General features: G+C 39.0%; 4 protein-coding genes across 6 annotated transcripts in view; 1 reads left to right on the top strand and 3 right to left on the bottom strand.

The window, feature by feature from the left end:
• The window catches only part of UBXN4 (UBX domain protein 4), a 43,284-nt gene extending 7,897 nt beyond the window's left edge, over positions 1–35,387 (top strand). The window contains exons 2-13 of the mRNA XM_047083381.1: positions 1,255–1,357; positions 4,620–4,648; positions 5,154–5,272; positions 5,872–6,046; positions 14,102–14,195; positions 20,358–20,412; positions 21,181–21,345; positions 23,416–23,543; positions 27,965–28,067; positions 31,006–31,137; positions 32,468–32,667; positions 34,733–35,387. Of these exons, the coding sequence (XP_046939337.1) occupies positions 1,255–1,357; positions 4,620–4,648; positions 5,154–5,272; positions 5,872–6,046; positions 14,102–14,195; positions 20,358–20,412; positions 21,181–21,345; positions 23,416–23,543; positions 27,965–28,067; positions 31,006–31,137; positions 32,468–32,667; positions 34,733–34,871 (1,442 nt within the window). The 3' untranslated portion in view covers positions 34,872–35,387. The remainder of the gene's footprint in view (positions 1–1,254; positions 1,358–4,619; positions 4,649–5,153; positions 5,273–5,871; positions 6,047–14,101; positions 14,196–20,357; positions 20,413–21,180; positions 21,346–23,415; positions 23,544–27,964; positions 28,068–31,005; positions 31,138–32,467; positions 32,668–34,732) is intronic.
• A 5,042-nt stretch (positions 35,388–40,429) lies between these two features.
• LCT (lactase) lies at positions 40,430–91,676 on the bottom strand. Its single transcript, XM_047085132.1, has 17 exons — positions 91,037–91,676; positions 82,810–82,889; positions 79,484–79,567; positions 74,953–75,055; positions 73,375–73,450; positions 68,582–69,311; positions 64,026–64,671; positions 58,546–60,096; positions 57,605–57,873; positions 53,120–53,410; positions 50,508–50,706; positions 49,003–49,205; positions 46,853–46,962; positions 44,108–44,242; positions 42,285–42,508; positions 41,249–41,476; positions 40,430–40,650 (listed from the first exon to the last, which is right to left on the bottom strand). The coding sequence occupies exons 1-17, from the start codon at positions 91,674–91,676 to the stop codon at positions 40,430–40,432; spliced, it is 5,790 nt and encodes a 1,929-aa protein (XP_046941088.1).
• A 6,118-nt stretch (positions 91,677–97,794) lies between these two features.
• MCM6 (minichromosome maintenance complex component 6) lies at positions 97,795–138,377 on the bottom strand. The gene is made up of 17 exons (XM_047084934.1): positions 138,195–138,377; positions 134,522–134,668; positions 130,203–130,313; positions 128,803–129,052; positions 125,539–125,704; positions 125,111–125,256; positions 124,050–124,200; positions 120,581–120,722; positions 114,839–114,980; positions 113,393–113,500; positions 112,197–112,352; positions 110,122–110,250; positions 108,036–108,197; positions 106,231–106,366; positions 104,946–105,101; positions 103,004–103,143; positions 97,795–98,292 (listed from the first exon to the last, which is right to left on the bottom strand). Exons 1-17 carry the CDS (start codon positions 138,299–138,301, stop codon positions 98,176–98,178), a joined length of 2,466 nt encoding a protein of 821 aa, XP_046940890.1. The 5' UTR covers positions 138,302–138,377; the 3' UTR covers positions 97,795–98,175.
• A 23,927-nt stretch (positions 138,378–162,304) lies between these two features.
• Positions 162,305–226,779, bottom strand: DARS1 (aspartyl-tRNA synthetase 1). Of its 3 annotated transcripts, none has more exons than XM_047083175.1 (16): positions 226,472–226,779; positions 224,288–224,345; positions 220,947–221,039; positions 209,972–210,074; positions 184,026–184,128; positions 180,957–181,037; positions 179,909–179,968; positions 178,317–178,428; positions 176,566–176,700; positions 173,889–174,036; positions 170,434–170,580; positions 168,895–168,937; positions 167,501–167,581; positions 166,306–166,417; positions 166,029–166,100; positions 162,305–162,969 (listed from the first exon to the last, which is right to left on the bottom strand). In XM_047083175.1, the coding sequence occupies exons 1-16, from the start codon at positions 226,688–226,690 to the stop codon at positions 162,878–162,880; spliced, it is 1,659 nt and encodes a 552-aa protein (XP_046939131.1). In that variant the 5' UTR covers positions 226,691–226,779; the 3' UTR covers positions 162,305–162,877. The 3 variants fall into 3 exon arrangements, with proteins under 3 accessions (XP_046939131.1, XP_046939128.1, XP_046939129.1); XM_047083172.1 differs by having other exon boundaries at positions 226,543–226,701; XM_047083173.1 differs by lacking the exon at positions 226,472–226,779 and adding an exon at positions 226,109–226,286.
• Between the last annotated feature and the right edge of the window lie 61,579 nt (positions 226,780–288,358).

The following is a 288,358-nucleotide window of genomic DNA, read 5'->3' as shown; positions in this document are numbered from 1 at the left end:
CTGAAAGTGCTTGAGAAGGCACTTTGCTTAATCTCGGAAAGATTTCATCTGACTTAGGTAAGTTTTCCTCTGCCCACCACTAAGTGGTTATGTCAAAATCTAGATATTACAAGTCTAAAATGGAAGCAGCCGCTTGACAGGTATAACATAAAACATTTTGTCACTGAAGTGTGACGTACAGTATATTAAGTAAGATTAAGTGAGCAGCTCAGTGCATTTTTACTATTAAAACACTTGTAACTCTCATCCAGATAAGATATATTTCCAGCACCCCCAGAAGGCTCCTTCATGCTCTTTCCCAGTCAGTAGCACCGCCATCCAGGTAGCCACTGTGCTGAATTCTGTCACTATAGATTAGTTTTGGGTCAGCATAACTTTTATAATTACCATACCTAAAATAAAAGGCAAGTCCCAAACCGCAAATAGAATTGCATCAGCATCTATCTACCTTGGGGAAATTCTGGAGAGTAATGCTGTGCTGTTGGGGGACATTGAGCTTGACAGAAAAGTCCTCCATGAAGGAAGAGTGTTGTGCTTTTATTTTCTAAAATCACATGTACGGGGGCGCCTGGGTGGCTCAGTTGTTAAAGTGTCTAACTCTTGATTTTGGCTCAGGTCATGATCCCAGGGTCATGGGATCAAGAGCCCTGTGTAGGGGTCCATACTGAGTGTCAAGCCTGCTTAAGATTCATTCTCTCTCTCTCTCTCTCTCTCTCTCTCTCTCTCTCTCTCTCTCTCCCTCCCTCTCCCTCTCTCCCTCCCTCCCTCCCTCTCCCTTTCTCCCTTTCTCCCTCCCCTTCCCCCCTTTCTCCCTCCCCTTCCCTCTACCCCTCTCCTGCCCCTCACCAATGCATACACACTCTTTGTCTCTCTCTCAAAAAAAAATTACATGTACAAAAGGCAAAATAGCCCCTGTACGTTTCTATTATGACTTCCAATTATTGTGATACTATGTGCATCATACTTTGAATGTCTTCTTTTAGAAAATACAGTACTTTGTAAAATCTAGATAGTGTCATTCTTTTTCATTATGTCTTATTACTTTTTTTTTTCTTAGCAGCCTGAGCTGTTTTTCATTACTTTTATAATGTTAGCAATGCCATAGTCATGCTCTTCATTTTATGGGAAAGTTTTTGTTCTTAAATTTGATAGAAAATAGTATTTGTGCAATTATATTTTATTTGAAATTCCACATTCTGGGGGAAAAGAATCAGCTGATACTGGCCTTATAAATATCCTTGAAATGTGTTACAGGTGATGATGAGCAGTCAACACAGATGGCTGCAAGTTGGGAAGATGAGAAAGTAACAGAAGCATCTTCGGACAGTTTTGTTGCTATTAAAATCGATACCAAAAGGTTTGCTTATGTGTTAATTTTTTTAAGTATTATAACCGTTGTCTTTTGTTGTGATTTATGGTGATACTCTTAGACTATAAGAATGTTGATTTTTCTCTAAGGCGTATTGGGACCTTAAGTTCTGATTGCCATTTTCCAAATACATCATGTATCTTACTGAAAAACTCTGAAGTTCTGGTTTACCAAGCAGCTATGTGACATGCACCAGGAATGCAAAAGAACTTGTAAGAACATGGAAGTAACTGTAAATTATATATTGATTATCTCTGAACGGTTGACCACTTTTTTGGGTCCTGTTTTTGGGAATAAAGCTGTTGAATTCAATAGGAATAGTACTTTTTTTTTAATATGAAATTTATTGTCAAATTGGTTTCCATACAACACCCAGTTCTCATCCCAACAGGTGCCTTCCTGAATGCCCATCACCCACTTTCCCCTCCCTCCCACCCCCCATCAACCCTCAGTTTATTCTCAGTTTTTAAGAGTCTCTTATGGTTTTCCTCCCTCCATCTCCTTTTTTTTTTCCCTTCCCCTCCCCCATGGTCTTCTGTTAAGTTTCTCAGGATCCACATAAGAGTGAAAACATGTGGTATGTGTCTTTCTCTGTATGACTTATTTCACTTAGCATAACACTCTCCATTTCCATCCACATTGCTACAAAAATGCCATGTTTCATTCTTTCTCATTGCCACGTAGTATTCCATTGTATATATAAACCACAGCTTCCTTATCCATTCATCAGTTGATGGACATTTAGGCTCTTTCCATAATTTGGCTATTGTTGAAAGTGCTGCTGTAAACATTGGGGTACAAGTGCCCCTATGCATCAACACTCCTATATCCCTTGGGTAAATTCCTAGCAGTGCTATTGCTGGGTCATAGGGTAGATCTATTTTTAATTTTTTGAGGAACCTCCACACTGTTTTCTAGAGTGGCTGCACCAATTTGCATAGGAGTAAGTACTTTTTAGGTCCTTCAGAGTACCTAGTATCCACAAATGTTTTTTGTTAATCCATTCCATCTCCTCCCTTTAAAAATGTTTTGTAGAAAATTTCAGACATACAAAAGTAAGTGAGTAGTGCAGTGAAGTCCCACATACTTGTCAACTACTTTGGTGATTAACTTATAGTCAGTCTTGTTTCAGTCACCCGTTACCACTCATCCCATATAATTTTGAAGCAAATCTCAGTCATCACATCACTTCATCTATATTTTAGTGTGTCTTTAAAAAATAAGTTTTTTAACATGAATTAACATAAATTTAGCATGCGAAAAACTAAATATTTTAACATAACTGTAATACTTCAAAGCAAATAAGTGATAGTTTCTTAATAGCAAATATCCAGCTATTTTTCACATTTTCACTTGTCTCATCTATGCCATAGTTGTATTCTTAATTTATTACAGTTTGTTTGGTTCAGGATCTATCAAGGTCCACACATTGTGATGTGTTGATCTTTTTCAAGGCTCTCCCCCGTGCACCACCCCCCCCCCCCCTTCTCTGTATGTTTTTTCTTTGCAATTTAGTTTTTGGAGAAACAGGTCATTCGTTCTTTAGTTTCCTGCCATGTGGATTATTGTTGACTGCATCCCTGTTAGTCTCATGTAGTTCATTTCTCTGTCCTCTGTTGCTTGTAAATCAACAGTTGGATTCAAGTTAGATTTTTTTTTCCATCAAGACTACTTCATAAATGGTGGTATGTCTTCCATTCTTCCATTATGAAAGCACATAATGACCTCTTGTCTTACTTGATGATATTAGCAGTAGGCATCAATGATCAGCGCCTAGAGACATTAATTTGTTAGCAACTACAAAGTGGTATTCCTTTCATTTTGATATTGATAATATCAGAATGAATGATGTTTGAAAATTACTGCCAAGATTAAAATATTTGGAAATTTACCTGTAAGTTTGCAAATTTTTTAGTAAAAATTTTCCAATATTAAAAATTTCATGAAACAAATCATAGTGGTTTGCCTCAGAGCAGCAGTTATTCAACTATATATTTATTGAGCTATATAATACTTTAAAAAAAAGAATCTTACCATTTTAATGTATATCCTGTCATTTATGTTTTCCATTATCTTCCAGTAGCACCAGAAATAGTAGGAGGAATGTAGGGGTATTGGAAATGTGGAAGAAATGAGAAAATCAGAATTCTTGAGGTTATATACAGACTGATGTATCTGGTATTTTTAAAAACAAAAAAAAAATTTTTTTAAACAAATTTCTAAAAGTAGATGCAGGGATACCTGTGTATAGTGATGGTTGATTTTTGTTTCATTATAGACTGCCTGCTAATAGAATCTAATGTGTCTTTTAAATTATGAATAGTAAATTTTATGTATTGTACAATAATAATGAAATTAATGTTGTAGTAACATTTTAGTGTCTATGAGTTTATGAAGATAAGCCTGCGTTGAAAATAGATTGGTAGGAAATACATCAAAATTTACATTGGTTATTTCTGGGAAGGTAGGACTTGGTAATTTTTTTCTTTATACTTTTTTATTATATTTTCAGATGTTTTTGTGGTAATCATGCTTTATATTCAGAAAATGGGTGTAAATTTTTGGAAAGATTAATTTGATTCTTGGTATTATTCATTTGCATTGATCAGTATCTCTTACTTGTATCATAATGTAAAGACTCTCCTGTCCCTGTCCCTAATCACCCAGTTTCCTTCTCTGGAGTAACCAAATCAAGAAAATGCATTTTCCTCCCCTTTTTAAATTCTTGTTTCTTTACTTTTTTTTTTTTTTTTTTTTTTTTACAAAAGTGGTAGCATTTTGACATACTTTTTTGTACCTTTTTAATGATTGCATAATTAGTTTTTACTGGTAGATATTTAGGTTGTTTTGAATCCTTTATTTTTACAAAGTATTATATTATCATTTGCAGAAGTAAATCATAAGCATTAATATCTTTTGTTACAAGGCAAGATGCTGTATTCAGATACACTTGCTGCTGAGAAAGCAACATGGCAGATACCAGCTTGATTTTTAGCCATAAGATCCAGCCACCAGTTTGTGTGTTGCAAGAATAAGTGGCTCTTTAATCTGAAAATTATAAAACATACCGGGAAAGGTCTGTAAGACAAGAATTGCAGTTTTCTCCTTCCAGCTGATGACTATGAAAGGAACTAGTAGTTTCAGAGAAATACTTTTAATTGGTAGAGTAAATTTCTGTAAAGACAACTGGATATTTGGGGGGAAATATTTGAATTCATCTAGTGATTTTCTGTTTGATTTTGTTTTACAGTGAAGCCTGCTTACAATTTTCACAGATCTGTATCCTTTCAATGAAGAATTGGTTTGATAAATATTTTGCTTGAGGATTTACCTTTCTTTTGGTTAATTCACGACATTTAGAAATTACTCATTTCTATTTAGGAGCTCATGCATTCTTGCTTTGAGGAACTTTATACTACTAAGTGTCCTTTGAGATAATACGTTGTAGCAAATGGGATTATAGGGAGTCTTATTGTCAATATCTGGAAAGCAATATGGAGCAGTTTGGTTGGAATGTTAGAAATAATTGTCAAGAGACAAGATACAAAATTTACAATAGATGGAATGTAATGGATGTTTCAGATAGGCAGTACAGATAAATCATATATCAGTTTACTTATTACATGCATGACAAGCATAGTGATACTGTAGTTGAAATTATTTGGTAAACATGTTAGCTGATTACACGGTGAAATTCACAAAGATTTGCTTTGTTATCAGTAGCATTTCATAAAATTATCCCCTTGTTTTTTCATGAATCATTAGACTTAATTAAATTGTACAGATCCTGTAGTGTGTGTTCCATCCAGTTTCTTTATTGGAGACAGTGGAATTCCCTTGGAAGTAATAGCAGGAAGTGTTTCTGCAGATGAACTTGTTACCAGAATTCACAAAGTCCGGCAGGTGAGAAGGAAGAGAATTTATTTATATAAACATGGGAAAATGATATGTCAGAAATTTGACATTAGAATATTTTTGGAGTTGTTCTGTATATTCAGGAACCTGCTATGCCATTAAACTTGAAAGGTAGAAAATACTGCTTTCCTGGATTGGTTTGAAAATAGCATTGTGAAGTTATAGGTACCTATGCCTAATGAGTGATTTCTTACTCTCCCTTCTCTTTACACTATTACTTTGTTGCAAAAGAGAGATTGAACATTAAGGTCCCAAACTGTACTGCTTGACACATTTTAAGGAACTTAGTCAATTTGGGCAAATGGCTAATATAGCTTGAAACTTTTTTCCTTCAGTTCTAATTGGAAGAAAAATCAACAGTGTTTAAAAACCTTTTTATGCTCTTCTCACATTGTAGTTGAATTCCACAGTGTGATCAGTGTGATTATGCCATGTTTAGGATTATACAATCTGGATCCATCTACTTAGAAAATTTAGTACTTTTCCCTCCTATAGAGACAGTTGACTTACTCATATTTTGGTCTAATCTGCCTTGGTAAATTTAGATTCTTATCTGTTCATTAAATTACAATGTGGTTTCTCCCTAGATGCACTCATTAAAAGGTGAAACATCTGTGGCAAATGGCAGCCCGTCAGAAAGTTCAGTCTCTACTCCATCCACATCATTGGAACCTAACAACACTTCTGAAAACTCTCAGTCCAGAAATGTAGAGCCTTGTGAGATACCACCCACTTCTGATACAAAGTCAGATTCTGCAACAGGTAATTTTTAGTGTACCCTTTTGGGTACAGTAGAAGTATTCCTTCACTTCATTTTATTTATTTATTTTTTTTCTTAATTTTTTTTTTTTAACGTTTATTTATTTTTGAGACAGAGAGAGACAGAGCATGAACGGGGGAGGGTCAGAGAGAGGGAGACACAGAATCTGAAACAGGCTCCAGGCTCTGAGCTGTCAGCACAGAGCCCGACGCGGGGCTCGAACTCACGGACCGTGAGATCATGACCTGAGCTGAAGTCGGCCACTTAACCGACTGAGCCACCCAGGCGCCCCCCCCTTTTTTTTTTTTTTTTAATTTTTTTTTTTTTTTCCCTTCACTTCATTTTAAAGGCCTGGAATTAATATCCTTAAAAATAAAAATACTGTGTTTCTTCCCTGTCACATTCATTTAACTTAAAATTTAAAGATTGTCTTAAATATAGGTATTGGTCATATAGTGGCATTTTTTTTTTTTTTTTTTTTTTACTTTTTTCTGTCCCTGTGTTCTTAGCAGTTTTACACATAACTTTCCAGCTAGAGTATTTTGAAAGGTTCAAATGAACTGATGTATTTGGAATTGTTTTTATAACCTATAAGATATGTATACATTTAAAGAATAGTATTTGCATTTTAGAATTAGAATTAAAAGATCATTGTAAAATAGAGCTTGTGGAAATAAGAGATGTGACTACAGTGGGGTTGATAGAGGCAAAAGAGAAATTTTATACTATATAATGGGGATTGTGTTCAGAGTTGTTTGATGTAATATAGCTTGTATTAGACAGCATAGCGTTAGATAAATCAAGAAGTTAACAGATTAGTATGCTAAGAGATGATCCTACTCTAGCATCCCACATAGCCTCTATTTGATATTTAATGACAGGAAGCTCATTTCCTTGCAAGGAAGCTTATTGTCAAAGCCCAGGTTTTTAGAAAAATTCTTCTTCATATTGAAATGAAATTTGATGCCCTGTAATTTCTCATTAACTTTAGTGCGACTTATGAAGTTAAACATTAACAGGTTTTGAATATTTGAAGAAGAGCTACCAGGTTCTCTATCAGTAGCCACATTTTGAGGTTTTACATCTATAGATCACGCAAATTCTGGATGCCTACAGAACTAGGGGACACTATTGTGAATGTAGCCTGGTTAGCTCTACAGTAGGATACTTACCTTTACATTTACCTGGATATTTATCATTGCCAAATTCTTCATTCCTTTTTGAATATGTTTTCCTCTGGTATCATTTTCTTTCAGCCTGAAAATTTTCCCTTAGCATTTCCTGTTTTATAGGTCTTTTGGCAAAATACTTCTCTTCCTCTCTGAAAAATGAAAGTGTCTGCTTTATCTTCATTCTGGAAGGATATTTTTGCTAGATACAAAATTTGGAGTTTACAGTTTTGTTTTGTTTTTTTTTTTTTTTCAGCACTTTAAAGATCTTCTGGTCTCCATAGTTTTCTGATGAGAAGTTTCTGTCAGCATTGTTTCCCCATATATGGAATGTATTGCTTTTCTCTCTGCCTTTCAGGCTTTTCTCTTTGATTTTCATCCATTTGACTATAAAATGCCTAGATGTGTTTTTCTTTGTATTTATTCTGCTTGGGTTTTGCTAAGCTTAGATCTCTAAATGTATAACTTTCACTAAATTTGGGGAATTTGGAGCCATTATTTATTCAGATATTTTTCTCTTTTTCTCTTAACTTGCTAGAAATATTTACATGTATGTTAGACTTCTTGATACTATCCCACAGGTTTATTTTTTCTTTTTTTTTTCTTTTTTATTCCTCTATTTAGATCGGATAATTTTGTTGATCTCTTAAGTTCACTGGCTTCTTTATCATCTCTTTCTGCTCTTGAGCACATCTAGTGAATTTTTATTCTATTCTATATTTATGTTTAAGTAATCTCTACACCCATTATGGGGCTTAACCATAGAACCCTGATATCAAGAGTCATAAGTGAGCCAGGCAGGTGCCCTAGTAAATTTTTATTTTATATAAAATTAGGTAATATATTTATACTCTTTTCTTTAAGTTAACCATTTTTTAGTAGATTTTTTTTAGAGCAGTTTTAGGTTTACAGGAAAATTAAGAGGAAGGTACAGATTTTGTGTATACCTCCTGCCCCACTGTCTACATCCCCCACCAAAGTGGTACATTTGTTAGAACTAATGAACCCACATTTGACACATCATAATCAGGCAAAGTCCATAGTTTACAATACAGTTTTCTCTTGGTGGTGTACATTCCATGAGTTTGGGCAAGTGTATAATGATGTGGATCCATAAGTATAGCACAAAGTATTTTTCCTGCACTAAATGTCCTCTGTGTTCCACCTTTTCATCCTCAGTGATATTTTTACTGTCTCCATGGTTTTGCTTTTTCCAGAATGTCATATAGTAGTCTTTTCAGATTGGCTTCCTTTACTTAGTAATATACATTTAATCTTCCTTCATGTCTTTTCATCACTTGATAGCTCATTTCTTTTTAGAGCTGAATAATATTCCATTGTCTAGATATACCACAGTTTATTAATCCATTCACCTACTGAAGGACATTTTGGTTTCGCAAGTTTCAGCAATTATGAATAAAGCTTCTGTAAGCATCTCTGTGTAGGTTTCTGTGTGAGCATAATTTTTTTTTTTTTTACTTTTTTTGGCTATTTACAGCAAGGTTGTGGTTGCTGGGTTGTGTGGTAAGAGTTATGTTTAGTTTTGTAAGAAGCCACCAAGCCGTCTTCCAAAGTGGCTGTATCATTTTGCAGGTAAAATGGTTCTGGAGTTTCTTACTCTTCCTTACATCTCCTCCTCTTCCTTTAACTTTTTATTTTGAAACAGTGTGATTCAAAGTTACAGAAATTATACTCAATCCCTCAGTACCCTTTCCAACATTTTATTCAACTTATCTTTTAATTCATTTCATTTTCCTTTACCTCATTGAGTTACAATGGCTGCTTTCAAGTCCTTGTCTGATAATGCCAGTATCTAGTTCATCTCTGGGTTGAGATAACAGACAGGCCTTTGTTGATTGTCTTTTTCCCCTGAGAATGAGTCACATTTTCCTGTTAGATTGTGTGTCTAGAAATTTTGGATTGTATCTTGTACATTGTTGTAGACACTCAGGATTCTTATATTCCTGTAAAGAATATTGATGCTTTTGTTTCAGCAGGCACTTAACTTCTCAGACTGTAAACTCTGTCTTACCTGAGGTATGAGTAGCACCTCTAATCTCAGTTCTTTGTAGCTTTTTTTTTAACTTCATTATGGAAAGTTTCAGACTTACTACAAAAGTCTCGAGAAAATAGTGTAATAAATTCCATGAACCCACTGCCTGTCTTCACCTATTACCAACTCATGGCCAAAATTGTTTCATCTGTGTCCCCTACTCCTCTTTTCCTTTCCACTTATTGTTTAGAACAAATCTTAGGCACTATATCATTTCATTTTTAAAATAGGAGTATCTGAAAGATGAGAACTTAAAAAAAAAATAACTACAATATCATTATCTCTTATGAAACCTACACAGTTTAACAGTAATCCTTTTTTACCATTAATTATCTAGGCAATATTTACATTATACTAAGTTTTTCAGTTTGTTTGGAGTCCAGTATATTGCTACTGATTGTTGAGTCCTTTTTTTTGTTTTTTTCATTTCATAGATTCCCACTCTCATTTTTTTCTGTAGTTTCCTACAGTCTGGATTTTGCTGTATTTTTTTAATTTATTTATTTTTGGAGAGAAAGTGTGAGTGGGGGAGGGCCAAAGGAAGAAGGAGAGAGAATCCCAAGCAGGCTCCACACCCAGTTTAATCCCACCACCGCAAGATCATGACTAGAACTGAAATCAGGAGTTGGATGCTCAACCAGCTGAGCCATCTAGGTGCCCCTATTTTTCTAAATTTTTATTTTAATCACCTGGTGCTCTTCACAAATGCATTTCTTAATCCCTATGATCTATTTTATCCATTCCCCCCAACCCACCTCCCCTCTGGTAACCATGTTTGTTCTCTTTACTTAAGAGTGTCTTTCTTGGTGCATGTATCTTTTTGATTTAGTGTTTTTGTATTCTTTGAGTAAATACCCAGTAGCACAATTGCTGGATCATAGGATAGTTCTGTTTTTAACTTTTTTTTTTAAGGTTATTTATTTATGTTGAGAGAGAGAGAGCACGTGGGGCAGAGAGAGAGAAAGAATGCCAAACAAGCTCTGTACCGATTGTGCAGAGGACTCGAACTCGTGAACCATGAGATCATGACCTGAGCTGAAACCAAGAGTCGGAAACCCAACTGAGCCACCAGGCGCCCCTATTTTAACTTTTTGAGTAACTTCCAACTGTTTACCACAGTGGCTGCAGCAGTTTGCATTCCCACCAACAGTGCACAAGGGTTTCCCTTTCTCTGCATCCTTGCCAACACTTGTTTCTTTTTGATTTTGGCCATTCTGACTGACACTTCATTGTAGTTTTGATTTGCATTTTCCTGATGATGCGTGATGATGAGCATCTTTTCATGTATCTGTTGGCCGTCCTGATAACTTCTTTGGAGAAATGTTTGTTTATATGTTTTGCCCACTTTTTAAGTGGATTATTCATTTTTGGGGTGTTGAGTTTTATGAGTGCTTTATATATTTTGGTTACTAGTCCTTTATCAGATATATCAGATATGTCATTTGCAAATCTCTTATCCCATTCTGGAGATTGTTTAGTTTTGTTGATTGTTTATTTGGCTCTGCAGAAGCTTTTTATTTAGATGTAGTCCCAGCAGTTTATTTTTGCTTTTGTTTCCCTTGCCTCAGGACACACATCTAGAAAGATGTTACAGCTGATGTCAGAGAAACTACTTCCTGTGCTCCCTTCCAGGATTTTTATGGTTTCAGGTCTCATATTTGAGTCTTTAATCTGTTTTGAGTTTATTTTTTTGTATGGTATAATAAAGTGGTCCGGTTTCATTCTTTCGCATGTTTACTGTTCAGTTTTCTGAGTTTTGTTGAAGACACTGTCTTTTTCCCATTGGATATTCTTCCTACTTTGTTGAAGATTAATTGACCATAAAGTTGTGGGTTTATTTCTGGGTTTTCTATTCTGTTTCATTGGTCTGTATGTCTGTTTTTGTGCCAGTACCATACTGTTTTGATTATTACAGCTTTGTAATATTGAAATCCAGAATTGTGATGCCTCCAGCTTTGCTTTTCTTTTTCAAGATTGTTTTGGCTGTTTGAGGTCTCTTGTGTTTGCATAAAAATTTTAAGATTGTTTCACAGGATTCTGTGAAAAATGCTGTTGGTATTTTGATAGGGACTGCATTAAATACGTCAGTTGCTTTGGGTAGTGTAGACATTTTAACAATTTTTGTTCTTCCCACTCCATGAGCCTGGAATGCCTTCCCATTTCTTTGTGTCTTTTTCTATTTCTTTCATCAGTGTTTTACAGTTTTCAGAGTACTCATCTTTTACCTATATACGTATACATACGTATATTATGGGTAGCTTTATTCCTAGATGTCTTGTTAGTTTTTGTGTAGTTTTAAAAGGGATTGTGTTCTTAATTTCTCTTCCTGCTGCTTCATTATTGGTGCACAGAAATGCAGCACATTTCTGTACAATGATCTTGTTTCCTCAGAATTTACTGAATTAATTTATCAGTTCTAGCAGTTTTTTGGTGGAGTGCTTTGGGTTTTATCTATTTAGTGTCATATCATCTGCAAATAGTGAAAGTTTTACTTCTTCCTTACTGATTTGGATGCCTTTGATTTCTTTTTGTTGTCTGATTGCTGTGGGTAGGATTTGGAATACAAAAAAGTGGTGAGAGTGACATCCTCTTGTTCCTGACCTTAGGGGAAAAGCTTTTTCCCCATTAAGGATGATGTTAGCTGTGGGTTTTTTTCTGTATGGCCTTTATTATGTTGAAGTATGTTCCTTTTAGACCTACTTTGTTGAGGGTTTTTATTATGAATGGATATACTTTGTCACATGCTCTTTCTGTGTCTATTGAAATGATCATATTGTTCTTGTACTTACTGATGTGGTGTATCACATTGATTGATTTGCAATATTGAACCACCCTTACAACCCATGAATAACATGGCCTTTATTATGTTGAAGTATGTTTCTTTTAGACCTACTTTGTTGAGGGTTTTTATTATGAATGGATATACTTTGTCACATGCTCTTTCTGTGTCTATTGAAATGATCGTATTGTTCTTGTACTTACTGATGTGGTGTATCATGTTGATTGATTTGCAATATTGAACCACTCTTACAACCCATGAATAAATGTGACCGTGATGATGGTGAATGATTTTTTTTTTTTTAATGTAAACTTTATCCCCATGTGGGGCTTGAACTCATTACTCCAAGATCAAGAGTCACATGCTCTACCGACTGAGCCAGCCAGGTGTCCACTGGTGAATGATACGTTTTTTGTTTTTTGTTTTTTAGTGTGTTGTTGAATTCAGTTTGCTAGTATTTTGTTGAGGATATTTGCATATGTGTTCATCAGAGATAGTTGCCTATAGTTCTCTTTTTTTGTGTGTTGTCTTTATTTCGTTTTGGTATCAGGTAATGCTAGCCTCATAGAATGAATTTGGAAGTTTTCCTTCCTTTTCTAGTTTTTAGAATAGTTTGAGAATAGGTATGAACTCTTTAAACGTTTGGTAGAATTTGCCTGTTAAGTCATCTGGTTCTGGACTTTTGTTTCTTGGGAAAGTTTTGATTACTGATTCAATTTCTTTGCTGGTCATCAGTCTGATCAAATTTTCTGTTTCTTCCTGTTTCTGTTTTAGTGGTTTATATGTTTCTGGAAATTTATCCACTTCTTCTAGGTTGTCCAATTAGTTGGAATATAATTTTTTATAATATTCTCTTATAATTGTTTGTATTTATATGATGTTGGTTGTTCTCTTTTCTCACTTTGTGATTTTGAGTCCTTTCTCTTTTTTTTTTTAATTTTTTTAATGTTTATTCATATTTGAGAGACAAAGAGTGCAAGTGGTGGAGGGGCAGAGAGAGAGGGAATCACAGAATCCAAATCTGTGTCGGCACAGAACCCAATGTGGGGCTCAAACCCATGAACTGTGAGATCATGACCTGAGCCAAAGTCAGACACTCAGTCTTTTGAGCCACCCAGGTGCCTGCCCCCCGCCTCTCTCTCTCTCTCTCTCTTTTCTTTTCTTTTCTTTTCTTTTCTTTTCTTTTCTTTTCTTTTCTTTTCTTTTATGTTTATTTATTTATTTTGAGAAAGAGTGAGAGAGCATGAGCAGGGGAGGGACAGTGACAGAGGGAGAGAGAGAATCCAAAGCAGGCTCCATGCTGTCAGTGTAGAGCCTGATGTGGGGCTCCGTTCCATGAACCCTTACGTAAGATCATAACCTGAGCCAAAATCAGGAGTCGGATGCTTAACTGACTGAGGCAGTCAGGCACCCCAGAGTTCTTGCTCTTTTTTTGTTAAGTCTGGCTAGAAGTTAATCAGTTGTATTGGTTTTTGTTTTTGTTTTTGTTTTTTCAAAGAACCAGCTCCTGATTTCATTTATCTGTTCTGTTGGTATTTTCAGTTTCTATTTCATTTATTTTTGTTCTCATACTTATTATTTCCTTCTTCCTGACCTTGGTGGCCCTCAACTGCCTTGTTTCCCACTTATATTCTATTATATGTGGACCCAAATGTCAGAATTAGAGAGAATTCCAAGCAGGCTCCAAGCTGTCAGCGCAGAGCTTGACATGGGGCTTGAACAAATGAACCGTGAGATCATGACCTGAGCCAAAACCAAGAGTCTGATGCTTAACCAAGTGAGCCATCCAGGCCCCTCTTTTTTTTTTTTTTTTTAAAGTAATCCTTGCACCCAACATGGGGCTCAAACTCATGACCCTGAGATCAAGAGTTGCATGCTCTACTGACTGAGCAAGCCAGGTGCCCTAGTAATCACTCATTTCTTATCTTCTCCAACTCTTAGGGAAAATTTGTAATGTTTAAGAAGATTATTAACAAATTTAACCCAAATGTTTATGTTTCTTAAAAATCGGCATTAAATGCAATATTTTCTTATTTCTTTTTATTAAATAACTAAGGAGGAGAGAGTTCAGGCCATGCCAGTCCATCTCAGGAGCCTGGTGGATGTTCAAATCAGAGACCTTCAGAGGACCTGACTGTCAGAGTGGAAAGGTTTGCTTTTATTTTTGCAAATAGTATTTTGAAAAGACAGTGGTTTTCAGTTATTTCATTAATTTGAATAAAAGCTAAAATTTCACAAATGAAGTTTCAGAATCCTGGGTTGAAATTTTTTATTACCTGACCAACTTAATTGTATCCATAAAGACTACATTCTAGAAGTAAAGTTGAGTATCTCTTAAGTCATCAGTCAGCTTTAGGTCTGATCAGCCCAAGAATGTTTTTTGCTGGTTTTTGGTACATGTATGTTTCCGTCTGTCACTTCTGCTTTGATCTCTCTCTACCATAGGATAGTAAGTTCCAGATGGGAAGAACTTCATTTGCTTTTATGACTGTATACTGAGTCTGGGTTCTGCATAAGTGCATGTCTATTAAACGTCATGTGTTATTACTTGGTCTAATCAGATACAGATTTATAACTTTTTGTGGCTTGTAGTTTTGTATTTTTAATAATACAGAAATTACCAAATTAGAGTCCTGTATACTATGGTTCTTAAGTTACATGAATTAATGGTAAATGGATAAAGCAAGAATATTTTTTAATCCTGACCTAACACCATTTAGTGTTATATGGAAGTTAAGAAAATGCCTTAGACTTGACAGTTTCTTGTTCACATAGATTCTACGGGAAAACAAGTTTCAAGATGATTACAAATACTGGGTATTTGGGTTTGCTCATGACTAAGAATCAGCTTCATTTCAGCAAAACCTAGATTCTGATGGTTCTTTCTAGGAGTCCCAGCAGGCCAAGATCTTGAGCTAAAAAGGATAGATCTGGTCATAGTGGTGAGAAGTGGTAGAAGGCTCAAAGAACAGCTGCAGGGAACCAAAGTTCCCAGTGGCTCATCCTCTCTGTTTCTTTCTGTTTTGCTAACACCAAATCTACCTCTATGCATCTGTCCTTGCATCACGTTGGGGTGATGTGACAGTAAAAGATGAGAAAAGAATTTGGAGATTTGAGGGGAATGAGAAGAAACACAGCAGATAGCCCTTAATTGTAGGGTAGGCTTAGGTGCTATTTAATTGCAGTAGATAAGGGGAGTTTCTGTTGTTTCTTAATAGCTTCCATTCTTATGTAAGAGAGTGTCTGCCCATGTCTGCCTGCATGGTTCTGCAAAGAGGATATAATACACCATCTTTAATTAAAAAATACTTACCATATGTATTTACACTAGTGTATGTGTGTTATATATAGTATAATGAGCCAGTAAAGTTAGTTTAAGACACACAACAAAATGTTTGTATTAATATCTTTGAAAGGGGAATTAGGGATTTTTTTTTTCTTCTGAGGTTGCCAAACTGTCTTCATTGAGCATTTTTACTCTTATAATTAAAATATCAGGACAGAATGGGTTTACAAGTCGAGATCCTTAAACTGAAAAAAAACCAAAAAAACAAAAAAAAAAAACTTCACTCTTGGAGATACATACATTTATGTGTTTTTAAACCGTATGCTTTTAGGACCGTTATATGAAATGTATGTGGGCTAGGGCCTTTTAAAAAAGGATACTAGGGGTGCCTGGGTGGCTCAAGTCGGTTAAGCATCTGACTTCATCTCAGGTCATGGTCTCACAGTCTGTGAGTTTGAGCCTGCATTGGGCTTCTGTGCTGACGACTCAGAGCCTGGAGCCTCCTTCAGATTGTGTCTCCCCCTATCTCTCTGTCCCTCCCCAGCTCATGCTCTGTCTCTCAAAAATGAAAAAACATTTAAAAAAAAAATCTTTTTTAAAAGGATACTAAATGTTGAAATTGGATGAAATGTTGGCATACTTACCATTGAAACAGTTTTCATTGGGAAGTGACTGTTCTTGGTTTAAACACCTTTTGAAAAATCTAGGTCATATAATTAAAATCATATATACACTTCAAATTATTGCTGAGATTAATTTATCAGGTCAGTTAACCAATAAAGCCTAGGCCCTAATGCTGACTGATTCATGCCCTGGGGTCCTATGTTCTATTCATCTGAGTTATATCCAGTTAGGAATTTTGTTTTTTTTATGGAATCTAATTTGTTAATCAACAACTAAAAACAATAGCATATAATACTCCTATCCCAAATGACCTCTTAGCTCATCATTTATATCCTTCAAATTGCCTTCATCTTTACCATGCCTTGTCATAGACTGTAGTGCTCTTATGCCTTTGACTCACCCATGCTCTGCAGGTTATTGAACTCTAAAACCCTAATGTGTTGCTAGTTTCCCTGTCTTATAGAACTGATCTGTGGTGCCTTTTCATAGCCCAGAAAAATTGTACACATCAAATACCTGTGGTGTAATCTGATTTTTATAGAATTTTGTAATACCAAACTCTATAAAGCAAAATATATGTATTCTTCCTCTAACTTTGATATTAAAAAAAATTTTTTTTTAATGTTTGTTTATTTTTGGGAGGAGGAGAGGGGCAGAGAGAGGGAGAGACAGAATCCGAAGCAGCTCCAGGCTCTGAGCTGTCAGCACAGAGCCCGATGCAGGGCTCAAACTTAAAAACTGTGAGATCATGACCTGAGCCGAAGTCAGACACTTAGCTGACTGAGCCACCCAGGTGCCCCTAACTTTGATATTTTAAAATCTAAGTCCTACAAATTAAAAACTCAGCCTTAAAATTTGGCAGGATAGATTAGTAAATGTAGGGTTCTTATTTTCCTCTTAAGCTATATCTGTTTTCTGAGACGAAGTTTCTGGAAAGCTAAGTAGTTCCCACTAGATCTTGGGTTTTTTTCTTATCTGACTTCAGGGAAAAGTAATTTTGTTAGGGGGCAAGGTGATTAAACCAAATTGATGTCAACTCAGAAACTCTCATCCTATTGCATACATATTGAGAAAAAAATCCATCTAAACCATCTTAAGGAAGTAAACTTGATTTTTTAAAAAACAGATCGAGAGGTGCCTGGGTGGCTCAGTCGGTTAAGCGTTTTGGCTCAGGTCATGATCTCATGGCTTGTGAGTTCGAGCCCTGGGTTGGGCTCTGTGCTGACAGCTAGGAACCTGGAGTCTGCTTCGGATTGTTTCTCCCTCTCTCTCTGCCCCTCTCCCGCTCACACTCTACGTCTCTCGCCTTCAAAAATAAACATTAAAAAAATGTTTAAAAAACAACACAGATTGAGGGGCACCTGGATGGCTCAGTTGGTTGAGCATCCAACTTCAGCTCAAGTCATAATCTCACAGTTTGAGTTTGAGCCTTGCATCAGGCTCACTGCTGTCAGCACAGAGCCTGCTTTGGATCCTTTGTCTCCCTGACTCTGCTCCTCCCCAACTTGTGCCCTCTCTCTCAAAAATAAATAAACCTTAAAAAAAAAAAGGTTGGGTGCACCTCGGTGGCTCAGTTGGTTAAGCGTCTGACTCTTGGTTTCAGCTCAGGTCATGAACTCATGGTTTGTGAGTTTGAGCCCCACCTCGGGCTCTGTGCTGACAGTGTGGAGCCTGCTTGGAATTCTCTCTCTCCCTCTCCGTCTGCCCCTCCCTTACTCGCTCTCTCTCAAAATACACAAATAAACTTTAAAAAAACAACAGGTTGATGATTTGGAATTGGAAGGTACCAATTTTTCTTCTTAATATTAAAATATATATAGTGTTTTCAGAGCTAAAAGATGTGAAATTTGCATCTTTCTTTTAAACTAGTATCTGTGCCCAAGGTGGGGCTTGAACTCATGATGCTGAGATCAACAGTCACATAGTCTACTGACTGATCTAGCCAGATGCCCCTGAAATTTGAATCTTTTAGTGACTCATGTGAAAAAATAAGCCTTTTAGTTAAATTTTGATTATTTTTTTAAATGTCATTATGTTTAAAAATTGACATAATTCTTTGGGAAAGATAATATGTAGTACCATCACTTCCAACCTTTTTTTTTTTTCTTTTTTGGTAAAGATTTCAAGCCTCAAAAAGTTAAAAGTATAATGACTTTTTTGCTGATTCATTGGAAAGTTGCAGGCACCATTTCATTTTACCCTAAATACTTGAGTATGTATCTCTATCTGTTAAGAATAAAAATATTGACTGTGGTTTTACAGGCTCTCAGTAGGGGCTCCAGCCTAGGAGGGGGCCTGAGGGTCTGTACCCACTGACTTATGCCCTTCCCCATCCCTCAGGCCAACAAACATCCTTTAGCAGTAGATTCCTAGATGCAGGAGTGATGAAACAGTCAATTTGTCATTAAGATGCAGTGGACTTTTCAACTAGATTAGAACAAAATAATATCTGTTTTTCTCTGAAGAGAATTGTGCAAATTATATGCAATTAAAGACATTTTCAGATGTTAGTTTACCATTGTCACACCCAAATTGTGAATTTATACAGTAAGATTATCTGATAAGCAATCACATTCATATTTGCCCATTATTTTAATAATGTCCTTTATAACTTTTTTTCCCTGATACAGGATCCAATCAAGGGTCATTCATTGAATTTAGTTTAGTCTCTTCTAATTCAAAGTATTTCGTTTGTTTTGCTTGTATTTGTTTTTATTTTTCACAGCTTGGACATTCTTTAAAAGAGTCTAGGCTGTTTCTAGAATGTCCTTTGATCCAGTCCTTGTTTCATCATTTTAAGTTAGAGAACATTACCTAGGTAATGATTTGTCTTTCTCATTACATCAGGAGGCACCTGATACCAGATGTATGCATTTTTGGTGATACTAAATTTAACTGTTAAGATGGTATCTCTTGGATTCTCAGTTAGAAAGATAACCTTTTCACGAATTAAAAAGTATTTATAGGGTGTTTCTTTGAAACAGTGAATATATGCTGTTCCTCAGAAACTTTCAACCAGTGATTTTGGCATCTTTTGATTTTTGCTTATATCAGTTATTTCATTGGTAGTTGGAAATGGTGATTTTTCTAATTTCATACCTTCTAATTTCTTTCTTACCTTACATATTTCTTAGCTAGCGTTCTTCTTTAGAGAAGTGCTTTGATCCACCTCCTCTTGCTCTTTATCCCCCCTTTTTTTTTTCAGTAAACTTACTAGTTAGTTACCAAATAGTGTACTACATGCACTAGGGGCCTAATAACCCTTTCTCGATGACGACTTCCCTCCCCCAAATAAACACTGTCCTGAATCTAACACTATAGATGAGTTTTGCCTGTTTGTAAACTTCATTATGGAATCACCTCATTTGCTCAGACTCTTCTGAGCTGCTACATGTGGCAATAATTGGCACATTCTCATTGCCATTCTGTTGATGGATTTTTTAAAACTGTTTTCATTTTGGGGGCTTTTATGAATTGGACTGCTATATGAACATTCTTTTACATGTCTCAGTGGATGTATCTTTTGGGTGTATTTGCAAGAGTGGGGAAAGGATTGTAGATACATGCCAAATAGTTCTCCAAAGTGGTTATACATAACCAGTTTATAACTCCCCTTAGCGGTAAAATGTTTTATGGATCTTTTTCTTTTCTTTTTTCCCCCATTTTTTTTTTTTTTACAGTTCATTTCTCTTATGATTCTTTTTGGTGCACACACTGCCCTAGATTTGGCTAGTGACATCCTCTGCATGCTTGGTTTTCTGTCCTTTAATGTATGTCCCTATCATTCTTTGAGCACTCCCTTGATTTCTGGCACAGGTTGTTCAACTGACCTTTAACAAATGCTTATATCTTTGTAACTAAAATCCCTCTGAGAAAGTACCATTAATTTGTTAAAATTGAGGTAATTTACATACCACAAAATTTAAAGTGTATAATTCAGTGGGTTATAATGTATTCACCAGGTTTTGCAACCATTACTATTGCCTGCTTTCATAATTGTTAGTTTTTACTTATGAACTTATAGTTGGGAATCAATTTTGGTGTTACTAGTTTTTATAAATGCTAGCCTTTGGTTTTTTGCTTTTACTTTTAATTTTGTGCTATATTGCTGTTTACTTCTATGTAAGGGGGAAAAAGCCTTTGTAAGTCATTGATTTATGTACTTATTTGAAGACATGTATGTGTATTTTCAAATCTGTATCAGATACCTGGCTCCCACTGACTGTTCATAGATGTCTCTTGGGGCCAGAGGCCAGGGAGATGACTTGTTGCTTTGCCTTCAGGATCTTTTTTGTTTGTCACTACATTTCCCCAGTTTTAGTTAAATGAATTTCCCAAATGTATATCATATTAATATGATGGCTCTCCATTAATGTATTTTTTAAAAACGTTTTACATACAGACTCACTAAAAAACTTGAAGAAAGGAGAGAAGAAAAAAGGAAAGAGGAGGAACAGGTAAAGTTCATGTACCTAGCATCATTTTACTCTCCTATTAGGTGAGGGAATGTTTGACTTCCTGCTCGATTTGGCAGACTTAGGATGGCTTTCTGGTTCAAGTTTAGTGTTGAAGCACAGTGAAGGTAATTACCTGGCGTCTGTAGTAGGATAATAGTGTATACTTTTTTGTGCTTTTGTTGTAAATTGCTAGGAATAAGTTGGACAATCTTCTTTCCCTCTACAGTGAGTCTTTTACACTAAGAATAGATGGACTTGAACTAAAATTGTTTGACGTTGATGCAGACCAAAGTCTTAGTTCCCTTTTATGGAAAAGAAATTTGTAGGTATTTTGCTGAATTTTTCCTCTGGTATTGCTACATTCTGGTGCACCATTGTTTTCCCATCATGTGCACCTAAACTGCATCATCTCTTTGAGGGTCTAATATCAGTTCTTTATGCCAAACAAAGGGCAACCTTAGTGTCCTTATATGGTAACATATTTACTTTACAAACCAGAGACCTGTAATTCTGTTTGTTTTCAAATTACATTACAAACTACATTTTATAACCTTAACAGAACTACTGGCTAAGATTTACAAATTGACAGACATTTGACCATTAACCCATGCTGTTAGCAAATTCTTCTAGACCCTTACATTTTATGAAGTTATTTTATTCCTTTAGCTATACCCTACAACCAGCTCTCCCTGTATATAAAATAATACCTAAGGCAGATTATTAAATTATCTTTTTGGTTCATAAAGCTTAACTTCCTTTTTAATGCAGAGAGAAATTAAGAAGGAAATTGAGAGGAGAAAAACTGGAAAAGAAATGTTGGATTATAAAAGAAAGCAAGAGGAAGAATTAACAAAAAGAATGTTAGAGGAAAGAAACAGAGAAAAGGCAGAAGATAGGGCAGCTCGAGAGCGTATAAAACAGCAAATTGCCTTGGTGAGTAGTAAGTTTATTTTTAATGCTTGACTCTAGTACATTTGTGAAATTGTTGTTCTGTGCACAGTGGTTTTGATTTACTAACAGACTGTGCACACAAAAATAATAGATTTTAGTGACTCCCAGGAGTTCCAATTTCAGCTTCCTTTTAGTAGAAACTGTATATTGGATTAAAATACAGTTAGGATTAAAATTGGGATTGGATAAAGAAGATGTGATATATGTATACAGTGGAATATTATTCACCTATAAGATTAACGAAATCTTGCTATTGGCAACAACTTAGATGGAGCTGGAGAGTAATAGTGCTAAGCAAAATAAGTCAGAAAGACATGCACCATATTATTTCACTTGTGGAATTTAAGAAACAAAACATGCAAAGGAAAAAGAAATCAAGAAGCAGACTCTTAATTATAGAGACAAACAGTTACAGGGGTGGTGGGTGGGGGATAGATGAAACAGGTGATGGGGATTCAGGAGTGCACCTGTTGGATGAGCACTGGAGTTGTTGAATCACTATATTGTACACTGGAAAGTAATATAACTGTGTTAACTATACTGAAATTAAAATAACAACCGAATAAAAAGAGATTAAAAATTGAGGTGATTTTTTTTCAAAGTAATTTTTCTCCGTGTTATGTTATAAATTTTATCCATTGTCAAAGGTAGTTTTCAAAGATTCCTTAGGAATGTGAGGGCGATCTGGCTGCAACATCTGTCACCCTGTAGATTGCCAGGGTTGATTTGGCTGATCTGGCTGGCTAGGTGGGTGTCCCCTTCCTCACCATTCCATGTGCATCCCTCCTGAAGCTGTGCCCTTGGTTGAAGACGATGGACCTTCCCTGATAGAGGAGGACTGTTCTTAGATCAGGGGTAGCTGTGCTCCCCTGGTGGAACCTCCAGACAGGCTCTCAAGATCCATTTGTAGGAGAAGCAGTCCAAGTAGGTAGTAGGTAATAGTGCTGCCTGTGGCAGTCTGCCTTTAAAAAAAACCAATTCCCTGGAAAAGAAACTTAGAACTGGTTACCTAGCAGTCTCCTATAGTCACAGCCATTCCATTTTTGGGACATTCAGAAGATTTAGACACATCAAGTAGGAGGTTAGGATGGTTTTGCTGTAACTGTTTTTTTTTTTGTTTTTTTTTTTTGTGTTTTTTTTTTTTTAGCGTTTATTTATTTTTGAGACAGAGTGAGAATTGTGGGGGGTGGGCAGAGAGGGAGACACAGAATCTGAAGCAGGCTTCGATAGCACAGAGCCCAATGTGGGGCTCGAACCCACAAACCATGAGATCATGACCTGAGCCAAAGTCGGATGCTTAACTGACTGAGCCACCCAGGTGCCCCACAACTGCTTTTAAAATTAAGCAGTTGTAATACGTATGAAAGCCAATTCTACCTTAATATTGTTGTTCATTTGTTTACTCAGCAAATATTTATTGATTATGTACTGTGTGCCTGGCCTTTTTCCAGGCTCTGGCAATAGAGTAGTGAACAGAAGCACGTTTGTTTAATAAACAACTCTGGTCCCTGACAGTTAATAAAACTAAAAAATACCAGATCCAGAGTGATAAAAGTCTGCAAGTTGACTTTAAGGAATCTCACACATATTTGTATTTGTTCGTTGTGTTTAGAAACATGTGAATAGGGCTCTGGGTGGCTCAGTTAAATGTCCGACTCTTGATCTCGGCTCAGGTCTTGATCTCAGGGTCATGAGTGCAAGCCCCACCTTGGACTCCATGCTGGGTGTGGAACCTACTTAAAAAAAAATTGAGGGGCACCTGGGTGGCTCAGTTAAGTGTCCGCCTTCAGCTCAGGTCATTATCTCACGGTTGATGCGTTTGAGCCCCACATCAGGCTCTGTGCTGACAGTTCGGAGCCTGGAACCTGCTTTGGATTCTCTGTCTCCCTCTCTCTCTCTGCCTACCCCTTCCCACCCCTCATGCTCTGTCTCTCTCTCTCTCTCTCTCAAAAATAAATAACCATTAAAAAAATCTTTTTAAATTAAAAAAATAGAAACGTGTGAATACATCACTCTAGCAGTGAAAGATAGTGTCTGACACTTGTTTTAAAGGACCGTGCAGAGAGAGCTGCTCGTTTTGCAAAGACAAAGGAAGAAGTAGAAGCTGCTAAAGCTGCTGCTTTGTTGGCCAAACAGGCAGAAATGGAAGTCAAGAGGGACTCTTCTGCAAGAGAAAGAAGGTACTTTATTTCCTGCTGAATTATCTATGTATATGTGGCTGCTGAGGAGAATAGCAATTGTGGCCAGCTTTTTAACACTTATGTGTGCTGTGGCTGTTGTAAGTAGTTCCAGAAGGATATATTAACCGGTATTATAGTTGCCATTGGTATTTGTCACTTAGTTGAATGTACAGTGTGACAGTACTAACTAAGTCACTTCTAAAAGAAGGCTCAGGGATGGGGCGCCTGGGTGGCTCAGTCAGTTAAGCGTCTGACATTGGATCGGGTCATGATCTCGCGGTTTGTGGGTTCGAGCCCTGCATCAAGCTCCATGCTGACAGCTCAGGGACTGGAGCCTGGTTCGAATTCTGTGTCTCCCTTTCCCCCTGCCTCTCCCCAACTTGTGCTCTGTCTCTCTCTCTCTCTCTCAAAAATAAAGAAAATGTTAAAAAAAAAAAAAAGTTGTTTAAAAGAGGGCTAGGGGCACCTGAGTGGCATAGTCAGTTAAGTATCTGGCTCTTGGTTTGGGCTCAGGTCATGATCTCATGGTTCATGAAATTGAGCCCTAAGTTGGGCTCTGTGCTGGCAACACGCAGTCTGCTTGGGATTCTCTCTCTTCCTGTCTCTCTGCTTCTCCCCCTCTCATTTTCTCCCCCTCAAAATAATAAATAAACTGGAAAAAAACCTAAAAGAAGGCTCAAGAAATCTGTTTTCAAAAGACAGACAAAGCACATACATTGAAATGATTATAGTGTTTATCTTATTATATGTATTAGGACTCTTTAGTTTTGAGAATCTCAGATGAAATAGAATTAAGCAAAAGAAGGAATCCATTGGTTCTGCAGTTGGAATTTCCACTGATGGATTTGTTTAGGCGTAGCTAGATCCAGGAATTTAAAAGATACTTTCTCTCTCTCTTTTTAATCTCATTTTTTTTCCTTAATTTTTTTTAACGTTTATTCATTTTTTTCTTGAGAGACAGAGAAAGAGCACAAGCAGGGGTGGGGCAGAGAGAGAGAGGGAGACACAGAATCCGAAGCAGGTGCTAGGCTCTGAGCTGTCAGCACAGAGCCCAAGGCAGGGCTCGAACTCACGAACCGTGAGATCATGGCCTGAGCCGAAGTCGGATGCTTAACCGACTGAGCCACCCAGGGGCCCTATCTCTTGTTTTTTTTTCTGTTTTAGCTTCATTCTTAGAAAAACTTTTATGACGATGTCAGGAGAACCCAGGGTTTCTTGGCACCTTCAGGATCTTGAGTTCCTGATCCCAGAGAGAAAAAACTCTTTTTCTCAAAAAGCCCATATCATTCACTGAGGAGAATTCTGATTGACCCTATTTGGCTGATGTGGCCACCTTCAGATCAATCCCTGTGTTTGCTTATATTGGCTGTCTGGTTGGGAAAGTTGACATGCCTACTTCCTTGGTGAGGAGGTTGGGGAAATGTTACTGATAACCATACCAGAATGAATGACAGGTAGCAGGGATAAGGCAGTTCCCAAAACAAAAATATATTGTGAAGACAAAAATACAGATTTCCAGTACATCCTACATTTTGGTTAATATTTATTTTCTTTTCTGTATTTTCTATATTGGAAAATTAACAAGCATTACCTTTGTAATCAGAAAAACTACTTTTTAAAAACTGTTTTCTAAAAGTAATGAAATACATGGGGCACCTGGGTGGTTCAGTCAGTTAAGCATCCAGCTTTAGCTCAGGTCATGGTCTCACGGTTTGTGGGTTTGAGCTCCATATCAGGCTCTATGCTAACAGCTCAGAGCCTGGAGCCTGCTTTGGATTCTGTGTCGCCCTCTCTGTCTCTCAAAGGTAAAGAAATAAACATTAAAAACTAAAAAAACAAACAAACAAAAAAAATACTAAGGGTACTTGGGTAGCTCAGTTGGTTAACTGTCCTGACTTTGGCTCAGGTCATGATCTCACCATTCCCGAGTTCGAGCCCCACATCGGGCTCTGTGCTGACAGCTTAGAGTCTGGAGCCTGCTTCAGATTCTCTGTCTCCGTCTCTCTGCCCCTCCCCTACTTGTGTTCTGTCTCTCAAAAATAAACATTAAAAAAAGTTTAACAAATAAATAAAAGTAATAAAATACTTAAGAATATATGTAATGAAAGTGTGAGACTTATACACTGAGAACCAGAAAACATTTTTGAAAGAAGTAAAGCAGACCTACATACATGGAGGAAGATTCTGTATTCATAGATCAGAGGACTTAATATTGTTAAGATGGCAGTAGAAAAGGAGCTTAAAGAGTGAAAAGAAAAAGGGGAAAAAATAATGGCAGTACTCCCCAAACTGATATGTGGATTCAAAATAATCCCTATGAGAATTCCAGTAGATTTTTTTTTTTTTTTTTTTTTTTTGGCCAAGAGTTTTGGAGGAACCTGACCCCTAAAACTCATATGGAAATGCAAGGGACCCAGAAGGCCAAAATAATCTGGAAAAAGAACATGGTTGGAAGATGCAGATTTTTAAATTTTAAAACAAAGCTACAGTAACCGAGACAATGTGATATTGGCATAAGGATGGTTGTATGGATCTGTGTATTATAATTGAGTCCCCAAAGCATTTATGGTCAGTTGATTTTTTTAAATGGTACCAGGACCATTCAGTGGGGAAAGAATAGACTCTTTAACAAATGGTGCTTGGACACATCCAAAAGAATGAATTGGTACCCTTACCTCACACCATATTAAAAATTAATTCAGAGGGAAACCTGGGTGGCTCAGTCGGTTAAGTGTCCAACGTCGGCTCAGGTCACAATCTCATATGTCATGAGTTCAAGCCCTGCATTGGGCTCTATACTGTCAGTGCAGAGCCTGCTTTGGATCCTCTCTCCCCCTCCTTCTCTGCCCTTCCCCTACTTGCTCATTTGCTCTCTCAAAGAGAAATATTAAAATTAACTCAGAAAAAAAATTAATTCAAAATGGATCATCTACCTCAAATGTAAAAATTGCAAGTATAGGGTCACCGAGGTAGCTTGGTGAAGTGTCTGACTCTTGATTTTGGCTCAGGTCATTATCTCACGGTTTGTGGGATTGAGCCCCACATCGGGCTCTGCACTGATACTGCAGAGCCTGCTTGGGATTCTCTCTCTGCCCCTCCCTTCTCTCAAAAATAAATAAATAAGCATTTTTAAATAGTCATAGGTATAAACTCTTAGAAAAAAAATGAGAAAATCTTGTGATCTTGGAGAAAGCAATGATTTTTAGACATGACACAAAAAGCACAAGCAGCAAAAAAAAGCAGTAGATAAGTTAGACTTCATCAAAATGTAAAACTTTGTGTTTCAAGGGACATCATCAAGAAAGTGAAAAGATAGCTCTCAAAATTGGAGAAAATATTTGCAAACCATATATCTGATAAGAGACTTGATCTAGAATACAAAAAGAAGTCTTTAATAACTCAACAGTAAAGAGCAAACCACCCAGTTTAAACATGGGAAAAGGATTTGAATAGACATTTCTCCTGAGAAGATGTACAAATGGTCAGTAAGTCATATAAAAAGGTGCTCAACATTATTAGTCATTAGGAAATTCAGATTAAAACTACAGTGAGATACTGTTTTATATCCTCCAGGATGCCTAAGCTTATTTATTTATTTTTTTAATGTTTATTTATTTTTGAGAGAGCGAGAGAGAGACAGAGAGAGAGAGAGCGAGCGAGCATGAATGGGGGAGGGGCGGGGAGAGAGGGAGACACAGAATCCAAAGTAGGCTCCAGGCTCTGAGCTGTCAGCACAGAGCGTGATGCGGGGCTCGAACTCACAAACTATGACAGCGTGACCTGAGCAGAAGGTAGACGCTTAACCAACTGAGCCACCCAGGCACCCCTGGATGCATAAATTTAAAGAAACAACCAACACAGCTTTTGAGTATGTGGACACTTTGGAAGCCTTCTATACCACTGATAGTATTATAAATATTATTCAGCAGTCAAAAGGAATGAAGTAGCTGACACATGCTACGACATGGGTGAACCTTGAGAAAATAATGGTACGTGAAAGCCAGTTACCAAAAGTCACACATTCTGTGTTCCATTATATGAATTGCCTGAAATAGGCAAATTCATAGAGACAGAAAGTAGCACATTGCTTCTCGCCAAAGGGCTAGGTGAAGAAATAGGGAGTAATTGCTGATAGGTTTAGTTTCTTTTTGGGGTGATGAGAATGTTTTGGAGCTAAATAGTGGTGATGGTTGCCCAACTATAATAAAAACTACTAAATTAATTGTATGTTTTAAAAGGGTAAATTTTATGTGAATTGTATCTTGATAAAGCTGTTACTAAAAAGAATAAATGAAGAGGTCTGACACAGAGGAAAAAAAACCTGTTTTCATTTTGTACATCTTCATTTCCATTTTCTCACAATGATCTTGTTTGAAAATAAGGTGAGGTAAGATACTGATTTTAATTCTCTTTTTTCATAGCACTATTGCACGAATTCAGTTTCGTCTGCCTGATGGTTCTTCTTTTACAAATCAGTTCCCTTCCGATGCTCCTCTAGAAGAAGCAAGGCAATTTGCTGCCCAGGTAAATTTATGTCTTGTCTTGAGTTGTAGTAAAGGTAGATGAATAGGTTATGAAAATGTAGGAGGGGAAAATCTCCACGTCTGATTTGTAGAGTGTGAATAAGTCATGATTTATACCCAGGAGGGAAGCACCAAGCCCCTCTGGGGCTTGGGGGGGCTTCCATCATGTATTAGTGCCATATAGGAAAAGCATATCTGTTGCACAGAAGTAGGGATTTGCTGATATGGTACGCTTTGGAAACTTTCTCACTGCTTCATACACTCAGCTGGAGGAACGAAAAGCAAATGATTTTCCAAAGGTCTAATCTGAGGTAGTTGTTTCCTGTAAAAAGATGCAATTTTTCTTCCTCTCTCTCCACATTCTCTGCAGGTCGCTTTGGGGCTTGCCGTTTTCCTGCAAAGGCCAAGCCTAAAGATCAGTAATCTTTATTTGGTTACAAGTATCTTTTTCAGGAATTTACTTCCAGAATGTGGCCTTACTCAAAAGCTGAAAGAGTGTGAAATTATATTTCTCAGAAAATGAGATATGAGTAATTTCAAATTACAGTTGACCCTTGAACGGTGTATTAAGGGGTGCCAGCTCCCTGCACAGTCAGATCCACGTGTAACTTTCAATTCTGTGAAAACTGAACTACTCATAGCCTACTGTTGACCAGAATCCTTACCAATAGCAGTTGATGAACACATTTTGTTGTTTTGTTTTGTTTTGTTTAGAGAGCGAGAGCATGTGAGTGAGGGTGAAGGGTAAAGGGAGAGAGAGAAAATTGTAAGCAGGTTCCACACTTAGTGCAGAGCCTCACACAGGGCTTGATCCCACGACCCTGGGATCATGACCTGAGCCAAAATCAAGAGTTGGATGCTCAACTGACTGAGCCACCCTGGTGCCCCATATTTTTTATCATATGTATTCTTTACTGTTTTCTTACAATAAAGTTAGCTAGAGGAAGGAAAATGTTAAGAAAATCATAAGGAGGAAAGCATACATTTACAGTTCTGTATTGTAAAAATCCTTGAATAGTGCGCCCACACAGTTCAAACCTATGTTGTTCAAGGTTCAACTGTAGTTTTTATTCTCTGATTGAGCCCTTATTCAAAATGGATTCTAGGCATCAGATGTCCTTCAGGTTCTAGGCTTATCATATATCCCGCTGTTTGTCTCATGTATCTTTTTAAGGCAAAATTAGGGTTCAGATCTTTCCCTTAGACCACCTCTCCCCATTTAGTCTGCTGTCTCACTTACGGATCCTGAGAGGATACCTAAAAGCTGTCTGCCTTCCTCCACTGTGGAGCTGGGCTGTGCAGTATAAAAACATTTTTAAGAAGTCTTTTTCCTTAAGCTTAAATTGGAAGCAACCCCCAATAGTTCTTTTATTCTTTTACCTTGGAGCTTCACTTGGGCCCTCACAAAAGGGAGTGCTTACTCCTGGTCTGAGTCTTAACCACCTCTGTCACAGGTAAGTAAAGAGGAAGCCACATGAGAAAAAGTCTTTACATCAGTCCTATTAGAAATTTGTCTCAGTACAGTAACCTAATTTTGTATTTTTGCATGACCTCATGTTAAGAGTGACAACAGCGAGAGGTATGTATATGACCTCTAGTAAAAAAAAAAAAAAAAAAAAAGAATTACAGAAACATAAGTGTTAGTCTCTTTCTTTGGAATCTTCTAGGGAGAGAGATTTTACAAGTACAGATTTTACAAGTAGAGGTGACTTAAAATTATGAAGGTAATTGCAGTGCTGCCCAGTGTAGGTTCCTGGTTCTGGGAATGTATGTGTAGCATGAATTGAGTATAGACCATTTACTTTTTGAGATAAGGAAGAGGTGAAACTCATGTTCTGTATATGAGGAAAGTTCTGGACTATTCCAAATTTTTATTTTTTATTTATTTTTTTTTTTAATTTTTTTTTTTTTTTCAACGTTTATTTATTTTGGGACAGAGAGAGACAGAGCATGAACTGGGGAGGGGCAGAGAGAGAGGGAGACACAGAATCGGAAACAGGCTCCAGGCTCTGAGCCATCAGCCCAGAGCCCGACGCGGGGCTCGAACTCCCGGACCGTGAGATCGTGACCTGGCTGAAGTCGGACGCTTAACCGACTGCGCCACCCAGGCGCCCCTATTCCAAATTTTTAATAGGGAATGCAGATGTATATTGGAGAGAGTAATAGAAGTTTGCCAAAGTATAGTGAAAACTAATGGCAAACTGCAGCAGTATTTAAAAGAGATATATAATTGTCCATTTTTATTCACTTTATTTAGGTGGGTTTTTTTTTTAATTTATTTTTGAATGTTTGTTTTTTGGCAGAGCGAACAAGGTCATGAGTGGGGAAGGGGCAGAGAGAGAGGGAGACACAAGCAGGCTCCACACTGTCAGCTCAGAGCCCAGTGATGGGCTTGAACCCATGAACCATGAGATTGTGACCTGAGCCGAAATCAAGTCAGAAGCTTAACTGACTGAGCCACCCAGGTGCCCCTATTTTATTTATTTTGAGAGAGAGAGAGAGAGAGAGAGAGCAGGCACACATAGGCAGTTGGGGGAGGGACAAAGAATCCCAAGCAGGCACCAAGCCGCCAGTGCGGAAGGAACCTGATGCAGGGCTGAACTCAAGAGCTGTGAGATCGTGACCTGAGCTGAAATCAAGAATTGGACACTTAACCAACCAACTGCCACCCAGGCACCCCTATTTTAGGAACTATATTCTTGCTATTTTGTGGTCATTTTTGAGTTGTAAAAGCTTTTAGGTACTATTAGGATTTGCTGGCTTTCAGCTACTTGTTAAAGCACAAAGTTTTTATAAAGTTTTTTTGAGTTTACATTTGAATGAACTTTAAAATTAAGGTAATTTGAATTATAGCAGTCATTTTGGATGCATATAGCTATGTAATATCTTACTTTAAAAGGGCACCTTTGTAAGGTTTTAAACTTATTGTTATGTTACAGACTGTCGGCAACACTTATGGTAATTTTTCACTAGCAACTATGTTTCCCAGGAGGGAATTTACCAAAGAAGATTATAAAAAGAAATTACTGGATTTGGAACTTGCCCCAAGTGCTTCAGTGGTACTGTTGCCAGTATGTATATACATACATATTTTTTCTATCTTTAAATCCCATTTGTCCTACTTTTGATCATTTCTTATAATTAGCAGAAGGGAACATGAAAGATGTACTATGGATAATTAAATTCACATTATCCAAAAATGTTAGGTCAATTTATTGTTCTGTTAACCTGTGCATTTTATATTTGTATTGCTAGTGAGACACTAAATAAATTTTAGTTTTCAACTTTTTCTTCATCTGTTTTCATGTATATAAATGAAATGACCAGTAGGAGAAGAAAATGCAGCGTATCTGTCTAATGAATAGAGTTAGTGGTGCTTTTTTTTAAGTTTATTTAAGCAATCTCTGCACCCAATATAGAGCCCAAAGTCATGACCCCAAGATCAAGAGTCACTCCTCTGACTGAGCCAGCCAGGCGCCCCAGATTTAGTGTCTTTAATTTATGTATGATTTGGCTGTTTACCAAGTTTTTTAAAAAGGATTTTATTTTGACATAAAAATAACATTAATTTTTTAAACATATAAATCACATTTGATCCTCATAACAGTGTTTTATTCTCTGATGAAGCAAAGAGGCTCAGAAAGTTCTTTTTTTAATTTTTAAAAAATGTTTCTTTTCGGAGAGAGAGTGAGAGAGGGACAAAGAGAGAGAGAGGGAGGGAGGGGGGGGGAGAGAGAGAGAGAGAGAGAGAGAGAGAGAATGAATCCCAAGCGGGCTCCATGCTGTCAGCGCAGAGCTGGAGGTGGGGCTCGATCCCATGAACCATGAGATCATGATCTGAGCGGAAATCAAGAGTCAGATGCCCAACCAGCTGAGCCACCCAGGCACCCCGAGACTCAGAAAGTTTAAATGATTTTGCCAAGGCATCCCCTAAGTGCCAGAGATGGTATGAGAGCCTGGGTCTTCTATATTTTGATTAGGATAGTTTTCCTGGTTCTGAACCAGAACTCCACACCTAAAACAACCTTCCAGTAATCAGGATTTATTGTATTCACTGAGGTTTTGTTGAAGCCTTTCCCTCTTTTTTTAATCATCAAGGAAGACTTTTCCTTCCAAAGTTGTTAATTGCATTACAAAGTTTAGTTCTTATAAAAATAATTGCTTCAAGAACTACTTTCTAGTTTCACTGTAGTGATTACTCCTTTAAAAAACAGCTCTTGGAGTTCCCAGTAGTTTATGTAAAATATACACCTGAAAAACAGAAGATAGTAATTTTACCTGTTTACAGTAAACTAAAATCAACGAGACTTTCCTTTTCCACATAAAGATTCATCTAGAACCTTGAGTGTGACGTGATGGGGCTCATGTAGCCTTTATTGAGATTGATTCATTAATTTTTAGGCAGGAAGACCAACTACATCCATGGTACATTCTTCCAGTGGAGACTTTTGGACATTGTTGGGGACAGTCCTTTACCCATTCCTTGCCATCTGGAGATTGATTAGCAACTTCTTATTTAGTAACCCTCCTGCCCAGACTTCTGTGAGAGCGGCGGCATCGGAACCCTCAAACCTTGCTTCATCTAGCAACTCAGAGAAAAGGTATCTGTGTTTACCCCGTTTGCTAAATGTGTTAATAATGCCCAGTACCTTATTCAAAATGAACACTTTTGTTATGGGTAATCGGCCATCTTTCTACTTAGAGAAAAAACCCTAAATGTTCTGAAGTTTTAGTCTGTCATCTTTCCTGGGAAGCTCACTACCTGAGTTTCTCAGCTGTATTTCTTTTTTTTTTTTTTTTGTATATAATTTATTGTCAAATTGGTTTCCATACAACACCCAATGCTCATCCCAACAGGTGCCCTCCTCAATGCCCATCACCCACTTTCCCCTCCCCTCCCACTCCCCATCAACCCTCAGTTCTCAGTATTTAAGAGTCTATTATGGTTTGCCTCCTTCCCTCTCTGTAACTTCCCACTCCCTTCCCTTCCCCCATGGTCTTCTGTTAAGTTTCTCAGGATCCACATATGAGTGAAAACATACAGGATCTGTCTTTCTCTTCTTGACTTATTTCACTTAGCTTAATACTCTCCGGTTCCATCCACATTGCTGCAAATGGCCAGATTTCATTCTTCCCATTACCAAGTAGTATTCCATTGTATATATAAACTACATCTTCTTTATCCATTCGTCAGTTGATGGACATTTAGGCTCTTTCCATAGTTTGGCTGTTGTTGAAAGTGCTGCTGTAAACATTGGAGTACAAGTGCCCCTGTACATCAGCACTCCTATATCCCTTGGGTAAATTCCTAGCAGTGCTATTGCTGGGTCATAGGGTAGATCTATTTTTAATTTTTTGAGGAACCTCCACACTTTTCCAGAGCGGCTGCACCAGTTTGCGTTCCCACCAATAGTGCAAGAGGGTTTCCGTTTCTCCACATCCTCTCTGGCATCTGTGGTCTCCTGATTTGTTCATTTTAGCCACTCTGACTGTCAGCTGTCTTTCTAAAGCCTACTCCACCGAAATCAATTCCACCTCTGTTGGTTTTAGTATTTCATTTATTCAGTTCCTTTTTTTTTTTTTTTTTTTGAGAGAGAGAAAGAGACAGCACGAACAGGGAAGGGGCAGAGGGGGAGAGAATCCATACCCAACACAGAGCCCAATGCAGGGTTCATTCTCACCACCACGAAATCATGACCTGAGCCAAAATCAGGAGTTGGAAGCTTAACTGACTGAGCCACTCTGGTGCTCCTCAAACATTGTTTTTTTAGAGGTGTCATTGTGCTTCAGATAATTTTAAGCCCTGGTGGTTCTTTGATCTGCTCCCTGTCTCTCTGGGTCATTCAGAGAAAAATCAAACTGAGGAAATGATATTCACTTGAAAACAGTCCCTTCTTCAGAGAATTATTTTCAACTAGTCCCTTAACCAAGAGGCCTTACTTTTTATTGCTGATGGCCAGGGTTAGAATGGTAATTCTAACCACTAATGGTTTTAGCTTATATCTCTGTTAAAGATTCTGCATATTTGAAACAGGTTAACAGGAAATATTTTCCTAGAAGTTGGGATTATAGCTTTTCTAGTAAGTTATAGCATGATTTATTATAATTACTATCTCTTGTTCTTAAACACTATACTGTAAGCCATTAATAGGCATTATAGCAAATGCGCCAATCCTCTATAATTAGTAATGAAAATCCTTGCCTCTGTGTGCCATCAGTAAGGAGAATCCTTAGTCTTATGTCCTGTTGACTCTCTAGATGAAGATTTATGTAAATACTGGCATTGGGCTGATTCAGCCTTTATCTTAGTTTCTGTTATTCTATAACTATTAGAAAGACCAGTTATATCCTTAATACATCACTCAAATGCGGATACTGGGAAGTCCTTCTCTAGACTGGGAACAGCATTCAGACTAGGTCTTATTAGTCCTGACTTTTAGACCTCTTACTGAGCAATGGGTAGAACCATTTAATCCTGAATTACTATTATGTAGCACAGCTTGCTGTGTGGGCTTTTATTTTTGTTCCTTAAAATTATTTTTTCAGCTCCCATGGACTTTCCTTAAAATACAGCTGCCTGTACTAATGGAAGTTTAAAGGAAACAGTTTTGTATTACTGTTGTTTTCACTTTCATTTTGCCTTCTCTTTTGTCCCTCTTACATTAGGGAACCAGTCAGGAAAAGAGTGCTGGAGAAACGGGGAGAAGATTTTAAAAAGGAGGGGAAGATCTACAGATTGAGGACTCAAGATGATGGTGAAGATGAAAACAACACTTGGAATGGAAACTCTACTCAACAGATGTAGTGTGACAAGTACTGTATGTGCAATAATCATTGTTTCTCTTATGATTTAATTCAACTAAAATTCTACTGGAGAAGTGGACTGCTTTTTCCTTTTCCAACTGGTCTATAAAGTGTCTCTCTATCCCTGCTTAGTGGGTTAAAGTTGTTTAACTCCTCAGACAAGTCAGGAGATGAAATAACTGTCCTTGCGTATGGTAACCAACTGCTAGAAGCCTAAAAGAATCAAAAGGTCTGCCACAGCCTCCCTTTATCAGCTTTCTTACTCAGTATTTCATATACCCATTAGCCCTATGCTGTCAGATGATGCGTTTTGTTTAAAGCTGTTTTGCTCCAGAACTTCTAAGTCCACACCAAGTAACTGGTATGTCACTGAGTAATTTGACTCTGGGTCAGAGCATTTTAACTAGTCAATCAGATGATAATTTATGTTTAATTTTTCTCTTTTTGCTCATCAGCTGCAAGCAAAATCTTGTAGTTTTTAATCTTAAACACTGAATAAAAAAATCTTTTCCAAAAATCGAAATGATTTTAGTTTTGCTTTAAGTTTTGGTATCTTAGCATCTTTTTGTCATGTAGGGATCTCTTGAGGTCACGTGTGTGAGTTTTTCCCTCCAGTACTGCCCTGGAGCTAAGTCGGGAAAGTAGCTGTGACCACCCTACTTTAATTATCAGTGAAGGAAGAAATTTTCTGATAAATGTTGATGCCGTGTTAGTGTCCATCCTGTCAGTGAGGCATCACGTTGTTTGCCTAATGTTACCTTCCATGTTCTCATCAGATGCAAAACAGCTCTTAAATTACAACTAGTCTCTCACCTTTATTGTGAAGTTTTGCTCTGGACAAATTTCACAGATCTAAAGTACCTCTGTAGGACAAGAAGTATGGAATAAAGATAGGCCTTTTCCTCATTTTTTTTTTTTAATTTATTTTGAGAGAGAATGAGCATGATTGGGGGAGTGGCAGAGAGAAAGAGAGAGGATCCCAAACAGGCTCTGTGGTGTCATCACAGACACCCCACATGAGGCTCCATCCAACAAACCATGAGATCATGACCTGAGCTGAAATTGAGAGGTCCAGCTGAGCCAACCACTCAGGCACCCCTCATTTAGTTATTCTTAAGAATTTTTTAAAATATTTTTTTACGTTTATTTGTGAGTAAGTGTACACACAAGTGAGTGGGGGAGTAGCAGAGAGAGGGAGACAGAGAATTCCCAAGCAGACACAGGCTCCATGCTATCAATGCAGAGCCTGACATGGGAGCTTGAACCCATGAATTGTGAGAACATGACCTGAGCCAAAATCAAGAGGTGGAAGTTCAACCGAAATGAGCCACACAGGCACCCCTGGTTATTCTTAAGAATTTTAAAGAGATTCTTTTTTTGTTTGTTTGTTTAATGTTTATTTTTGAGGGAGAGAGTGAGCCAGGGAGGGGTGGAAAGAGGGAGACACAGCATCCAAAGCAGGCTCCAGGCTCCAAGCTGTCAGTACAGAGCCTGACACGGGGCTCAAACTCACGAACTGCAAGATTATGACCTGAGCCAACGTTGGACACTTAACCGACTGAGCCACTGAGGCGCCCCAGAATTTTAAAGAGATTCTTAACCTGACTTATATGATACTTCATCCCTATGTTTTTGGTATTAGAGAGCACTAAATTCATGATATTTGAAAAAGAGAGTAAACTTGACAGTTCTTTTTTTAACCTTCCATTTTTAGACTAGAAGGCAGTGCTTTTGAGTGAAGATACAGACTGACTTAATTTTGTAATGGGAGGAAGAAATATTCTTAGAAAATTTTGTTTTTTACCTATGAAATACAGTGAGTTGTAAAAATGGTAATACTGTTGTCAAGGAAACAGCCAGGCAGTCATGTTGGGAAGAATGAAGACTGGTTATACACTTTCTGGAAAACATCGGCACCTTAAATGTTTCAAATTCCTTGATTAGTTTTTCTAAGGAATGATCATAAATGTAGACAAAGTTTAGGTAGAAACATACTCATTAAGTCTTATACCAACTAAATGCCTTGTGCAGAAATAATTAACTTTTGATAAGGATAAATGGTACAATATTTATCAATTCAGTGTAACATCTGTATAGTCATTGAGTACCTGTTATGTGTTAGGAGAAAACAGCAGAATACAGAGTTGTAGGTATGTTGTGATCTCAGCTTTGAAATAGACAGTACACGTATTAATGTAAAGAAAACAGCCAAACATTAACAATAGTAGGAGTGTTCTATGTGCTTTTAATTCTTTTTGCACCCTAGTAGGTTTTCATGATTTTCTGATTTTCTGCAATGATCGTATTACTTGCATAATTTAAAAAGTGAGTTTGAAAAAAGAAAAATTTCCACTAAGCATCCCATTGGAGTAAAGGTTTGTAATCTTAATATATAGCAATACGTGATTTTAAAAAACCAAAATCTTTCAAATGGGTGTGACCCTGCTAGTAACTATTAGAAATATACTTGTAGAAACTTGGAGTATCTCAGGTCAGTTTGCCTTGAAAAAAGTTCAATATAGATCTCAGAGAAACACATAAAAGAATGGTTCATTATCTTTGAGTAGGAGGATCCCTCCTCAGTTTTATATTTTAAAAAGTGTATTTGGTAAAAAAATTCAAAACAGTATATAGAAGGCTGTAAGATGAAAATGTAGTATCTTTCCTTGCATCTTACCCCCAGTCCTATTCCCCAGAGGTAACCTCTAGTCACATTTTGTAATCTACAGAAAAACTTCATGCATATACAAGCAAATAATGTGATCTTTATTTTGTAACTATATTATATGTTCTGTATCTTGCTCCTTTACTTACACAGTCTTGAAGATCTTTTCCCTGTCAACACATAACTACCTCATTCTCATTATTAATGGCTGCGTAGCAGCTTACTTATAAATATACGCTAACTTAACCATCCATTTTCTGGTGGCATCCATTGGTTATTACAGGGTTTTGTTTTTGTTTTTCTATTAGAAATATTGCTATAGTGAGCATCTTTGGGATGGTATTTGTCTTCTTAGCTGTGAAAATATATCTGTAGGATATGTTTGGATAATTGAGTCATTGAGTATTTGCAGTTTTGAATTGTAAGTGATGCTGCCAGATTGCCTCCTTTAAAGGTTCTTGGAATTTAGCCTCCCACCAGCAGTGACTGAGAATGTTGATTTCCCCACATTCTTACCAACACTGTTACACTTTTTCATCTTTATCCGTGGTAGATGAAAAATTATATGCATTGTGTTGATCACAAATGAGGTGGGACATCTTTTAATATTGGTTACTTCAATTTTCTGAGAAATGCCTGTATTTGCCAATTTTTATTTTTTCATCTTCATTGATTTTTAAAAATTCCGTGTATATAAGGAAAAATAGCCCTTTGTCTAGCATATGCTATAAATATTATTCCCTCTTTTATCTTTTGACGAGTATGTTGGTTGTTAAGTTTTTGCCACAATATTCATGTGATCAGATTTATTGGTGTTTTTCTTGATGGTCTCTGGGTCCTAAGTCTTGCTTATCAATACCTTTCTTTAAAAATTAATTTAAAAAAAATCACCCAGCTGTCCTAGTATTTTCCTAGCCTTCCCTGTGGCTAACATCCTCAGGAGCTAACCTCTTGACCCCACCACCATTTATGAACTACTCCCATTTCCCCCCCTAATGTGGCATGCCATCTTTGTCATGTACTTAATGCTCACATGTAGTTGGTTTATTGTATACTCTCTTCTTTTGTTGCTCTTTTCTTTTCTCCCTCTGCTACCAAGCTGTTTTTGACAACTGACTTCATAATGTTTTGGTATTCTTTTTTTGCCCAGATTATTCTGGCTCTTTATACATTTTTTGTCCCCAAAAAAGTAACACTGAATTTAAGATTTAGATATAATTGACCACTTATAATACTGAGTCTTTCTGCCTAAGAAGTATTTTTAATATCAGTTTTAGAACCGTCTTTACCCTCGAAGAAAAATGCTTGTATACCACAAATTGTCAGGTTGGGGCCCCTGGCAGTGAAACATTGGATAGGAATTTTCTACGGATACACCAAATTCAGGGAAAGAATGCCTACAAGAAACAAAATTTCAGGTATGATCACTTATTTATTTATTTAGTTAGTTAGTTATTATTTATTTAAAGTAGACCCCACCCCACATGTGGGGCTCAACTCATGACCCTGAGATCAAGAGTTGCATGCTCTACCGACCGAGCCAGCCAGGCCATCCCGTAATCACTTTTTTAAATCTAGTTGAAAACCACACTTTATTTTTAAATAGCATTCTCCAAGATATCTAGAAAGAATGTATAGACCAAATAGGTTTTAAAGTATTCTGTACTGAGATTATCTTATTATTATTAGCATATTTGAGGGGAACTGATAAATACCACATCTTCCTGTACTCCCACCACTACTCTGGGTGTGTTTTGTAAATAAAGACACAAAAGGATCAGGTGTGCTTTCTATGCCTGATCTCCAAAATGTGCTTGCTAGAGACAGTGAGACATGGTCCTTTATCCTCAAGAAGCTGAGAGTAGAGAAATATGCATCTCCAGCATAACATGGACTAGCTGTAATAGGGGGTATTTACAAGCTAAGTAAAGGGAGAAGTGTTTTGGGGATTCAGGGAAGCTGTGCTGAGGGAAAAATGCATTATTTGCACTGAGACTTGAAGGCATTTCAGGAGAAAGGGCATCCTAGGGAGAAGAATGCTATTTGCAAATACACAAAGGAAGATGAGCTAGTCAAGGACTTACACGAGGTTCAGAATTATCACAGATTGAGAGAGGAAGAAAGGAAACAGGCTAAGTGAACTGAGGGCAGATCACCTGGGCCTTGTAAGCCATACTTGGGTCCTTAGAAGTGGTCCTGGACAGGGGAGAGACAGGAAAGACAAAAAGGTGGCTATGATGGGGATAAAGGATCATTCAGAGGTCATCTTTTTTTGTATGTTAGGGTCTCTGCCAATGGAATATATAATGTAAGCAGAAAGCCTTGATCTGGTGGAAAAGCTTAGAAGCCCCAGAGAGCTTGTGTGACTGCATACCTTCTGTGGAACCTCCTCTCTCAAGGAGAAGCAGCCATAGGACCTAGGACACAGCTCACAGTACCATTTTTCTTTTCTGAGCAACACAAGGTATGAGGCTGAGAGGGAGTCTGAAGACAGGGCAGGAGATGACATTGGAGTCCATCTACACAGTGGAGTTGATTTCTTATTTAAAGGACTGCTCTAGTTTTTACTCATATTTCCACCTTTAAAGTTTCTGAACCTTAAAACAGCCCAGTTAAATTAAGTGGCTCACAGACCCACCAGATGAGTTCAGTGCCTGCACCTCTGCATGGCTCAGGGTCTTCAATACCTTAATGAATTCCTGATACTGGGACAGGATGCAGATATTTCCATTTTCATTAGGGACTGGAGAGCCTTCAAGATTCGTCTCCAACAGTGCAGAAGGCCTTCATGAAGAAGTCTGCTATGGGCAGAAGATCCTAGGGAGTTTTGTGGGCAGCGAAGGCATACAAACTAGATTTGTTTTGCAGAACTGGAGTAGGTGGGAACTCATGGGTCAGAATGCAGAAAGAGTGTTCAATTCCTGTTGGCCTGGTTGTGTTTTCCCTTGCTTGGAGCGCTTACAGTACTTGTATGACAGAAATGTCACACAGCAGACGCCAAGAATCACAAGAGAAAAGAGTACATACAAAGCTGTTTGGGCTTCCGTCACACCTAGTGTTAACCCCAGGAACTGAACTTCCTCCTCCTGCATGGGGCTGACGGTAGGTCCAGCATCTAGGAGAGGACAACAAAGAGCAGATGATGTAGTCATCAGATCAGTGTTAACCTTTATTAAGCACAAGCTAGATCCTTGGAATAGGTAAGTCACACAGGTATCCAGAGTGAGCACATTGCTGAGGTGATGGGATGCGTCCCTTTCACTGAGTTACTGAACCTCTGAATGAAGTACTTGTTCATCTGTGAACAATTAAAATGGATACTTATCTCTTTCTTTTCTGTAGTAATTTATGCTTTTTCAGTCATCAAATATTGGGCCTCTACATCATGCCAGGCACTGTTTGCAGTCATTGTATTAGATTCTCATGTCAACCTGGTGGCATGTGCCTCGTTTCTTGCCTAAGGTCTCAACACAGTTAGTGGTAGGGCTGGGACAAGAATCTAGACCTGCTCTTCCCAGACCAGGGCCTACTTTCTAGGTAACATTAACCCTGAGTTCCTTTGTTCCATCCTAAGAATGTCTGAAGCATTAAAAAAAAAAAAAACTGGTCGAATGAATGAGGGGAATGGAAAGGCAGAGAGGAGGGTAGAAGAAAATAGACCAAAAAGCCCCACTAACCCTCTGGCTTTAGTCCCTCCCCGAGCCACATCTCACCTTCTGGCTGGAGACAAGGGTGTGGCCCCGCTGCAGGGTTAGGGAAGCCGTTGCACCGGACTATAGAGGCGAAGAGCTTGGCTGATGCTTTTGGGATCCTTGGCAGAGAAGGGTTCGTGTAGTTCACAAAATGCAGACCAAACCTCTCTGCGAAGCCTGTGGCCCACTCAAAATTGTCCATCACACTCCAAACCGTGTATCCTCGAAGGTCCACCTTATCCTGCACAGCTGCTTAAATGCAGAGGCCACGGCATGAGCTTCCTTCCTTTTGTATTACAGGACACCATTCCGCCCGGCCTACAAAAGCCATGCCTGCTCACGACTCGCCCACAGTCCCCACTTGCAGGTGCAGGTCCTCTGTGGATGGACCTACAGAGCCATCAGCATGTTTCTAGAAAGGCTCAGCCCTGAACGGGAGTCAGGAACATGGGTAGACTACATTAATCCTGCTGAGTCCTCTGTGATCCTCTCTCTGCATGTGGGGATACCAGTCTTGGGCAGTGCCTTAGAGTGTTAATACTTCTTCCTAAAGAAAGTAAGTGGCTCTTGGAAAAGATTTTCACTGGAGTAGGACTTTCTGTTTGTTTCTATTGCTGCAGTGCTCAGTGTCTTTGACTCAGGGTTAAATAGTCCCTTGTCCTAGTCCCATCCCAGGTGGTTCTGCTGAGCTGAGGGTCTCAAACTTCTGCTTGGGGAACAGACCCGACAGACACCCCACCCGCCCCCAGCCTACTCCTCCTAGCCCCTGCCCTCATCAGAGCGCTGCTGTTCAGGGTCGATCCAGCAGGGAAATAACCCTGGCCAGGAATTCAGGCCTCACTGTATCTGGCTACTGGCTTTGCTTGCTGAGCTTAAATCTAGGAAGGAAAAGACTCGGAGTGTAGCCTCAGAGAAAAGTTTAAACCCAGCAGGAGTGAGAAGCTGCCTCTCTGTCATGACAGGGTCTCATGAGTGCAGTACTCCTCTCACTGCAGACGTTAGCAGGTGTTTCCAACAGTGAAAGGTGCACATGGAGGAAGGGATAGGCCTGCCCTACCTTTGAGCGCCTCATTGATGTAACTGCGGAGGTAGGAGATCCTTAGAGTGTCGTTGAGGTCAGTTTCTCCACGTTGAGATACTCCATTCTCTGTTACGTAAATTAGGGGGTTGTTGTACTCCTCCTTTATCCAGTTCAGTATCTTCCTAAAGCCAAAAGGTGTCACCTTCAACCAGAAGGAGCCAGAGTCTGGCCAAGAACGATCTGTGATGGAGGCAACTCCTCTATAGGTTCAAACACGAGAGATTTGGTGTCAATTTGTAAATCCCAAGAGGCCTTTGGCACAAAACACAAAACACGATTTATACTAAGAAAAGCCTTAGGTGTAGTCTAGACTTGAAAATCATAACTAAACCTAGAATAGTCAAATTGCCTCATATTCTCCTAGTTGTACTGCTCAATGCCCGTGTGGCTTTGACAGGCCATGTCGGCTCTGTTTCCACCTATTCAGAGAATGGTCTCTACTCATGGACTAGACCCTCTGTAGGCGCTCTGTTAATAGACCATACTTCACAATAGATGTGAAAGGTCTCTGGGGTTCCCTGATCACAATCTCCAGTGGGATGTGAATGCTGTGTCAGGAGAGAGAATGGGCTCCCCTGAGTCAACTACATCTAGTCAACACCACAGGTGTGGCCACAAGCACCAACAGTGTGTGTGACATGACAACAGGGAGCAGACAGGCTGGGACCTGCTTCCGATGCCCAAGACCCTGCCTCTTTTCAGTGATGAGCCAGGTAAGGGCAACAGATTGTGCTAAAGGAGCATTTGCTGGGGGAAACACAGAAACTTGAACGTCTCCAGAGTCATACATTTCAAATAAGGACCAATTATTTGGATCTTCGTGTCCAAATCCTTCAGAAAAAAAACACAAAAACATAGTCTTAATCAGTAACTGAATTTATCTTGCTCAGCCAAACTGGACCCGGGACATTTCATCCTGGGTCAAGTGCAAGGCCTGATGAGGCAGCAGGAGTCCAATGGGTGCTCAGACAGGGACCAGCAGGGGAGTGTTCTCAGCCCCCCTCAGCAAGTGACTCTGGGGTTGCAGGATGCAGTGGGGCTGTAGCTGTTTGTTTTCAAAGAACCTGGATGGATTCACAGCTGATGGAAACATGCTTGTTATAAAAGGAATAAAATAGGGGCACCTGGCTGGCTCAGTTGGTGGAATGTGCAACTCTTGATCTCAGGGTTGTGGGTTCGAGCCCCATGTTGGGTGGATATTAAAAATAAAATCTTTAAAAAAAAAAAAAAGGAACAAAAGAGTATATACATATAATCCTGGCTTTTGGTAATATATTTTTGTGTATAAATACTACCAAACTATATATTACTCATGGTTTATAATATATATACTTACATATTATATTTATAAAGAGAAAAAGAGGTCATATACCTCTACACATACACCTCTCCTTGCTTTCTAATGTTTCCACTGTGACTGTATAAGGCAAAAATAACCCTTTTGACCTTTACCCCGAAAAGGGAAAAAAACACCTATTATTTTGACTTAAATACATCTGGCAAGGGAAACAAACTTGACAGTAGAAGCAAACCAAGGGAAAGAAAATCGCAAAATCTTGATAACGTTTGAAAGAAACTCCAAGCATGTCTGTCTCCATGGGAAGCACCCTGGAAATCCTAGCTGGTATTACTAGCAGACTGACAGGTTTCATTAAGTATCACAGGAGTGGACTCCTCTTTAAACCCCAGGGTGTATGGCACCAGGAGGCGGCTTTCTGAGGCTGTGCAGTAAGGCTGGGCAAAGGGGCACCTGCTGTCGTCTCCAAAGATAGTTCTGTGTGCCCTGTTGGCCAACTTACCTGTCTGCATCAAAGGAAGAGATCCAAGAGGCATAGTCAAGGTTGTAGGCCAGGACGGTGGTGTAGTGATTGAATCCAAAAAAGTCATAAGTGCCATTGATCCTCCTCTTCTCACTTTCCGTGAACTCTGGGAGCCTGGTGGGAAGGAGACATTGAGAGTGTGGGGCTGGAGCATCATGCTTTGGGAAGAGAACGTCCTGGGGCAGGGTTGGGGGAGCACTCTGAACTACAGGCCTGGTGGTGACGGGGGGGGGGGGGGGGGGCGGCTGTTCAGGAGCAAGGAGAGGTCCTTCCAGCCGCTGCTGAAAGCACCTGAGGCTCCTCCCTCCAGACCATAAACCTGCAAAACCCTCCTCTTCCTGTTGGCCAAATGAAAATACGCATGACTGGGGCACTGGGTGGCTCAGTCGGTTGAGCATTTGACTTTCAGCTCAGGTCATGATTTCACAGTTCATGAGTTCAAGCACTGCATCAGGCTCTGTGCTGTCAGCAGAGATCCTCTGTCCCCTTCTGTCTCTGCCCATACCCTATTTGTGCTCTTTCTCTCAAAAAAACAAAAACAAAACAACTACCAGTGACCATTTTACAAACCTTCCTTTTCAGGGTCAACCCCCTCTCCCCCATGGACATTATGTACATACATGTACACATACATGGATACATTTTAATTTACTTCAGAAATTAACATGCAACTTTGATATTTACCATCTGAGATAAAATACCATCTAAGATATTTACTATCTTTGAAATCAAGAACATGTCTGAGATAACACCCCTTGAGACTAATCCTTGATCTCAAGGTTATAGTATCTTTTGTAATTTGTGTTTCCATAATCTGCCCTGAGTTTCTCTGTTGTTTTTGTTATGGTTTGTTTAGGCATGCCTCTTTTCTCCAAAGTCCATCCTTATTAGCAGGGGAAATATTTTTTAAAATTTATTGAACTTTTGAGAGTTAGACTTTTATGCTCACATGATTTTACTATTTTTTTTTTTTTTTAACATCTGGTGGAGGATTTTCCACACGTACTGTAGGTACTCAGAGACTTTTTACAAGATGTGACTAACATGCATTTGGGTGCAGCACCGCTAGATTCCTCTCAGCCGAATCTGATTACTTACGTGCTCTGACAGGGTAACACTGGGGCTGCTAATTTAGGATGCTAGCTTAGAGATGACCCTTCCTGGGCACCTGACACTTTCATCCTAAGATTTGTGCTACCTTGTTAACCTAGTAGATCAAAACCTTCCCTCCCTGGGGTTTCTGAAACACTGGGAGAAAATTAAAGCCCAGATCCCTCACCCCCCTCACTCTCTTGCCCAGGAGCCAGTAGTGACTCCTTAGGGTTTGTGGCATCAGCGCTGAGCCCCTGTGTCTGGCCTCTAGGCCCTCTGTTCTGTGGCCTTGCCCCCCACCCCCACTGCCACTGGGGCCAGTCCCCCCAACTCTCAGCTGCAGGTACCCCACTCATTCCCTCTGGGCCAGTTCTCACACCCTTCCCCTCGGATGGAATGCCCTTTGCTCTCCCACACGCTATTCGTTGTTGAGGCCCAGCTTAACTGATGTCCCCCCTTGTCCACAAAGTCTCCTTATCCTACTCGGCCTGCCCAATCTCCTCTTCTGAGTTTTCTTTGCATGAAGAAATTAGGGAAGAGAACTCCTTGGAGTGGTCAAGTCACCGTCTTCCCACCTGGCGTGTCGGCAGCTTGAGGAGCCAGACTGAGAAGCCTCTCCTCACGTGGACCTTGCTGGGCCTGACCCTGACCTGGGCACACAGTAAGTGCCCAGCAGAGTTGTGTTGATGGACTGGAGGGCTGACCTGCTTGTTACAGACCAGAGTTGGCAGATCAGACCTTTAGGCACAGCCTGCTCAGCAGGCTTGCCCCCACCAGGGCAGGAGTGCATTGTGTGGATGGGGACTGGGTTGTGTAACCTGCACAGCTGGGCTACATAAGGGAAAGATGAACACGCTAGGTTAGGAATTCATGCTTCTTGAATTGCTTTTAGCCTCCCCTGCTCACGGTCACATAAGTTCCCTGGGAGTTTGAGGGTACATTCCCATAAAGCCAGGTCACTCTGTTCCTCTCCACACACACCTCTAATCCCAGCCAGATGACTCTCAAACCTGGAGGGTGGGCCCTGGAGTCAGCCTGGTTTCAAATCCCAACTCCATCACTTCAATAGCTGGGTAATCTTGCTATGATCTTTGTGCCTCAGTTTATTCCTCCTTAAATAGGACTAAGAGCACCAACAGAAGGATAAATGTTAGGTGTTGATATTGCTCTTACTCCCTTGACAGAGGAGTGGTCCAGAAGTAGCACATCTTTAGTGCAACCATCGCAACCTACTGGCCAAATGACAAAAAGCACATGCCTGGCCATCACCCACTGCTGCTCACATTCACTGGTAACATGATCTAGTAAACAGAGAAATTCATCCTTGCAGTGAGGGAGAGGGTAACTAAGCAGTGGGGGCCCCTGGGACACATTTCCTGGCTGTTCAGAATAATAATCACATCTACCTTTTGTCAAACACGTAGCAAAGCCCTGTCCTTGGCTGAAAGCTTCACATACACGATCGTGTTTGGTCTTGCCAGCAATCAGGGAAACTTAGAGATACAGTAGCTCTCCGACCCCAACAGCCACACTCTCAACACTGAGCTGCCCACCTGGAGCCTCAGTTCAGCATCCCAGACCAGACTTCCTCCTGACCCTTCCCCGGCTGAGTGTGTGGGCACCAGGACCTACCGAGACTTGCTGAGGCCTGCGGCCAAGCTCCTGTCACGGATCCGTGTCTTCATCACCTCGTTGTAATCACCATTCTTGAAAATAGGATGTGCAAACCAGCCTCCCATGAACTGCAGGTGGGGTTGGGGTGACAGCCTGGCATTAATGGGGTGCAGGGGGCACACCTGGAGACAGCAGCTTCCCTGCCCATAAGTCACTGACCTTGGAACCACCCTCCTGTCTCCCCAATGCCCAGTCTTAAACCCGCATCTCTGTGGCTGCATGCACATTCCAGCTTAAATGCCCACACATCTTCTCACTTTGGGGGCAGGGCCGCATTCTCAACCCCTGCAGCTCGAAGGGCAACGCACTTCACTTAGCACTGCCTCAGGACTCAATAGATGCTGCCTGCCTGCCTGCCCTTAGCAAGGTGCTACAGAAGACCAGGAGAGACCAGAAGCCTCCAGGCTGTGGATGTCCTCTTACCAGAAATCAGGTCCTTCCCCATCATCCTGCCTAAGGATCAACCAGAACTTTCTGGGGAGGGCTGAAATTCAAGGCTTTCTGGGCTGCCCAAGGCAAAGGATGATTCTTCATGAGCTTTGGATTCACAGTCAATCCAACTTTTGGGGAACTTTTCAACCTATTTTCTTGAATGGGGTCTAGGTCATCCTTACCCTCAGGGAGGATACGGGACACGAATGCTATGATCCTGGGGTCCTGAGAGGCTTCTTTGACCTTTCCATCTCCCCCTCACCTGCTGGTTGATGCCTGAAATGTGGGGTGAGGGCAGGCTTCCATTCTCAGAGAGGAGGCTTTGGAACACACCCTGGCAAAAGAGGCTTCGCACACTCCGTGGAAGCTGATTTTACTATGGTGTGTGTGTATCATGGTCCCGGGCTGCATCACAGTTCACCGACAAGTGGCTCAATCTAATGAGATTAGAGCCTAGTATTTCCTGAGGTTCAGGGTTTTGATTTCAGAAAAAATGATTGCTTTAATTTACCAGTTTTGTGACTCTAAAATGAGGGATGCATTAATTTTGTTCCAAGACTTTTTCCCCAGCTGACTAACAAATGGGAAAATTAAGCTCATATTTGCATTCATTAATTTGATCTCTATTACCAACTTCTCTTGTGAAAAGTCTGGCAAACCAAGACCCATATTGTCCCCTCAGAATGCTGCAGTCTGCAGGCTCCTCCACAGAGCTAAAAAGTGGGGACCAGGGGCGCCTGGGTGGCTCAGTCGGCTAAGCGTCCGACTTCGGCTCGGGTCATGATCTCGCGGTCCGTGGGTTCGAGCCCCGCTTCGGGCTCTGTGCTGACAGCTCAGAGCCTGGAGCCTGTTTCGGATTCTGTGTCTCCCTCTTTCTCTGACCCTCCCCTGTTCATGCTCTCTCTCTCTGTCTCAAAAAAATAAACGTTAAAAATTTTTTTTAAAAAAGTGGGGACCAGTGTGGAGAGAGAGAGACCCTTGTTTTTGATGCTGAAACATGGGAGAGGGTGCTTTCTAATCTTGTCAGAGACACTAGCAGGAACCAGGGAAAAGCTGTGCCCTGACAAATGCTATTCTTTTTTCTCATGTCAGGGGCTCACACTGAAATAAGGATGGTCCACTGCTTATGAGTGACTCTACTTCCTAGGAGCAAAATCTCATGACCAAAGGTGCATGTCCTTATGTTAAAATTCAGAATTGGAAGATCAGGGGCACTAATGAGTTTTCACACCCTACTCAAGGAATTCTTAGGCCAAGTAAATAAAATTAAATGGTGACACCTAGAGGTGAAGTGTGACATTGCAGCCCTGCTCTATGAGCTACTACAGTCAAACCAGAGATTGAAGAGATGGCATTTCTGTTAGTTACCTTCAAGCCAGTGTTGCATGCAGCAAGGACGTGTACAAATCATTTTTAAGACTTAAAAGAAAACTCAATCCCAAAGAACTTTGATCACAGCAAACCTATGATATGGATAGGTCATCTCTACTTCATACATGAGGAAACTAAGGTATAAAAATGGCTAAGTGATCTTCTCAAGTTCACAAAATAAGGTAACAGAAAAACAGGGTCCTCAACCTAAATCTTTGTTTTGTAATCCAATTCTATTTCCATTAGCTCACGACAGGAGGGAAAAACAGGCGAGAGTAATAACAATGACCAAAGGAAAAACAGACCTGAACGTATCTCCTGGCTGCCTCCACATCCTCCTGGTTGGAAGGGTCTCTGGGCTCAGCCCAGTCGCTGTTGATGGTGATGGAAATCACACCACCTTGACTGGCACGGTACACATCATTGTACAGATGCCAGGCCTCAGCATGAGCCTTTATTAGGTTGTGGCCAACAACGTAGGGGGCAGTGCCAGGCCTAAAGGAGATTCCTGGAAACACATACATGGCTGTCAATGAAGAATGAACATGGCCAAGAATATCACTCTCTGCCTATAGACGGCCTCTATGTTTGGGGGAGTGTAGGTCTGGGTGTCAGGAGGAAGGAAATTCAAATCCTGGCTTCACTTCTTACTTGCTGGCTGTGTAACTTTGGGTAATTCAGTCTTTCAGGCTCCTCCTTGGCAAAGTGAGCACTAGAGAGTTCTTGTAAGAAGGAAATGAGGTCGTGTATGTGAAGCACCAAGCAGCACTGTGTCTGGTGAGCAGACACTTGGTAAATGTTGGTTTCTATAAGTCTCCCCCAGAGAGTGGCTATGTCCCAAACTACCCAGCAAAGTATGTGCCTTGGGAGTTGACATCCTGGCGGATGGGGAACTAGAGTGGAAGGAGCATTGGACAATGTAGCTGATGGAAGCAGATGACAGATTCCTTGGGAGCGAATGCTGTGAGAAAGGTCACCTCTCACGTGTTGAAGAAAGTTGAAGGAATGGTAAACCAAAGCACCAACCAAGGATCAAGGGGAGATAAATGTGGTAACGATTTGTGGCACTTTTCAGCTTTTACATGTGATCCTAAGGAATTGTGTAAACACAAATTTATTTTCTTAAGCTCAGAACTAAAGAAAAGGTAAACTGGATGGTTCTAAAGGTACAAGGACAGGTCCACAATCCCTTATTCGAAACCCTTAGGGTCCATATGGTTTGGAAGTACAAGGTTTATGTGTCTTAGAAAAGTAATAAGTTGCCTATAACATGTTTACACATCACCCTAGCAGGGCCCAGGACAGGGCTCTGTAATCAAGGAGCCAAATGTGTCTGTAGCAGAAATGTTGACACTAAGTGGGATAATGCCCATGAGCAGCCTTATATTGGTTCAAGTGAGGATGAGCTCAGATCAGCCAAATCAATTCTTGGAAACTTTTGGATTTTGAAGTTGCAGAAAACACACTGTGGACCTGTACAGCCTGATGACTAGTCCTTCCCTACGCCGATTAGACCATGTCCCTGATCTCGGGAAGCTTCCCATCTGAGGCAAGTCAAAAAAAAAAAAAGCACAAAGAAATGAAGCTATTTGGAGAGTACTGAGATGTAAAATCCGTATTTAGCAAAAAGTGGTGTCAGAAGGGGAAACCTGCTGCCTGTCAGGCAGCCTTGAACAAGAGGCAGCGATTGTAAAGCACCACCACAGGGCTTTCTTGGCCTCCTCTTCCAGTGCCTCCGGGATTTCAAGTCTTGGTGAGACTAAGAACACCACACTCCAAAGAGCTGACAAGTTGAGCCTAGAACCTTTACCTGGAGCTGATGTCCCGTAGCCATAGCCCTGGTTAGCGATGACAAAGGGCTCATTCAGAGTGATCCAAAACTTCACCTTGTCTCCCAGCCTCCGGAAGAGCACATCTGCATACTCTTTAAACCGCTGCACAATGGTGTCATTCTCCCAGCCTCCAACGTCCTGGAGTGCCTGGGGCAGGTCCCAGTGGTAAATGGTCACCTGTGCAAAAGCAAGACTGGCAGTTCCATCAACCTACTTCCATGGGAAATCACTGGTGCTGTTGTGCACCAGCACAAATGCCAAGAAAGCGGAGAATGAATGAAAACATGAAATAGCTCACAGGTTCTTTGGGGGGGGGGGGGGCGGGGGGAGCTGTGTTGAAGTATGAGACTCCCATCTGGATCAGAGAAACCTGGGTGTGAGTCCCGGCTCTGCCACCTACCAGCTCTGTGACCTTGGGCTCAGGCAATAAGACCTGCATGTCATGGAATCACTGTGAGGCCTATGTCATGTGGCCACCACCCTGGCCACTCTTCAGTGTTGCTCTGGTTGCAGTCAGGAATCAGAAATGCTGCGGCTTCAGAATCAGCCTGGATAGACTGTACTAAGCGAGGCTTTGAGGCTCCAGGAGGAGGATGAAAGCATTTCACTTATAATGGGATACCCCCCATGAACTTCATCCAGTGTATCTGGAAGTTCTTCCTGTGGAGCTGGGAACACTTTGCTGGAGATGGGCCTCTGGGCCATGTCCTTGTGGCCTTTGTTGTTCCCTGGCCTTCCCCTTGATGCCCTCACACACCCCATCTTGGCTAAGCCAGATGTCCACTGTCTTCAGTCTGCGCTGGGCCACTAACCATCTTTAGCCCAGACCCAGTCTCTCCCTTTGCATGGCATGCCCTGCCCCTGCCCACCCATCTATCCACATTCTCCTCTCTATTCAGGATCCACACCTCCCTGAAGCTTTCCATGCCCAGCGCTTTTCCTTTCTTCAGTGTCTCCATGCCTGCAAGGGTTATATGATTGTTTGAGCTTGAGTTACTTGCTCTCTGATGTAGTTCTGAATCATGTGTAATGAAGTTCATTGTCCTCTCAGGGCAGCCACCTGGCCATTTTCTCTCTCAGCATTCATGGTAGTAAGTGTTAGGTGGCTGGTTAGCTCTAACAACGTTAACGGTATGAGGGAAAAAGTCCAGATAGTACTTTATTTGGAGGGGAAAAAAAAGTGGTAATGTGGAGATCATGTTCTGGCTGCAGTATGTAATCCCAGCCAGTACAGCAGAGAAAACACACAGCTTCATAGAAGAGCGCCCTCCAGCGCTTTCTCACATAGGGCCCAGGTGAAGAGGAGACACATTCTTAGGCTCCCAAGTAAAATTTAAAAATTTTGGTGACAGCAAAGTCAGCTCTCAAGTGAGCTTCTGTATTATTACTCATAATAACTCCTGCTGGGGGGCCTGGGTGGCTCAGTCGGTTGTGTGTCTGACTTAGCTCAGGTCATGATCTCATGGTTTGTGAGTCCGAGCCCTGCATCAGGCTCTGCTGTCAGCGCAGAACCTACTTCAGATCCTCTGTCCCCCTTTCTCTCTGCCCCTCCCCTGCTCATGCACTCTCTCTGTCAAAAATAATAAGTGAAAACATTAAAAAAAATAACTCCTGGCTGCAAAACACATGCACTTTTGCCCCAGCAATTCTGCTCCTAGGACCACAGCCTACAGATAAACTTACACCCACCCAAAATTATGTATGCCTGTGGTTACTCATTGCACCATTGGTTAAGATGGCAAATATTGGAAACATCACAGGGAAGAGTGTTAATTAACAGAAAAGTAATTCAAGAAGTAAGATATAAACAATTCCACATAACTTTTTTTAAAAAAAGAATAAACAGGGAAGCTACATATGGTTGCGGAAATACGTGTAAAAAGTACTGTGAAGGGCTCAGTTGGTTAAGCATTCCACTCTTGATCTTAGCTCAGGTCTTGATCTCAGGGTCATGAGCTCAACCCTGATGTTGGGGTCCACAGTGGGCATGAAGCCTATTTAAAAAAAAAGGGGGGTACCTGGGTGGCTAAGTCAATTGAGCGTCTGACTCTTGATTTCAGTTCAGGTCATGATCTCACGGTTCGTGGGATTGAGCCCTGTATTGGGCCCTGCACTGACAGTGGGGAGCCTGCTTGGGATTTTCTCTCTCCCTCTCTCTGTCCCTCCCCTCATCTCTCTCTCTCTCTCTCAAAATAAATAAATAAACATTTTTAAAAAAGAAATAAATACCATTAGTTAAAAGCAAGCACCAAACTGCATGTACGTGACCGTTAGGAAAAAAGAGGGGAAAGGATCAAACACGCACACATGTATAGGTCTCCTGACTGGCCTCTGCAAAAGGCAGACATGAGAACCTAGCAAACGTGACTGCCTGTAAGGAGGGGAACTGGATGGCTTGGGGTCAGAGACTGAAGGTAAATCTTCACTGTGGACTCTTAATGCTTTTTAAATTCTGCATCACGTGAATTTATTGATAGTTCAAAAACTGAATCTAAAAAACAGCATTTTGTTTACACAGTAAAGAGCTCCCTGGCCCAGCTGGCTCCCCCATGTGGACTTGACCAATGCCCTGGCTGGGGCCCAACCTCACCTGGGGCTTGATGTTGGCAGCCAGCAGCGCGTCAATGAGCCGCACATAGTAGTTGAGGCCTGCTTCATTGATATATTTTGTGGTTCCATCCGGGAGGATACGAGACCAGGAGATGGAGAAGCGATAGTGGGAGACAGCCAAGTTCTGCAGGGCAACCACATCCTCAGCAATCTTGTGATAACTGTCACAGGCCACATCTCCGGTGTCATCATTTCCAACCTTCAGCGGTGTGTGAGAAAATGTGTCCCAAATACTGAGTCCTTTGCCATCTGCTCTCCATGCACCTTCGATCTCAAGATGACAAGACATGGTCAAATTAAGTCATGCAGTCTAGCCCTCACAAGTTCCTTTCTGTCAGTGGGGGAGCTGCAAGTCAGGACCCATGTCAGTGTCACCTCCTCTGGGAAACTTCTCTGGCCACCCTCTGATTTTTGGACTCCTAGAGCTTTCTGTACACACTTTGTGTCCATCCTGGCAGTGTCACGCTGCATCTCAGTTACGGGATTGCTGACTGACTTCCCATAAGACTCTGAGGCCCAGGCATCGTGACTTTCATCTTGGTGTCCCAGCACTTAATGTAGCAGTGTCTGGTATATGGCAGCTGTGCACTAAAAGTCTGAATGAACAATCACATTCCTCCAGCCCCAATCACAGTCAAGCAAATACCACTGATGCCAGCTGCGGAGGTAGAATTTCAAATCAGGACCTGGGTCACAGTTTCTGTGCCTCCTTCTTCTCCCCCTGCCTTCCCCCTGCCCCCCACCTTATAGGGAAAGTGACCATAAGCCACTAGGCAAATGCCTACTTACAGGCTTAGGTAGTATGATAGGTACAAGTTCTGTAACTTACTTCTTTTTAGTGTTTATTTATTTATGAGAGAGAGAGCACAAGGGGAGGAGCAGAGAGAAAGAGGGAGACACAGAATCTGAAACAGGCTCCAGGCTCTGAGCTGTTAGCACAGAGCCCGACGCAGGGCTTGAACTCATGAATCGTGAGATCGTGGCCTGAGCCAAAGTCGGACGCTTAACATACTGAGCCACCCAGGTGCCCCTATAATTTACTTTAAAGCAATATAACACATACACCATGATGTTATGTGACTGGATGGAGCTAAGGTATTGCTGGCATCCTGACCAAGAACACGCACCCCAGCGTGGCCTGCACAGCCCCATGCAAGTGGGCTCAGGGCCAGCAGGAAGGTACCAGTGCAAGAGATCAGTTAATGCAGGGGGATCAAGGAAATAAGTAACCATGTTGAGGCTATTAGGAGCTAGATTTTTCACCACTGGAGAAAAGAGGTATAAATATGGGCAATGGGAAAGCTAGCATCGAGCCTGTGGATTGGATTTGGAGGTATCAGTATAAACTCATGTTTTAAAATCTACATAGAGATAGGGGGTGCCTGGGTGGTTCAGATGGTTAAGTGTCCCAACTTCAGCTCAGGTCATGATCTTATGGTTCATGAGTTCAAGCCCTGCATTGGGCTCTGCGCTGACAGCTCAGAGCCTGGAGCCTGCTTTGGATTCTGTATCTCTCTCTCTGTCTCTGCCCCTTCCCCACTCACGCTCTCTCTCTCAAAAATAAATAAACATTGGGGCGCCTGGGTGGCGCAGTCGGTTAAGCGTCCGACTTCAGCCAGGTCACGATCTCGCGGTCCGTGGGTTCGAGCCCCGCGTCGGGCTCTGGGCTGATGGCTCGGAGCCTGGAGCCTGTTTCCAATTCTGTGTCTCCCTCTCTCTCTGCCCCTCCCCCGTTCATGCTCTGTCTCTCTCTGTCCCAAAAATAAATAAAAAACGTTGAAAAATAAATAAATAAACATTAAAAAAATGTTGTTAATCCACATAGAGATGGGGTAGATATAGAAATAACATACAAGTGCACGTGTTTTTGTGCGTATATATGTGAATTTCCTAGCTAGAGGAATTCTAGAATGACGACACCCCAGTAGCAGTGAGCATATCCAGCACATAGATCTTGGTTTCTAAACGCCCCTATCCAGTAAGAGAAAGGGTTCATTAGACAAAGGGATGATTACAGGGCTGGGACAGAAAAGGTATAAGCTGAGTCTGGAACATCTTATACAAGAAAGAACTAAGCAAGTGCTCAAATAATGATGGGCCATGTGAAAAGGACACAGGATCTGGCTAAAAGGCACTCCTCATAGCAAAATGTGGAAAATGTGAACATCTAAATACATAATAATATGATAACTCACTGAATAAAATAGGACTGCATCCAGCCATACTGCTGATGCATATTTATATAGTATGCATTAATATGAGAAAAGTCAAAGTTTGACCTTTCTGTTGAATGCCCCCTGATAAATATAAGAGGAATCATGAAATTAGAAAATCACCATTTGTCACCTATCACAGTAATAACTGATTCAGGCACAAATTATCAGCAGCTGCTAAAACTAGCGGGTGAAATTTGATGAGGAAAAGGCTATTTATATAGTCTCCAAGTAGATCCCCACAAAATAATTATTATTTATAACTATAAAATACTTAATTTTATGGTAGAGAAACCTGGTAAACACTTTCTTATTCAAGTGATAAAATCAGTTTCATATATATACTATATATATGTGTGTGCACATACACACACACAGAAAATACGGCAAATGGTAAAATTTTAACAGTTGAGAAATATGGGGAAAGGATATACAGGAGTCCTCTACTATTTCTTCAACTTTTCTCTGTGTTCAAAAGGATTTCCAAATAAAAGGTTTTAAAAAAAATGCACAATAGGGGCGCCTGGGTGGCTCAGTCGGTTAAGCGTCTGACTTCGGCTCAGGTCATGATCTCGCGGTCCGTGAGTTCGAGCCCTGCGACGGGCTCTGTGCTGACAGCTCTGACAGCTCAGAGCCTGGAGCCCGTTTCAGATTCTATGTCTCCCTCTCTCTCTGCCCCTCCCCTGTTCATGCTCTGTCTCTCTCTGTCTCAAAAATAAATAAACATTAAAAAAAAAATTTAAAAAAAAAGAATGCACAATCAGGTAGTATCTAATCAGGAAGGCCACAGTATAAGCCCTTCCAATCAATTCTTGATTCACACTTAACTCTTTGCTAATTAGACCACATAATGTTTCAAATGGTGACAATTGTGCCTGCTGTCTAATGAATAGAAATGGGTGCTTGCTAATGCCAGTTTAATCATTCAAGATGCGGGTTGGCTAAAAGCTTTTCAAGGACACTCCTTTTCCCTTGCATGGACAGTGTTTAAGAATCCTACAAGGTCTGCCACCTGTGCCCTAGAATGAATTCCTAACCCTTCCTGTGTCCAGCTGTAAACCTGTGGATAGTGGTTTTCACCCAGGAAATATTTTGTCCCCGAAGAGACATTTAGCAAATGTCTACAGGCATTTTTAGTTGTTACAACTTGGGGAGGAATCTGCTGACCTCTAGTGGGTAGAGGTCAGGGATGCTGCTTAACATCCTACAGTGCACAGGAAAGCCCCACAACAAAGAATTATCCATGCAAATGTTAATCAGGCCAAATTGGGGAAACCTTGCTACAGAGGACTCTGTTTGCCCGCAGTAACAGTAACAGAACACTGTCTCTGAAACCCTGGCATGTCCTCAAGTGTTTCTTTCATGTAAAGTGTTGGCCAGAGCACCGAAGAGGACCAAGAATTGGGGTTTCCTCCAGTCCACAGAATAGGATACACGAACAGGTTTTGTGTTTGTACATGTAGTTAATAAATGTCTGGACATAGCTTAATTTAGTCTGAGACTTCATTGTGACCTGGTAGTGCAGCCATCTGGGAGCAGCTCACCCTCACCCCCCTCAAAAACATCTTCAGCAGCTGTGGCTGACTAGAAGGAAACCCAAGGGACAAGCACACCCAGAGTCAGGTCAGCTCACAGCACTGGCTCTGCCCAGGGTCCGCAGGGAACACAGAGCCTCCACTCCTTCTTCAAAGAAAATGAATGGAGGCAGAAGATGTAAAGCAGGGACCTCCACTAGCTGCCTGGGCAAGTGACTCTTTGCTTTTTATCTTTTTCTGTGAAAAAAGGAAAACCCTCGTATTTTATGTATTATTGAGCTTATTTTGGCACGAATAAGGTTACAGTATAAATGCTGCCAGGACAACAAAACAAGCCCAGGCCCACGTGACAGCCATTCTGAGCAAACTGCCTGCTCGGAAGAGACTAGGTGAGAAACGAACATATTCCGGCGGACAATCTTCTGGTTTGCGGGTCTCTGCCTAAGTGTTTGTGCCCAGGTCCACCTGCTCCATTTTGCCTGCCTACGTCCCTCTCAGCATAGCCCAAGCAGCCACGAGTCTGCCTGAATTGGGGGATGTGAGGAAGCTGGTCTGTCCATGGAGAGGACCTCCCAGATTCCGTATACGGCACCCATACTTTCCTGCTCCAGGTCTGTGGCAATCCCCTGTTCTTGCCTGCCCTCCTAGCACCAAGCCCACAGCCTGGCACACAGTAGGTCTGCAATAGCTGTCGTTGAACTGCCCCGAACTTCTCACCTGATATGCGGCAGAAGCTGCACTCCAGATGAAGCCCTCGGGAAACTGTCCATAGACAAACTCGTCTTCCCTGGGCAGCGGCATGCCGTTGTTGGTGATGACCTCTGTGTAGTACCTGGCGGAGGCTCTTGCTGTGCGAGGCCTGTTCGTGTTATTGAAATCAACATGGTACAGTCCAAACTTGACTGTGTAGCCATTCAGCCACTCAAAGTTGTCCATCAGAGACCATGCAGAATACCCTCGAAGGTCTACCCCATCAAGTCGGTAGGCTGGGAACATTCCAAAGTGAGCAGAGAAGAGCTTTACACCTGGAGGGTGAGGTTCTCAAGAACCCTAGACAAGTACTGGCACATCACTTAAAACAGTAGTCCTAAACCATTAACTCGTACCCACAATTAATGTATGCCCAGATGGACAGAGCACCTTCTTTTTTTGCCAGCACTGATGCCCTCATAGCAAGTATTAATGACCAATCTTTGCAAAACCAAATTCTTTTGTTGGGGTAAAGGGACAGGCTTGAAATCAAGAGTCTCAGCCCACTGTAGAAGTTACACATAGAAATGTGTTTTAGAAAAGAGTTTCTTGCTCTGGGGTGCATGAAACTCACCAGAATATAACATATGCACCATGTTAACAGAAAGTTATCTTTTTGTTCACTGCACTTAAAATAGAACTTGCCACATAGTAGTTGCTCAATAATGAATGGATGCACCCATGAAACTACTTGTATGGGGACTCTGTATGTGTACATCTGGGTAGATGACCATGGCTTTTTTTCAGATTTCCAAAGGGATATGTAACCCCCGACAGGAAAAGAATTATGGAGTTAGAGCCTAAGAGAGACTTGTTTATGGTTTGTAATCCACTTTGCCAAACCATGTCAGGCACATGATATATGGATGCTGGAAGATTCTGTAAGGGGGACATGAATTCTCACATACCTTTCAAAGCTTCATTGATGTAGGTTTTGTGGTAAAATATCCTATCAGTATCTTCCACTTTTGGATTTGTCAGCCCCACTCCATTTTCAGTGATGTAAATGGGTATGTCACCATACTCTTCCTTGATCCAGTTGAGCAGTCTTCGTGTCCCCCAGGGTGCAGCTCTGTTTATTGCTGTGGAAGGCCATGAAGGGTCCTCCTCCTTGGTTGTCTCCTGATCATCTTCATAGGAGGGTGGGTTTAACCTGGGTGTTTTGTGCTGCACAATTCTGGAGGAGTAGGTGTTGAGGCAGAACACATCAGCTGTGGCCCTGATGTACCTTTTCTCTTCCTCAGTGAAGCTTGGCAGGCGGGAGGTGGCTAAGTGTTGAAGCTCACTCCTGTTCCCCACTTTCCACTTCATGGCATCGGGATAGTCTCCGTTTCGGAAAATGGGGTGGGCAAACCAGCCCAGTGAGAACTGCAGCATTCGGTCAGCTGCCTCCACGTCCCTCGGGATCTCAGGGGACTTGGGCTCTGCCCAGTGTGCACTGAGGCTCAAAGAGATGACCCCCTTCTGTTCCCGCCTGTATTTCTCATCGTAAGTGTGATATACTCTGGCATGAGCTTTGATGATTGCATGGCCAATTCTGTAAGGTCCCCAGCCTGGGTCTTTCACCTTTGGAGGAAAATCCCCTGAGCCATAACCCAACCATGCCTGGTATGTGGGCTCATTAAAGGTCATCCAGAACTTGACTCTGTCCCCAAAGGTCTGGAAACAAAAGTCTGCATAGCTGTTAAACAACTCAATCAAGGAAGGATTTTCCCAGCCTCCAATATCCTGGAGGGCCTGGGGCAGGTCCCAGTGGAACAGTGTCACCATGGGAGAGATGTTGCTTGCCACCAAGCCATTGATCAGCCTGTTGTAATAATCAACACCGTGTCTGTTGATAGAACTGTTTCTCCCTGTTGGGAAAATCCGAGACCAGGAGATAGAGAAGCGATAGGCCTTCACCTTCAAAGCTCGAAGCATATTCAGATCGGCATCCAGTTGGTTATAGCTGTCACAGGCGATGTCTCCAGTGGCATTGCCTTTCACATTGCTCCCTGGTGTGTGGGTGAAGTTATCCCAGATGCTGGGGCCTTTGCCATCAGCATTCCAAGCTCCTTCAATCTGATAGGCTGATGAGGACACGCCCCAGAGAAAGTCCTCTCTGAAAGTACCATGGTAGAACAAATCTCTTTCAAACTTGGGTTGGTTGGAGAACTTTTCCCAAACTACTTTAGCTTTGGAGGGCACATCAGATGGAAAAGTGAAGGCTCTGATTTTACGTGGGAAGTTTGCTATACTGGGTGGTGGCAGTCTCTTTACGGCCTTGGGGAGGAAACCGTTCTTTTCAATGATGCTGGTGAAAAAGTAGGCAGATTTCCTGGGAGTCCTTGGCTTGCTGCTGTCATTGAAGTTGACATGATACAGTCCAAACCTCTGGCTGTAACCAAAGGGGCCTTCAAAGCCATCCATGAGGGCACGAGCGATGTAAGATCGAACATCCACTAAGTCCTCCTTGATAGCTATGGAGAAAAACAAAACTTTGGATTATTTTGAAGTCTCTATGGGGCACCTGGGTGACTCAGTTGGTTAAGTGTCTGACTCCTGATTTTGGCTCAGGTCACAATCTCACAGTCGGTCAGGAGAGAGCCTCCTGAACCCCACCCTTGGGCTCTGTGCTGACGATGGAGCCTGCTCTGGCTTCTTTCCCTCTCTCCCTCTCCCTCTGCCCCTCCCCTGCTTGCACTCATGCTTTCTCTCCCTCTCTCAAAAATAAAAAATAAAAATAAATAAAATTAAAAAAAAATAGTCTCTGTTACTGATGTTGCTATTTAAAGGTTTTCCTTTTCATATGCATGTTTTGGAGGGGATTTAGGTTACCCCAAAAATGTTAACCCTTTTTCCTCAGAATGAATAAAAGAGAATCCACAAGATGCCCACAAATCATCAGGCCACATCTATGGTCATAAACCTCAATCCAGAAGGCCATCCCTGCCTCAAAATGAATACAAGCATGTGTCCCATCTGCTACTGTCAGGATTCCTTGTTTTTTTATATAATGCATAAATCATTTAATATTTAAAATATACTTTTGTTTTTCCTTATGTCTAGCAATACTGACATAAAATGATCACACATCCCCTCTTAAAAAAGAGAAATAATGCCTACAGTAAGGTATTTCCTGGTACAGTGAGCTGAATGGTGGTCCCCAAAAAGATATGTCCAAATCTTAACTTGGTACCAGTTAATGTAATCTTATTTGGAAAAGAGGTCTTTGTAGATGTAATTAAGTTAAGGATCTTAAGATGAGATCATCCTGCATTAACTGGGTGAGTCCAAAATCCAATGACAAGCACCCTTAAAAGAGAAAGATAGAAGGTCTCCACGAAGATGGAGGCAGAGATTGGGGCAATGCAGCCAACAGCCAAGAAATGCCTGGAGCCACCAGATGCTGAAAGAGGCAAGCAAAGAGTCTCCTCTGGAGACTTCGGAGGGAGAGTGGCCCTACCAGCATCTCCATTGTGGACTTCTGGCCTGCAGAACTGTGAGAGAATAAAAAAAAGCATCTAGTGAGTCAACCAAAAACCAGTGTCAAAGTAAAGCAATGGCTTTGGGCTCAAACTGGGAACCAGCAAAGTATTAAGCCCTATTTTTATCAGATTACACAGCCTCTCAACAAACATTGACTATATAAGAGGCTGGCAATTCATTTATTTTATATAATTCATTTATTCATTCAATGAATAATTTAGTAAACACCTACTTTGTCCCAGGCTGTAAAAGGCTCTAGAAACAAAAATGAATAGAAGCTTCATAGGTTAGTGGGTATTGATGAGCCAGTGATAGAAAGGCCTGTGGTTTCACTCACTGGCTGTTTGGGCACACCATGTAATCTCTCAGAGCATCAGTTTTCACAATGGTCCCAGGAGGATGATCTCTGCCCCTATTTTCTTAACAAGGCTGTTTCAAAGATCTCTTGAGATATGTCCTAGAGGGATTCCAAGATTGTGAAGATTACAGAATTGTACCCTTGATGCTGAGAACACAAGCAAAGTAAAAGAGAGGGTGTCTGGCCTCATGAACACTGAGGCCTCCACTCCCTAAGGTGTCTCCATTCCTAACTGTAGTGCCCAGGGTAGGTATTGCTAGTCAACTCTTTCTCTCTGAATCTACACAAGGCCTTGAAATCTTCTCAGAATAGCCCTCTAGGCAGGTGACTAGCCATATATCACTTGATTAGTGCTGATGTAGGAGATGAAAATTATTTGCCATTCCTTTTTACTTGGAATAAAAAGACATATGGGGAAAAGATAGTCTTCAACAAATGGTGTTGGGAAAATTGAACAGCTACATGCAAAAGAATGAAAGTGGACCAATTTTCTACACCATACACAGAAATAAACTCAAAATGGATTCAAGACCTAAATGTGAGATCTGAAACCGTAAAAATCCTACAAGAGAGCATGGGCAGTAACTTCTCTGACATCAGCCATATCAACATCTTTCTAGATATGTGTCCTGAGGCAAGGGAAACAAAAGCAAAAATAAACTATTGGGACTACATAAAAATAAAAAGCTTTTTCACAATGAAGGAAACAATCAACAAAACTAAAAGACAACCTCTGGAATGGGAGAAGATATTTGAAAATAACATATCCAATAAAGGATTAATATCCCAAACATAAAGAACTGATACAACTCAACACCTAAAAAACAAATAAACCAAGTAAAAAATGGGCCAAAGACACAAGCAGACATTTCTCCAAAGATGACATCCAGATGGCCAAAGGACACATGAAAAGATTGTTCAACATCACTAATCATCAGGGAAATGCAAATCAAAACTACAATGAAATATCACCTTATGCTTGTCAGAATAGCTAAAATCAAAACCATAAGAAATAATAAGTGCTGGTGAGGATGTGGAGAAAAAGGAGCCCTCATGCACCATTGGTAGGAATGCAACTTAGTGTAGTCACTGTGGAAAACAGTATGGAGGTTCCTCAAAAAAAAAAATTAAAAATAGAATTATGATGTGATCCAGTAATTCCACTACTGGGTATTTACAAAGAATACAAAAATACTAATTTGAAAAGATATAGGCACTCTGTTTACTGCAGCATTAATTACAATAACCAAATTATGGAAGCAGCCCAAGTGTCCATCAATAGATGAATGGATAAAGAAGATGTGGTATTTATATATAATAGAACATTACTCAGCCATAAAAAAAAATGAAATCTTGTCATTTGCAACAATATGGATGCATCTAGATGATAAAATGCTAAGTGAAGTCAGAGAAAGACAAATACCATACGATTTCATTCATGTGTGGAACAAACAAAACAAATGAACAAAGAATAAAAGAGATAAACCAAGAAGCCGACTCTTAACCATAGACAACAAACTGATGGTTACCAGAGAGGAGGGGTGGGGGGGGGGTTAAATAGGTGAAGGAAATTATGAGTACACTTATCATAATGAGCACTAAGCAATGTATAGAATTGTCAGATCACTATATTGTACACCTGAAACAAATATAACACTGTGTATTAACTATACTAGAATTAAAATAAAAAAAATTTAGGTGTGCTTGGGTGGCTCAGTTGGTTATGATCTCACAGCTTTGTGTCACATCATTATCTCATGCTTCATGAGTTCGAGCCCCACATCGGGCTCTGTGCTGACAGCTCAGAGCCTAAAGCCTGCTTCGGATTCTGTGTCTCCCTCTCTCTCTGCCTCTCCCCTGCTCGTGCTCTGTCTCTCTCTCTCAAAAATAAACATTAAAAAATATTAAACTCTCTTTCTCTCTCAAAAATAAATATTAAAAAATTCTTTTAAAAAATTTAAAAAGACGTATGAAACTATGTTAGGTAAGACTGGTGCAGTCGATATGAATTAATGGGATCAAAGTGAATTATGTGGAATGTTGATTTTATAGCTGACTTAAGGAGATGGAGATGAATGTGGCCAGAACAACGAGGGAAGATTTAATGGGTTGGAGTCCCCTCCTATAATGCCATTGGCATCCTTTATTACAATTTTCTGTCTGTGACCCTCTGTAAACTCTGAGGGTACTATGGGAAAAGATGATATTTGCTCAATATTTTACCCTTACTGTCTTGTGCAATGTGCAGTACATAACAGGCACTGAATAAATATTTGTTAAATGAATGTGTTAAAAGATGATGAGTCTTTGATCAATGGATAGGACTCAAATGGGCAGAGGGTAGGAGGCGGCATTATAGGGAATAAGAACATAGGAACAAACACTTGAGGCTTCTGGGGGAAACAGCTAGGAGGCTGATATGAAGGACTCATGCTATTACTACTAACACTACTTTTTGGCTTCATTTTCTTAGGAGACTGTCTTTGTCTCATTAAACAGAAATCTGAAGACTTGGAGAAGTACCACCCACCTTCCAATCACCAGCATATCCACCATTCTTACCTTTGAGCACCTCATTGATATATTTATTGAAGTAGTCTACTCTCAAGGAATCCTCAAGGAGATCTTCAGTCTCCCCTATGGGCATGCCATTCCCAGCCAGGTAGATCGGAACTTTTCCTCTTGTGTATTCCAAAGATACAAACTGCAATAGCCTCCTTATACCCCAGGGCACCACATAAATCCAAGGGGATGAGGTCTGGGGCCATGCAGGGTCCACATGTTGGGAAAAGCCTCCAATGGTGTCATAGCTAGGGATGCAGGAATCTTGTTGGGCCGTGCTGATAAGGCGAGAAGTGTAATGAGACAGACCCAGAAAATCAGCAGAGCCTTTCAGGAGTTGCTTCTCTGCCTCGGTGAACTCAGGGAGCTGGGCCACAAGACTGGGGCACTGTTGGTTCATCTGTTGGATTTGGGCCCTCAGGGCAGCAGGGTAGTCTCCATCCACAAAGATGGGGTGTGCAAACCAGCCCAGCATGAAGTGCAAGAAGCGTTCAGAGGCACTCAGGTCCTCAGGCCTCTCTGGGGACAGAGGTTCTGCCCAGTCTGAGTTCAACACAATGCCCACACGTCCCTGCTGCTGTGGACGATAGTGGCTATTATAGTGGTGCCAAACTCTGGCATGAGCCTTGAGGACCAAGTGAGCCACCTTGTGAGGAAAAAAAAGAAAGAAATACAGTGCTTAATAACAACTAATAGCAAAGCCAACAACAACCACAAGCCAATAACAAGTCTACAACAAGTTAATACGAATGTCAATAATGTTACCAATGTTAATAAAATAGCCACAATGAAAATGTCCACATCAATAACAGCACCAGTGTCAACAACATCAGGAAGTCATCAGCAAGTCAATGCCAATATCAACAAGTCAACAATATCAAAAAGTAGTTAAGATTGATGCTAACAATGTCAGTAAATCAACATGGACAATGTTGACATCAACATCATCAACACAAATGCCAGCAATATCAACAGCCAATAACATCAACAAGTCAACATCACCATTAACAGGTCAATAGCAGTAGCATCAATAACCATATTTCACAGTAAAAAATTGTTAATGAATTCTCTCATAAGCTCCTCCCAACAGTCTTGTGTGACAGTATAATTATTATTACCACTATACAGATGAGGGGAACAAGATCTAGAGAGGTGTAGAATGTAAGAAGCCTGACTCTAGGCCTGTATTGTCCCCCATGATGCTATTCTGACTTTGTTCTTAGTAAGTGCTTATTGAATAATTCATCAACAACGAATTTGGGACGGTCATTTTATTTGACACAGAAGGGATGGGACAATTCTTTCTAACCTACCTGCTCTTTCCACTTAATGAAATCTAGAAAGAAAACCCATGACCAGGAATCTCTTTGTAGACTTAACTCAAGGTCTTATAAAAGTTAACAGCTTTCCTTGGCAGAGTGCCATGGGAAAACGGGCAAAAGCAGGGTCTGGAGTGTAACAAAACTAGACTTAAATCTTGACTTTGTCACTAACTTGCTTCTCATTCAGTTTCCTTGTATGCAAGAAGTGGTAATTATGCATTCATTTAGGAGGACTAAATAAGATCATGTATATAGAGCACCAAGCAGACACTTGGGGTGTAGGAGGGAGATTGCTGTTGCTTATCATCCTTTCCTTTTTCATTTTTGTCATCTGAAGATAATGACACTTACTCTTGAAGACTTTCAGATCAAAATATGCCTTAGGAAGTCAAACTCCTCACTGCTTCTCATGTTGCAAATGTTAATCCTTAACAGGGTCCTAAACTCCAATGGCAAACTGTGCTTCTTTCCAAAAGGCAGGAATGTGTGCCTTCTAACTGAGTCAGCATCAGGCAGGGGGCTCAGCAGAATATGAAACAACTAGCAAAACCAGTCATTGTGGCCATGTAAGAACATGGAAAGGTGTTAATGACATGTCAGATAAGAAATGGGCACTAGGGTGATTATGACAGCCAGTGTGGGTTCAATCATCATAACAAATGTACCATGCTGGTGGGGGATGTCAAAATGTGCACGCGTGGGAGCAGAGGGTATATGGAAAATCTACGTAACTTCTGTTCAATTTTGCTGTGGACTTAAAACCACTGTAAAAAATAAAGTCTACTTGGGGCGCCTGGGTGGCTCCATCAGTTAAACATCTGATGTCTTGATTTTGGCTCAGGTCATGATCTTATGGTTTGTGGGTTTGAGCCCTGCATCAGCACTGTCAGCATGGAGTCTGCTTGGGATTCTCTCTCTCTGCCCTTCCCCCACCTCTCTCTCTCTCTCTCTCTCTCTCTCTCTCTCTCTCTCCCCCTCTCAAAATAAATAAACATTAAAAAAATAAAGTCTACTTGAAAAAATGTACTAAGGGGTGCTTGGGTGGCTCAGTCGGTTAAACGTCCGACTTCGGCTCAGGTCATGATCTCACGGTTTGTGAGTTCGAGCCCCGCGTCGGGCTCTGTGCTGACAGCTCAGAGCCTGGAGCCTCCTTCGGATTCTGTGTCTCCCTCTCTCTCTGACCCTCCCCTGTTCATGCTCTGTCTCTGTCTCAAAAATAAATAAATATTAAAAAAATTTTTATTTTTTTTTTAAAATTTTTTTTCAACCTTTTTATTTATTTTTGGGACTGAGAGAGACAGAGCATGAACGGGGGAGGGGCAGAGAGAGAGGGAGACACAGAATCGGAAACAGGTTCCAGGCTCCGAGCCATCAGCCCAGAGCCTGACGCGGGGCTCGAACTCACGGACCGCGAGATCGTGACCTGGCTGAAGTCGGACGCTTAACCGACTGCGCCACCCAGGCGCCCCTAAAAAAATTTTTTAAAAAGGCACTGAATTTAGTGCACTCTGTGAGTACACTGTGAATGCAAGGACTGGAAGGACATATGGGCCAAATTATGAGTGAACTGTTTTCTTTGCAATCTTCCCTTAATGGTATTATACTGTTTTAACTAATGAATCAAAGCAAGAATTGAAGGAGAAAGGTGGTGTGGACTTTCCAGGAGCCACAGTTGTAGGGATAAGAAGCCAGGAGAAGAGGTTGGGATGAGTTTTACAACAAGGAGACAAACAGAAAGGTTCAAACCTTCCATTTTGAGGAGTGTTCTCTCTTGGTGTGTATGCTCTTGTTGAACAAGAGCAGAGTGGAAGCTTTGACTTCACTCTAATTTTTGGCATTTCATCAAGTCATTGATTTTAGCTCATTTTGAGTGTGGACATTTTGGATTGTTCTCTAATTTTCTTATGTGTATTTGTATCATCTCCAAAAAGTATTAAATCTTGAGGATATGGGTCATGCATCCTCCTTAACACCTAGCATAGGGCAAGGCAAAGACTCCTATTTCAGAACAGAACCCAAGATGTGGCAGAGGAAAGCCAGGCTAACATGTGCATCCTGAATATGGATGTCAGGGAAAGCTGGTGAGTTTTCTGGGAGATTTGAGCAAAAAAAGAAATGATGGAAAGGGCCCATATTAAGCTACTTAAAATTTTGTCTCCAGTATATACATCCCCTTCTTATGGAAATGATACCCTGCCTACCCTCTGGAAAGCCAAACCCTTTTTCCTTTTCCACCTCCCCACCTCTCAGCCAATGTGTGGAGGGGTAGAGCTGAGACCCGGACCCAGACCAGTCACTGCACAACATTTTCCCAGCCTAAACTTAGTGATTGGTTCGGGGATGGGCATGCAACCCATGCAGCAAGCATAAGGCACAGGGACACGTTTGCTGGGAATGCCAGAAGAGAGGTAAGCTTTCTTTCCTGCTGGTCTTGAAATAGGAGAGCATGGCTGCTACCATCTGGTTACCAAGCAGCCCAAGTAGAAAACCAACAAGGAGGGGCAAGAAGAGAAATTGAGTACTAGTGGCATTGTTTGGGATCTGATCAAGCTCCACTCTGACCAGCTAAAACCCAGACTTTTCAGGGATGCCTGGGTGGCTCAGTTGGTTGAGCCTCTGACTCTTGATTTCAGCTCAGGTCATTATGTCACTGTTAGTTGGATCGAGCCCCCCCCCCCCGCCCCCCCGCCCCAGCTCTGTGCTGACAGCTTGGGGCCTGCTTGGGATTTTCTCTCTCTCTGCCCCTCCCCAACTCATGCTCTCTCTCGCTCTCCCAAAATAAATAAACATTAAAAAAAATCATATTAAAGCCCAGACTTTTCAGTTTCCCGAGCTGATGGACTCCCACTTGGCTTAAGTCTGTCTGGGTTGGTTTTTCTGTCCCATGCAACTAAGAGTCCTGGATGACAAGGAAAATCTGCTGTAGACTCAAGCAGACTCGGGCTCAGATTCTGGCTTCAAACTGCTGACCCTGTAGCGATGCCATCAGGAAACAGTTTCTCCTCTCTGAGCCCCAGTTCCCTCATCCACCAGCACTGTTCCAAGGATGTAATAACTTATCAAAGTGCCAGCAGTATTAGAACAAAATAAGGTGATTAACGATTTATGGTGCCTTCCCTCCCTCTGGTTTCCTTTAAAGCACAAAAAGTAAACGCATTCTGACTGGAAGAGACAATGACTTTCTCCCAGCCAAATTCTCCTCCAGTGAGGCGGCACTGTAAGGACGAGAAGTACCTTGAAAGAGGCCACGCCCGGGTCGGAGATGCCCGGTGCGTGTCGGCCCGTGCCGTAGCCCGCGTAGCTCATCACCCACGGCTCATGGAAGGTCACCCACAGCTTCACGCGGTCCCCGAAAGTGGCGAAGCAAAAAGCCGCGTAGTCCAGGAAGGCGTCCACCACACTGTCGTCCTGCCACCCGCCGCGCTCCTGCAGGGCCTGGGGCAGGTCCCAGTGGAAGAGCGTGGCCATGGGCTGGATGTGCGCGTCCAGCAGGCTGTCGATGAGCCTGCTGTAGTAGGCGACGCCCTGGCGGCTGGGTCCGGGCCCGAGCCCCGTGGGGAAGATGCGGGACCAGGAGATGGAGAACTTGTAGACGTGAGCTTGGAGGCCGCGAAGCAGGGCCACATCGGTGTCCACCTTGTGGTAGCTGTCACTGGCCACCTCCGGTGTTGCTGCGCCCTCGGAGGCGTGCCGGCGACCCAGGTGGTCCCAGACGCTCGGCCCTCTTCCGCCCTCGGCCCAGCCTCCTTCCACGTTAAAGGCTCCCGTGGAGACGCCCCAGAGGAAGCCTTTGGGGAAATCCTCCCGCAGGAAAGCGTCCCTTTCGGCCGTGGATTGGTTGGCAAATGTTCCCCAGACTCTCCGGTAGGCGGAGCCCTGCGGCGAGGAGGAACCTGCTGCGGTCCCTAGGGCAGGCTGCACGGCGGTGTGGAGGGGCGCGCTGTCTGTCCGAGAGCAGGGCCCGCTGCGGGATCCGAAAGACGGAAAGGACACGGTGAGTAATGACCCTGCGGGTTACCTGCGCCCCCAGACTGATGGATGGCGGCAATGTGTGTAATTAGTAAAGGTTTGAGAAGCACTGAGTCAAAAGCCACACAAGTGCCTGGTAGATGGGAAAATTACTATTATTGCCTCTTCTTAGGTGAGTTATTATTGCTTCTGCAGGACTTCAAACACTGTGCCAAGCCTACCGTTCTGTGTATTAGCTTGTCCTCAAATACTGTCTTTAGTTCTGATGCCATGCTTTTTCTTCTTACTGTTTATAAAACATAGGTAATCATAATGATGGCTTTAACTCATTATGCCTTGATTCTGTGCTGGCCACTGTGATATGAATGTAGGTCTCTCCATTAATTTTCACGAATTTATTAGATAAGGACTACAGTTATTTAACCATATCCTATAGAGAAGGAGATTGAGAGTCAAAGAAATGAGTATATTCTGGGCATCAGGGGACCAGCACCTGTTTGTCAGCTGGTATGGAAGAAAGTATTTCAATAACTGAATTACTGGTGTAGCTCTACTGATGTGCATCAGCTAAATATTAACACCAGCTACAACCTCCTTTCTCCTTCATGCTGCCTGGATTATGGACACAATGGCAGGAGCTCATACAGTCATCCTGGACAATAAGGTGGAAGCCTTGTTAAGGATGACAAAAATTAAGGCAGAAGCCTGGATTCCTGATGATTGTACCTACTGTAGATCATCCATCTCCAGCCTTTGTAATGTAAATGAACCCACATCTTGTTTTTTTTTAATGAGAACTTCTCCTTAATCACATAGTTTACAAACTGTAGAATACAGTCTGTGCTTTTAACCACATATCCCTGTATTTGTAGATGTGTAGACATTTATATATTTTTAAATATTTCATATATATAAATTCATATAAATATATATATTTGAAATAAAACATACTGTAAAAGTGCTATCCTTACATGAATGCACTCTATTTTCTATTTTATTCTAGTCCATTTCTCTCCTTCTGTCTTTCCTTCCTTCCTTCCTTTTTTGTTTTTAATTTTCTTTTAACATTTATTTATTTTTGAGAGGCAGAGAGAGACAGAGCATAAGCAGGGGAGGGGCAGAGAGAGAGGGAGACACAGAATCAGAAGCAGGCTCCAAGCTGTCAGCACAGAGCTTGATGCGGGTCTTGAACTCAAACCGCAAGTTCATGATCTGAGCTGAAGTCGGACGCTTAACCGACTGAACCACCCAGGTGCCCCTCTTCCTTTCTTTTTTTAATAAAACATTTTCTTCTCATGTTTCAAAACAAACCCTAAATTGGTTTACCAATCTCCAAGTCCTGGCCTACAGGCTGGAAGGCACTGTAAGAGAGCATGTGGCAGTTACACCAGCAGAGGGCAATGTTGAGGAAGGGTTGGTGTAGGTGGATGTGTTTGGTCTGGAGGGGGAATTGCAGGGGGATGGCGGAAGGGGGTGCAGTACAAGGGCATCTCCTGTCCAATGGCCATCATGTGGAGGGAGGATGTCATTTGTACGTGGTTAGCCCAGAGCACAAAATTGGTAGAAGTGACGGGGACATTGCAGAGGGACCTCTGTCCAATGGAGAGAAATCTGGGTCTTCCAAACTTAAGTACCTCCTATTTTACGAAGCATCAACGAACTCACATTTGCTAAAACAGCAGTGGGGGTGGGGGGTGATCTATAGTTATGGATTATCCATGATATATACAGGTCTCTGGAGCACAACCAGGGACACAGGTGACACCCACTCAATGAACAGACTCAGCTACTCTGACCTAAAACTCCTGATCCTGATTGTCCTCCTGGCTTGGAAGAAATGAAGTCTTGAGGAAAGAAACAAACAGTCCCTGGATAAAATACAATTTGCTCTAAAGGACTGCTTAATTATTCATTTGCTTTTTTATTTGCTTATGTATGTATAATCTCTTCACCCAGCATGGATCTAGAACTCACAACCTTGAGATCAAGAGTTACATGTTCTTCTGACTGAACCAGCCAACCACCCCTCAATTTGCTCTAAAAGCTTTAATGCTGGAAGTTCAGGTTTACCTAACTTGGGAGGAGATTTAACATACTCAATATGAGTATACTGAGTATCTCTCAAGAGATTTAGCATAGCCTCAGTTTCTATGCCCAGGCCTTGCAGGTAGCCCTCCTTCAGCTATCCCTCCCCTGCCCCCAGCCACCTCAGAGCATCCCAGATAATGCTCTTTCTCCCCCTTCTGGGGAGCAATGCTTTGTCTTCTGCCACAATCTGGTATTAGAGTCATTTGTGGGCCACTCTGCTTCCCCTCCAAGGTCTAAGGTTCTCAAAGAGAAAAGGATGTTACTCCTGTTGGAACCCCCCTCAATCTGCCCTGGCCCCCAGCAGACTCTCCACCAACATCCCCCTGAATGAGGATTCCTGGCTGTTAGTTTAATGTCAGCCAGTGTTGGACCTTTGCCTCAGGCCAAGTTTAGAGGCAGAACCTTGGAGCTGATATCATGTGGCATCTTGTGGTTTTATAATTACTGAGCTTTCTGAGTAACCCTTTCATTATGGCCTCTTGAGTTCTATTTTCTGAAAAGACATAGCCCAGTAATCCTCAGCTGACTCCGAGTGTGGACAGGGAGCACTTTTGACCTATCTGCTCTTTCTACCATTCATACTCCCAGCACAAAGCCTGACAGTAGCAGCCACTCGGGGTCTGTTGGTTTAACCTGTGGAGCTTGAAGTGAGTTGAGAGGACTGAACAACAGATTGAGATACGCAAGTGCTAGGAGAGGAAAAGCACAAAAAGATGGTAGCAACTGAGTGAGTGACCCTGGACAGAGCTTTTCTAGCAGTCTGAGGTAGGGTAAGGAGAGCTCTAGCTCAAAGTCTGGGAAGCCAAATGATTCTTTCCATTCTTTGTCTTTCGTCAATGCATGGTGCATGAAGCTCACATGTGTAACATACCCTTGGAAGGCTGACGTTTCTGGGGAACAACCATCTCCTGGTTTCCACACCATCCTTTTAGGTTTTTGTCTTTTAGGTTTGTCATGTGGAGAGAGGATGTCATTTGTACGTGGTTGGCCCACGTCTTTTTTGTCTTTTAGGTTTTATTTTATTTTATTTTTTAAATTTTATTTTTAATTTTTTTAAAATTTACATCCAAATTAGTTAGCATATAGTGCAACAATGATTTCAGGAGTCCACACCATCCTTTTCATGCTCACTTGGGAAGCACGTCAGATTTTGAGTGTTGTGAGAGGGTCATTATGGGGGTAACCTACAACCTGCTCTAATTTTTTTTTAAAGTATGCCATTTACAAATTTTGGTATTTTAGCCATAATTTCAGTAAGAAATTATTTGCAACCCCACATAAATTAAAACCTCTCTTCTTAGGGTATGCCTGGCTGTCTCAGTTGGTAGAGCCTGTGACTGTTTATCTTGAAGGATCATGAATTCAAGCCCCACATTGGGTATAGAGATTACTTAAGGAAATAAAAAAGTAAAAAAAAAAAAAAACCCACAAAAACCAAAAACAACCTCTTCTTAGAACACCACTGAGTTAGGTTTCTACCCCACTGCAACAGTTCAATCTCCTACCTATGCTATCTCCTCGAGGGGAAGATGTTTTACATATCACATGAGGAAACAGGTATACAGAACTAACCTCACTTACTCAGAACATGTAACTTCAGTGGGGTGGTTAGATATATCTTTAACCCAGGCTGCTGTTCCACAAACTCAGGTTGTGTCCAACAAGATCTTAAATTAGAAGACAGGGGTTCAGATACCAGCTCTACTCATTGTGTACACTTGGACAAACTGCAAAGGTCACCAGTGCAGAATGACAAGAGAGGATGCAGGACCATGTGGGCCCTGGGTAAGATGCAATGGGAGACAGTCTCTCTCTGCCATCCCCTCTGAGCCTTTATCTCTCGCCTACAGAACAGCCATGATAAAATCACTGGCGAAAGGCAAATGGCAACAGTCCCATGAGATCACACATATGAAAGAATATTCTGCAAATATCAGCTATTGATACTTCAGCAGGAAATCTAACATTACCTTTTCTTGGAACTTGAACAGCTCAGGAAAGTATTGAGATCAAACCCAATGGTGATCACTTGGCTTTTATTTATGGCTGTAAAAGAAGAAGTTTAATTAATTCTCCCTGAAGTCCAACCAACAATATGCATGATTGCCATCAATCGTTTTCCTTATATATACAACACACCCAAACTCCAAGCAATTGTTCTAAGCTCCCTGGAAAATGCCATGGACTAAAGAACTAAGGAGGTCAGAAGTGATTTCCACCTACTTAGAACAGTGGTTCTCAAACTTCCGTGTGCATCAGAATCACCTACAGAGCTTGTAAAGCACAAATTGCTGGGCCCACCTCACAGTTTCTGATCCAGTGCATCTGACATAGGGCTCAAGGATTTGAATGTCTAACAAGGTCCCAGGTGAGGCTGATGCTGCTGGTCTGGAGACCACACATGGAGAACAATTGATTTAGAAGAACTCAGACATCAGAAAAGGATGGAATTTTTTAAATTGTAGTAAACTATGCATCAACATAAAATTGACCATTTTAGCCATTTAGAAAAGGATGGAACTTAAGAATAGAGATCGGTATGCCATCAAAAAATGAGTTAGGGTGAGGGTTATTAAGTGGTATCTATGGATGAGTGTCAGGAGGTCTGTGAAGTCAGCTCAGTACTGGTTACAGGTAGTAAAAAGGGCACTACTGACTTATACCATACTCTGCCTTATAGGGTGACTGGGATGGATGTCAGGACACCCAGGAATGTGGCCCTCAGACCCTTCCTGCAGAGTCTCTAGTAGATCCTCAGCCCCTGATGCCTTAACAGAATCCACCTTTCCCTTGACCCAACTGGACCAGGAGTGATCTCCTGATCCATGGGCCCCCAGTCAGATTCACTCTCAAGAATTTGAACTAAGAGGCACAGAGAAGATGGTCTATGAGCTGTGGGTCTTAGACATGAAGGTTTTGGTGAGGTGCCAACTAGGGCCATGTGCAAGCCGAAGTGAAATGGGGACGTGAATAAGAGGAAGCAGAGTGAGGCAAAGGTGAGATATCGGAGGGATGGGTAATGGAAGGGGACACGCAAGCACAGAGCAGTTCCCCTGCTTACACCTGATACCTGAGGCCTGATGGCCTTTATTTACACAAGACCGAGGCATCCTTGTCATCTTCATACAGAACCCCTCGTCTTTCTTGGGTCAGTGGGAGCTAAGGGACAGAGGGTACAAAGGCGTCTGGGGTGGGCTCTCAACTTTTTTTTTTTTTTTTTTTTTAATTATTTTTGGGACGGAGAGAGACAGAGCATGAACGGGGGAGGGGCAGAGAGAGAGGGAGACACAGAATCCGAAGCAGGCTCCAGGCTCCGAGCCATCAGCCCAGAGCCCGACGCGGGGCTCGAACTCACGGACCGCGAGATCGTGACCTGGCTGAAGTCGGACGCTTAACCAACTGCGCCACCCAGGCGCCCCTGGGGTGGGCTCTCAAACCAGCCCTCCTCTGGTCCTTCTTCTTATTGGAACCCCAGACTTTCAGGACTGCTACTGCCAAGCCAGTGCACCAAATGTGACTCAAAACCTCGCCAGCAATGGTCCACTCACCCTCGAGAAGGCTGAAGAGCAGTCTGGCTGACTTCTTCCTGGTGGAGGGGCAGTCCTGGAATCTTAGATTGAAGATGAAAATTTTTACTTTTGGCTCAACAGTCTGAAAAAGATAAAGGCCAACAAGTGAATTGAAGTTGCCTAGCATAAGTCTTTTGATAACAAGGATAGATTTTCAAGATGAGAAGTTACGAACCTCACTCCGGTTTGGGAAATGACCTCCAGACATCTCAATTAGGAAAGGAAGCAGACTCTAGACTCTGAGGGAGAATGAGCTACGCTTTTCAGTAACAGCGGCCATACCCTCCCCATCAACCCACACCAAAGAGATAGGCTTAGCATGCTTACAAGGCTTACAGTGCCCAACCAGGCACTGTGTTGGGACCAGGGACAAGGCCATCCACTCATGTTAGGGGCCTTTCTTACTATAAGAGGCTTAATCAGGTGCCACCATCACAGTATTTATGGGTGTCTGGGGTTTGCTTCAAAACAACCTGACTTGAGAAGGGGAAGATGGGGCATAGATGAAACAAGATCAGCCATGAGTCGATAGCTTTTGAAGTTGGGGATGGCTTCGTTATACTTTTCTTGTAGACATATTTCACATTTTCCATAATAATGATGATGATAAAGCGGCCCTCATTCAAATGGAACAGGTGTGACTTTTCTCCCATTTCTAAGCCATTTCACTGTCAAAGGAAACATGTTGTTTGACTTCACTTTAAATTACCTTTTCTGGGGGGGAGGTTGGGTTTGGTGATTTTCCCCACATCAAGTTTTTCCTCTTCGGAGGAGTTAAAAGCCACTGAGAGATACCGATACCAACTACTTCCAAAGAAGGCAGGCTCATTCTTTATTTTCTCAGAGTCACCTGCAACAATGCCCCTTCTTTACAGATAAAGTGCCTTCAGCCTTGAGAAGCTAAGTTGCCCAAGACCACAGTTAAAGGAGGTGCAGCTCACACAGTCCTCATTCTTTCCCTTGCTGGGTGGATGCAGGGGAACCCAACAGCTAAGGGGACTGAGGATTTTCTCTCTCCTGAAAGATCAACACACAATGGGGGCCAGGAGGGCTGAAGGAGCCTTCAGCTGAGTGGGGAATTTCCTGGGGGCTCAGAGGACAGGGGCACTGCTCATGCACCTCCTGCAGAATTTAGATGTGCTGGGCATGAGGATGTCTTCTAGCCCTAAAACACCAGTGTGCTGGTGAGAAGAGCAGCAGCTCAGGGTCCCTGAGGCTCAGAGAAGGATGTGCAGGTGCTCTGGGGAGAGTGGAGGGAAACGGGAATGGGACAGTGCGGGACCTGCTCCTCCAGGCCTTCAAGCCTCCAGGAGCAGGGTGAGAGGACCCCAGATGAGGAGGAAGGGTACACTCCGAAGGAAGCAGTGGGCAGAATGATCCGGGTTCTTGGGGACACAAGTCAGCCTCTCGCCTGGGGAGAAAGCTGTTCTTCCTCTCCTGGGCTTGCTGTGTGGGAAATGGTACACGCCTGTAAACCAACGAGCCCAGAGAGGGACAGTCTCCTCTCCAGCTCAGTTCTCTCCTCATAGCTGGTGATGAAAGTGGTCATCCTGAATCTTTAGAGCTACATCTGAAGTGTCAAATGCAGCATCTGGAACCTAATCCCTACCTAAGGAAATAATAGGAATAAAGAACTCCTAATAAAAGGCTGCCAAGTTTGTCCAGGAGGGTTTTACTATTCGGCTGGCCAGCTCTCAACTGAGAGTTCACAGCTTTATCCAGACACTGGGGGGAACAGGACTTCTTGAAAACGTTTTGATGTCAAAAGAGAAACACTGTAAACCACATCCTCAAGCAGAAATTAAGCCAGTGCTCTGTTGATGGCCTCTCTGAGGCATGCTCCATCTGCCTAACCCAGACAGTTTTAAAATGTCAGACAATGAACCCATTAGCTGAGGAACAAGCCCTGGTTGAAGTCCTTAGAGAAGACAAAAGACAGGTTTAGGTGTGACAGGCATCAGCAGGCCTTGAAGACACTACTTCAGCGCTGCTTACGGCCCAGAAATCTGGCCCACCAAGCCCACCAGTGCAGTCTCTGGGTCAAGCCAGTTTGGGTTCAGGTAAGAAGATATTTGCAAAAACAACTAAAATTATACATGATTTTCAAAAATGCCACCCTCATTATAATGTCCCCAACACCTTGGAATTATTTTTGTCTTGCAGAGGGAGTGTGGTGTCATGAGAAAGCCCTGGTTCCGATTCCAGCTCTGCTCACTACCTCATGTCTGACCTTGGTTAAGTTTCTTAAGTGTTGGGGTCTGCTGTAAGGGATAACATGAGGATAAAGTGCCCCACGCGGTGCAGGGCACAGAGCAGGCACTAAAGTCATAGCAGCTATTACTCAAATATCTTGTGAATGCATCTGCTGTCTTTGATTATTGGATCATAGTATTTGTAAACAATAAAAGCGGCAGTGCCTACAAGGTCAGCAGGAAACCCACAGACACAGGGTGGGTGATGCTAATTAGTCCATTTCAAGCTTCCAGCCTCGGGTCAAATGGAATTCCCACCTAGTTGAAGTACTGAGGGTTTGACACTGATGAGCTTGGCCTTTAAACAGGTGATTCCTCTAACAATCCACCCTGCCTATGGTGGGGGTGCTGGGATTCAAAGCCAGGAGGCACAGGGCTGAAAGCAGAGGGGAGTGGCTTTATAACCCACACCTGCAGAGGCAAGAGGAAGACACGAGTGAATGCTGGTGGCCAGGTGTCGCTAGAGAGGCCTGTGAGAGGGCAGCTCTTCAGGGGTAAGTATGGAAATACTGCTAGGACCCAGCAAGGCCAGAGAAGCCACTGGGTGTGCAATCTGTTCTAACCTGTTAGGAGATGGGCTAACAGTCAGGACTCCAGGGAATTGGGGATTTGTCTTCCATGAGGAAGGTGCTCAGCAGTGACCAAGCATAGGACAGAAAGCTAATAGGTAGGTAGGTGGCATCCAACATACTTTCTCTAAATAGTCACAATCATTAGACTTGAGGAAAACAATCCTGGGAACGGGAAGGAAGGGCCTGAAGTTACAGGAAGATCCCCATAGCTGGCATCTGATTCAGCAGACCTGGGTGTGAAATGTCTTTTTTTTTTTCAGTTGTGGTGAGACATACATAAAATTTGCCATCGTTAGAAAGGGAGAGAGCCAAAGCATAAGAGACTCTTAAAAACTGAGAACAAACTGAGGGTTAATGGATGGGAGGGAGGGAAGGGTAGGTGATGGGTATTGAAGAGGGCATCTTTTGGGATGAGCACTGGGTGTTGTATGGAAACCAATTTGACAATAAATTTCATATATTAAAATAAATAAATAAACATTAACAAAATTAAAAAATAAAATAAAAATAAAAAAAGAATTTGCATTTCCAAGGTGATGCTGCTGGTGTGTGCATTTCACCTGAAGAACCATTAATTCAAGTTATATGAACTATATAATATATGGAAGCCTTTAGAGTAATGTATAATTTTTTAAAAAAAGATTTAGTATCGGGGCACCTCGGCCGCTCAGTCAGGTTGAGTGCCCAACTTCGGCTCAGGTCATGATCTCACAGTTGGTGAGTTCAAGCCCTGCGCCGGGCTCTGTGCTGACAGCTCAGAACCTGGAGCCTGCTCCGGATTCTTTGTCTCCCTCTCTCTGTGCTCCTCTCCCACTCACACTCTGTCTCTATCTCTCAAAAATAAATAAATGTAAAAAAAAATTAGTATTTGATTTTAGAGAGAAAAAAAGAGACTCTTAAAAACTGAGAACAAACTGAGGGTTGCTGGGGGGTGGGAGGGAGGGGAAAGTGGGTGATGGGCATTGAGGAGGGCACCTGTTGGGATGAGCACTGGGTGTTGTATGGAAACCAATTTGACAATAAATTTCATATTAAAATCAAAAAATAAAAAAATAAAGATCAAAAATAAATAAAATAAAAAATAAAAAAATAAAAAATTGCCATCATAACCATTTTTACAGTTCAGTGGCATTAAGTACATTCACGTTGTTGTGCAACCACAACCACCATCCATGAAAAGCCCTTTTAAATCTTAGGATGAACACTGACTGGAATTTCAATTCTCAGATATCTACACAAGAGATCCATGTGGGATATTTACCTTAATAAGACAACCCTCATTACCTCTTCCAGGGAAGACTGCCTGACCCTGCAATGTTCTCCAGCAATGCATTCACTGGAGATCTGCCCAGATGCAGGTCTGCGGGTCTGCTGGCTCTGCATGGAATAGCTCAGTTTACACATCAGCCAGAGCATTAAATGTCTAATATGCTGGGGCACTCAATCAGTTAAATGTCCGAGTCTTGGTATCAGCTCAGATCGTGATCTTATGGTTTATAGGATCAAGCCCCCATCTAGCTCTGTGCTGACAGCCCAGAGTCTGCTTGGGATTCTCTCTCTCCCTCTCTCTCTGCCCCTCCCCAGCTCATACACACTGTCTCTAAACAAAATAAACATTAAAAAAAATGTCTAACATGCTGTCAGGAAGCTTCACCGTTCATCAATATGGGAAATGGCTCAAATTACCTGCAATTTACTCAACTTCTGTGGCAAACTTGCCTCATTTTGGCATTCATAAAACAAATCAAGAGAGAAGAAATCGACGGTGCCCTAGAAATAAGTAAATAGGATCGTTAGAACATAAGCAATTTCAAGATAAAGTACTGTTCAGAAGTATCCTTTTTTGTTTCTCCTCCTCCTACTAAATGGATACTCCAAAGTGAGATTTTCCAGGAAAAAGCAGGTAGAGGAGAAGCTGGGACAGAGTGAGAATGTGTGGAGGCCTTGTGCCTGTATGTTGCTGGGAATATATCACCACATACTCAGCAAAGTGCTCTGCACACAATAAGTGCTCAATAAATGTATATGATTAAATGAGGGAATGACGGGGAGTCTGGGTGACTCAGTTGGTTGAGCATCCAACTTCGGCTCAGGTCATGATCTCACGGTCCGTGGGTTCGAGCCCCGCGTTGGGTTCTGTGCTGACAGCTCAGAGCCTGGAGCCTGCTTCGGATTCTGTGTCTTCCTCTCTCTCTGCCCCTCCCCTGCTCATGCTCTGTCTCTCTCTCTCTCAAAAATAAATAAACATTCAAAAAAAAATTTTTTTTAAAGATTTAAATGAGGGAATGAAGTACTGGATGCCAGAAATGGTGGGTTTCCACCAAAGAAGTGAGCACTAATGGAGTCAGAGGCCAGAGCTGCCCTGGTCAGCCCCCTCCTCACAGCCGTCCCACTTTGCTGGGACGGAGATAGCGGAGCACTCAGACACCCACAGGATCTGCAGTGATCTCTGCAGACCTACAGGGGTTTGGGGCTTTGTTTTAATTGTAGGCTATTGTCACTGGCCTACTGTCAGGCCACAGTTTTCAAGTCCACCCTAGTTGACCCTAGCTTGACCCATTGTATTATCTGAGAGCACAGCTCTTATGGTCCTGGACATATCTATCCCTCTGCACAGTCTCTGGCCTGCATATGTTCTAAGAACTTCAGATTCACAGTCTAAACACATAAAGATACCACTGTGATTCCATCCCTGCCTTTCTCAGAAGTCATTGTATCTTGTCATGACTAGATCAGAGCCTGTTATCTCTCCTTCATAGATCATCTGTTCCCTCGGGACACAGACCCTTGATAATGGCATCCGATGACAACCAAGTGCACCGTGGACCTTTGATAATTGACTCATCACTAGCTCCCTATGGCTTTCCAAATCAAGTCTCATCCGTGTTTACCCAATAGCCTACTTGCTTGCTCCACTTGGTGAGTACCACCAAACCCCTTCCCCACCCCCCCTCAGCTCTTACTTTTGTTTGTCATTTCTGTACAACAGATAGTCGCTTAGTTCCCACCCTTGAAAGTCATTGCAGTGGAGGAAGATTTAAAGAGTAGAACCACTGAAGCGTACAAGTTAACACAGAGTGTTAGTAAATGCACCAATTACATGAAAAATTGCAGAAAGTTAGAAGTGCTATAAGGAAGTCTACATCAGTGGTCTTCAAACTTACCTGGGGCTCACCTGGAAACTATGAAGACCCAGGACAGTCCCTCCACATTAAGCCTTGGCTTATGCGCTTTACTAGCTCTCCAGGTGATTCTGGTACACAACAAGACTTGGAAAGTGCTGGTCTAAACAAAGGGCTATATGTTCCAAGTGGAGAGAGAGAGCAAATCAAGTTGAGCAAGGGAGTATTGTTAAATGAGGCCTCCCGATGGAAAGTGTATGCACGTGTATGTCATAAATGGGTAGAATTTTGTTGGAAGAGATTTGGGCAAATCTAGGATAAGAAGCACACTGAATGGTGCATGCAAGACGGGGAAGAAAGCATAGCATATACACTGGGAAAAATAGGAGGGGAGACCCCAAGACAGCTTGAGTGAGCACCTGGAAGGCCCTGAGGGATTTGCACCAATTTCTCCCATCTGTGGCAACACATAACATAAAATTTACCAAGTTCACTGGCATTAGGTGCATTCACATTGTTGTGCAACCATCACCATAATCCATGCAACACATCTTTTTTTTTTTTTTTAATGTTTAAATATTTTTGAGGGTGCAGGGAGAAGGAGGAAGACAGAGGATCTGAAGTGGGCTTTGTGCTGACAGCAGAGAGCCTGATGCAGGTCTCAAACTCACGGACCACAAGATCATGACCGGAGTCAAATGCCTTAACTAACTGAGCCACCCAGGCACGTCCATGCAATGCATCTTTGAATCTCAGAGTGAGCACTGAGTGTAGATTCCCAGAAGGGAATTAATAAAAACTGGGCTCATGGAAACTCCAGAAGCACTGCATGGCATGGACTGGGGCAAAGAGACCAGTCCAAAGGCTATTGCTTGACAAGCACTTTTCTGATCAGCACTTTGGTCTCCTGAGTTCATAACCGATAGCGGTTATCACCCCTTGTAAATTAATTTAGATGGCATTCTGGCCATATGGTCAGCCTTGAAACTATTTTTTCAGAATCTTATCACAACTGGATTTTAAGTTCCTGAGATGGTAAATCTGAGGACCGGACCCTGACCTATGGGGCCCCCATCGTAGCACAGGCACCAGTGTCTGTCACATGGCACTGTGATATCTATACAGCACCCTACAGAAATCTGCAAAACTACAGAAATCAGCTATTTTTCCAGATGATTTTCCACACTGCCCAGCAGCCAAGCTTACACAGGCCAAAGCTGTTTAATTCTCAGATGTTTTAACTTTTCTTATTAAAATTATAGTTAATAAAATTATAGTTAAAAAGTTATGTTCAGAGGAGGCAGAAAACAAGATGATACTCTAGGGAGTTTTGTTATTTTAAAAAAAACAAAATAAGGGGCACCTGGGTGGCTCAGTTGGTTAAGCGTCTGACTCTTGATCGTGGCTCAGGTTATGGTCTCATGGTTTTTGGGTCAAGTCCCACAATGAGTTCTGGGCTGACAGCATGGAGCCTTCTTGGGATTCTCTTTCTTCTCTCTCTCTCTCTCTTTCTCTTCTCTCTCTTTCTCAAAATAGATAAACTTAAAGAAACAAACAACCTTTACCTGTCCTTATATCTCTTTTGCTATAAACACACCTCTCCTCTAATAAGCTATTTTGGACTCTTTTAGTTAAAAAAAAATCAGAGCAAACAGAAGCATTTGACTTATTTACATAGGCAAAAGCTGACACTAGACCAAGCAAGAGCTGGGACGCAATAAATGAGATTTTGTTTGTAAGGTAAACATGAATCTAGAGAATGGACAGCATTCAGAAGAGGCAGTTAATAAAAATGCCAGGCTAACAGATGAAAACTTCTCTAGTGTTCTAAAATGAAAATCACAACTTTCCTCAGATGTTGCAACTGCTATTTTGGGGTGCTGTCATCACCTTGGCAAGAGCACACGTGGACGGTTCCAGCAGGAGCTCCAAGACCGCTTCAGCTCGCAGGACCACAGAGAGTTTTCCGCCTAAAACCAACCAGAGAAACCAGCTGCAGGTGAGTGACGCAGGATGCTGGGGCTGCAGAAGCTGCGTGGGGACTCATTTCCTGTTCCATGTTCACTGACTTTAAAAATGATTTCTGAAGAAATCACTTAACATGACTTTACCCTAGCTGAAAGATTGTAGATAACAAGGTGCCTTTAAAAACAAAACGAAGTCCCTTTCGAGAATGTTTCATCTAAATCAGGACTCAGAAATGCAGGACACTTGTCTTTTAGAAGAATAAAAGCAGGGCAGGCTGGGTGGCTCTTCTTGAAATTAAGAGTCTCTTGATTTCGTCTCAGGTCATGATCCTGGGGTGGTGGGATCCAGCCCTGTGTTGGGCTCCACACTGAGCATGGAGCCTGCTTGGGATTCTCTTTCTCTCTCCTTCTGCCCCTCTCCCTCACTCTTTCTCTTCTCTCTTAAAATAAAACAAAATAACACACACACACACACACACAAAGAATAAAAGCAATTACCCTGCCCTGCCCCTCCAGTGTAGAAGGTGGTGAGGTGAGAACTGCTTCCTCACTTTGTTTAACACTTTCTGCTGTTACCCGGTCCTTATTCATTGTCCTGAACATCAGTTCAGCCCCTCCTGTGCACGGAGGGGAAAACGAAGGAACTATAAACACCTGTAGCGTGTACCCACTTGATTTGATACTTGATTACCTGCAGTGGTGCTCAGCAGTTGTGTGCGTCCAAATCCCCTGTGTGCTTGTCAGCAGACTGGGGCGGGCTCTGCAACAGTGCACTTTAACAAGCTTCCCAGGTGCTCCTGACCCTCGTCCTCAGACCACCACTTGAGAAACACGGCTGCGGAGGAGGGGTTCCTCAGCCGTTTGTATTGCCAACTGACTCTTTCATGTGCCTGAGTCTTTATCTCCCCCTGGATTGTGTGCTCGCTGAGGAGCAAAATTTAAAACATTAATCACTCCAGATAGCAACTTCAGCACTGGGTGCATAGCAGACCTGTGGTTTGGAAACGCTAAACGAAAACCAAATAAAATCAGAGTTTGAGAGTTAAACTGTAAGGCTGTGTGCTGACAATGAAACCACCACTAACAACTACAAAAGTGCTTTTTTTTGGTAGTTATCTTTATACCCAACGTGGGGCTTGAACTCATGACCCAGATATCAAGAGTCGCAAGTTCTTCCAACTGAGCCAGAAACAGGTGCCCCAAAAGGGGCTTATTTTGATAAACGTGGTAGAACTTTGAAATCTCCTAAGCAGGGAATTTCACTTAGAGACATTTAGTCCTCATTCTGATAAGATAACGCTATTTTCTAGTTACTCAAATGATTGTCCCTAATGGATCCATTTCACCTTTCACCGATTTCTATTCTTCATTCTATCGTCACATCAGCACACATGGAACATAAGTTCCCAGCTTGTGCTTAACATCTTAAAATGTACAATCATCTGTAGGCCAAAGAAATGAAATAAGAGTACAGTTAATCCCTAAATAGAATGAACTCACAGATTTTTAAAAAAATTTTTTAATGTTTATTCATTTTGAGAGAGAGAGAAAGAGAGAGAAAGTGTGTGAGCATGAGTGGGAGAGGGGAAGATTGAGAAGGAGACACAGAATCCAAAGCAGGCTCCAGGCTCTGAGCTGTCAGCACAGAGCCCGATGTGGGGCTCAAACTCATAAACCGTGAGATCATGACCTGAGCCAAAGTTAGATGCCCAACCGACTGAACCAGCCAGGCACCCCATAGATAATTTCTAATTGAGTCTGCAAGCTGCTTTTAGAATTAGAGTGAACAAATGTACTTGAAGTTCTAGAAATTCTCATGGTTCCCAACCTATTGCCAGTGCAAGCATAAACTATACTTTTTAACATACTGTCAAATGCAGATTACTCAAAACCAGATTCTCACATGAAGCTTGCAGTTCATGTTTTCTATGGAACTGAAAGGGGGATAATTGCTCTGCTTTAGGAAAATTTATCTTGCATTTTTTTGTTGGACATAATTAAACAGGTGTTCATATGTCTATGAACTCAAAGACATGAACAGGTGTTCATGTGTCTAGCTCAAAACTGGTATTTGCTGTGGGTTGAGAATGAACTGTTGTAAGCCTGTGTAGAAAACCACTGCACAGCATTGTGTAAATTCCTGTCCCTCCTATGCGTTGCTGGACCTCGCTAAAGGATAAGCTCACCTGTTTCCACCATAAAGGGAAGTTGTTCCACTAAAAACCGTTGCGGCTGTTTATAAAAAAAAAAAAAAAATAGCCTCCTTTCCTCTTGCTCCTTCCCTTGTTGCCTCAAATACTCCAATAAAAGTAATCTGGCCAATATCGAACTGCCAATATCAATGCTTCAAGCTACTACTACTGCTTGGGCAGGCAGGTAATACTGGTGTTACCCTGGGTTGTGTCTCAGTGTTGTGCAAGTGGGGGATGTTGTGTGCAATTCTGCTCTTCCCACAAGAGGAATGTTCCCACTCTCCCAGACTCCAACTCTCTGCCCGAATCCTCTCTTTTTTTTTTTTTTAATTTTTTTTCAACGTTTTTTATTTATTTTTGGGACAGAGAGAGACAGAGCATGAACGGGGGAGGGGCAGAGAGAGAGGGAGACACAGAATCGGAAACAGGCTCCAGGCTCTGAGCCATCAGCCCAGAGCCCGACACGGGGCTCGAACTCACAGACCGCGAGATCGTGACCTGGCTGAAGTCGGACGCTTAACCGACTGCGCCACCCAGGCGCCCCCCGAATCCTCTCTTCTACTGAATCCTCCCCACTGGCAGCACATTGAACACATAAACAGGAGGTTTATAATAACAGATATAGAAAGATTAGAAAAGAAGAAAAGAATTTTTCAAAAATTTTGGTAAATATATATATATATATCAAAATTTACCCTTAAAAATTTTAAGTGTACAGTTTAGGCATTAAGTACATTCACATTGCTGTGCAGCTGTCACCACCATCCATCTTCAGAACTTTTTCAACATCCTAAACTGAAACTCTATATTCACTGGGCAGGAATTCCCCATTCCCCAGACCTCCTAACCCCTGGTAACTACTATTCTACTTCCTGTCTCTGTGAATTTCATTATTGTAGGTCCTTCATGTAGGTGGAATCATACAATGTGTGTCCTTTTGTGACTGGCTTATTTCACTTAGCATAATGTCTTCAGGGTTCATCTATGTTATAGCAGGTGTCAGAATTTCATTTCTTTTTAAGGCTGAATAATATTCCATTGTATAAATAGCACATTTTGTTTATCCATTCACCCATCCATGGACATTTGGGTTATTTCCACCTTTCAGCTATGTAAATAACACTGCTATGAACATAGGTATACTATAGATACCTGTTCAAGTCCCTGCTTTCAATTCTTTTATGTATGTACACCCAAGCGCTAGATGATAGAGTAATTTTATGTTTAATTTCTTGAGGAACTGCCACACTCTTTTCCATAAGGGCTACACCATTTCACAGTCCTGCCTGCAATACATAAAGATTACAATTTCTCTATGTCTCTACCAACACCTGTGATTTTCTGCTTTTTAAAATAATAACTATTCTTATGGGTGTGAAGTGCTATCTTGTTGTGGTTTTCATTTGCTCTACACAATGATTGAGCATCCTTAATAATTGAGTTAATCTTTGTATATGGTACAAGGTAAGAGTCTAACTTTGTTCCTTTGCATGCAGATATTCACTTCTCCCAGGAACACTTGTTGAAAAGACTCTTTTCCCCACTGAAAGGTCTTCACACTCTTGTAGAAAATTATTTGACCATTTGGTAAGGGTTTATTTGTGGGCTTTCTATTTTATTCCATTGGTATATATGTCCATCCTTAAGCTAGTACCATACTATTTTGATTATTATAGCTTTGTAGTAAGTTTTGAAATCAGGAAGAGTGAGTCTGCCAACTTTGTTCTTCTTTTTCAAGAATGTTTTGGTTATTTGGGGTCCCTTGAGATTCCATATGTATTTAAGGATGGATTTTCTATTTTTGCAAAAACTGTCACTAGGATTTTGATAGGGATTTCAATGAATCTGTAGACTGCTTTGGGTAGTACTGGAATTTCAACAATATTAAGTTTTCCGATCCATGAACAAAGGATGACTTTCCAGTTATTTTTGTTTCCTTTACCTTCTTTCAGCAATGTTCTAAAGTTTTCAGTGCACAAGTCTTTTGTGTCCTTGGTTAAGTTCAGAAAAGAACTTTTAAAAACTACTTATTAGAGTGAGCAGAACTCCCAGTCATTAAGTGTGAGCTGTGTATGGTGACTTCTTTCCAAAGAGTGCAGTATGGAAAGGAGGAAAAAATAATAACTTTACAGTGGAGATACCTGAAAAACACAACCTCAACCAGGTGATCAAGGTCAATATTAACAGTATAAATCACATTGATAGTCTGTATCCTTGATATATGATGAAAATAATACTTGGGGCGCCTGGGTGGCTTGGTCGGTTAAGCGTCCGACTTCGGCTCAGGTCACGATCTCACGGTCCGTGAGTTCAAGCCCCACGTCGGGCTCTGTGCTGACAGCTCAGATCCTGGAGCCTGTTTCAGATTCTGTGTCTCCCTCTCTCTCTGCCCCTCCCCTGTTCACGCTCTGTCTCTCTCTGTCTCAAAAATAAATAAACGTTAAAAAAAAAAAAAAAAAGAAAATAATACTTTATTCTGTAATCTTCCTCCCTAAAACCCATAATCTCAACCTATTCATGAGAGAAACATCAGACAAACCCCAATAGAATTGGCAGTCACAAAAGATGACATATTAAATTATTCCATTCATATGAAATGTTCAGAACAGGGAAATCTAGAGATACAGGAAGTTAATTAGCAGATGCTTAGGACTGAGATGGGAGAGGAGAATGGAGATAGTAAGATGATAGTTCCAGCCCCATGTTGGGTATAGAGACTACTTAAAAATAAAATCTTTATACATATTCACAAAGCTGTATGACCATATCTACTAATTCCAAAACATTTTCATCACCAAAAAAGAAATTCCTTGGGGCACCTGGGTGGCTCAGTTGGTTGAGCGCCAGACTTCAGCTCAGGTCACGATCTCGTGGTTCATGGGTTCAAGCCCCTCATCGGGCTCTGTGCTAACAGCTCAGAGCCTGGAGCCTGCTTTGGATTCTGTGTCTCCCTCTCTCTGCCCCTCTACCACTCACACTCCGTCTCTCTCTCTCAAAAATAAATAAACATTTAAAAAATGTTTAAAATAAATTCATTATCCATTAGCTGTCACTTCCTGTTCTCTTTTCTAGCCCTAGATATAGCCTATCTACTGTAGTGTCTCTATGCCTCTTCTGGAGATTTAATATAAATGAAATCATATAATATGTGGTCTTTTCTGATTGGCTGCTTTCACTTAGTTTAATGTCTTCAAGGTACATTCATGTTGTGGCACGTATCATTTCTTTTTGGGTAAATAATATTCCATTGTATGTATATGCCACATGTTGTTTATCCATCAACTGAGGGACACTAGGGTTGTTTCCACTTTGGGTTATTATAAAAAATGTTGCTATGAATGTTTGTGATAAGCTTTCTTCCAGACATTTGTTTTCATTTCTCTCAGACATACTCCTAGAAGAGAAATTGTTGAATCATAGGTAACTCTAAAGTTTATCTGTTTCAAGGGGTTCCTGACTAGCTCAGTTGGTAGAGCATGCAACTCTTGATCTGGGGGTAGTGAGTTCAAGCCCCATGCTGAGTATAGAAATTACTTAAAAATAAAATCTTAAAAAAATAAATCAAAAAATAAAGTTTATCTGTTTGAGAAACTACCGGAGTGTTTCCCAAAATGGCTTCACCATCATTCATTCCCACCAGTGGTATGGGTCCCAGTTTCTCTACATCATTGCCAACACTTGTTATTGTTTGTTTTGTTTTTATTACAGCCATCCTGGTTGACGTGAGGTGGTATTCTGTTTCAATTGTTGGATTCAGAGGTCACTACCTGGGCATTTTTGTAGAATTTTGTGCTTTTTTTAAAAAAAAGCAGTTCAGTAATTTTTTATAGTATTTTGCTTTTAACCAACTCATGTTATACAACTGTTCTGTGTATATTAGGTGATATATTTGAAAAAGAACAATAAGGCTATGGGATTGGACTAAAAAAGGAGTGGAAAATAAGAGAAAGAGAGAAAGAAGGAAAACCACCTTTTGGAATAAGAAGGAGACTGAAAAAATAATTTACTTTGTGTCCTGCATTATATTGGGGTAGATAATCTAGTGATATTGATGAAACACAAAATGAAGGATGGGAGGAATGAGCAGAAAAGGACAATATGAGCTCAAAAAAGAAAGTGTTTAGTAACCTGATGAAACTTAAGAATGGAATCTACAGACATTTTAATAAACATGTATATCTACTTTATAATCAAAATAATTCTAGGGAGTCTGTCCTCAAAACAAGATAGATTTTCCTTTGTTTGAGATGGACCAAGTTCAATCTTGCCTTCTTTCAAAGTTCATTTACCCAGCACTTCTTCAGTAGAATTACAGCCAACAAATATTTACGTGCTCACTTGCCCCCAAGATGGGCTTTCCAAAGAATGCAGTTTCAAATTCAGCCTCTCCTCATCTCCTACCCTCTACCGAGAGCTCACTAAACTGACTGTGGCTTCTCACTGTCTCCATGCAGGGGCTTTAACCTCTTCCTGGATTCCTCTTTTCTAATCCATTTGCTTGCTCCCTCCTTTGGCTTCCCTGAGGACAGTATTCCTGACACCCCTATCTGAACCAGCTCCCTCCACACTCATACTCTTTCTTCCCTTGCCCTGCTTTCATTTTTAACATAGAAAAATGTTTTTAAAAAAAATTTTTTTTTAACTTTTATTTATTTTTGAGACAGAGAGAGACAGAGCATGAATGGGGGAGGGTCAGAGAGAGAGGGAGACACAGAATCCGCAACAGGCTCCAGGCTCTGAACGGTCAGCACAGAGCCCGACGCGGGGCTCGAACTCACCGACCGCGAGATCATGACCTGAGCTGAAGTCGGACGCTTAACCGACTGAGTCACCCAGGTGCCCCAATAGAAAAATGTTTAATCTCTCTATAATCAAATACGTGCCGGTGAGGCATATAAGGAGATAATAGTTTTCAGCTGTCAAATTACCAATAACAAAATGATTATATCATTGAAGACAGGCTGAGTAGGGTCAGAAAAGTTTTATAACTGTTGGTATACGCTATTACAGTGTTTCTGGAAAATAATTTAGCAACATGCTTTAAAGTCTTAAAGAATGCACATTTTTTGAACAAGTGATTTCAATTCTAAGAATCAGAAAGAATTTATTGAATGGAAGGTAGACAAAGATTTATATATAGGAATGTTCATTGCAATGTATTTTGTAATGTGAAAATTAAACTTATATATATATGACATATATAAGTGAGAGAAATATTTAAAACTCTATGATCCGTTCATAGGTGGATTTTATATTTATTTTTAATAAAATGAGAATGTACTCATAAAATATCTAAAGTTTAAAAAGTAGAATATACAAGTATGCATTATGTTATATACTATGTATACAAATATACATAGAGTATATAATAAAAAACAGAAAGCATATATAATCCAAAACTGGTTCTTAAAATTGGTATACCTCAGATTTGCTTAGGAATTTATTAAAATCACAAATGTACTCATCCTGCCTAAACCTACTGAATCAGAACCTCAATTACTTATGAAGCAGGAATATGGACAATTGCAATTACTCTCTCCTCACTACCAATCAGTATATCGTTATTTTATCTTTGTAGTTGTCTTCTCTGCTGGAATGTAAACTTCAGCTAGAATGCATAACTTGCTTTGCATGAGAAAAGGGGGAGACTGAGGGAAGACTGGCAATCCTGAAGCCTTGGGGAGGCAGGGAGGTAGGAATGGAGTAGGAAGGACAGAAAGATACTCTCACAGACTCGAGACTGGAGAAGGGGTGCTTAAAAGACATTTTTCAAAGGAAATGCTGGAACTATGCAATATAAACCACCCCTGCTTCTCTCCACGGGAGTATCTTCAATACAGTATTAATTTCTCACCAATGAATACAAAAGACAAGATTACTGAAGAGGAAGAAATGCCAAGTCCTGCTTTAAGGAGGAAGGGAGAAGGTGGGTCAGCCATCAGGGTTGTGTGTACTTACCTTGAGAAGCATATTTTTCATGGTAAATCTCATAGGCTTTTCTGTGGGCATCAGTGAGGGTCTGGAGATGTGAATGTCTTGATTCCTGGTGTGGAAACTCTTTTATCACCTCCTCCAAGTCACTAAACGTGAACCAGATCTTAACCAGGTCCCCAAAGGAGTGGAAGGCGAATGTGGCATAGTCCGCAAAGAGATCAGCAAAGACTTCTCTTCTCTGGACGGTGCTGGCAGGAAGGGTCTGGTGATGCAGAACGACCAGGGGCTGAAGCTGTGCGGTCTTGAGAGTCTCAAGGAGTTGCCGGTAGCACTGCACTGTTTTGCTGTCTGGGTTCTTGGAGCTTCCTGTTGGGAGAAGTTGTGCCCATGGAAGAAATACTTTGTAATGGGTGATCTTACTGGCACGAACACTATTAAAGAACTTCGGCAGGAAAGCGGGCAGTGGTTGGCGACAAACATAAATGCTTCTGTCCTCTGCTGCAAAATTAGAACGCTGGTTTCCCAGTGGATCACTCAGGTTGTATAGCAAGTCATTGGTGAGAGGACCAGCAGCTGAAATGAATTTTCTATCAGATTCCCAATCTAACCCCCAGCACGAAAAGCTCAGGAGGACAATAAAGACTGAATTCCAGGCCAGCTCCATTTTCAAGGACCTGTTAGGAAGTACATGGAATCGTTACTTTATAACAACAGCCAGGTTGTAAAATGCTAATTGATTATTAACAGTTAATATTTAACTGCGTTATCTGTGATAATGAAATCAGTACATGGCTTACCAGTGTAATATCAAAAATTTAAAGACCATAAGAGATAACACAAAGACCTCAAACATTTCGCACAATTTAAGCAGATGAACCTGGAAAGTGTCTGAAGGAAAAAGTTCTCCGTGTTTTTTTTATTAATTACAAATTATTTTAAAATTTGTTTACACACAAAAAACTCATTTACATAACAGAACAAAGATTGCATCCCTTGCCAAACCTTTTTCCCCCTTAAAAATATATAAGTAAATGATGAACACATTGTGTAAAAGATTCAAATGTAAAAACGTAAAAGACAAACCTGCAAATTCCTCTTCCCCAACTCCCCTCACCTTCCTTGGGTAAGCACTCTAAACACTGTGTTTCATTCCAGTTTTCTTTTTTTATGTAGCTGAATGGTTATGCAGGTTTAAATCTTGTGAAAGTTACTTAATTTCTCTGTGCCTCTGTTTCCTCATTGGTAACAATGATGAGTAGATAAATTGTGAGAATTAAAAGAGATCATTCTTCAGTGTGTTTGGAACAGTGCAACTCAACGAACGCTACATATACACAAATGCCAACATACATAAGTGTATAACATTTTAAACATATAATTTAACATATATGGGATTATACCTTATGTATTGTTCCTCAGATTTCTTTTTTCCACTTAACAGTTCTCAGAGTTCTGTCTATATCAGAAAATATAGACCTGCTTCTTTTTAACAGATGCATAGTACTCCCCATAAGGATGTACCCTAATTGAACCTCTCCTATATTGAGTACTGGTTGGTTCTTAATTGTAATGTGTTGTAAATGAATCCTTGTCTACACGTATGACCATTTCTTTAAGACAGAGTCTTGGAAATTAAGTTCCTGACTCAGTGTTATACTACTATTTAGAATTTTGATTGAAACCCAAATAGTTATCCAAAATAGGCTTCATCAAATTTAAATCCTACCTAAAGTTTAGAGGTGTGCCTAAATCTGTGTTTTGCTAATACCTGTCATAAAACTTCACATTTTTGACACTTTGAAAAATGAAAATATTATCTCCTTGTCAATTTTTCATTTTTCTGCTTAAAGGGGGTAGTTAGCTATTCATGTTATATCATATATGTGTGGTTTATTTCTGGGCTATTTTGTTCCATTGATCTATGTGTCTGTTTTTATACCAATGCCATACTATTTTGCTTGCTACAGCTTTATAATATAGTCTGAAATCAGGGAGTGTGAAACCTTGGGCTTTGTTTTTCCCTCAAGATTGCTTTAGCTATTCAGGGCCTTTTGTGGTTGCACACACATTTTAGAATTGTTCGTTCTATTTCTATGGAAAATGCCATTGGAATTTTGATAGGGATTACATTAAGTCCATAGATTGCTTTGGGTAGTATGGACATTTTAACAATGTTAATTCTTCCAATTCATGAGCGTGGAATATCTTCCCATTTATTTGTATCTTCTTCAATTTACTTCATCAGTGTCTTATGGTTGTCAGTGTACACATCCCTGATTATATTTATTCCCTAGGTATTTTAATCTAGGTATTGCATTTGATACAATTGTAAGTAGATTGTTTTCTTAATTTCTCTTTCTGATAGCTCATTATTAGTGTATAGAAATGCAACACATTTTTGTATATTGATTTTGTATCCTGCAAGTTTGCTGCATTTGTGGATTCCTTCCAACAGTTTTTTGGTGGAGTCTTTAGTTTTCTATATATGATATATCATCTGCAAATAGTGACAGTTTTATACTTTTCTTTCTGATTTGGATGCCTTTGTTTCTTTTTCTTGACTAATTGCTCTGGCCAAAGCTTCTAATACTGTTATTGAATAAAAATGGTGAAAGTATACATTCTTGTCTTGTTGCTGACATTAGAGGAAAAGCTTCCAGCTTCTCACCATTTGAGTATGATGTTATCTGTGGGCTTGCTGTATGTGGTCTCTATTTGTTGAGGTATGTTCCCTTTGTACCCACTTTTGTTGGGTTTTAGTCAAATGGATGTTGAATTTTGTCAAATGTTTTTTTTTTCTACATCTACTGAGGTGATCATATGGTTTTTGTCCTTCATTTTGTTAATGTGGTATATCACATTGATTTGCAGATGTTGAACTATCCTTGCATCCCTGGAACAAATCCCAGTTGATCATGGTGTATGATCCTTTTAATGTATTGTTGAATTTGGTATACTAATATTAAAGATTTTCATATCAATGTTCATAAGAGACATTGGCCTATAATTTTTTCTTTTAGTGACTTTGTCTGATATTGGTATTAGGTTAATGCTGGCCTTATAAAACAAGTTTATAAGTGTTCCCTCCTCTTCTATTTTTTGGAAGAATTGGAGGGTTGGTATTAATCTTCTTTAAATGGTTGGTAGAATTCATCCTTGAAGCCATTTAATCCTGGACTTTTGTTTGTTGGGAGGTTTTTGATTATTGATTCAGATCCCTTACTAGTAATTGGTCTGTTCAGACTTTTTCTTTATGACTCAGTCTTGGTAAGTTGTATATTTCTAGGAATTTATTTCTTCTAGGTTGTTCTACTTGTGTACAACTGCTCATAGTAGTCTCTTATGATGCTTTGTATTTCTGTGGTATCTGTGGTAACGTCACCTCTTTCCTTTGGATTTGAAGTCCTCTTTTTTTCTTGGTGAGTCTAGTTAAAGGTTTGTCATTTTTTTCTCTTTTCAAAAAACCAGCTGTTTCTTTGAGCTTTTTTTCTATTGTCATTTTAGTCTTTATTTTATGTCCTCTGTTATTTTCTTCCTTCTACTAACCTTTGTTCTTTTCTAGTTCTTTGAGATGTAAAGTTAGGTTTTCCTTTTTTTGTTTTTTGAGAGAGCACGTGTGAGCAGCAAGGGAGAAAGAATCCCAAGCAGGCTCCACACTGTCAGCGTGGAGCCCTATGTGAAGCTCAAACTCACTAACCGTGAGATCACGACTTGGGCCCAAATCAAGAGTCAGACACTTAGACTATTGAGCCACCCAGGCACCCCTAAAGTTAGCTTGTTTTTCCTGAGATGTTTGTTTCTTAATGTAGCTATTTATCCCTTTAAAGTTCCCTCTTAGGGAGCACCTGGCTGGCTCAACTGGAAGTACGGGCCACTTTTGATTTCGGGGTCATGAGTTCAAGCCCCACATTGGGTGTAGAGATTACTTATATAAATAAAACTTAAGTTCCCTCCAAGAACTGCTTTTGCTGGGGTGCTTGGGTGGCTCAGTTGATTAAGCACTGGACCCCTGTTTTTGGCTCAGGTCATGATCTCACAGTTCATGAGTTCAAGTTCCACGTAGGGGTCTGAACTGACAGTGTGGAGCCTGCTTGGGATCTGTCTCCCTCTCTCTGCCCCTCTCCTGCTCACGCTCTTGTTCAAAAATAAACATTAAAAAAAAAAAACTGCTTTTGCTGCATCCCATAAATTTTTGTATGTTGTATTCCCGTTTTCATGTCTCAAGATACTTTAGAATTTATTTCTTCTTTGAAACTAGTTGTTTGGTAGCAATCTCCATATACTTGTTGATTTCCCAGTTCTCTTTTGTAACTGATTTCTAGTTTCACACCATATTATGGTCGGAAAAGATACTTATTTCAATCTCAAATTTATTAAGACTTATTTTGTGGTGTAACATATGATCTACCCTGGAGAATGTTCCCTGTGTGCTTAAGAATGTGTTCTGTTACTTTTAGATAGAATGTCCTGTCCTGTATGTGCTTGGTAAGTCCATTTGGTCTAATGTTATAGTCAATGCTTCCTGGGGTGCCTGGGTGGCTCAGTTTGCAAAGCATCAGACTCTTAATTTTGGCTCAGGACATGATCTCACGATTTGTGAGATTGAGCCCTGCATTGGGCTCTGTGTTGATAGCACAGAGACCTGCTTGGGATTCTCTGCCCCTCCCCTGCTCATATCCTCTCTCTCAAAATAAATATACTTAAAAATATCGTAAAGTCATTGTTTCCTTATTGATATTTTGTCTGGATTATCTATTCATTGATCACAATAGGTACTGAAGTCTCCTACTATTATTGTACTTCTATTTCTCCCTGTAGGGATGTTAATACTGTCTTTATATATTTAGGTATTCCTATAGCTGTATTTGCACATTTTCTTCTCCATGTGTCCTATAGATATTTCCATTTCAAACATACAGGTTTAGTTTTGTTTGTATATCCTACAATATAGTTGTACCACAACTTATGTAGTCATTTCCTTATTGATGGACATCTTGGAATTTTGTAGAAAACACATTAAGTTTATAGATAAGCTAACAAATGCCAACATTCAAGTCTTCCCATTCAGAAACATGTTACATCTAGGGGCGCCTGGGTGGCGCAGTCGGTTAAGCGTCCGATTAAGCGTCCGACTTCAGCCAGGTCACGATCTCGCGGTCCGTGAGTTCGAGCCCCGCGTCGGGCTCTGGGCTGATGGCTCGGAGCCTGGAGCCTGTTTCCGATTCTGTGTCTCCCTCTCTCTGCCCCTGCCCCGTTCATGCTCTGTCTCTCTCTGTCCCAAAAATAAATAAACGTTGAAAAAAAAAAAATTTAAAAAAAGAAACATGTTACATCTATCCACTTAAAAACACTTCTCTAATTTTCTTCATAAGGATCTTATACATGCTCCATCATCCATTAGCCACTTCATCACCTCCCTGACAAATAACATGTAGAAGAAAAGGGCATGTGGAATGTGTGGAAATATAAACACACTTATTCAGATATGCAAAAACTTAGGACTTCATTTGCAGTAAGGCCCTCCCTCACCTTGCTCTGGAGCCCCTACTCAAATGGCAAAATTGGGAAGAGGAGAGCAGATTAACCAAAAAAGAACTCCTCTTTCCTAGGCTTCGAATTTCCCTTTGGGTAAATATTGATAAAATTAAAGTTCAAATTCCTGTCAGGCTATTTCTTTCAGGTCCTCTCCATCCCATTTTATCATGTTGGGAGTCAGTGCAGAGGGGCTTGCTGTCTCCTGGGTTTTCACTAGAATATTCTTCCTATCGCCTATTACTGAATGTCCTATTTGTGCCTTACACTAGCATCTCCTAACTGCCTCAACAGGGAGTTTGAGATCCTGTACCCTGAGGTTTCCTCTTCCCAATAGCTTCACCTACCCTCATTAATTAGAAACATACTTTCGACAGAGGGATTTACAGTCTGCATCTGCTAATTATGCAACTTCTTCACTTAATCTTAGCCAAAAGGCCGAGAAGTGATAACTGTGCACTTCTTTATTCATTTCCAGTCCTCTTCACCCTGTTGTTTTCAAGCCATTGGACAGTGAAGTTATTATTAATGAACTCACATACAAAATACAAACATTCCCTGACCCTAAAGGCCCCCAAATGCCCAACTGTTGTTAAAAGGTACAGCAGAAACTGCTACATCATGAACATACTGATGATGAAGATGTTTATAAAGTTTATTGTGCTATCTTAAAAAACAAAATTGGGATTAATCTTGGAAGGTAATTTCCAAAGCCCCTTAGCCTTTATATGAATTCTAATAAGGACTCCTCATAGGAACCTAATCCTAGAGTCTTATAATGCCACACACTTCCACCCACCTGCCCCACAGTAAGCAAACTGGGAACAAGACTCATGTTAACAAGCATAGCTGCGCCCCCATAAATCAAGTGTGAACTGTGTGGGTACATTTATACGTGGATTTTTCCAATAAATATATTGGAAAAATTTCCAGAGATCTGCAAGAAATTTCAAAAAACTTGTAGACAAATCTTGTAGTCTAGAAATACTGAAAAGATTAAGAAAAAGGTATTAAGAATACAGTATATAATACATATAACATACAAAATATGTGTTAATCAACTGTATATTATCAGTAAGGCTTCCAGTCAACAGTAGGCAATGTTGGTGTTTAAGTTGTGGGGAAGCCAAAAGTTATATACAGATTTTTGACTGCATGGGGGAACTGGTGCCCCCAACCTCCATGTTGTTCAAGGGTCGAATGCAGATGAAAGCAATAATTAGAGTAGGGTGGAAATAAAAATGGACAACTGCAGAACACATTATTTTATTTTGACAAAGAAAAGCAGTAGTTGGCAATTGTAAAAAGTTACCTCTCCAGTAAGATACTATATACCATAAAAATAACAGACCTTTTTCTATACATGAAAACAAGTCCTCAGTTACAGAAAGCACACATCATTGGGTTCCAACTTCATTTAGACAAGCACGCTAAACAATGTGCTAAAGCTTGTGTTAATATAAAAGCATATTACAGGAACGTGACCATACAGGACCACCAACTAGGTTCTTATTCCTCAAAATAAATCTTCCTGAAGCCTTGTTCCCAGAAACATTTCTCTTGCTAGTAGAGCTACATCCAGACTCTAGGCCGGAAGGTAGGGGCCAGTTTTTCTGGTTACTTTCAATATCTTAATCTTCAAGCAAGTAATTAGGGTTAACTACTAAGTAGGGATCCTCTTCATAGCTCTCACTTCCTTCTGTAGAGCCTTTCAGTCCAGCTTGGGTGAGCTCAATCAGAACATGATCCTGTGAAACACAAAGATTTATCCTGAGGTCTCCAGCAGTAGTGTAAAAATGCCCCATCCACATAATTTGACCCTTCTGAGTATTTGCAACTAGCATTTTCTTCCATTTCTCCTTCATAAACTCTCAGAGAAAGGACTACACCTTAAAATCTTTACCAAGTTTTGCTACACCCCTTTCCCATTAGGATACAGATCTTTTATAACATAAAAATCTTTTTTTTTTTTTTAATTAAATTTTTTTTTTCAACGTTTATTTATTTTTGGGACAGAGAGAGACAGAGCACGAATGGGGGAGGGGCAGAGAGAGAGGGAGTCACAGAACCGGAAACAGGCTCCAGGCTCTGAGCCATCAGCCCAGAGCCCGACGCGGGGCTCGAACTCACGGACCGCGAGATCGTGACCTGGCTGAAGTCGGACGCTTAACCGACTGCGCCACCCAGGCGCCCCATAAAAATCTTTTGAAAAATTACAAAATACATAGGCAAGCTCAACATTGTGATTTTAGTAAGGTTTCCTGGCATACTACATCTTGTAAATATGATTTCAAAAAAGACAAAATACATGAATTTTAAGGTTATGCAATTGTGTAAAATCCTGATAAATATGGTTATCATTCTGTTTATCACTCTGATAAGTGTTCTAATTTCATTTAGTATAAATTTTTAGTTACTAGCCACTAACTCTTTCATATACCACCCATTCATAATTCAGTTAGAGGTATAATCTAAAGATAATTAACATGGAAAAATTTTCACTCTGAGCTAATAAAAAAAAGTAGAACATGCCACATAGCTTATATGTACCTGTAAGTTGATCTAAAATACCCACAAATGAGAGGAACTCCTAGCCAAGCCCATATAGAACTCAGGAAATAGTATTCGATCTTAAGAAGGTAGAAATGTCCTATAGTATGAGCACTACTGCCATCAAGAGGGACTGGACACTTTTAAGATCTCACTTTATGTACTAACAAGCCCTTACAGGAAGAACACTTGATCAGCACAGTGTAATTTCTCTAGTCTTTTGTAAATGAGCTAGCTAGCTCAGGTGATGTCAAACTTAAAAAGGTAGCTCCAGTTTAGATCAGCTAATTTTACCAAATGTCCCAAAGTAGACTTGTGGTGTGGGTCAATTTATCTTACACTGATCCCAGAAGGCATTAGGAAGGGAAGGGCTGGCCTGGTGCAAACACACTGCCCAGCACTAGAAAGACAACTGAATGTTTACCACCCCAATTCAGATTTTCATAGATATTATACCACCTAATCATACACTCATCTACTCACACAAGTAAAGGGTTTTTCAGATGATACAATCCTGATAATGTGACACTCATAATATTTATAGAGTGAACACTGTAAAGTGAGCTACAGGGCAATTGAATCTGCCACTTAAACATAAAAATTCAATCATTCATCAAATATTTGATCTATGTGCCAGGCACCACTACAGGTCTTGGAGGTAGAATGATCAATAAAACAAAGTCCCTGGCCTCCTGGTGCTTGCACTCTAGTAAGTCAAACTGAAAACCTAGTGCCAGGCAATGATAAGCACTATGAAGTAACACAAAGCAGGTTAGGGAGTGATAGCAAGAAGGAGGCTCTTATTATTTTTTTAAAATGTTTATTTATTTTAGAAGGAGTGGAGGGGGACAGGAGGGAGAGAGAGGGAGAAAGAAGATCTGAAGTGCTGATAGTGCAGAGCCTGACGTGAAGCTCGAACCCACGAACTGTGAGATCATGACCTGAGCTGAAGTCGGATACTTAACTGACTGAGCCACGCAGGTGCTCCAGGAGGCTCTTATTTTGACAGGTTAGGCAAGAACCACCTCTTTGAGAAGGTAACATTTGAGCAGACACCAGAATGAAAGAGGGAACCTAGGTAAAGAGACAAAGGACAAGTGCGAAGGTCCTCATGTTTGGTGTGTCTCTGGAATAGTGACAAGGCCAGTATCACTGAGTAGCAACATGAATAGAGTCCTATGCAAGAAGGTGAAGAGGTATACACCTAAGGAGGGGTTTGGTTGTAGAAGTTCTGCAGGCCATGTTATGGAGACTGGATTTTATTGTAAATGTGAAGGAAGAACTGGAAGGTAGGGCATGAAAACGTTTTGATTTGTTAAAAGATCTGTCTGGCTGCTGGACAGAGAGCTAGTACAAAGGGGGACAGTTAGGAGGCTCCTGTGAAAGTTCAGGCATAGTAGCTTGAGTAAATGTGAAGGCGGTGAGAATAGAACACAGAATATATACACTGAAGGCAGGGCTCACAGGATTTGCTGCTTAAAGGAGAGGCTATGAGGGAAAACTGGCATCATGGATGATTCTAACGTGTTTGGCTTAGAACAACTGAGTAAATGGGAACACTGGGGGGGTGGGGGACAGAACTGTTTTTGCACACATTAAGCATGAGATGCCTATAGTTCACAAGTAGGCAGCTGGTTACCGACATCTGGAGTTTAGAGGAGAGGTGACAGCTGAATCTGGGAGACATCAGTGGATGGATTTAAATTCATAGAACCAAATGAGATCACTTAGGTAATCAATGTAAATACAAAAGAGGTCTGAGGATTGAGTACAGCACTCCATTTAAAAAGTGACAAGACTCAGGAAAAGAGACTAAGAGGAAATAACCAAAGAGATAGGAGAAGACCCAGGAAAATATGGTGACTCAGAAGGAGCAATCAACAGTGACAGACCAATAGGCCAAATATAGAGAATGACCAACTGATGTGAGTAGGGAGGAGGCATGCCTGTAATGATCCTGTTAGAGACTGGAAGAAGTCATAGCACTGGGCAGTGCCACTGTGAGGTAGGTAGGATCAGTAAAGAAGAATCCACTTGATGGGAATGCAAGCTGGTGCAGCCATTCTGGAAAACAGTATGACGGTTCCTCAAAAAACTAAAAATAGAACTACCCTATGACTCAGCAAATGCACTACTAGGTATTTGTCCACGGGATACAGGTGTGCTGTTTTGAAGGGACACATGCACCCCCATGTTTATAGCAGCACTATCAACAATAGCCAAAGCATGGAAAGAGCCCAAATGTCCACTGATGGATGAATGGATAAAGAAGATGTATATACATACAATGGAGTATTACTCGGCGATCGAAAAGAATGAAATCTTGTCATTTACAACAGATGAACGTAAGGGAAGGGAAAGAAAAATAATATAAAAACAGGGAGGGGGACAAAATGACTCACAAATATGGAGAACAAACAGGGTTACTGGAGGGGTTGTGGGAGTGGGGGATGGGCTAAATGGGTAAGGAGCGTTAAGGAATCTACTCCTGAAATCATTGTTGTATTATATGCTAACTAATTTGGTGTAAATAAATAAACAAAACAAAACAAAATAAATTTTTGGTCTCTATCCCAGACCTACTAAATTACAAATTCTGGGAGTGGTTCCCGTGATCTGCGTTTTAGTAAGTTTTTCAGATGATTCTGGTGCATGCTAAAATTGAGAACCATTGGATTAAACTGAGTTACTCAAGTGAAACCTCCATTTTATTCATTTCCTCAAAATGGCCTCCCTCAGGGCTGTATGTTCCAGGCCCCTTGGAGGTTTATGTATGCCCTGCCCAGAATGCAGTAAAGCTTGTTCTTATCTTTCCTATAATGGCTAGATAACTAGTAGAGGTAACATAGTTTCTTCCCCTCCCTCTCCTGTGGCACACAGATGGGGCAACGAGTGTGTTAAATGTTAAACCCTTTGACCTCATCACAGTGACCTCTGCATATCCCCGCACCTCCTTGCTTTATAAAATCTGTGGATTAAGTTCTGGACTTTACAAAGGGTATCTGCTTAGCACCTGGATCATCGTCCACGTGACTCCCCTTGTCATTAAGTTACCCTGAATAAAACTGTGTATATGGTAAAAAAAAAAAAAAAAAAAAAAAAAAGGAAAAGAAAAGAAAAAAGAAGAGTCCACTTGAGATTGGTGGCATGAATTTAAAGTAGGACATGGCACGTGGTTGTATGCCTTTCTCCAGATACTTTTAACTGCTTGGATATGGTACAGTAAAAAGATTTAGATTTAACCAAGGCTGGGGTTTTGCCAATCAAGTAGAACAGAGAAATTATAGTTTAAAGTGTGAGAAAATAGTGATCATTGGGACAGACCATAGACTGTAAGCTGGGTGATGGGGGAGGTGAGGATGTGGGGAAGAGGAAATATAGAAAACAGGCAATAGAGGTCAGAATGCTTGCAGGTTTATGGTAAAGGGAGTGGAGTGGAAAACAAAGATTAAAAATAGTTTGATAGTAAGACCCTAACCCTACCTTCCCAGATTTAACTTAGGTTCTGCTGGTTCCAGCAGAGGAAGTAAGTCAATTAACTGCTGTAAATTCTCTCTTTTTTACAACTCATAATTCTTTTTTTTCTTTCAATGTTTTTTTTATTTTTGAGAGAGAGAGACAGACCATGAGCAGGGGAGGGCCAGAGAGAAAGGGAGACACAGAATCTGAAGCAGGCTCCAGGCTCTGAGCTGTCAGCACAGAGCCCTACGCAGGGCTCGAACCCATGAATTGCAGTATCATGACCTGAGCCTAAGTCAGGCACTTAACCAACTAAGCCACCCTGGCCCCCCACAACTCATAATTTTAACTAGATCCCAATGATTCAAAATAAATGAACATCTATGAACCTGCAGGTATGAAGCATGGACTCCCTCCCTCATTAATAAGCAAGAGTAGCTATGTACGTACATAGTGGGTGAGTCGATGGATGACTTTCTCTATAATTCTCTTTTTATTTATAAGTTCCTCTTCAGAATCTATTTCTGATTCGATTTCCTTCAAATACCAGTTAACAAGCTCACTCCTCTTTAATGCAGACTCATCCTCTTCTGCAACAAAAAATACATTTCAAAAGGATTAAATTTTCCTTCTAGCAAATTGTATTGCCAATCCTTGGGGTTTGCATACACAAGATAATGTACAGATTAGATAACCATCAACCTGTCAGAAAGAATACCTGCTAAAATAAGGTTTGCAATGTTCCAGTGTAAGCCTGAAATAACCTGTCATATTACTTGTATTAAAGTATGCCTCATTTTATCCTGAGGAAAAAAATCTAATAAAAGAGAGATTATAATATTTCAAAGTATGAAGCTGTTTCCTTCACCTTCTATGAGAATGTTTGTCAATAGTAATTGACAGCATAAATTAGCAACAGCAAGCAAAACTTCTTAAACATAACCTTTCCTCTTTGGAATAAGGAAGATTTTACACAACTGAACCAAGAAGTGAAATCCAAGGGCATTCACTCAAAATAAAAAATTATCAACTTATTTCAGCAAGGTCTATCTATACTGAATGATTATCTACTTTGTCAGAGTCCAAAGCAGAAGTCCAAATTCACAAGAAAAGATGGAACCTGGATAACAGCGTAACTATCACAGAAGCAAAGTATTAATAAGAGAAAACTCTTAGTCTTGGTTCTAGCTACTGTTAATAAAATGAAAAATGAAAAATAGGAAAATTCTAGCTTTACTGACAATGGCTTTGAAAAGTTTTATTATGGGTGTACTGAAACTTCAGTGGTTGGTCTAAATGTTCTCGGTAAGTGACCTTCTTGGCTTAAAGTTGTATTCTCTGTGCTGGACTAGAGAACAGCTGTCCACTTGAAGACTGAGAATTCATTACTACTAGGTGAACAGTATTTTTTTTCTAAGGAAAAGAAGATCTAGCAGAATTTATCTGTGGAATGCATACAGTGCCTGGGCGCTAACCATTATCTTTGCTCCATCAATGGTTTGCCATGTATAAAATTTGACTACATGAGAAAAAGACAAATGAAATACAATGTGAACACAAGAACATGTGAGCTCCCAAAAGTTTTTATGTGAGAAGAGGGTGGGAGGGCTAAAACCTGTCTGTCATACTGGCCTCTTTACTGCCTTCTCTCCTCCCTCCCACTGGTCTACAACTCCCAAGGGGCAAAAACTACAGGATTCAAATCTTTAGTAAGCTAAGACAGCCTCACTGTTCTCTTCCTTCCACAGACAGGACACTGTGATGAGAGTGTCCAGAAGCCAGCATTTTTGGACTTTTAAATAAGAATTATCTGATTGCTAACCAGCAAATTAAAGTTTAAGTTCAACACCTTGATTTCATCATTTTCTATGCCAACTACAGGCATGGTGGAATAGCATAGTAAAGCAGTTAATTAAGATAGGCAGGATACTAGTGTCCAGATATCACACTTTATATACAGAGAAATGAGGATTTTACTTCATTTTTAGGTATAGAATATGTGCCAATATGGTCTTTTCAGTTCAATTACTTGCCTACAAAAATAAATAACCTAGAGTCATCCATTTGAAGTAAAGCCATTGTTAGGAACAGTGATTTTGCATCTGTAAAAACATTTAAGTGCTTCTTTATATATTATCAGATCCTAACTTCTGATTCTCAAAAATATTAAAATAGGTGAAGGACATTAAAAAATGACCTTTGTCTGACAATGAACTTGTGGGTGAAAGGTCCAGACTGTCAGATATACTGATAGAGTTTCTTTGCCAAAGTGAGCCTCTATAACAATTTATGATCTCTTCCGACAAAACAGTCTTTAGCAGTTAGAAGTGGCTTATACAAATAAAACTTATATGAATGACTAAGCGTGTGGCCATACTAGGTAAAGCCTTACCTTCCTCCACCTTTCTGAGGTGAAGCACAATAAGGTTAGAGATTCGGCAGTACTCAGAGAAGCCCAGCCTTAAGGAGGCTTTAGGAACAAAATCTTGGTTTATGTCTTCACTGTGGCCATTGATTCCATTCACAGGAGCAGGGCTGTCAACATGACCTAAGTGAAATATCAACCATCTGAATCTTGTTTTTGTGCCTCCAACACTCCCCCATCAAATGTTTATATAAGTATACTACTTCTATTTTAATACTAACTTCTACACAAGCATATAGTTACACTCAGTATTTAGTCATTTTACAAATAAATTAGAAACAAATTTGTAAATGCTAATAGTGAAAACAGAAACTAATTTGGAAGGAATGGGAAGGATGGCAGTTATGAAGATAAGATTCCCTGATCTAAAAGTTCATTTGCTGCTTCAGATTCGGTGTCTCCCTCTCTCTCTGTCTTTCCCCTACTTGCACTCTTTCACTCAAAAATAAACATTGAAAAAAAAAAAAACCGGGTTGGGGGGGCACTGGGTGGCTCAGTTGGTTAAGCGTCTGACTACAGCTCAGGTCATGAGCTCGTGGTCCATGAGTTTGAGCCCCGTGCCAGGCTCTGTGCGGACAGCTCAGAGCCTGGAGTCTATTTCGGATTTTATGTCTCCCTCTCTCTGTGTCCTTCCCCAACTCGCGTTCTCTCTCTCTCTCAAAACTAAATAAACATTAAAAAAAATTTTTTTTAAGTTCATTTGCAATATTATACACAAAATGTGAAAATCTGTTATTTCTCTGTTTTTTGGTTTTTTTAAAGTTTATTTATTTTGAGAGAGAGAGTGAGAGCACAAATGGAGAAACAGAGACAGGGAGAGAGAAAGAATCCCAAGCAGTCTCTGCACTGTCAGCACAGAGTCTGACGTGGGGCTCAAACTCACAAACCATGAGATCATAACCTGAGCCAAAAATCAAGAGTCGGATGCTTAACTGACGCCCCAGTATTTGTCTGTTTTAATGTAGTCAAGAACATGTTTTTACTTCAAAAGCAAAATAACAATAAATCAGGCCAGGGAATTAAGTTCACTGTCACCATTTTGGTGTATTTTCTTTCAATCTTTCACGCATAGATATTCTATATGAATTATTTAATTGTATTTTACCTTGTAAACAGTTAGTACAATTCAATATCCATTTTTTCCCTTTTGCTATACAGACTTCAAAACCATCAACAAGTGCACTTTTATCATAATATCTCAGAGAACATTTTAGTTCTTAACTCCAGAACAGTAAATGAACAAGTATCTCACCATTGATGCCATCTGGGCCCTCATCTACCTCCATCTGGGCCTCTTCTTCTTGATCTAGGTTGACATCAGGTGTTTCTACACGGATGATTGACTTATTCAGTAACCTGAAAGCTTCCTTCACATGTTTAGGCTGGACCTAAACCAATCAAGATGAAGTAAATCAGAAAGTCAGTCTTCTTGATATACCAAACAGATTCTCTCCTTACCAGATCACAGTGGCATTTTAATTTTTCTCACACTCTCCCTCTCTCACACACACATAAAATACGTGATAACACCGTCAGTTCACCAGAATGGCTTAAAAGGACCAACAATATATGGTATTGGAAATAATGTAGAACAACTTTCATTCACTGCTGGTGGGAATATAAATTGATACAACCACTAAAGGAAAACCATTTTGGCAGTCTTTACTGATCTGAACACACGTATAACCTCTGACCCAACAATTCTACTTCTAGTGAACAGAAATGTACACACACATATATGCCATACAGACCAAAAGACATGTATCATAAGAACCCAAACTGGAAACTATCCAAATGCCCATTAACAGAAGAATGGGTGAGTCATTGTGATTTATTGACAGAATATTACACAGCACAAAAGGAAAAACTAGTATTACATAAAACTCAGATGATATTTTATAGTTTTAATTCTGTACGAAAAAAACAGACACAAGGGGGAACATATTCTAGGACTGCATTTATACAAAGTAATCCTTAGATCTTTAAGGTTATCATTAAACCCTCACTTCTGTGATCAAATAATCTTTGACAAAGATGCCAAGCCCATACCTTGGGGAATGGATAGTATCTTCAACAAATGTTACTGGGCAAACTGGATATCTTTTATGATAAAGAATGAAGTTAGACCCCTGCCTGACATCACATACAAAATTAACTCAAAATAGTTTGAAGACCTAAAACTATAAAACATTATGTAAGAAAACACAGGAAAAAAGCCTCAGGACACTGGATTTGATAATAGTGTCAAAAGCACAGGCAACAAAGGGGTAAACTGACAAATGAAATGATATCCCATTCAAAAACTTCTGAGCATCAAGGGAAACAATCAACAGAGTAAAAAAGGCAATCTACAGAATGGGAGAACTTATCTGCACATTATAAATTTGATAAGGGATTAATATTCAAAACACAGAGAATACCCATGTTCACCACAGCATTAATCACAACAGCCAAGAGGTGGAAGCAACCCAAATGCCCATTGATGGATCAATGGATAAACAAAATGTGGTACACAGCATCCCCCTTATTCTCAGGGATTATGTTCCAAGACCAGTGGATGCATAAACCATAGACAGTACTTAATCTTACATATACTGTTTTTCTTATTCATACATACGTCTGATAAAGTTTAATTTATAAATTAGGTACAGTAAGAGCTTAACAATAATTAATAAAATAGAACGGTTATAGCAATGTACTTAATAAAAGTTATGTGAATGTGGTGTCTCTCAAAATAACACTGCATTGTACTCACCCTTCTTTTGATGAGATGATGTAGCTTTAGGCTACTACTGACTTTCTGACAATACTTCAGGAGGATCATCTACCTATTAATGGTAACTCACCTCTATATGTACTCCATAACCTGGGAGATGATTATTTCATTATATTAATCAAACTAAATTCAATAAATACTTCACAGCAACCTTCTTCAAGGGAGAAATCCCAGCACTGCGTATCTTATGAGCACTCAACAGTATATCAAAGATAAAAACATGTTATAAACCAATAAATCAATTTCTCTTTCCTCCCATTATGTTAAAGTGACTTTGATACCTCATCACAGCAGTGCATTCGAGCCATTGCTTCAGAGAGACGGATCATGCTCTCAAGTTGTCGCACTGTAATCCTCCACGAAGACTTGATTACTCCAGACCCATCCCTCTGGCGGAGACGTTTATATTGTTCCACAATGAAGTCCTCTGACTCTTTAGAAATCTGTTTCAGAACATCACTGAAGTCAGGGCTTTTCTACTTGATGGGAGTGGCATTAAATTTAAGTTTAAGAGCCTTCCAGGTAAAGACACTTTGGGGAAGTGAGAGGGTCAAAACTTTGAAGTCAGTGACAGTTAATACTGAAATGCCTTTCAAAAGAAACTAAGGAAACCTGTGAATTTCATATACTAATTTTATGAAGAGGAAGAGAACAGGGTTAGTATTTAAGCAAATGCCATTTTTTCTTCTTATTTTTTTTAATGTTTATTTTTGAGAGAGAGAGAGAGACAGACAGACAGAGTGTGAGCAGGGGAGGGGCAGAGAGAGGGAGACACAGAATCCAAAGCAGGCTCTAGGCTCTGAGCTGTCAGCACAGAGCTCGACATGGGGCTCAAATCCATAAACCTCAAGATCATGACCTTAGTCGAAGTCGGATGCTTAACTGAGCCACCCAGGTGCCCTGCAAATGCCATTTCTAAGATATATAGCAAGCTGAAGCAGTGGAAAAGGATGTAATGTCTTTTAAATGTGTTGAATAATAACAACAAAGTAAGAATACTAAAAGAATACTCAGTTTTTCAGAGTAAGGAACTCAGCCTATTAAAGAAGCATGCCAAGGTCACAGAGGGATGAGTACACAGTCTAGAGAACAAAAGCCTCTTTACACATATGTATCCAATAACCCTTGGTTTTAAATGCCTCATTAAGCTTTTTTAACGACAGTGAAAATCAGTCTCAATATTATGGATAATCAGTGAAGTGACAGATAACTAAATCCTTTGGGTAAAGTCCCAAAAGTTGAGCCAGAAAATAGTGTAAAAATCTCATCCAGAATTAAATTTTTTTTCTTTTTGTATTCTACTTTAGGAAAATGTCAAACAAAACAAATTTCGAAATTTACTTTAAAAATGAATGTCCATGGGGCGCCTGGGTGGCGCAGTCGGTTAAGCGTCCGACTTCAGCCAGGTCACGATCTCGCGGTCCCGGAGTTCGAGCCCCGCGTCAGGCTCTGGGCTGATGGCTCAGAGCCTGGAGCCTGTTTCCGATTCTGTGTCTCCCTCTCTCTCTGCCCCTCCCCCGTTCATGCTCTGTCTCTCTCTGTCCCAAAAATAAATAAAAACGTTGAAAAAAAATTTTTAAAAAAAAAATAAAAATAAAAATGAATGTCCTGGATCTAGTACAGATTCAACTCAATAAACATCAATTACTGTAAAATATTAATCCACATTAATCACAATGACCTAAAGGAATCCAAACTTTTCCTCAAAGAAAGATCCAAGTAGACTACTGACTTAAGCTCATACAATTTTAAGATACTTAGGAATAAGGGGGCACCTGGGTCGCTCAGTAGGTTAAGCACCGACTTCAGCTCAGGTCATGATCTCATAGTTCATGAGTTTGAGCCCCATGTCGGGCCTTGTGCTGACAGCTCAGAGCCTGGAGACTGCTTCGGGAGCCTGTGTCTCTCTCTCTCTCAAAAATAAAATAAAAACATTAAAAAAAAGATTCTTAGGAATAATGGCTGAAATAAAAGTACATCCTATTTGGTTATTCAAAATTCTTCACCCATTAAAAATCCATGCACCGCCCCCCACCCCAACTTTCTAAGTAGGCTCAATGCCCAGCGTGGAGCCCAATGCAGGGCTTGAACTCACAACCTCAGATCAAGACCTGAGCCAAGATCAAGAGTTGGATGCTTAACCGACTGAGCCACCCAGGCGAACCCCCCCCCATCAAAATCCTTTTATTAGCACTCAACAAAAGAAAATTTTTAGAAAATTCCCTCTTCTTAACTCTCTGAAGAAACACTGTTCTCAAAACAAAACCCTCAAAAAGAAAAAACCAAACAAGTATAGGTTAATTTCCATAGAACCCTATTATGCCCTATTAAATGCCATACTCCAGTACAAAAGGACGAGTTAGTTACCTTGGGTTTAAACTGTCTTGCAAAGAGAAGATACCTCCTGATATCATCAAGGGAATAGACACGATCAATTGAATCCTCAATTCTTGAATGCAAGTCTACTATACGTCTGGCAATAGCATAATCTGTAACCTAATTCAAAAGAAGAAAATCACTTTGATCAGTCACAACGATATCCACTTCAGATTATCCCTGGCATTAATAATTTATAGCTAAAAACAAGCTCTAATATGCCACTGAAACATGTATTAACGGGTACCAAGTTTCTGAGCAAAGTTTGGTACAGTTTCATTTCAAATCTAGGAAGTTTAATGCGTACCTTTGCCCTACTCTAAGAATATTCCTGAAGGAATTGACTGACTTTAATAACAATAGCAGAATTAAGTTTTTAGGGTACCCGGTGTATGCCAGGCACTGTTGCCCTAAGTGTGCCTGGAAGCATTAATTCATGTAACCCTCACAAAAATCTTATTAATTGGTAATATTATCTCCATTTTACAGGTATGTAAATTGAGACCCAGAGAGGTAAAGTGCCTTGTCTGACATCACAGTAAGTAATGGAGCCATGATTTGAACAGTCTAGCTTCAGAGTCCATGCTCTTAGCCACAGTATTATATTGCTGCTTGTGAACAGATAATCATTACAGGATTGTTATTAACATTGAAAAAAAAAACCACTAAAAATATGGAATTTACTCTCATACAGTACACAAAAAAAGCCAAAGATATATAAAAAAAAAGTTAATAAGTGCATAAAGGGTACATGGGTGTTACATGCACAATTCTATTTCTTAAAACTTCTGTAAGCTTGAAATTATTTCCAATTAAAAAACTTCAAAAACTATCTTAATGAACCATTCACAAACAAAAATATATGAAAATCAGACACTCCCTGGGAATGCAAGCTGATGCAGCCACTCTGGAAAACAGTATGTAGGTTCCTCAAAAAACTAAAAATAGAACTACCCTACAACCCAGCAATTGCACTACTAGGCATTTATTCAAGGGATACAGGTGTGCTGTTTCGAAGGGACACATGTACCCCCATGTTTATAGCAGCATTATCAACAATAGCCAAAATATGGCAAAAGCCCAAATGTCCATCAATAAATGAATGGATAAAGAAGATGTGGTATATATATACAATGGAGTATTACTTGGCAATCAAAAAGAATGAAATCTTGCCATTTGCAACTACATGGATGGAATTGAAGGGTATAATGCTAAGTGAAATCAGTCAGTCAGGGAAAGACAAAAATCCTATGACTTCACTCATATGAGGACTTTAAGAGACAAAATAGATGAACATAAGGGAAGGGAAACAAAAATAATATAAAAACAGGGAGGGGGACAAAACAGAAGAGACTCATAAATATGGAGAACAAACTAAGGGTTACTGGAGGGGTTGTGGGAGGGGGGATGGGCTAAAGGGTAAGGGGCACTAAGGAATCTACTCTTCAAATCATTGTTGCACTATATGCTAACTAACTTGGATGTAAATTAAAAAAAAAAAATTAAATTAAAAAAAAAAAAAAAAGAAAGAAAATCAGACACTACCAGCTATGAGTGAGGGTAAAGACAGGGAAGGGGGAGGACTGGGTTAGAGAGAGAGAGGGAGAGAGAATCCCAAGCAGGCTCCAAGCTCAGCACAGAGCCTGATGTGGGGCTTGAACTCAGAATCATGAGATCATGACCTGAGCCAAAATCAAGAGTTAGACGCTTAACCAATTGAGCCACCCAGGGCCCCCAGCAAAAAAATTCTAATAAAAATCTTAAAGAGTGTGGCTGGAAGTTAGCTGTCATGTTTTTTTAAATTTCTTGATAATTAAAAAAATAGTAATGAAAACAACAAAACTCCATATTCCTCAACATAATTAAGTGGAACTAACAATTCAAATGACTTTATTTTGATTTGCTCAATAAACCTGTTGCCCAGCCCTGTAGCATACTGAAAGAAATGAAAGTCAGTGCAAATAAATGCACCAGCTGTTCAGAAGTACATGCTGCAGCCTAGTCTCCTTCAATTACTCAAACTGGAAATAACAAAGGAAGCCCACAGTGACACTTCACACGGTTACCTCATTACATTCATCCACAAGTATAAAGAAGAGATCAAATCGGGACATGATGGGAGCTGACAAATTTATATTTTGTTTCAACGATTTTGATCTGTCATAGTGTCCACTGATTGGGTTCGCTGCTGCCAAAATGGATGTCCTGGCATTCAGAGTAGCCTGACCACAAAAGAAATCATTGTCACAGGTTTAAAAAGACATTTGGAATGGCTAAGAAACATAGGACAAATGCTCAATCTTACTCATAATAAACTGAACGCAAACCAAAATACCTTAAGTAAGACATCATTTTGTACCTACTGAATCATCAAAATTAAAGTCTGATAATGTACAGCAAACAGGCACTCCCACATAAGGTGGTGGTATGACATACACACACTTTAAAGCCAGTAATTTCTTGTTAGGAATTTATCTTGCAGTTAGGTACAGGAAGATGTGTGTTCAAGGATATTTACTACAATATGGCTTGTAATCAAAGGCTGAAAATGACCAAATGTCACTCTATAGAAGGCTAATGAGCCAAAATGAGGAACAAAGACTTGAAAACCATGTGGTAATAAAAACACTAAAATGGATCTAATATATGCTGGCATAGAAAGATTGCCAAAATACAATTATGAAGTTAAATGAGCAAGGAAGTAAACTGTATGTATTATGCTTATTTATGTATGAAAAATTCCTGAAAGAGCTTAACTTCAATATATACTCTGAATATTTACTGGTGATAGGAGTTGCAGGGGAAGATTTCGTCTTTTAATTTATATTTTACTGTAGCGCTTTAATTTTCCTTACCTACTTGGATGCATTACTTTTATTTACAAAGTTTAGTTTCTCTCTAATGTTGGTTACAATATTATGCTTATTATTTTCTTTTAAATAATCTATTGAGTTTGATTATTTTTGTTACAACTGGAAGCATGCACTGTCAAAGAAAACAGAAGCTTTGTGGAAAATTTGAGGAGTAAAATGCTAAAAATTTCATCAGTACTTCCTCTACTTTCTGTGATAGTAAAACATTTTCAAAGTACCCTAAAAAAGCGCCTATAATTTGGATTAATAATCCTCAGGGCTATGTGTCCCATTTCAACAACCAGCATTTCATGTTGAATAATGCATTTTATTCTAGTGAACATCTCTAGGACTACACTAATATTTAAGGCTAAGGCGTGATGCAGCAGAACAGAGGTGGACACACATACCTTCACTCCTGCTTTAGTGATGGAGATGGTCTGCTGTTCCATAGCTTCGTGAATAGCAACTTGATCCCGCACATCCATCTTATCAAATTCATCAATACAACATACACCCTTGTAACCAAACAAATCTAGCATAAGAAACTGCCTTTGAGATGTCTTGAAATGGCAAGATATACTTGAAATGGCAAGTATAAATTTAAGTTTGTTACCAGAAACCTTTCCATTCTCTAAACAACTCTAAGATAGGTAAGTAAGCAACTTTTTTTAAACAAAATTTTTAAAACATGAGCAGGGAGAGGAGCAAAGGGAGAGAGAGAGAATCTTAAGTAGGCTCCATGCTCAGCACAGAGTCTGAAGAGGGGCTCAATCCCCTGACCCTGGGATCATGACTTGACCCGAAGTCAAGAGTTGGACACTCAACTGAATGAGTCACCCAGGTGCCCCAGTAAGTAAGCAATCTTAATTTCCTCTCCTAGAGTAGGATAGTTCAACAGATTACAGAGTTAGAAGGAATCATATACTTTGACCCATTTTAAACTATGAGCAAGATTAAAAACATAGTTACTGGGGTGCCTGGGAAGCTCAGTTTGTTGAGTGTCCAAGTCTTGATTTTGGCGTAGGTCATGATCTCCCGTTTTTTTAAGCTCGAGCCCCACACTGGGCTCCACACTATTAGGATTCTCTCTTTCTCCCTCTCTGCCCCTCCTCAACTCGTATTTTTTTCCTCTCTCTCAATAAATAAACTTAAAAAAACAAAACAAAAGAAACCCCTACAGTTACTTATTGCATTTTTATTCAACACCAAAATCTTGTGTAAACCTCTAGGTCAAATATTCTGGGTCCCCTCAGCATTGATTTTAGGCTGAGGAAATGAAGGGTAAAGTTGCAATTACAAATGTGTATCTACACCTTATATGCCTTCACAGATCTAACAGATCTATGTCAAATACATGTAAAAGGCAACAAACATACTCATAGAGATGTCACTGTCTGGAAAGGAAAAAATGCTGGGAATTACTAATCACAGCAAACACACATGCTCAGGGCAGGCAATACATTCTAGAGAAGCTCAGAAAGTGATTAATGAGGAAAAGATCAATGAAATTCTAGATTAATAAAACTGATTTACTAAAAATGGCTTTTTAAAAGTTTATTTTGAGAGAGCCCATGCATGTGAGGGGAGGGGCAGAGAGAGAGAAAGGGAGAAGAGAATCCCAAGCAGGCTCCACACTGTCAGCCCAGAGCCCAATGCAGGGCTTGATCCCACAAACTGTGAGATAATGATGTGAGCTGAAATCAAGAGTTGGACCCTCAACCGACTGAGCCACCCAGGCACCCTAAAAATAGCTTTTTTAAAGGCTATTTTCTTAATAGAAACTTACAGGCATTTAATGATAGGGTAGGGGCTATTCTGATTTCTTTATATCCAAAAGTATAAAATGTCCTTACATTATCGGCCAGCATCAAAGCTCCAGCTTCAATGACAAATTCATGAGATTCTTCATCTCTCACAACAGCTGCTGTTAAGCCAGCAGCACTGGATGCTTTGCCACTGGTGTAGACAGCTCTGGGGCTGAACTCCTCCACATGCCTGTTCAAGGTTATCATATTCATTAATACATACTACAAAGCATCATTTCTAGAAATGTCACCTGACAGGGTTTATGTCAATCAAGAATTTATTATTTCTTAACATTTGAGAAAGACATTAGCATAAACAATTCATAAAAACATATATCACAGACTAAACAGAACGCCTTATCTCCTTTGGCCTTTTTAATCAATTTAAATCCATTCCTATCAAATTGGAAAATGAAGTTCATACATGACAAAAACACCATTTTAAAGGAAGCCTTTAATAATGAACAGTAAACATTTTGGCAACAATGATCTATTCGAAGGCTCTGCACTTAAGAAACAAAAAAAGACAAAACTAGATGTGAGACTTATTCCAAAAATGCAAGGCTGGTTTAATACCTAAAATCAGTAACATGCCATGTCAACAGAATAAAGAACTATCTTGACAGAAGCAGAAAAAGCATGTGACAAAATCTAATACCCTTTCATTATAAAAACTCAACAAACTAGAAATAGAAGAGAATTTCCCACAACTTAAAAAGGGTATCTCTGAAAACCCACAGCTAACATCATACTTGGTCAAAGGTGAATGCTTTCTCTCTAAAATCTAGAACAAGACACAGATGTTCACTCCTGCCATATCTATTCAACATTATACTGAAAGGTCTAGCCAGGGCAACTGGGAAAGAAAAAAGGGCACCTAGATTTAAAAGGAAGAACAACTACCACTATTTGCAGATAACATGAGCTTGTAGATACAAAATCCTAGGGAATCTACTAAAACAGAATGAGTTCTTGCAAGGCTGAAAGATAAGAGATCAACAGTCTCTTGTATTTCTATACACTTATAGTGAACAACCCAAAAATGAAAATAAGAAAATAGTTTTCCATTTACGATAGCATCAAAAAGAATAAAATACTTATGAACAAACTTTTTTTTTTTTTTAATATGAAGTTTATTGACAAATTGGTTTCCATACAACACCCAGTGCTCATCCCAAAAGGTGCCCTCCTCAATACCCATCACCCACCAGCCCCTCCCTCCCACCCCCCATCAACCCTCAGTTTGTTCTCAGTTTTTAACAGTCTCTTATGCTTTGGCTCTCTCCCACTCTAACGTCCTTTTTTTTTTTTTTTTTTTTCCTTCCCCTCCCCCATGGGTTCCTGTTAAGTTTCTCAGGATCCACATAAGAGTGAAACCATATGGTATCTGTCTTTCTCTGTATGGCTTATTTCACTTAGCATCACACTCTCCAGTTCCATCCACGTTGCTACAAAAGGCCATATTTCATTTTTTCTCATTGCCACGTAGTATTCCATTGTGTATATAAACCACAATTTCTTTATCCATTCATCAGTTGATGGACATTTAGGCTCTTTCCATAATTTGGCTATTGTTGAGAGTGCTGCTATGAACATTGGGGTACAAGTGCCCCTATGCATCAGTACTCCTGTATCCCTTGGGTAGATTCCTAGCAGTGCTATTGCTGGGTCATAGGGTAGGTCTATTTTTAATTTTCTGAGGAACCTCCACACTGCTTTCCAGAGCGGCTGCACCAATTTGCATTCCCACCAACAGTGCAAGAGGGTTCCCGTTTCTCCACATCCTCTCCAGCATCTATAGTCTCCTGATTTGTTCATTTTGGCCACTCTGACTGGCGTGAGGTGATACCTGAGTGTGGTTTTGATTTGTATTTCCCTGATAAGGAGCGACGCTGAACATCTTTTCATGTGCCTGTTGGCCATCTGGATGTCTTCTTTAGAGAAGTGTCTATTCATGTTTTCTGCCCATTTCTTCACTGGGTTATTTGTTTTTCGGGTGTGGAGTTTGGTGAGCTCTTTATAGATTTTAGATACTAGCCCTTTGTCCGATACGTCATTTGCAAATATCTTTTCCCATTCCGTTGGTTGCCTTTTAGTTTTGTTGGTTGTTTCCTTTGCTGTGCAGAAGCTTTTTATCTTCATAAGGTCCCAGTAATTCACTTTTGCTTTTAATTCCCTTGCCTTTGGGGATGTGTCGAGTAAGAGATTGCTACGGCTGAGGTCAGAGAGGTCTTTTCCTGCTTTCTCCTCTAAGGTTCTGATGGTTTCCTGTCTCACATTTAGGTCCTTTATCCATTTTGAGTTTATTTTTGTAAATGGTGTGAGAAAGTGGTCTAGTTTCAACCTTCTGCATGTTGCTGTCCAGTTCTCCCAGCACCATTTGTTAAAGAGGCTGTCTTTTTTCCATTGGATGTTCTTTCCTGCTTTGTCAAAGATGAGTTGGCCATATGTTTGTGGGTCTAGTTCTGGGGTTTCTATTCTATTCCATTGGTCTGTGTGTCTGTTTTTGTGCCATGAACAAACTTAACAAGAGAAGCACAAGCTTATACCATGAAAACTAAAAAACACTGTTCAAAAAAATTAAAACCTAAATAAATGGAAAGACATCCGATGTTTATGGATGAGAAGACTTAATATTGTTATAAAGATAATTTACCTCAAATTGATCTACAGTTTAATGCAATCTCTATTAATGTCACAACTAGCTCACAAAGCTGATCCTAAAATTCTTGATCCTAAAACTCAAGGCACCCAGAATAGCCAAAACAATCTGAAAAAGAACAATTAGTTGGAGGATTCACACTTCCTGATTTTTATTATTTATTTATTTTTGAGAGAGAGAGAGAGAGAGAGAGAGAGAACATGTGCATGTGAGCAAGGGAGAGGGGCAGAGGGAGAGAGGGAGAATCTCAAGCAGGTTCTTCATTGAGCATGGAGCTCCAACGTGGGGCTCGATACCATGACTCTGAGATCATAACCTGAGTCAAAATCAAGAGGTGGAAACTCAAATGACTGAGACAGCCAGGCAGCCCTCATACTTCCTGATTTTATTTTTTTTAATGTTTATTTTTACTTTTATTTTTGAGAGAGAGAGAGAGAGAGAATGCATGTGAGCAGGGGAGGGGCAAAGAAGGGGTTGGGGGGGGCAGAACAGAGGATCTGATGAAACAGGCTTTGTGCTGACAGCACAGAACTCACAAACCTGTGAGATCATGCCCTGAGGTGAAGTTGGACACTTAACTGACTGAGCCACTCAGGCACCCCACACTTTCTGATTTTAGAACTTACTACAAAACTACAGTAGTCAAGATAGTGTGGTATTGGCCTAAAGAGAGACATAGAGATTATGAAATATAATTGTGAGTCTAGAAATAAACCCTCATATTTATAGTCAACTGATTTTCAACAAGGGTCCCAAAACATTTCAATAAGGCATAAGAATAGTCTTGGCGTTCAAATACCTGGATATCCACATGCAAAAGAATAAAGTTGAACCCCTGTCTCACACTATGTACAAAAACTAACTCAAAATGGATCAAGGACCTAAATTTTCAGAACTAAAATTATCCCCAAGAATTGCAAGCAGGGACTTGAACAGTTAGTTGCACATCAATGTTCATAGCAGCATTATTCACAATAGCCCAAAGGTAGAAACAACAAAAGGTGATAAATACATCAATAAATTATTATTATTCAGTCTTAAAAAGGAAGGAAATTCTAAGACATTCTACAACATGGGTGACCCCTGAATATTATGCTCAGTGAAATAAACCAGTCACAAAAGGACAAATACTGTATGATTCCATGTATATGAGGGACCTAGAATAATCAAATTTAGAGACAGAAAGTAGAATGATGGGGTGCCTGGGTGGCTCAGCTGGTTGAGTGACTCAATTTTAGCTCAGGTCATGATCTCATGGTTCCTGGGTTTGAGTCCCACATCAGGCTTTGTGCTGACATCGAGGATCCTGTTTGGGATTCTCGCTCTCCTTTTTTCTCTGCCCTCCCCCACTTGCATGCACACACGTGCGCGTGCCCTCTCTCTCTCTCTCAATAAATAAACAAACTTAAAAAAAAAAATGGTGGGTTGCTAGGGGCTGGGAAAGGGGGTAAATGTGGAATTACTGTTCAATGCAAACAGATTTTCAGTTTGGGAGATGAAAGAGTTCTACAGATGGATGGTAGTGATGACTGCACAACTTGAATGTACTTAATGCCACTGAAATGTACAAGTAAAAATGTTTAAGAATGGCCAATGTGATGCACATTTTGCAATAAAAAAAGGCGAAAACTTACATATAGCAGCATTGGCTTATAAAAGCCAAAGTAGAAACAATCCAAATGCCCATTAACTGATAAACAGATAATTAAATGTGGTACATACATATGATAGAACATTAGGCAATAAAAGGAAATTAAGTATTGGCATGCTCCAACATGGCTAAACCTTGAAAACATTATGCTAGGCAGAAGCAGCCAGTCACAATGAATCACACAGTATATGATTCCATTTACAGGAAATGTCCAGATAGAGACACTAAAACAGATTAGTGATTGCCTATGCCTAGGGAGGAGAATGAAGACTGACTGCTAGTGGATATAAGATTTCTTTCTGGGTAATGAAAATGTTGTAAACTTAGTTTAGTAATGGTCATACAACTCTGTGAATATACTAAAATCACTGAATTGTACAATTTAAAAGGGCAAATTTTATGATACGGAAATTATATTGCAACAAAGATACTAAAAAAACCCACTAGATATAAAGTCTATTTCTGTCTAAGATAATCATGTATAATACAATTCTGTTACCAGCAGCAACATTGTAGCACATCTTTTTATGGTGGTGGAGAGGAGATGCGAGCAGAGGAAATGAAAAGAATCCCTTTTAACATAAGACTATTATTTTCAAATCTAGAGCCTAGTCCTTGATACACATGAAGAAAATACTTAGTTATAAAATCCCAAACTAAAAATGGTCTATGTTCTAGACAAATTACTGAAATAAATAAAGGAAAAGCAGCTTGATAACAGTATGAAGAGCACATGCTTTGCAGTCACATACATCCAAGTTCTAATACTCATGGCTCAGAAGTCACTTGTTAGCTATGAGAAGTTGGGTGATTTATTAAGTTTCAGAGAACTTCTGTTTGCCTCCCTGAAAAAAGAGGATAATATCACATGCCTGTCTGGGTGCTGCTAGGATAAGAGAATGCATATACATATATGCAGCACCAAGAACACACCAGGTGTTTCAAAACTGGTTTGGTATTATTTTGACCTCTAAGTTTCTTAAAAGTTTGAAAGTAAGCAAGTATTTGCTATAGCTTCTAAAAATAAGCAAAAATTGCTAAAGCAGTACACATGCTGATACGGTTAGCATAACGTGTCTATCCTTGTTGCACTGCTATTGGAAAGCGTGTCCTATTTAAGAACCTTAAAGATGTTTGTATTCTTAGTCTCAACAACCCTATGTCTAGGGATTTTCACAAAGGAAACAAACAAAATAAAAAATTTATATAAATCATGATGTTCATGGTATTAATATCCATAATTGTTAAATGAAGCAAACTAGGAAAATAATTTTCTAAGTTGCAGTACACCAACAATAGAGAACTGTGAAAATAAAGAAACATGGAAAAATATTCACAGTAAATTAAAAATACGTAAGCTGTGATTTATAACCGTGAAAATACATATTCATGTATCTAAAGACTTAGAATTAAAGAATTCTAAATAGAATTAAAATTACAGGCAATTTTTCCCTATTCTAAATAGGCAAACACTTACTTGAGAAACTGGCTCTTAGCTGTACTTGGGTCACCAACAATGCAAACATTTATGTCCCCTCGAAGGGAGGTTCCTTCCCCTGTTGTCTTTGGAACACCACCAAAGAGCATCAGGAGGACACCCCGTTTTACTTCATCGTTGCCTAAAACAAAAACACAAGGTATTTTTCAACATGAGATTAAACAATTTCATAACAAATTACAGGTTTACCAACCGAAAGAGCAGAAAAGAGCTGAAGTAAAGCCTAAGATGAACTAAAAATATTATGGCTTCTAACCTTGGTTCTTGCTTTATGAATTCAAAGCCACCTAACCACTGTCCAATGTCTCTGTACCAAAGATGTCACAGATGCTTATGCCCGCCACCATCCCAAGAGCCCTTGTTTGTTTGCAAGTCCTACTTCCTACAGTCTTTCCTGATGTAGTACTTCTCAAATAACTCTCTCCATAAACTATGTCCACCACAGCACACTGCACTTGCTAGATCTTGCCCCTTACCCATTTAGCCCATCCCACAGTAACCCTCTGTTTGTTCTCCATATTTAAGAGTCTCTTCTGTTTTGTCCCCCTCCCTGTTTTTATATTATTTTTGCTTCCCTTCCCTTATGTTCATCTGTTTTGTCTCTTCAAGTCCTCATATGAGTGAAATCATGATTTTTGTCTTTCTCTAATTTCACTTAGCATAATACCCTCCAGTTCCATCCACATAGTTGCAAATGGCAAGATTTCATTCTTTTTGATTGCCGAGTAATACTCCATTGTATATACATATACACTACATCTTCTTTATCCATTCATCCATCGACGGACATTTGGGCTCTTTCCATACTTTGGCTATTGTCGATAGTGCTGCTATAAACAAGGGAGTGCATGTGTCCCTTCGAAACAGCACACCTGTATCCCTTGGATGAATACAATACCTAGTAGTGCAATTGCTGGGTCACTGCACTTGCTAGATCTTTCTAATGGCAGGTCTTGCTATTCTATCAAAAGTTTGAGGAAATGGTCCATGATTTACTTCTTTTGTATCACCAACACTGAACAGTGCTGAATATAAATACATGCTAACTGGACTGCTATGGATGAGATAAGATGCTGAATGTGATTTATGGCCACTTCTACAAGGCATTTATGACTCCAATATAAGAAGGAAATGTATAGTAAAAAACCTGGATCTTCAGAAAAGTGCTTCAGAAAAATGGGTTAAAAGACCCATTTTTTGTGTGCTAATTATTACGACTTTTTGTGAATTCTATCAACAAAGTGCTGGCACATTTACACAAACCCTTTAAAGGCAGAAAAAATCCATTCCACAAATAAAACTCTGACTTATGGTCTATGAAACAAGTGTGTTAGGAGGTGTTGTGGCTTTTAAATAGTCCACAAATTCTTTGATGCTTCTCATTTGAAAATGGAGCTTACTTCTCCTTTCCTTAGGAGTGGCTGGACTTAATAACTTGTTTCTAGAAAAATAGCATATAGTGAAGTGAAGGTGTGCAACTTCTGATACTAGGTCCCGAAAAGCATTTTTCTGTTTTAAATGTTTATTTATTTTTGAGAGAGAGACAGAGACAGGCAGAGAAGGACACAAAGAATCTGAACCAGGGCTCGAACTCATGAACCGCAAGATCATGACCTGAGCCAAAGTCAGACGTTCAATTGACTGAGCTGTCCAGGCGCCCCCAGAGAAGCATCCTACTTCCTCCCTGCTTTGCCCTCGATGCACACTCTGGAAGAAGCCAGCTGTTGCGTGGTGAGAACAAACAGCCCCGTGGAAGAGATTCATTTGGCAAGGAATTATAGTTTCCAGTTAACAACTAGCACTAACAGGTAAGACCTTCTAAGTGGATCTTTCAGTCAAGTTTTCAGATGACTACAGCCCTAGCTGATGTCTTAGCTGTATCCTTAGGAAAGACTGAGCCAGAAACACTCAACCAGAACCACCTAACTGACCCATAGACTGTATGAGATACTGTTTCTTTTTTGAAGCCACTAACTTTTGGGGTAATTTGTAATGCAAAAATAGATTAACTTCTGGGGGGGGGGAGTGGAGCTAAATAGAAATTTTGGGGGCGCCTGGGTGGCGCAGTCGGTTAAGCGTCCGACTTCAGCCAGGTCACGATCTCGCGGTCCCTGAGTTCGAGCCCCGCGTCAGGCTCTGGGCTGATGGCTCAGAGCCTGGAGCCTGTTTCAGATTCTGTGTCTCCCTCTCTCTCTGCCCCTCCCCCGTTCATGCTCTGTCTCTCTCTGTCCCAAAAATAAATAAACGTTGAAAAAAAAAAAGAAATTTTGACACCTACTCAATTAAGGGAGGACATTCTAAAATCCATAGAGGATTATTAACATAGAGGGTATCAGTTCAATTTCATTGGTCAAATATTTAGATAGAAAAAAAAAAAGGTTACTTTTAAATAGTTAAAAATATATACCTAAGACAAATACCCATAATCTTTTATCAGTTCCTGCCCTAACTCCAATTCAGTATGAAAGGATGGAAAAAACATGGGTAAAGCACGAAGCTTAAAAATTAGTCATATCCTGGGATGCCTGGGTGGCTCAGTCAGTTAAGCAGCCAACTTTGGCTCAGGTCATGATCTCACAGTTTGTGAGTTCAAGCTCTGCATCGGGTTCTGTGCTGGCAGCTCAGAGCCTAGAGCCACTTCAGATTCTCTGTCTCCCTCTCTCTCTGCCCCTCCCCTACTCGACTCTGTGTCTCTGTCTCTCAAAAATAAACATTAAAAACAAAAATTTTTTTAATTTAGTCATATCTTTCAACATATAAAGGGAATTAAATGATGGTGAGCAATTAACAACCAAGAGCCAAAAAAACACAAAGAAACCACCAAAGGTACAGACATAGTACATGTAACCAAGAAACATCATGAAATCTCCTCAAAAATTAAACAAACAAAAATCAGGATATTAATCTAGTATTTTGGAATATACTTAAGTACATTTCTGCCCTAAAGCCAGAAAAAGGAGCCTAAATGACCTTTTATTCTTTTTTAAAAATCATGCTAAAACATACATACACAAAATTTACCATTCCAATAATTTTTTAAGTGTGTAATTCAGTGGAATGAAGTACACCCACTATGTTTTATAACCACAACCCTTATCCATTTCTAGAACTTGTCATCATCCCCAACAGAAACTTTATCCATGAAACACTAACTCCCCAATATCCTCCCCCAACAGGTAACCTCTTTCTTTGTGTCTTTATGAACTTGCCTATTCTAGGCACCTCATTTTAAGTGGAATCATTTGTCCTTTTGTAGATGACTTTTTAATATCCCTTGTAAGTCTACCAAAAAAACCTTTTGATCTGATTTATGTGCTGTAAGAAATCACTTATTGCTGTTTTTAAAAAAAATTTAAATTCCAGTAGAGTTAAACATACAGTAGTTATTGCTGCTTTTTAATCATCATTTTGATTTCAAGTTTATGTGACAAATGGAAGGCACTCTTACCATGAATAGTAGGGAACAGGCTGGTACAGAGATTGTGGTACAGATTTTTATCCTGACTCATTTCAAACACTTTCTCCCACTCCTTCACTGTCATTTGGTTCTTAATGCTCTCAGCCGTCTGTTCCTCATCTCGGAGCTCTTTTCCTCCAAACTGAGAGGTGGAGAAAGGAAAAATACTTGCATGGAAACAGTCAAAGTAAAGTGAAAGAGCTTCACTACAAACAAAAAATAGCCTGGGAGGTCAACTTCAGGATCTGTTGACTATAAAGGTTTGCAGAAAAAATCTCCATATTATTAAGGCCTAAGTTAATCAAGATATTGAAGAGTTTGTCATTTGTCCAATGAATTACAAACAAAAAAGCTACCACTGTTTTGTATTGTTATCTAAATGAATCGGAATGCTCATAAGATAAGCCGTAATAAAATGTTAATCACTGATATGAAGATGAACATGAAGTAAGAGAGTATTATATTCACCCCTCTTGCAATGCTGTACTAGTTTCCAAACTTTTTCTCACCGTTTTCCCACTCAGGACATAGAATCAAGTTCTACAGAACTATAATACCAGGAATCCACACAAAGAGCGAGTTAAAACAAAATTATCCCATAGGTAATTCATATCAATGCTCTTAAAGCACAGAGCTCTTAAACATGAAAACAAAAAGACTTTTCCTCAAGATCAGAAAGACATGAAAAAATCTGGTTTTAAAACTAAAGAATCATGGGGTGCCTGGGTGGCTCAGTGGGTTAAGTGTCTGACTCTTGATTTTGGCACAGGACATGATCTCACGGTTCATGGGTTTGAGCCCTGAGTCGGGCTCCACACTGACCATGCAGAACCTGCTTGGGATTCTCTCTCTCTGCTCCTCCCCAGTTCATGTGTGTGCATGCATGTGTGTGTTCTCTCTCAAGAGAAATAAATTTAATAAATAAATAAAACTAAAAAACCAAACCACCCTGCTCCCCTTTAACAGTGATTAGATAATTCAGTAGTTTCAGAAGCCTATACTGTGGCAGCCCCAGGGGAGGTCTTTCTCAATCTTGCCATTTTAAGACTCACCCTTGGGTTGGTGGGTGCAACACAGCAGGCAAGAAAGACCAGCCTGTATGAAAGGTCCCTAACACCAAGAGCCCGGAGTCCTCGAATGCCTTCCGTTTCATATCCATCAACACCACTTACACGGGAATTAGTTTCAGCGCGTGCTCCTGAAAGAATGAATGATAGTTTGTTTTACAGCTCAAATACCAAAAGTGCTGAGCATCAAAATTGCTTAAAAAAACGAAACCTATAAATCCAAAGATTTCATTTAGGCTTTGAAATTTTTCAGAGCAGTGCTTTTTGTAGCAAAATTAATTTGTCTCTATTCTTATACTTCCTTGCTCACCCTCTGATTGGTAGCGAAAAATAAGAAAAGAAAGATTCGAGAAGCTAAATGTTCTGCAGTTTAGGTAATGAGAATTGTTAAATGTGAGCTAAAGATTACTGACCTGGTATGCTAAGCTTAGAGACATCAGGCACAACAATCAATGTCCCTGTAAAGTCACACTTGTCACCAGCTTGAGCTGACTCCACAGCTTCAGCTCTCAAGATCACTTCTAAACTTCGGGGGATACTCCCTCGAGGAAGCTCAGCTTGGGTCTCTTGAATACGAACCTATAACAAAACAAATAAATGGCTAAGAATGAGAAGAGATTATCTTTCAAATGTCATATAATCTAAATTAATGCCACAAATATTGACAAATATTGATGTATTCCAAACTCTCACCGTTTGCAGACTTTTGACATTTGCCAAAATTCATCTTAAAAATTCTCTACCCTGGGGGAGAGAGGAAAATGGGTGATGGGCACTTTTTGGGATGAGCACTGGGTGTTGTATGTAGATGAACCACGGGAATCTACCCCAAAAACCAAGAGCACACTTTACACACTGTATGTTAGCCAATTTGACAATAAACTATATTAAAAAAAAAAAAAAACTCTATCCTGCAACTCCAATCTGAAGCAGGCTTCAGGCGGGTTCTGCCCCTAACGCGGGGCTCAAACTCACAAACCTCGAGATCATGACCTGAGCCTAAGTCAGATACTTAACCAACTGAGCCACCCAGGTGCTCCTAAAAACTTCACTTTTAGTACACTTATCATGATGAGCTCAGTAATATGTGTTACTGCTCAATCACTATATTGTATACCTCAAACTAATATCACACTGTATGTTAAATATACTGGAATTAAAATAATAAAAAAATTAAAAAATAAAAACTTCACTTTTACTCTCATTAAAAAAATTTTTCCAGGGGGTGCCTGGGTGGCTCAGTCGGTAAGCATCCGACTCTTGATTTCAGCTCAGGTCATGATCTCACAGTTTGTGAGTTCGAGCCCCACATTGGGCTCTGCGCACTGATCACAGAGCCTGCTTGGGATTCTGTCTCTCTCTTTCTCTGACCCTCCTCTGCTCTCTCTCTCTCAAGAAATAAACCAGGGCACCTGGGTGGCTCAGTTGGTTGAGCGTCCGACTTCGGCTCAGGTCATGATCTCGCGGTCTGTGAGTTCGAGCCCCACGTCGGGCTCTGTGCTAACAGCTCAGAGCCTGGAGCCTGTTTCAGATTCTGTGTCTCCTTCTCTCTCTGACCCTCCCCCATTCATGCTCTGTCTCTCTCTCAAAAATAAAAATAAAACATTAAAAAAAAACAATAAAAAAATTAAAAAAACATTTTTCTGAGGTGCCTTGGTGGCTCAGTAGGTTGAGTGTCAGCCTTTGGCTCAGGTCATGCGTGATTTCAGTTTGTGGGTTCAAGCCCCATGATGGGCTCTGCACAAACAACTCAGAGTGTGGAGCCTGCTTGTAATTTGGTGTCTCCCTCTCTCTCTGCCCTTCTACCACTTGAGCGCACATGCACTCTCTCACTCAAAAATAAACATAAAAAAAAAAAAAACTCTAAAAATTTTTTTGCCCCTCCTTGTCCTGACTATGTAGTTAAATATCTGCTCTGTTCCATCTTCCTCCAAATTTTCAGGGAAATATTATGAAAAATTTCACATACTCAGGGTGCTTGGGTGGTTCAGTCAGTTGAGCGACTGACTTCAGTTCAGGTCATGCATGATCTCATGGCTCGTGGGTTCGAGCCCCATATAGGGCTCTGTGCTAACAACTCACAGCCTGGAGCCTGCTTCTGATTCTGATTCTCCCTCTCTCTCTCTCTCTCTCTCTGCCCCTTCCCTGCTCATGCTCTCTCTCCTTCAAAAGTAAACATTTAAAAAAAATTAAAAAAAAAATTCACATACTCTATACACTCCACCTCAACACTACCTTTTTTTTTTTTTTTAAGTTTATTTGAGAGAGAGCGAGAGCGCGCAGGCTCAAACGGAGGAGGGGCAGAGAGAAGAGAAAAAGGGAATTCCAAGCAGGCTCCAGACTCAGCTCAGATCATGACACAGGGCTTGATCGATCTCACAATCCTGAGATCATGACCTGAGCTGAAATCAAGAGTCAGTCACCCAACTGACTGAGCCACCCAGCCAGGCACCCCAACACTACTGTCAATATTACTTAGACACACACATATTTTTACCGTATTATTTGAAAAATGCATAAAAACCAAAATACTTCACCCCTAACTATTTTAGCATTCATCTCCTAAGAGTAAAGACATCCTATATAACCACAGTATCTTTACCATACCAAGAAAATTAAATAATATTTAATTCTATAAAATCTATTATCTAGACCATCCTTAAATTTCCTCAATTGTGAATAATGTCCTTTATTACAACTGTTTTTTGTTTTTTCAAACCAAGACTTAATCTAGATTTATACTTTATATTTGGCTATGTTCTTTTTCAAACACAAAACACCTCTTACCCAAAGTTGTTGGTGGAGTATGTGCTTCATATAAACTAAGTAACAGACTGATGCTACACTAAATAAGGGATAAAAACTGAAGTTAATATTAATTATTTTAGTGTGGTACTCATTCCCTCATGCTTGAGTGCTTGAGCAGCTGCACCTTTTCTTTTCCTTTGCCTATCACAGAGTTACTAAGTCCTGTACAGATCTGAGACATGCGCCCCCTGCAACCTCATTCTTATTGCTACCATCCAACTCTTGCCCAGGTAACTACAACTATCTCATTATTAGTTTGTTGTTATATGCTATACATCAATGTCCCATTAATCTACCTTTAAAAAAGAAAGGTTCACATATATTCCCCTTTTTTATCAAGAAAGGTCTGAACTTCCCAACCTGAGATTTTAAGGCTCTGCGTACCTACATGCCTCACACCAAATCATCCTTCAGATGATCTCCAATTTGGCTCCTCTATTTCAATCATGATAATCCTCACTGCCATCAATAAACATGTCCATTTTCGCCTGTCCTTTTATTCATGCCTCCCTCCCTCCTAACCATCAACTTGAGAGTGTATCTAACAAGTTTCCACTTCTTCAAAGTTTTAACACTAGTTCTTCTTCATCATCATCATCGTTTACTATTTATTCTCTCACAAAATATTCTGTCATAGTCTGAAGGGGCTTCCAATCCAAGTTATTAAAGTTTAAGACACATTTATACATTGATAATTGAAATCGGCATTAAGAGTTTTGGGTTTAAATCTGTAGTCACATATAATGATCTTCCACTTACATAAAAACTGAATTTAACATTGTCTAAATAAGCTTGTAACAACTGCCATGTGCCTAGAAGTGAATTATTAGCATAGACTGAATCTGAAACAAACAGAAGTTAAAAAATACCTTTTGAAAATCAACAAATCTCGATTTATTTGTATCCAGCAAGAATCTCCTTCTGTTGGCACAAACTGGATTTCGGCAGATGTTCGGCTGTGTGTATTTGAACTGCTGTTCTACATCCTTGATCACTGTCTGACAATCCAAGCACAAAAATGTTCCACTCACAAGCTCTGGGTGAACTGGATGAGTCCGTACCACCTGCCCACTGATGCGAGTGAGCAAACCAATTCTGGATGAGGTAAGTTCTCGAATTCTGTTTAAAGACAGATGTACCATTAGTAAATATTGTAAATATTCATTTTCAACCTAAGAAATATTTCCATTTTAATGACAGGGTATTCAATGATAATTATGATAAAAACAAAAAACCAAAAAAAAAAAAAATACTAAATAAATAAATAAATAAATGGAAAGAAGGAATTCTTTGCAGATTCTTCTCCAAGAATGATTTAGTCAATGTGCCTATTCCTAAATTACACAATGCTTATGTATTCACAGCAAAATACACAAATATGAAAAAGTAAATAAAGGACACCAAAGAAATGAAATTACAGTTATAAAACAAGATGATCCCATTTTATATGCAAATATATTTTTTGCTTACCTACTATTTCTAAATAAGCTGTATTAGTCTCATAGTAATCATACAAAAGACCTCAGCAACTCAGTTCAGAAACACTTCCTTTACCTCACAAACTCATTTTATATTAAATAACTTGGCCACTTTACAAGTAATTTCAGCAGTTTAAGTTTTCAAAATATCACTTCAATTTCTTTCACTGTATTTATTCTTTAAATAATTCCTAAAGGGGGGCGCCTGGGTGGTTCAGTCGGTTAAACATCCGACTTCAGCTCAGGTCATGATCTTGTGGTCTGTGAGTTCAAGCCCCGCATCGGGCTCTGGGCTGATGGCTCAGAGCCTGGAGCCTGCTTCCGATTCTGTGTCTCCCTCTCTCTCTGCCCCTCCCCCGTTCATGCTCTGTCTCTCTCTGTCTCAAAAATAAATAAAAACATTAAAAAAAAAATTAAAAAAATAAATAAATAAATAAATAAATAACTGCTAAAGGGAAAAAATGTTTTTAAAGTTACGCCATTTAAGCTCTGACAAAATTTTTCAAAATTCATGAAATTCTCTAGACTTTCAGTTTTCTTATTTTCTCACTTGATTGATTTCCCCCCAAATGTCCCCTGCAAGATGTCCTGAAATATGACAATCCCCAGAAGGTGCTTTAACTTACTTTCCATTTCATCTCCCTAGAAAAATGATTTCTCCAAAACCAAACTTTATAGATAACTGAACCTAACTCTTTACATATAGAAGACTACCACCTCCCTACTTTTCTAACCATTAAGTGATGTGTATGTTTGGTGAATTCCTTTCCTTTCAAAGAAGAGTCTCTTACTTGTGTCTGGTAGGTAGGTCTTGGAATGCAACATAAAAATCCTTGGCAAGAGGAATCTCTTTTCGGTCTTTGACAAAGGTTTTCAAGGCCCGACATAGGTAAGGGTAAACTCTGAAAAGCAAACAAATAAAAATCACATGACATCTTCAAGAGACCTACCAAGGCCCCCTTTACCTTTCATGCTTGCAAACAGCTAAGACTAAGCAATTTCACCTGGTTACAACCAAGCCTTAAAATTTAACTATGCAGGACACTTCTCTCATCTACTCTAGGTCTATGAGTGTCTTCCAATCCTCTCCTAGCCCAACAAATAGATCTAAGACAACAGAAACACCAACGATAAAATCCTATACCCAAATACCTACTATCTTTATTTATTTTATTTTTTTGTTGTTGTTTTGTTTGTTTTATTTTAAATCCAGTAGAGTTTACATACAGTGTAATATTAGTTTCAGGTGTACAATAGTGATGCAACACTTCCATACAACACCTGGTGCTCATCACAAGTGCACTCCTTAATCCCCATCACCTATTTCACCCGTTGCCCCATCCACCTCCCCTCTGATAGCCATCAGTTTGTTCAGTATAGTTAAGAGTGTGTTTCTTGGTTTGTATCTCTCTCTTTTTTCTTTGGTACAATTACATATTTAAAAAAAAATAAAGACAGCAAGGGCCAGCAACTTAAGCAATAGAACAAACCAGACAAATTATTTCATATCCAATCCCAAAAGGTTCCTGAACTTAATTTCTTGTAGATTAAGAGATAAGGGAATTATAACAAATAAATTCAGCTTCATTATTCAATTGTGAAAACAGAGCTATAATATTTCATGCAATGTCTATTGACATGACTGACCCTAAAGAGGAAAATGATAAGGCATTATTATCACATTTCAACTGAATACATATTTATGTACACCAGCTTTTGTTTGTTTGTTTCATATATTAAAAAATTACAGTCCCTTAAGGAAGAAATGCCACAATAAATGAAAGACCTTTTAACCCACAGTAAGGAAACATAACAAAGCCATTATGAATGATGCAGCAGGTTTAGGAAAATGAAAGGTACTGTTAAATATGACAGGCTATCACAAGAGAAATAGTAATCAATGTAATCATAGCAATAAAATAATATTTGTATTTTGTTTCTTTCAAGGAGTTAAAATAACGGACATCTTTTCTAAGTTAACAATTTCAAATAATATGACAAAAATAATAAAAACAAAGATAAAAATCTCTAAATCTGAAGCATATTAAAATTATTTCAAGTCTGCTCTACATGCTTTTGTCTTTCTTAAAATTCTGAGATAATTGCATTTGTATTCTTTTTTCTTTCCTGTGCATGATTATGTTCTTTCTTTTTATAATCTAGTATTCTTTTTTTTCCCTTAACTTGCTTTATTTTTTATTTTCTTAAATTTACATCCAAATTAGCATATAGTGCAACAATGATTTCAGGAGTAGATTCCTTAGTGCCCCTTACCCATTTAGCTCATCCCCCACTCCCACAACCCCTCCAGTAACCCTCAGTTTGTTCTCCATATTTATGAGTATCTTCTGTTTTGTCCCCCTCCCTGTTTTTATATTATTTGTTTCCCTTCCCTTACGTTCATCTGTTTTGTCTCTTAACGTCCTTATATGAGTGAAGTCATAGGATTTCTGTGTTTCTCTGAATAATTTCACTTAGCATAATACCCTCTAGTATCCACGTAGAGGATCCACATGGATCCACGTTCCATCCGCGTAGTTGCAAATGGCAAGATTTCACTCTTTTTGATTGCTGACTAATACTCCATTGTATATATATAACACATCTTCTTTATCCATTCATCCATCAGTGGACATGTGGGCTCTTTCCATACTTTGGCTATTGTTGATAGTGCTGCTATAAACATGGGGGTGCATGTGTCCCTTCGAAACAACACACCTGTATCCCTTGGATAAATGCCTAGTAGAGCAATTGCTGGGTCGTAGGGTAGTTCTATTTTTAGTTTTTTGAGGAACCTCCATACTGTTTTCCAGAGTGGCTGCACCAGCTTGCATTCCCATCTACTATCTTTAAATAATCATTTGGCACCCACAGTACAGCCCACTCCTCTGTCCAAGATGACTATACCTAAACAATCTTGGTGGTTTACAATCTAGCAACACAGCCTCCCGTTTGGTGTCAAGGCCTAGTATATTTTTCTAGGTTTAATTCTTGATTGAAAAATGGACGAGAGGAGCAATATGTGTATGGACATGAGAGCAAACTGGCACTAACAATCCACTTGACTGGTTAGACTGAAGTGTGTATGTCCTCTTGAGGTAAGTTCCTAGTAGCTGTTGCAGCTTGGTTTGTTTCAATAGTGGGATCTGACGTCCTCTGAAAAATAAGCTTCTTCCTTTCTTTTTCTTTCCTCCCCTCCCCTCCCCTCCTCTCCTTTCCTTTCATGTTTATTTATTTTGAGAGAGAGAGAGCTGCACATATGCGCAAACAAGGGAGGGGCAAAGAGAATTCCAAGTAGGCTCCACACTGTCAGCACAGAGCCCAATGTGGGGCTCAATCTCGCAAATGGTGAGATAATGACCTGAGCCAAGATCAAGAATTGGATGCTTCTGGGAACCTGGGTGGCTCAGTTGGTTAAGGGGCTCACTTTGGCTCAGGTCATGATCTCATGGTTCATAAATTTGGGCCCCATGTCAGGTGCTCTGCTGTCAGCAGAGTCCACTTAAAATTCTGTCTTCCTCTCTCTGTCTGTCCCCTGCTCGTGCTCGCTCTCAAAAATAAACAAACATAAAATAAATAAAAAATTTTAAAAAAGCGTTGCATGTTTAACCAAATGAGCTATGCAGGCACCCCTGAAAAATGAGCTAATTTTAGGAGACAGAACTGCTGCATAGCCTATGTATGAGGTATGAGTAGAGGTGTTTCTACTACCAGCCCGGACTTTCTACCTCCCTCACAACTTTTTCTGCTGTGTATTCTCACAATAAACTCTGCTGCTTATCACCCCCAACCATTCTTGATGATTGGATATGACTAGAAACATTGAAACAGGTATTCCATCTCCCAGCCTACCATGTAAAGGAATGGGGCTGTCTATCCTTATTCCTGGGTCTTAATTTCCTTTCACAACTGTCCACAATGTTTATTTTAACCTGGTTTTATTTATATATATTCACATCTGTTTAATCTAAATGCTGACAAAGATTTATGTAAAAAGATGTTTCTTGCTTTATACAGCAATTAAAAATAGGGGCATCCGGGTGGCTCAGTCAGTTGGGCATCCGACTTTGGCTCAGGCCATCATCTCATGGTTTGTGAGTTCGAGCCCCGCATCGGGCTCTGTGCTGACAGCTCAGAGCCTGGAGCCTACTTCAAATTCTGTGTCTCCCTCTCTCTCTGCCCCTCCCCTACTCATGCTCTGTCTCTCCCTCTATCAAAAATAAATAAACATAAAAAAAAATTTTTTTTTTTTTTTTTAATGTTTTCAAGTGGCACCTAGGTGGCTCAGTAAGTTAAGCGTCCAACTTAAGCTCAGGTCATGATCTCACAGTTTGTGAGTTCAAGCCCCAATCTCTGTGCTGTCAGCACAGAGCCTGCTGCGGATCCTCTGTCCCCGCACTCTCCGCCTCTGCCCCTCCCCGTCTTGTGCTCTATCAAAAATAAACATTCAAAAAAATGTTTTCAAAAGATTTTATATGACATGGAAAAATGTTATACCGTTATGTGAAATGGCAGGAGACTGTGTCTACAATATGATGTCAATAGTTACATACACCTAGAAATACAACAAAATGTGCCAGAAGATCCTTAGGAAATTCCACATTTGCAGACCTGCTCATGATGGTTATCTATGGATGGTGGAATTACATATGTATTCCCTCTACTCATCTCTACTTTCTCTATTTCCTACAACATACACATTACTTTTATAATCAGAAGAAAATTAACCTTTAAGAACAACAATGTCATTTCTTTAAAGACACCCCTGATCAAGAACAGGATCCACACACTTTCTCAAAATACCTACTCCTAGGGCCAAGGGAAAGGATTAAATGAATGACAGACCAAGAGCACTGAATGCCTGACAAAAAGTAAGCGATCCTCTGAAAACTTAGGAAAACTACATAGAAAGCAAAGGTTTTCAACATTTGGACGTGTAAAATATTCAGCTCCACAAAGGCCTAAATTTGTTCAGAACAATACTAAAATGACCACTGGCTGTATCAAAGGGCCTCTCCTTCTGCCTCACAAATGAGTACTTCCAGTCCTAGAAGAGCTGGCTTCACAGGTTCCATGCCTATTTAAAGTAAAGAAGATTAATATAACATACCTATAGAACTCCTCTTGAATGGTGGTAGAAAGTTGTTGATTAAATTGCTCCAGGTCCACAAAACTCACAACCAATGTGTTTCTCTCAGGACGAATGAGCTCCTCTGCTAATTGCAAGTACTTAATTTCTCCATCACTGTTCTGGAACCTGTAGATACACACAAGTCCTATTAAATTGAAGAATTATGCAGTAAAAAGAAGAATCCAAATGCCTGATAAGTCGGTGTATCGGTTAAAATGACCATCAGCTTTAGGGTCAGACAGGCTCATTTCACTAAGTGCAAAGCATGGGCAAGTACTTATCCCACCTTTTTGGAAAAAAAAAAAAATTAAGACGTCATTTATCTCATAAGATTACTATGAAGTTTAAATGAGAGAAAGCCTGTAAATGCTTTGCACAGAGCCCAGAACACAGAAAAACTAGGTCTAAACTGCATTTCTTCATTTAATATTTTCTAATAAAAAATGCCAACTATCCTTTTATTATTGTTGTATATAGTTAAGATTGGAAAATATTAAATGAAGAAATGCAGTTTGAAATCCAAAGATTCGATTTCTGTAGAGAAAACTGACAGAATAGTTGTTGATTTAAGAACATGAATAAAAATAAATACAGAAATGAGGTGCTTCAATACCCAAGTCCTCAGAAAAACAGAAACATATACACACAAAATTAAGGATTACCACCACCATTTTTGCTTTTTGTCCTTTTAACATAAATGCAGATTCACTTGGAACCAAAAATCAATTCCTTCTTCAAATACAGCATACCTAGCTGTCCAATATTTACTGAACATCTATCTGCAAAGCATTACACCAGAGATACTTAAAGCTAAAAATGACAGTGTTGTTCCTGCCCTAGGACTGACATGATCATAGGATCATACCCTCCTATTAAAGAGGTAGCAAGAGAACCTAAATGTCCATGACAAATGAGTAAAGAAAATGTATACATATACAACGGAACAGTACTCAGTCTTAAAAAGTAAATTCTGCTATACGTGTCAACATTGATAAACCCTGAGGACATTACACAAAATGAAATACGCCAATCATAGAAAGATAAATACTGCATGATCCTACCTATATGAAATAACTAAATAGTCAAATTTATAGAATCAAAGTGGAATGAGGGTGGCTGGTGGGCTCAGTTGGTAGAGCATGTGACTCTTGATCTCAGGGCAGGGAGCTCAAGCCCCAGGTTGGTGCAGAGCTTACTTTAATTAATTAATTAAATAGTGGAATGATGGCTGCCAGAAGCTAGAGCAAGGGAGGAAAATGTGGAGTTACTAAGCAACAGTCAAGTGAGACTGAATAAGCTTTAAGAGATCTACTGTATAACATTGTGTTTACAGTCAATGATAATGTATTGCATAGTTAAAAATTTGTTAAGAGGGTAGATCTCATGTTAAGCGTTCCTGTAACAACAAAAGAAAAAAAGGAGATACAAAAAATGTGCTGTGGGATTATAAATAATTCTGCCCAACAAGAACATCCAGAAAGGCTTCAAGCATTTAAAAGATGACATTGGAGGGGCACCTGGGTGGCTCAGTTGGTTAAGCATCTGACTTTGGCTCAGGTCATGATCCCATGGTTTGTGGGTTTGAGCCCCACGTCAGGCCCTGTGCTGACAGCTCAGAGCCTGGAGCCTGCTTTGGATTCTGTGTCTCCCTTTCTCTCTGCCCCTCACCCACTCACACTTTGTCTCTCTTGATCTCTCATAAATAAATAAACGTTAAAAAAAAATTAAAAAAAAGAGGACATTGGAATTCAGCCTTGAAAGATGTTTAGAATTTGAAAGAAAACAAAGCAAACACAAACACCAAAAAAACTCCAGTAGTGGTTAGACTCACTATAGATGTTTTCAAGTGTCAATGTCAGAAAAGGTAGAGGAATACAGAGATGACAGGCTGGTTGTGGAAGATGAAACTGGGAAGAGGGGCTGTGAAGAATTTGAGACTTTACTCCATAAACAAGGGCAAATCAAAGTTGGAATTCTGAGGGGGAGTTAACACCCCCCCCCCCCAAACAGAGTGATTTATTTCTCTCATTCATCATTATCCCCAGCATCCAGCTGTATGGTAAACTGCAAGGCAGTTAAGGCAATCATATTCTTCATTAAAATGAAACATTAATTGAGGACTTTTGTAATGTGGTGTGGTGGCTAGGTGGGGTTAAGGATGGGATTTACATTCAAGACGGAAGTGGCTGACAGGTAAAGACACGGTAAGTTTCATTACCAGAGATAATGGAAAATGGCACCTTACCAGCATAAGGGAAGAAAGGATTGGTGCTGCCTGAAAGATTTACAGAGTTTCACAAAGGAGGTATGAGTCTTAAGCTGCGCTTTGAAAGATGAATAGCTGTCAGGCAGAGAATAACAATGCCAAAGACGGGGGATATAAATTATGGTTTCAAATGTATCAGAATTTCATGAGATGGCAGAATTATGCACAATAATAAAAGTGTGGAAACAACCCAAATGTCCATGGATGGATGAATGGACAAAAAGTGGTATATGCATACAGTGAAGTATTATTCAGCCTTAAAAAGAAATCCCGACACAATGCTGTACAGGTGGATGAACCTTGAAGACATTATGGTAAGTGAAATAAATTGGTCACAAAAGGCCAAATACTCCAAGTATAGCTCCAAGTACACGAGGTACACTAGAACAGTGAAAGTCATGGTTAAGTAGAATGGTGGCTGCCAGGTGCTGGGGTGGGGGGGGGGGTGGGGGGGAATGGGGACTTACTGTTTAGTGGCTGCAGAGTTTCAGTTCGGGAAGACCAGAGTTCAGTCGTTGGATGGTGGGGGCAGTTGCTTAACAAAGTGCATATACATACTTAATGACACCGAACTCTACACTTAAACAAGGTTAAATGGTAAGTTTTATGTATATTTTACAATTAAAAAAAATTTCACAAGACATTCCAAAGTCCATCCTCTTAGGGAAAGAAGTAATACATCTGCACGAAGTAACTGGCGGCAGAGGCGGAAACCCAGGCAGTGGGGGATTACGAGAGACCAGGAGCCTAGAAGGCAACTTAAAAAAAAAAAAAAAAAAGTGTGTGCGTGTCGGGGGGCTTGCGGTGGAAGGAAACGGAAGGATGGAGGGAAGGTGGGGAATACGCTCAGACACTTTGAAGCAGGTCAGGGCTCACTCACCCGAGCATCTGTCTGCCCTCAGGGTTCACTCGAGTGCCTTTATCTCCATGGGCTCCAAAGGCAGCCCGGGCCCTCGGCGCCCCCAACACCAGAGGCCTGGGTGCCCGGTCCCATCAGGACTCTGCAGGGGCTCCCACTCGGTCTTGCTACTACTTATGCTCCCCGAGCCTCCGTTTCCGCTCAGGTAACCAGGGGCGACGGGATCACCAGCCTTACAGGTTGTGAGGACGGAACGACGGGACCAAAGCGCTGCTCATACCCACGGCACTGGCAGTTTGAGGAAGGACTCAAGATGGGATTTTACCGCTCGCGGCGACCTGGCTAAGCCCCGAGTGGGGAATAGGACGCTCTGCAAGGCGCGCGGGCCCCCAGTTCCCCCCCAACATGCGCCGGCCCTAGGGCCCAGCCCGGCCCTGGGAGCCGCGAGTCGGCGGGCTCCCGGGCTCCGGAAGCGGACAGGGGCAGCTCGGGGAAGTTCCGCGAGGAAGGGGCGCCCGCGGACTTACTCCTCCAAGAAATCCAGGAACAGTTTCTGGCATTTCTCCGCCACCTCATCGCGGACTTCCAGGTGCTGGCTGCCGGCGCCCGGCTCCGCTGCCGCCGCGAGGTCCATGGCTGTTCAGTGCTAAGGGGCCGCCACCGCCACGCTCCACCACTACCAATCACTTCACCACAGACGCCACCACTTTGCGCGCGCCGCCGCCGCTACCGCCCGCCCCCTCGCCCACAGGGATTGCCGGAACCAATCGTGGCGCAGGAACTCGAGGATTTCGCGCCAAACCTGCCCAATGAGCGTGGCTTCTGCATTAGTCCAGCCCACGGAGCCGGGATTTCGCGCCAAATGCAAAGACCGGGAGGAAGCCAGTGGGTTCTGCCTTTGCGCCTGCGTAGTGTGGTCTTGTCGCTGGCAACTTGGTTTCTGCAACAGGTTTACGAGTGGGATCCGTGTCCCGGTGGCTTTTCACATGTTTTTCATATCATTTCACTGATATTAATTGAGCAGTAGACATAAAGCTCTATGGAGGAGAAAAATGAGTAAGATTCAGACCTGCTTGAGCCGTTGTAAGTGGAGGAAATATAACTGCAAGAGCCCAAAGAGATATAGACGTAGTACCAGGGACGGAGTTTGGCAGTTATTGTGGTTAATTCCCCTCTTAAACAGAACTGTTGGCTTGCGCCCTCTTGATTTTCTTTACTCCCTCTCAGGCCGTCTTTACCCCACTTCCTTCCACTTGCTTTTTTCCCATCTCTTTGGCTATTCTTGGTTAGCCGTGTATTGTTGGTGTCTCTTCTTTAGTGAGTTCCAGAAATGGTCTGGTCCCAGAGCCTTCATTTCTCCTGAAGCTCTTTTGGGCGACCCTCTTCACTCCTGTTGTTGTGGGATTGTTGAGCGAGCCCTGTCAAGAAGGAATTCTTGAGAGGTTTTACAGTGCAACTTAGCAATTTTAAGGACAGGACCTGTGGGTAGAAAGACCTGCACCTTTGCTGTATGAAAGCTGGTGGTTATATAGTGTTCAAGGGGGAGGAGGGGCCGTGCAGGGAGTATTAGATCATTACTGTTTTCTTCGAATTTCTACTTGTAAAACTACTTTCACAAGATTTCTCTCTTTCTATATTAAAAATGTAGCAACCAGCTAGATCCTTATCTGATAGATAAGGATCTGATAGATCCTTATCAGAACTATACAGGCTATATAGGTCAGCCTTCTAGACTAAAGGTGAGCATTTTTCTGCTTCTATCCCTCATCATCATAGCTTTTAGGTGCTGATGACTTCTACCTTGTGTATCACCAACTGGGACTCTTTGGCCTGTAAGAGATTAAGAGAAGCCTGGACCATTTCCTTTTTGAGGTTTCCACACATGAAAAATTTTTTTCTTAAAGCCAAACAGGGTGACAGAAGTTATAGTAATTACTTTAACACCAGCCCCCCCCCCCACAGATACACTCTTCACATACCAGATTTAACAAAACTGCTCATTGCTGATGTACTGCAGTGTATCTGAGACTGTATGTATTACCTCATTTGAAGGGGTTGGGAACCATTGTGGCCCTGTATCCCTCAGCTCTTCACAAGCTCCAGATTCTGGACATCACCACTTGGATGCATTTTAGGAGCCTCAGACTCACTGTGCTACGGGACAATCATAACCCTCATGCACTAAGAATGGATTCAGGAGATAACTAGAGCAGTTTGCCGACCCAACCGTGTCTCTTCCTCTCCAAAGTTCTCATCTTTCTTTACCATTTTTCCTTTCTGCCCTTCTCTTTCTCTTCTATCCTCAGCGTCAATTTCTCAGAGCTTTAGTCTCACGTACAGAAGGAAAAAGCAAGGAAAAAGAGTGCAGAGTTCCAGGCTAATTTGGAACGAGACTCGTTCAGAGAATTGGGATTTCCTCTTCTCAGCATTCCACAACTCACAGATCCTCCCTTCTTCCCTCAGACATGCACGTCTGACCCAGAATAGTAGCTCAGGTCTCCAAGTGAGGGTTGTGGGGACACCTTCCATAGCAGGAGGAGGGTGTGGGTTATGAAACATCTCTGTGCTATATCTCAGAGAGTTGTATGCCCGTGTGTGTGTGTGTGTGTGTGTGTGTGTGTGTGTGTGTTTAGGTCTGAGACTGCTATCCTTAGAAAGGCGTGCTTGCAAGGTTAGCCTTTGGCTGTCATTTGGGAACTTGACTGGTAAAAGTTTCCTACACTGATAAGACACTTTCCCTAAATGAAAAGGATGGCTCACTAGCCTAAAATGTTTGTGCAAACAATTTGGTTTGTGCTGAATTTATTCTAAGAACTGGAATCTTGATATGTGCTAGGTAGAGGGTGCCTGTGTGACCTGCTCCCAGTAAAAACTCCGAGATTCTTTAATGAGCTTCCCTGGTAGACAGTGTGACATGCATTGTCACAGTTTGATGCTGGGGCAGAATTAAATGCATTCTATATGACTCCATAGGAAGAGGATTCTGGGATGTTTGTGTTTGGTCTCCTTTGGACTGCTCCATGTGCATTTTCTCTTTGCTGATTTTATTTTCTATCCTTTTGCTGCAATAAATTGTAGCTGTGAGTATAATCATATGCTGAGTCCTGTGAGCATTCCTAGCAAATTATCAAAACTGAGGATGCTTTTGTGGACCCCCAGTACAACATACATATCTATTTTTACCTTCTTACTAAAGAGAATTTTAAACATAAACAAATGTAGACAGAATAGTATAATGGACTTCCATTATAAGCTGCAATATCCATCAACATGTGGCCATTCCTGCTCCAATCACACACCTCTCTGCTTTTCCTTCTTCATTATTACTATTATATATATATTTTTAAAATCTGTTTTAGAGTGGTCTTAGATTTACTAAAAATTGCAAAAGATAGTACTGGGTTCTTACATATTCAATGCCCATTTTTCCCTATTGGTAACATCTTACTTTAAAGAACCAACTTTTTAAATAACTTTTTAAAGAACCAACTTTGGCACAGTACTAGTAGCTAAACTACATACTTTTTATGGATTTTTCTAGTTTCCCCCTAATGTCCTTTTTCTTTTCTGGGATTCCATCCAGGATACCACATTACATGGAGTTATCATGTCTCCTTAGTCTCCTCTCGTCTGTGACAATTTCTTTAAAAAAAAATTTTTTTTTAAACATTTATTTATTTTTGAGACAGAGAATGAATGAGGGAGAGTCAGAGTGAGGGAGACACATAATCTGAAACAGGCTCTGGGCTCTGAGCTGTCAGCACAGAGCCCGACGCGGGGCTCGAACTCACGGGCCGCGAGATCATGACCTGAGCTGAAGTTGGACACTTAACTGACTGAGCGCCCCTTGTCTGTGACAATTTCTTAGACTTTCCTTGGTTTTGATGGCTTTGATAGTTTTGAGGTATACTGCTCAGATATTTTGCAAAACATTCCTTAGGTGGGATTTGTCTGATATGTTTGGCATGGTTAAACTGTGGTTATGGGTTTGGGAAGGAAGACCACAGAGGTAAAGTATGGTTCTCACCACTCTTTTATAATTTTACAAATCCTAGATATAATATCATTTCATATGTAGATATTTCAGAATGAATCTCTAAAAGATACAGGTTATTGGAATATTACTCAGTAATAAAAAAGAATGAGATCTTGCCATTTGTGACAACATGAATGGACCCAGAGGTTATTATGTGAAGTGAAATAAGTCAGGTAAAGACAAATACCAGATGCTTTTACTTACAAGTGGAATCCAAAAAACAAAACAAATGAACAAACCGAATCATAAATACAAAGAACTGATGATTGCCAGAGGGGAAGGAGGTGGGGGGGGGGAATGGGTGAAACAGGTGAAGGGGATCAAGAGGTACAAACTACCAGTTATAAATAAATCATTGAGATGAGAGTACAGCATAGGAAATATAGTCAATAAAATTGTAATAACAGATGGTGACAAATGGTGACTGTACTTATGGTGGTGAGCACTGAGTAATGTATACAATTGTTGAATCACTATGTTGTACACTTGAAACTAATATAACATTGGATGGCAACTATATTTCAATGATTTTTTTTTTAATTTTTTTTTTCAACGTTTATTTATTTTTGGGACAGAGAGAGACAGAGCATGAACGGGGGAGGGGCAGAGAGAGAGGGAGACACAGAATCGGAAACAGGCTCCAGGCTCTGAGCCATCAGCCCAGAGCCCGACGCGGGGCTCGAACTCACGGACCGCGAGATCGTGACCTGGCTGAAGTCCGACGCTTAACCGACTGCGCCACCCAGGCGCCCCTAATGGCAACTATATTTCAATTAAAAAGGGCTATTTTTCCTGAGACATATCTTTGGCTGGGAAGGAATCTTCCTTCAGACAGCTGTAGCAGAACAGATTAATGATGCTGATTCTTTTAAATCTAACTGTAATATTTTCCTGGTTTACCAATACTTTAATTTACTATGAATAAAACTAGCAGATTAAATTTTTATGTGATTTATTTTAGCCGATGTGCATTATTCAATAAGATATTTATCAAACATATGAAAATATCAAACATAAATTTTCTTTCAAACATAGTCAATCCCCATCTTATAAAATATGTAATATATCCAGGGGTGCCTGGGTGGCTCAGTCGGTTAAGCATCTGACTTCAGCTCAGGTCATGATCTCACAGTTCGTGGGTTCGAGCTCCGTGTTGGGCTCTGTGCTGACAAGCTTGGAGCCTGAAGTCTGCTTCAGATTCTGTATCTCCGTCTCTCTCTGCCCCTCCCCCACTTGTGCTCTATGTCTCTCTCTCTCTCAAGAATAAACATTAAAAAATTTTAAAAAATATATAATATATCCTACTTCTTACTAATAAAATAAAAAAATTTTATGCTAGCTACTGACCAATTAGGTTTCAGCAGTACTTGATGAAATGTCTTTTTAGTCATTTGCCTTTCTCTTTAGTTACTTCCATATGAGAAGTTTGAACATGATGTCTATCCAAAGTAGCAGTGTGAATGATGGCAGTTTTAGCTATTTTTATGTAATACTTATTTAATTTTTCCCCAAAGCTAAAAGTCAGAATTAGACACACACAAAGAGTTACTGAAAAAATATTTAAAACTGTCATCATACTTCTCATTTCATAATTTATTTAAACTATGCCTTACATTGTATTATTATAAATTAAAAGAATGAGAAACTGCATACAAGTTTATTGTTGTTTTTATAGCTTTTATAAAAATGGGTATGTTAGTGACATTATATCTATGTTATTTTAATATTGATTTGACTGCTTTTAATCATAAGTTTTATAAATTGTGTTCCATATTTTGTTTCCCAGTGGTTTTTAGACTATTTCTTGAAACAAGTACTAACATGTCTGAATTGAAAAATGAAGTTGTATTTTTTCTAACAAACAGTAAGTATGATTAAGCTGACTTACTATTTTTTTACTTTTTAATTTTTTTTAATATTTATTTTGAGAGAGAGACAGCGTGTGAGCAGGGGAGGGGCAAACACAGAGCAGGAGACACAGAATATGAAGCAGGCTCCAGGCTCTGAGCTGTCAGCACAGAGCCCAATACTGGGCTCAAACCCACAGACCATGAGATCATGACCTGAGCCAAAGTTTGACGGTTAACCGACTGAGCCACCCAGGCGCCCCATATTAAGCTGATGTAAAATGAGGATGGGCTTTGCTTAGTGGGTTAAATGGTGGACATTTCCCGGACTTTGAATGACCTAAATCTTCAGCTCCCAGATTTTGATGAAAACATATTTTTAAAAGATTATAAAATGAAAGCACTTCATTAAAAAATGAACACACATATATATGCCTAGCTTAAAGATACATACTGGACTATTTACAAAAGAAATTATATGATGTCAGAAATTTGTTCCTGAATAATTTGGCATCAGGAGAGATGGATGGTGGGCTTATAGGTCCAAGATAGGACTAGGTGATGGATACATGGGGGTGCATGGAGCTGAGCTGTCAAGTGTCTGAATAGCTGATTCAAGCAGCTAGCCCAAAATGAAAGTCTTAAATCCCTTACTGCTTTTAGCAAGTTACTAAAAATGGAAAAAGTAAAGACTTCTCTGTTGCACTTCCCCCATGGACTAATGAGTAGTGGAGGGTTAGGTGGATCAGTGCAGATGTGGGGGTCATCTCACTGTTGAGGGAGCCTTGAACAAAAGGCTACAGTGGTTTTATGGACACTGAGGTGGAGGGTAGAATGAAGGGGAAAGTACTGAGGTGGTGTGGGAAAAAAATGTCTTCAAGGTTTCACCTTCCTCTCTTCTATAAGGAGATCTCAGGAGACCTGAAGAAGACTTCTGCCCAAGGCTTCAGATAGAAAAACCTAAGAATGAAGTTTAGGAATGTAAATATGTGAAGAGTATGACCAGCCAAAGGGGTCTGAGTCCTTGACTGCATCTCTCTTCTGAGATTGTGATGCATTGGCTGTGTACCAGTCTGGTGTGGGGAAGGCACCTTTCCCCTATGAGGCCTTCCAGGTAAAGCCTTCATACTTACCTATGGCCAGGCCTGAAAGATCACAAATAGACTTTTAACCCGGAGCTGGACTCCTCAATCAGTAGACCCCATGGTAATTTGCCTACTGCTGTGCTATAAAGTGGGAATCTTAGTATGAGTTGTAGTATAGGATTCCATGTTGGTAGATCAAAATTTGTAAGCTGCTGGATATTGCTATAGATGAGGCTTTATGGAAAGGAAAAGGAAGGGGAGGGGAGGGGAGGGAAAGCGGGGCAGAGGGGAAGAGGAGGGGAGGGGAGAGAAGGAAAACCTATACCATAAGTATGTGTTGAGTCAAGTCAAGATGAATTGCTGACCTTTCTAGGGTAGAAGGGTCCAGTGTAATCAACGTGCTAAAAAGTGAATGGTTGGTTTCCTCAAGAGATGGTGCCATACTGGGGCTCAGCACTGATTTCTGTCACTGACAGATATGACATTTAGCAGTGAGAGTAATTAGATCAGCTTTGATGTGTGGAAACTCATACTGGGGCAACATACGCTATCTCTGTCACCTGACTACTCTTTCAAGAGCCTATTGTGCCAGTCTTGCAGTGGCTGATGACAGAAGCTGGCTTACATCAACTGGCCCAGTCACTCTGTATACCAATGCCTCTTCCATGGTGATTTTTCTCTGATGGGCATTAACTTATGACACTAAGGTCTTTACATTTTGTGCATATGCCTTTTCTATAAATCTCCTTATTCCCAATTTCCAATCTTCCTCTTTCCCAGCCTCCAACTAATCAGCATAGCCATTTCCTTTGCCTGTAAATGAATGCATAGCTTTACCTGGGACCACTTCTTTTTCTACACAAAACAGATAGCCAGAGGCACTGTCCACTGGGAGGATCTCAAATCCTTCAAGTCTACCCTTGAGTGGTAGTAGTGTACAACAGTAGTCACCTGTCAAGTCAGCCCAACCATTAACTAAGATGTTCCTTTTCTCCTCTGCCAACTGGTCTTAATCTTCTTTCCCCATCTACCCCATCAGATTATCCTGATTATCTGATTTACTTGCGCCTTTTTCTATTCATGTCCAGTCCCAGATGCCAATCACTATCTTATGACGGATTGCTTTTTTTTAATTTAACTTTATTTTTTATTTTTTAAAATTTACATCCAAATTAGTTAGTATATAGTGAAGCAATGATTTCAGTAGATTCCTTAATGCCCCTTACCCATTTAGCCCATCCCGCCTCCCACACCCCTCCAGTAACCCTCTGTTCTCCATATTTAAGAGTCTCTTCTGTTTTGTCCCCCTCCCTGTTTTTATATTATTTTTGTCTCCCTTCCCTATGTTCATCTGTTTTGTCTCTTAAAGTCCTCATATGAGTGAAGTCATATGATTTTTGTCTTTCTCTGACTAATTTCACTTAGCATAATACCCTCCAGTTCCATCCACGTAGTTGCAAATGACAAGATTTCATTCTTTTTGATTGCTGAGTAATACTCCATTGTGTATATATATATATATATATATATATATATATATATATACACACACACCACATTTTCTTTATCCATCCATCCATCGATGGACACTTGGGCTCTTTCGACACTTTGGCTATTGTTGATAGTGCTGCTATAAACATTGGGGTGCATGTGTCACTTTGAAACAGCACACCTGTATCCCTTGGATAAATGCCTAGTAGTGCAATTGCTGGGTCATAGGGTAGTTCTATTTTTAGTTTTTTGAGAAACCTCCATCCTGTTTTCCAGAGTGGCTGCACCAGCTTGCATTCCCACCAAAAATGCAAAAGAGATCCTCTTTCTCCATATCCTTGCCAACATCTGTTGTTGCCTGAGTTGTTAATGTTAGCCATTCTGACAGGTGTAAGGTGGTATCTCATTGTGGTTTTGATTTGTAGTTCCCTGATGATGAGTGATGTTGAGCATTTTTTCATGTGTTGGTTGGCTATCTGGATGTCTTCTTTGGAGAAGTGTCTATTCATGTCTTTTGCCCATTTCTTCACTGGATTATTTGTTTTTTGGGTGTTGAGTTTGTGATGGATTGCTTTTGACCCTTATAATTTGGTGGATCTGACAGAACCCAGCACATAATGGGAAGGTCTAGCCACATGTTACTTAATGTCCTATAGCCAGGTGCCCTATCTCCACCAGGGCCCTGTAGCAAGCCAGGGGCTATTTACTGAATGGTGTATAGTTTTTGCTGCAGATGGCATAGCATTGCTCCAGAAGCTACGGGGATTATGTTTGACTCTCCTATTGAGACCTCCTATAAAATCCTCAGGCAACTTTTCCCATCACTAATACTATTAGAACCATACATTCTGCTACTTGAACCACAGCCTGGACCTAGTGAAGAGACTCTCCTGTTGTAAGCACTACTCACACCTGACAGCATTCCATGTAGATGGGTCAGAAAAGTATTCTGTGAAGTAGTCTGTTAAGAGTTATTATTTAAAAAAAAAAGTTATTAGTTCTATGTATTTTGGACTTAGAAAGTAAAAATAAACTAGGATATTATTATTACTATTACTACTATTATTACAATTTTCGATGTCTTATAAAAAGTGGGGCAATTATAAAAAATGTTATGGAGGAAATCTCTCTTTAATCCACAGTCGTGAATGTAGCACAGTGCCTTCTGCAAGTACTGCTGTAGTAACTGTCAGGGCAAAAGGAAGGAATCCCAGTGAGCAGATCTTTTAGGATGCTCTTCAATGATAGGTTTCTTTAAAAACATTCAAGAGGGTCAGCTGGCTGGCTCAGTTTGTTGGGCGTCCAACTTTAGTTCAGGTCATGATCTTGCAGTTTGTGAATTCAAGCCCCGCATCGGGCTCTGTGCTGACAGCTCAGAGCCTGGAACCTGCTTCAGATTCTGTGTCTTTCTCTCTCTCTGCCCCTCCCCTGCTCATGCTGTTTCTCTCTCTCTCTCAAAAATAAATATTAAAAAGAAATTAAAAAATGAAAAAATTCAAGAAGTGCTTTTCTTTCCTATCACCTTAAAATAAAAATGAAAACAAAACACACAAAAAAACAGAACCTTTAGTATTTGAAATGACAGTCACATGCGCATTTTCAAAATCCATTTTGTATATATGTTTAACCTCACCATGTCTGCTTGCCTTGTTATGGCAAAAAAAACAACAACAGAATTTTGAAATTAGTATTTTAACCTTTTTCATTATTGTTATATTTGTGGTGGTGATCTGTGATCAGTGATCTTTGATGTTATTATAATTGTAATTGTTTTGTGGCACCACAAACCATGCCCATACGATGGTGAACTTAATTGACAAATGTGTGTGTTCTGACTGTTCCATCTACCAGCCATTCCCCCATCTCTCTACCTCTCCTTGGGCCTCCCTATTCCCTGAAACACAACAATATTGAAATTAGGCCAATTAATAACCCTACAATGGCATCCAAGTGTTCACGTGAAAGGAAGAGTCACACATCTCTCACTCTAAATCCAATGCTGGAATGATTAAGCTTAGTGAGGATGACATGTTAAAAGCTGAGATAGGCTGAAAGTTGGGCCTCTTGTGCCAAAGAGTTAGCCAAGTTGTAAATGTGAAGGAAAAGTTCTTGAAAGAAATTAAGAGTGCTACCCCAGTGAACAATAGCTAAACGACAAGAAAGCGAAACAGCCTTATTGCTGATATGCATAAAGTTCTAGTGGTCTGGATAGATCAAAGCAACCACAACACTTCCTTAACCAAAGCTTAAACCAGGGCAAGGCTCTAGCTCTCTTTAATACTTTCTCCCCCTAACATTTATTTATTTTTGAGAGCAGGGGGGAAGGGCAGAGCGGGGGCGGGGGGGGGGGGATAGAGGATCTGAAGCAGGCTCTGTGCTGACAGCAATGAGCCCAATATGGGGCTTGAACCCATGAACCATGAGATCATGACCTGAGCATGACCTGATGCTCAACCGACTGAGCCACCCAGGTGCCCACTCCTAGCTCTCTTCAATTCTGAGAGAGTTGAGGAAGCTGCAGAAGAGAAATTGGAAGCTAGAAGAGGTTGGCTCATGAGGTGTAAGAAAAGAAGCCATCTGTGTAACATAAAAGTGCAAGGTGAAGCAGTGAGTACTGATGTAGAAGCAGCAGCAACTTATGTAGGACATCAGCCTAAAGTAACTACTAACGTGGATTACACTAAACAGATTTTCAATGTAGACAAAATAGTCTTCTATTGAAAGAATATGCCACCCAGGACTTTCATAGCTAAAGAGAAGTCAATGCCTGGTTCCAAAGCTTCAGAGGACAGGCTGATGTTAGCAGCTAATGCAGCTGGTGATGTGAAGTTTAAGCCAGTGCTTACTTACCATTCTGAATATCCTAGGGCCCTTACGAATTATGCTCATGCTACTCTGTCTGTGGTCTATAAACAACAAAGCCTGGATGAAAACACTTCTATTTACAACATGGTTTATTGATTATTTTAAGCACACTGTTTGAGACCAACTTCTCAGATAAAAGATTCCTTTAAAATTATTACTGCTCAGTGACAATGCAGCTGGTCACCCAAGAGCTCTGATGGAGATGTGCAATGAGATGAATGTTTTCATGTCTGCTAACACAACATCCAGTCTATAAACCATGGATCAAGGAGTAATTTTGACTTTCAAGTCTTATTATTTAAGAAATACCTTTCAGGTATTGGCTGTGGCTCCAATGGATGATGATTCCTCTGATGGAGCTGGGCAAAGACAATTGAAAACCTGAAAAGGATTCACCATTCCAGATGCCATTAACAACGTTCATGATTCATGAGAAGTGGTCAAAATATCACAAACAGGACTTTGGAAGAAGTTGATTCCAACTCTAATGGATGACTTTGAGAGGTTCAAACTTCACTGGAGGAAATAGCAGGAGAACTAGAATTAGAAGTGGAGCCTGAAGGTGACTAAATTGCTGCTATTTTTTTTTTAATTTTTATTTCCAATGCATCAGAAAAAACACTGGTTAATGGTTCAGTTAGATCAACAAAGTTAATATGACTGAGGGGAAACTTATGTCATCAACTGCAGAATTGCTTCTATCTTAAGATAAAAATGTAATGGATGAGGAATTCCTTCTTATGGATGAACAAAGAACGTAGTTTCTTGAGATGGAATCTCCTCCTGATGAAGGTTGTTGAAATGACAACAAAGGACTTAGGATATTATATTAATTTAGTTGATAAAGCGGTGGCAGGGTTTAAGAGGATTAATTCTAATTTTGAAAGAAGTTCTACTGTGGGTAAAATATTATCAAACAGTGTTGCATGCTACAGAGAAATTGTTCATGAAGGAGTCAACTGATGCAGCAAGCTTCATTGTTGTCTTATTTTAGGAAGTTGCCACAGCCAACCCAACCTTTAGCAACCGCCACCCTGATCAGTCAGCAGGCATCAACATGGAGACAAGACCCTCTACCAGGCAAAAAGACTACAACTGGCTGAAACCTGGGATGATGGTTAGTTAGCACTTTTTACCAACAAAATACTTTTTTTTTTTTTATTAGACAACAGAAATGTATTTCCCCCCAAATCTGGAGTCTAGAAACCTGACATAGGGTGTCAGCGGGCTTAGTTTCTTCTCAGGCTTCTCTCTTTGGCTTGTAGATGGAGATTTCCTTGTCTTCACATGATCGTCCTTCTGTGCCCATATCCTTATCTCCTCTTCTTATAAGGGCACCAGTCATGCTGTGTAAGAGTCCATACTGATAACCTCATTTTAACTTCATTATCTCTTTAAACATACTATATCTAACTACAGTCACATTGTGAAGTACGGGGCAGGGATCACAAAGTCAACATATGAATTTCGCATACACAATTCAGTCCATGACAAAGGTCTTGGGTCATAATGCAAATTAAGGCCCAAGCTGGAGAGTATATATGTACATATGTATTTATGTACATATATATTATTTACTTGCAATTATTTTTTTTGAGACACAGTAAGTTTGAGATGCATTGAAATCTGTTCACCACTTTGTGCTAGCAGAGCCCAATCCTTCTTATGAGCCACCCCTTAGAGTAAATACAACACCTAGGATTAAAGGGGTCCTCACATGATCTATAGAGGAGGCAAGCTTTCTCAGAACTCTTCTGAGGACAATAATCCCATTCATGAGGGCTCCACACTCATGACCCATTGTAATTCAAATTACCTCCCAAAGACCTCACCTAATCCTATTGCATTAGAGGATAGGAATTCAATATACGAATTTTAGTGAACATAAACATTTATTTCATAATATCACTCACAAGGACTTGATCTACTGTATACTTTCTGTTGTTGAATGAGCCTGGAGCTTTTGCTGAAAGATTTCCCAATTCACAGCACTCCTAAGGCCTTTGTCCAGCCTGAACTCTGTGATGATAACTAAGGTCAGTGTGACTGATAAAAGATTTCCCACATTCACTGCACTCATAAGACTCTTTTCCTGTGTGAATTCTCTGGTGTTGAATGAATGTTGCCTTCCACTTAAAAGATTTCCCACATTCATGACACAAAGCTGTTCACCTGAGTGAAACTTTATGTGTACATTGAGGCTATTTTTCTCAGATAAATGGCCTTCCACATTCACTGCACTCATCAGGCCACCAAAGTGCTTTTAAATGAAGGGATGTACATTGGTATTTTAGACATAATGCTATTACATACTTCACAGACTACAGTATAGTGTAAACATAACTTTTATATGCACTGAAAAACCAAAATAATTCATTTGACTTGCTTTATTGAGATATTCACTTTATTGTGGTGGTCTGGAATGGATGCACAGTATCTCCAAGGTATGCCAGATGTTAATTTGAAAATTATTTCCGTAAAGATGTGACTAAATTAGAAAAATGGATAACTATTTTGAAGCTGAAATAATATATATATGTGTGTGTATCTATATCTATATCTATACCTATATCTATATATCTGTATACATACATATGTATGTATATAGAGATATTTTTTAAAGTTTATTTATTTGAGACAGAGAGAGAGAGAGAGAGAATCCCAAGCAGGCTCTGCACTGTCAGCACGGAGCCTGATGTGGGGCTCAAACTGAGGAACCGTGAAATCATGACCTGAGCTGAAACCAAGAGTCAGACTGAGCTACCCAGGCGTCCCCTACTTATTATTTTTTTAATGCTTATTTATTTTTGCCAGAGTACAAGCAGGGAAGGGGCAGAGAAAGGGGGACAGAGGATCTGAAGTGGGCTTTGTGCTGACAGGAGTCAGCCTGATGTGGGGTTCGAACTCATGAACCTCTAGATCATGACCTGAGCTGAAGTTGGACGCTCAATCAACTGAGCCACCCAGGTGTCTTCCCCCCTACTTAAAAAGCAGATAGGAAAAAGGCAAAGGGTTAAAAATGATGTTACCATTTATATCTTTTCAGACCTCCGTCAGTGCATGCACATATTTGGATATGTACATATAATTTTCCATACACAGTGTGAAATGGTATCTAGGTTAAGGTCCTGGTGGGAAACATACGGCACACTCAGGAGTGATATGCTCAAAGACAGCTTTGCGAAGTGGTCAAAAACAAAGGTTTGGGAAGTTTAAAGAAAACAGAAAGGGATGGTGATGCACCCTGGAACCAGCAACTATAGAAAGCTATTGCTGCCTCTGTGTCTGAAGGGGTAAAGAGAGACAGCACTAACTGGAACCTGAGAAGAAGCTGTGGCTATACACAGGGTGCTGTAACCTTCTGCTCAGTGCAAGCTGTGTCTTTCGGGGAGGAGAGCAGCCATGGCCAAAATGTGGCCCAGCAGAGAAGGAAAATAAATATCCTGGCCTTTCTCTTCTCCTTCCTTCTAATCTCCTATTGGTGCCTTCCAAAGACCAAATCCAATTAGAAGCCTTTGAGAAGGGTACCTGGTTGACACAGTCCATAGAAGCTGGACTCCCAGGGTACACAGCATGAGCAAAGAAGGGCAGTGAGTGGGATAAGGGGAAAATAGAGAATGCCCAGCTTACATAAAGAGACTGAAATAACAATGAATATATATATGTAGTCCTAGCTTGGCATGGCTCTGATACAGACAGCTTTCAGGTACCACTGTTCCATTAAATTACACCAGACTTCTAACAACTTGGTTCAAATTCCAGTTATTATGGTGTATTAACTGAGTAACTGCATAAACACTGCTAGCTCTCCAGTTCACAAATCACTCCGCAAATAACAGATGTTCATCATGTTCAGTGACCAATCATATCACTTATAGAGAGCAAAGTGTATAGTTGTGTTTCCTCCTTGTCTTCCTCTAATGAAGTAATGTGACATTTTACAAAGGCAGATAATTGAAAGAGGGAATTGGCCAACAAAGATGAAAGTAATGCAAAGAAAAAGAGAACTCCATAAGTGAAATCTGAATCGAATGTACATGGAGTTATAGGAAAAATAGCTGGCTGGGGGCACCTGGGTGGCTCAGTCGGTTGTGTCAGACTCTTGGTTTTGGCTCAGGTCATGATCTCATGGTTTGTGAGTTCAATTCCCGTGTCGGACTCTGCACTGATGGTGTGGAGCCTACTTGGGATTCTCTCTCTCCCCCTCTCTCTCTGCCCCTCCCCAACTGGCACTGTCTCTGTATCTCTCAAAAATAAATAAATAGACTTCAAAAAAATAGCTGGCCATGGTAACATTGCCCTATTTGAGAAACTCCAGATATGCAGCTAGAGGAACTTAGCAAAGATGAACTTACTGAGATAAACAAGGATTGTGATGGAAAGGATGAAGATGTCTCAGAGGAAGTGACCACAGCAAAACGTTTCACATTACAGCAATTCTTGCAGATATTTCATGACACTGAAAGTACAAAGGATAAAGTGCTGGAGGCTTATCTGAATGTAGGAAGGAGTGTGGTAATTCATCAAAGCATAGGAGAGTTGGTCACTCCATGCGGTAAGTTATATGACTAGAAGAAGACCAGCACTGTTCAAATTACTCTTGCTAAATATTTTTTACAGAAGAATGAAACACCTGAATTCTCAATGTTTTAATATTTTTAAATTATAAGGTACTAAATAACTGTTAGTTTTCTCATTTTTAAATGTTTGACGAATTTTAAAGGTCTTAAAACAATCCTATTTCCCTCCCTTTTTACATTGCTTTGCAATTTAGTTTGTATGATTTTTAGGGTCCTACACAACTGTTCAAAGCAAGGACTGCCTTGTTGTGTTTTCCAATGACTGATTAACATTCTATAACATGGATAAAAACATTATTTAATGGAAATTTGGGTTGTTTGCATTTTTTTCATGCTGTAATAAATATCCTTATGATGTCTTTTTTTTTTTTTTTTTGGTGTGCATCTGTATTGTTAGGAAAAATTCTAAGAATGACAGGTCAAAGGCCTATGCATATTCACATTTTGTTTAGGGTTAGGATGAAAAAAACATTTTTTTTAAGTAGGCTTTACGCCCAGGATGTGGAGCCCAACACAGGGTCTGAACTCATGACCCTGAGATCAAGACCTGAACTGAGATCAAGAGTCAGACACTCAAGGGACTGAGCCACCCAGGTGCTCCTCACAATCACATTTTGCTGCTAATCTGCCTTCCAGAAAAGCTGGCTGATTGCCAGTTTACACTTCACCAACAGTGCCTCAAAGTTTCCAATTCTCCATCCTGTTGCAAACAATAAGCATGTCTTATCATCACCAGTTTGGTATCTCATTGATGTTTCAATTTGATTGTCAGAGAAGTTGAAAACCTTGAAGAGATAAGGTTTTGTTTGTTTATTTATTTATTTTTAAAGAGCTAATATTTATTTATTTTTTATTTTTTGGAGAAAGAGAGAGAGCGTGCAAAGGGAGAAAGAGAGGGAGAGAGAGAGAATCTTAAGCAGGTTCCATGCTCAGCATGGAGACCTGTGCAGGGCTTGTTACCATGACCCTGGGATCATGACCTGAGCTGAAATCAAAAGTCAGACTGAGCCACCCAGGTGTCCTGAAGAGATAAGGTTTTAAAATGTTATTTGGAAAATCGTGGGAGTAATCCCTACGATTACTCATGTTGTAAGTAGAGCGTTTACTTGCTCTAGGGACATAATGATGTCTTGATCTATTAAAAACAGCGGCAGCCACCAGTCCATCTCTCTGAGCAGCATTTAAGAGTCTGGTGGCTTGTTTTAATTAAGCAAAGTAGGAACAAGCAAGGATTTGAAGAAAGAGTGTACAAAAAAGTGGTAAGACTTTGCAAACTGGTGGCCACCACTCTTAGCCAGATGGCTTGTTTTTAAAAGCCTCTGGGTCACACTTTGGTCTTTCAATTAAATATATACACACACGGTTAGATTTAGGAATTTAAAAATAAACCCCTGTGTAAAAACATCTTGTTCTGGGCTTATTATTAATAGTTTCATCCCTGAACTACCAAAATTAACCAATCAATTTATAAGTAGTATCAGACACAAACCATGTACTCAACATTTTGCTATGAATATGAGGCTACAAAAACTTTAAGATGTGGTCCCTGCCCTTAGAATATCTGTTCAGAGAATATATTTTATATGCCTAGAACTATAAATGAGCTTTTACCTGGATCTCTCTTTTAGTCCTCACAATCCTGCAAGGTAGGCATTAAATCTACACATGAGGAGAGCTGAGACTTGATTACACTCCTATATCAGGTCTGACTCCTCATTACTACACCAAATTGGTTTTTTTTAAAACGTTTATTTATTTTTGAAAGAGATAGCATAGGAACGGGGGAGGGGCACAGAGAGAGACAGCAAGATTCCCAAGCAGGCTATGCACTGTCTTTGCAGAGCCCAATGTGGTATTTTACACCATGAACTGTGAGATCATGACCTGAGCTGAAACCAAGAGTTGGATGCTTAATAAACTGGGCCATCCAGGCACCTCACTACACCAAATTGTTTAAACAATTCAGTTGAAGAGGCACCAGGGTGGCTCAGTTGGTTGAGTCTGACTCTAGATTTCAGCTCAGGTCATGATCTTGAGGTTTGTGAGATGTAGCCCTGCACTGGGCTCTGTGCTGACAGAGCAGAGACTGCTTGGGATCTTCTCTCTCCCTCTCTCTCTCTGTTAAATTAAAAAACTTAAAAAAAAATCCAGTTGAGGGGGCCTGGGTGGCTCAGTCGGTTAAGTGTTTGGCCTCAGCTCAGGTCATATTCGTGCGTTCAAACCCCTTGTTGGGCCCTGTGCTGACAGCTCAGAGTCTGGAGCCTGCTTCAGATTCTGTGTATCTCTCTCCTGCTTGCACTGTCTCTCTCGCTAAACATTAAAAAAATTAAGAAAAATCCAGCTGAAGAAATAATAGGAATGAAGAGTAACAAGAAATTTTAACTTATATTTTTAAAAGTTTATTTTTGAGAGAGAGAGAGAGAGAGAGAACACAAGTGGGGAAGGGGCAGATAGAGATGGGAGAGAGAGAGAATCCCAAGTAGGCTCCACACTGTCAGCACAGAGCCTGATGTGGGGTTCGAACTCACAAACCATGAGATCATGACATGAGTTGAAGTTGGATGCTTAACTGACTGAGCCACCCAGGCGTACCAAGAGTAACAAAAGTTTTAGACAAAAATTAAGGTGGAAACCCTGTGGTCTTAATAGTAAGGTGGTAGTTTTTTATGGGTTGAATAGCCTGGGGTATATTCAATTGGATAGATCAATTATTTGGAAGATCCTGAGCAGCTTTGGGAGCAGAACAGCCATTCTTGAAAGTGTGTAGGATCTTGGGAGACAGACGCAGGTGTTGGAAAGGAAGAGTTGAAGGAACTTTGCCAGGGTCCCATGAATAAAAAGAAAACACACTGCGGCTGAGCAAAGGGAAGGAATGACAGATGCAGCTCATCTGAAGGGTCAGACATCAAGGGGCAGGTGGTGTGGGTTCTGCTGTACTGATGAGGTAGAGGTAATGTATCACACAGCGGAACAAAGGGCTACTCCGGCTGGTGGAGTTAACCATAGTCCTTTGTGCAGGGTGTTGACATTGGACGAAGTGGCAAAACAAAAATGTTTGTTTTAAACAGGGTCCATCGGACTTTTGAGAAACTGAAGCCACCAGATAACAAATACAACTCAAATTCTAGAGAAGTCCTCAAATGCCAGCAGGGTGAATTAGAACAGAAATTAGGAGAATGTTGTATTTTCTCTACAATTAGTGCCAAAGCCACTATCACTAAGGTGTTTGTAACTGTGGCCTTAAAAAAACCAGGCTGGCCCATGGGAAAGAATATTTTAATGGTCTCAATACTTGTAGACACGTCAGTTAGATCTCAATAAATCTGGAAAAAATAAAAGAACTCCACCCTTTTAAAAAACCACCTTCCAGAGCTTGTAGGAGCTGTTTGCTGAAAAATATATTTTCATATGACCCATCTGTATAGTAATGTACTTCAAGGAAAAAAATTTAAGTCTTAAACATGTTTCAGCTTTAGTTAACAAAGTTTTATTTCATAAAGTGCTCTTAACTATAAATAAGTGAAAGAGAAAAAATAAATCTGAAATAGTTACTTATGCAATGCAAGAAATGGTCCATGGCAAAAGCTTCAGAACAAATTTGACTCTACCCCAGTGGAATCCTTTGTTGCTCCATGCAACTGCCAGAGAACTTCCTGTGGAACCTGCTACCCTCACAGCCCCTGCAAAAGCCAACTGGGCAACAACTCAGTGTGAAAACTACTGTGCTAAGAGATAGCATGTACTCATTGTTCATATGTTATTTTCTTCCTTCATATTATAATCATGTTCCTGAAGAGGGTCCACAGGGTTTACATGTGATAACTCTATGTGAACACATGTCAAGAACAAAACCAACAGAAAACCAGGCAAAAATGTTTTGTAGGACAGTATGATAAAGAATTTATTGAAAGCATAAATGATGGCCTAATTCCCACCAAATATATGAACAAAAATAGGCATAAATAAGGTAAGAACTAATTAAACATTTTAGAAATGAAAAATATAGTCACTGAAATAAAAAAATGCAATAAATGGGGTTAATTTTAGACTAGGCATATTTGAAGAGTAATTAAATCAATTAGAAGACAGCACTCATGGAGTTCATGGAGAAGAACTCATCCAGAACACAGAACAAAGATGAAAAACATGAGAATAGAGACCCAACAGAGTAGTTAGTGGCCCAAATTTAGCCAACTGGAGTTTTAAGAAAAAAAGGGAGACAATAGTAAAGCAGTATTTGAAGAGACACTTGCTGAGAATTTTTCATAACTGAAAATAGATGTGGGTCTTAGACAAAAAGCACATTCATTCCTGAGCAAGATAACTATTGAATAGATCAAAATTGGTAGCAGTTCAAAGATAAAGACACAACTTAAAAGCTGCCAAGGAAAGAAGCCAGGTTATCTGCAAAGGAAAACAACCGTACTGATAGTAAACTGTTCATAGACAATAAGAGAATTTAATGGTGTAATATTTCAAAGTGCTAAGGGAAAAATAACTGCCAACCTAGAATTTTATACTGAGCCAAATTATCATTCAAGAGGACAAGATACTTTGAGTTTATAATCAACAGGCTCTAACTTAAAGACATAAGAAAAGAGGTACTTTAGTAAGAAGAAAAGTGAACCCTGATGAAATGTACAGATATAAAAAAAGGCACAAAACTTGATAAAAATAAAGGTCAGTATATTAACTATGGTCTATAAAAAATAAAACTGAAACTTAGCAAACTAGGGGGAAAAAAACCTTAAAGAAAGTAGAAGGAAGGAAAATGATATAAAAGCAGAAATTAATGAACAAAAAACCAAAAGCACAGACAGGATCCATAGGACCAAAGCTAAAGACATTAGGTGAAGAGATTTAAAAAACAGATGTCTAAAAAAAAAAAAAGTACAACAAGATTAAAACATTTTAAAACTGTAAGAGAATTCTATGAGCCTTATCCTATTAAACATAAAACTTTCTATCTCAAACAAACTTTCCAAAAATGAGAGGCTGATATGGCATAGATATACAAACTGGAAAAGAAAAATATAAAAAAACAATGGCTATAAACAGAAACATAAAATCCTTAAACATGAAATTAGTAACTATAAATAGACTATAAACGTTAAGAATATATATTATAGTCTCTGAGCAATCACTAAAAAACAATACAAAGAAGTTCAATTAAAATATCAATAGGAAAATGAAATGCTAAAAAATATTTAAAGTCATTAAAAAAAGTCAAGAAAGGAAAAACAAAAAACAGGAGACAAAGTAGGAAACATTAAATGGTAGATACAAATCTAACCATATAAATAACTACATTAAATCTTTTGGGAAAAATTTTCCAATTAAAATGTGGAGATTGTCAGAATGTATAAACAAGATCCAACTATATGCTGTCTATAAGAAATCCAGTAAACACAAACATAGGTGGGCTGAAAGTAAATGACGGAAAAAGATATGTGCTAACAATAAGCACAAGATGGAAATGGCTATATTAAGTTAGATAAAACAGATTTTAAGTGAGAGCATTACTAGAGTTGTAAAAAGGCATTTCATCAGATTACAAGTCCAATTCATCAGAAAGATGTAAAAATCGTTAACAGTATATATGGCTAATAACATAAAGAATGTGTCAAAATACCCGAATCAAAATTTTACAGAAAAGGAGAAAAATTCCAAAGTCGTCTGTCAAATTTCTTTTTTTTTTTTACAATATTTTTTTAATGCTTATTTTTGAGAGAGAGACATAGGGCATGAGAGAGCACGAGCAGGGGAGGGGCAGAGAGAGGGAGACAGAGGATCCGAAACAGGCTCTGTGCTGACAGCAGAGTCTGACACAGGGCTCAACTCATGAGTTGTGAGATCATGACCTGAGCTGAAGTCAGACACTCAACTGACTGAGCCACCCAGGAGCCCCTCATTTGTCAAATTTCAGTGATTGATGGACCTAGACAAAAAACACAGTAAAAGATAGAGTTCCTTTTTTTTTTTTTGTAATTTTTAAAAAATGTATTCTTTATTGTTCAGAGAATGAGAGGACACAGCACGAGTGGAGAGGGGCAAAGAGAGGGAGACACAAAATTCGAAGTAGGCTCCAGGTTCTGAGCTGTTAGCACAAAGCCCAACACAGGGCTTGAAACCACAAACTGAGATCATGACCTGGGCCAAAGTCAGACATCTAACTGACTGAGCCACCCAGGCACCCCAAAATGGATTAGTTCTGAACAACACTATCAACACTATTTCTATCAGTACACTCAACAGGGACAGAATATACATTCTTTCCAGAAGCACACGGTTAGATTTACAAAGAGATGTGAAGAATTAGTACACGGAACACCAAACAGTACAAAACATTGCAAGGTGAAACTGAAGAAGACCTAAAAGTCATTCATAACAGAAACTCTTAACAAATGGAATCTCATTAACCTGACAAATGGCATCTATTCAAAAACCTATAGAAAACATCACACTTAATCCTGAGACTTCAGAAGTATTTAAGTTAAATAGAAACCAAAAAAAAAAAAAAAAGCATGGTCCCATCACTGCTTTCATTCAACATTCTACTTAAGGGCTCAACTAATGCAATAAGGAAATATGATGTAAGAATTAGGCAGGAAGAGATGAAACTCCTTATCTGCCAGACACTATTCTACCTGCTAGGCACTGTTCTAAGGGTTTTTCACTTTTTAATCCCCACAATAGTCCATGAGATAAGATTATGCAAATGAGGAAAGTTGAGGATAAGCAAGTTACCCAAGTTTATACAGCTAATGAACAACAAAATCAGGATTTGAATCCAGGCAGTAGAGCCACAGAATCTATACCATTTACTACTGTGTTATCCTCCTATCTATCTACTTTGAAAATTAAGTCAATACAAACTATAGAACTAAGAGTTCAGGTATGTTGCTGCAAAAAAAAAAAAAAAAAGTAACATAAAAAACTGGTAAGTGTTCTTATGCCTTCATAACAAAAAAAAATTTTTTTTAATGTTTATTTTTGAGAGAGAGTGAGAGTGCTAGCAGGGGAGGGGCAAAGAGAGAGGGAGACACAGAATCTGAAGCAGTCTCCAGGTTATGAGCTGAAAGCACACAGCCCGATGAGGGGGCTCAAATGCATGAATGGTGAGATTATGACCTGAGACAAAGTCAGACGCTTAACTGACTGAGCCACCCAAGTGCCCCAGTAACTATTAAAAAATGTAATAGGAAGAAGATCCCATTCCCAATAGAAAAAAATAGTAAGATACTCTAGCATAAACTAAAAATTAAAAAAAAAAAAAACATTTCAAAAGATGGTAAAGAGTACCAACATATTTTACAGTTAAAGAAAAAAAATACCAAAAAATTAAAGGATAGACTAAAGAGAAGAAAATTCCAAGTCTTTCCAAATTATTCTACAGACTTAAGGTAATTCCAATCAAAATCTCAGAATATACATACCAAATAAATCTGCAAAACGATACTAGACAATGTTAATGAGAACTATTTAGCTAAAATATGAAACCATGAAAATTAAAAAAACACTGAATTCATGTAATAGTTCTAGCAGGATAGGATCAGAGTGGGTACACAGGACACCTTAACTGTCTCCACGTCTTTTCCCCTGAAAAAGGAAATAAAGTATTTGAAAGCAAATATGACAATGTTAAGATTTGATAAAGCTGGGTGGCAAGTACAGGGGGTGTCCTTTTTATCATATCTAATCTGGTTGGCATATTTGGAATACTTCATAATAAATAAAAAAGATCATATCATTTTAGGACTTTACAGACTGTTTACTTTGAAAGAAGCTATAATTCTATGAATTTGAGAACAGCTTTAGGCCATTATTAGTTTAGGGCCTGGGAATTAATATACAAAAAGATGGTTAGTAGTCCATTTGTTCTTGGTGTGGCTTAAATTTCTTGAATACTTTCGGAGTGCCAACTGTACTCAAGATAGTCTAGTAGAATATGAAGGAAAGACATAAAAATTGAGTCTGTACTTTCACAGAGGCTTATAATCTAGGTGGTGAAATAAATGAACTTTCAACAGTAACAGGCAGATGTTTATGTTCCAGGAGTAATGTCCTAACTTTCTGACCTCCCTCTTTTTCTGTATTGGTTTTTCTCTTCCTGTAGGAAAATATTTGTTTTGTTCCTGCCCATTAATGTGGTTCACTGTAGAATTAACATCAACATATTTAATAGAGAGAAAGTGTTCTAATTGTAATTCTTACACAAAAATTTATTTTTGGTAGGAAAAATTAGAGTGCATTAATTTAGTGACATTCACTAAATATTAGTACCAGTTAAAAATGAAATAGAGGGGTGTCTGGGTGGCTCAGTCAGTTAAGCATCTGACTCTTGAAGTGGGCACCAAGCTGTGCGTCAGGCTCTGTGCTGATGGCGTGGAGACTGCTTGAGATTCTCTCTCTTCCTCTGCTCCTCCCCTGTTCATGCTCTCTCTCTCACAAATAAATAAACTTAAAAAAAAAAAAAGGAAAATTCAGCAATACTTTTTAATCTATATGAAATAGGCTATTAAGCAACCCAAGCTTTCAGCTTTAAGAATGCTATCCTCCTATAATCCATCTGAACTTGTATCTTGATATGAATACATGTTGCGAATATATCAGCATTCATTTGTTTTTTAGGTATTTACATAAATCAGTTGTGTACTTTTTCTTTTCCCAAATTACAAATGCCAAGAACCAGTTACAAAATCAGACTGCCATGAAATCACACAAAGACAAATGTGACGAGTTTTAAAATTTTATTGAAATTCAATTTAGAATTTAACAATTTAAGACAGCATTATTTTGAATATTTTCTAACCAGTATTTTCACCTGCTTTACATGATTTCTGGGAACAACTTTAAAGAACTGATACTTTCTGCTTAATTTTCCATAATATGTCAATTATACATTCATTAAAATCTCAGTTCCCTGAAACTGTTATTTCAATGTCAGAATTTAAAAAAATAAGCCCAAATATTGAAAATTTAAGACATTAATATAGCCACTGTAAAATAGAAAAGAAAAAAAAAACCTTACACAATCTGAACTGTTTAAAATTGTTAACATTTATTGTAGTAATGCAATATGAATTTTTTAACATAACCATATGAATTTTTCATTAAAATGTTCAACCATTTCCTACTGAAGCATGTCCAAAGTTATAAAAATCTTCTCTTTTAAAGTAACCTATATTGAATTAATCCAAAGTAACTGTGGCACTTCAGATAAAACATATACTCCATTGTAGTAGCTTAAGGAATAGCTTGATCAATAGCAGGTTACTGGAAAGAATAAAAACAGCACAGCTTTCTTTAAGGAGTGAGTCGTTTGGGATCACGGGGGAACATTGAGGTCTGGCGAACATTGTGCAATCCCAAAAAAAGCATAGTGACTCGTTCCAATCCTAGGGAAGAAAGTAATCATTAATTCCTTTTCTGAAAACCTTTCAGGGTCTTACTTATTGAAACTACCAACATAGTATCGTCGATTAACAAAATACTTCTATTATTTTGAGTTTATTTAAAATGAACTGTTTTGGGTCTGATACAGAAATAGAAATGATGCTGTATGTGGGAAGGACTAAATGAGATATCCTTAAGTTGTATGGATTCTGTGAACTACAAAAATCTTGTAAATATACAAAACTTACGATTTAAGCAAACACAAAAAAGTCATTTTATAAGCCTGTATGTTTTCAAATGGGACCAGAATCTTAATTATGTAGTCTAGACCATCAGTATAAGACGAGAGCCATAAACTTCTTCAGGGAAGTTTATTAATGGAAGCACCAGAAATTTACTGTAATTCAATAGATGTGTAATGTAGTGGTTCCTAGTATAAGACTCTAGGATACATTATTGTAAATGTTCTGAGTGCAGAAGAGACTGATTTGATATGTGACTTAAATACTGTATCACTGTCAGAATTAAGACCAAGTACCACCTAAGAAACCGAAAAGAATTAGCAAATGAAACTCTGTGTGTGTAATTTATTTCACCAAAGTTGTAGAAGACATTATAGAAAAAATGCAAAGAATATTTTTATACAGCAATAACTTTTAATTTTAAAGGAATGTATTTAACTTCTTTTTTTTTCTTTAAGTTTTTATTTAAGTAATCTCCACACCCAATGTGGGGCTCAAACTCATGACCCCAAGGTCTAGAGTCGCAGGCTCTTCCAACTGAGCCACCCAGGTGCCCCAGGAATGTATTTAACTTCTAAAACAGAAATATAAATAAGAGAATTTCCATTTTTAAAATGTTTACTTATTTTTGAAAGAGGAAGAGAGCACATGAGTGAGTGGGAGGAGGGCAAAGAGGAGAGAATCCCAAGGAGGCTCTATGCTGCCAGTGCAGAGCCTGATGAGATCATGACTTGAGCTGAAATCAAAGAGTCAGACACTTAACCAACTGAGCCCCAGGCGCCCCTGAGAATTAACATTTTTATTGCTATTCCTTACCAAAAAATCTGCAGCTGTAAATTCGAACTTTGTATTAATCTAATACCAATCTAAAAACCCGACTATATCCCATCTTCCCTTTAATCATCAATTACCAAAAAATGAGTGGTATTTGATAACAATTCAAATGTCCACAAGTTTGATTAAAATTTACATTGTCAATCAGTCACAAAAATATGTGAATTAAACAAAATGCACATTACTGCATACTCTGAGAGGAAATAGTTGTGCATTTCCCATTTGAACTTAAATTCTAGGGGCGCCTGGGTGGCTCAGTTGGTTAAGCATCTGACTTGAGCTCAGGTCAAGATCTCATGGTTTTGTGAGTCTGAGCCCCATGTTGGGCTCTGTGCTGACAGCTCAGAGACTGGAGCCTGCTTCAAATTCTGTGTCTCCCTCTTTCCCTGCCCCTACCCTGCTCACACTCTCTCTCTCAAAGATAAATACACATTAAAACAAACGAACAAAAACAACTAAATTCTGTATCCAGTGGAGCACTGTTTGTAATAACAAAAGGCTGGTATCAACCTACATGTCTATCAAATTTTGATGTACCCTTTCAATGGATTGATTCTATGTAGTGTTAAAAAAAAATACTGAAAATGTCTAAGTACTGATAAGGAACAAATGAGAAAATACAGTAAGTGACAAATGCAAGGTACTGGATGATTTATATTGTATGCTACAATTTGTATAAAAATGTATTTTTAAAAGTGTCTACTTTTGCATATGCAAAGATTATCTTTGCAAAGGTAAAAATAAAACTAGCAACAATAGTTTCTTACAGGGAGATGAATACATACTCTTCTATACCCTTTTAATTTGAAAAATTTTACAGCACTATATTATTCATTCACCAACCCTCCCACCCAAACAAACATCAAACAAAAATTTCAAGGAAACTATACATTCAGAATTCTTTTAAGAGTCTCTGATAGGGACATGGGGTGCCTGGGTGGCTCAGTTGGTTGAGATCTGACTCTTGATTTCAGCTCATGATCTCACAATACATGAGCCAGAGCCCTGGGTCGGTCTCTGTGCTGACAGTGTGGATCCTGCTTGGGATTCTCTCTCTCTCTCAAAATAAATAAATATTTTAAGAAAAGTCCTGATAGGGACACCTAAAAATTGAGCTAAATTTTTACTTATTCATTTACTTTTAAAAGGTTTATTTTTTATAAATTTATTTTTTTTAAGTTTATTTATTCATTTTGAGAGAGAGAGAGAGACAGAGAGCATGTGTTCTCATGGGAAGGAGGGGCAGAGAGAGAGGGAGACAGAATCCCAAGCAGGCTCTGGCACTGTCAGCACAAAGCTTGATGTGGGGCTGGAACTCAAGAACCGTGAGATCATGATCTGAGCCGAAGAGTCGGACATTTAACTGACTGAGCCACCCAAGTGCCCAGATTTCTTTATTTTTTAAAAGTAATTTCTACACCCAACGTTGGGCTTGAATTCACAACCCTGAAATCAAGAGTTGCATGCTTCTGTGACCAAGCCAGCCAGGTGCCCCTTACCCTTTGTAAATCAGAGTGGTCTCTTACATTTACTCTAGAAGTGGTCCTAAAAGCCAATGAACCATTACATTACAACAAAATATTTAGCAATAATCCAAGCTAACTCGAGGGAGAGCTTCAATTTGGGCTACTGTGAATGAACTCATGGATGCAGAAAACAGGATACTCAATTTAAAAGACATTTTGCTTCTCAACTCTTCAGAGAAAAAAATGGCTAGAAATTTATTACAATATTTTACACACAAATTAGCTGTTCATTTTGTTCTTTGGAAGTCACATTTTCATTTAGTCATAACTCGCAAAATTTGTTATAATTCAAATTTGTACCATACTTAGCACTTATGGACCTATTTGTAAACAATAACAATATATAAAATTTACTTTTTGAAGTCTCATGTTGAAGAAATTTAGTTAGAAATGAATGAACACTTTGCCAAATGAAATCTGGATTGGAACTATATTCTCATAATATTAAAATAATATTACCAATGCCTCCACCAGCATGAGGAGGGGCTCCAAAGCGGAAGGAATCAATGTATGCCTTAATTTTCTCCAAATCTAGGAAAAAAAACAAACAAACAAACTCAAAAGCCCAACATAATTTATCATTTTATTTAGTAACTCAAAAAAAAGTACTAAGCAATAATTATTGTTCAGTAAAGATTAAAACAAATAACTATGTTTCTGAGAAGTCTTTAAAAGGTTTAAAATGTGCTTTTTTCACAATATACATTACTCTCCCAAATATATTTAAGTTGTTTACCAATTCCATGATGTAAGGCTCTCTCTGTTAGCAGCTGAGGATCATGTATTCTCTGAGCTCCTGACAGTATTTCTTCTCCCCTCATGAACATATCGTAAGAGTTGGACTGCTTCTGCAGGGCAAAGCAAACACACAAGAAAACACCACTCTTCTAGTGGCTATCATTCTATTTCCATTACTCATATGAGAGAAAAAAAAAATCTCTGTTGTTCAAAGAGCAAGGCCATTTCCCCCTACAATTAATGATGCAATCTGCTCCAATGAACACAATTTGTTTCTCCAAAACAAGATTAAACTAGTGAGAGCTGAATAATAACTTCTTCCTTCCCTCTATCAGATTTTATAGTCCCCTCCTCTAACACGTTCCAATAACAAATCAGAGCACCATATCTAACTGGTAAGAAGTAGTGCCGATTCTCATTTCACTTTATCATCTGAAATGTTTTTAAGTATGATATAATTTTGAGACATTTTTGGAACTTCAAATTATCAACAGGTGTAGTCTTTTTAATTTAGATTTTTAAAAATTTTAACAAAAGTAAATTGAACACCATAGCTTAACCTATTCTCTTATCATGTTTTAACTTACTTTCCCTGTCTTCCAGTAAACCAATGGTTCTCAAAATATGATTCCTGGATCAGGAGCCTCAGTATTACCCAGAACTTGTTAGAAATACAAATTATTAAGCTCCTTCAAGACTAACTAATCAGAAAGTCTGGCGATGGGGCCCAGTCATCTGTGTTTTAAAAAGCCCCCCAAGTGATTCTGATGCACACTGAAGTTTGGGAAGCACTGTAATGGAAAAACAGTAAAAGGTCAAAAGACAATACAAATTAAATGAACTCCCAGGACAAAATGTTGTTTTTTTAGTTCAAAGTCAATGATAATAATATGCACTATAGTCTGCAAATCTAATGATACTATTTATTATTTATATGGCATTTCTTCCTCATAAATCTTCAAAAAATGAACCATGAAAATGATTTTTAATGTAGGCTTTGGGACTAATTTTCTGGAATATTCAAATTTCATAATATCATTCTGACCTGAATTGGCAGAAACTAGTAGTAATATATATAGTGGCCCATCAAAATTGCAAATTACTGATGAAAACCATTATTCCCATTGTACAATTTAACAAAGTCACAATAAAGCTTCCCCCCCCCCCCCATTATTTAAAATAAAATTACTTACGGGATTTCTTGGGTCAGGCATGGTATAGAAAGGTCTGACAGCCAATGGATATTTATCAAGAATATAAAAATCTGTATCATACTATAAAAAAATGATTAAAATAAATTAAAAAAAATTTTAACCAAAGTAAAAAGAAGGCTAACATTTTGGTAATTGTCTTTTTAAAAATAAGTTTTGTCTTCAAAATTACTATAATTACACTGTATATACAATAAATATTCTTCTTTCAAGGAACATCTGTATCCTATGGTATTTTGCCATCATGTTATAAATTCCTCTAATAATTAATTTTTGGAAGCTTTTGTTATTCAATAATAGTTCAAATATTGTTTTCTTTCTTTCTTTTTTTTTGGATATGTAATCTCTTTGTAATTTCTTCCCCATTAAAAATTATGCTGCAATAAAGTGATTTTCATTCCTTTCCTTTGTTAATCTAATTTCAGATACAATTTAACTTTTGTTAAATTATTCTAAATCTCTTTGGGTTTTACAAAAACTATATTAAATCTATAAATTATACTAGGAAAAACTGGCATCTTTTACAATATTCATCTTTAAAAAACGTCGATTATTTTCCCAGTAATTTAAAATTTTGTACAGATATCTAAAAGAAATCTGGTAGTTTTCTTCAAATGAAAACTATAATTGAAATAAATCAGTAACATTAACATGAAGTTATGACATTTTTGTTAGAAAGAATAATTATTATATGATCCAGATTTAATGAAAAACAATCACATTTCAACGGTTTTGATGCTAACCACTTTGCTACAACTCAAGCACAGAGGGAAAGTCAATAGAGCTGACAAACCGGAACCAGCTCTGCTGAAACAGCACTTTAAAGGTGTAAACTCAATACTGCAGTTTCAGAAAGAAGTGAGCGCCCCAGTCAGTCTTGAGTACAACCAGCAGGAGGAGCTCAAGGTCTGTCTTCATTCACATACAATTCTTTGTATTTCTTGGAAGATCACACTAAATTCAGCTTTTATCTTCTTTCGAGTTTTAAAAAATGAGATAGGAAAGCAGCAGAGGCAGAAAAGAAAACTCATTCCCCTTCAAGTCCCATTAATCAGTGAGGGTACTCAGAAAAGATTGTTTCTAAATAATTTCAAATCATCTTGAGGTCCTTTCTGACTAATCTGACAGTCTGATACAGATACTACTTTTAGGGATACCTCAGTACAACTTAGTACAAAAATCAAATAATGAGCTAATCAAACTTACTCAGCAAAGCTTGTCTGAATATTTTTTATTTCTCCAAGAATTAAAAAAAATCTATCAGCCTCCTTGGTTTTTTAATTTATTCTGGAATCTTAACATTCTGGAAGACTGTCCCCCCTGCAACTGTTCTTTAGTACCAGATTTAGAAAAAGAAATCCAGCATGTAGTCCTACCTTTTCCTTCACCAAACGACCCAACAATTTTTCATTTGGTGTACTGAAGAAAAAAACAAAACCAAAAAAACTCCATGAAATTAGATATTTGAAGATCAAATAGCAACTTTAAATAGTTTTAAGTTAATAAGGCGCCTCTTCTATTTGAGGTTCTCAAAGGATAAAAAATGTGGACAAAATACATAATTGTCTATCCTGCTCTTTTTTAAAAAGGCAATTACAGTGACTTAACATTTAGTAGGTGCTATTCAAAAATATTTAAATAAAATGATAAACAGATTTAGTAATTCACAGATTCAGAAATAACATGGATGAATAATTTCCCACAATTATACATAATAATAGTTCACTATAGCAACATAGGCTACATTCTTGCCCTTAAGTAGTTCTACTTTAAAATGATCTCTTTTTTGTTACTCTTTAAGTTTATTTGTTTTGAGAGAGAGAAGGGGCAGGGAGAGAGCAGGGAAGGGGCAGAGAGAGGAGAGAGCGAATCCCAAGCAGGCTACATGCTCAGTGCAGAGTGACGTGGGGCTCAATTTCACAACCGTGAGATCATGACCTAAGCTGAAATCAAGGTCAGATGCTTAACTGAATGAGCTGCCCAGGTGCCCCTAAGTTACTCTTTATCAAAGGTTTATAAAACAAAAATCAGTATTTCCAAGTCTTTAAAATTTAATAGTGTTATATAAACCTATTAAATTTCTATACCTAAGAGGCTGTTACTTTAGCTTCTATCCTATGTAAGAACAATTGCCAAAATAATCAAGAAAATATTGCTCAGCTTAAAATAATTACAGAATTTATAGTTTGCTTTAAAATGCAATCTAGCAACGAAGGAGATGCTTAAAACCATAAGTGCATATTACTGTTAAAGAAACAAAAATAAAGAGTTTTGAGCAAAATACGCTTAAAAAAAGCCCTAAAAAAGACAACAACCACCCCTTGCACTCCTACGTCCATACAAATTATTGTGAGGGGTTAAATATTTTAACTTAAGAACTTTTGAACAAAATAGAAGTACCGTAGATAGTAACTGCTTTATTAAACCACATAATTTGCTTCAAAATTATAAGATATATGATGTGAATTTAGATAGCATAATACCATATACCAAATAAAGAACAGATATTTTTATAAGTTTGGAGATCGTAATTTTATGCCCGAATCCTGTGTGGTGATGGATTTAGACTGCTGTCTACCCTCTCTAACACAATGACTTAGAAAGAGAACTAACATATTAGATGACAAAATCATAGGCAGTAGTCACTATCTTTAAAGTGTTACAAATACGGGGTAGGTGGGGACAAAAAAATGGTCTTTATAAACAAAACTATCGAAGCTCAGGCAAACCACATCAAACAACATTTTATTTCAGATCACACATTAAACAAACCAGGATCATGCTCTATACCACAGTTAATAAAACTGAGGTTTATTACCTGGGTGAAAAAAAGATCATCATTCATTAATATACTCATTCTTTCATATCTTAAATCTAATTTACTAAAAAATTTTAAAAAAATCACAAAGTCAAACCTCAGATCTTCTTCATCTCCCATTTCGATTCCAGCTTCCCTAAGCATAGCCAATGCTTCACAATACTCCAGTCTTAAAGTTGGCTCCAAAAATTTGAATGGCTCACATGGGAATTGTTTATTCACTGTATGAATTTCAGTTTGAAACCTATTTGTACAATGATGCAGAGTTAATAAAAAAATATATGAAGTGTTTTCTCCACAAGAGGTCACTGTGGCAACACATAAAAATTTTACTGATACTGATGAAATAAGGAGCATATAGTTCTATTCTTCTACACACTTGATATATATATTTTTTAAAACAAAGAAACATTTTTAACATTTCACAGGAGTCATTATATGTGCAACAATGAGGAAAGGGCAATCTGAGTAGGTTCAGTGTGGTAGCAGTAGCAGCTCCATGGTCAGCCAAGTGCCTTCTTCAGGTGAACCACTCAGCCCCACAGACGCTTCTAGCTGTCTGGGGAGCCCATTCCCTAATGGCCGGCTGATGTAGACCCAAGAGTCTACTGCACATACTCTTAGTTCTATGTGTTCTACTGATAACAAATTTTTAAATTCAGAGGTAACTCAAAAGAAAATGCTTTTAGAGTAATGTTGTTTTGTGTAACATCAGCCTCAATACAAAAATTGCCTTGGGGACTTTCAGGCTCTTCTGTAGTAGTGGCAACAGCTAAGAAAAAAACACCTGGTAGGTGTTAAGTACCTATGTCATACAAAATCATTCTTTGAATCAGTGTATGCACCAGGAAACAGTGTAATCAACAAATTCTTTACGTTAAAGACAAAATTTAAATACTCAAAATATTTAACACCTTTCTCAGTCTCATCTTGTTTTGCCACCCCAGTGGTATTAAAGGATTAAAAACCATAACTTACGCCAGTTAACACTGTTAGTAATATAAAATACCCACTTTATGAGGCATGAAAAGGAGCTTTTTAATCCTTTAACACTTGTTATCATCAAGGCAGACCAAATTAATGAATACTTATCTTCCCCCATCCCCATTATACTGTAAGTTTGTAAGTGCCAATTTCCCATTTTAATAACCACTACAGTATAGGTCTAGCCTTTAAACAACAGGCACAAGACAAATATTTACTGCAATTAATTGTGGAAGATCCTATTTTAGTAAGATTTAAAAAGCATACCTTTGCTATTTATGGATGAAATGATAGCTGGGATTTGCTTCAAAATAATAGGGGGTGGGAGAAATGGGTAAACAAAATTGGCCATGGGTTAACAATACTTGAAACTGGGTGATGAGTACATGGGGTTCATTAGGCCAATCTTTCTATTTTGTATGTGTCTTGAAATTTTATGTAATTAATAGGATTGAAAAGTATGTTTATATTCCATGAAAGCAGTAGAAATTAAAACATTATCATCTCCTGATTAGTCTTAAAGACTTTCATGGGAGCAATAAAGCTTAGCCATTGATTTATTCAAATCTTTTTTTTTTTTTAATGTTTTATTTATTTTTGAGAGAGAAAGAGAGTACAAGCTGGGGAGAGGCAGAGAGACAGGGAGACACAGAATCCAAGGTGGGCTCGGAGCTGTCAGCACAGAGCCCGATGTGGGGTTCGAACTTGTGAACTGCGATCATGACCTGAGCCAAAGTCGGACGCTTAACTGACTGAAGCCACCTGTGCACCCGATTTATTCAAATCGTGATGTAACAAGAAGGGTTAAGAAGATCCCAATAATTGATCTTTAATTTTTTAAAAAATTTTTTATTTTTGAGAGAGAGAGAGAGCACAAGTGGAGAAGGAGCAGAGAGAGGTGGAAACACAGAATCTGAAGTAGGCTCCAAGCTCTGAGCTGTCAGGACAGAGCCTGATGTGGGGCTTGAACTCATGAACTGTGAGATCATGACCTGAGCCGAAGTCCGATGCTTAACCAACTGAGCTACCCAGGTGCCCCCCCAAAATTGATTTTTAAATTGCCTTTCTTTGCCTTGGATATTAATCCCCATTCGTTTCTATTAATGGTAATACAAAAATATAACTACCAATATTTTAAAATACATTTGTATATTATTCTTCTATGAGAAATAAGTACTAAGGATAAACATGAGAGGGACATGACACAAGCTAGGTAATCCAACTTAAAACTGACACAGAAACTTAAAATTACTAAATGACTTAAAGAATATAAAAAGTCTTTTCTTTCTAGGTTGCTACCTTAAGTCTGCTTGAAAAAGTCTAGTGATGATGGTGTCTGAGTCTCTAATTTGTAAACAAAGATTTGATTAAACCCAAGGGCCCAATTCATGCTTGATCTGTTATTACAAAAACCAAAGTGGAAATTTTATATTCTAGTATTAAAGAGAGAAGATATCAAAACCCAAAATAAACAGACGTCAGAAACTTTCTTGAGTTATAAATGTGAAAAGAAAACGAGAAAAGCTCTGTTCCTTCACTGTAGTTTCAAATGGTATTTTATTTTATAAGGAAACATTAGTTGTCCCATAGATTATCTGAATGAAAATTGCTTTAAATAAACTGTACCGAAATGTTTCAGACAACTAAGGTTAAAAAAAAAAGGCTGTCTACAATTACGTAGTCATCAAAGTAACAATGCAATGCAGAGAACACCTGGAAAATATTGGTGCTTATGCTACAAGATTTTTGTAAGATCAATGATTAATTTAGACTTGCAATGGAGTAAATAAGATTCACAGTACTTTCTGAATCCCTTTTAAGTATCAATGAAGCATATCCAAATACATCAACAATTAACAGTTAAATCAGTACTCTTCAAATAAAAACTTCAAATACAGTCCTTTGTCAGTTATCAAAGCATTAGATAAGTCTACTCTAGCCTAACATTTAAGTACTGTTTCAAATATGGAGAAAGGAAAAAAAAGACTCTTGATCTTACTAAACTTATTTTCCATTTTCTTTTCCTATTTTCTTTGTGTTAAACATCATCACAAGTAAACAACTTTCAATGACCTTTAAGGGAGAAACTATTTGCCACTTTAGAGGGTATACCTAATGTGAACATTTTACATAATTCAATTTTTTGAACACCCTGAACATGTTTATTAACTTTCTATAAGATTCTTATCAGCACATTATTATTATTACCACTACCAGTTTGATAATAAACTGTTATAAAGGTAATATAGGCTGCATTTCTTTCAGACATTCAGGATGTAACATAAAGGGAAAAATATAGTTAGGTTGGTTCACAATCTGGTAAACTTCCCCACCAAAATGAGGTTAACTAGCTGAAGTCCAAGCTGACTTGGATCTAGAAGTACTAGTTTGAAGTATACATTTTTTCACTAATTAACTACTGATCATCTAAGTGGCAAGTACTCTCCTCCGTATATATTTATGTTTATATATATAGCTTTACACTTTCAATTCATAAATTGCTTTATTTTGAAGAACTCAAACTGATTAGACATTAAGTCCACATAGGGATATAAAATATGTTTTTACCTTTCTTGGAGTCCTTTGAATATTTGTACTAAGGTGTCAGCAATTTCTTCCACAACTTCATGGTAATGGTAATTAAAAGCCATTTCAATGTCCAAACCAACAAATTCAGTTAGATGTCTGTGGGTATTTGAGTCTTCAGCTCTGAATACTGTAACATTAATAAAAGAAACAAACAGTAAATGGCAATTTTGGAAGTTTGGAAATTTGGGGACTTAAACATAAAATTTTATTTACTAGTACTCAAATGGTATTATTTTCATTATCATTATAGGGTTTTGGAAAGACTTTTGATAAGCCATCTGTTTCAGCATTCTCTTGGACAGCAAGTTCATTATCAACTCTTAAAATCATGTAGTAAAAGCTGTAACAAATGTAAATTAATAAATGAGGCTCAGGAGAATCCCGAGGGAGTGCAAGATCCTGAAGAGCCTTTTCAGTAATTAAAAATAGGTCCAACAGTGAGTTCTTCTTAATTTTATTAAAACTTGACTCAAGCTAAATGAAATTTGTAAAAATGAAATAACATTATATATATTCTAGCCATTACCTCAGTCCAGCTCTTATTGTCCACACTGTACTGTCCTCCTTTCCCAGTCTTCCTGACTCTAGCTCTGCTCCATCTTTTCTACAAGATTAATATTCCTATAACACATCCTTGCTCAGTAATTAACTAATTAACTACTGATCATCAATGGTTCCCAAATGGTGACTGAATGACAAAAAATCTAAAACCTTTATGTTTTTATAATTTAATCTTACCCTATATTTTCCATTTCTTCTTAACACTAACTAGTCTTATTTTTTATTTTCTCCCATGCTCTTTACTCATTCTGCTTCTGCTAACTAGAAAATGTAGTCTGTCCTTAAAGCCCACTTCAGTTTGCATTCTCTTTTCTGGTAACTCTAGCAAATTCCATCTTCTCCCTCATTTTACACTATCTATACTACATAATTAACACCAATCTGCTGATTGTACACAGCACAATCTGATTATTCACTGTGAAAATCAGTTGATTATTCCCTGAGACTGCAATATGTATGCATGTCTTATTCTGTCTGGGGAGCAGGGACAATGTTTATTCCCTTGTCACTCAAAACATGGTCTGCAAATCAGCAGCATCAGCAGTACCTGGGAGCTTGTGAGAACTGCAGAATCTCAAGCCTCCCTCTAGACCTAACGGTCAGAATCTGTATTTTAACAAGATCTTCAAGTGATTCATGTGCACATTAACATTTGAGAAGTGCTGGTTGATTTTTTTTTTATGTACATGTTATCTAGCACAAGGCTATGTATGCAGCATACATTAAAAAAATTAGTTAATAAATCCAGAAAATTAACACAATTAATGCTCTTGCCAGTTTCTAACAGCAGGTATTTAATTTTTATTTAGCTACCAAAAAACTTATATATATAAAATAACTTGGTAAGTTTTATAGAATGAAGCAAAGCTGGTTTTTGCTTATAACCCACTTTATTAAATAATCTGCCACATGATTATGTGTCCATGCTTAACTTTAAGCCAATATTTCTTAAAAACCATGTCAACATAACCAAGTAAATATCAGATATTTCTTGTTAATAAATTCTAATGGACTTTATAGCACATTCTCAATGCTAAGAACAGTACAAACAATAATACTAAAATAGAACAGCTCTGAAATAAAATTGGTAGCAGAGTATACAGAGGTACATTTGTAAGCTTACAACAGTAGTAAGGGGCTATCAAGGACAACAAATTACATTTTTCGAAAGATTGCAACTACTTGTTCTTTAGTGTTCATGGAGAGTTGAGAGTCCAAACAGGAGCTAATTACACCTAAATAATAATAAATAATATACTCAGGTATATTTCAGGGGGCATATATTATCAAAGCATGCATTTTCAAAATGAGATCTTCCCTAGGCAAACATTTTCTTCAGCAAACTTCTGTAGGGATAACAAATGGTTATGCATCTATTCACATAAGCGATGTTCAACTACTTAAAGAACTATTGAGCATACAATTTTGGGGGGGGGAATTTCTACCTAAGCACATTGCCTTTCTTCCCTAAAAGTCTAGTGGCTCCCCCCTCCAAAAAAAAATTGTTTTAAAGTTTATTTCTTTCGAGAGAGAACAAGATAGAGAGAGTGAGTGTGAGAGAGCTCACCAGTAAGCATGGGGGAGAGACATGAGACAAGAGACAGAGACAAAGAATCCCCAGCAAGTTCTGGCTGGCTGTGAAGCCCAACCTGGGGACTCAAACTCAGGAACTATGAGATCATGACCTGAGCCATAATCAAGAGTCAGATGCTTAACCCACTAAGTCACCCAGATGCCCCAAGTTTTTAAAGTCTAGTGTTTACACAGCCAACATATAAAAGGATTTAAGCTTTCAAAATGTCTGTACCTAAAGGCACCTGAGTGGCTTAGTCAGTTGAGTGTCCAACTTCGGCTCAGGTCATGAGCTGATGGTTTGTGGGTTTGAGCCCTGCATCGGGCTCACGGCCATCTGTGCAAAGCCTGCTTCAGATATTCTTTCCCCCTCCCTCCCCATCCCCCGCTTGCATGCTCTCTCAAAAATAAAATAAACATTAAAAAACAACAATAAAATATCTGTATGTAAAATGTGTTCCTAAAACCATAACTACAGTACAATTAATAAATTTTGAGAAAACCATAACCACCAACACCTTACCCGGTCCAATACAGAAAACCTTCTCAAAATCAGCACAAATACACATTTGCTTGTACAGCTGTGGGGACTGGGCCAGGTATGCATTATTTTTAAAATAGGACACAGTAAATACATTGGCTCCTCCTTCACTGGCAGCTGAAATGTAAACATTTTTGTTATTATAAATAACTGTGAACTTATCAATGCAAAGTTCTAGTAAAAACAGTTTACATACTTTTGGTTTAAGTACTTCACTTAAAAAAAAAAAAACTGGAAAATCAAAAATTGCAGAGAAACCATAGTCTATGTAAGTCTTATACCTGATTCTAAACAGTTCATATTTAGATCACATTTACTTCTTTGGCTATCCCTTCATTTTACTTTTTCGGATATATACACTCCCTTTCTGCATCAATTTCAAATCTATTAAAGCTACTGTAGAAGGCCAAAATATTTTTTAAAAAAGGAGAAGATGGGGCGCCTGGGTGGCTCAGTCGGTTAAGCGTCCGACTTCGGCTCAGGTCATGATCTCACGGCCCGTGAGTTCGAGCCCCGCGTCGGGCTCTGGGCTGATGGCTCGGAGCCTGGAGCCTGCTTCAGATTCTGTGTCTCCCTCTCTCTCTGACCCTCCCCCGTTCATGCTCTGTCTCTCTCTGTCTCAAAAATAAATAAACATTAAAAAAAAAAAAAAAAAAAGGAGAAGATATTCTTAATCATTGTATTCTATCAAGAATACAATGTTCGGGGCGCCTGGGTGGCGCAGTCGGTTAAGCGTCCGACTTCAGCCAGGTCACGATCTCGCGGTCCGTGAGTTCGAGCCCCGCGTCAGGCTCTGGGCTGATGGCTCAGAGCCTGGAGCCTGTTTCCGATTCTGTGTCTCCCTCTCTCTCTGCCCCTCCCCCGTTCATGCTCTGTCTCTCTCTGTCCCAAAAATAAATAAACGTTGAAAAAAAAAAATTTAAAAAAAAAAAAATAATAAAAAAAAAATAAAAAAAAAAAAAAAAAAAAAAAAAAAAAAAAAAAAAAAAAAAGAATACAATGTTCAATTCTTGATTTATAACTAAATGCCATTTGTAATACACTTTTTAGTGTTATTTAAGCAACTTAAAAAGAGTTAAATGATTAAAATAAAGTTCTCATATAAGAATGAGAATTAATGAGATTTTCTAACTTGTAGTATTTAGTAGTATTACAATGCAGTTTATACAAAACAAAATTGCAATACCAATTTAGAAAGAAACCTACATAATGAAAGTAGTTTCTAGTGCAACGTATGTAACAACAATCTTGTTTCATGTGCTACTGCCTAATTTTATAATTACTACCACATAATGACTTCTGAAAGGAGATGTTGTATTATCGGTGTCAGTGATATGTGACTGCTGCTATATAGCAGTCTTCAAAATAAAAAGTCTCATGGCAATAAACCTTAAGGGATAGTCGGGATTCTCAAATTAAAAAAATTAATATTGGGGCGCCTGGGTGGCGCAGTCGGTTAAGCGTCCGACTTCAGCCAGGTTACGATCTCGCGGTCTGTGAGTTCGAGCCCCGCGTCAGGCTCTGGGCTGATGGCTCGGAGCCTGGAGCCTGTTTCCGATTCTGTGTCTCCCTCTCTCTCTGCCCCTCCCCCGTTCATGCTCTGTCTCTCTCTGTCCCAAAAAAATAAATAAACGTTGAAAAAAAAAAAAATTTAAAAAAAAAAAATTAATATTAAACAGCTTGGGGAGAGCAAATTTATTTTTAAAAATTAAGAGAAATCTCTTAAAGCATACCTGAGATAATTTTAGGAGTTTGGATCTCCACAAAACCCTTGTTAATTAAAGTTTCTCGGAAAAGCTGGCAGATACCAGACTGGAGACGGAAGACTGCCTGACTAGTTGATGTCTAAAAGACAATAATAAAATCTAATGAAATCAATTCCACACATTAACTGAGATGGAGTTATTTTCTAATCAGGCCACCTGCCTGGAAAGTTCACAGAGGAAACACTTCATTGTATGAGAGAAAAGTCAGGTCAGATGACAATTAGTATAAGGATATATTTTTCATATTACAGGAGAATGGCAATTTTGCCTTTTAAAATCTCCAATGTCTCCAACTCGACTTTGCTGAGAGTCTATAAGAGATTAGAGAGTAGTTTAGACATAAACTAAGACGCTCAAAAGATTTCAAGTACACAATACTTTCCAAAATGTGAAGTCAAAGTAGGGGTTAAAAATGTGAATGCTTACAAGGGCCAGACAAATAACATAAATGGAATAAATGAATGACACTTCCTGAGTGGTACAGGGCATAGTAGAGGACATAATGCCCTGTCTGGAGTGCTAGGTAATGTTGCCATGCCACAGTATTGCCAGATTTACTTCCCACTTTTTAAGAAAAGCCATCTACATTTAATGTGCAAATCCCTACTTTACAACAGTAGCAGTGAATTTAAATGAAAAAAAAAAAAAAAAAGATACCCAAGAAAAATACCACTGGGGCCAAATTCTATAGGCACAACCAAAAACTTGTGGGAATACATAGCATGGACAAATAGAGTATGATGTCTAACTACTGTGGCCAAAATTATGAAAAACCTGAGGTTTCTAGGCAGTATCAAGGACTTTTGATTATTGTTACAGCCTCTTCTATAGAGACTACAGATGAAAATAAAAAAGGAAGTGGGACAAAAAAGCAAATACTCAGGGGAAACTTTAAGAATGTACAATAAAGGTAGACCCATATGATTGCAGAAAAGTTGGAAAGAACTCTTAAGGTGACAAAGAATTTAAGCTTTAGGTAGAATATTTAAGGAGGAAGATGTGGTCAAAACATACAGAATGATGACACTGGTTTTACTACAATAATGAAACCATTGAACTCTTTCACTTGCAACCAAACCAGAAAGGGAAACAGAAGACCTATGAGATTACTAAATAAACCACAAGGGCCAACTACTTCTTTTATTAATTCTGTGCTCAGATCAAATTCAAAGGATTGAGGCATTAATTACTAATCTCTACCTGGTCATTCTAAAATGTGCATATAATTTCTTGCACAATTTTGTAGTGATATTAATGGTTATGTTCTTACTTACTAACTTGTCAAAAACAGGTATCACTTGGTAGCAAACCCATTTATTGGCTTCATGTTCCTTTGTCATTTTAAAATAATGCAAGTCAATATCCCATGAATTACTGCTCCACGGTCCTTGTGCCTGCAATTCTTTTTAGGGGAAGGGTCAGTCAGTCAGTAAGGTACATTGCTTTCTGTATTGTCATATGTATAGGCAATGAGTTCAATAAACTTGAGACATGTATGGTATCCCTGCCCACCTTGATTTTGGCACAATCATGTCACTTAATAAATAAATGAGGCATACCCTGAGATCAATAACTCTGTTGTCTAATCTTGTATCCTGGTTAACAGTAGCTCTTCCTTCCTAAAAAAAGATGAAAAAACAGATTTTACTAATTTTTTTAATAACACAAAAACACTTTAAGAAGCCATGCTTACTTTTAAGTGAGAATAGGTGTGCTTATGTGTGTTAATATTATACCCCCAAATCAGAATTCTGAGAAACAAGAAGCAGGGCCAGAGAGAAGCTATTGTTAAAAGAGACATGGAAAGAAGAGAAATATGAATGAACAGAGGTCAATGCTTTCTTTACATCTCGCATCGCCTCAAAGCCTTGCCTCATTACTGGGACATGAGAAGAACTAACCACCTGTGCCTTTATTGATTCCTGGATATTACCTGCTAGTTAAAGACTGAAGGAACAGATAAAAGCTGATGGAGTAGTGGGTCTCAAAGTACGTTCTGGGCACCACTAAATGTCCCAAAGACACTTTCAGGAGTCCATGAAATCAAACCTATTTTTCACAATGACACATTTTCACTCTGTACTGAGTTTTTCCAAAGTTTCATGATGTGTGCTTTCACAACAGAATAAATGCAGAGGCGGGTAAGAGAATTTAATTGTTGCCTATTAAGTCAGACATTATAAAGACGTGTAGACACGTAAGACAATGTCACTCTTGCCACAAAATTATTTTTTGTTTTTGAAAATATTTTTCAAAAAAGTTATTTTTGTCATTCATATAAGATTATTATACATAAATACATGATATTACTGTTATTTTTAAAAAATTAATACTGAAAAATTTCCTGTTTTAACTTCTAATACTGCAAAATATTGACAGATATACCTACGAATATAAAAGTTTGTGGGGGCAATTATTTTTAGGAGTGTAAAGGGATCTTGAGATTAAGAAGTTTGAGAATTGTTGATGTAAAAGTAAATTTAGATAAAAAATGAAGCTCAAATCAAATCACAGATACCTTCACACAAAAGTAGGACATCAAGTTTTCAATGTTTTGTAAACTAAACATACAGAGGAAGCACAGTATTTCAAAAATATAGTTTTAACCTCTTCTCCTTCCACCTCAGGCCGAACAGCATCATCCAGCTGCAAGGGCAGGCGGGGTTCAGCCAAACTGATCACATAAATCTGAAAGTGAGAGATTACCAAAAATATCATGAAGCACACAAAACCTGTTATCTTTGCTTTAAAAAAATCTGCAGTTGACTTAAATATGAAGGTATGTTTGCATACATCTTAACTGAAACTACTTGCTAAAAATCAAACAAAGATGTACATGTTTTTTCACCTATAAAATGGGAATAATATTTCTTGTTAACATCCCTATGTTGTTGGAACAATGAGATAACACATATATTAACACTTTGTAGACACTAATATGCCTACCAATATGACAAATAAGTACTAACTGGAGTCAAGGGGCCTCAACTTAAGGCTTTGCTTTGTCACATAAAAGCTGTTGTTAGGCAAATCATTTAACCTCAGAGCTTCAATATCCTACTCTGTAAAATAAGGTCTGCAATGAGAATCAAATGGAGTAATGAATATGAAAACATTCTGCTCTTTTGTGGGAGCCATTAAACAAATGTGTTATTATCACTGTTAATAGCATTTGGCATTTCTACCACTAGGACCAAAGTCAACCCAACCCTGCTGTACATCTCCTCCCTTTTCTCATTCTTTTCCCAAATATCCCTTCCTTACTTTATATCTCATTTCTTGCTGCTCTTCTGGATTGGAAGCCACCACAGAAGGTATTCTTTTATGGTGTTAAAATTCCTTTTTATTTGTTAAATTCATTCACATTAATTGTACATTTTAGCACTAAAAAGCAGTTAGGTCATAAAGAATGAGCTAGGGTTTTTTTTGGCTACTCTTAAAAACATGTTACCCTATTAAGTTACTCCCAATTAAGCCTGGAAAACCTGTTAAAGCACAAAAGGGAAAGAGACCTTATTTAGTTAATTCAGGGAAGGAAATCATATTCTTCCAGTCAGTAGATCGCATTTAGCACTCAGCTCAGACTCTTCAAGAAAAAGTGTCAGAAGGATACTCCAGTCCTCTTTATAGTAAAATAGATTTGTCACCACCTCTATACTCAAGTTATAGTGTTTGCCTTTGATGAGTTAACAGAAACGTGATTTCCCATGCAAAGCTGGAGAAGGGACAGCTACTCCTTCTACTTTTATAACTAGTAGAAATTCACTTCATCAGGTTGTGAGTACTCTGATCCCCATAACTTCACAGTGCTGGAAGAAAGTATGTACTCACTAACTGCTGGCTGAATAAATAAATAAATGATAGGAAAGAATCAGTGCTTCTTATAAGATCCTTTTTAGGATATGATACTTTATACTTTGTGAGATACTTTATAATTATTTCCATTAAAACAAAATTTGTAAGCTTTTTAGGCTTTATATTTCTCATTAACATTTATTAAGTATTGAATGCTAAATATTAGAGTATTTTAGTTTTTTAAGTTTATATTTTGAGAGAGTGAGTGCATGCATACACACAAGTAGGAGAGGGACAGAGAGAGGGAGAGAGAGAATCCCAAGCAGGCTGTGTGCTGTCAGCACAGAGCCTGATGCAGGGTTCAATCCCACAAATCCCATGATCCCTCAGATCATGACCTGAGCTGAAATCAAGAGTCAGAAGCTTAACCAGCTGAGCCACCCAGGAACCCCAGGTAACTAGAATATTTTGGAAGTACATTTACTTGCTGTATTCACTAAAAATTTTTAATTAAAATATTGAAAAAGAAGTGTTACTTGGAAGATAGGAGGTTGTTTTACTTGGTCAGCATACCCTTAGGTTGGTTTGCTTTTACTAGGTTACCTACTTCTTGGTGGGCTTAGTATGAAATGAAGCTTACACAAAGAGAACATAGTAATCTGACAAGTCAGTAATAAATATAAGATTTTTTAAGTCTTGAAGTGTTCCCATGACGACTCCAGTTAAATACAACCTAGTACTCCCAAATTAGTGTGCATGTATGAGTCTTTCTGCATCTGTCAGTCTCCCTGACTGCTCTCTTACACATGCTCACACACATACAAATACACATACAGGGGTGAGGATGGGAAGGATCTACTCCTTAAGAAAAATTTAATGATGCATATTGTAGATACAAACTAGGCCTGGACCTGAGAACTGCAGGTTCAAAACTGCAAGGTTATTTCAAAAGCACTAAATATTTTTGAGTTCACTTACAGTATTTTATAAGTCAATGGTAATGAACACTTCTAGTTTTTTTGTCCAAGAACAAAATGAATGTGGGGTAAATCTTGTATGAAAGAAGTTATTGCTAGAATGTAAAACCAACACAGTTTTGCCTCTTTTGATTTCTCTATACTGTATATTATCAGAAATATGATGACAATAAGGAAATATAATCATTAAGAGCGTAATTAATCAACCATTAGAAGTTATTATCAGAAGAATGTTCACAGTAAAGTAAATGCATAATAGCTTTTCAGACATGTTTTATATATTTTATATTTTTTAATATTTTTCCCCATGTGACTGTGGCAGATTGCAAAAATGGCTCCAATAATTCCTCAGGCTCCTGATTACATACCTTTTTTCAAAGACCTTGCCTTTCTTCCCATCAAGAGGTGGCATCTACTTCTCCGTCCCTTAAATCTAAGTTTTTTCATGTGACTTGCTTTGACCAATGACATATTTAGCAAATGTGATACAAGGAGAGGCTTGAAAAGTGCTTACACACTAGGGCTTTCCTCTCTTGCTGCTGGGAACCCTTCTGGCACCATGCCAAGAAGACTGGGCTAGTCTGCTGGATGAAAAAAGGCCACAGGAAGAGATGTCCCAGAAATATCAGTAGGCCCCGTTGTTGTCATGCAGAGCAGATGAGCCATCTCAGATCGATGACCCTAACTGCCAGACGTACAGAATCATGAGCAAATAAATACTTTTAAGTCCCTAAATACCGGGATGTGGTTTGTCATATAATAAAAGCTAACTGATTCAGTAATCAATTTATAAAACTCAGTATTTTACACATCAACTCTAATTAAGAACATATATATTTGACATGATTGTAAGAACCATTTAAATCTATTTCTGTACACAATTTTGTATTTTGAAAAAAGTTACCTTTTGAACATGTAACTCTACATCTTGCTGTGTACAGCTTCCAATTTTTTGATTCACTTTTCTCACAACACCTTCTATGTCTACGATACTCTCTTTGTTGATGCTGTCAAAAGAAAAAATTTTCAACTTTAATCATCTCATCAGAGGTGTCAGAATTCATTTGGTGTTTCAACAGTAAAGCTGAATATATTAAACTCTTCTTTAATACAGTAAGCCACTTGAGATAAAGTCAGTCTATTTAACCTACTTACAATAAGTTATTATGTAGCACACCTTGTGACATTCCTTGAAGAGATGATTTTCTAGATGCCATAATTTAGTTACCATTCGTAAAATACTCTGAACATAAATGGCAACAGGACTAGCACTGAACTGTGAAAAGTAGAAAAAAGTCTTTCAATTATTCATTAAAGAACATTTCCCTTCCTATAGTTGAAATTTACAAACATCAGCATTTCCTATAAGGAGAGGCATGGGCTTCAATTAATGCAATTATTTGTATGTAATAGAATTAAATAATAAAAGAAGGTAAACTGAAAGTATTTCAAGGTAATAAAAAGAAGTTAGGTTGCAGCAATTAAGCCCTCATTGCCTATAGTTTCTGAGTACACACTGTCATTGGAATTATGGCAGACAGCCTATAGGATTGTGCAATCCCATTTAAGGATGTCTATATGAAGCTCAATATACATTAAATGGGTCTCCTATGCAGTTTAATTTTATAACAAACTTGAATTCTGAACATAAGACACTCAAATTCTGAAATATAAAATAGATGAGGTAGATTATTGAACTCACCAATTGATTATTTTTTGATCTCTAGTACATAACAAAGGGAGAAAGGGTATAATCCCAAATGGTGGTTCCTGTACAAAATGTACCAGTTTTACTTTTGTGTATATTATTGTGCTGACAGAATGTATCATAATACATTTGTGGAAAAGGATTAAGATTTAACTTTCAGTTCTTGGAGAGTGATGTGGAGAACAACATCGTGGCTCAACTGGCCAAAACTATCAATGTAAAACTACCAATTAAAACTCTTGGCGGGGGGGGGGGGGGGGGTAACTGGAGCTGCTGAAGTAAGGTGAAAAGAGAAGGAAGGAAGAAAAATGCAAGATAACTGGGAGAGAGTGGAGTTCCTGACACAGCTGGCATAATACAAAGGGCAAACATGTATCAGGAAAATCTGTTCTGGACTCAACTGTTTATCTGCTATGTCATAAGCCCCAGTTACCTTTTATATTAACCTTTCATGGCTCAAGTTCCAACCTAGAATCCTGCAGAACAAATGACAAGAATCTAAACAAAACAAAAGAAAAAAAAAAAAGAGAGAGAAAGAAAAAAAAAAAAAAGACAAGATTTAACTTTCACAGGAAAACTCTATTTATTCTGACAAGGAATTGGGTCCTTAGTAGTTGTAGTGCCATTTGACAAGATTCCAGAAATCCAACAATCCTTATTTTACCCACGAGAACACCACAATCCGTTTCAATGAACGTTTGCTCAGGGTTGGAAAGGATCAAAATGAGGATAATAGGAGCAAAGTGGTGAAGAAAGGAAGAAAAATTTTCCTTTTTTCACTTTACCATACTGCTTAGAATCCTATTGTGTCTGATACCAACTTTAAAAAAACAAACCAACAGCATAGATATTTATTGCACTCTCTTAAGTCTCCTGCACTAGAACTAGTACCTAATTACTAGCTAAAATCTTGTGCATTGAAGAAACTCAGAATTTATTGTGGCATACTGTTAAAGGGTTTTCTAACACTGGCAATCTAGGGTCACTGAATCTTCCTTCAGTGTGATTTCCACCTACCAGTCACTTCTGTTTGCATGAGTAAACTTGATACAGCCTTCGTGAGAATTCTGTTGCTTATCCTACACGTCTCCATGAGGAAGGCTTTTCATTACTGATCACACTGTGCTTCATTGAGTAACCTGTCCGGCCCCAACTAGAGCTCCACTCTGCCACATTCCTGTTATGATCCTGGCCCTTTTGGGTCATCCCCTTGACTCCTTAGTCAGAAAATCTTCTTCAAGCTTACTCAAGTTAAACTACTCTCAAGATTGAGCACTAAGCTAATATCCTTTCAGAAAAAAAGCTGGGGTGTGATCAGACACTCTGCCCTACCTAACGGTCCAATTAAAGAAAACAAAATGTTCTTTCTCCCTCAAAAGTACCAGATGGCTTCTTCTATCCAGGACCTGAGACTTGTAACTAAGTCTAAGTCTACCTTTAGTACTTTATTTAATTCAGCAATATTATATGATAAAATACGTGAAGAGCTAGAGAAAAAAATAACCACCATTTTAAGCATCATTTCTAGTACCAAACAACTCACAAAAAGGACTTCTGAAAACCTAACTTAATTCTTAAACTAGGGCCAAAGATAAACTTCTATCACAAATTAGTCTACTGAACCAATCAGAAAGAAGGTAGAATTAACCAGATACAGAGGATGCTTATAATTTTTTTTTGCCTTTCCAATCTCAGTATTATCTTATTATACCTAGCAGCTATACGCTGTTAACAGATACTCTTTAAATACTCTTTATTATTACTCTTTTGATACTAGTAACACCATTCCATGATTTTTTAAAACCTTGGATAATTTAGCCCTACTACAGCTACATCCATATCTATATCCATCTAACCTTATTTATTTGTAGACACGAATGAATTCAGTGTAAAATACATTAAAACAAAACAAAGAGTCAAATTTGTAGAAAACAATCAGACCAGAACTTTCTAGTCAGCATTAATAAAGGGTTATAGAGGGTTTTACGTGTATGTATGTGTATAACTAGAGTCAATGGAAGAGGGATAGGAATCTTTGAATAAGCTACTGCTAGTAGAAGGATGATATTCTACTTTTAGAAAAAGTCTAATTTATATGATTTTAACTGATATTGTATGTTAAGATGGCTTAATACTTTAGAGTATATACAGTATAGTTTGCTGTCATATAGAGACCCTATTAAGGTTTCAGCTTTACATTCTGAAACTAATATACCACTGTATCTTATTTTGAAAGAGGAGTATGTCTAACAGACAACTAAAAGCCTTGGGTTTTTAGAGGATATGGCAGGAAAAAAATCCATGGTGGAAAGCAGAGGAACTCCTGGGAACTATTTGATTGTAGAAGAAATGGATGAAGTAAATTAAACACATCTTTCGAAGAGCTAAGTCAGCTATTTTTATTATTATCACCACCTCCCAACACACATTACTACTGTGCTGTGTTCTGTACCTCTTCCATTTTCTAACCACCCTTCTGACCCTGCTTATAAATAGTCACTCTACAAATAAGTTAAATTAGTTATAGCCTTGATATTAAAAATACCCTAATAAGGCTATCCTGTTCATGTTATCCACTAGAAACTGCCAACAATCAATTTAATAGTTTACTTCTTTTTAAAAAAAAAATTTTTTTTAATGTTTTATTTTTTATATTTGAGAGAGAGACAGAGAGCGAGTAGGGGAGGGGCAGAGAGACAGAGACAGAATCTGAAGCAGGCTCCAGGCTGTCCGCACAGAGCCCAACGCGGGGCTCAAACTCACAAACCGTGAGATCATGACCTGAGCTGAAGTCGGATGCTCAACCGACTGAGCCACCCAGGCACCCCTAATAGTTTACTTCTAACTTAAATTGTTTTTAGAAAATAAAATTTTAAAGAGCATCATTCTTTATATCAAGTGTTTTATAAAAATATTTTGATTGGCTATCAAGTTTTTATTTATTTATTTTTTTTAAACTTTTTTTTTTTAACGTTTATTTATTTTTGAGACAGAGCATGAATGGGAGAGGGTCAGAGAGAGAGGGAGACACAGAATCTGAAACAGGCTCCAGGCTCTGAGCGGTCAGCACAGAGCCCGACGCGGGGTTCGAACTTATGGACCGCGAGATCATGACCTGAGCCGAAGTCGGACGCTTAACCGACTGAGCCACCCAGGCGCCCCTCAAGTTTTTTTTTAAACACATGATACAATGTATGAATAACTCAATTATAAAACATGCAACTTCGGAGAAAAACAAACCGTACTCAGGTATCTGAAGGAATAAAATCCCATCTTTCTACCACGACTGCCATATAGTTTACTACTTAGGGCCTCACCAATAACCGCAGGGGCACTTTTATTATCTGTAGTTGTTATCAATCTTGAGTTGTTATCAATTTTCATAACTATATTATCTAAAAAGCAACAAACTAAAATAGATGCTCATAGTAATGGCCCTGTCATTAAAAAAAACTCAAAACTGGGGGTGCCTGGGTAGCTCAGTCAGTTAAGCGTCCAACTCTTGATTTCAGCTCAAGTGATGATCCCACAGTTCATGAGATTGAGCCCCATGTCGGGCTCTGTGCTGACAGATTCTCTCTCCCTGGGGTTCTCTCTCCCTCTCTCTCTGCCCCTCCCCCCCCAAACCTTAAAAAGGAAGAATGTGTAAAAAGGACTTCAAAGATTCTGTTAAAAAATTGTTAGAACAGTTTCAGTACTTGAAGGAGGTAAGCTTCATAGTCTAAAATAATGTACTAATGAGTAATGCCTTAGTCTTCAATGTTGCCAAAACATTTTTAAAGTTCTTAGCTTATCTCTGTAGTGCACTGAATTCTTACTCTCAAGTCTTTGCTCCCCTATGGTAAGTATTCATCCACACCTTTGCCATGGCTTCAAAGTATACAGAAAGTACTTCTTTGTCTTGTGGCTTTGGGTTTGGCCATATGAGTTGGTTTATATGTCAGTAGATATGATGCCGGTAAAGGTTTGAAATGCACTTGTGTGGCTGAACTTGCCCTTTAGCATTCCTGCTTTTCTCCATAAGATCATCCCTAAAGATCATTCCTAAAAGGAAACTGAGAAACACAAGGAGCAGACCAGGACACAAACCACAGCTTCAAAACAAGCCTAGATGAGCTGAGCTTTAGCTCAAATATAAGAGCAAGAAATCAAGGTTTATTGTTGTATGCTGCCAAGTTTTTAAAAAAGTTTTTTTTTTAATGTTTATTTTGAGAGACAGGGAGAGAGTGAGAGCATGCAAGTGGGGGAGGGGCCGGAGGGGGTGCAGAGGATCCAAAGACGGCTCTGCGCTGACAGCAGAGAGCCCCAAGCAGGGCTTGAACTTGTGAACCACGAGATCATGACCTGAGTCAGAGTTGGACACTCAACTGACTGAGCCACCCAGGTGCCCCTAAAAAAATTTTTACTGTTGGTAAAGTATACAGTACATAAAACTTACCATTGTAACCACTGTTAGGTGTTTAATTCAGTGGCACCACCACCACTATCCATTTCTAGAATTTTTTATTATCATATAACTCTGTACTCATTTAAATAATTAACTCCCCATTTACTCCACCCCTCCCCCCAAGCATAGCTACTGGTAACCTCTATTCTACTTTCTGTCTGTATGCACTTAACTACTCTAGGTACCTCAGGTATGTGGAACCATGATATCTGTCCTTTTGCGTCTGACTTATTCCACCCAGCACAGTGTTTTCAAGGTTCATCTATGTTATAGCTTGTATCAGAACTTCATTCTTTTTTAAGGCTGAATAAAATTTCATTATATGTACATAAAACATTTTATTCATACATTCCTGTGCTGATGGGACATTTAGGTTGTTTTCCATTTGGGTTATTGTGAATAATGCTGTTATGAATAATAGCATACAAGTATCTGTTTGAGGCCTTGCTTTCAATTCTTTTGGGTATCTGTCTAGAAGTGGAATTGCTGGATCATATGATAATTTCATGTTTAACTTTTTGAGGAACCACCATAGTTTCCACAGCAGCAGTGCCATTTTACACTTCCACCAGCAATGTATGAGGGTTCCAATTTCTCTACATCCTCACCAACACTCATTATTTTTCTTTTTCTTTTCTTTTCTTTTTTTTTTTTTTGATAACAGTCTTCTCAATGGGTATGAAGTGATATCATTGTGGTTTTGGTTTGCATTTCCCTGATGACTAGTGATACTGGGCATCTTTTCATGTGCTTATTGGCCATATGTATATCTTCTTTAGAGAAATGTCTATTCAAGTCCTTTGTCCATTTTGGAACTGAGCTGTTGTTATAAGTTACTGGAGTTTTTATATATTCTGGATATTAATTCTTTATTAGATATATGATTTACAAATATTTTTTCCCATTTTGTGGGTTATCTTTTCACTCTCTTGATAGTGCCCTTGGATGCACAGAATGTTTTAATTCTGATGATGTCCAATTAATCTAGCTTTTTTGTTACCTCTGCTTTTGGTGTTATACCTAAGAAATCACTGCTAAATCCAATGTCATACAGATTTTTGGCCTATGTTTTCTTCTAAGAGTTTTCTAGTTTCAGCTCTTGTATTTAGGCAGTTGGTCCATTTTGAATTATTTTTATTTCTGGTGTACAGTATATATCCAGTTTGGCATATGGATATCCAGTTTTCTCAGCACCATTTATTGAAAAGATGGTCTCTTTCCCATTAAGAAGTCTTGGTATACTTGATGAAAATCAATGGGCCATATATACCACCGTTGATTTATGGGGTCTCTCTTCTATACCATTGGGTTATGTGTCTAGCCTTATGTTAGTACTACATACGTTTGATTACTATAGTTTTGTAATAAGTTTCAAAATCAGGAAATGTAAGTCCTCCAAATTTGTTCCTTTTCAAAACTGTTTTGGCTATTCAGGGCCCTCTGAGATTCCACATGAATTTTAAGATGAATTTTTCTATTTCTGCAAACAATGTCATTGGGATTTTGACAGAGATTGCACAGAATCTGTAGATGGTTTTGGGTAGTGATATCATGCTACAAAGTTTAAGGTGGTTTGTTACATAGGAGTTTTTTTTCCAACAGCTGACTAATAATACAATCTGAAGTTTAAAAACTTATAAAATTAAAAAATATGCTTGAGGGGCACTTGGGTGGCTCAGCGAGTTAAGCGTCCGACTTTGGCCCAGGTCACAATCTCACAGTTTGTGAGTTCAAGCCCCGCGTCAGGCTCTGTGCTGACAGCTTGGAGCCTGGAGCCTCATAGAATTCAGATTCTGTGTCTCCCTCTCTCTCTGCCCCTCCCCAGCTCATGCTTACAGTCTGTCTCTGTCAAAAATAAATAAACTTAAAAAAAAAAAATGCTTGAGTTCAAAGCTCTCATCTGATCCTAAAAAAGGGCTCTGAAGTAAGTGAAAGTTTATTTGTATTTATCACATACACACTGCAAATCTCCACTGTGTAGTATGCATTGTAAAGGGATTTAAGGGGCACCTAGATAGTTTGGTTGATTGAATATCTGACTCTTGATTTTGGCTCAGGTCATGATCTCGTGGTTTGTTGAGATCAAGCCCTGTGTTGGGCTCCTCACTGGTGGCATGGAGCCTGCTTGGGATTCTCTCTCTCCTTCTCTCTCTGCCCCTCCCCTACTTGTGCTCTCATTCTCTCAAAATAAATAAATAAACTTAAAAAAAAAGAAATTTAAAGGAAGATATACAAAATTTGACTATGAAATATTAGGGTTGATTTAATATCAAACACAGCAGAATTTATCCATTCAAGTGAATATTAAAAAAATTTGTTTTTAAATGTTAATTTTTGAGAGAGAGACAGAGTGCAAGTGGGGGAGGGACAGACAGAGAGGGAGACACAGAATTTGAAGCAGGCTCCAGGCTCTGAGCTGTCAGCACAGAGCCGGACGCAGGGCTCAAATCCACAAACCGTGAGACCATGACCTGAGCCAAAGTCGGACGCTTAACTGACTGAGCCACCCAAGTGCTCCCATTCAAGTGAATACTGAATTCTTCTTCAAAGTGACTGTTCAGGGAAAGGTTGTAGGGACTATAAACACATCTTAAAAACAGCACTGCCTACAACAATCTTAAAACAACTTATCTGGAATTACTTCTTGGTTTTGTCACATAAGTTGTTTTTTTTTGCGGGGGGCAATCTCATTTATACCTATTGTTTACTACCTGTCAGAAATGCCAAAGATCATGATAGAACTCTGGATGGGGGAAATAAGGAGACAAAATAATAATAATAATAATAAGTAAATAAAAGAGAGTGGCATTAGAGATGCAAGGAATAACATGTTTCAAAAAGGAGAGAGTAATAGATCAACTATGGGGTTAATACAGATAGAGATTAACCTTACATACAGGATTAATACAGACAGATATAATTAATATATCAACTATTGGTTAAGTGCTGTCTCCAAACATTTTTGGTAATTTGATGTCCTCTATCAATAAAAAAAATCTAAGGGTACATACCCCAATATGTATATATTTTATCTATCTTAAAATTATATACATGTAATCCTAAATGTAGGTTATTATACTTATACAAACGTAAATTCAGGGTAAGCCTCATAATTAGCTACAGTGAATGCAGATCCATACTTTACACAGTCTTCCCAATAATTCCCAATTTTGGAGCACGGACGTCTTGCCCAATATGATTAGATTATCATTAAAAAAAAAACAAACTGCAGAATGCAGCTGATACAAGGATCTCACTCTAAGAGTACATGTGTTAGTGTTAACATTTTCTCATTTGTGCTTATGTTTAAATTTTATCCTCAATCTGTGGTCTCCTTGGTTGAATGTTTTTTAAGCCACCTGTCCTTTTTCTGGGAGTCAGTCTATCATTTTAATACATATAAATAAATAAATATAATGCCCCCAAACCAAAATGAAGCACAATAAACTGCAATTGGTTACAATACGCCAAAGTGAACCAGAGTTAGGGTACCAGTGTTAGCTCCTTTTTGTTATTGGAATCCTGCAGTCTTGCTTCAGGGACCTCACATACTATATGCGACATGTGACCTTCTGAGATGCCATCCAAGTGACAGGCCCAGGGTTTATCTATAAATGAACTATTAGAAAAACTCAAACTCTTTCTTACTTTTCAGATAATAGAAGGAAGGAAGGGAAATAAATAGCAGCTTAATTATTTTCTTTCTCTCAATGGATAATCTTGAGCAAATCATACTGTGAAGACCACTGAGATAAGAGAACAAGAATCATAAACATTGAGAAAGGCTGTTGGGTAGGTGATTTACTGTCCATCAGTGAAAGTTTCATTTCTGTATAGTCCACAGGTGAAAAAGTATTTAACAGCACATGACTTTAGTTAAACAGATCACCATTGTGCATTTCAACCATAGAGAAATAGATCTGGGAAAGAAGTACTTTGTGTACCTCTTGTTGCTGGGTCCCAGTGTGAGGTGCTGACTCCAGCAAGTTGTCTTGGAAGAACAAAGAAGAATCACCTCCAATTCACACTCACCAACTGCCCCTCACCAGTGAAGGATGGGAAATGGCAGGGTTTGCTCTTATGTTTTAAAGTTATTTTTGAAACGCTTTTTTATACATTGCTTCAAAAACTTTTTTATTATAAAAGAATATACTTATTTATTGTTACAAATTCTAATGTTAAATAATCATTAAAATTAAGTTTAACTTTCCCATCATATACCCAACCTCTTCTTCTTATAATCATGGTTTACTACTTGGTCTATACACCTCCAAATTTTTTCTCCTTTGCAAAAAATATGCAATGCTTCATAAATTTTGTGTTGTCCTTCTATGGTAGTTTTGTTCACTTTCCTCTGTATTTTTTTTTAATGCTGAAGAAGTAAGAGTTTCATTTTTACAGCTCAAACAAAACTGATTTATATATATATAAACACCTAAAGTATTATTATTCCCACATCACTGACCAATTTCCTTTTATGTTCCAGTTCCTGTGTGAAGTGCTTTACACATATACCACTTCACTTAAACTTCCCAAAGGCCTACAAGATAGCCATTACCACCGTTTTATAGTTGAGAAAACTTATTAGACTCTGTAAGAGGTCAAGTAAGTAGCCTAAGATCACACAACAGTAAGATCATGTACTGATTACTGCGCTAGAGTATTCTGTTCTGTTACAGACTCAACGAATTACACCAAATTCTAAATACTCCGAATACATCATCAGCTCACTCTGAAATAATACATTCTCATTTGTAGAAGCTCACGAGCTGCCAGATTCCTTTATAGTTTATGTGAAGTCAACTGGAAATAACAGGCCCTTCACAAATAGTTTTCATATTGCCCAAGAATTGTACTATCCACTTGTAACACTGAAGCATCTTAATGTCCTGCTATTATTGCCAGCCTCAATAGAGGTTCATCAGAATCTTTGTATAAAACAATATGATGTTATTACTTAAAATTATATTTAACTTAGAAATTAATCCTATAAACTGAGAATTTTTGATTTTAGACCTACTTTAATTTTAAAGCACTTCATTAAAGCTTTCAAAACAAATGTTGAACTAGACAAAAACAAATGTAAAAGTTCTGTTTCTCCTTCAATAGATAAATATCTCAATCCAACAAAGAAGTATAAACCATCTATGTGCAGTTTTTCTTTTTTTTTTTTTTTAATTTTTTTTTCAACGTTTTTATTTATTTTTGGGACAGAGACAGAGCATGAACGGGGGAGGGGCAGAGAGAGAGGGAGACACAGAATCGGAAGCAGGCTCCAGGCTCCGAGCCATCAGCCCAGAGCCTGATGCGGGGCTCGAACTCACGGACCGCGAGATCGTGACCTGGCTGAAGTCGGACGCTTAACTGACTGTGCCACCCAGGCGCCCCTATATGCAGTTTTTCAAAGAGTTGCAATCAGGGGCGCCTGGGTGGCTCAGTTGGTTAAGCATCCAACTCTTGGTTTCGGCTCAGGTCATAATCTCATGGTTGTGAAACTGAGCCCCATGTTGGACTCTGTTCTGGGTGTGGAGCCTGCTTAAGATTCTCTATCTCTCCCTCTTCCTCTGCCCCTACCCCACATATGCTCTCTCTCTCTCTCTCTCCAAAAATAAACAAACATAGAGTTGCAATCTACAGCAGTGTAATGACCTAGCTTACCTCCACCAACTTATCTATATGATACTCAAGGAGTACTCACATGCCCACCTCTCTCTGGGCCTCAACTATACATGATATATTCACAAACTTTCACCACAGCACCTATAGCATGTCTCTGTATGCAGTTGTTAATCTATTTTTGCCATCTCCCCAAATTAAGTTCCTTATGTGATAATGTGCCATTGTATACCCAAGCCCAGTAGGGTGCCTGGACCAGAGGAGGTACTAAATAAGTTTTCTAAACCAGTGAGATTTCCTCTCAACATTATTTGATATTTTACAGTTACAAAAGCTAATGTAACAAACTGAAATTTCAACTTACCAACTAAATAAAATACCTATTTTTAGATGAAAGATCTAGAAATGAAAGAAAATGCACAAACTTGTATGCAGTGAGGTGACTCACAGAATGAAAAACACACTTGTGACTCACCAGCTACGAATAAATCACTTAACCACAATGACTAATATGAAGAAAAAGAAAATAAAACACCTATATGTACAACTAGCAGTCTGAAAAAGCCTTTTTTTTCAGAATCCAAATATCTCTAGGCTGGGTGGGAAGAGGGGTTTTATATAAGCACAAATACCAAAATTCAATTTTTAACTTTAACCCTGCCATTCAAAATAACCATAGCCCTTTACAGTAGTTACTATAACTTCAGCTTGAAACTTTAAACACTGTTTTACATTCACTGTAGTACTTAATAGCAGTCAATACAAAAAGGCCTCTAGGGCAACCTTTACAAACATTTTGTCTTTACAAAACTCAACCATAACTAACACAAGACTACTCTGTTCATTACTTTAAGATGGTACTAAATAAAATATAATCTTTTAAGAAAAAAAGGGATGACTTCTTGCTTCAACTTAAACACCAGCTACTAATACTAAGGTTAGAAGAGTAATGTCAACCTAAGATGGAGATCCACAAACACAGGCCTGGATAGGTATCCCATCTTCCTGCTCCAGACAAATTCATTTAAGGAACACAAACCATTTTGGATACACAATTAAGAACCTCTTCTTAAAGATCTCTAGGGAATAAGATGTGCCAACCTTCCTATGTAGCTCATTTAGTTGCTTCATTTTTATATGCATTCAACCATGAGAAAATTGATCCTTCCAACAAATTGATTAAAATAATGTGCTGAGGAGTCCTGTGGCACTTAAATCCAATTAGTGAGTCAACTTTTCAGATTAGTATATTGATGAGTTGGATATTCCTAAGAAAAGATAAGTGGGGAAAGCAACTGACCTCATATTAAGTGCCAATGTTGCTCTTAAGGAATATATTCAAAAGCTAAAAACTGCTAGTGGTATAATCTAGTTAGTAAGGGAAAGATAAGCACTTCAGATTTAATATCTAAAGTAAATGCTAAGATAGTTACCTACTTAAGATATTAAAAGTGACCTCATATTTTGCCTTTTAAATGACTGGGAAACCCCAGCTGGAACTATCTGATTTGATATTTTTAATAGTGGACTCCTTGCTTTTTTCCACCTGGTATATGGCCAGAGGGAATAGAGTTAAATGTAGGGCCTCATGGAATTAACATATAAATACCATTATTTCTGCCACTTTGTTGTGTAGGAGTTCACATGTTTTAAATGTCCAGTCTCTCAGGGTAGCACACTATTCAAAATGGAAACACCTTGAGAATAAATAAACAGTCCTTAGGCACTCCTCTAGTACTAAAGATAATTGCAAGCATTTCACATATAAGATCTGATCTAAGACAGTATGAAAATTAACCAAGGATTAGAAATGGCTTTTATCTTATGGCCGTATTTCTAAGCATGCTATTTTCCAAACCAAAGATTCTAGCAGAATGGGTGGTTGGCTGACTCACTAAGCTGCTACCTTTCTAAAGTGAATGCATTAGTAAAGTAAGGATTTTTGCTTTATTTACGTAAGAGTCCACCAGAATTTATTTGTTGCTGTCCATGTGCTGTTTTTAAGCATAATACAAGGCTGACAATATATTAAGCAATGGAACTCCTAGTGTTCTCCAAGTTTTTCTTTTTTCATTATACTTAGAAACCAAGGGATAAAGAGGAATAAGATACTGAAGAGTTCAACAAAACAAGGAAAATAGGCAGCCTACAAACTTCTATTTTCATTATAAAGTAGAATACATTCCACTAGGCCCAGTTGAGGAATAAAAATCAACTGTTGTGCCACAAATACACAATCTACTCCTTAACCTTTGTGTTAGATTATGGGATCAGCAATCTATGGGGGGCAGGTCAAAAGAAACAAAGAGAAGGGGGAACAGTGGATAAGGATGCAGTGAGGGCAGTTCTGGGAATGGAAATGGCTCGCATGAGATCAGAAGAGGACAGAAGAAGTAGGAGATAACAGGGAGACTGGTAAAAAGATCAGAAGTCTTGATGAGGTCCAACAGAAGATTAAGAGACATGGGACAGGTAAAAAGCTGAAAATTATGGTTAGAGAGAATGGCCACTGGAGTTTAAAATTAAGTTCTAAGGGGCAAAATCCAAGCAGCAGCCACAGAAGTGAGCTTTTGAAATAAAGCAATGATAAACTAGTGGAAGAAAAGGAATTTTAAGGCCAACGTATTCCAAACGGACACCTAAAAACATTTAGAATGAGTTGACTTAAAATGGGAGGGACAGGATACCGTCAGCCAGAAAAACAAAATGGATTTGAGTAAAACAACCTTCAGTCTTTGGACTCTTCATGAACTCAAAAGGCTGGAACTTCTCTCCAATTTACTCAACAAAGACAAACTTAGGTGATACTGCCAGCTGCCTATCCAAACCCACTCTCCTTTTCTTCATGGCAAACAGAGCGCCACCCCCGTTCAGTATCTACTCTATCTGGCAAAGTGCTCTCAGAGAAGGTGAGCACATCACAGCTCCAGAGAGTGGGTCGTGTTTAGTCCCAGCCCATCCTGGGAATTTAGTCCAGATTGATGGTGTCATTTCCACATAGTGTTTCAAACTGGAAACTCTGAAGTAATTTTCCACTTCTTTCTTTTCCTCACCCCACACATCAGCAGCCATTAAACAGATAAGACCCATGTTTTTACCCACTCACTGGGCAAACATAGTTATCTCAAACTTTAAAGAGTACCATCATGTTAGCTGTAATACTTGCTTTGAAATGTGAATTAATCCCAACACAACTGATATATTAGGTATCAATTTGAGCATAATGAGAAGTCTGTGCTTGCCTACGTCAGATTTCATGAGTGAAAACACAAGGTCAGTATGGACAACTGTACTCAGGTGAACTCAAAACACATACACCTCAAACATCTATGTTATAAGCCACATTTGGTGGTATAATGTGCCTTCAGGTTTCAGACAGCCTTCCTTCTACCACTTCAAAATGATTTATAAGCTGCAACTCTCTGACACCCATTTCCACACAGAACAGTATATTTTTTGTAAGACAAAGTGCTGATAACAAGTCAGAGAAATCAAATACTATATGACTTCTCTTCTATGCAAAATATAAAAACCAAAACAAATGAACAAACAGTAAATCAGACCTATAAATACAGAGAACACACTGATGGCTGCCAGAGGGGAGAGGGTGGAGGGATGGGTAAAATAAGTGAAGGAGAATGGGAGGTACAGGCTTCCAGTTACAGAATGAATAAGTCACAAGGATGAAAGAGCACAGAGAACAAAGTCAATGGTATTGTGACAGCATTGCATGGTGACAGACAATAGCTACACTGTGGTGAGCATAGCATAGAGGTGTCCAATTTCTATGCTGCATACCTGAAACTAATGCAACATCTGTGTGTCCACTATACTTCAATTAAAAAATACAATGTGAGACTTATTATAGTATTATTTATGTACTTCTCAACTATTTGACATGTATCAAGCTATTCTACCTACATTTAAAAAAAATTAGGTTCTTTTTTTTATGTCACTGATGAAGTTTTTGACCTTTGTGCTATTAACCCATTTTCCGCAAAACCTTGAGGTTTTTATTGCATAATTTTGCAAAGCATGGTGATTTTTAGGAAAGTATCTGTTATATTAGCAGAACAGCAGAACTGAATATTAGCACTATCTTTATAAAAAGTTAACCCTGAAGGACAACCACATGCAAATGTCCCAATATCTCCTACCCACTGACAACAGAGCAATTTTACAAGAGGATTTTTGTTCGTACAACTGTGTAATAAAGAGCCCAGTGTGTCAAGGAACAGCATCAGTTATCCAGCCAAACTTTTCCATTTCTTTCCTGTGTTCAGAATCTCAGTAAAGGATAAATTCTTATTTTAAATTCAGAATTTATCAGGGCGCCTGGGTGGCTCAGTCGGTTGAGCGACCGACTTCGGCTCAGGTCATGATCTCACAGTTTGTGAGTTTGAGCCCCGCGTTGGGCTCTGTGCAGACAACACAGAGCCTGGAGCCTGCTTCTGGTTCTGTGTCTCCCTCTCTCTCTGCCCCTCCCCCACTCATGCTCTGTCTCTGTCTCAGAAATAAATAAACATAAAAAAAAATTAAAAAAAAAATAAATTCAGAATTTACAGTTTTATTTTCCACATCAGTTGCATTCACCACACAGTTGCTTTGTTGAGTGACTGTTTTACTTCTCACAGTGAGAGTAAGATGCTAAGAATGTGTAAGATGCACTGTGTGGCAGTGCTGACGATAAAAAAGACAAACGATTAAGCAAAAGTAGATGCAGTTATTAAATATGCCTAGTGGATTTTAGATTTCATGTTTATAATTATAGCTATCAAATATTTTCATATTGAAATTATTCAAGAAAAATAATTCTTTGCAAACATTAAACTCTTTAGTTTCTAACTACCACCCTCCCCTGCACTGTTTTTATAGCATGCTTTTTAACAATGGGAAGGCAGCTACTGCTTTATGGCAGAAGAGACAAGTTCATTAGTATTAATGATGACTAGAAAAAAATTTAATTGCTCCTTTGGAGCTATTTTTAGCATTAACTTATGACTCAACATAAAAATACTTTTTTATTACTCAGTTATACTTTTAAAACCAAAATTATTATTTTTCACCAGTTTTGGTTTTCAATAACTCAGGGGCAGTATCTAAAAGTCACTGTCACCCTCAAGAAACAAAATAGTTATCTATTCTTTTATTTTTTATTAAAAAATTTTTTTTAAGTTTACGTGAGAGAGAAAGAGAGGGTGGGGGAGGGGCAAAGAGGGAGAAAGAATACCAAGCAGGCTCTGCACTGTCAGCGCAGATTCCGATGTGGGGCTTGAACTCCCCAATTGTGAGATCATGACCTGAGCCAAATGCTTAACCAAATGAGCCACCTAGGGACCCTAACAGGTATCCACTCCTTGAGAATATACCAGAATAAACTGCATACTCTAGAAAAGACTGTTAAGGGGCACCTGGGTGGCTCAGTCAGTTAAGCATCCGACTTCAGCTCAGGTCATGATCTCACAGTTTGTGAGTTCGAGCCCCACATCAGGCTCTGCACTGACAGCACAGAGTCGGCTTGGGATTCTTTCTCTCCCACTGTCTCTCTGCTCCTCTCCCACACACACTCTCTCTCTCAAAATAAATAAGCTTAAAAAAAAAAATAGAGAAGATACTGTTGAGGAAAAAGCAATACTTTGAAACACAAAGCATTTCCCAGTCATCAACACATTTCAGTGACATTAAGGTTGTATTCTAAGTGTATTAAGGTTGTATTCTAAGTGAGCTATTCTAAGCTTTAGACTGGTATCATTAGGTTATCTCCGAGAAGCATGAAGACATAGGAGGAGCGTGAGCCCTAGAGTCAAGAGACCTTAGCCAAAACACCTGGTACTTTAAATTTCAATTTCCTCAACTGTAAAAATGAACAGACATAAAGAAAAAGTGTCTATACCTCATAGTGCTGCTGTGAGGATCAAGAGACAAAGTGCAAGTATGGCATTTCGCAGCTCAGAAGATAGTAATAGTTAATTATTACTGCTGCTATTGTTATATTATAAGGAATACTATTAATATTACTGTTATTTCCCTGTACATCAGACTCTGATGTATTGCATCCCAATGAGAATAAAAATTCACAATTGCCACCAAAAAGCTTGGCAAGATAAAGAAAGGACAGTCACTATACTGAATTTTAATTACAGATTGTTTCTTAAATATTAAAAATAATATTTCACGTGCAATGAAAGTCTAGGAGTGTGTATTAGGGTCGGGGGGGGGGCGTGGCGACTTCCTTCCATGGCCTTTCATCTAAGAAATATACGCTACCAGTTAACAGAGGTAACTGAAGAGTATACTTCTCATCATTACTCATACAATCTATTCAATATATCCAAGATAATGATGGAATGTTAACAGCATAACCTTTGTATGAACAGTGGTTTTTACCTTTTATTTCACATTATTTTAGGGACCACATATTTAACACCCTCAAAGTGCTTTTACTAGGGCGCCTGGTTGGCTTAGTAGGCTAAGCATCCAACTCTTGATTTCGGCTCAGGTCATGATCTCGTGGTTCTTGAGTTCCAGCCCTGCATGGGGCTCTGCTGCTGACAGCAGGGAGGCTGCTTGGGGTTCTCTCTCTTTCTCCTTCTCTCTGCTCCTCCTCTGCTTGTGCTCTCTCTCAAAATAAATAAACTTGAAAAAAAAAGTGCTTTTACCAAACCAGCCTGTCATATTAAAGGCTTAAAATATGTTAAGAATTCCTATATCTTAATATATGCTGATTGTTACTTAATAGTAATAGGGATAAACCTGGGAGTTGGTGAGCGCTAGGTGATGATCACAATTATAATTTTAGATAGTTATCAGCTCATCTTTCAAAACTATTCCCATCTTATTCCTATTACTCCCTTCTCCTCTCCCCCCAAAATCAATAATGGTGAAAAAACCCACTATTTTAAACTTTTCTTTTTGCATATTTACATATTCTTATATCAACAAACCTAAAAATCTGAATATGAAAGGCTTATAGCAAAACTGGCAACAAATTTGTTAGCTTTCTGGTTGTCAGAAATAATTTGTTGAATCTTACTAATACATTACTCAATGAGAAGTGTGCCCCACAAGATCTACATAACTACCCATATTCAAATTAATAATTTCTAAATCTTGGGAAAGGTGTAATAAGATTAGTTAAAAAAAAAAGGACATATAAAGTAGCTACACACTAGTTCTTTAAGTAATGCACCAACATAAAGTGCATCAATGATGTAAATTAAATATACAATTCGTTGAGGCAAAGAATTCAAAATTCCCAAACATGAGAAACCATATATTTACTAGTTAACTCAAAATAGCACCCGCAAAGCATAAATTATCTAGGTAGTTTTAAAAATAACGAACTACCTTTTGATAATAAAAATCTGTATTCCGATTCTGGGGTAGGTACAACTTGGTTTATATGTCGAGTAACTTCAATTTTAATGAATTAGTACTATCACTCAGTCTCAGACTTTTATATTTCCCAGGCAAGTGGAAATAAAGATGTTTATTAAAGAAGGGTCTGAGCTGTAAAGAATGGAGTAAGACTAGCACACAGAAAACAATTTATGAAATCATGTGGCTAGTTAGTGGGGAGCCAAGTTTCTGCACTCTCTGGCTCTCTATTACACCCAGCTGCCCATAGGTGCTTTGTAAAAGTTAATGGTTTAAATTATTTACTTTGTGAACACATTTGTCTTCACCAAAACCCCAAGAATAAGTTCAAAATATACATGGTAAAAAATTAAGCCACTACTCAACATGGCACAGACCAATGGTTCTCAAACTACTACGTGGGCTCTCTTTCATGGTATAAACAATGTCAGGGACTCACTTTAATCGCTTTTATCATACTTAAAAAACTTCAAATATAAAAGTAGTATGAATGCTATATGCTTATAGCCCTTAACTATTTTAAGTTTAGTTTAAATTCCAGGTAGTTAACATACAGTGTAATATTAGTTTCAGGTGTACAATATAGTAATTCAACACTTCCCTACATCATTCAGTGCTCATCACAAGTACACTCCTTAATCCCCATCATCTACTTAACACACCCCCCACCCACATCCCCTTGGGTAACTATCAGTTTTCTATAGTTAAGAGTCTGTTTCTTGTGGGGCACCTGGCTGGCTTAGTCGGTACAGGAACTCTTGATCTCAGGGTTGTGAGTTCAAGCTCCCTGTTGGGCACTGGGCCTACTTTAAAAAAAAAAAAAAAAAAAAAAGTCTGTTTCTTGGTTTGCTCCCCCTTCTCCTTTGCTTATTTATTTTGTTTCTTAAATTCCACATATGAGTGAAATTGTATGGTATCTGTCTTTCTCTGACTTATTTCCCTCTAGTTCCATCCATGTCATTGCAAATGGTGAGATTTCATTCTTTTTTAATGGCTGAGTAATATTCCATTGTCTGTATAATATGTGTGTGTGTGTGTGTGTGTGTGTATACACACACATACAATACACACACACGCATACCACATCTTCTCTATCCACTCATTAATTGATGGACAATTGGGCTGCTTCCATATCTTGGCTATTGTAGATAATGCTGCTATAAACATCAGAGTACATATATCCTTTGAATTAGTATTTTGTATTCTTTGGGTAAATACCTACTAATGTGATTGCCGAATCCTAGGGTAGTTCTATTTTTAACTTTCTGATGAACCTCCACACTGTTTTCCACTGTGTATAGACCTTAACTTTATTTTTATTTATTTGCGGGAGGGGGGGTACCAAATTACAGTCTTTGAAAGAATGGTACAAATGAAAAATGTTAAGTAGATGTTAAGAAAGATATACAACTTATAGGTAATCGCAACATGGATGTACTGCCTCAGTGACCAGGGAAGTCACCTTTGCAGCTATGAGATACAGCCCTTAACTTTAAATAAAAATGAACTTTAAAACAAAATGAAACAAATACTAAAAATAACAAAATTCAGATAACAATATTAAAGTCTGCTAAAACTAAATTACTGACATTTGGTTTACTGTGTAGAGCTATAGTCTCAGATCCAGTTCTATATTTAATCTGTTTCTATACTTTTACTTTATTATCAGTAATGTAAAAAATGTCTGCTCACCATTACATAAAATGGTAAGTTTGAGGTTGGTTCTGGACAATTAGACCCCATAATTAACCAAAAATCTGCAAACAGGAATCCAAGAATGACAATTTAAATAAAGTATCAGTTGATAATTTTATGAAACTATCTTATTCATGTGAAAGTTAATAATGCAGCATTGTTAATTGAAATCTGAATCAAACAGGTATCTAGTATGGTAATTACCAGAACTGGAAATAGAAACATTTCCTTGCAATGGGAACTATTATACTGTTAGTGATCCGCTGTTCCTATATAGACAAAAATAGGATTCCATAAATCTGCTTGAATGGCATAGGCTTTTTTTTTTAATTTTAAGAAAGTTTTTAAATTTATTTTTGAGAGACAGAGCATGAGCAGGGGGAGGGGCAGAGAGAGAGAGAGACACATAAAATCCGAAGCAGACTTCAGGCTCTGAGCTATCAGCACAGAGCCTGATGTGGGTCTCGAACTCACGAACCATGAGATCATGACCTGAGCGGAAATTGGACGCTTAACCAACTGAGTCACCCAGGCACCCCAAGTCCACAACAGAAAGTTCAGGATGCCTCTTAACTATCAAGTACCACCTACTAATCCAACTTGTTCTCAGCATATGTAGCTATTCAAAACTACAGTGAAATCATCATTAGTAAAGAACACGGATATCATCTGGCTTCAGCTGGCATGAACACAACTGTAAATATGACAGTAAATGCTACATGAAAAGTTCTGAATTCACACAGCAGTTCTGCTATAAGTTAGCCTTTAAAATGATATGGAAAAATAACCTTATATAACTTTAAGATAATCATCAAAATTTAAAAAACTGAAGTTAAAAAAAATAAAAAAACTTCCAGCCTTCTAAGAGCATGTCTATGGACCTTAAAGAAAAGAAAAACCAATCAATGAGGACCATGAAGGACATGGGCTTAAGCTAAGTGACAAAGACAGAGGATTTAATGAATAAAAGCAAAACTTTAAAATATGAGAAAGAGAGGCCATCGCAGATACAGAGAATCTGCCCAATATGAAGAGTGTATATGGGGAAGTAGTGGGAAGTAACATTGTAGTGAGGAATCAACAGGCAGAATTAACATATGGTTGGAAACAGGAAGCCATTTAATATTTTAGATAAAAATACCACTGGAAAATAAACCTCTGGCAAGTATAGATTTCAGGAAAGAGCAAAAAGAATTTGTATGTCTCAATAAAAACTAGTTTAGGGGCACCTGGATGGCTCAGTCCGTTAAGCGCCCAACTTCAGCTCAGGTCATGATCTCGTGGTTCACGAGTTCGAGCTTGCGTTGGGCTCTGTGCTGACAGCTCAGAGCCTGGAGGCTGCTTTGGATTCTGTCTCCCTCTCTCTCTGCCCCTCCCCAGCTCGTACTCTGTCTCTTCTCTCTCTTAAAAAAAAAATGAAACATTAAAAAAATTTTTTAATAAAAAAACTAATTTAATAAATTATTGGACTCTTGTTCCAACCCAACTAACATGTGGCAGAAATTACAAAGAACAACACTAAAAAGATGCCAAAAAAAAAAAAAAGGCCAAATGCCTTGGAAAATTCATTCAGAGAGACAAAAAGAAGACTTTCCTCTCAAAACAATTTTATTTTTTGAAGTTTAGTTATTTATTTTGAGAGAGAGACAAAAACAGGGGAGGGGCAGAGAGAGAGAGAGAGAGAGAGAGAGAGAATCCCAAGGAAGCTCTGCACTGTCAGCACAGAGCCCAACGTGGGGCTCGAACTCACAAAATGTGAGATCGTGACCTGAGCTGAAACCAAGAATCAGACGCTTAACCAACTAAGTCACTCAGGTGCTCCATCCTCCCAAAAAAATTTTAGTAAAATTTTGGACAGAAAGTCCTCGGGACCTTAAGGTTTTTGGAGTATGGTATAACAATAATATGTGAGTATAATTAGACCAGAGCAAGTTATAAAAATTATCTTATGTTAATGTCAAATAGAGTAATTTCTTTTTATTGTTATTTAATAAAAATCACACTATAGATTCTTGTTTTACAGAAGTGCCAGCTCACCAAAGATCTCAAAGATAAGTGCATGAGAGCTACCTTAATCTTTGCTTTCACAATGGAGCCAATGAATACTTATTTCACTTATTTGTATTTTTAAAAAAAGTTTATTTACTTATTTTTTTTAAAGTCTATTGCCAATTCTTTTTTTTTTTTAATTTTTTTTTTTTTAACATTTATTTATTTTTGAGACAGAGAGAGACAGAGCATGAACGGGGGAGGGTCAGAGAGAGGGAGCCACAGAATCTGAAATAGGCTCCAGGCTCTGAGCTGTCAGCACAGAGTCCAACGTGGGGCTCGAACTCACAGACCGCGAGATCATGACCTGAGCTGAAGTCGGACGCTTAACCGACCGAGCCACCCAGGTGCCCCTATTTACTTATTTTGAGAGAGACAGAGAGAGCACGAATGGGGGACGGGCAGAAAGAGAGAGAGAAAGAGAGAATCCCAAGCAGGCTCCACATTGTCAGTGCAGAGCCCGACAAGGAGCTCAAACTCATGAGCTGTGAGATCATGACCTGAGACAAAGTTGGACACTTAACCAACTGAGCCACCCAGGTGCCCCTACATACTCATTTTATTTTTTTTGAATACTCATTTTAAATGAAATAGTTTGTATAAGCCTAGCAAGTACACATAATTTTTAGGAAAAGGATTCTGAAGGATGAAGAACAAAACCAACACATCTTTTTCCTAAAAAAGTTCTGAAAGTTCTTTAGAATTCATATTACAACTTCACTTGATTTATTATTCATGTAAAGAGCAGGTAATTTTCAAAGTAAAATTTTTCTGTTTGTGATTTTCTTCTTTAAAAATTAGCACTTTTGATTGAAGATCATACTGGCTGTCTGTCAGAAATGACACGTGACTTAGAGGTGCCCAGGATGGCTCAGTCGGTTGAATATCCGACTTCGAATCAGGTCATGATCTCATGGTCTGTGGGTTTGAGCCCAGTGTCGGGTTCTGTGCTGACAGCTTGAAGCCTGAAACTTGCTTCGGATTCTGGGTCTCCCTCTCTCTCTGCCCCTCCCTGACTCACGTTCTGTCTCTCTTGCTCTCAAAAATAAACATTAAAAAAAATTAGAAATGACATGCTGTCTTAGACTTCTATTACTAAGAAAGATCAGAATTTCTGTACTGAGAAGTACAATCTATAGTCACATAAAAAAAGCTGACTGACCTAGCAGGGACATGAAATCATGTTCCTAAAAAAAATGATCGATCAACCACACAAATTAAAAACTTATCATTTTTACATGGATGGACCTAGAGGAGTATTATGCTAAGTGAAAAAAGTCAGGTAAAGACAAATACCATGATTGTACTTCTATGTGGAATCTAAAAAAAAAAACCCAAATGAACAAATAAATGAACAAAAGAAGCAGAAAAAGACCCATAGACACAGAGAACAAATTGGTAGCTGTCAGAGTGGGTGGAGAGATGGGAGGATGGGTAAGAAATGGTGAAGGGCAGAAGGAGATACAGGCTTCCAGTTATGGAATGAGTAAGGGACGGAGATGAAAGCCACAGTGTAAGGAATATAGTCAATGATACTGTCAGCATAGCGTTCTGTATAGAGATGTTGAGTCACCATGTTGTACACCTGAAACTAATGTAACATTGTGTGTCAACTATACTTCAATAAAAAAAAAAAACTCATCATTTTTTACCACACAGAGTCTTAGTCATGAGAATTTTCCTCTTTCACGAGGTAGCAAAAGTTATTAACACATTTACTCTTAATTACTCAGGCTAGACACCTTAACATAAGAGTAGTGCCAAAAGCTAAATAATTATAACCAAAGTACCACATGTTAAGCCTATTGTATAAAATTGGCTCCATTTACTTGCCTATAACCAGCCAAAGGCTTTATAATTTGCAATAGCTCTATTATGAAATCATTTTTTCCCACACATTACTAATTATATAAAGCCTATTTTTTAGGGGGCAGGAAAGTAAAAATAGATACCGTGCTTTGCTTAGAAAAACAAAAATCCAAGTCACAACTGAACTGTTAAGCTGAATTACATCTAGATCTTGACTGAGTTCCACTTTAGGATTATGAAATCCAGACTACGTTATCTAAATTCTTGCCTTGTCTAAAAAAAAGATCATCCTTACACTATATCATTTAAATGAAAGTCTTTCTTTAATTTATATGAGGACATAGTAGCTCTGCTAGCTATTAGGCTTTGGTTGACCTCTGATATGGTTAACTGCTGTTCATCAAGTCCCAGAAGTTTGAAAAGATCCAAAATAATAAGAAATAACTATTCATGGACTATTTGAACGTGTTTATTTCTAAAGACATCAAATGAATCCATTGTCCTTTTGTCATTATAACGTCTCTTAGTGAATACTAAGGGTAAATGGGATTTTCAAAAGATTTTCAGACTAGAATATTTTCTTCAGGAATGTAACACTAAGGTTATTAATGCAATTTAGTGGAAACACATATTCTATATAAAACTGTCAGCTCCATTTATTAGTTTTCAGAAACCAATTTAATATGTAAAAGACAAAAGCCATAAAGGTTATCTGTTGATTTTAAGTTGACTTTTTCCCAGTATTTTCCAGTGTATTAAATATAATTTAGCATATATGTCTACGGTTTGCAGGGTCTCTATTCAGAGAAGATTCTCTGTGTAAAATTCATTTCTAGGGACTAAGCTTACTTATGTCCCACTTCATAGGATACAGTCTGACCTTAAAAAGCTAGCTGAATATGTACCCCACAAGCATACACTCTTATAGTCTATGAGATGAAATCAGCAAACCTAATCACCAAAAGATACAGATAGAAGAGATGGAAGTCTCTAGGGAGCAGGACTGGGAGACAGGGTGAGGTGGGGCTACTGTACCAGTACTATAAATACTACTGAGTTCCTCAGTGAATTGATGTAATTAACAGCACTGGAGTTTTTAAAGCAGACTGCAGATATTGCTGATATAATAAAATTAAATTTGGTAAATAAATCGCTAAACCGACACCAGTTACTGAACATCCAGTACATGTAAAACACTATGCCAGAAGTCAGGGAGGGCCCAAGCATAAATTAGGATGTTAAATTATATTGTTTTTTAGTTTCTTTCTAGTTCTAAAATTATGGATAATTCTATCTATATTCACTCATCTTTGAAAGTTTACATCTAAAGAACAGAGATTAAAAAAATCAATAGAAAAATATAACATTTGTGCCTATACTCTGTCACTGAAAATACTGCCCATTTTCCAAGTCTTCTTTAATCATTATCATGCAAATAAAATTCTGATTGATCAAAACATACAAACAAAACGAGCCACATTACCAGCTACTATTACTTTAGAACTATAGCATGTACAACCCCTACACTATCTCTATATCCTGCTTCTTGCAAACTGAACAAAACAATGCATTTCTACAGGAACTCTGAGCCAGACAGCAAGAGCTGGGGGGTTGGGAGTTGGCGGGGTGTGGGTTGATTTTACTTTTTTTTTTTTTTAACCGTTTTGGTGTCAAAATTAAAAGTTGTAACATGTTATGACATTTGAATTACTTCCTTTGGGGGAATCATTTGCAAAACTACATTCTTTTATTTTATATGCTTTTATTTTTCAGTTAGGAAACTTGTTGCTTAATATGCAAATCTCAAACTGGGGGAGGGAGGGAGGAAAAGAAGCTCAACAAACACAACAAAATAAAGTTGCTTTGCTATGTTGAGGCTGCCAGGCTTTTTGTTACTCCACTTGAAAGTAAATGTGACTTGTCTGTAGAGAGTGCTGCTTCAGCAGTTCCAAATGAATTTCAAGCCTGTGCTCCATATTTTCTCTTTTGTAAGTTTAATGTATTCAGCAATACTGAACTGACAATTTAAATAACTACATTTTTAAACAAACGAAGCATTGATGTTAATGTATGAAAATGGTCCAAACCCCTGGGAGTCTTGGTTCCCACCATTGTTTATTCTGACAACAGGATATAATTGCTTACTTACTTGGCAGCAAATTTAACCATCTGCTTGCTTGCATGGTCTCCCACCGCCACGAGCGCCTGGACGTTAAACTGCTGCTGACGTAGGACTAAGAAACATTGCTTCCCTGAATAAGAGAGAAAGAACACAAGTGTATTAAGGACATGCTACTTCAGGTTTTACAAAGAAGAAAAATGTTTTACTTTAAAATTGAGCCAAAATTTACAACACACATTAGACACAAACACACATACCCGGCTTCCACAGCCAAAATACTCATACTGTTGACAAGCTTTAAAAAAACCCAAGTTCCCACTAGAGTAACAAAAATGCTTTAACATGTTTGTTATAAGAATGTAGGCAAATCACCAATTTCAAAAAAATTGTATAATTAGAAAATTACTTTATCATGGCACTGATTAAACAAATTTGAAGTAACTTCAGATCACTCAACATTCATTCAATGAGTGTATTCTACAGGCAAAGGCACTCTGCTAACCTCTATAGGATCTTCAACGATGCAGCCACAGAAGTGCTAATCAAGTGCTTAGTAAAGAGAACACAAGCACTCTGTGGGGGTGGTCCATTTTACTTCCTACCAAGCATTTAGGATGACAGGCTAGTTTCTTCCATGTTCTATTTTCCTTTATTACCTTCCTTATCCTTCATCCTTTATAAATATTTCCACATTTTCTTCACAGCAAGTAACTTACTTTGTCGATAAAAGATCATTCTCTTTATGCTCTATAACCAGTTTTATTTTCACCTATTCTGGGCTTGTGATCCCCCCTCCTTTCATAAGAAAGAGCCTTTCCTTATTCTTAACTTTTTGAAAAACATTACTCATAATAGATTCAATGACTATTTATCCTGGTGACATCTCTTTCCTCCAAAGCAGATTCTTTGATCAAGTTTTGGGAAATTACTTCCTCATAGAACAAGTCTTTTCAAGATCACTTTTCTCATCAGGTTGTTTTATAAAAACATGAGAAGAATTCAGTTTTTAAACTAAGAATGATCCTTGCAAAAAAAAAAAAAAAAAAAAGAAAGAAAAGCAGGCTTATAGTTATTACTTTCAACATTCAACATACTGTATTTTGAAATGCATATCAGATAACAATCATGAGTCTAAAACAAAACAAAACAGAACTAGACAGGTTGCAAACAAAGTGCAAACATAGACATAATCTATGGACTTCCGAGTAATATATGACTGACATGTTTTACCACTAAATAGACCCTCATTCTCCCTTTCTTTTGGAGTATGATCCAGTCATAAAGTAAAACTTTAAGAAGAAAGTTACACATACTAAACACATTCAAGAGGATTTTAAGATGCTGAATGGATAAAGATTGTTACCATAGAGAAATCTGCAGATGGACCAAAATGACATTATCCAGGAACTATTGGAACAGAATGTCTGAAATTCTGAACAGAGTATAGTGTGAAATGGAAGGGAATGTGATTTAATACGTTTTTTAGCTGCTCTCATGGTGCAGACAGGCAGCACAGTCCTAGCTGCACTACAAAGCCAAGCTGCAATGAACTCCAATGCTACACAAAGGACCTTGAGAGAGAATAGAGCTCTACAGGACTTACAAAGAGTTAGCACATGAAAATGTCTCAGGGTCAGCACTAGGGGGTAACACTTAGTGTAAGGGCTGGTAAAGTGTAAAAGCTTGGAAATCAAAAGACCTAGGATGGTATCCTATCACTTCCTGTGAAGGGGCCTGTGGGAAAATTATTAAACTACTTTATGCCTGTTTTTCATCTGCAAAATGGAGAAAATAATATATTACTCACAGGGTTTTCTCAAGTATTCTCCTGTAATATTGAGGATTACATAAGTAATATGTTTAGAGTTGTGACACAACCAATTAATGTTAAGTATGAATAAATGTAATTAATGTTAGTTATTATTACAGCACCACTGCCACTGGCTCCTTATTTGAGGATTGATTACCATTTCCTATTTTGAATCTGGATTATAATGTGTAACAACCATGCCAGGTACTGGGAACACAAAATAATTACTTGACAGACAATCATGATAGACTATCATGTAAAGAAAGTTACAAAACCATATAAAGTATAATCCCAATTTTGTTTGTCTAAGAAGTATATTAAAATCAACTGTGTAGGGAAGAAAACATCAAAATATGAAATTGATTGAATACAGAAAAAACACCAGAATGGGGCTACTAACAGATGTGAAATTGTAAGAAATTATGCTGTTCTTTATATTTTTTTTTCTGAACTTTCTACAATAAGCATGTACTACTTTTCCAATGAGAAAAAATACTTTTTAAGAGAATAATACAATCAGAGAGGTAGGTAAAAAGAAAGGTAAAGGATGAAAGGAAATCTTTAATACAAATACTTCGTAGAACCTGGGAGTTTTAGCAGGCTAAGTATAGAAGCAAATGCACTCCCTGAGATTTGACATGATTGCTAGGGAAAACAAATCAAGAAATGAATGATTATGAGTGGAGTGAAGATTGTTCACTGTCTTCTTTTAATGTTTAATGTGTTTATTGTATGTATTTCTAAAAATTAAACTTCTTATTTAAAAAGGAAACAGATAGAAAGGGGACGTGAAGTAGTAAGACCCACACCATGAACATATTATACAAACCTACAAGTAAAAATGTACCAGCACAAAAACAGCCAGATCAATGAAGCAGAACAAACCCAAAATATACCGTATTAGAGAAATTTTAATTCCAGATGGAATTGAGGAAATAAAAATAAATGAATAAACACGGAGTAAAAACTGAAATTGAATATCAAACTGTACAAAGGGGGAGGGGAAACTTTTCTAAGTTTAAAAATTACAGAATATCTATACACAAAAATTGAAACACTGGGAAAAATTATTTGCTGACTTATAGCCTATATGAATTAACATCATTACTAAAGATCATAAAGATTTATGAGTAAAGGACATTGAAATTCCAACAAGAAAATGGGCAATAAACTAGAACAAATCATTTGAAAGAAAAAGAGAAAAACCTTGGTAAACGTGAGGGAAAAATGAAATGAAGGTAATGCAAGTGGAAGCAAACAATGACAACACATAATTTACCTCTCAAAGTAGGAGAGATTTAAAAATATGTAATATCTAATGCTTCGGAGAATTAAATGAAAACCTTTCCTTCATAATTTGCTCATGGCAAGGTAAACTTGCACATGCTTTTGGAGAACCATCTGGCAGTGGGCATTAAAAGGCTTAAAAACATCTCTTTGCTTCAAGAAATGTATTTCTTAGAATATATGATAAGAAAATTGGGTATGTAAAGGCTTGTAGTGACAAAGATGTTCATAGCAGTATTATTTCTATAAAAGCACTGAAACTCTATTATCACTCACTTCATATTTATGCAGTCTTTACTAGTGGAATGATCTACATGCAACTCTAATGCTATCTATGGTTTCCAGGTTTTCAGTTTTCTAAGCACCTTCAAATACTAGAACCTTGATTATCCACTCAAAAAAAATTATTAAGACTCAAAAAATACTGGCTATCTGGTAAGTAGACCTGTCTGCTCAGACTACTTCCACCAAGTACTTTTGAGAACAAGTTCTCGCCAGTGAGTAAACAAAATTGTTCCTTCTTTAGCTCTGATTGGTGACATACTACATGGCATGCTTTGCTCCACGTTTTGCAAGGCACTATCTTATAGACACTGGTGAGTGACAACAGGAGCAGCATGTGAATTGACATCCCTTTTATGTAATTTAAAAAAACAAAGAATACACCTATGCTTATAAATGCATTTTTTCCCTGGAAGGATATACAAGAAATAACAGTGGACATTTCTGGGGGAAGAGATTGTAATGAGATGGAGAAGCTAGAATTGTGAATTCTAATTTTTCTTTTACATCTTTCTGTACTTTTGGAATTTTAATTTTTACTATACCCATATATTACTTTTTATTCTAAGAAGCAAGTATGTGACTTTTCACTTCAGCAAAAAGTTCTAAGTTAGCATTGGAACTTTATAGGACAGGTTAATCAACTGCTAAATATTATTCATCTTTCTTCTTGGAACCCTTCAACCAAGAAACAGTTTATAGAAAGGAAAATAAAGACTATGTTCAAAATAGCTGAATGAATGCACTACTTATAGATACCTTAAATTTAGCTCCGAACAGTTAAGAATTTGTGTTGCAATTTGATTAAGTTTTTAGAAGAGGCAGTTTATTTCTTAAGTTTACACAAATGTAAAGTTTGATATCCTTTATAGCACCAGTTGCATTTTTTAGTTCTAAGCTGAACAATAAACATGGTCACAGTCAGGACAAAAAGGCTTACTCTCATCTCTATTACAGTGATGGCTCAGTAATAGAGTGTGCTTTTTTTTTTTAAGTTAAAAAAAATTTTTTTTTTTTTAAATTTTTTTTTCAACGTTTATTTATTTTTTTTTGGACAGAGAGAGACAGAGCATGAACGGGGGAGGAGCAGAGAGAGAGGGAGACACAGAATCGGAAACAGGCTCCAGGCTCTGAGCCATCAGCCCAGAGCCTGACGCGGGGCTCGAACTCACGGACCGCGAGATCGTGACCTGGCTGAAGTCGGACACTTAACCGACTGCGCCACCCAGGCGCCCCAAGTTAAAAAATTTTTTAAATGTTTTATTTTTGAGAGAGACAGACTGACAGAGGGTGAGTGGGGGGAGGGGTACAGAGACAGAGTTCAAAGCAGGCTCTAAGCTCCATGCTATCAGCACACAGGCCGACGCAGGACTTGAACTCACTAACTGTGAGATCATGACGTGAGCTGAAGTCAGATGTTTAACCGACTGAGCCACCCAATAAAATGTGCTACTGTGGAAGAACTAGGTGTAAAGCAATCTTTTGTTTTCATCTCTTCCTACTGTCTTTTAGCTTGCCAAGCTCCTGAACTCATTATTTATTTATTTATTTTTTTTTCAACGTTTTATTTTATTTTTGGGACAGAGAGAGACAGAGCATGAACAGGGGAGGGGCAGAGAGAGAGGGAGACACAGAATCGGAAACAGGCTCCAGGCTCTGAGCCATCAGCCCAGAGCCCGACGCGGGGCTCGAACTCAGGACCGCGAGATCGTGACCTGGCTGAAGTCGGACGCTTAACCGACTGCGCCACCCAGGCGCCCCTGAACTCATTATTTAGATAATTAACTAATACCCAACAGTAATTATTTTCCTTCATCATTTATGTTGATCTGTTACTGAATAAAACAGCAAAAACCTAAATGTTTTAAAGTACTTTCCATTTGCTATTTCCTCTGAAATATTCTTGTATGAAGAGAAGCTGAGGTTCTAAACTACATAATTACCAAAATAAACTAGCTATTTTGGAAGTATAAGCAAGTTTTTAGGAAGAAAAGTATTGAAAGAGAATTATTTTGTGCTAAATGACTTAAATGTAGTATATTTAAAATTTGAAAGGAGCCACAGATACTTCAGTTACTCTTTCAAGATGTAGGCTTAAGCTCATAAGCTTTCACAATCAAAAGAAACAAATTTTTATCATATCATTAAGAGTTAAAAATTTCTCCTTGCTCCTATATAAACCACTTGATTTTAGGGATGTGATACATAAACCTACTATAAGAAATCTGATTTAACTTTTTAAAATGTATGAAACACTATCCTTAAATTTAAGGATATTTGCTGTTAACCGTTTTTGTTTTGTTGTTTTTTTGCATAACAGGATTCTAATTGTCATACTTCTGACACTATGATTTTGACACTTCCATTTCCTTATTTGTGGTTTTACAGAGCTTTGCTCTACTTGAAACTGCCAGCATGCGTTGTTTCTTCAAGTCCAGTTTTAATGTGTTACTACTCCTGGAGTTACAGCACTTGAATGCTTCCAAGTAAAAATCATATTTACTGACAATTTTTCCTATAAAAGGAAGAAGGGAGTAGAGGCAATCAGGGTTTTGCAAATTGAAAACATAAGATTTTGTTTCTTTAGATAATCTACTTTGGCAGAAATGAAAAACATTGAAAATCACTACTGGCAACAATATAGAGAAAGTGGTACTGTCACACACTCGTGGGGAGTATAACTGAGCACAGCTTTTTTGGGTGTAATCTGGTATAAGAAAATTTAAGTATGCATAAATATACCCTTCAACCCAGCAATTTCACTTCTAGATACCTATAATGGATAAATACTGCCTTATGTAGATCTGTAACTAGTATCAAGGGAAGATCTTCAAGAAACACTGTTAACTGAAAACAAAAATGTTGCAAAATAACATGTAAAATATGTCTTCTGTGTAAAATAAGACAAGTTAAAAGTCACACATAAAAAAACAAATAAAAACCTGTATATATGTATGTGTACATATGTGCATTAAAAAAGATTTTTAGAAAGACAATGAACAATAAGAATTAATAGAAAAGGCTGGCAGAGGATAGCATATAGAGAACACAAAAGGGATTATTATTGCTGTATTCTCTGAAAAATTCATGTGAAAATATGTATGTATTATTTAGGTAATTTCTAATTTAAACACAGACACACACACACACACACCCATATATATATACATATACTTAAAAACAAAATAATAGGGTTTTCTAATAACAAATTATGAAAACTAGATTAATGTAAAATTCCAAGGGAAAAAAAAACCCACGAAAATTAACCTAGTACTATACTGAAAGAATACTACCCACACCTTTGCCAAATTCCATTTATTCCAAGAATCCAAAAATGGTTCAACATTAAGAAATCCACTACTGTAAATCATTACAATTACAAAGAACTGATTCTTGTTAATTGTGGCAGTTATGTTCTATAAAGTCACCAGGAACAATGAATTTGCAAATATTGAACCACCACTGCTCCTAGGGGAAATATAAGGTTAGGTTCCCGTGAGACTCTGGTCACAATATTTTCATCAGCCCATCAATACATAACCTTGTGTGTGTTTCGGTTTAAAGACACACTACTTAATATACACTGTTGATTCATTAATATTGAACTCAACGGCCAACAGCACTATAACTCATGCTTGAATGAAGCTTCTCTAACACTTATATTTTCTCAGTAAGGCACAAGCCTTCTTGCACTTAGGAACATTGGAAAACACTTTAGCACTATGCTTGGTGGCCACTGTAAATAGCCATATCACCAACAAAAAGCACAAAACTGTGAAGAACATGGCCTTAAATAGATTGTGAAGAGAGCTGATACAAGAAGGCAGAGCTTCACTGTTTGACCTCAGCTGGGAACATGTGCGTTGGATGACTCAAGTTTTTTGCCTCTCTGCACATGAGTATGTCTGACATGTCTGTGAATGACAGTGAAAGTGCTGCAGGTATTGATTTTGGGGGTTACAAATACATTTTAGCAAGCAGAATTTGCAAATACACAATCCATGAATAAAGAGGATCAGCTGCATTTTAATTTTTTATTATATGGAAAATTTCAAACAAATACAAAAGCAGAGAGAATATTATATGAACCTCTACATAAATACACTCAACACAATTATATTTTGAGGGAAAAAAAAGATCAAAAAAGGCCTAATAAAATTTAATATGTATTCCTGGTAACAGAAAATTTGGACTAGAAGAAAATTTCTTTTACTTTAGTCTTTAAACTTTGGCATTGTTTTCTAATGACATTTTATGTAGAACACCCAAAGGCATGAAATAACTCATCAGGAGTTAAATCTCTGCTGTCTGAAAAATTCTTCATTGAGGAAATCCCCGTAGTACCGGAGAATCTACTAATCATTACAAAGAGAAACAAGAAATGAGATAAACATTTGAAAGAGAAGGACAAAAGATCATAATTTGTAAATGATACCAATGTCTACCTACAATCTCCATATACTTCAATAATTAACAACTCAGGGCCATTCTTGTTTTAGCTTTATTCCAATCCACATATCCCTTGACTCTTGTACAGTATACTGTGAAGCAAACTATTTTGCTGTTATTTCATCTGTACAAAGTTCTTAAGTACATTATTCCTAAGAGATAAGATCTTTTTAAAAATAATATTACCATAGTACTATTATTCCAACTAAAAAAAGTTATTTAACGTCAAACATCCAGCCAATGTTCAAATTTCCAAGTCTCAAGTATCCTCCATTTTCATTTACTCATTCATTCATTCACCTTTGGATCCAAATAAGTGACTGGTTGAGAGATAAAAAAAATTTTTTTTAAACATTTATTTAAACATTTATTTTTTAGAGACGGAAAGAGACAGAGCATGAGCGGGGAGAGTAGAGAGAGAGAGGGAGACACAGAATCCGAAGCAGGGTCTAGGCTCTGAGCTATCAACAGAGATCTCACGAACTGTGAGATCATGACCTGAGCCAAAGTCGGATGCCTACTCAACTGAGCCACTCAGGTACTCCAAGAGATAAAATTCTTAAGTCTATTTTAATCATATGTTTCTCCTTGGGGCGCCTGGGTGGCTCACTCGGTTGGGCATACGACTTCGGCCTAGGTCATGATCTCATGGTTTGTGGGTTCGAGCCCTGTGTCGGGCTCTGTGCTGACAGCATGGAGCCTGGAGCCTGCTTACGATTCTGTGTCTCCTTCTCTCTTTGTCCCTCCCCCAGCTCATGCTTGCACCCTGTCTCTGTCAAAAATAAATAAACTTAAAAAAAAAATCGTATGTTTCTCCCTCCCTTTTCTATTTATTTGTTGAAGAGATCACATCATTTTTGCCTAGTAGTTTCCTATAAATCTAGATTTTGCTGACTGCATCCTCATTGTCACTTAACATAGTCATTTGTCCTATGTTTTTCCTATAAATTGGTAGTTAGCTCTAAAGGCTACATTGAGATTCAGGTACAATGTTTTGGGCAAGACAGTAGCATTGGGTGGTGTTGGGTTCTTTCATGAAGAGACATAAAATATTTCTGATTGTCTCTCTATTGTATCATTAGCAATCACTGGTGATGAATGCCTGGATAATCTACTAGGGACAAAATGATGAAGCTCTAACACGCTTTTTTTTCATTTTATTCACTGCAATACTTCTCCAGCATCTTTCCTCCATCTACCATTTGGTTAGCCAGGGATATAGAATTCATACAGAAACGATACTTTAATCAGTTTTCAAAATAATGAGTTTGTTTCACCAGTGACCAACTAGGTTTTATTTGCCTGCCTTAGCGTTATTATAAATTTATGGATTTAAAAATATATGCTGTGTTTCAATTCATTACATTTATCCTTATTGATACACATATTGTTCCATTTGGGGGATGGGTGCGAAGGGAAGTATTCTTGGTTCAGACCTACATGTAGTATGCATTCTTTTAATTTGCTAAATAACTATGTTTAAGAGACACAGTGGCCAGTTGGACAGAACAAAGGCTCCCAGTCTAACGCGAAAAAGACAACTAAATGAAGGAATACAAAACAATGTGATTATCTTTTGGTAGAATAAATGGCCGGAACTTTCAGAAAGGCAAATCAACATTTAAAAAAAAATTAAAACTCCACCAATATTCCTCTCAAAGTCTAATGGTATTCAACTGTTTGGGGGGAGTATACTGGAAGAACAAACTTTTAGTAGTAGTGATACTGAGAGTGAGATATAAATCTAAAATGTCAGAATTTTAAAAATAATGGGCCCACATTAATTCTATAATAAACACTGAAAAGCACTGTAAGAAATGATGTAACACAGCATGTATTAAATATTATAGAAGTAATCAGCTCCGCCAGGGAGACTAAGTGTCTTAGAAAACTACCACATTCTGTTCATATTCTACCAATTACTATGAGAACTTGGGTGAGTAGCTTTCTCATTTGAAGCCTCAGTGTTCTCATTTATAAGGTAGAATACCAAAGCCTGTTCTGCCTACTTCAAAAATTTGTAGGGATGATCAAATGTGAAAAAGTGTATGAAAAGTATAAAATTATAAACTAATGTTAAGTGTCATTAATACTTTTATACAATTCTGAACACTAGGCTAGGACAATTTTTTATAAGAAACAGGCCTGTCTAAACTACCTTAATCTTTCTTTGTTATTATTGCTAAATTCTTAGTACCATCCAATAGAACTTCCTACAATGATAAAAATATTCTGTATTTGTGCTGTATTTTGGGAGCCGCTAGCCATTGTGGCTATTAAGCACTCATAATACAGCTAGTGACTTGAACTATTAAATTTTAATTTGGTTACATGTAGCCAGTGGCCACTGTATTGGATAACCTGATCTTAGCCTTATTTCTCTATCACCTATCTTGCCATCTAAATATTAAAATATAAGAATATTAACAAATGAAAAGCTTCTCAACCACACTCTTCACTTAAAACTAAACTTTTAGGGTGCCTGGGTGGCTCAGTAGGTTAAGCATCCGACTTCAGCTCAGGTCATGATCTTGGGGTTCATGAGCTTGAGCCCTGCGTTAGGCTCTGTGCTGACAGCTCAGAGCCCAGAGCCTGCTTTGGATTCTGTGTCTCCCTGTCTCTCTGCTCCCTGCCTGCTCACACTCTCTCTCTCTCTTTCTCAAAAATAAAAAAAATAAAAAAAATAAAAAAAAATCAAACTTTTGAGAGATGCTAGAAAAGTACCTTAAAGTCTTAGATTTAATCTGAATTTTTAAGGTCAAAAATTTTTTTTTTAATTTTTTTTTTTTAACGTTTATTTATTTTTGAGACGGAGAGACAGCATGAACGGGGGAGGGTCAGAGAGAGAGGGAGACACAGAATCTGAAACAGGCTCTAGGCTCTGAGCTGTCAGCACAGAGCCTGACGCAGGGCTCGAACTCACGGACTGCGAGATCATGACCTGAGCCGAAGTCGTATGCTTAACCGACTGAGCCACCCAGGTGCCCCAGGTCAAATTTTTTTTAAGGATGTCTTATAAGAACCTAAAACTAATTAACCATGGACTAATATTTCACAGTGATTTAAGAAAGAAAATAGATGTTTTGAAAGATTTACTTTGGTCTGTGAGGAATTTGCAAAACAAAAAACTTAGAATCCTTACCAAAAGGACCATAATCATTAAATCAATCTTACCTTTAGCTCTACTTGTATGAACCCTTGCACGCACCCAAACAACTTCATCAGCTCTGTGTACTGTCAAGTCGTTAACCCGAACCAAAACTCGATCTGCAGCAGATAAGTGAAACAATTTTGTAATTCAGAATTTACAAAGTCATAATTATTTTGGTTTGGCAGCTAGCATAAGTACTTGGTATTATCTTAAAAAATTTCCAATCTCTGATAACATCTTTTCTATCACTGTCCATATGCAATTTGCTTCAAGTTTTATGAACTGTACTAAGTACATCTCTAAAATCTATCCAATTCTCATTCATCTTCATTGCCACCATCTCAAACCAAAGTACCATTTCTTTTGTCTAAACTATAGCAACAGCCTTAAACTGGTATTCCCCTGATCCCCTAACTCAGTCTACACTGGAGTCAAAGAGATAGTTTCAAAACGCAAATCTCTTGAATACTTCAATGGTTAAAAAAATACAGCTTGTCTTTACCTGCCTTTGCCTAGGTGGACATGATATTTTCCTTTGCCTGCCATGGTATACAAGTCAACTATGCACAGGGGAGGACTTTCTGCCAGGCCTGGATAGTCATAGTACCAGGACACGGAGAATGATCCAGGGAGGGCATGTAACTCAAAATAAATAAAGTCCTTCTGTGGGACTTACTATAGACAACATGGGAATGAAGCTCTCTTTCCTGAGGTTGCTGAGCTGAGATAGTGTAGGCCTGGGCTGCAGCCACCATCTTTCCCAGTACCTGAGATGTATGGACAAGAGAATGCGGCCAGTAACCTAAAGGAAGCAGAGCCAAAAAAGTGTAGACAGAAAGCCCTGCAGATGCTGCTTGAGCCTCTAGATCCAATCATGCTGTATGCTATCTCATACTTTGTTTCCTATAGTTATGTGAGCCAATAAATTCACTTTTAGGCTGTGAGTCCTCCAATGCTAAAAACAAAACACTACACCCATCCAGAGTCTCCCAAACAGGAAAAATGTGACAAAACAACTATTATGTCAAGATAGTGATATAAGGCAATCATGATCCAGAAATCATTTTATTCTAAATATGCAGTAATTTGAATATTAAAGAAAAATTTAAGTATTAATTAAAAACACAGTAATAGACATGACATAACAACAGAGTAATATAAGATCTCTATTCCCAAGAGTTTTATTGCCTAAGTGTAACCAAATTTGTCAATATCACATGCAGCAAAACCTAGTTACTACATTACTAAAAATACCTTTGGGAGGATATTATAATGAAATCAAATTATAAATCTATTTTACCTACTTTGCTAAATGTATTTATAACTTGTCTCTTGAAGCAAAGATGCAGCTTAGAGATAATTCAATTGACAGGAGTATACCATGGTTCTCATTGCCAGAAACAACGAGAAAGAATGACGAATTTTTTTTTTTAATTTTTTTTTTTTTTAATTTATTTTTGGGACAGAGAGAGACAGAGCATGAACGGGGGAGGGGCAGAGAGAGAGGGAGACACAGAGTCGGAAACAGGCTCCAGGCTCCGAGCCATCAGCCCGGAGCCTGACGCGGGGCTCGAACTCACGGACCGCGAGATCGCGAGATCGTGACCTGGCTGAAGTCGGACGCTTAACCGACTGCGCCACCCAGGCGCCCCAAGAATGACGAATTTTTAAGCCATGAGGTAGCACAAGAAAATTTCTGCAAAACATTGCTGACAGACCTTATGAATTAAGCCAACTTCCAAAACTGCTGTGTAAACTCAGGCAAAATAAAGTGTGAAAGAGAAAAGACAAAGCAGCATAAAATTTTAAAAGACAATTCTGAAAATGCCAAGACTGACAAAACAAAATGAATTACTAACTAGGCAGTCAAAACTCAAAACCAAATGAAACAGAGTAACATAAATCTAAAAGAATAAAGTTCTAAATAAACAGCATGATTAGGGTAATTCTAATAGTACTTTTGAAAACAAAGAGCAACATCCCTTGTTTCGTGTGGCATTCCAACTAAGTAGCATAGGGCTTCCCAACCTTCAACATATCCACACATCCTTGAAGGACATGCCACACTCTCACCAGTAAGACTGGTTGAGACAATGATCAGGGGCAGGAGGGTTTCAGTTTGAAAATCTACTGCCTCTTCCACACTTCTAAGTCACTAGCATTAGAATGAAGGAATTTGGAGAAATGGAAACAGATCAGAAGGAAACTTGGTGTTGAACTAGGTATTAGGATTTTAGCAGAGATAAAACCAAAGGCAGTATTCTCCTGTTATAGTAATGTAACCAGGTGACATATAGTTTATTTTTCCCTCCTGTGAGAAGAAATTTTAAGTGGAAGACAGCAGTCCGAATTTGCCAGCCAAATGGGAACAGTAATTACGGCAACAGGTGACTGGGGCTCATGTTAAGAGATTGAAACACCAGTGAGATTCGTTGTTACAGCTCAAGGAAGTCCAGTTTAGGAAGATACCTGAGCTGAAAAAAAGTCTCAAATCACCTCTCCTGCTTGTCCGGGCATGAGAATGTCATCTCCTATACTATATTGCTTACATCTCATTTTATACTAAATTCTTTTATTCTATTGTTTCTTTTTTTTTTTTTTTTTCTTTCGGAAATGGTTTATTTTTAGCAAACTATTTAGGTCTTTTAATGCATACTTTGTCAACAAAGTTGGGAAGTAAAGTGATTTTATGATGGTACAATTAATCAAATCCAAAATAACATTAAAACTGATCTGGAGATTTATTATTTCCAAAAATTAAATTTAAAGGCAGGCTTCTAAATCAGAAGTACTTAAAAAATAATTTGAGGGTGTCTACCAAAAGAAAAGAGATTGTTAAATAGTTAAGAGTAAGATAAATCTGCCGAAATTACATGCATACAAATATACAAAAATGCAAACAAAGGAAGGCAAATGCTTATAAATAGAAAACCTACAGGTCTGAGAGAAACAGAATGTGACAAGTCAATTTCAAAGAAATATAATAATGCAAGGGGGAAAAGGAGGTGGTTTCATGAAACATGTAAAAAAGTTGTATTTAATGAAGGCAGTTAATATTACCCATTCTTGTTTTATCTCGTAAGCCAGAACTTAATCTCAGTTAAATCTTTTACCTTATCGTTTTAACATAATTTACCATTTAAAGTATACTCCTTTAACATATTTTCTTCCCTTCCTAGATTCGTAGCCTCAAATTGACAATGTTTCTGCAGGGTTATGGTGTCTGGTCGGGTTATTTATTCACTTAACCTTTTCAGAGTTATGCCTTCAGAGTTATTATGCCAAACTTACTTAAAACTTTATGAAGTGCTTTCCTGGAATTAGAAAGAAAAAAAAAAAAGCTTATTATCATATAGCTACTAACCTGGTTTTTCTTGTGACTGTATCATTGAAGATACTCCGTATCTTTCTTTAGCATAATCCTACAAAGAAATGTTTTTGGATTATGACTTTTTATTTAAACGTTAATAGCATAGTATACACATAAATACAAATAACAGAATATAAAAATGAATTCATTTTAACTTTCAGAACCATTTTATTAATTAGAGAGTCAGTAGTTTTAAAGTGTGGAAATCTATCATTTACCTATATATAGAAAGTTTCTGGTTAATTTTTGAAGATCACCACTCCTGGATGGATATACCATACGCAACAGCTTTCTCAGATAAAATTTACATACATGTATAACACATCTTAACTACCTTCTTCAAAAAGAAGATTAAATGACTTCAAAGCAGGGATATAAATTTCCTCTGTGAAGGGAGTAGGATGAAGTACAGTTTTATTAACTTCCTATTACAGGAAGAGATGTTCAAAGAGAACCAACATTTTGGAGTAACCTTTCTGAGCACCAGATGTCCTCAGTTTTTAAAAATGGGAAATGTTGGACATAAGCTACTACAACTTTGTAAAATAGCAAAAAAATTCACCAGCTTCCTGTTTCTACAAACTACCCTCAGGGGCGCCTGGGTGGCTCAGTTGGTTAAGCGTCCGACTTCGGCTCAGGTCATGATCTCACGGTCCGTGAGTTCGAGCCCCATGTCGGGCTCTGTGCTGACCGCTGAGAGCCTGGAGCCTGTTTCGGATTCTTTGTCTCCCTCTCTCTCTGCCCCTCCCCTGTTCATGCTCTGTCTCTCTCTGTCTCAAAAATAAATAAACGCTTAAAAAAAAAAAAAATTTAAAAACTACCCTCAGTACACAGGGTTGTAAGCAGTTGGAAATGGCCAATATCTAATTTCTAGTTACACATAAAGTTAGCAACAGGAAACAGGTGATATAGGGTACAGACTATTAACAACAAACTATACTTACAGAATAGACAAGTGGTCTTTTATTTTAATCTCCCTTTACTTCTAAAATGGTACCTTAAGATCCTTCTAGCTATAAAATGACATAATAGCACCACAATGCCTACCTTATATCTAGACCTATGCAATCTGCAAGGGAGCACAGTTTATATAATTAATCAGATCAAAAATAAGCAAAAATAATTTCCCTAGGTTTTACAAGGTAATTTAAAACATATATGAAACAATTAGTTTCTGTCAGTCTATAGCTACTTGGTGGAATCCTCTCCGGTAGATCTGATGGATATTGCAGTTTGTGTTTATACCAAAATAAACCAGACATGTTAAGGTGCATACTGAACAAGTTTTTTTTTTTTAAATAAAAAAAAAAAATACACCTAAAGACAAAGATAACCCAGCCCTAATAGAGAAATACAGTCACACAAGATAGCATGAGGCCAGCATTTGTAGATTACATGGTGTGAGTAAAGGGTCATTTATCAGTACTGTTCATATTTAGGCAACTTTTATTCCATCTAATGTTGTTAAGATGACCTATTCCTTACGTAGCTTATCACAAGTTCATAATTACTCAAGAGAAAAATTAGGAGCTGGGTAGGGATTAAGGCCCAGTTATCCTACAATGCACATAAGTTGTAGGATGTCTTCAAAATTTCATTTTTGAAAAGCACTGAAGGACCACTAGGTATTAGAACTACCCACATGATTTTGAATCACTTCATCTCAAACGCTTGCTCTGCAAACTTCCCTACCTACCTCACTGGGTCACTAGAAGGGAGAAAATAAATAAAAATGGCAAGCGTTCTTTAAAGCTGTCACACGGTAAATGGTCATTAAACACATCGACAGATCGCTTTACTAAGTACTGTCATTACCTGTAAAAACATTAGGAACATGAGAGCTGAGAAGAGAAATCGACTACAAGTGGACATTACAATTTTACAAGACGAGGTGTAGGGGCAGATTACGTGAAGGACGTGCCTAACCCAGGCACGTGTGACCCCAGCCGCTCCTACTTCCGGGACAGTTGTTGCTCCACGTCCACCCCACCCTGGGACACGCTTCTGTTACAATAGGCCTCCAAGCGCCCCTGTGAAAAATGAGATCCGAAGTAGGTCTAGCCACGATGCTCGCGCAAGGGCCCTGGAAGCCCAGAGAGCGCTATGGGCGCCCGGACACCAGGCCTGCGGCCCGCAAGCAAAGTGCGGACAGGGAGCTGGAAGCAGGGCCCCGCTCACCCTACTCCCTCCCTCAGCGCGATGTGGCCCAGGGGTCTGTCGTCCCAGTCCCGGGGAAGGAGAACACCCACTTCCGCCGCGTCCATGATCTCCCGCGGCTTCTCCTGACTCCTGCGGCTTGCGCTGGCGCTGGGCATCGGGACAATTGGACGGGGCAGCGGTCACCACCCTCCCTCGCAGGCTTCCGTAGGGCAGGCCAAAAGGGCTTCTCCCTCCCATACAGTCTCCGCCCTCGCGACACTCAAGCCACAGCAACGCACTCGGACTCCCCGTGGTGGGTCGGCTCCGGAAAGATCGCGAGAACTGAGATTCCTTAGCGCTGTAAGGCGAGCGACCCGCGCCGCCGCCCTCCTCTTGCCCCACCCCTACGGGTGTTTACCTGGAGTTTGAGGGAGTCCCTGGGAATTCGTTGTAGTCTCGCGGGACTTTCTCTGTTCAGCTACGAGCGCCGGGGCTCCGGAAGGTGTGCTGCGGAGCTCGGTCTTTGTTCACTGTTGTCCAAACTGCAGCTTGTGCTAGGTTCTCTTTTTCAGCCTTATTTACCCCTCCCGGCTTTAGCTGCAGACTATTCACTAAAAAACCCACCCAAGCACAGGCCTCGGCTTTTCCTCCCCCGGACTGTCCCGTCTTCACACTCCTCAGAGGCTTTGTGGCCGCCTGGGGTTACGGGAGACCTCTTCGCAAACTCCTCTCTATGTACTGGGGACACAGGAGTGCTGGGTTAAAAGCAGTTGGCTTGCTAAGGTAGGATTGGGTACCAGTACCCAAGTGATAAGTAAAGTGTAAACACAATGGTAGAAATCCCACACAATTGCATCGGTTACCCGGACCCATAGCGTCATTACAGGATGTGCATAGTGTTGGTTGTTCAAGGGACAAATCACCTTAGGCTTAAAAAAAAAAAAAAAAAGTGATCAATGATCCTTTTATCGCAATTCAAAGTAATTTGGGGGGGGGGATAGATTAAATATTGTCTCCCCTGCTAGACAGCTTTGCACTCTGTCAAATTTTAACTATTTTAGTAGTGCCTTAGCCTGGCACCAAGGGCACAGTTAATACTCGTTAAAGAATGCAGTAGACCCCAATGCAAATGAAAATGCCCTGGAGGCTACCTCATTCAGGTCCTGGACTATAGTAGTGAGAAGACAGACATGATCCCTGCCCTTGTGAAGCTTACCTTCTAATTGTAGGTGTGAAGTAGAGAGGTGCTATGGAAGTTTCTTTGAGGGCATTCATCTCAGGGTTCCCTGAGGAAGTGATGCTTAACTAAAATCTAAAGTAAGTGTAGGGGTCAGCCAGGTGAAGAGGGGCTTGAAAAAATGGAATATTCAAAGACAAGTGGGTAGGGAGAGAAAGATCATGGCTCAAGTTTGGAGACAGTGCATATGAGATGCTTTTGAGACATCCGAGGGGAGATGTCCAGGTAACCACTGGCCTGTGGGGCCTGGAGCATAGAAGAGAGGTTTAGGCTACAGATAAAGGTGGGTTAGACCCTAGTGGGTAGGTGGTAATTGAAGTCTTGGACTAGGAAAGAGAATGTGATGAGAGTGTTAACATTGATTATCAACTGCTGCATAGACCTCAAGTAAGATGATGACTAAAACATATGTTGGATTTAGCAACACAGAGGCCATTGATATTCTTAGTAAACATTGTTTATGGTAAAGTGATGGGATCAGAATGAGTGAGTGACAGTGAAGAAATGAAAGTACTGTAAAAGTGATTATAACAAATCTTTATATGGTGCTTACTGTGTGCCAAGCACTGTTGTCAGTGTTTTACATATACTTACTTAATTCTTAATTTTTTTAAATTTGAGGTATAGATGAAACTATTATATTAATTTGAAGTGTACAATATAGTGATTCAATCTACATACATTTTGAAATGCTCACCACATTAACTGTACTTACCATCTATCACCATATAATTTTATTACTCTCTCTCTCTCTCTCTCTATATATATATATATTTACGTTTATTTATTTATTTTGAGAGGGAGAGAGAGAGACCACAAGAGTGCGGGCAGAGAGGCAGAGGGAGAGAGAGAATTCTAAGCAGGCTCTGCAGCGTAGAGCCTGATGCAGGGCTCTTTCCCATGAACTGTGAGATCATTACCTGAAGGGAAATCAAGAGTCCCACGCTCAACCAACTGAGCCTCCCAGGTGCCCCACAATATTATTGATTATATTTGTTATGCTGTACTTTATATCCCCATGACTTAGTTTATAACTGAAATTTGTATCTTTTAATCAATCCTCTTTACCTATTTCACTCATTCCCTCATCCCCTTCCCTCTGGCAACCACTACTTTGTTTTCTGTATTTATGACTCCTTTGTTTTGTTGCTTTCTTTTTTTAGATTTTATATGTAAGTAAAATCATATTTTGTATTTGTCTTCCTCTATCTTTACTTATTTCATTTAGTATAATGCCTTCTAGGTCCATGTATGTCCTAGATGGCAAAATTTTATTCTTTTTTATGCCTGAGTAATATTCTATCGCATGTATACCACATCTTTATCCACTCATCTATCGATGGATACTTAGGTTGCTTCCATGTCTTGGCTGTGGTAAATAATGCTGCAATGAACATAGAGGTACATATATATTTTTAAATTAGGGTTTTCATTTTCTTTGTGTCAATATCTAAAAGTGGATTTACTGGATCATAGAGTAGTTCTATTTTTTATTTTTTGAGGAACCTCCATACTGTCTTCCATAGTGCTTGCACCAGCTTACATTCCCTTTTTTCCAGTGCATGGGGGTTCCCTTTTTTCTACATCCTTGATAACACTTGTTATTTCTTGTCTTTTCAATACTAGCCATTATGACAGGTGTTAAGATGATGCCTGTCTGTAGTTTTGATTTGCATTTCCCTGATGTTTAGTGATGTTGAACATCTTTTCATATGTCTGTTGGTCACTTGTATGTCTTTGGGAAAATGTCTGTTCAGGTCCTCTGCCGTTTTAATCAGATTTTTGGGGGGTGTTGGGTTATATAATTTTTTTATTTTGGACATTAACCCATTATCAAATATGTCATTTGCAAATATCTTCTCCTATTCAGTAGGCTACCTTTATTTTGTTGATGCTTTCCTTTGCTGTTTTAACACTTTTTATTTTGGTGTAGTCCCAATAGTTTATTTTTGCTTTTGTTTCCCTTGTCTGAGGAGAAATATCTAGAAAATGTTAAGGCTGATGTCAAAGAGATTACTGCCTATGTTTTCTTTCTTTTTAAAAAAATGTTTATTTTTGAGGTGGGGGAGGGACAGAGATAAAGGGAGACAGAATCCCAGGCAGGCTCTATGCTGTCAGTGCAGATCCTGATGTGGGGCTCAAATTCATGAACTGTGAGATCATGACCTGAACTGAAATCAAGAGTTGGACACTTAACCAATTGAGCCACCCAGGCACCCCACCTATGGTTTTGTTTTTTTTTTTAGGATTTCTGTGGTTTCAGTTCCCACATGTAGGTCTTTGATCCATTTTGAGTTTATTTTTGCCTATGGTATAAGACAGCAGTCTAGTTCTATTCTTTTTCCTGTAGCTTTCCAGTTTTCCCAGCACCATTTATTAAAGAGATTGTCTTTTCCCCATTGAATATTGTTGCCTCCTTTGTTGTAGATTAATTGACCATATAAGTGTGGGTTTATTTCTGGGATCTCTGTTATGTTCCATTGATATATGCATCTGTTTTTGTGCCAGTGCCATACTCTTTCATTACTATAGCTTTGTATTACAGTTTGAAATCTAGGAATGTGAAACCTCCAGCTTTGTTTTTCTCAGATTGCTTCAGCTATTTGGCATCTTTTGTGGTACTATACAAATTTTAGGATTATTCATTCTAGTTCTGTGCAAAGTGCTATTGGTATATTGATAGGGATTGCACTGAATCTGTAGGTTGCTTTGGATAGTATGGATATTTTAACAATATCACTTATTCCAGTCTGTGAGCAGCTTTCTATTTATTTGTGTTATCTCCAATTTGTTTTATCTTATAGTTTTCAAAGTACAGGTCTTTCACCTACTTGGTAAAATTTATTCCTAGGTATTTTATTTTTTTGATATAATTATAAATGGGATTTTTTCTTAATTTCTCTTTCTGCTAGTTTGTTATTGCTGTATAGAAGCACAATATGTTTCTGTATGTTAATTTTGTATCCTGCAACTTTACTGAGTCCATTTATCAGTTCTAATAGTTCTTTGGTGGAATCTTTAGGGTTTTCTATATATAGTATGGCATCTGCAGAATGAAAGTTTTACTTCTTTCTTACCAAATTGGATGCCTTCTATTTCTTTTTGTTGTGGGATTGCTGTGGCTGATTGCTTTTTGTTGTGTGATTGAATAAAAGTGGTGACCGTGGGCATCCTTTTCTTGTTTCTTTTTTTTTTTTAATGTTTATTTTGAGAGAGAGAGAGAGTGTGTGTGTGTGAGTGGGAGAGGGGCAGAGAGAGAGAGAGAGGGAGGGAGAGAATCCCAAGCAGGATCCACACTGTCAGCACAGAGCCCGCCACAGGGCTCTATCTCACAAACCATGAGATCATGACCTGAGTCGAAATCAAGAATCGGACACTTAACTGACTGAGCCACTCAGGTGCCCAATCTTGTTTCCGATCTTGGAAGAAAGTATTTAGTTTTTCACCATTGAGTATGATGTTAGCTGTGAGTTTGTCATAAACGACCTTTATTATGTTGAGGTATATTCCCTCTATGCTCAACTTGTTAAAAAGTTTTATCATGAATAGATGTTCAATTTTTGTCAAATGCTTTTTCTGTAACTACTGAGATGATCATATGATTTTTATCCTTAATTTTTTTTGATGTGGTGTATCACATTGATTGGTGGATGTTGAACCATCCTTGTGTCCTTAGAGAAAATCCTACTTGATTATAGTATATAGTCTTCTAATTAAAGACTATATTGTATTATTGAATTAGGTTTGCCAATATTGAAGATTTTTGCATCTATGTTCATCAGGGATTTTGCCTGTAATTTTCTTGTTTTGTGGTGTCTATGTTTGGTTTTGGTGTCAAGTAATGCTGACCTCATAGAATGAATTTGGAAGTATTCTTTCCTCTTCTGTTTTTTGGAATAGTTTGAGAATAGGTATTAACTTTTAAAATATTTGGTAGAATTCACTTGTTAAGCCATCTAGTTCCAGACTTCTCTTTGTTAGGAGTTTTTGTATTGATTCAATTTCATTACTAGTGATCAGTCTGTTCAGATTTATTTCTTTATAATTCAGTCTTGGAAGATTGTGTGTTTCTAGGAATTTATTTCTTTTCAGTTGTCCAATTTGTTGGCATAATTTTCTAGTAGTCTCTTATAATTGTATTTCTGTGGTGTTGTAACTTATTTTTCATCTGATTTCTTTGATTTCTTTGAATTCTCCCTTTTCTTTTTTTTTTTTTTTTTTTTTATTTATTTTTGGGACAGAGAGAGACAGAGCATGAACGGGGGAGGGGCAGAGAGAGAGGGAGACACAGAACCAGAAGCAGGCTCCAGGCTCCGAGCCATCAGCCCAGAGCCCGACGCGGGGCTCGAACCCACGGACCGCGAGATCGTGACCTGGCTGAAGTCGGACGCCTAACCGACTGCGCCACCCAGGCGCCCCTCTCCCTTTTATTTCTTGAGAGTCTGGCTAAAGGTTTATCAATTTTGTTTATCTTTTCAAAGAACAGCTCTTAGTTTCATTCATCTTTTCTATTGTTTTGTTTGTTTTATTTGTTTGCACTCTCATCTTTATTATTTCCTTTCTTTTTTTTTTTTTAAATTTTTTTTTTCAACGTTTATTTATTTTTGGGACAGAGAGAGACAGAGCATGAATGGGCGAGGGGCAGAGAGAGAGGGAGACACAGAATCAGAAACAGGCTCCAGGCTCTGAGCCATCAGCCCAGAGCCCGACGCGGGGCTCGAACTCACGGACCGCGAGATCGTGACCTGGCTGAAGTCGGACGCTTAACCGACTGCGCCACCCAGGCGCCCCTATTTCCTTTCTTTTACTAACTTTGGGCTTGGCTTATTCTTACCTTTCTAGTTCCTTTAGTTGTAAGGTTAGATTGTTTATTTGAGATTTTTCTTGGTTCTTGAGGTGGGCCTGAATTGATATAAACTTCCTTCTTCGAATTGCTTTTGCTGTATCCCAGAGATTTTGGACTATGTTGTTTCTATTTTCATTTGTCTCAAAGTATTTTTTAATTTTCTCTTTAATTTCTTTATCGACCCATGGTGGTTTAGTAGTATGGTGTTTATTCTCCATGTTTGTGTATTCTCCATGTTTGTGGGGTTTTTTTTTTCCTAGCTTTTTTCTTGTAACTTATTCCTATCTAATTTCATACCTTTCATACCTTTCCATGGTTGGAAAGGATGTTTGATATGATTTCAGTCTTCTTAAATTGACTGAGACTTATTTAGTGGCCTAACATGTGACCTATCCTGGAGATTGTTACATGTGCATTTGAAAAGAATGTGGGAGCACCTGCGTGGCTCAGTCAGTTAAGTGTCTGACTTTAGTTCAGGTCATGATCTTGCGGTCCATAACTTTGAGCCCTGCGTGGGGCTCTGTGCTGACAGCTCAGAGCCTGGAGCCTGCTTCAGATTCTGTGTCTCCCTCTCTCTGAATCTCTCTCCCTCTTAAATATAAATAATCATTAAAAAAATGTTTAAGAAAAGAATATGTCTTGGGGTACCTGGGTGGCTCAGTCAGTTATGTGTCTGACTTTGGGTCAGGTCATGATCTCATAGTCCGTGGGTTCAAGCCCCATGTCGGACTCTGTGCTGACAGCTCAGAGCCTGGAGCCTGCTTTGGATTCTGTGTCTCACTCTTTCTGCCCCTACCCTCCTCGTGCTCTGTCTCTCTCTGTCTCAAATAATGAATAAACACTAAAAAAAAAAAAAATTTTTTTTAAAGAAAAGAATGTGTCTTTTGCTGCTTTGGGATGAAATGTTCCATATATATCTGTTAAGTCCATCTGGTCTAATGTGTCCTTTAAAGCCAATATTTCCATGTCGATTTTCTGTTTGGATGATGTATCCATTAATATAAGTGGGGTATTAAAGGTTCCTACTATTATACACAAAAATAAATTAAAAATGTATGAAAGACCTCAGTGTGAGACAGAAAACCATCAGAATCATAGAGGAGAACAGCAACCTCTTTGACCTTGGCCATAGCAACTTCTTACTAGACATGTCTTGGGGGCAAGGGAAACAAAAGCAAAAATGAACTATTAGGACTTCATCAAGGTAAAAAGCTTCTGCATAGGGAAGGAAACAATCAACAAAACTAAAAGGCAACCAATGGAATCAGAGAAGATATTTGCAAATGCCATATCAGATAAAGGGATAGTATCCAAAATTAATGAAGAATTTATCAAACTCAACACCCAAAAGCAAATAATGCATTTAAGAAATGGGCAGAAGACATGAATAGACATTTTTCCAAAGAAAACATCCAGATAGCTAACAGACACATGAAAAGATGCTCAACATCACTCATCATCAAGGAAATACAAATCAAAACCACGATGAGATACCACCTCACACCTGTCAGAATGGCTAAAATTAATAACACAGTAAACAACAGCTGTTGGCAAGGATGCGGAGAAAGGGGAGCCCTCTGGCACTATTGGTGAGAATGCAAACTGGTGCAGCTACTCTGGAAAATAGTATGGAGGTTCCTCAAAAAGTTAAAAATCAAACTACCCTACAATTCAACATCACATTATGAGGTATTTACCCAAAGGATAAAAAAATACAGAATCAGAGGGGTATGTGCACCCTGATGTTTATAGCAGAATTATCAACAATAGCCAAACTATGGAACTATGGAAAGAGCCCAAATGTCCATTGACTGATGAATGGATAAGGCAGATGTGGCATGCATATATATACATATATACATATAGTATTCTATTGTGTATTCCAATATGCATTTTATTTTATTTTATTATTTTTTTAGCATTTATTTTTGAGAGAGCATGAGTGAGGGAGGGACAGAGAGGAGACACAGAATCCCAAGCAGGCTCCAGGCTCTGAGCTGTGGGGCTTGAACCCATGAACCTTGAGATCATGACCTGAGCCAAAGTTGGATGCTTAACTGACTGAGCCACACAAGTGCCCCCCAATATACATTTTATATACATATATGTACATATATTTTATGTACATTTTAATGTAATACATTATGCTAAGTGAAAAAAGTCAGAGAAAGACAAATACCATGTGATTTCACTTATATGTGGAATTTAAGAAAACAGATGAACATATGGGAACAGGGAAAAAGAGAGATAGGGAAACAAAACATAAGAGACTCTTTACAGTAGAGAACAAACTGAGGGTTGATGGAGGGAAGTGGGTGGGGAATGGGCTAAAAGGGTGTTGGGTATTAAGGAGGGCACATGTGATGAGCACTGGGTGTTATATGTAAGTGATTAATCTCTTAATCCTGAAAACAACACCATATGTTAACTAACTAGAATTTAAATAAAAATTTGAATAAAAAATACATTAGAATAGAAAAGAAAAACAAAAGTCTACTATTACTGTATTGCTGTCAATTTCTTCCTTTAAGTGTCAATATTACTTTATATTTAGATGCCTTTTGTTGGGTGCATAAATATTCACAAATGTTGGATTGATCCTTTTATTATGTGATACACTTGTTTCTTGTTATAGTCTTGTTTTAAAGTCTATTTTGTCTGGGGATGCCTGGGTGGCTCAGTTGGTTGACTGCCTGACTATTGATTTTGGCTCAGGTCATGATCCCAGGGTCATGGGATTGAGCCCAGCATCAGGCTCCACACTATGCATAGAGCCTGCTTAAGATTCTCTCTTTCTTTCTCTCCCTCCCTCTGCTCTTCTCTCTCACTCACATGTGTGCTCTCTCTCTCTTAAAAAAAAAAAAAGTTTAAGGTATATTTTACGTGATTTAAGTATTGCTATCCCAGTTTTTTCTTCACTAATGTTTATATGGAATATCTATTTCCATTTCTTCACTTTTGGTCTGTGACTTGAGGCCTAAAGTAGGTCTCTTATAAGCAGCATATAGATGGGTCTTGTTCTTTATTTATTTAGTCACCCTTGTCTTTTGATTGGACTATTTAGTCCCTTTTAGTCCAATTAAAGTTATTGTTAGGTGTATACTTAAAGCCATTTTGTCAAATGTCTAGTTGTTTTTGTAGTTCTTCTCTGTTCCTTTCTTCTTCTCTTGCTCTCTTCCCTGGTCATTTAATGAATTTCTTTAGTGTTGTGCTTGGAGTACTTTTTCTTTATTTTTTGTGTATCTGTTATAGATTTTTGATTTGTGGTTACCATGTGGTTCACATATATCACCCTACATATATTGGAGTCTATTTTAAGTTGATTGTTGCTTAAGTTCAAACACATTCTTTTTTTAATTTTTTTTTTAACATTTATTTATTTTTGAGACAGAGACAGAGCATGAACAGGGAGGGGCAGAGAGAGAGGGAGACACAGAATCAGAAGCAGGCTCCAGGCTCTGAGCCATCAGCCCAGAGGCTGACGCAGGGCTCGAACTCACGGACCATGAGATCGTGACCTGAGCTGAAGTCGGACACTTAACTGACTGAGCCACCCAGGTGCCCCAAGTTCAAACACATTCTAAAAGCACTACAATTTTACTCCCTCCTTCCATGTTTATGTTTTTGATGTCATATTTTACATCATTTCATTTTGTGTATCCTTTAGCTAATTATTTTAGATGTAGTTGGTTTTTACTACTTTTGTCTTTTAAGCTTCATAATAGCTGTATGAATGATTGCTCTATTATCTTTACTATATGTTTGTAAATTTACCAATGAAATTTTTCTCTCATAATTTTTTTACTTCTAGTTTATGATTTTTTTCTTTTCCACTTAAATAAGTCCCTTTAACATTTCTTGTAAGGCCAGTCTAGTGGTGATGAACTCTTTTGGAAATTCTTTGTCTCTCCTTCAATTCTGAATAATAACTTTGTCAGGTAGAGTATTCTTGGTTGTTGGTTTTTTTCCTTTCAGCATTTAGAATATATCATGCCACTCCCTTCTGGCCTGCAAAGTTTCTGCTGAAAAATTAGCTGATAGCTTTATGGATTTTTTCCTATATGTAACTAGTTGCTTCTCTTTTGCTGCTTTTAAAATTCTATCTTTATCTTTAATTTAAAACAATTTATTTAGGGGCGCCTGGGTGGCTCGGTCGGTTAAGCGTCCGACTTCGGCTCAGGTCATGATCTCGCCGTCCGTGAGTTCAAGCCCCGCGTTGGGCTCTGTGCTGACAGCTCAGAGCCTGGAGCCTGTTTCGGATTCTGTGTCTCCCTCTCTCTCCGACCCTCCCCCGTTCATGCTGTCTCTCCCTGTCTCAAAAATAAATAAACGTTTAAAAAAAATAAATAAAATAAAACAATTTATTTATTTTGGGAGAGAGAGCACACATGGGGCAGAGAAGTCTCTGCACTGTGAGGGGGGAGCCTCCCCTGGGGCTCGAGCTCATGAACCATGGGATGATCTGAGCCTAAATCAAGAGCTGGATACTTAACCAACTGAGCCACGCAGGTGCCCCTCTAATTTTTAACATTTTAGTTATTATGTGCCTTGATGTGGCCTCTTTGAGTTCATCTTGTCTGGGAATTTGCGTGCTTCCTGGATCTTGTTGTTTTCTCCCTCAGTTTAAGCAAGTTTTCAGCTTTTATTTCTTCAAGTAAGTTTTCTTTCTCTTTCTCTCTCTTCTCTTTATGGGACCCCTATAATATGAATGCTAGTATGCTTGATATTTTCCCCAGAGTTCCCTTAACTGACCCTCATTTTTAAAATTCTTTTTTTCTGTTCAGCATGAGTGATTTTCACTACCTCATCTTCTAGATTGCTGATCAGTTCTTCTCCATCTTCTCATCTGCTGTTGATTCCCTCTAATGTATTTTTCATTTCATTGTTGTAGTTTTTAGATCTGATTGGTTCTTTTTTATATTTTGTATATCTTTGTTGAAGTTCTTGTTGAATTCATCTACTCTTCTCCCAACTTTGTTGAGCATCCTTATGATCATTACTTTGACCTTTATATCAGGTAGATTGCTTATTTCTGTTTCATTTAGTTCTTTTTTTGAAGTGTTTTTTTTTCTGAGTAATTTTTATTCTGAGTAATTTCTATATCCCATGTGGGGCCCAAACTCATAACCTCAGGATCAAGAGTTATGTGCTCTTCCGACTAAGCCAGCCAGGTACCCCTCATTTAGTTCTTGTTCTTTCATTTAGCACTGTCTCCTCATTTTGTCTGACTCTGTGTTTGTTTCTATGTGATAGGATGTTCAGTTATGTCCTTGTCTTGTAGGTAGTAGCCTTATATAGATGGTGTCTTACAGGGCTCAGAAGCACAATTTTCCCTGGTCACCAGAACCTTGCACTCCACAGCCCTGTGTGCGCTGTGTGTACTGTGACTGGGCTATGACTGTTGTAGATGTGCTGGTGGGTGGGGGTGGCCTTCCTCCTTTCCCCTGGGCAGAAGTCATTTTGGAGGAGCACTGGTCCTGGCCAAGGCTGCCTGTTGGGTGTGGCAGGGTGGTAGCCACTTTGGGGAGGTGGTGCCTGCCGGAGCATGTGGATTGGGTGGGGCAGGTCTGCAGGGCAACATTGGTAAGTTGAGTGGTGCGGCAAAGTAGATGGAGAGTGTCAGAATTGATTGGCACCTGCCACTGTTGGGCCAGCTAAGGTAAAGGAGGGGAAGAGAAGTGGTGCCCACCAGCACTTCTCTTCCTGGACAAAGTTCTTACAGATCCCTGCCTCTCTATACATGCCAGAAAAGTAATCAATAAATCACACATACCCCAGGTGCTTTACAAACTGCTGCATCTGTTCTGGATCTCAGAGCAAATGAGATTGTGTGTGGGACCTTCATGTCTTGTTTTTTTCTTGCCCTCCAGTTTTTCCAAAGTTAAGCCCCACTGATTTTCAAAGCCAGGTGTTGTGGAGGCTCATCTTCCTAGTCCAGATCCCTGTGGCAGGGGTTGCCCAGTGTGGGGCTTGAACCCCTTGCTCCTCAGAGAGGACCTCTGTGCCTGTGATACTGCTTTTGCTGTGGGTCACACCACAGCAAAAGTGCCTGACAAGACTGCATCTCTCTCTCTCCTGCCCTTCTGGATGTGGCTTACTCTTTATATTTTTAGATGTGGAAGAGCTGTTATTCTAGTCTTCAGGTCATTTTCAGAAAGTTGCTGTATATTTAGTTGCATCCTTAGTGTGTCCATGGAAGGTGGTAAGCTCAGTACTTCCTACTCTGCCATTTTCCCCTTGCCTCTGTAACCCACTAAATTGTTACACCGATATTTTCAGAGAGACAATATTACAACCTTTTTTACATATGGGGATATTGAGGCAAAGAGATGTGAAGTGACTTGACCATGATTGTAGAGCCATTAGTTAAATGATGTATTTCAATTCAGGTAGTGTGGTGCCAGACTCCATGTTCTTTTTTTTTTTTTAATTTTTAAGTTTTTATTTATTTATTTTCAGAGGAAGAGAGACAGAATGCACAGAGGAGGGGCAGAGAGTGAGGGAGAGAGAGAGAGAATTCAAAGCAGGGTCCTCCTTGTGCTGAGCACAGAGCCTGCTTGGGATTCTCTCTCTCTCTCCCTCTGTGCGTCTCCACTGCCCATGCACTCTTGCTCTCTCTCTCTCTCTCTCTCTCAAAAAAAAAAAAGGCCCTTTAGATTACTTTGATGCATACTCAAGTTTAAGAAAAGCTGGCGTGGTTATTAGGGATGTAGGAACTTGACTAGCTTGGGTTCATATCCCAACTGTACCACTTACCAGCTGTGTGATATGGGGTTCTTTTAAAAGCCTTTTTATGGGGCGCCTGGGTGGCGCAGTCGGTTAAGCGTCCGACTTCAGCCAGGTCACGATCTCGCGGTCTGTGAGTTCGAGCCCCGCGTCAGGCTCTGGGCTGATGGCTCAGAGCCTGGAGCCTGTTTCCGATTCTGTGTCTCCTTCTCTCTCGGCCCCTCCCCCGTTCATGCTCTGTCTCTCTCTGTCCCAAAAATAAATAAACGTTGAAAAAAAAAAATTAAAAAAAAAAAAAGCCTTTTTATGTTCCAATCTCCTCTTCTGTAAAATGAGGATAATCCTAGTCCTTATCTGTAGTTTTCTCTGGTGATAAATGAGTCCATCCGTATGGAATTTAGAACTGCTCGGTGCATAGTTAACACTCAACAAAAGTGAGCTATGACTGTTATAGATAACATGTAAATGTTGAATCTGAATCTCATTTTATTTTATTTATTTATTTTTTTCAACGTTTATTTATTTTTGGGACAGAGAGAGACAGAGCATGAACGGGGGAGGGGCAGAGAGAGAGGGAGACACAGAATCGGAAACAGGCTCCAGGCTCTGAGCCATCAGCCCAGAGCCTGACACGGGGCTCGAACTCATGGACCACGAGATCGTGACCTGGATGAAGTCGGACGCTTAACTGACTGCACCACCCAGGCGCCCCTCTGAATCTCATTTTAAATGATTGGGTTTAGAAAAAGAGATAGTAGCCAAGTGTATTAGAATTATTTGTAGAGTGAAGACCTGGGGACTCTCTTGCATAAGGTTGAATACTCCAATCCCTATTTTGGCTGCTTAAAACCCTTTTCCCCCCTTACTTCCTGGTTTATGATTGTGATGTGGAAAATGTAGAAGGTGCCAAGTTCTTTGGAGTTTATGCAAATAATACATAGTGCACATTGTTATGTGGCTCTTCATTTTCTATGAAGGCTCCACTGTCATCAATTTTATATCCTGTTCCCACGAGAACTTCACCTTTTTCTTCCCTGCATCCCTTTCTTGATTGATTGTCTAGTTTCTCATTTAGACAACTTATCCTCTTTCCCCACTGGCCCATTCAGAACCACCTTCTATTAAAAAAAAAAAAAAAAAAAGAAAGTTTTCCATTGAGGCATCTGTATACTCATTTCCCTTGTTTTTCACATGCCTTCTATCTGAGGCGATTCCAATTGTTTTACAGTGTGCAGCTGCTACTAGATACTAATGACATTTTCACTGGGTGAGTTGCATTTCCCAGCCTTGTTTCTGTATATTTGATTGTCTTCAGTATTTTATGTGAGTTGTAAACACACTGGGTAGAAACAACTCAATAAATGACAAACAGTAAAATGAATAATAAAAAGTTATAGTCTCATAAAAGGAGAATGAGTGGGGCCCCTCTCCCAAATAGAAGTAAGCCAGGGATATCAGTATGTTCAGAAAACTACCGGCTAGTTGCTACTTTGCTTTAAAAATATTCTTTTAGTCACAAACTTGTTTTCCCCTGCAGTGCACAGTTAATTTTCCCTTCTGCTTAGCTTCTTAATCACTCCAGGAAACACAGCCATTTATTTATCATCCACATCCCAAGTCTTGGTGTCATTTCTTATTACTTATTTCTCTTCTCTCCAACATTGAAAAATCTACCAAAGTTTTTCTGCTATTGCCTTTGTAACATTATCCATCTGTAACTTATCTCAAAGACCAGACTTTATACAATTGTGGGGAACTGGAGAGTCAGGGTAAATAATAATTCATTTAGTTAGATTGTCTCTAGTCTTACTTTGTAATTCCATACATGACTATAGCCATATCCAAAAATTCTATGAAGACTTGTAGACCTACATCCCCCAATAAATTGAAATGGAAAACACAAAGTGTAAAGTATATCACACTTTTAAAATAACTGTATATGAGCCAGGAGATGTATATGAGCCACAAGACTCTGTGGGCCTCTTCTTTGACTTTTCCTATTTATTGTTCAGATGCTCTTCGTTATCTTCTGCTTTGCTCACTTTAACATAATACCTTTCAGTTTTTCATGATGAGTTCACCATTGTCACTATTTGGGGAGTATGTGGTTTTACCGTCTACCATTTCTTTAAGAAAAAGCTTTTACTTTTAGAAATGCTCTTTACTGAAAATTATTTTCTCCAACATAATGTCCTTTGTCTATTCTCATTTATGCTTCTGAATATGACTTTGAGCCAAAGGAACTGTTTTCCGTATTGTGAAGAATAACCCTATGTAAATCATATATAAACAAGTTATGCTGAATCAAAACATTTAATTCCATTTATTTCTTCATTTTAGTAACTTTAGTGATCCAAACTCAGATTGGTCTTCCTCATTGAGTCACTCAATACAAACACTGTTAAGAAAATCTAATTTCTTACCATTCTCTGAGCTGTGGTAGATCATGTTTCTAAAGATGGCTACAACAATATCTCCCATCCCATATGTTCTTTTGCAGTGTGCTCCCTCATCAAGAATAGAGTTTATTGTCATTCCCTTTGAATCTAGACTGGTCAATGACCTATTTTGATCAATAGGATGGATCAGAAATGATGCTGTCTAAAATCCAAGGCTGGGCCTTAAGAAATCTGTACCTTCTGCCTTAATGTCTTGGAATGTTCTTTCTTAGAACCAGCTGCCATAGTGGGAGGGAGTCCTAGAAGCCATGTGAACAGATCTCATCAAGGAAAATCAAAGACCTTGGCCAACAACTCCAGCTGAACTTCCAGCTGGGATGTGAATCAGGCCATTTTGGTTGTTCCAGCCAACTCAGGACCCTAGCCAACACTCTATAAACTAGAACTGCCTGATTAACCCATAGAAACATGGAATATAATAAATTGCTTCTGTTTTAAGCCACTACATTTTGAGGTGGTTTGTAATGCAACAGTACCTTACTGGACCACTGGGACTCCACTGATCTTCTTTTTGAGGCCTTGTGCCAAGTTTACCAGCTTACGTCACCACCCTCAGACTTCTGCAAGGAAATATAACTTATTTTCTGGGTCTTCACCATCTCCTTTTAGCTTTGTGGACAAAATAGCCCATGCTTCAGTGAAATGGCCAAATGATAATACTAATGAACACTTTTTGAATGCTTATGATGTGCCAGGCACTGTTTTAGCTATAGTATCTTTATTAATATATCTAATCTTTGGAACAATTTTTTGAGCTCTTATCTCCATTTTACAGATAAGAAAACCAAGGCACAGAGAGGTGAAGTAACTTATCCTGTACAAAGTCCAACAGCAAGTGGAGTCACCATCAGAACTCAAGTATCAGGTTCCAGAGCCACATGCTTAGCCACTGTGATGTACTGCCTCCCATAAAAAAATGTCTCATGTTCATCAGGTTAATCCTAAAGTGCCTGAAGTAAGTGGAGTTTCTTTGACTTATGTTACCTGATCCTCTTACATTGGTTAAGAAAGTCCTTTACTCTCCCTCTCTCTCTGCTCTCCCCCACTCATGCTCTCTCTCTCTCTCAAAAAAAAAATAATAATAATAATAAAATAAAATAAAATAAAAATAAATAAACAAACAAACAAACATACATTAAAAAAAAAAGTCCTTTAAGGTTTTGATTGCTTCATTTATGTGTACTATATTCTAGGCTGTGTCCTGTGCTGCCACTTATATTTAGAAAAGCTTAACGTTAGAAAAGTGTAAACCCTTGACTGTTTTTGTGTTCACAGTTCAGGGCAGGATTGAGTGCCTGCATGGTTTCCCCAAGTTCCTCATCCCCACTGGGCCTCCTCCACAGAGGGCAGCAGAGTGACAAGCAGGCAGCAACCTGGAGGAGAGAGCAGAGAAGCAGTGCTGCTCTGGGCCAGAGCTCTTTACTCATTCTCCAGACCACAAGAGCCAGGCTGGAGTGCTGCACAGAGCCTCTCGGCACCTGTCAGACTGAAGGAAGGAATGACCGCTGCTTCTAATAACAGGGGCCAGAGACAGCCAAAGCCATGCTAGTTAGACTTAACAGTGGAGGGAGGCCTCTGTGCTTGTTAGGCAGTTGCGGCCCTAAGACAGGCTCCCAGGGCCACTTTCCAACTGGACTGCTGCCTTCCAGTCTCTCCTAGGCAGCCGTTTCAATGCAAAGGTGTGTGATTTTGCTTCAAGTAGTCTTGAAGCCCTTTTGCCTCCTATTCTTCCTGGTAACTGCCTCAGGAACTCTGAGGGAAGTAAAAAAAGCTAATTCCAGTATTCAATAGGTCTGCATTGTCATGCTGTATTCAGAGCAGGGGCTTTGGAGACAGACAGTTTTGGGGTCAGAGCCCCATTTTTGCTGCTGAATCACTATGTAATTTTGGGAAAATTGCTTTCTTCTTTCAGCCTCAATGACCTTAACTGTAGAACAGGTTAGTGATATTTACCTTGTGTGGCTTGTGGCTGTTGTGAATAAGTCCTATGGGCAGAGCTCTTGGCCCCATACAAACCAAGCAACCATCAGGGTACCTATGAGTACATAAACAGTATATATTGTACATGTGTATAACCACGGGATACCATTTAGCCTTAGAGTGTAAGCTGGTGTTCAGACTCTACTATATAATGGTTGCTCAGGAAAAAGGCAACTGCCACAATCTATTTTAGAAAAGTACGATCTTTTAGGCCCTTCCCTTTTACTTTCATCCCCTAGATGCTTTGGAAATGTGTAGTATAAAACTGACTTCTCTAATTTTAAAAGGTATCTAAGTCTTGATTGCATGTTAAAACAATTTTTTTAAACATTTATTTATTTTTGAAAGAGGCAGAGCATGTGTACGGGAGGGGTAGAGAGAGGGAGATACAGAATCCGAAGCAGGTTCCAGGCTGTGAGCTGTCAGCACAGAGCCTGATGTGGGGCTCAAACCACAAACCATGAGATCATGATCTGAGCAGAAGTTGCATGCTTAACCGACTGAGCCCCCCAGGTGCCCCTTGATTGCATGTTCTTAATCTGAGGTTTACTGGTCTCCAGGAGTCCATGACCTCCTTGAAATGGTATGCAATATTTTGTGTGTCTACATATATGTGCATTTTGGGGGGGGGGAGAGATGATTTATAATTACCAACAGGCTCTCAAAATGGTCCATGTTTGGACAAAAGACTGAAAACTCTAATATAGAAAGAGCCTTTTAAATCTTCTACTGAAAGTAACTTGGAGGCCTTCCCTGACTTAAGACAAAGCAGGCATAACTTTGGAAAACACTGGAAATGGATCCTGTCTTTCAGACAAGGCCCAGTCTCTTTTCCCCAGTGTGTCTTTAACAGAGTAGGAGGCTGGCTGTTCCCACTGGCACAGGTAATGCCATAAAGACAGGACTCTGTGGATGAAGAGGTGTTGCCTTCTCTAATTACACCTCACAAAGACCAGAGCCTAACTTCAGCTGTACCTTCTGTCTCTGGGAAGTCATTTATGGAGCAAACCTATAATTAGGATTTGCTGCTTGAAATATAATTCTCAGGATGACGAATATCTAAATTATGTCCCCAGACACATACCTGAGGCAGAGCCCTCAGGGCTGATGGCCATAAGGGGTGCATGTGGTATTCATTCAGTGGAGATTAATAAATGAGGATGATATCACTCAGAATCTCTGAAGGGGCAGGTGTCCAAGAAGCCCTTTTGGCTTCTGCAGTGGGGCCTAACAGCCTGTGCACTGGGCTCCATAATTTATGCCTCTGGCACAGAATTTGCACAAAGCAGGAATAGCCACATCAGCATTTTGGGATTTAAGGCCAGCTTCTCTCTTCCACAGACCCTTTCTCCCAAATTGTAAGGATGATTCGGCTAATTAATTCTACTTTATTTCTAAAGAAAATGATTGTTGGTATACCAAATAAATGAAAATACAGTTTTGGAGGAGGAGTTTTAAAATAATTTAAAAGTTCAATGGATGATGACTAAGTTTGCAGTTGTTATTCTTATATTTCTTTAATGGACAGATAATCTGTGAATTATGGAGTATACAATATAAGGTATATGGACTATATTAGGGAAATATTTTGATCCATATAAATACATTGAGATAAATGGTGGGTGCACCTGTTCCTAGCCTGTCTCAGGAATATACGAAACTCTGGCACAGGATGAACGTCTGTTGGTGTCATTGTGACAATAAGAAAACAAAGCTGGCACTGGGGTCAGGAAGTCTTTGGTGGGCGGGGAGCCACCGTCTGCAGCCAGAGCCCAGCCGGCTGTGTGTTCTGATGTCCATCAACCAGGAAAGGGAATCTAAGGTTTCCAAATGATTTTACCCCTTCACAAAGCTGCTGTAAAATAAAATACAAATCCTTCCTGAATGTTCCTAGCTTTCCTTCCTTTAGGAAGTTTTCGGTCAATGGGAAACAAAGTCTTATTCAAAGGATTAAAGCCATAGTCATTCTATTGTTTACAGCTTCAATAATGTGGCTTTCCTTCCACAGACAAAATTTCCAATTCACAGATCATCTAAAAAACAGGAAATTTGGGGGAAACACGTGCTTATGATAACAAACAAGGGATCTAGCATGAGGTATAGAAGTTTATGCAAGGTTTTTTAAGGTTTTAAGGTTTTTTTTTTTTTTTTTTTACTACAGTGTTTCTGGATGCATTCTAGGAAGATTTTTCCTTAAAGGAGAAAGCCATATGGTCTATAACATAAAACTACTCCATTCCCGCTTCCACCCCCAGAGAGAGGAGGGGCAGGGAAGAGGGGAGGCAGATTCTGGCTGTATTTCCTTTCTTTGTTTCTCTTTCTTTCTTTCTTTTTTCTTTCTTTCTTTCTTTCTTAAAGTTTATTTATTTTGAGAGGGAAAGAGTGCTCGAGGGGGAGGGGCAGAGAGAGGGGGAGGGCCAGAGAGAGGAATTCAGAGAGACAGAGAGAGAGGGAGAGAGAGAGAGAGAGACAGAGAGGGAAAGAATCCCAAGCAGGCTCCACACTGTCAGCGAGGGTTGGAGGGATTCCAACTTACTAACCGCGAGATCATGACCTGAGCCGAAGTCAAGAGTCAGACACTTAACTGACTGAACCACCCAGGTGCCCTGGCTGTATTTTCAAGTTTGTGCTCCAGGCAGTGCTGCAGAGCCAAAGACTTCTCCCTGGTCTGCCTGCCAGTTGTTAGTCCTCCATTTCTCTTCTTTTTCCAGCCAAGCCCCAGGCCTTTACCTGGGGAATGGAGGGAGAAGGGCCAACAACTTTTGTTAGCGGGGCTGGAGTGAATATATAAGAGAGGGAGGGGCAGGAAGCTTTGAGCTCTGGCTGTGGGCACTAGCCACAGGGAGCCATAGGAGGTTAAAGAGGTTGTGGAAACAGTCACTACTTTTTTTTTTTTTAAGTTTATTTCCTTTTTTTTTTTTAAGTTTATTTATTTTGAGAGTGAAAGAGAGAGAGCAGGACAGGGGCAGAAGGAGAGAGAGAATCTTAAATCTTAATCTCTCAGTGCAGAGCCCAATGCAGGGCTGGAACCCATGAACTTTGAGATGGGCTGCTTAACCGACTGAGCCATCCAGGCGCTCCAACAGTCACTACTTTTGCAAGCAGAGGGAAAGCAGAGATGGTGGGACCAGGAGGAAGCAGCAGCACTAAACCGTGAGAACAGACTCACTCTGGAAATCTAGTCCAGCTGCTTCTAAATAAACTACCAAGAGAATTCTTTTTTTTTAATTCAGATTCTTTATTTTGGTGACAATGTTTTAGTCTCTGTATCTGTATCCTAGAAGGAGGACCATAGTTCCTCCTGAATAATAATTTTTAGTGTCTGGAATTCCCCAACATCATGATTTTTCCCTAGTTCCCCATCTTCCACCATTCTCTTTAGCTTTTATCCACCCTTCAGGGAAGATGGCACTTTTCCCTGATTGAGGGATGACAGAACCTATTTTCTTCTATGCTTTTGCTACTCAAGGTGTGCTCTGATTCCCAGCAGCATCTAGCTTAGTAGAAATTCAGACTGCCTGTCCCTTTCCTATGACCACCGAGTCAGAGTCTGCATTTAAGGGGATTCCTGGTGATTTGCATACACATTAAAATTAAGGAAGGGCTGGTCTATACCCTACTACAGACCTGACTCATAATTTACAACCACCAACGCCTACAGGATCCTATATTCACTGACCCTGACCACTAGTCCAGTCTGATCTCACACCACTCTATGCTCATTTGCTAATCCCAGCCTCCAAGCTTTTGCATTCCCTGTTCCCTCTGCCTGGAGTGCTCTTATCCCCTCAGTACAGCTAACTCCTTTATTTCATTACTTCATATAGAGACCACTCTGTATGAAGAACCACCCACAACCCAGCCACTGTCTATCCCATTGCTCTGTTTCATACTTTTTTTTTTTTAATTTTTTTTTTCAACGTTTATTTATTTTTGGGACAGAGAGAGACAGAGCATGAACGGGGGAGGGGCAGAGAGAGAGGGAGACACAGAATCGGAAACAGGCTCCAGGCTCTGAGCCATCAGCCCAGAGCCCGACGCGGGGCTCGAACTCCCGGACCGCGAGATCGTGACCTGGCTGAAGTCGGACGCTTAACCGACTGCGCCACCCAGGCGCCCCTGTTTCATACTTTTTAATGGCACTTGTTATCTGGAATCATTTTATTAATTCCTTTTTGGGTATGTTTTGTGGAGAGTTTTATTTTCAGTGCCCAAGGCACTGGCACATTGAGGTGCTTAGAAAATATTTATTGGATCAGGAATGAGATTTTGGGGATCATGAACAGTGAAGAGCTGTGCCCAGAGAATTATATGGTAAGATCAGGAATCCTCTGAACCAACTCAACAGCTATCAGTCAGTTGGCCTAAGATCAATACTTTTGAGTCCCAGAAAGAAAGTTCACAAAGCCTAGTCTTCACACCAGTAGCATTCCCACAGGGAAATTCCTACAGGGAACTTGGTAGAAAGGCAAATTCTTGGGCCCCACCCCAGACATACTCACAAACTGATTCATAAACTTAAAGATTACCTTAAATTGTTAAGTCCAGCAACCTGTGTCTTAACAAGGCCTTTAGATGTTTCTGATGCATTGCCCTAGACAATATCAACATCTTACCTGTGTGGAGAACCCATAGTGTTCAGAGCCCTTTCACATACATCACTATGCTTCTAGACTTTAAAAAAAAGCCCTGGGAAGTAGGCAAGGCAGGTGTCATTCCCATTTCACAGATGAGGAAACTGAGCCCTAAGAAATGATTCCATTTGCTTATGGTCATATAGTTTTATCAGAGTCACCTGGGATACCTAGGCCTATTTCAGACCTACGGGAATGAGAATCAGTGAAGGTAGGGCTCTGAAATCTGGATTTAAAAAAGAAATAAGCTTTCTAGGAGACTATGAAGCTCCTAAAAGTTTGAGAACTAATTATGCTAGAGAATAGACAAATGAGAATTAGAACTCATAGCCCCTTGTTGCTGATATACTTCTCTTACAGGGTCTTGAGAAGAATAAGCACAAATGATACTGAACTTTACTGAAAAGAGTTAAACCAAAGTCCCAATAATTCCATAACTTTTATTAGACTCTGACTCTATTTATTACTCTTCTGGATTATGAGATAAAGCCCATGCTGTCAGCTCAGAGCTTGCTTGGGATTCTCTCCCTCTCTCTCCCTCTCTCTCTCTCTCTCTCTCTCTCTCCTCCGCCCCCCCCCGAAATAAATAAATAAACAAGCATTTTTTTAAAAAGATACTTTACCTGTTTGGTGTACTCCTGTAGTCCTTTACCAACTGTTGTACTTAATTTCCTTTGCTTACATCTTCTAGTTAAGAAGAAAATTTTAGAAAAATAAAGTCTTTAAAGCTAAAAGCTACAGTTGTTAAAGCAATCATTACAACCTCAGACATCATTTATTTACCTGGCTAGCCTGGAAAAGATTAACTTTTAAAAGGACTTCTCCAAACTGTCAGATAACTCCCAAGTCTCTCCTGCTCAACCAACTCCCACAAACTCGAGACTCATAAATTCAACTGTATGTGGAACAGTTCTCTTCTGAATGTCCTGCAGATATCTTAAGTATATCCAAAACCAAATTCATTACTAAGCCACCCATTCTTCCTCCTGGATACACTCTATAAGCTAATAACTATACCATTCACTGCATCATACTGGCTAGAAATCTAGGCATTGTCTCTGGATTCCTTCCTTCCTCACTCTGCATAGCCAATCACTCCTTTCATTTTACTCCTTAGATTTCTCTCTAGTCCCTGTCTTCCTCTTCATCTCTACCACAGCTCTACCTCAGACCTTCATCATCTCTGCTTAGGCCCCTTTGATTAAGCTTCTGCCTGACTTCATTTCCCACCGTTCCTTTCTTCAGTGCTGCTGAACTGCTTTCACTACTCAGTGAGGTTTTGTGCTTAGGTGCCTTTGCAAGTGCTACTGCTGCTCCACTGATTTTTCTTTCCCCATTTCTTGTGTATGGCAAGCATGTTTTTCATGGTACTTCTCAATGTTCTCTTCTATATGAAGTCTTCCCTGTGAACTCTTGTAGAGTGGACCATTCCCTACTTTGTGCTCCCAATCGAACATCTAGTCTGCCTTCATTATAGTACCTCACTCACTAGGTTGCATGACTGCTTATACTTTTTTCTCCCTCAACAGAGCATTAGCTCCTTGAAGGAAGGGAACATGTCTTATTAATGTTTGAATCCCCATCTCCTAGCACAGAACAGGGTCCATCAGATATACTCAAAAATGCGTTCAGTGAAGACCTGGCTAGATTTCTGAATTCTAGAGATGGTTGAGGATAAGAGGAACTGAAATGTATTGACAACTATTATGTGTGAAGAGCTTAACACCCATTATGTATCTAATTTTTACCAATACTAGTTTGAAGTAAATATTATCTTAATAATATACGTGTTGAAACTTACACTCAAAGTAATTAAATCACTTGCTTGAAGTCTCAGTTTGTAAGTGATAGTGCTTGGAGTTGAATTCAGGCTTTTCTAGTTCCAAACTCCATGCCCCTCCAGCCATCTCATGTCACCTCTAGTCGTGCCTTAACATAAGCCATAGGTTTTAAAATGACTTCATGCTCTGTTTGCAAAATGTTAAAACATATTATCTCAAAGAATAGTGGTGGGGAACCTGGGTGGCTCGGTTGGTTAAGTGTCCAACTCTTGATTTCAGCTCAAGTCATGATCTCATGGTTTGTGAGATTGAGCCCTGCGGTAGGCTCCATGCTTTGAGCATGTAGCCTGCTTGGGGTTCTTGCTCCCCTTCTTTGCCCCTCCCCAGAGATGCATTCTCTCTCTCTCTCTCTCTCTCTCTCTCTTTCTCTGTGTGTGTGTCTGTCTCTCTCAAAATAAATAAATAAAAGTTAAAAAAAAAAAAAAAGAGAGTAGTGGTGGGGCACCTGGGTGGCTCAGCTGATTGAGTGTCCGACTTCAGCTCAGGTCATGATCTCATGGTTTGTGGGTTCAAGCCCCACATTGGGCTCACTGCTGTTCATGTGGAGCCGGCTTCGGATCCTCTGTCCCCTCCCCTCTCTGCCCCTCCCCTGCTCTCTCTCTCTCTCTCAAAAAAAAAAAAAAAAAAAAAGAGTGGTGGTGATATTATGTGTAATAGGTAGTCTCCAAAGATGATCCCTAATGAGCCCTGCCCCCTGATATTCATGCCCTTTTATAGTTCTCCTCCCATGTATCTAGGCTTATTCTGTGTAGGCAGTAGAATCAAACAGAAGTTGGGGCATAAGAATCCTTGCAATGTGCACTGAAATGCTTGTTTCAGGGAAAGGCAGCTGCCATGTAACAGATCTGACTCCCTGGAACCACCATGTTGTAAGAAGTCCATCTTGTCCACATAGAAAGAGACCTTTGACCAGTCCCAACTTTGCCAGCCCACCTCAGGTACCAGACATGTGAATAAAGAGGCCCTCTTAGAGGTTCAGCCCCAGCCACCATCTGATTACACCTGCATGAGGAGCCAAATATTATTCTCTCTCACAGAATCATGACAAATAATAATACATTGTTCTCTGAAGCCACTCAGTCTTGTGGCAGTTTGTTAGGCAGCAATAGGAAAATAAAACATCATGGCTTTTTTTTTTTTAAGAAAATGAACCTAATATTTATAAACACAGCTTATTAAGCTTATTTTTGTTTCCTTTTATATAAGTACAGTCTGCAATATAAGTAGATTTCTAGCTCAGTCCTTAACAAGGTTTATGACCTTGAGCAAGTCTCTTTATAAAACTGTCACTGAGCTTCTCTTGCCTCAGTTCTAAAATGAAGGGCTTTACTAGTTAATCACTAAAGTCCATTCTAGTTCCACAGTTGTATCGTTCTCTTCAAACTATCAGAGAAAAACTGAATCCTTGTCTGACAAGTTTTAACTTGCAGTAAAATTTTACAGGCACAAGAGTTTTCAGCAAAGCAACCAATGCCAGAGAAGTGCTGACTCAGCACAATGCTGTCTGTTAGCAGGAGAAAAACCCACTCAGGAGCAACTGTAAATCTGATCCTTTCAGCTCCTTCTCCCTGAAGCAAAATTCAAAGAGATGATTATCTGTAACAAAACACTTGAAAGAGGATTTTCAACTTCTTCTTAAAAATCTGTCACTGAAGTCTGTGGGTGACTTCAGATCTTTTGGTGGACTATTCAGCACTGCATGGTTGAATCAGTCTCCGGAAGATCCCTACACACAAATGCTAAGTTTAGGGCAAGTGGACTGAGTGATTCCTAGAGGAAATAAACTCTCGCCTGAGAACAACAGCTGAAGTAAAATCCCATAAGCCAGGAAAACAGTCACACAATCACAGTAACAGGTGGTCAGTTTCAAAACAAATTTCAAGGTCTGACTTGTGTGGCACCTGCTCTAGAACCACAGACAGCAGTGTAACTCTGTCTGGGTTTGAGTTAGGTCATCCCTGCCACACTAAAGGAAGATTAACTACCTTTATTAGCTGAGCTAAGGCATGGTAGGTTAGGTGACCGTCTCTGTAGTAACCCTTGGGTTCCCTGTCAGAAAGGACGAGGGAATGAGAGAATTTGGGAATCAGAAGGGAACGTGGCGATTGGCTAGTTTGATGCCCTTGGTAGCTGAGCGAAGTGAAGCCCAGACAGGTACAGATTTGCTCAAGGTCACATGACCTATGGAAGCAGACCCCTCCACCCCCAATTTTATTAGGAAAAATTTCAAATACACAGCAAAGAATATTCGCAGGGAACACCATTACCTAGATTCTACTGTTACCATTTCATTAAACTTGTTTATCACATATCTATCTATCTAACCATCCTTTGATCCTTCTACCTTATTTTTTGGATGCATTTCAAAGTGAATTGCAGACATCTATACTCTTTCCCTTAAAGCAGCATTATGTTTTATCATTATTTGTCTAATTGTTTGATACTTCAGTTTTCTTTATGTTATGAAACCAGCCAAAATTAGAAAAAAAAATCACTGGACACAACGTAAGTTAGCATTAGCTAGCTTGAAACACAACCCAACATCCTAACTCCAGGGCCCTTCAGGATTCTTCCTAAGAGCAAATTCTAGAGGAGACAGAAATACTGATCAGTATACAACACCGCATATGCTGCTGCTCCTACCTAGAATCCTGCTTTTGCCTGTTCCCCCAGGAATGACCTCACATGTCTGCAAGTAACGGAGGCTACTGTTATAAATGTAGTCCTGTTTTAGGAGGAAACAGTTATTTAAAAAAATCTGAAATGCCACCTCATTCCCAATGCCTTTCCTGAACCCTGAGTTTTGAGCTTTCTCATTTGAACCCTCACACACCTCCCTTGCCACTTTTCCTGCTTCATTCAACCCTTTTACAATTTAGTATGTCTTTGTTTATGTATCACTGGTACTGGTACTGCTACTGCTATTACTATGGTTAATTCCTCTGTGTGAGGGACCATACCTTAAGACATATTTCTGTATCTCCTGAAGCTCCTTACATAGAGTCAATGTTGAATATTAACTGACTTCAAACTTCAAATCAGGGGTGCCTAAGTGGCTTAGTCAGTTAATTACCTGACTCTTGATTTTGGCTCAGGTCATGATCTCAAGGTTTATGAGATCAAGCCCTGGTGGGGCTCTGCACTAATGGCACAGAGCCTGCTTGGGATTCTCTCTCTCCCTCTCTCTCTCTTCCCCTCCTGTGCTCATTCACTCTCTCTCAAAATAAGTAAAAAAACTTTTAAAAATTAAAAAAAATTCAAACCAATGTTTGGGCAGTTTTGTGAAAATTAGATCTTAAGGACCTGAGGGATTTGTTTAAGTGCAGATTTTTGGACCTCCTACTCTCAGAAATGCTGACTCAGTAGGTTTGAGGTGGGGTCCAGGAAGCTGCATGCAGCTTTAGCAAGTACCCCTGGTGATTTCAATGCAGGTAGCACAGAAATTATTCTTGGAGAAATCTGCTCACAGGTACGAATTACCACTGGCTTTATCCATTTTTAAACCAACAGGCCCAATCTACCCGTTCCTTTGCTGGATCCGGGGATAAAGGTGTGGCTGCCACCGTGGGATGTGACAGTCACGGCATCATCCCTCACCACATCATGTGCTGTCAGTCACCACTTCTGCTGTTGCCACCAGCCCCCGAGTTTCCCTTTGTCACTTCCCCCTTGCCACCACCAACTGCCACTACCTCTCTTGCCCCTCACCCTCCAAGGCTGAGTCAGATCCACTGCGGAGCACTTGAGGAAACACATTTTGGAAGACAGGATGAGGGTGTTCACATTCTACATTCACAGCCTCATGTCAGGGAGAAAAGGAACACCTATTTCTGACCATGGCTTCTTCAGAAGTTCTGCAAACCTGGTTAGAAAGTTGGGCCCGTGGTTTGGAGTTCCTGCTGCCTTTGATTTTACAATGAGTGGAAACCGAAATTGAGTAACAGACCTCTTGCCCAAGCATTAAGGGCCACCACAAAGCATAGAGCAATCAATGGGACAGGAGCTCATAAGATGCAGTCACTCCCTCCTCCAAGCCCAGTGTTTCTGTGCAGGGAATGCCAATTGCACTTATCTCCAGTGTCTGGTATTAACAGTACTTTTTATATATGCTGAAATTTACTTTTCAGGTGCCCAAAGGATAGTAGTAAGAAAAACTATGGACCAGAGAGTTGTTTCATGAAGCATAAACTGAAATATGTTTTGAGTTGAATATACTTGAAATCATTTTCTTTAAGACATTCACAGCATTGTCTTTTTTAGTTCAACGTATTTCTTTATTGTGGTAGTTCCCAAACTTCAACAGGCATCAGATTCATCTGAAGGGCTGGATCTCACTCACAGACTTTCTGATTCTCTAGGTTTGGGAGGAGCCAAGAATTTGCATTTCTAACAACTTGCTAGATGATGCCAATTCTGCTGATCTGGAGATCATGCTTTGGGAAGCACTGCTCTAAGAGAAAGTAAAATGGTGCTACTTAGGCTGTTCGCTGATCTGCCTGCCTTGTCTTCTTATATCACAATGGCTCATAGCAGTGATTCTTAGCCCTAGCTGCCCATTAGAATTATCTGTGAAGCCTTTTAAACATAAAGTCTGGGTAGCATGCTCAGACCCTACCTTAGACCCAAATAAATCTGTAGCTCTGGGATTGGGCCTGACAATTTTTGAAAAAGATCCCCGGATAATTCAAATGGGCATCCATGATTGAGAACCACAGGCATATAGCAAATTCTGACCTTGTTCTGTGTTAACATATGATTCTTATTTGACAAATATTTATTGACCACTCAATACATGTGGTAAAAAATGACAAAGTATCTAAGAAATGGTCCCTGACCTCAAGCAGAGATAGATCACATACCCAAACATTTAAACAAAAAGCTGGTGTGTGGTGAGTGCCAATTAGAAGAATAAACCATTACTGAAAACCGAAGGCTAGATGATCCAAGGTAAATCAATGCTGTACTAGAGCCTCACATTGTTTGCGATAAGTTATGTATACCTTTGCCACACAGGAAACATATTCCTTTGGTGGGGGAAATTGCTCATTTATTGGTTCATTGAGGATGCTCCAACTGATTCACCATGGTAGGTGTGATTGAACCATGGAATTGATAGAACATTAAATCAATAGCTAGTCAGCTGGCAACTATTCCTCTGCTAAGTATGCTATTAAGGTTCCATTTCACAAACCCTGTGCTCAACAGAAGTGAAGATTTTCAGTGGAGAAATAAAACAAGAATTATGTTTAGAAACCACTTCAATCTGGAATTTTAAGTAAACATTTCTTAAATGTATAGAAAAAATACTTGAATTTATTTGTGAATTAAAAGCTAAGGATCTTAAAAACTGTGCACTTATTTACATCCACTGGAATACAAAATAATTTAATGATTCAGTGATAGCTGGCCCATGAAGGGAGAGTTTATAGAAATGAGAAAATATCCTCTTCGGATATTACTTATGTATTAATGGCATTATTTAATTCATTGTGCTCTTTAATTCAGTTACTTTTTTTGAAATCTTCTTTTCATGTGGGGGACTTTTCCCAAGAATAAGAGATCCCAAGGACAACAAAAAGATAATTGTTTTCAAGAAAAGGAAATAAATACTTTTTAAACTGTTACATTTATTTCCATTAAAAAACACTGGAGGCAGCATTTTAGGCATTGTGGGAGATAACATGAATATGACAAAATAACTGGCTCTCAAGGAAACTTATAACCTAGTAGAAGGGAAAGATAAGTACCTATTTGAAGCAAAATATGATACATGCCTTCAGAGAAGAATAAATTTTAATGAGGCTTCAAAGAGCTGGAAGAAAAGGAGGTCAGGGTTCAAAGAGCCTAAGATAAGGCGTAGAACTGGGCTGCTGGTGCAATGCATTACTGCACGGCCAATTTTCAAAGGCCAGCTGTTCCCAGTCAAACGAAGACAGAAGATGAGGGTGGATGCAATCAATGGGAAAATCAGGCCACCCTCCCTTATTTTCCTGGCAATGTAGTTTCAAGATCAATAGTTTTACAATCTCATTTCAGGAAGCAGATGAAAATGAATCTGATGCATTTTCTTTAGTTCACTTCTTACTAACAAAATCCAATTTAAAGGATTTTATATGTTGGCTATATGGCCACTAATATTTAATAAAAATGTCTAACCTTATTAGTGTAATCAAAGAAATGAAAATTAGAATAGGAATACAATGGCTGTTTTTGGCTGATCAAATTGACAATGATTTTATTTATTTTTTATTATTTTTTAACGTTTATTTATTTTGAAAGGGAGAGAGAGTGCTTGTGTGCAGAAGGGGCAGAGAGAGAGGGAGAGAGAATCCCAAAGGGCTCTGCACTGATAGCAGGGAGCCTGATGTGGGGATCAAACTCACAAACCACGAGATCATGACCTGAGTTGAAATCAAGAGTCAGATGCTTAACCAACTGAGCCACCAGGTGCCCCTCAAATTGACATAGATTTTAGATGACTACCAAATGTTGGGGCCTCCTCCTCCTGCCTGTAGAGTGCTCTTGGTTCTGCCTTGTTTGCCACAGCTGGAGGACAACCCATATTCTACAGTTATCAATTCTAGGAATATATTCTAAGGAAATAGTATATATATGTGCAAATACTCATGTATGAAAATATTCCTCAGTGCTTTGTTGATTATTGGGAAAAATCAGTAAAGCAATAGGCCCAACAATAGGTTAATGAATATAAAATGTATTAGGCTAGGAAAGGAACAGTAGTGGTGCACTCACCTGGAAACCTAGAAACCGTGGTCTATAAAAAAAATTTTCCTGACTGTTTTAGGTAAGTCAGTCCCTTCTACCCAAGATCAATCCCCTTCTCTTCATTATCCCCTCTTCAGATATTCTGTATTCCTCCAAATAAGACCAGGTGCTTTATGTGCCCTGAATTGGTCCTCTACATTTTTTCTGCCTCCTTGCCATTGCTCATGCCTTTCTCTGTGTCTGAATGCCTTTCTTTAATCTCTGAGGTCTCACATCTTCAAGACCCAGTTTTGTAAGCCCCCTACGTGATGCGATAATGATATTCCCCTACATCAGCTAGACAGAAGGGTTTATTCTCTTCTTGTACCATCAGAGCAATTTGGTTATCTTCTATGGCCCTTTTCACCCTCTGTACTATATTAGAATGATCTGAATATATATACTTTATTTTCTCTATTAGATTTTGAACTAACTAAAGATAAGGGCCAATCTTGCTCAGATTTATATCCCCTCATAGTTATAAAGCATGTTGGGTATGGTTGTTGAATGAGGGAATGAGTGAGTAAATGCTACAAAAATGCACTTGAAGCCAAATTCTAATGTTCTCCATAGACATAGGATGAACTTGACTAGTGCTGAAGATGCTCTTTGGTGCCTCCATTTTGTATGGTACGGGGCCTGAAACCTTCCATCTGAGCCATGGTGATGAGAACAGTGAAGACCAGGACTGAGGAGGAGTGGTCTGAGGGGGGAGGCCAGGATGATGAACCAAAACTACAATTGTCCCCCATCCTTACCTCCTCCCCTACCCAATTATTGGAAGAGCAATAGGTTAGAATTTTAACAAGGAGGGAAAACTGATAAAGACTTTTGCAAAGGAAAGTAAGCACTTCTGATCAGTTATCAGTTCTTTGACCATCCCAATAACATATGTGTTTTAATCAGTAGGTCTTAAAAACAGAACATTTGTCAACAAAATGAAGAGAAGAGATTAGCAGATAATTGAGGGGCAAAATACAAATGAAGTGTTTTCAATGGGGAAGAAGGGACTTTGAAAGACTTTTAATGATGCACATTGATTTATACATTCCCAGATTCAATAGGCAGCATAAATGCCATTCATGTTGATGGTGCAAATGCCTTGATGCTATCAGTAAGGAAGTTAATAAGCTGAGCAGCTGAACTACTATTCAAAATAGTGAAGCTTAAGTCTTGCTAAGGCATTTTCTATCCCCACCTGGTATAACCTACATGTCCTATTATACTTAGCAATACACCTGCTGGCTTTTGTGGGCCTTCAGGAAATGCCTTTACTTCCTGAAGAATGCAACAAACTACAACACAAACACCACCATGGCCAGCTGACACTAGACTGTAAACTGTAGTTACCTCTCTAAAAGGGTTAGGTGCTTGGGTGATTAGTATTTGTAGATTGTGCAATGGCCAAGTTCACAAAGGAAGTTCTTACATTAAAAAAAAAAAAATATATATATATATGCTAATCCACATAGTATGGATTCTATATATGTCTTATGAATCCATGTATATGTGTATGTATGCATTTATAATTTTGGTGAGGGGCGTTACTTGTTTTCTCATAAAGCTCCCTAGCGTGACAAAATTAAACCTCACTGGAATGGATTATTTTTGTCAGTAAACAAAAACAAAAACTGCTTTTCACCAGACAAAGCTTCGGTCCCTCTGTCAAGCAACAGTGATTTACCGAGCTAACATGTGAGCAAATGGGAAATACTATATTTCCAGACTTGGGTAATGAATAACCTCTGAGGGCTTGAACTTTTCTCCGTTCCCACAGACTGCATCCACAGAGCGGTGCTCTTGCCCTGAAAGGAAGGATTTACTCCGGTTTGGAAGGAAGTGGAATAAATAGAACTGGAAGTGGCAAGGTCACCTTTAATATCATATGAACTGCCTCTTAACAAGCTTCACAATTGCTTTGTTTCTTCCTCCCTGGGTTCTATAAACAGGCAAAGTCAAAGCAAACTCCTAGAGCACACAGTGCGTGGAGGAAGCTCCCAGAGTGGTGAGGAAGGGGAGGCTGCAGGCTCCATGGGGCCCATCCCGCACGCCAGGGTTACAATTGTGTTATGGTGTGGTGGCCAGAAGGGAAAACTGCTTGTTTTTAAAGGAAGGAGTTATATTGTCCTAAATTCCTGTGTATAAAATATAGGACAAACAAGTTAGAGTGGGCATATTGGAGTATGTGGAATATATGGCATATTTATTTGCCTTTCACTGGTCTTTTCCCTATTAACTTTAATTATCACATGGTGAGTGCATAAATACAAAAATGTTATTTTTAAAACGCTCTTCTCTAGGACCCTGTTCAGTTGGTATTCCAAACACCATGCAAGCTCTTTACTGGCATTCTGCTTCATAGAGTTTTCTTCTTTTCCAAGGTCCTTCAGCTACATGCAGTTGGGCTTCCCTCTATCTCTCTGTAGTTTTTCATTTCTTTTTAATGTCTCCTTACCGAGGAGAGGAAAGAATATCTAGTATGGAAAAGGCACTAACCATGTTGGGATGCCAGAGGGTTGGGCAACAGACAGGACTGGAATTTTGGTGTCCTGACTCTTAGTAATTCTTAGGTAGTCCAATGTATAAGTCATCTTGGAAGACAATGTGAATGAGTAGTACTGTCATTATCAAAGCAAAACAATAATTCAGATTGGGCTTTGAGTCTAAGGTAACTTGGCATGGCTTAAATACAGATTGTCAACGAAAGCATGAACCAAACAAAACTGAGTTGGTACTTTGTAAATTGTTACTTACTCCCTGTATGGATTCCCCACATTTGGCGAAGGTGTGTAGGAAAATCTCCCTTATATTTCGAAAGTGCAGTAAAGCTATGGAGTGGTGTAACTTCAAAAAAGTGTGATTAAAAGAATATAAGAAAGATACAATAAGAGTCTCTAAGGGGTAGAAAGAGGGCAGTCTCTGTCTAATCTGAATTTTGGCCATTTCTTTACACTTTCAAGATAATATGAGTTCTTGGCATTACAGATAACGGGTCAGAGCTGAGCTGTTGTGGAAACTGCTAGATGGAGCTAGAGCTGTTATGTGGCCAAATATTTTGATCTGTGGATAACATGCAATATTGAGAGATTCTGATCTCTGTTAAGTGTCCTAAATTGTCTACAGAGCAGAGCAAACATTGAGGCATCAGCCTAGACATTCTAACAAATGTGCTCTACTAAAATGCTATGCTCAAATGGACTTGACCAGGCTAATCAACCTCTAAAGTGCATCCTGCATTATAATAGCTATAAGACAATCCCCGCTCCCAGCGCCACCCCCCCACCCCCCCACCCCCCACCGCGTGCTTGTAAGAGGGGTGGGGTGGGGAAAGGGCCTCTTCCTTTGTCCTCTGACCACCTAGAACAGCATGGCTAATTGCTTTGTCTATCATTAAGAATCTTCAGTATATAGTGAGGTTGGATGTGTGCACATACATACATGCATGCTCACATTTACCTCATATCTTCACGTTTTTCACCTTTTCTAAAATATAGCAGCAATGAATCCAGACTGAAACTTGCCACACCTTTCAACCCAACAACTCTTTTCCCTGAGGACAGTAGGGCATCATCCAAATGTAGCAGCTGGGGAGTTGTGCTGTTATTTCTTTTCAGATGACAAAATAGCAACACGCTTTAATGATGATGAAACCCAGTTCTATTTTTTCTTTTCCCTTGTAGTTCTTTTCGTAGCAGGAATCTGACACCGTTTACTCTTTGGGCAGTAAGTCCCCCAAGTCTGAACTATGTGATTGCATGAGCCCTGCACCTTATTCATTAAGACTGCCCCCTTTGAAACGGAATTGATGAGTTTTCAGTGACCATTCGTAGCATTTGAGATCCATAGGCATCAGGGCTTGATGCATGGCCCTCATCTCCGTGAGCTTCTGTGCAATGATTCTCATCTGTCTTGGTTAGAAAGTGAATTAATCTTGACCTTGGCCTCTGGGGTGTGGTTCTCTGTCCTCTCACACATCTTCAACTCACTTTTTTATCAGAGGCACTTCTTGTTTCAGGCCCAGGCTCCCCCCATTTCAATTTCAGCCTTTTGTCTTTAAACTACATTGCTTTGATTTTAACCAAAATCTCTATTTCTGGTATTGTATATTATATTTCTAGAAAGTTCTCATTCTTTATAACTTAATTATGTGGATCATTAAAGCTTTGAAGGATACTAAAGGGCAGAAAGAGATTGACAAAATACAAGTTATTATTAGGAATTACAAATCACTTAGCATTTCAACATCACTCGTCGGATGTGGGCATTTTGTTGAAAGAGACCTTGTTTTGAACAATGACAGTGCAGAAGACCTTTGGAAGAAAGAGACTTCTAACCAGATTTCTATTGTTACAGCATGCATAGGAAATTATCACTTATATTTTGTTTCAATAAGATAATAGATTTAGAAATACTACCAGCAGAAAACTTGATGTATTAGTGCTGTACCACCCCAGTCCAACGACTCAACTGTACTTATTTCCATCCATACTTTCTGTGGATGTAAATGATATTTGTATTTCACAATGGAAGTAAAATTGCTAGATATTCTTGTTTATGCCTTCAGTGGGCTGAAGAGTTGAAACATGGTGAAGCTCTGTTGGTTAGGAAGGTAATGAAAACTTAAGGTAGTTTTTGGATTCTTCTTTTTTTAATTTAATAGATTTTATTTACTTTTTTTAATAATTTTTTATTTTTATTGAAGTATAGTTGATACAGGATTATTCTTATTAGCAAGCATTAGTTAAAAGTTAAATATAGGAAGACATCACACAAGTATTAAAAGTATTTAAACCATACCATCTGCATAAGGTTAATAATGAAACAATGTATGGTTACATTTATATTTTTACCAAATTTCATGGAGTTTTCATATTCAATTTTTGTGCCTCAGGCAGTGGCACATTGAAAGTAATGCTTGTCTGAAATGAGGAGCAGAACAATAATATTTCAGGTACACAGACAGTAGACATGGTTGGAAAATCACAGTTAAATTGTTAGTTATTCATGTCAAGTTTAAAGCTCTCAGGATCTGCTGATAGGCCATGCAGAGAAAATGAAAGGGACAGAATGGTCTCTAATAAGAACATTTACTACCATTGTGTCCCCAGCCCATTCCCACTCAGTGTGCTCTAACTTAATTGGCTCCTTTCATCCAGGCCACTTCAGGGAGGGTGCTAAGTAGTAAGTGCACCCACCAGTATCTGGCCTTCACTCTGGCCATCAGTTCCATTTCATACCGCTACAGATGGAAATGCGACACATTTATTTATTTATTTATTTATTTATTTATTTATTTATTTAAAATGTTTATTGTTTTGAGGGAGAAACAGAGCGTGAGTGGGGGAGGAGCAGAGAGACAGGGAGACACAGAATCCGAAGCAGGCTCCAGGTTCTAAACTGTCAGCACAGAGCCGGATGTGGGGCTCAAACTTGTGAACCACGAGATCACGATCTGAGCGGAAGTCGGACGGTTAACCGACTAAGCCGCCCAGGTGCCCGTATTTATTTATTTTTTAAAATATTTTTTAATGTTTATTATTGAGAGACAGAGAGAGCATGAGTGGGGGAGGGACAGGGAGAGAGGGAGACACAAAATCTGAAGTAGTCCAGGCTCTGAGCTGTCAGCACTGAGCTGATGCAGGGCTGGACCTCATGAACCTCGAGATCATGACCTGAGCCGAATTCGAATGGTTAACCGATGGAGCCACCCAGGAGCCCCTAGATATGCTCTATTTTGAAAACAATGGGATCATGGAGATTGTTAATATTGAGTTGGAAGTCAATGGTTGTGTTCTCCAAGGAGAATGACCAAATTCTGTGACAACACATCCATAGAGAGGAATGAATGGAGATAGATATAATGGCACATAGAAAAATACTCTCACCACATACCGTTGGTTTTGTACTATTCAGGTAAACAGGAGGGGGAGTAACAAGACACATTTTGGTGGTGGGAAAAGCATACAAATAGGGAGAAATAGAGAAAGGAAAGAATTTTGGAGGGACTGGTATGAAAGAAGGGAAGAGGGAATGCAACCAAACCCCACGGAGTAAGTGGAATTGCTATTAGAAAAGATTTTCTTTTGAATAAAAAAAACCTCAGGTACCTTCTAAGTATAAAAGTAATAAGAAAAGACAAACAAAAGAAAACATGGAAAGGTATAGTTATCCGAAAGCGGAAGGAAGAAGTAGAAAAAGGCAAACTGTACCAAGACTATACCAGGTAACTTTTAATGTAGTAGAAGTTTTCTTAATTTTACTTTTTATGACTTATCCCTTAGAGAAAGGTCCCTGCTTTATTGAGTCAGTGACAAAGGAGATAATTAATACATAGCTGCCTCACAGGAGACTTGAATCAAATGGCATTTTCCCTTTTAGAACTTAACTGATCTAATCAACTTATTTAAAAATTGCGCCAAAGTGCAAAATTTCCCCTAAGTCTCAAATTCTGTTAAACTACTTCGAGGAACTGAGAGTTATATTTTTATGTAATCTGTACATCAGAGTAATTTGTGAAGCCCTGGGAGGGAAATGTGAGTTGTGATGGTATGTCAGCTTGAAACACATGAAGAGGAACCTGAGGTCACACTCAAAACCTATTGGGAATTAAAGGAAGTGATTCCACTTGAAAGACCCTAATGCACGTCAAGACTGGAGAAAATAGGTCCCTCCCCAGAGTGCAGAGAAAGGGAGAATTAAGACAGAGAGGTGAGCAAGAGGGAAAACAGTTAAATGTATTGTCCCTGAGTGAGTGAATGACTATCCTGTTTTGCTGTAAGTTCTGAATTTGGATGTCATTGGTCTCCCATTCACACTTCCTTTAAATTCATTACACCACTGAAGCCACGGCTTGATTCCTTCATCAAGTTCACAGTGTAGGTTAATATGTGTTTTTATTGGACTGGGATTTCTGCTGCTACCAAGGTAGAAAGGAGCAAGCTGAGGGAAGATGAGCCTGACTTGGCTGAGTCCAACTCCTCAGGAACACTAGGCTGCACCCTGCACTCGCCACACAGACCTTCCCAGGGAATCCTTCACCAGGCAGCAAAGGAAACCAGAAAAGCACAAAAGAGCTTGTCTGAAGAGCATAGGCTGGGTTTGGAACTAACTGGCCTTCCTCTGCTTCCTTAAATTCTGTATATTACTCTCTGATCACTTCTCATGGCTTAATAAAAGACAGGTTTCCAAATGGCTTATTAAGAATGTGGCCATAGGGGGCGCCTGGGTGGCGCAGTCGGTTAAGCGTCCGACTTCAGCCAGGTCACGATCTCGCGGTCCGTGAGTTCGAGCCCCGCGTCGGGCTCTGGGCTGATGGCTCAGAGCCTGGAGCCTGTTTCCGATTCTGTGTCTCCCTCTCTCTCTGCCCCTCCCCCGTTCATGCTCTGTCTCTCTCTGTCCCCAAAATAAAAATAAACGTTGAAAAAAAAATTAAAAAAAAAAAAGAATGTGGCCATAGTGTGCCTGGGTGACTCGGTTGAGCATCCAACTCCTGATTTCAGCTCAGGTCATGATCTCATGGTTTGTGAGATCAAGCCTCATGTCAGGCTCTGTGCTGACAGTGCAGAGCCTGCTTGGGATCCTCTCTCTCTCTCTCTTCCCCTTCCTCTGCTTGCACTTCTTCTCTCTCTCTCTCTAAACAAACAAACAAACAAACAAACATTGAAAAAAAAAAGGAATCTGGCTAAGGGGTACCTGGGTGGCTCAGTCGGTTGAGTGTCCAATTCTTGGTTTCAGCTCAGGTCATGATCTCATGGTTGCTGGGTTCAAGCCCCACTTGGGATTCCCTGTCTTTGCCCTCTCCCCTAGCTCTCTCTCTCTCTTTCTCAAAAATAAATAAATATATTTTTTTAAAGGATGTGACCAGGGGCACCTGGGTGGCTCAGTTGGTTGAGTGTCTGACTTCAGCTCAGGTCATGATCTCTGGTTTGTGAGTTTGAGCCCTGTGTCAGGCTCTTTGCTGAAGGCTCGGCCTGGAGCCTGGAGCCTGCTTCGGATTCTGTGTCTCCCTGTCTCTCTGCCCCTCCTCTGCGCTCTCTCTCTCTCTCTCAAAAATAAACAAACATTTAAAAAATTTAAATTAAATTAAATTAAATTAAAGAACGTGACTAAGAGCGAGACTGCCTGTGTTCACTTACAGGTGCACCTTGAATTAGATGTATGAATTTGGGCAAGTTACTTAACCTCTCTGAGCCTCAGTTTTCACATCTGCAGAATGGAGATAATTGTAACATCTACCTCCTAGATGGATTTTGTTGATTGATTCCTAGATTGATTTGTTGGGATCAATGTGTTAATATGTGTAACATGCTTGGAACACTGAAAGAAATATTAGCCATTAATGTTATTATAAATCTGTCTTTTCCACTGGAATATCAGGTTCTAGCAGTCAGGGAAATTTTGAAGTTTATTTATTTATTTTTGAGAGAGACAGACAGACAGACAGACAAACAGATAGACAGACTCAGGCTCTCTAACAGCGTGGAGCCTGACAAGGGGCTAGATCTCATGAACCCTGAGGTCATGACCTGAGCTGAAATCAGGAGTCAGATGTTTAACCAACCGAGCCACTCAAGCACTCCCATTCAGGGAAAATTTGTATGTCTAACCCTTAGCATAATAGAATATTCAGTATGTATTGAATGTTACAAGGTAGTATAAGTAGGTTTGGTTTTAGGGAGATGATCCACATTCACTCTTCATTTACTTAGTCACTCAACAAATGTTTCTTGAACCTCCTAGTAAGTGCCAGGGATTCTGCTAAATATTGGGTGAACCAAAGGAAGAAGATCTCTGCCCTTGGAATTTAGTGGTAGAAATTATAAAGGAATAAACATAAAAATAAATTTATAATTATAATTTGTCTTAAGCGCTTTGAAGGGAAAGACTAGAGACCTATGAAAGAGAAGAACCTTTGTTGTCCTCAAGTCTGTGATCAGCAATACCATGGGGAAAAGATACTAGAAGATGGAAGAGAATTTGTATATGTGCTCCCCATATTATGTTAAGAAATATGGGTGCTCAAGGTAGAAACATCTCAATAACTGATTTTTTGCTGGTTTTTCTTATGCTTTGACTTAATCAACATATAATGCTCACTGATGTCCATGGCTGGTTAGCTCATTTGATTAGCTAATGAGGTCAAGGTCAGAGGCCAGCATGGGTCAGTGAGCTTTTCTCTTTTCTGCGGCCAGATTGCACTCTTAACCTCAGTCATCTTTCAAAAGTGTGCGTTTGGTCACAGGAAGGCTGTGTCAAGAGAATGTGGATGGGGAGCCCCCAAATTACCCTCATTGATAGTTGCTCTCCACTGGCATTTTCTAATACTTATGATAGTATGCTATAATTTATTATTCTCTGTCACTAGTTAGGGTCTAGTTCTATTTTTTTTTTTTTGACAGAGTTAGCCAATAATTTCTACAGCCAATAATTTCCCCCCCACCCAGGAAAGAAAACTGCCTTTCAAAATATTCAAACCACTTGTAAACATTATGTCTACTGGATGGAAGCTATAGACTAGAGCAGTGCTTCTCCAACAGTAATGTGCATAAAAACACCTGAGTGCATAAAATGTAGATTCTGGCTCAGTAGGTCTGAGTGGGATTCATGATTCTGCACTTCTTCCTTACTCCCAGGTCATGCTGTTGCCGCTGATCCATGGAACATACTCTAAAGAACATGGGACTAAGCATACAGTAATGAATCAAAGCTAAGTCTAGATTTTAGAAATACAGCAAATACAAAGCATGGTGAGTTTGACCACTGGTGCAACTTGCTGAAACTGTTTACTGTGTAAGGCACTTCACTGTTTATAGACAAGCTCTCTCCAAATGTTTTCTTTTAACTTTTTTTAAAGTGTTCTATTTTTCTCGGGAGGGTAAGTCTAAGAAAGAATTCAATATACTTTAATTTTAGACAATGTATTTATTATATACAGTATACATGAAGCTCAAAGGGCTGGAGCTAGAGCTAATTCCATGTTATGCAACATAAAATGCCTTTGAAACACACAAAGCCTTTTGTTTTATGGTGGAGATTTTAGTTTCATCTTCAACTTACTTCACTGTATGTGACAAGTATAGTAAAAATCTTTTGTGTCTTCTGTATTTATTTTTGGTAATAAAAGGAGACAGCTCCTTTTTCCCACTGCCCAGAAGAGGCCTATTCCCCTGCTGACATGTCTGTGTAGCTCCTATTGATACTAAGATGATCGTGAGCATGAAGTTGCCAAAGAAACTGCTTCTCTGAGGAAATTTCCATGAGTGTGAAATCATGGGAATCAAAACTGATGGGAAAGTCCCTTTGAACTTGTGAAAATTGCCAGCATTCTTATAGGAAAAGAGTCTAGAAATGCCATGATTATCTCCTTTACTATTTTAGTGAGATGCATTTCTATTGTCTTTGGAGAAAATGGTCAAGTTCTGCTCAGTACAAAATGCTTTATTTATTTTGCCTCAAATTCTTTAGGTGGATATATATTTGTGAAATTTGGATTTTCGTACTTTAGATTATTTGGTCTAAGTATTGGTCTATCTCAGCATTTTCCAGGCAAAGACACCTAAATGCAGAGGATCTAAATGATCTTTAAGGTGTCACATCCAAGCTAGAGGCAGAACCCAAGTCTCCTGGTCCTTGCTATTGTACCTGTATGCTGTGGGTGCCTCCAGACAGTCAGAAGTGCAGAAATTTCAAAACACATTGATTTGAGGAAGAGTTTAAGAGTTACACATATCTTGGTTCTCAATTTATTTAAGCAGTCAGTCTATCAATGAATAATCGATTAGCCTCTATGATGTGTCCAGCACTGTTTTACATAATGTAAAATAATTTAATATTTATTTATTGGTTCAGATTTTCTGGCAGTAAACTACTTTGGGGTGAGTTAGGCACTTTGGGTTGCTGAGTTAACTCCTGGAGCCCACTTGAGAGCTATTTATTGTAACCAACTTCTGCAAATTTGAAACCTCCATCACTTTTTACTCCTTTGTCTCATATCCCCCCCGTAAATCAGTGGCTGAGGTTCTTTCCCAAGTGTGTCTTACATCACTTTTTCCTTTCTTCATCTGCTTGTCTTGAAGGCCCTGTTACACAACTGACATCTCTAGCCTGTGGTTGAAGCTTGGGGCCCCTTCTTCCAGAGATCCCCCATACTCCTGACATCCCTATTCTCTTTTTCTTCATAATATATGTATCCTGTATTTGCATCCCTGAATTTGCCAGTTAACTGAAGCTGGTTTACTACCATCACCTCAATTTCCTTTCTACAGTCTTTGGCCTAGACCCTTCCAAACTTTCTCCTAGTCAATGTCCTTGATTGCAGCATTTTCTTTCTCCTGTTTGTCCTGCTCATACAGCTACTAAATCCATGTTTCTAAAGTGTAGTCATCAAGATAGTATGCATGACCTATCTTGCCTGTAACCATCCCTGAAACACTGCAGGCAATTAATAAGTGTCTTCTTCTTTTCCTGCCTGTCTTATATATACAAAAGCTGGAAGAAGTCCCTAATGATTCTTTGTTTCCACTTATGTAAAGTGGGGATAATAATAGTACCAATATTTTCATATAGTTGTTGTGAAAGTTTAGCTATTACTATTACTGAGAAAAATTCCAAGCTATGAATAATTTTATCTTATTCTCATCTGTCATTTGGTATCATTTGATATATGCTAGCTTCACTCTATTAAAAACCAAGTAATAAATACCTTGAGGAAAAGACAGTGCTTTGCATTTTGGAAGTCTCTAAGCTCTCCACTCTGCTGCCTAGCACAGAGCTGTGAGCCCAGTGGGTGTCAGCAGTAGTGCTCTGCTGGTTCACACCCATGCAGGGTACCCATGCAGGGTGCATGCTCATTGCTAGGCAGTCTGTTCTGATGGCTCAGTGCTTGTGCCACATCAGTTGACAAATATTTGCACATCATCCCCTGCTTGATTGATTTGAGGTAATTGGAGTTTGACATTAGCCAACTGAAAAAGTTAAAATAGATTCAAGGCATACAGGCTTTTGCTCTCTCCCTTCCACCCCCGTAATATGAGTTCTGTAATAAACATAAGTTATTACTGTATATTTGGATCCCCCTCATGGCCTCCTGTTATGGGGAGGGAGAGCCGGAATAATGTGAGAAACACAAAGAGTGGCAGGAGGCTGCACGTGCAAGTTACACCCGCATTCAGACCTGGGCATAACCAGTGTGCTGACTTGTGGGACAAGTGCCTGTGCCTCTGCCCCTGGCCTGCTGATGGCGCTGTGGGTGGAGCCCATACTTGGGAACCCTGCTGAACAACAGGCATTTCACACTGATAACAATATAAAAAAAAAGCCAGGTAGCTTACTGTTACCTTAACGCACTTCTCCCTGAGCAAGTAAGAATTTTTGTCAAAGAGCTGATGTAGCTAGCGCTCTTTGTCCAGGTTATACTGTAGCAGGAAAAACACTCATATCTTGGTTTGTTTTTCCTTTGGAGAGAGACCCCTTCCAGCTTTCACATGCAATTGCTCTTAAGTGTGACTTAACATTTCTCTTCCCAATTCACCACCGAATTTCCCCGAATCCGAACGCACTGCTGAACAGTGAGTCAGGGTATAAAGGGTGGTGAATTGAATGTAACTCTCTTCAGACTGGAGGAAGGGGGAGCGCTGGGAAATCCCAAGGACTCTGCGCTGACTTCAGTCTCTGAAGTTTGGGGAGTTCGGCAGACACCATAGAAAAGCTCCCTTCATCGCTTAAATTGTTTGAGTTCCATGGCAACAGCAGCCTTAGAAACTTGAGAGAGAGAGGGATGGGGGAGCGGGGGATGATTGAGAAAGAGATAAGAAAAGATGACCGAATAGGCCTGGGATTTTATATTCGGCGCTTAACTTGAGAGAGAAGGAAGCGATTGGGGAGGAATGCCCAAGACCGCCGCCTGAGTGATCTCATACCAGCCAAAAGGCAAACGACGGCCTGGCCGGCAGCTGAAAGGAACAAAGGCGGTAGGTGGGTGGATGAGGCAGGGGGATGGAGGGGGGGGGGGCACAACTCGCCCACGCTTGCGAAGCGCTTCAGCTAGCGTGTGACAGGCCCGGAGTTCTGGCACCGAGAGGGGAGCAACCCAGCCCACAAAGGCTCTGGCCCAGAGAATGGCCTGGCGCGTAATTCAGTGCAGGACCCGTGACCACACTGGAGTTGTAGCCTTTTGTGTGAGCCACAACAATGGAGGGGAAGAAATCAGGCCACAGGCTCGCGGCGCAGACGGGCTGGTGCGGATGTGTCTCGGCTCTGGCGGCAACGTGTGCTGCCTTTCAGGCCGTTGCCCGGCAACCGGACGCCGCCCGCCTATGCCTGCGGAGCCCATTGAAAGGCACTGCAGCCTGGTGAAAGGGAGAGCCGCGCGGTTCACAGGCCAGGCTGGGAGAGGAGGAAACAAAGGACAGGGAGCTGGGGCAGGGATCGCATGGGACCGGGGGAAGGCCTCCCTCCGTACAAGGGGGAGCACTGGAAGTCCCTTCTTCTGAAGGCCTGAATTGGTGCTCTGCTTTGGCCTAGCGTGTGGACTGCTTGAACAAATATAGCTCTTCCTCCATCTTCAAGTTCACAGCTTTCCTGGCCCAGATGTATTAAATTGTTTGGCTATTGTGTAAAACACATAGACAACAAAAACAAACCCTGTTCAAGTGGCCAGCAGAAAGTCATTTGTTAGGCAGGAATATTTTCCAAAGTAGAACCATGCACCTGGTGGGTGAATTGATGTTCACCATATGAAAGTGCTTGCTAAATGCAATTTGGTATCCCGGATTGCATCGTGAAACATTAGTGGAAAAACTAGTAATATAAAGTGTGTAGTTAATAGTAATATTACAATGCTAATTTCTTGGCTTAGACAAGTAGTCTGCAAACTTTTTCTGTAAAAGACCAGAAAGTAAAGACTTCAAGCTTTGTGGCTCTATGGTCTTTGCTGCAGCTACTCAACTGTGCTGTAATACTGGCCAAGCCTCGACAGACAATATGTAAAGGAATGGGCTGTGTTCCAATAAAATTTTATTTATGGACACTGAATGTTTAATTTCATATTCTTTACACATGTCATGAAATATTCTTCTTTAGATTTTTTCAACTATTTAAAAATGTAAAAACTCAGGAGCCTGGGTGGTTCAGTCAGTTGAGCATCACACTTTGGCTCAGATCATGATCTCCCAGTTAGTGAGTTCCAACCCCACAACCGGCTTGCTGCTGTCAGCGCAGAGCCCACTTCAGATCTTCTCTGTCCCTCTCTCTGTGCCCCTCCCCTGCTTGCGCTGTCTCAAAAATAAATAAAAAATTTTTTTAAAAATCACACGAAAACTCTTATTTGCTTGCAGGCCCTACAAAAACAGGCAACAGGCAGGATTTGGCCAGTAAGCTGGTGCCATTTGTCATCCTCTGGTTTGGACAAATGGAACAAGGCTATGTAAGATGTTAACATTAGGAGAAATTGATGAAGGGAGTATGAGAGCTCTCTGTGCTTTCTTTGCAACTTATCTGTAAATCTAAGATTATTCCAAAATAAAATGTCTATTAAAAATATTTAAATGGAAAGCTTTTTGGATAGAATGTTTGGAAAGGGGTTTGTGGTGAGGAGAGGGGTAAATTAGAGTTTGTAGTGTGTGTGTGTGTGCGCGTGTGTGTGCATGCACATGCGTGCGCTAGAGACATAAAGGAATGATTTTCCTTAGTATTTATTGACATATGTTACTGAGACCTCCCAAAATGTAACTCCTTGTTACATCACTATATGGGTAATCAAGCCATTAACATCAAACAGCCTGAAAACAAAATAACATTCCAATAATAGAGAACTCTTTGACCCTGAGGGTTGGATGAAGAATATTTTCAGCTCCCACTGAACCAGGATGATGGACACCAGAACAAGGAATAAAATCCATTTTGCTCTAATAGGAAACTAGAAAATTCTCAGCAAGTTCATTTTTAACCACACACCCACATATGTGCACATACACTCCTTTTTTTTTTTCCCAATCTGGTTAACATCTATACCAAATAAAGCACATACAAGACTTTTCCTTACAAACCAGGATCTGTATCCCTTTCCTGATATTATTAGTTGTACAAATACAGACTCTTCTCCATATTTGCCTGAAAATGGTATGATATTATGAGACCCTCTTTTTGCCTTCTTTCAGATTGAATTCTGTAACATCCTATCTCAGGCTGAACCCTACTGATTAAGAATGGTGAGGAAGTACAGGAGGGCATTTAACAGAAAGCACACCTTCTTTCTGACTGCAATTCTAGAAGGGTGTGGGATGTAGTATAAAGACGATATAAAAGTCCACAAGTAGTAGACTATTGTAACGCCAGGCATGGTGGGCAGAGGGAAGCTTGGTAATGAGAGTTGATACTGGGCCTGGTGGGCAGAGGGAAGCTCAGTAATTAAGTTGATACTGGGAGTGAGGGAGAGACTTGCATAATGTTTCTTGGTAAAATGTGAAGCACCTGGAAATTTGGTGTCAGGGATTTTCTATCGCTCCTGTCCTCTGGTCTCACACTCTCAATTGCTCCACACTAAGACTATTTGATGTTTGTTTTTTCAACCAGAGATATTTCAGGACAACTTTTTTCAAACGTGAACTTTCCCTATGCTATGGATTGGTCCTGGATTGGGGTGGGAGGTATAAAGATGAATTAGAGATGGCTTCTAGCCTTGAGTGTCAAGGGGTTCTGGGTGCAGATAAGGCCAAGTTTTCCAGTATTGTTGGTGGAGACCAGCATCAGAATCCCTAGGGAGGGTTTTACTTACAAATGCAATCTCCTGAGCCTGTTCCACACTCTGACTTTAATTCTCTGTACAAAGCAATGGGAATCTATATTTTTAGCAAATTCTTCAAGTGACTATTTGACATCCCTAAACATTTGACATCCACTGAAAATGTGAATAGATGTGAAAATGCCTTAAGTATGCTGCTGCTGCTATGAACTGGCTATTACAGAAGCATAGAAAAGGGGTGAGGGTGAAGTCAAAAGGGAAGTTCCCAAAAATGACATCTGAGCCTAATCTTAAAGAGAAGACAAGAGCAGGGATGAGGGTGACGGATAGCACGATAAAGGGAATGAATGCAGGAAGTGAAATCCTGAAGTGGGAGAAAACCACACCTTCTTATGTAGCTGGAGTATAAGCAGCAAAGAGGAATGAATGTCTAATGGTGGACTTTTGATAGACAGTGGAAAATTCATTTTGAGCAAGGGATCCTCCTTTATGTCACTCTGCCTAATTATAAGTTCAAGTCCACTCCCCAAATATGAGCATATAGTTTTTGGTAAAGGCTTGGATTTTTTCCTCATAGTATATTCTCTGTAATACAGGTACCTAGAGTGCTCATGTGCTCAGTGTCAAAGGGTGATAGCAGATAAGGGCGTATTAGGTCATTTATGCTACTCTGCTTCCAGACTTGAACATTCCTGGAAATAGAGCTATCTTCCTTTTGATTAGAGTTGGGCTGTCAGCTCTGTGACGTGTAACTGAGGGAGGATGTGTGTTATCCTTTGGTGCTGTTAAAAGAAGTCAGGCAATGCTTCTCTTTGTGGGGGGGTGATTATGAGGGAGTTATGGGAAAAGAATGTGGTCTCCCCTGGCTCCCCAACCTTCATTTCTAGTTTGGTCTGTCATTGCATCCTCATCAGTATTTCTATCCTCTTCCATTGTTTCTTTTCCTGGACTTTAGCAGGTGGCCTTGGCATTGCAAGACTTTGATTCCTCTGAAAATGAGATGATTGGGTAGTCAGCCTTATCTTCTTTCCCACGGTTTTATGTTTCCTTCCAGGTTGATCTGGTTTCTTTGACTGTCCTATTTTAAGAATGAGGCATTTTGCTTGGTCAAGTGCGTGAATTAATGTAGCCAGGGCAGCTAATCTAGACAGAAAAATACACAACACACAAACCTCCCAACAGCTGCAGAGACCATTATCTATGCTGTTTTTCTTCACCAGCTAGAGAACCTCAATTCATCAAAATAGTTGAAGGCACTTGAAAAGTTAGCACTGACCATTTGGCTCCTGGAAGAGAGAAGCACATTTGTTTTGTGCTAAAAGTAACCCTTTGTGTCTTGTGGTAAGAGGCCATAGATTTAGGTGAAAGCGAACGGTGACCAGTTATACTAAGTTAGAGAAGAGGGTATTGAGGTGGAGGGGGTGGTGGAAATTAAGGAGCAAAGAAAAAATACATTTCTATCTCATCCTTACACAGCCACATCTGCACCCAGTTGCACAGAGCACTTGTGAAAAAACAAACAAAACTCTAGTTCAGAGAATCTGAACCTAGGTACTATTGACATTTTGGGCAAGACAAAGTTTTGCTTTAGAGGGCTTTTCTAGGCCTTGTAGGATGTTTAGCAGCATCTTTGGCCTCTACGCACCAGATGCCGGTAGCAACACCCCCCTTCATCCCCCCCAGTGGTGACCATCACAAATGTTTCCAGACATTGCTGAATATCCCCTGGGAGGTAAAACCAGCCCCTGTTGAGAATCACTGCTCTAGTAGAATCACTTACCATTTTAATAAATCAAGCAGTATCCAAAGTGTTTATGGTTGTGATGGAAAGGCAGGATGCTCCAGTGGCTGCATATTTGTGGTTGGCAGCTTTCATGGGCAGATCAGGCTTAAGTGGACATGGAGCATAGCTTCACCTCAAGAATGTGACAGTCACAGCTGTGAGTTGCAGGACGGTTGAAAGAAGTAAATCCTTTTGGATAGGGTATCCTGTGAGCATAATATGTGATATTCATCGGTTTTCAAAAGTAGCTTTAAAGTTTTTTTTCTTCTGAGGCTTTATGCCATTGCTTGTGTCTTCAAGCATATAATTTCAATTCTTCACAGTTCATGGGAGTTGCAGGAGAAACATTTTTTTTCTCCCTTCATGTAGCCTGTGGGTCTCCTTGACAATATACTAGTATCCATAAAAAAGAGAAATTCACCTGAATTTCTAACTTGTGGTATTTGATTTCACCCAGAGTCGGAGAATGTTCCATACCCCAGATCCCATTAATCTTATGGTAAAAATTAAGCTATAGACTGGTACATCCTTCAGTAGGAAATTCCCATGGTTCCAGGCCCCTAGGGTGGGTCCCTGAGCTGATTCTAGAGGAAGTCCATGCTGCCTTCTCCAAACTGTGTTAAGCCTTTCCTTTGCTCTTATCAGGCTTGCCCTGCCTTTTAATACAATAAGACCTAAACAATGAAAAAGTAGTGCTGAGATTTAGACCAAAAAATCACAAAGGAAGGAAATTTTGAATTACTGCTTTCACTCAGGCTCTCATTCAACAAGTTCCAGTGTTATCAAAAGATCAGGGAATCATATTATACATCCCACAGCATATAATTATCTGCAAATATACTATTATAGGATTAGAATCTTAAAATATCTCAATCCTTGAACTGTTAGGTAAAAATTCCAGAGTACTAGCCAGGATGTCTTGGAGAACCTGGATATAAATTATGGGTACCATCGTAATTCAACTTAACAGAATGTGGTTAAGATTAGTAGTTACCGTATCTTTGGTCTTTAATCAAATTTAATTTGGTCTAGATCTTAATGCCATGCCTAGATATCCTGACCTCCCATATTTATATTGTCATCACAGTAGGATATGCACTGACATATTGACATTAATATGCAGGGATCAAATTGCTTTCATCTTTCCAATACTGACATTAGTTATGTCTCTTTTAAAGTAGCAGTTTAAGTCTGTGGGTTTTTTGTTGTAAGTAGGCCGAAAGTGAGTGATTGTAGTTTCACTTTATTCTCGTGGGTGTAACTGAGCACTGTTGGGTTTACCTTGGCATGTGAGATAGTCATAATAACATTAAACTTTAAAATCTCTAGGACAAAATCTAGGATTTGAGTTTCCCTAACTCTTTGCGGAGCTGTTACTTAGCTGGAAAATTACATTTCAATCGAACATTCTATAATTCTCTGAGGTATTGCAGTAAATGAGTGTGAAAATGCCAAGCACATCCCATCCTGGCACTTCTTATTAAGCATATAACATTCTTGAGTGAAAATAACATCACAGAGTAATTTGGTTATTAAGGCAATAACAGCATATCTTGTCCTGGTGATAAAGTTACCTTTTATTAACAGTTTCTTCCTCATTTTAATAGCTACATTAAGAAAGATGCATACTTTTCTTTCACCACTATGTCTAAGGCTGGGTGACAAAGATAACTATCCATAGGACTAGTAAATCTAAAGATTTCACATAAATGATTAATAAATTAAAGACTTTATAAGTCAGACCTAGAAGGATATATTAGTTTGTTTTTTTTTAACATTTTATTTTTAAGTAATCTCTACACCCAACGTGGGGCTTGAACTTATAACCCCAAGATCAAGAGTCGCATGCTCTACTGACTGAGCCAGCCAGGTGCCCCTAAAGGAATATATTACAGGTGGGTTGGTAGATGGTATGGTTACAGGTGATTTGTTAAAGAATTTTTTTACTTGTGCTTATCTGTGTTATCAAAATTTCTGCAATTCACATGTATTATTGTGTATTTCAAAAGCTTTATTTTGAGATGGTTAATGGATCTTTCTAGCTATTTTACCACAGAAATTCACATTATATTAAACCACAGAAATTCAGTAAATTTTTTTTCATCCCATGAAGATATTTTGATTGCTTAAAATGCATAAAGGCAATATTTTCACTCCTACAGCTTGCTTAACAAAGAAAGAAGTAAGTCATTCTTAGCTTTTGGTTTAGGATATTCCTAGGGAGATGTGAGTATATTATGTATTCATTTAAGCATCTCAGGTGGATCAAACTGAAACAAATGAAAGAGTTCATTATGAATTCAATTGACTTGCTTTTTAAGGATAAGTGGTGTTTGGAATGTATTCAGATACATTCTTGGTAAATGTTTTTAATTTGGTTAAATATGATTTGAGGAGATCATAGCTACACAAGAGCAGCCTTGTAATATAAAGGTATGAGGAAATAAGCACAGCTACCTGCCACTCAATTTGCTCCAAACTTTCATGTTCTTTCTATGCATCTATTATTACGCAGTGGAAAAAAGAAAGAGAAAAAAAAACATTAAGTAGGAGGCAAAAATGCATATCAATAGCCAATTAGTCAAGAATGTATGTTGAGTACATATTCCATGCAAGTCATTTGACTGGGTGCTGTGGGGAACTCAAAGCCTTAGCAATTTTCTACCATTATAGAACTTGACACATAATAGGTGCTTAACAAATATTTGAGTGAACACATGAGGTCATGAAAGATGAGTTGTGATAATGAATAAATAAATGTAGAAATTCAGAGAAAGGAACCTTGACTATGGTCTGGGTAGTTTTTACCAAGAAGATGGAACTTGAGTTTGGCCTTGAAATATGGGTACTTCTTTTTTTTTTTTTTTTTTAACGTTTATTTATTTTTGAGACAGAGAGAGAGCATGAACAGAGGAGGGGCAGAGAGAGAGGGAGACAGAATCTGAAACAGGCTCCAGGCTTTGAGCGGTCAGCTCGACGCGGGGCTCGAACTCACAGACCGTGAGATCATGACCTGAGCCAAAGTCGGACGCTTAACCGACCAAGCCACCCAGGCGCCCCGAAATATGGGTACTTCTTAATGGAGAAGGCAGGGATAGATGGATTCACAAAGATCAGATCTTTCCTGAGTTGGAGGGAAGGTTGTACTTAGGAAGAGAAAGAGAAAGTGGTCAGGCAGAAGAACTGTTCAGATATAGAGATAAACCCAGACCTGCTCATTCCACCTGTGTGTGGAATTGTCTTGAGGGGACTCTTGGGTCCATTTTCATGGAGTTCATTGAGATCTCTGGCATTCTGTTTAGTTTCCAGTTCTTGTCTAACTTCTCACCTTCTCACTGATATTACTCACTTATGCCCCAGCAAGGCTGACAGTTTAGGATACCTGACGCCTACTTTGCTATTCTTACGGGTATGAGTTTAGACCATTGCTGCTCAGAGCTTAAGGAGAACTGACTGAAGAAACTAATCTAAAGGGAAGGTTGTTTGAAGAATTCCTGTAGCTAGTGGTTTTCATGGGAAAAATACATAGTGACGATAAGATATATATTTATATGTGTCATGAGGTCATATATATATCATACTGTGCTTTATATATATGTGCACACACAAAAAACATGTTTTATTTATTATGTTAAATTATATGTATTTCATATAATAATAATATGTGTGTATTCACAATGAAAGAATACTCTAGGGGTGCCTGGGTGGCTCAGTCGGTTAAGCATCAGACTCTTGATTTCAGCTCAGGTCATGGTCTCATGGTTGGTGGGTTTGAGCCCCACATTGGGCCCCGTGCTGGCAGCATGGAGCCTGCTTGGGATTCTCTCTCTGCCGCTCCCCAACTTGTGCATGTGGACTCTCTCTCTCAAAAATAAATGAATAAACATTAGAAAAAATAAAAAAATAAATAAAGAATAATTCTGTATCTTGCAGCTTGGATGGTATATATTCTAGTCTGTTCTAGATATATTCTATTTTATTCTATTCTGTTTTGTATTTCATTTCTTAAAATGCTCATCATGCCTCACTGAATTCATTTCACACCCCGTAATGAGTCTACCCATAGACTGAAAGACTTGACTCTAGTCAAAGTTTCTCAAACATCAGTGTGCATCAGAATTACTTGGGAAACTTTTAAAGAAGAAACCTAAGTTTCTGAAGCCCTTTACTTAAAGATTTGGATTCATTACATTTTAGGGGAGTTCTAGGAATCCACATTTAAAAATCAAGTATCCTAGTTTGTATTGATGATTTATAGATCACATCTTGAGGAACATGACATCTAGATATTAAAAAAAAAAAATCCATTCCAAATTAAGCCAGGCCAGCTAAAACTAGATCCTGTTGCTCTGGAGCCCCTCATTTCTAGTATGCTCACTGATTTTCACTCCCCCTCACCCTTGGTATTATACCAACTGCCTACATTACAGGATGTATTTACTCTAAGAATATTATTGAGGACAGTTATTGTTCACCAAAGAGCACAATATTCTGTGTGCAGACCTTAGAAATTTCTGTCTGTTCTTGGTATCAGAAACTATTGGGCTTATCCTGAGAAGTTAGTTTGTGTTTATCTTATTTACACAATGATTTCAAGTGTCAGATTGTGTACTTCTCACAACATGCATTTTGTATAACAACCTTACTCTTGGTTTTATCTTATTTTCTAACCATAATTATTCCTTTGTTCTAATTTAGTGACCAACTTATTTTAAAATTTATGTTATCTTGTGAGAAGTTTTGTAAACTCCCTGAAATTTTATTTTGGAAGAAGGGAGATATATAAGTAAAGGATAAAAATGATAGGGAAAAATATTTAGGACTCATCTAATAGATGTGGCCATTATCAAGCCTTCCACTCATTGTTGTCTGTCTTTTCCCCTGAGCTACATAGCCATTCCTTTCTGCCTTAAGTCCACAGCTGAACAACTTTAATCCTTAACTATTCTATTTAGTCTTTTTGTCTCTAGTTTGCCCTGAATTTATCCATCCTGTATAATTCCATCAGACCAATCCTCTTAAAACTGTTTTTCATTGTGTCCTCCTCCTACTTAAAGACCTTTAATGGTTCTCTTGGTCTTGCAGAGGGGGTTCTCTTCAGTCTGATCTCTTTTGACTTCTGTGCCTACTTGACATATCCTTGTACTTCCTGCAGGTCTACCATAGTACTAAGCTTAAAGGGTAGTGTTTCCTACATGTTGGTGGAAGGTGATGTAATCTGCTCAAATCCTACTGCCCTTTTTATATTTAGTTTCTGAAGAAGAAAAAGTAACAGTATTAAAAGTTAGATATTTAAAAAATGTTTATTTGTTATGAGAGCGAGACAGAGAGTGTGAGCAGAGGAGGGACATACACAGAATCTGAAACAGGCTCCAGGCTCAGAGCCCGACGCTGGGCTCAAACCCATGAGCTATGAGATAATGACCTGAGCTGAAACCAAGAGTCAGATGCTCAACTGACTGAGCCACCTAGGTGCCCCCAAAGTTAGATATGTTTAATATCAAGACTCAAAGAGGCAGATACAGTCTCTGTCTTCAGTTAACTCACAAATTTTGTTGGGGAAAAAGAATCCATACACTGAAAATAAAAAATAATGATGCCGAGTGCACTCTGCTAAGGTCCATATGAAAGGTTCTGACAATATATTAAATCCATGTTCAGAGTGAAAAGTATTTAAAGTCCTAGACAGAGTCTCCAATGCTCTAATTGTACCTCTCAATGGACACTTGTATCAAAGGTGCCAAGAAAGAAAAGCCAACTTATGGAAGAGAGAAATGAAGAAGCTTGTTCATTGGAGAAAAGCTATTTGTCTTATCTGTAAAACTAGAAATGTTTAGAAGCATTACTTTACTTAATATCTTCACCTAACCTACTATTTATAAAATTATAAATTATATTGATCTTCCTCTCTTCCTTCTCAGTACAGTAGAATAGGCTTGTATGTATGTAATGCAATCAGTGTAAGGTTTGATTGCCTTGATGATATCTAGCAAGTTAAATATTGCATAAACCACCCGTTGGTTGAGAATCACATAACTAAAGAGGTCATCAACAAATCTCTAGGGAAAGTCTGCAAGCGTACTTAAATCTGCCATGAAAACAAATAAAGGTCCACATTCCTAGAATCTAAAATATAGTAACACAAAGTGAACCTCATGATATTCAGATTGTGTCTAAGAGAATGAGTAATATTTGCTCATTTGCTTTTTTTAGAGTCCTAGAAGGCCACAGTTGTTTTAAGCAACTGCAAAATAACCAAACAGAAATTTGGAACAAAATTAAGATTTGGTTGGAGCATTCTAAATTTTCATTAAATAGTATGTTTAAGTCCCAGATGCTCTATGAAGCACTCATAAATAATGTGATTTCTGTCTTTAAGAGCAGACATTTGCAAGGAGCTTCTCAGTTAAAGTATAGATATAAAATACTTTCTTGTAGAAATATAGTGTGATGTCTTTTGTATAAGAAGATAATGTTTCTGACCTACTGTCATTTATTTTGAGGGTTTTTTTTCTGTCCATATTCTCTCACTTTGCTACCTTCACAACCAAGCACATATTTACTGAAAGAACAATTCATGGAATGAAACAAAATGATATGAGCTGCATGAAGTTAGTTTATCACTCCTGCTTTTAGAATTTCAGTGGTCTGTGATAGCTAACTGAGCTAACCAGCAAAAGACACTTAGATTGGAAAGGGCCTTAATCTGGTTCAGGGCAAAAGAAATATTCATTATATAAATAAACTTTTTTCTGAATTTTTGCATTTTACACATTAAAATTTTTTAAAATGTTTGTATGTTATTTTTGAGAGAGAGGGAGACAGAGCGTGAGTGGGGTAGGGGCAGAGAGAGAGAGGGAGACACAGAATGTGAAGCAAGCTCCAGGCTCTGAGCTGTCAGCACAGAGCAGGGCTCGAACCCACGAACTGTGAGATCATGACCTGAGCCAAAGTCAGATGCTTAACTGATTGAGCCACGCAGGTGCCTCACATTATATACATTTTAAAAATAGCTTTCTTTTTTTTTAATAATTTTTTTTTTAATTTTTTTTTCAACGTTTATTTATTTTTGGGACAGAGAGAGACAGAGCATGAATGGGGGAGGGGCAGAGAGAGAGGGAGACACAGAATCGGGCCATCAGCCCAGAGCCTGACGCGGGGCTCGAACTCACGGACCACGAGATCGTGACCTGGCTGAAGTCGGACGCTTAACCGACTGCGCCACCCAGCCACCCCTTTTTAATAATTTTTTTAATGTTTATTTATTTTTGAGAGAGAGAGACAGAGTGTGAATGGGGGAGGGGCAGAGAGAGAGAGGGAGACACAGAATGTGAAGCACGCTCCAGGCTCTGAGCTGTCAGCACAGGGCCTGACGCGGGGCTCAAACTCACAAACTGTGAGATCATGACCTGAACCGAAGTCAGACACTCAACTGACTGAGCCACCCAGGTGCCCCTAAAAATAGCTTTCTTGAGGTGTAATTGGTATACAGTAAATTGCCCATATATAAGTATACAATTTAATAAATTTTGACATATGTGTACACCCATGTAACCACTGCCACAAATCAAGATAACGAACATATTCTGTATTCATTACTCCCCAAAGTTTCCTGATGTGATTGCCTCTCCCCAACCTATTCCTTCCAATACCCCCAGGCAACTACTCTTTTGCTTTCTGTCACTATAGATTAATTTGCATTTTCTGGAATGTTGTATAAAGTAACCATACAATATGTGGTCTTGTCTGGCTTCTTTTACCCAGAGGTTATTTTGAGATTCTCCCAGATTGTAGCATTCATCAACAGTTCATTCCTCTTTATTGCTGAGGAATATTCCATTGCATGAATATACTGCAATTGTTGATCCATACACCTGTTGAAGGATATTTGACTCATTTCCAGCTTTGGACAATTACAACTAAAGCTGCTATGAATATTCATGTATCAGTCTTTATATAAATATATTCTTTCATTTCTCTTGGGTAAATATGTAGGAGTAGAATGGCTGGATTATGGGGTAGGTCTATGTCTAATTTTTTAAGAAAAAAACTATTTTCGGGGCGCCTGGGTGGCGCAGTCGGTTAAGCGTCCGACTTCAGCCAGGTCACGATCTCGCGGTCCGTGAGTTCGAGCCCCGCGTCGGGCTCTGGGCTGATGGCTCAGAGCCTGGAGCCTGTTTCAGATTCTGTGTCTCCCTCTCTCTCTGCCCCTCCCCCGTTCATGCTCTGTCTCTCTCTGTCCCAAAAATAAATAAACGTTGAAAAAAAAAATTAAAAAAAAAAAGAAAAAAACTATTTTCAAAGATAGTTGTATTATTTTACATTCCCATCAGCATTGTATGTTCCAGTTCTGCACATCACAAACATGTGGCATGATTAGTCTTTTCAGAAATTTCTTGTTTAGTCTGCAAATATTTAGGATTTTTCAGGATTTTAGGATTTCTTGTTTAATTTCATTGTGGTCTGAGAACATACTTTATATGTTTTCTATTTAAAAATTTTTGTTAAGGTGTGTTTTATGGCCCATAATATGGTCTATCTTGGTGAATATTACATATAAATTGAGAAGAATGTATATTCTGCTATTGTTGGTTGTAATATTCTGTAAATGTTAATTAGATCCAGTCAATGATGGTATTGTTTAATCCAACTGTATTCTTACAGATTTTTCTGCTTGTTGGATCTATCAGTTACTAAAAGATGGATGCTGAAGTCTATAGCTATAATATTTGTCTATTTCTTCTTGCAGTTCTACCAGTTTTTGCCTTATGTATAAGATGCTTTGTTGTTAGGTGTATCCATGTTAAGGATTATTATATCTTTTTGGAGAATTGACCCATTTATCATTATTCCTGAAAATTCCTGAAAATCTTCCTTGTTCTGAAGTCGACTTTGTCTGAAATTAACATAGCTACTCCATGTTTCTTGTGGATATACCATTAGCATGGCATATACCTATATATATATATATATATATATATATATATATATATATATATATTTATTTATTTTTAGCATGGTATCTTTTTCCATCCCATCCCATCCCATGATATATCCTTTTCTATCCATGCACTATACATTTAAAACTAATCTAAGTTTACTTTCAGATAACACTATAACACTTCATGGGTAATTGGTAACGAACTTTTTTCAGTGTTTTTATGTTTGGAAAAAAATTTATTTTGCCTTTGTTTAGAATGATATTTTCTTTGGGTATAGAATGCTAGGTTGACAGTTTTTCTCTCAGTGCATTAAAGATGTTGCTCCACAGTCTTCTCACTTACACTGTTTCTTAATGAAAAATTGGCTGTCATCATTATCTTTGTTCCTCTGTCTGTAATGTGCCTTCTTTGGTCTGATTTTTTTTTTTTTAAGGATTTGTCTCTTCCTCACTGGATTCGAGCAATTTGATTATCATGTGTTTTGGTATAGTTCTCTTCTTTCTTGTGCTTGAAGTTTGTTGTGTCTTGGATCTGTGGTTTTATAGTTTTTCATCAAATTCGGGAAAATGTTGTCTATAAGTTCTTCAAATATTTTGTCTATCCCTGTAAACCATTTCAAGGACTCCAATTACTTTTATATTATGCTCCTTGAAGTTGTCCCAGAGCTCACTGGTTTTCTTTCCCTTTTTTTTCTTTTAAGATTCTTTCTCACTTTGCATTTTATTTTGTATACTTTCTATTGCTGTCTTTAAGTTGACTATTTTTTTTTTTAAAGAGAGAGAGAGAGAGAGAGCAAGAATTGGGGGAGAAGGGCAGAGAGAGAGAGAGAGAGAGAGAGAGAGAGAGAGAATCCTAAGCAGGCTCCATGCTTAGCACAGAGCCAGACATGGGGCTTAATCCCACAATCTGAGATCATGACCTGAGCCAAAATCAGGAGTTGGTCACTCAACTGACTGAGTCCTCCAGGCACCCCAAGTTGACTAATCTTTTCTTCTTTAAATTTTTTTTAATGTTTATTTATTTTTGAGAGAAAGAGCATGAGTGGGGAGGGGCAGAGAGAGAGGGAGACATAGAATCCCAAGCAGGCTCCAGGCTCTGAGCTGTCCCCGACGTGGGCCTCAAACTCACGGACAGCACAATCATGACCCAAGCTGAAGTTGGCTGCTTAACTAACTGAGCCACCCAGGTGCCCTAGCTAATCTTTTCTTCTGCTATGTCTCCTCAGCTGTTAATACCATCCATTATATTTTCATTTTAAAACATTGTAGTTTTCATCTCCAGAAGTTTTATTTTTTTAACGTATATCTCATGACTCTACTTAACTTTTTGCAATATCGAATATTTGTTTTAATATCATTGTCTGCTAATTCTAACATCTGTTTTTCAATTGACTGATTTTTTTCCCCTTCTCATTATGGGTTGTATTTTCCTGCTTCTTTATATGTGTGGTAATTTTTGACTGGATGCCAGACATTGTGAATTTTACCTTGTTGGGTGGGAATAATGTGAATCATGAGGTTTTCCAATCTGGCTGGTGGTAACAGACCCTCTTCTCTACCCTATGTAAATACTAGACATTGTTCCCTCTTATCCTTTCAGGTAGCTCTTTCTCCTGGCTGGAGCTTTGGGGAGCTTCCCACATGTGTATTGTTATTAGTACTCAGCTGAATTCTCAATGGGGACCTGCTGCACATCTCTCGAATTCTCTCTCTGTGCAATTCTTTCCTTTTCTGTATTCCTTATTATGCAATCTAGCTATCTTTATCTCCCTAGAGTTTCAGCTCCATCTCCTTAACTCAGTAGGGATTGGAGACTCACTAGACTCAGCCTGGGGTCAGCCCCTGTGCTACAGCATGAAAATTCTCTCAGAGTGATAAGTTGGTATAATCATAGGGCTCACCTCAGCACTATTGACATTTTGAACCAGTAATTCTTTGCCATAGTGGGCCGGAGTACATTGCAGAATGTTTATCACCAGAAGTGTATGAAAGTTCCAATTTTTCTACATCTTTGTCAATACGTGTTTTATCTATTTATTATTATTATTATAGTTATCCTAGTGTGTATGAAGTGATACCTCATGGTCATTTAAAAAATATTTTTTTTAATGTTTATTTGTTTTTGAGACAGACAGTGTGTGAGCAGGGGAGGGGAAGAGAGAGAGGGAGACACAGAATCTGAAGCAGTCTCCAGGCTCTGAGCTGTCAGCACAGAGCTGGTGATAGGGCCGAACCCACAAACCATGAGATCATGACCCGGGCTGAAAACAGATGTTTAGCCATTTTAAGGTTGTTTTATTTTTTTTTAATGTTTATTTATTTTTGAGAGTGAGAGAGAGAGAGAGAGAGAGAGAGAGAGTGAGTGAGCATGAGTGGGGGGGAAGCAAAGAGAGGGGGAGACACAGAATTCAAAGCAGGCTCCAGGCTCTGAGCTGTCAGCACAGAGCCTGATTGGGGGCTAGAACTCACAAACCACAAGATCATGACCTGAGCCACCAGCTGCCCTGTACCTCATGGTCATTTTGATTTGCATTTCCCTAATGACAGATTATGTTGAACATTTTTTTTAATGTGCTTATTATCATTTGTAAGTACCTCTGGCCTCTACCCACTAATAGTGCCACTAGTTATAACAACCAAAAACATCTCCAGACATTGCCAAAAATCCCTTGGGAGCCAACATTGCTTCTGGTTGAGAACCACTTATTTAGGGATTTGAACACAGACCCCTCAACCTGTTATTTAAGTCTCCAAGATATATTCCCATCTAACCTCTCCCAGCCTCATCATCCACCATTTTACTTATTCCACTCTCTAGTCCAACAACTATGTGCTGTTCCCCTATCAGGCCTTGAATATCAGTGCCCCTTTGACCTCTCTTGTGCTGTTCTGTTTGCCTGAAATCCTTCTCTATCTCTCTGTCTTCCAAAATTCTCCCTGCTTTAAAAGACTTACTACAAACACCTAACTTTTCCATAAACCCCTTTCTGATTTTCTAATCTGATAAGATTTTCTTCTACTAGTGGGTGTTTCTCACTCCATTAGTAATTGTAAGCATCTCGATGCATCTTTCCCTTATGTTCTGCACACTTAAGGCCCTGCCCTAAACTGTACATAGCAAGTAATCCATATGTATTTATTGAATTGTTAGTTTGTGTTTTTACATATTTAAGGTTCTTTTAAAAATATATATGTCTGTTACAACTCAATAATAAAAAGGTAATGCAATAATAAATGTGCAAAGGATCTAAGTAGAGATTTCTTGAAATAGGAGATACAAATGGTCAGTAAGCACATGAAAAAATGTTCAACATAATTAGTCATTAAAGAAATGCATATCAAAATGACCATGAGATACCACTTCATACTCACTAGGATGGCTATAATCAAAAAGACAGATAAAACATGTATTGACAAAGATGTAGAGAAGTTGGAACCTTTATGCACTTCTGGTGGGAATGTAAAATGGCATAGTTATTTTGGTGATTAATCTGGTAGTTTCTCAAATGGTTTAAACACACAGTTACCATATAATCTAGTAATTCCACTTCTAGCTATAGACAGATCCAAGAGAAATTGAACATAGGTCCTCACAAGAACTTGTATTCAGGTGTTTGTAGCAGCATTATTCATAATACCCCAAAGTGAAAACAACCCAAATGCCACCAACTGATGAGTGGAAATATAAAATGTGGTATATCCATACAATGGATTGTTATCATTCAATTAAAAGAAATGAAGTACTAATACCTACTGCAATGTGAATGATCCTTAAAAACATATAAAAGAAGCTGGTCACAAAAGGCCACGTATCATGTGATTACATTTATAGGCGTGCATGACCCTGAATATGCTTATAAAGCAATTGAATTTTACGCTTTAAAGGAGTGAATTGTACGGTGTGTGAATTAGATCTCAACGAAAAATTTAAAAAGGCATATCTGTAATTAATGTTCAAAAGAGAGATATGTTACATGTGAAATATCAATATATATATAAACTATCTTGATAAAAAACAGTCCTTTTCTATGAGAAAACAATTGGACAGCAAAGCCAGTTTTCTTGGCGAGAAGAGAATTGCTCACGCTTTCACAAATCTGCCTGTGGACTAAACAGATGAATTCTGCTAGGATGGATGCCACTTTTTTTTTTTTTTTTTGGTAAGACATCATCCTTTTTGGTACATTGTTATTAAGTTTTAGCTTGTTATCACTTCTCACAGATTTGATAAAGTCCCACCTGAGCACGTTTACTGTATTTTATATTGTATTATTAGAATATGCACCCAAGGCTTGTCTTTGGCCTTTGCAAAAGGCAAGAGTAGCCATTACTTTCTATATTCATAATATGACCACCCTGAGTTAAATAAGATGGGCTTTACTAGCATAAGGAGCAAGTACTTAAAGCAGAATAATTAAGAAGCAGGTTTGAAGATCAGATCTGATATATTCCCCTCTTATCAGATCTGATACATTCCCCTCTGCTTTCTGGACAGACTCTGCTTGTACTCCTTCAGGTACCCAGTTGTATGTTAGATGTTCTTCGTGCAAACTGTTGTAGATTTATGTCTTGAGTTTCACTGGTGCAAGCACTCAGAGAAAAAGGAACACATTTTCAGAGGACTCCAAACCAACTTTCAAAATAATTTTGTTAGATGCTGAGAAAGCTGTATAAGCCCAAAGAATGGTAGATTGATTGGGCATTTAAAATATTATAAATCTATACTTTTGATATTATTATGAACTGGGTTAGTACAAAAAACTAGGCACTTAACGTATTTTCTTCTTTTGTTGTGATAGGTAGAATGAAAACATTAATTATTTTAACTCTTCTTACTAGGAATATTTTAGGTTATTACTTGGGATATTTTTCAGATACAAAAATAAATAATATGTTATACACATTCATTGTTAAGACGGGCATTTTAAAGGCCCCTTGTTAATAAACTACTGAAATAAAAATTATGTTAATTTTA

The sequence above is a fragment of the Lynx rufus genome, unplaced genomic scaffold (genome assembly GCF_022079265.1).
Source record: "Lynx rufus isolate CCGP_SWC_20201006 ecotype Redwood Valley unplaced genomic scaffold, mLynRuf1.p SCAF_2, whole genome shotgun sequence".
NCBI lineage: Eukaryota > Metazoa > Chordata > Mammalia > Carnivora > Felidae > Lynx > Lynx rufus.
The sequence above is the reverse complement of the archived record's forward strand: the minus strand, read 5'-3'. Positions and strand labels throughout refer to the sequence as shown.

Coding starts and splice junctions, on each gene's coding strand:
- LCT (XM_047085132.1), bottom strand. CDS start 91,676: ATGGAGCTGGCCTGGAATTCAGTCTTTATTGTCCTCCTGAGCTTTTCG. Junction 69,312..73,374: donor TGTTCAAGTTCCAAGAAAAG/GTAATGTTAGAT, acceptor CGGATCCCGCAG/CGGGCCCTGCTCTCGGACAG. Junction 64,672..68,581: donor CGGGCGTGGCCTCTTTCAAG/GTACTTCTCGTC, acceptor TTTCCTCACAAG/GTGGCTCACTTGGTCCTCAA.
- MCM6 (XM_047084934.1), bottom strand. CDS start 138,301: ATGGACCTCGCGGCGGCAGCGGAGCCGGGCGCCGGCAGCCAGCACCTG. Junction 125,257..125,538: donor CTCTAAGCTTAGCATACCAG/GTCAGTAATCTT, acceptor TCATTCTTTCAG/GAGCACGCGCTGAAACTAAT. Junction 113,501..114,838: donor CTTTGATGCTGGCCGATAAT/GTAAGGACATTT, acceptor TTTGGTTACAAG/GGTGTATGTTGTATTGATGA.
- DARS1 (XM_047083175.1), bottom strand. CDS start 226,690: ATGGGAGGGAGAAGCCCTTTTGGCCTGCCCTACGGAAGCCTGCGAGGG. Junction 224,346..226,471: donor GCGCTGAGGGAGGGAGTAGG/GTGAGCGGGGCC, acceptor ATTTCTTTGTAG/GATTATGCTAAAGAAAGATA. Junction 221,040..224,287: donor ACAGTCACAAGAAAAACCAG/GTTAGTAGCTAT, acceptor TATCTGCTGCAG/ATCGAGTTTTGGTTCGGGTT.